The sequence below is a fragment of the Microtus oregoni genome, unplaced genomic scaffold, assembly GCF_018167655.1.
Source record: "Microtus oregoni isolate MIOR12 unplaced genomic scaffold, Mior012 000071F_ref0000514, whole genome shotgun sequence".
Taxonomy (NCBI): Eukaryota; Metazoa; Chordata; class Mammalia; order Rodentia; family Cricetidae; genus Microtus; species Microtus oregoni.
Genome location: NW_024543978.1, coordinates 7,043,073 through 7,331,430, shown reverse-complemented (window position 1 = coordinate 7,331,430; position 288,358 = coordinate 7,043,073). Strand labels below are relative to the sequence as shown.

Here is a 288,358-nt window from a genome sequence, read left to right as displayed (position 1 = left end):
GTATTTTTCCATCCATTAGAAATATACCACAGTGGACACAAAGGAGAGAGAAGGAGCTAGAGAAGGAGAGAGTGTGGGGACAAAGGGGGCATAAGAATAAGCGAAAACCAGGAGAGAGTAAATGAAAGAAGCTAAAGAGAGAAAGTGAGAGAAACCAAAATATAGACAGGCATAGAAGAGAGAGAAGAGAGAGAGAGAGAGAGAGAGAGAGAGAGAGAGAGAGAGAGAGAGATGCAGATGATGGTTGTAAGACATCCATCTTCTAAAACGTCGGATCTTGGCTGAAATGGCCTTTCCTGCATTCTCCCGTCTGCAGCTTCTCATCTGTTATGTTAAGCACTGTGAGAAGACACCCTACTTAGGCTTAGGTTTCTATCCAGCTGTGTCCAGCCACACTCAGAAATCCTTTCCCAATCAATTAGTCTTTGGCTGCCATATATGGAATGAGTTGTACATTACTGTGGTGTAGAAAGAAATCATGTCTATATTTGGGGCAATGGGCTTTCTATTGATCCTTGGAACGTAGGCTGTGTATTACACATGGAGACTGGAGTTAGTAAGTTATAAACCGCAAAAGAGAAGTGGTGGAGGCACGCTCCACTCTTCTCATCAACCCCTCGGCTAGAGTCTGGCTTGCTCTAGCCTCTAGTGAATGCATTTGTAAGGCTTCTGTTTTCCCACCACCCAAATATCATTATATTCATTCTAATAGACAGAATTCACCTAGAATCTTCTGAGTCGCAAAACTTCACGATTTCAACTCATCCTAACATTGAGTTAATTGGCACATGTCCCATGGATTACATCTTAAACAGTCCCACCACAGTCATAAGGGAAATAACAGGAAAGTCTGTTGCTACAAAACTACACATTCATAATCCCTATTTATAGTTTGGAAAGTCTCCAGCCTTCAGCCCATGAGAAAGCCAGTCTTACATTTTGGTGATAAACTTCACACTTTTAAAACATAGCATAAACCAAGGATTTAATTTCCCAACAAGTTTGGATATTAATTTATGTCACCCTAAAATAACAGCAGCAGCCTCTTCCAGCTTCCATCCCTGTATAGATAGATGTTGTGCTTAAGCTGGAAATCATGTTTATCCCACCCCTTCAAACAGGTTCTCTGTTGGGCGATGCCCACACCTGTGCTTGAACATGAAAGGAATACAGAAACCAATCCATCCATGTTACTTTAGAAAGTTTGTCAGTGTAATTGGAGGGAAGGAATCACATTTGATAGGTAGCTGAAGTAAGAGCTAACAGAACTAAACAGGCAATGTAGGAGGCCACTCCCTGCAGATTGAGTTCCTTCCTTCCTTCCTTCCTTCCTTTCTTCCTTTCTTTCTTTCTTTTTTTTTTGTCTTGGATGAAAACTAGTCTAATGGATAGATTTGTCATAAAAGTGAATCTCCTTCTCAGGACATTCTGATGCATGGCAGAGGGGAACTCAGATAAGAAGTATGCAGTGTGATAATGATATTGTCTCAATAAAATCATTTGTAATTTGGGGAGAAATAGTTACAAATTTTATATGGGTCTTCTAGGATTTTTTCTGTGATTGTTTTTGTGCATATTTGTTGGACTGTGTATATGTGGGAGGGGGCTGGAATGGGGTGTGTGTGGTGTATGTGTGTGGGGGGTATTCTATGTATGTATGTATTTGTGTGTGTGTGTGGTGGGTATGTGTGTATGCGGTGTGTTTGTCTGTGTGGTATTTGTGTATGATGTGTATATGATGTGAGTTATCATTAACGATGTGTATATTCATGAACCTGAAGTGCAGCCCTAAGGAGTGCCTCCTAGATAGTCCTTGTTTCCAGTGTCACAAAGGTCTCTGGAAGGCCCTGGGCACCGATTCAACCCATCTCAGCTCAGTTTCTTCTCTGTGATATGCAGAGAGCAGTAGTGCCTGGTGAGGGGTGAGGGAAGCGATCTGGCGGACAACTTGGTGCTTGCTACAGCTCCTGAAAGGGAAACCTTAGTCACTGTGGCTTTGCTCTTCCTAATCTGTCTCACTTCCTGTCCCTGTTGTATGACAAAACAGCGTGACAGAGTCGGTCTGAGGGAGAATTCTGGCTCACAGCTGAAGGGTGCAGAGCATCATGGTGGGAGATCAAGACAGTAGGAGTTTGAAACCACTGGCTACATCACATGCGCAAGCTGGAACCCAGGGATGGGTGCACAGCACTGGGCAGCTTTCCCTCCTTCTCCATTTACACAGTCCAGGTTCCTGGTAATGAATGCCACAGACCACAGTGAGCAGATATTCCCACTTTAATCAATGCAATTTAAATGATCCCCACGGCCATGGCCCAAGGCCATCTCTCAGCTGAGTCTAGATTCTGTTAAGTTGATGACGAACATTAGGCCTCACAGACTTTTGTCATGTTTTCCCTTACATGCTTAAGAACATAGAGGGTCACTGTAGTAAAGGGGCCGCTAGTGTGTTCCCAGCTGCCACGTCAGGTCACTATGGTATGAATTCTGAAGATTTGAGTTCTATTCCAGTTTTGAGTCTTAGTTTACCCATGGGACCCTTAGTCCTCTAGAGCTCAGTATCTTCACCTCTGAAATAAAATTCATGGGCTGGGTGGTGGTGGTGCACACCTTAATCCCAGCACTTGGGAGGTAGAGGCATGCAGGTCTCTGTGAGTTCGAGGCCATCCTGGTCTACAAATTGCATTCCAGAACAGCAAGCGGCTATTACACAGAGAAACCCTGTCTCGAAGAAAAAACCCGTGTGTGTGTGTGTGTGTGTGTGTGTGTGTGTGTGTGTGTGTGTGTGAGAGAGAGAGAGAGAGAGAGAGAGAGAGAGAGAGAGAGAGGGAGAGAGAATTGATGGGATCTTACATACAGCACTGGTAGCAGATGCTGTAGCTCTCAGATATGTACGGTATATTCAACAGTGTTTGCTCTTGCATCTGTATCTCACAAATAGCTCACAGCTTCTATGCTACAAATATAGAGACCACGAACAGCTAGAGAGATGGCTACCAATGCTAGTTTTTAGTGTGTTCTTCACAGGCAATGTGCTCCCTTTTGCTGACTTTACTCAATACCAGAGACACTGCCATCTGCAAACCAATTTAGTCAGTCGTGTGCCCTAATGAAGAGCCTGTGGTTGCTATGAACTAAAAGGGTTCCTTCTGTGTTCAGCAGCGATTAATCTATGTTCCAGGTAAAAGCCTCCACTTTCCTTCTGCCAGCTCTAATAAAACCTCATTAGGCAGGCTAAGAGGCTGGAAGGAAAGAGAGGGAAGGCAAGAGGGCCTGAAAAAGCCAGCTCCATGTTAAGTTAATTGTTGAAGTGAAAGCCATCTCCTTGTCCACTTTCTGTTAGATCTGTATGCACCCCCCTTCCAGTTCTTAAGCCTCAGATAGGATAAAGGGTTCAACCTTTTACTGATGAGGACGCATTTACAAGTATCTCCAGACATTTAGTGAGGAGAGAAACTTTTACTAGCAGCCTGCTGCAGGGGAAAGAGGTCCCACATGCTTTATATGACAAAGTAAATATGTCTCTTTAACTGGAAAGGGCTACGTCAAACCTTACCAACAGCAATTACCTTGACAGCGAGTGATTTAACTCTCTACAGAACAATATGGAGATCTGGTAGGGGAACTCAAGAAGAAGAAAGAGATACTTCTAGACCTCGGGTATCAGTCCCTCACTGAGGAATCTCAGAATTGAAGACTATAGCCTTCCATAAGATTGGGAATGCAGACATGTTTGTTTGTGAGAAGAATGTTGTCTTTCTTTCTTTGTCATAAGATGTAGACTTCCAGTATCTGCTGGACAAATACAGTTTCATGCAGACGCCAGTGGATCCCATGTAACAGCTAAACAAACAGAAACCCATATGCAGTGTCTATATTTCCCCAGCGCTGACTGGAGAAATGGTCGTTTGCTGGCTGAATAGAAGGAACCAAAACAATGCTATGTATTTCTGGAAATGTTTATGAGAATTGTTTTCAAAGACAATTGCAGGGCTCCTGTCTCTATGCTTGCTTCTCTTTTAACGAGGTCAATGACCTCACTGTCTGCTGCCAGTGACACAGTAATTGCTTCCCATAGACCAGGCATGTCTTTCTCCACCCTTCTGGAATGAGATGGGGAAATGGTCCCCTGGAAGTTAAGATGAGACACAAGTTCCAGAGTTTGCTCTGCAGATAGAATGACTCTTTAAAAGTTTAAACTGATTGTCAGCAAAGACAAACTCAGAAAGTCCTATAGATGTGTTTTGATTTCTTCTGTTTGCTCCAACAATCTGGTGCCATGACACCAGGAGATCCGGTGGGTTGCTGGCTGACTCCCGCATAGACTAGAGACTACAAGTGAGTGTGGAAGGAGGATGAGCGGCATTCTCTTCACAGCCCTCCCCCAGTTGCGTAGCTTCCCCCTCCCCCAGTGACAGTGCCGATTCCTGTTGCCCATCTGTGTTCTGTGGACAACATGTCTTATCCTGGGTTACATCAGTATTTAATGTTTTGACAAACATTGAAGATAATTTCAACAAACAAAGAAACCTGGGGTAGGAAGCTACTTAGGGACTTTTATAATCTTGATAAAATATCAACAGCTAAATCTAATTCCTAATTTTTCTCTTTTAATGCTTTTGTGAGTAAGTTTTTTTCCCAAAAAATATCAGCAAGTATAAAATATGGTATATCTCTGTAACTCTTAAAAGACTGGAAAGGCTACGTATATACACACACACACAAACATACACAAATACACACAGAGACACACAATATACTCCACACACACAAAAACACACACACACACACTCACATACAGACAGACACACACTAACACTCTCTCTCACACACCCCTACCTCTTCAAAAACAACATAATGTTAACTCAATTGGCAAAACAGCAAAGTACTGATGGACTCTAATGACAACGTTTTCTCCATTTTGTCTCCATGGTGATGTCTGCTCTTTGAAGAGGGTACTTCACAAATTAGTATACCTGAGATAAAAAGAAAAAGCTCCTACATTTAAGAAAAGATGTGGGTGGCTTTGTTAGGACTTGATATCCAACAGACCCTGCACCTTGGTCCTGATGCGCCGAACCATGCTCGCCCCTTTGGAGAGAGCAGATCCATCCAGGCCGTCAGCACAGAACTGTAGGGTGACTGGCTCCTCCTCCCACCGCATTTAGCACTTCACCTTTGCTCAAAACATCTGAACTCCCAACAGAGTCTTGCTGGGAACCTGCTACTGTTTTATTCATTGGTTTAGAAATTTACTTTTCTAATTTTTAGGAGGAAATTTGAACAAATGGATCCCACAGTAGCCTTGAGGACTACACCAGAATGGCAGAAGGGACGGCTCAGCAGTTAGCTGGTGTTTTTCCAGGGACCAGACTTTTGTTCCCAGCAATCACATGGGCAGCCTGACAATTGTCTTCGACTCCCGCTCTAGAAGGTCTGGTGCCCTCATCTAACCTTCGTGGGCACTGTACTCGTGTGTGTGTGTGCACGCAAACAGAAATAAAAAATAATATAAAACTAAAAGAGGAAGAAAAGCATCCCAACCATGACTTGGTGACTTATTTTTGAGTCCCTGGGGTGAAAACACAACTTCCAGACCTTCTTCCTCCTCTTCCTCTTCCTCCTTGGACTCTGCTGAAACGGTGGAGGTGCTCATAATCTTTTTCTGCATCTATGAACATGGGGCAGTTTTACAAACTGTCCTCTCCTTAGCTATCTGTAACTTGGGAGCTTTTGATAATTCCTTCCTCTAAACAATCAGCATTTAGTCTCTCTCATAATTCCCCTCATGTGCCATGATATTTCATTGTTTTGACAGAATCTCCCTGGGTAGCTCAGACTGGCCTCAAGTGTGATGATCTGTTGCCTCGACCTCCCAATTGCCAGGATTGCCAGTGCACACTGCTGCACCTGGCTGAAATCCCACGATACTTGTGGGTTGACATCTGTGGGCTGTTTAGATCTGTCTTCCTCAAAAAACTCAGTCTACTAGGATCAATATTCTCTCCAGACTTGAACAAGACATAAAATGTACGCACAAAGCTGTTTTGTGGATAATCTCCCCAAATTCAAATGTTTGTAGAAATATGCATCAAAAAGTTTAAACAAGCATACAGAAAAAAAAATGGAAAGAAGACGACAATCTAGGAGCAGCAATTATTCTTTTTGCGAGAGAACAAATCCATGTTCAAATGCTGGAGGCTTTCAGCGTACAATCCCAGTAGGAAGGCTGTCTCTTTGTCAGCATTGTGAAATTCCACAGATTATCTCCAGCTTCAAAGCCTGGGTGGATGGATGATGGAAAGGGGAGGGGAAACGTCCTTTGAATGGGCGACTTTCTCCTCCAGGTGCTGGAGTTCTTTAAGCTGTGCCAACCGCCTCTCACGCAATGATTTCTGCTTAAGCTATTAGACTGACTCAGCTCTCCCAAGCGCAGCTTGAGGCAGAAGCGCTGGTTTCCAATGCGATGGTGTGCCTTTATTCTCATACCAAGTGCTCATAAAAGACAATGCCATGCATTTCTAAACAACCTTAAAAAATAACTGATCTGGACCATCTTTCTAGTATTGTCATAAATAAATGCCAGTTATTGACCATATCTTCTACCTCTGCCTGGCAGAGACTCCTTACCTCTTATGCCGAGAATTGCTGAATATCCTGGAGACTTCATTGCCTAGGGGATTATTCTATCTTCCTCTGAGTTTTGTTGGCTGGACGGCTCTGCATGAAGATAAATAGAGGCTGATGAAATGGGTCACCTCAGAATGTAATCCCCATCCCACATCCATCATAACATAATCCCCCATCCCACATCCAAAACCAGAAAACAAATTAAGAGTGCTGTAAACCCTGATCCAGACATAAGTCAATAAGAGGATATTGGAGGAGGGAGGCTACCCTGTGGTCCATATGGCTGTATGGAAAGAGATTTTAAAATGCCTTTACAGCAAGAGCCATCACCCAGAGCCTTGAGAAGTTCTGCCTCCTCTCCAGACTCTGGGTCTGAAGAGTGTCCTTGTTTTTACTGCTGGGTTACACTGAAGTATATCATGAATTTATAAAGTGTATGGATTATTCATATTTTAAATAAACTATATTCCAACACAGTAGCCTTCTGTAAGACCCCCATCTGTGGTTATATGAAATTACTCATGAATGAGCAAGAATGTGATGATTTTAGTTGCCTCTACATTCTGGGGGTTGGGGGAATGCTATTGTCCAGGGAAGACATGATGGCCACTATCTGAGTATCTGTGGTCATCCACATGAGCCGTCTGTAGAATCAAGTCTCTCTGTCCTTTTTACAGAGAGAGGAGCAGGTCATTGGACTCCTTTGAGATTATAGTGACCCACTGTCCCTCCCCTTAGCTCCATGTAATAACCCCGTTCTCTCTTCATGTGGTCTTGGAGATTGCTAGCAGATCAAAGGCATGTGGTTGACTAGTTCGGGTTGTGAGTTGTTTTCACCCATGATGCAGTGGGCTTTTTGGTGACAGAGTTGCCCAAGGCACTCATGTTCTTCTGTCACTCTCCCCCGTGCTCCCGTAAGGAAACAATACAACCACTGATTCAGTATGCTGGACTCAGGTCAAGTCACTTCTTTGGTCTGTCACTGTTTTCTCTTTATGAGGGGCAGTAATATACACAACAGAAGAAACCATGGAGCTTGTGGGCATGCTTCTGTAAGCAGTGGGGCTTTTCCAAACAGGCCATCTGATGCCGGTGGGCTCACATTCTTCCCTACAGCAATAGCGTTGTTTGTTGCAAGTGTGGGCACACCAACTGACACTGTCCCATCATGAACTGAAGAGCTAAAAGTAGAGCATAGTTAAGTTGTATTTGCTGGAGCTTGGGATGTGATCTATCCTAATTGAAAGTCAGAAGCACTTAAGCATACAGAAAAAGTCTCTGCCAGACTCTGTTGTTTTGGTCTACCCTGTGTCCTGTTTGCGAGCCCTTTCCTCACTACACACTGTCCCCAAGGAGGCCACAGGAGTGATCACTAACCAGCAGTCAGGGATGCAGTAAGACTTTTTTTCTTTCTGGGAAAGATACACAGACAGCCTAACATTATAGGGAATATTCTAGACTGGAACTTGAGAGCTACATGTGTGCTTGACATTTCTTTGTCCATATTACCAAACAGATGGAAGAATTGTAATAAAGAAGTGGATGACCAATCCAAAGCTGCGGAGCTGGAAGAGAATGGAAGAGAAGTGTGTGGGTTTGAGATCCTGGAAGCAGTATCTCCCCAAGCACAGGCCCAGCTACATTCAGAGTGCGTGGAAGTAAGTTGAGTTCACTTTCTGTCATATGCGGCTAAACGGGGCTAAGGATCAAGACTACTTCTAGTGTCCGAGGTATAAGGGCCTCTCTTTTCCACAGGCCTCTTTTTGTTACACACGGTGTTAAAATTCGTGACAGCATCTGCCTCTTCTCCCCAATGGAAATGGTTCTGTAATCACATTGTGAGTTGAGCACAGTGATATTTGTATTCTCGGGTCTGTTTGGTCCATTGGAAATCCTATCCCTTAGCCTCCCACTACTGAGAGAACAATACCCCTCCACACACACTCACATAGATAAACACATAGGCAAACACACACCCACACAAACACACACCCACATATATATATACATACACAAAGAGACATACACAGACAGACACATACAGACAGACACCCATACATACACATATGCAGACCCATGTACACAGACATGCCCATACATACACACAGATACACATACATGCACATAAACACATGCACTCACCCACATATGACCTTTCATTAAGTATTAGCTTCTCCAGGTAGATAGATGGCCGCTAAAGGGCATCAATGGGTCACATTCACTCTCTACTCTGTTGCGGTCATACGAAGTGGAGTTTATTTCAGCCTTTATCTGCTAGAGAGGAAGATGCTGCTTGGTGACTGTCCTGCCCTTGTCCTTTTGAAAGCAACTTCTAAGGCAATTGAGCTGCTTTACCTAAAATGACTTTATGCTTTGTTTACGTTTTGTATAAAATGACTTATTTTCCAGAACTGAGTACTGTATTGGCCATCCTGCCAAGCTATTACTATAGGGCCACTTTCTTACTGAACAAAATGGTGTGTGTGTGTGAGAGAGAGAGGGGGGGGGGAGAGGGAGAGGGAGAGGCAGGGGGAGAGAGAGAGAGAGAGAGAGAGAGAGAGAGAGAGAGAGAGAACATACCAAGGCATGCCTGCTGTTTGGAGAGGTTAGTTCTCACCCTTCCCTAGACGAGTCCCTGAGGTGAACTCACGTTTTCGGGCTTGTCAGCAAGCTGGCCCATCACGACACTGGCCCTCATATTATCTTTTAAATTAATTTCTTTTTAATTGATATTTATTGATCTCTACATTTTTTTTCTCTGCTCGCCTCCCTGCCTCTCCCCTCCCCTTCAACAATCCTGAAGGTCCCCATGCTCCCAATTTACTCAGGAGATCTTGTCTTTTTCTACTTTCCATGTAGAGTAGATCCATGTATGTCTCTCTTAGGCTTCTCATTGTTGTCTAGGTTCTCTGGGGTTGTGATTTGTAGGCTGGTTTTCTTTGCTGTGTGTTTAAAAACCACTTATGAGTGAGTACCTGGGATACTTGTCTTTCTGTGTCGGGGTTACCCCACTCAAAATGATGTTTTCTAGCTCCATTCATTTCCCTGCAAAATTCAAGGTGTCATTTAATTTCATTGTATCATGTTGGGTCATATCAGGTCATTTTCAAGGTTGAAATGTGCCTTGAACAGAGTCTCCTCCGTTCCTTGCTACTTCTCTGCCCCTTTACATCAGCCACACTGTTTTCTATATGGTTCCACTTATACTTTGTGTCCTCTACACATCAACAATTTTCTGTAGAATCCAGGATGAGAAAACTTGTGACGTTTATTTTTCCAAGACTGGAGATCAATTTATCTTTTGAGAAGAACCTCCACAGAAAAGGGTTCTCGGCTTCAGGTTTCTGGGATTTGAGGAGCAATGACAGAGTTTGTGACTCAGTACTCCAAGTATGGTGATTCCAGGGCTAGCCCATGGGATAGCCTTTATATCATCCAAGAAACTGCTTAAAAGCTGTGGTTTCCCAGGAGCTACCCACCAGGACAAGGAGGTCTCCGTTAAGTTCCGGACCCTATAGTATTTATTTTGAGAAAAAGCTTCCTAAGAATTTTGGGTAACTCACCCCAAGATTTATGAGTGCTAGTGGGGGGGTTGGAAACTAGAGAATAACTAGGTCAGAGAACTGAGTCTGCAAAACGCATCATGAATCAGAATGGGATGGGAAGTGAGGAGGCTTAGGCTATTACTCCTGATGACCTCCTTCGATGCCTGAAGCCCATGTGCTGGATAATAGAACCAACCCTGAAAGTTGTCCCCTGACTGCTACACATGTGGCGTGGTGCCCCACATGCACAAGTAAATAAATAGGTGCATTAATAAGATAATGCAGTACAGGGAAGGGAACTCACTCCTGATTGGCTGATGAGGGAGCATAGGGAAGGGAACTCCTGATTGGATGATGACGGGGTAGGGACAAACCTCAATGCATATTTGCAGTGCTAGCTTTGCAAGATGCACCCACTGTTGGAGCTGATCTGAGTTAATCACACAACTGGATTATGAAATTTGGGATCACGAGTTAGGGATGGTTCTGGCAGTAGAGGAGACATGTGACACTCTGTAAGCCACTTGCCTTTTCTGAGCCTCAATTTCTCCTCTGTAAAGCCCTGCGATGGTGATGATCCTCTTGCAGTCATTTTTATAGAGGTTAGAGTGACAAGGAAAGAAATGAGCTTTGAGAACTGTAAACAAGCTGCATGAATTCCTTCCTAGCAAGAAGCAGCCTGTTGGGATAGCGGCTCAGCACCGAAGGAAGGGGGAGGATTTCTGGGAGCCAGCATCTCCTTCTCTTTGGAGTGCTGCTGCTCTTGAGCCCGCTGTCTCTGCTTAATTGCGGTCACAGGTCCTTTCGAGAATAGGATTATAGACATAAATGCAGATAAACAAACAGAAGAACCCCAAAGCAGCTCTGATTATTACACACGTTAGGAATCTGAACTCCTCTGGTCCTTTACATTTTTCATCCTCTAAAAATATCTTTGATCCCTCAATTTTTGTGTCTGATTCTTTTAATTAATTCTTTGAGAATCCCATACAATATATTTTTATCTTATTCATTTGCTTCTTCAATCTTCTCCCAGGAAGGGTGGCCCCTCCCCTGATCACCCTACTTAGTGTTCTTGGTTATGTAACCTTTCACTGGTGTGCAGGCAACTTTTTCTTGTAGTTTTTTTTTAAATCTTATCATTTTATTTATCTTTTTCTCCCACGTGAATTCTGGGGTAGACACTCGGGTCATCAGCCTGGGAAACAGGCTCCTTTACTGCTGAGCCATCTTGCTGGCCACTTCCATTTATCTCATCTTTCTCTCTCTTACTTGACAGTGAGGGTTCACAGAGACGAGGACTTCCAGTTGGTTACTGCTACTTCAGCAGCGTCACAAGACTGACTGTCTCATAGTAATAGCGTAGAAACACAATAAACTTGCGTTTCCAAAGGAAATTATATTATATCATGATGGAGCACAAAGAACCCATAGAGCAAAAACAGTGATGAAAATCCCTAGTGACGAGATAGAGTCCAGGCAGAGAACTTACAACTTTCATGGAGTCATTGGGACAATAGGTACTCAAAGTGAAGCGTTCTGTGCTTTAGTGGGAGATGGCTTTCACGAAAAGCCTAGAGTTTAGAATCCAAATGTAGAAGGAAACAGTGAACTCCAGAGTAACAAAATGGACTAGAAAAAGATGAAGAAAATTAATGATGGATTAGAAGTTGAGACTTAGCTACTAGGAGAAACTGAACTCACACTTTGTTTTTTTTTTTTTTTTTTTTTTTTTTTTAAATTTATTTATTTATTAAGGATTTCTGCCTCGTCCCCACAACCGCTTCCCATTTCCCTCCCCCTCCCCCGATCAATTCCCCCTCCCTCATCTGCTCGAAGAGCAATCGGGGTTCCCTGACCTGTGGGAAGCCCAAGGACTGCCCACCTCTATCCAGGTCTCGTAAGGTGAGCATCCAAACTGCCTAGGCTCCCACAAAGCCAGTACGTGCAGTAGGATCAAAAACCCACTGCAATTGTTCTTGAATTCTCAGTATTCCTCATTGTCCGCTATGTTCAGCTAGTCCGGATTTATCCCATGTTTTTTCAGACCTAGGCCAGCTGGCCTTGGTGAGATCCCAATAGAACATCCCCATTGTCTTAGTGTGTGGGTGCACCCCTCGTGGTCCTGAGTTCCTTGCTCGTGCTCCGTCTCCTTCTGCTCCTGATTTGGACCTTGAGATTTCTGTCCGGTGCTCCAATGTGGGTCTCTGTCTCTGTCTCCTTTCATCGCCTGATGAAGGTTAATATTCCTGAGGATGCCTATGTGTTTGTCTTTGGATTCACCTTCTTATTTAGCTTCTCTAGGAACATGAATTATAAGCTCAATGTCCTTTATTTATGGCTAGAAACCAAATATGAGTGAGTACATCCCATGTTCCTCTTTTTGGGTCTGGCTTACCTCACTCAGGATAGTGTTTTCTATTTCCATCCATTTGTATGCAAAATTCAAGAAGTCCTTGTTTTTTACAGCTGAGTAATACTCTAATATGTAAATATTCCATACTTTCTTCATCCATTCTTCCGTTGAAGGGCATCTAGGTTGTTTCCAGGTTCTGGCTATTACAAACAATGCTGCCATGAACATAGTTGAGCATATACTTTTGTTGTATGATAGGGCCTCTCTTGGGTATATTCCCAAGAGTGGTATTGCTGGATCCAGGGGTAGGCTGACCCCGAATTTCCTGAGAAACCGAAACACTGCTTTCCAGAGTGGTTGCACAAGTTTGCATTCCCACCAGCAATGGGTGAGTGTACCCCTTTCTCCACAACCTCTCCAGCAAAGGCTATCATTGGTGTTTTTTATTTTCGCCACTCTGACAGGTGTAAGGTGGTATCTTAAAGTTGTCTTGATTTGCATTTCCCTGATTGCTAAGGAAGTTGAGCATGACCTTAAGTGTCTTTTGGCCATTTGAAGTTCTTCTGTTGAGAATTCTCTGTTCAGATCAGTGCCCCACTTTATAAGTGGGTTGATTAGCCTTTTACGGTCTAGTTTCTTGAGTTCTTTATATATTTTGGAGATCAAACCTTTGTCAGTAGCAGGGTTGGTGAAGATCTTCTCCCAGTCAGTGGGTTGTCTTTTTGTCTTAGTGACAGTGTCCTTTGCTTTACAGAAGCTTCTCAGCCTCAGGGAGTCCCATTTATTCAATGATGCCCTTAGTGTCTGTGCTGCTGGGGTTATACATAGGAAGTGGTCTCCTGTGCCCATGTGCTGTAGAGTACTTCCCACTTTCTCTTCTATCAGGTTCAGTGTGTTCGGACTGATATTGAGGTCTTTAATCCATTTGGATTTGAGTTTTGTGCATGGTGATAGATATGGATCTATTTTCATTCTTCTACAGATTGACATCCAGTTTTGCCAGCACCATTTGTTGAAGATGCTCTCTTTTTTCCATTGTATACTTTTAGCTCCTTTATCGAAGATCAGGTGAACTCACACTTTGATGAGTCCTCCTGATACACTGAAAAGAGAGAGATTTGTAGTGGAGAGATGACTCCTTGGTAAAAGGCTTGCTCGTTGCCCTGCCAGGGATGTAAGTTCATTTGTTTATTCCTAGAACCCAGAAATGAGAGCATCAACTCACATCCACACATATACAAATAAATGAGTAAATGTATTAAAAGAGAGAAATTTCACACACACACACACACACACACACACACACACAACTTCAGCCTTCATTGAAATGTCAACAAAACCAGTCTGAATCCACAGACAGAATCAGCCCTGGCTTCCTCCTCCAAGTGTGATCTAGGCTCCCTGTCCAGCCTTCATCTCGTCATTCATTCATGGACAGGTTGGACCACATGATCATGTCCATTCATTTCCACTGTTCTGAAGGTCCTAGAGCACCATAGATGTCCCATTCATAAAAAATTGTTTACAGAATGATCATATTGAAAAAGAATTAGAATCACTGTGTGTTGCGAGCTTGCTACTGAAGACCTATGCTTCTGAGGCATATAGACAGGGAATAAACAGACTTTACAAATACATTATGTGTCATGAGCATGGACCATTAGAAACTGAATGGTAGAGACAGAAGCAGACATCATTGTGGGAGATGAATATTCATTAACAGGAATTGCTATAAAAATCATAGAAGGATGTGGATGATGAAGGTACTTATGGGTATATGGGGCATATTAATCCTTTAGTTGAATAACTGGATTCATCTCTTATAAACTGACAGTTTCTAATATGGCAGCCATCCTATTAATTGACATCACCACACAAATAACAATACTGGTGAGCTTCAGGGCCAGACCCCAAGCAAGAGAGAAAATATAGGAAAAAGATTAAAACCCTCTGCAGCCAGCACTAGAGGAAGAGAAAGTAATTTGCTTTGACCTGGGCCATAAATCTACAGGGCAGTAATGGCCAGCTCTTGACACCGGTAGTGACATTGATCAAGCATGCTGTCCAAGGCTGTCCCCCACACTCCTGGATGACAAAGCCTTCCTTGACTGTTCATGTCACTATTTATGAACGCATGCCACAGCACAGAGATAAAGGGAGGATAAAGGTACAATGACCTCTTTAAGTTAATGTGAGTCCTGATTGAGATCAGCACAGATACTGGTCTGCGGTACATGGGAGGGCTCTGTCTTCTTCTTTTACTTAAAGGATCCAGTGTGAAATATTCCTAGAGCTTAAGAATTAAAGGATTTCAAAGTTCTCACCACATCAACACAGTCAAAGTTCGGAGAAGACGAAGGCAGAGCCATCAACCATTCACAAGGAGGATTGGGTGACTGGCTGTGGTCTAGGGAAAGATGCTTCCTGGGCTCACTGGGAAATTTAGGGACAAACTCTCAGCTAGGGATTGAGCCTCATGCTTCTTCCCAACCCTTCTTGATTACAAAAATTCTTTTCTACATACAATATTGGTTGTGGGGAACTTTGATTATTAATCTGGATGTAATTTATCTTGAAAATAGCATGATCACCATAAAGTAAACCCAAACTTTTAAATTGTCATAAATTATTTAATGTTTATGAAAGGTAATTTGTAGCAAATATGAGTTATCAGAAAAATCTGTAAGTACTTTGTGTAGCTGAAAAATTAACATATCTCTGGTTCTGCCCTCCCAGACCCGCTTGGACTCCATTCATCTTCCTATGTATCAGTGAGCCAGACAATTATGGATTTGGGGATGTATCTTTAGACCACACAAATGCACAGCTCCATATAAAACAATGCTTAATTTTTCATGAGTTGAACTGTCTGTTACTGCAGTATATATGTAGTCTCTAATTCCTTCCCCTCAGAAAAGCTAACTTCTTCAGATGTAGCTATGCACATGTGAAAATCTTATGGCCAGGGTTCAGTACCCCACAGCCAAGTCCAGCCTGGTGTCAGTATCTTGTTATTTTCCCCATTGTATCAATTCCATCATTCCCATGTGATTTGATTTTAAACAGATCCATTTTAAATAGTTACACAAATGAAATAGTGGTGTGGGTTCTGCGTAATAGTCTCTCCTTTTGTCTCTTGACCTGAAAAACTCAAGGTGTTTAGTTCTTGCCATCTGTGAAGAGAGAGGGGGGAGAGGGAGGGAACTTATCAGGTGACCTAGAGCATTCAGGCCATTGCAGCATCCTATTTTTTTATGTTTATCACTATTGTAAAATGTCCACTGTTGGGATGAAGGTTACTTTGGTTATAACGAAGGATTTAATTTTTATTGCATCAGTACTAGTAGGGACAGTGCCTCTTCCTGTGGTGTCAGATTTCTTCCCAGTAAATCTCAGAACGTAACTTCTGCATTTTATATTTAGTTTACCAGAAAACAGTACCATTTCCCCAAATAGTTGTATTAATGTGTGGTCCCGCCAGCAACTTCATATTCTTCGTAGTAAGAGGCATTTGCTTCATTATGTAGCTGTATTGAGTGCTGTGCTTCTCTGTGGCATAGGGAAATCTAGACAAAAAAAAATCAATGATAGTTTCCTAACCTGACACACTGCACTAGTTCTTAAAAGTAAGTCTTCAGGAGCTGTCAAAGCTCCTGTCATGTTCTGTTTTATTAGGATATAATGGAGATTAGAAGCTGGAGACATGGCTCCCTGACTAGGAGTGCTTGCTGATCTTCCTGAGTACCAAAGTTTGGTTCCCATCACCTAAAGGGCAGCTCACAACTATCTGTAACTCCAACTCCAGGAGAGAATACATCCTCTTCTAACCTCCGTGGGCACCAGGCACACACATGGTGCATATACAATCAGACAGATAGACAAAAAATTCACACACATAGAACAAATAAATCTAAACTTTTAATGGTGTAATTAAATTCTATTATCTTATCTTAGATTAATCTTGTTCAGGACTAAAAAATCCAATGGCTTCTATGTTTGTATTACATATAAATATATATGTTATGTTTTTTTTTTTTTTTTTTTTTTTTTTGGTTTTTCGAGACAGGGTTTCTCTGTGGTTTTGGAGCCTGTCCTGGAACTAGCTCTTGTAGACCAGGCTGGTCTCGAACTCACAGAGATCCGCCTGCCTCTGCCTCCCGAGTGCTGGGATTAAAGGCGTGCGCCACCACCGCCCGGCTATATGTTATGTTTTTACATGCATTCATGGTATTCAACTATTCATTTTGTTGTCATTAAACGTACTTTATTAATGTCAGAGAAAACAGCTTTCAATTATTTGGCAACATCTTAGGTTACAACATGAAGTTTCAGTAAAAAAGAAATAATGAAAACAGTCTGGGTTGTGTGAAATATGATTGTTCTGTATGCTCCCATAGGTTCAAGGAGACAAGAAGATACCATAACCAGTTACAAATTTTCATGACCATTCTGCTCTCTGGGTAGATTTGGAGCGCACATGTTCTCTGAGCAAGGCAAGCCCACCCACCTTGGGGAGCAGTGTTTATATGCACATAAGTCTGTTTAGAAACACCGCTATCAACCTCATCCTGGAAGTGTAACTTCCTCCATAGCAGCATGTCTATGAAATTATTTCTTTCATAGATCAATGGAAGTGAGACTAGAATTGGCTTCTTTTTGTTGGCAGTCATACTCCAGGTACCCCCAAGTGCCTTGTGTAATGAAAAACAGCAATGCCTGTGCCTAAAACACATTGTTGACCATAATGCTGCCTTTTCCTCTGGCATTACTGCAGAAATGGAACTGATTTGGAGTCAAGCAGGATGGGGAAAAGATACATTTCTTTAGCTTAAGATATCTGAAAAGCATACAAAATGACAGCCTTGTCAAAGTTCTGAGTCTACAAACTCACATTACCCAAAGTGGTCAGCGACAAAAATATCTTTATTTTCAATGGGTTCATTGTTCATTTCATAATAGGACTGGCAGCAGAAGCTCTACTGCTTTTCCTTACTTACAGCCTGGGACAGATCTTCACAGTAACTTTTCATGGAAAGAATATGCATAATTGCAACAGACCGACCACAGGAGCGCTTCCTTATATTCTGTGTGATAATGATGGGATCAATAACAAGGCTGTTTTTATTGATTCACTTAAGTGTGATGGGCAGTACTAATCAGTATTTGAAGGATCAGTCTGCTAATACCAGAACAATAGCCAACATGGTGCCATAAGGCATTAATTAAAAATTATTAGACTTCAAATATCTACATTATTTTCCTTGTGAGTGTCTTCACTGAGTTCATAGGTTCATGGTGGAGATAAACAAGAATATAACAATGCGTCTACATGCCCACCACTTTACAGTTGTTGATAACAGAAAATAATTAAGGTGCAGACACTAAACATATGGGGTTTACAACGGTGTAGGAAGGAAAATAACTGTTAACTGTTTTTTATAAAAAACACCACCAACAACAAAAAAGGGACTGGAGAGATGGTTCAGCAGCACTGGCTGACCTTGCAGGAGACCTGGGTTCAATTCCCAACACACTCCTGGTATCTCACAGTGGCCTGTAACACTAGTTTCAGGGGATACAATGCCTTTTTCTGACATCCACAGACACACATGCAGTAAATATACATACATCGAAGCACACATACACATGCTGTGTGCCATGTTTGTGTGCACTGAAGAACTTATGTGTGCAAAGAGGTCAGGAGTGAGTCAAGAATGGGACTAGGTGGAAGGCCTCCAAATCATCCAGAGAAGACAAAGAAGCACAAACATCCAGGTTGGTTCATTCTCATCTATAGTAAAGTTCATGAAAAAAATAAAAGCAGTTGTTAAGGGGGCCCAGTCATTCATGCTTTCTGGGCAATAGACATTATATGTCTATAAATACAGTTTGCTGTGTTCATTTAGTGTTGTTCACATGCATGTAATTTTAGGACTGACTGCTTGGGATTGGGTAACATGTTGGGGAGCATCCCCCGAGAAGATGGAGTCTCCAACTCTTGGGAACCCTTAACTGCCTGCAGTTCTTCATCCACAGGTGGGGTCTTGTGAGATTTTCTCCATCCACTTTGTGATGTCACACACACACACACACACACACACACACACACACACACCAACTTGGCATAGTTGTTGGCCAAGCTCCATGGATAAGGCTGCTTTTAGGGCAAGAGGCATCACCTTTAGCAAAGTTAGTTTTAAATATCTGTTGCTAGGCTTGTGATCCTGAGGATAAGCAGAGTAACAAACGAACAACAGAAAAATGCACAGCAGTTAATTTTGTATTGAAAAGAAAATGAAAATGAACTTGCTTATAATGCCCTCTAAATATGAAAAATGTGTTTCAAAACACAGCTGCTTGTTTTTAGTAAGAGTCTCTCACAGGTATCATCACAGCCCAGAGTCTTCAAACATCTAAGCCATGAAAAGCCGGGAAAGGGCCTATTACTAATTTTCTCCCAACTCTTATCTTCAATGCTGAAAGATACTGGTACTCATTGGAACAAGAGTTTCTTGCTATCTATCAGAGTTTATGAAGGATCATTTTCTGCTGACTCAATCTGGGAAAAACTGCTTTTGCTAAGACGGTCCCGAGGGGCCACCTTCATCATCATCTTCTCGAGTGTCATCTTTCCCCAGGGAAATAGCCATTCCTGTGGCCTACACACAGAGATCTGGAACCACAGGAATGGCTCTTCTGGGATTCCTTTCCATAGCCAATCCTCTGCTTAGAAGTATGGATTTCAGATCTTAGTGTTCAAGATATTTTTCTGGGGTATTTCCCGAGGGCCAGGTTGGACAGATGTGTAGTTAGTCAGTAGTCTATCACTTCTCGGGGACCCCAGCTCAACCTTCTGTAACGTGGCTTGTGTTTATCATGGTTCTTTCCAACCCCCCCTCCCCCCATGGTATAACTCAGTTTCATTGTTGTGTATGCCTAGACATACCTGAATGGTGGTTCGAGTTTGTCTCAATGGGATCAGAGTCGGGTTTTCTTGAGCTTTGTCTGAGTGGGAGTCTGATTGATTGGGTACTCAAGGGAAGCATACAAGCACATAGAGGAGGAGGAAAAACACCAACTAAATAAAGACAATGTGTCTGAGGGCAGAGTCCAACTTTAGATGTATGCCACAGGGAACTGAGACACAAATGAGCGCTCCTCAGCTGCCCTACCTTGAGAAAAGAGATGGTTTCATGTTAGTCCCTGCATAGCCATGAGCTGCGGATCCTCTGTGCACAAAGGGTATTTAGTACCTTGTGGCTTCTGTTTGGCTCTCAGGCAGGTCTTCTGAGATGTGTACACTGTGAGCTATGAACAAACCCAGGCCATTGGAGGAGGGTCCTCCAGCCTGACTACCAGAGTTTCTGCAGGATCAGAACCCTCATCTGCCATGGTAGTTTTGCTTCCTGCCTTTGTTTTCATCTGAAGCAGTCCGACCATGTTCTCCAAGCAGTTTTTCCCCTCAGAGTAAACAGTTAACAGGCTAGATAAATTCTCTTTAATTTCTTCTTAAAATAGTTCAGCATGAGCTGAAAACCCCACAAAGCTCCAAACGGAGGCATAATTACTCAGGTTGAAATGTCGCTGGAGAGTCTTTGTCTGCAGGGTGGGTCGTGGTGCCCTGAAGGGAATGGCATGTTGTGTGGGTTTCTAAGTGGGGCTTTAAATAGCAGAGAGCTGCTTCCCACCAAGGAACAAAATACTGCTTTGGAGTCCCATGTGCTTCTTCTGAGTTCTACCCTGTGGCATCTAGGGGACATGTATGCACTCCTAAATAACACCCATCCAAGCCACGGCCAGAGTTCTGAATGAGTGAACAGCTGCCGAGGATGCTAAGACCCGAACTTTCAATTCAGCAGCTAAGGGCTAATTTTAGAGAGGCCTCACTCACCTGGTATCTAAATTAGAATCACCAACCTCCCAATCTCCCTGAGAGCAGCAGAATGGGTGCTGCCTATCGAATGTAATCCCCAAAGAAGCAGGATTCTGGTGATGGGAGCAGGGCATAGTCATTGGATGCATCCACATGAGTCTCTTCTAACACACTGATACACCTCTGGAGAGTGCTTAAAGAATCCAGCTAATAAGTAAATCGATTATATAGAGAGAGGTGGGAGCAGAAGGAATTCCCACTATGTGTGACTGGGTGTGTGCTGACAGAAAGGATGTGGCATAATTCCTCACACTGATAACAATGGCTCCAAGGAGCTATGAAAGTAGACCATGCAACAGATCTGTGTGACTGAGTCACAGAAGTCTCGGAAGACTCCCTGGAGTTGAGAAGACAGAAAAGAAAAGTATTCTTGGTAGGGGGACTGTGGGGTGCAAAGGCCTCAGAGTCAAAGAAATCATGATCCATGCAACTGGTTGATGACAGGGGTGGAGCAGTAGAAGCCAAAAGGCAAGAGAAGTCAGAGTGAAAACGTTTGTATCTTGACTGCTATACACAATAATGACACTCAGAGCAAGAGACACTTAATGTAAGAAGTGAAACCTTGGGCAGGAGAGGGATGGGGATGTTGAGTTGCGGGGTTCTTTGCTTGTTTGTTTGTTGTTTTGCATTAGACCAAACCAAATGTTCATGGTGACGTTGACTAGAGTGGCATTGGTCAAAGTAAAGGTTTTTTTTTTAAAATAAAATAATTCACAAATATTTTGTCAAAAGTTCATCAGGAGTTGGTGATGAATTAGAAGTCTAGAGACTGGGATGGTGGAGTACTGAAAGGGAGATGCTGGCGTTTATTTGTAGGCTCTCTAGTCATACAGCTAGAACAGTAAGCATATTATTCACAGAGATTCGGGGAAAGACAGACAAGAGCCTGTTGGAAAGACCGTGGGTTTTCTCAGGTTATTTCAAACTTGAGGATGATCTTGAAAGAAAACTAGGAGAACGGAATCAGAGAATACAAAGTATAAAGGAGATGTCTGCGCTGAATTTTGTGATTGAAGAGCAGGTGCAATATTTATCCGTGTGTACAGTAAGTAGCGGGACTGAGTGACCAGAAAGCTCCTGGAAGCAGTGACTTGGGAGCGAATGGTCACTAGCATATTTGTGAGTAGATTGTCACAGGATGCTGTCTAGAGCTTTCCTCTGATGGGAACTTTCACGAAGGAACGGGAAGGTTCCTGAGAGTCAAGACAGAAATAATTTCATGCCTCAGAAAGTGGAACTTAACAGAAGTCACAAAGGTCTCTCTCCCAGGTTGCACTAAAACAGAAAATGACTGTGGAGTGGAGGAGGAGACCCTGAGAATCTGAAGACCAGAGAAGAGCGTCTCAGAGCCCCAGAGCTGCCTGCAGGTTCTGAAAGAGCACCAGGGTAGCATCATCTGTGCAGGGTTGGGCTTTTTTGGTGATACAGCTGCATCTGAGCCATACTTGCTTCTACTAAGCAACCCCTCACGTTCTCTCCTAGAAGTAAATCCCCCACACACAAATCACTGATTCACCAAGTAGGACTTTGGTAAAATCCTTGCTTGTTCTGTGGTAGATGCCTTACCTTGAGTGAGTAGAGGAGATGGGTGTGTCCTTCCCATCCTGTCGCTTCAGAAGTCCCACACAACACAGAGACAGAGTAACATCTAGCGAAAACGTCGAGTTTCTTCCCTTTAGAACATTTCTTGCTTAGTGATGGAGCTCTCCCAAGTGAGAGAGTAAAGGAATATGTTTTTTTCTTCCAAAGGCAAGGAAAACATTTTAGCAAGAAATACAATGATGTGTTCTTTTAACTTTTTGTGCCCTCTGAAACTTTCTTCCACACTCTGTCTGATACATGGAATTTACTCCCCAGTGCTCCATCCAGCAGGTCAGCCACATCCTCCACACTCTCTGTCAAATTATGGCCAATCCGTGACCAATCACTCTTCCAAGACCCCACAGAGAACTCTGAAGAGAATAATTGAAAGCCCTAAATAAAGGATGGCTCCTAGGTTACCCATTAGAGGCAAAGAGTGGTCTCACTAAATTCTATTTGATGGAGGACAGGCAAGTGTCTGAACAGGCAAGTCATCTGAAAAACACAACAGCCGGAGGCTACGAAGGAGAAGAAATCCAAAGACAAAACCCACACGAGCATCTCAGGCTCAGCGTGGTGACTGGGATTAATCTGTCACCAGCACGCTTTCTCAGGTATAAGCTCCTGCTGTCCTTGAGCAACCTTCCTATGTTTCACCCCATCAACAGAGACAGGCCAGCCTGCTTTCTCAATTATTCGCTCAGCTCTCCGCAAATAGATACGGGGAAAGTGCAATTCACGGAAAATAATACCTAGCCAATGGAATCTATTGTACATTTGGACTTTTTTCCCCAGATAAGTTCTAGAATAGGGGATGTTTCTACAGTTTAATTTTTTATCACATTTGGTTTATTAGCTAAGGAGGAGGGAGCGTATATCACATGGAGGTCAGAGAAAATCTGGGGGCAGTCTGTTCCTACCTTTCACTGTGTGGGTCCCTCAGATCGAGCTCGGGGCATCAGGCTTAATAGCAAATGACTTTACTCACTGGCCTTAAATAGTTTATTCTATATAAATGCACCTATAAAAGTGGAATTTATGTCTCTGTAGAGAACATAAAGAAGGTAGCTTATTCAAGGGGAATAGAGGATCCTGCCTGGCTGCCAGTTCAACCATATCCCACTTTTATACACTCCTGGGTGTATGCTTGTATTTATTAACCTTCTAGGTCACTCCTTGGTCCCCAGGAAAGCTAACTTGTGTAGAAATGGGCAAAAGAGCCCCTTGCCTCCTGGCTTGTAATTGGAGTTGGCTATTGGAATGAACTTCACGCATCAGAAACGGAAAGGGAGTAAGTTTTGGGTAATTATTTCATATTTTTTGAGTTTCTAGGGTTTTATGGAGACATGAATTCCTTCATAAAAGATTAGAATTATCAGGCAGATTTTTCCAGGGCCTTTTCTTTCTCAAGGATTAAAACTCTTCATCTTCCCTGTTGCTCAACAGAGCTCACAGTGAGGGTAAGATGGCTATCTTATTTTTGTTACAGGAATCATTGAGCAGCAACTCTCACAATTCCTCTACGGATTTCTCAGGCCCTGACTACACATTTATGTAAACCCCCTTTCTAAAACTGCTCAATTCATTTTGCCATACATGGGGTCCCCTTTTCAGGACCACTTTATCACTTGTGTTGGCTAGCGTTCTCAGGGTGTCAGGATGCCCGACATAAACAACCCAAGTGGAAAAAAGATTTATTTAGAACATGGTGATGGACTTTGGAGTTTTTGGTTCATCATAACAGAAAGGGTGTGGTGATGAGTTCAAGCTACAGAAGGTATAGGGAAACACAGAACGGGGTGAGGGAAGAGGAGAGAGAAAGGATGCGGGAGAGGAAACATTGGATCTAATTAACCTTCATAGACTAATCCTGAGTGACTCATTCCTCCAGCTCTCCCCATCTCCTGCATTTTCCACCACTCCACACAGCAGCAGCAGCAGCTGAGGACCACACATTCTATCCACGAGCCTGAGGAGAACCTCTCCTCGAGGGTACCCTGAATCATGAACAAAAACATGACACGGTGAAGTGAAGTGGGAAAGAATCCCAATGTGCAGTACCTAAGCCATTGTCACAGTCATCTTCAGATCAACTGGCCAGCTTCTGAATATGTTGGGCAAGAAGTCCTCCCTACACAGAAGTCTCTCACAGTCTATCCTCACATACCCAAACTCAGCTAATTTAACCGAGAGAAGTCACATGACCCACCAAAGACTGTTTTCCTGGAGACTTGGAATGTCCGTTGCAAAGACCAGTTGGACAGGACACTAGGCAGGGAATGAGCCACTGTGGAAATAAGGCTACAGGAAATGGAAAGAGACAGAGAAACACAAGAGAAGGCCTCAGAATGCAGGCTCATCTCTACCCAGAACCGAGTTCCTATGAGTGGCCATTAAAATCTTCAATTTTTGTTTGTTTTGTTTTCTTTAGTTTATTTCCCTTTCCTGCAACCAAGATAATCCTAAATGACCCATTAGACAACAAATGTGTGTTTCTACTGAGCCAGAGAGCAGTACCTAGGACTCTGTGGCAGCTCTGGCCAAAAGTTTCCGGAACAACTGGAATATCCTGTTCATTTCACAGTGCAGTAACTCTAAGACATGTCCATTGAATGGGAAGATGTTAAACGTTACTTAAACATAAAATCTGCTTCCGTTTAAATGTCTGCTCAGAGCAAGAGACCATCCCTAGGCAGTTCCGCTCTGCAGCTCAGTCCTCTTGGCGTTGCCTTTCTTGGATTATTTTTCTAGGTGTTCATCTGTTGACAGAATATCACAACAACTAACCTTTGATTAGTGGATGTTTATTTCCATCTTTTTTGGTTTTTAATACTCTTGAAATCTGGTCCAGGAGGACCATATCACCACAGAACTATCCTGCTTGATCCGTGTTACATGTTCATCTCCACAATCTTATTCTATTATATTGAACATACTATAGTGTATATGGTAAACTTTGCTCACCATAGGATCATACTTTTGCAAAATTTATTCCTTTTTATAGTTATTCGTAGATTTTTACCCATCCATCCATCCATCCATTGAACTCAGCCACCCAATAAATATACAACAACGAGGACAGACCTAGTGCATATACAATATGTATAAATTGCATATTTGTAAGTAGAAAGGAATTTATAATTGGATATTACATCTTGAAAATATGCAACTTGAAAATCTTTTAATAAGATGGGATAGTATTTCCCCAAGCATGGTCTATAGGAAACTTCATGGAATTGCTGAAGATACCTGCTAAAGACCTGATACAGACAAGCGTTTGGGAGCAGAGCTAATATTTAATTTACCTTGGTGTTTCTGCCTTAATTGTTTCATTTAAACCACTGAAAACAGTGCCTATTAATAGAAATTGTTCAGTTGACGGTAGAGCTTATTAGTTAGAGTAAGATTTCCCCAAAACACAATAGTTCGAATTCTGCCATCTATAATCTCCTCTGTTTCAATAAATGAGAAGCTACCATGTTGCAGATCGGATACTGAAAAAAATAAGGTGGAGAGTGTTCATGCAAGACCCAGACAGACGCAATATCATCCTTACTCTCTTAACAAATTCATACACACACATACACACACATGTATACAAACACATACCTATATACTCGTGCATATATACATGTATACACACATGTATGTATACACACACACACACACACACATATATATATATATATATATATATATATATATATATATATCTCCACATAGATAAGACAACCTATAGAAGATCCAAGCAAGAAAGATTGGGTACACAACTTAAGCCTTGAAGATATAAAAAACCAATCGTTATTCCAAGTAATTAGGTATGGCAACTAGTCAACTGACAGTGACTTTTGTTGGACAACCTGCAAAGAGATAAGAATATCAGTTCTGTGGGGCTTTTGGATCCTCTATGACAACAGCCTACTTCAGCATGTGCTGGGTTCATGCCCAGAGTCTCCAGAAAGCTCACCTTGCTGAGCCTTTGATTGCAGCTGTGTGATTCCCACCTTGGAGAGTCTACTCAAGCCTGCTGGACTTCTGACCCACAGATAATAAGCAGGTAATGTTGGAAGCTTAAATTTTCCAGTCATCTGTTATAGTAGCAGAAAGTTAGCATGCATTTTAAAATTATGCTCTTCCTTTCCAGAGACGCACCACGTGGGTATACAATCTGCAGAGAGAGAAAATAGAATGAGTAACAAAAGCACAAAGAATGGTTTGGACAGCGCTCTTCAATGCAGAATTAGTATGAGAACAAAGGAATAGTAATGGTTCTGATAGCCAATGCTAGAGAATGTCAGAGAGCTTACAGTGCATCCTAAGTGTGGAGTATTTGAAAAATCACAGGGAAAGCTGGCACTAGGTTACTAGGGCAACCAAACAGTCAACAACAGGAAATTGTCTTTAGTGAACTGGCAATATGAATGAACAAAGACCAATGGAGTTAGAATAACATCATTTTATGTCTAATAAATGAATACATTTGGGAATCAACTGCACACTTTGTCCCTCCAATTCTGAATTAGTCTTGAAATCTTTGGGTGGGTGGCGATGTGGGGAATCAAGAGAACTCGTATGCTTTAATTAGAAGAGAAAATGCATTTCCAATTAGAAAATGTATTCCCAGTTAATGTTCTGAATCTCTACCTTAAATACCTGAATTGAAATCCCAGGAGATAATGAGTCAGCAGGTAGGAGTGTGTGTTGATCTTCCCCAGGACCCAGGCTCCATTACCATCACACACTGGGTGTCTCAGAAGCATCTACAATTCCAGTTCCAGGCAATCCAGCAACTTCTTCTGGCCTCTATAGACTCCACTATACACACCGGTTACATAAGCACAGATGGGCACACACATGCACATAAATCTTAAAAATTCTTGAACAAAACAAAAAATAAAAGACCATAATTAATACAAGTAGCTATAAGTATGATGAGCAGGTGTCAAAATTTAAAATAAAACTCAACTAATACAATAAAAAGTGGGATGGTTCTTCAGTAGAAAGTAAATAGGTGAAACTCCCATGAAATTCCAGCACAACTAAAGAGGGAGAAGGATAAACAAATCCAGGTGAGGGCACCTTTATGGAGGACAAACTGGTGCTACTGAGCCCTGAGAGCCACTAGAAAGACAGTGCATGGGGATGGGAAGTACCAGGGCCTTATAGTTTAGATCAACGGGGATGCTTCCTCAAGACCCACAGACGGTGACATCCCTCCCAGGATGGTACAGGTACTGTAAACAGTTCTGTGTTAGTGAGGAGATGTAATTCACGTGTGAAAAGAGGATTCTTTAGGCTACATATTTTCAGTGGAAAGTTTCACTTAATGTTTTTAAAGGAACTATCACAAATTAAAGATATTTCTTGATTGTATTTTATGATGGCCATAAGGCTATGTCACCACATGACCATTCTTGGGTGTGTGTGAGGGAGGGTGGGAGGAAAAAGAAGAGAGACAGAAAAATTGGGGAGGGTGGTAAATAAGGAGGGAGTCTTCTCTGTGATGTCTGATGTTTGTGCACCTGTGGGCCAAAGGTCACCCTCAGATGGCTTCCACCTTGTTGATTGAGACAGGGTTTCTCACTTGCTTGGAATTTGTTCACTAGAACAGGCTGGCTGAGCAGAAACCCTGTCTCCATCTTTCCAGCTCAGAGATTGTAAGTGGGAACCACCATGCCTTGTTGTTAATGAGTAATCAGGATCAAACTTAGGTCCTCATGGCTGCACAGCCATCATTCTGCCTCCCTGGTCCTGATGTCTCTTCTTGCGAGGACACCAATATTTGAACTGTGCCTCACCTAGACGTTTCCATGCCCCTGAATGAGTCCTTAGACACTTATCTCCAGCACATCCTTATAGGTTTAGGATCAACATGGATCCTTCAAAAACACACACACACACACACACACACACACACACACACACACACCAAAACAAGCAACAAAACCCCCAAAGAAACAACAGGATTCCAAAGTAATAAAATTCAATTAGAAACTGGGCAAAGGCGTGAACAGAGCAGATATTTCTTTGCAAAAGACACTGTGGAAAGATGTTCAACATAATTAGCCCTGGAGGAAATACAAGCTGAACCCACAACGAGATGTCATTACAAACTACAATTAGAATGTTTGAAATAAAAGTAAAACTTACAAATGAGCCCAAGCTTGCCCATGAGATGCACTAATTATTTTCTGTGTTTGAATCTTGGGCTTAGAGGTCCAGAGCGCGATGATAAGATACCTGATTCCCTGGACCACTAGGTCTGCATGGCTTGTGCTGAGAGACTCGTTTATAGATGCCTGTGACCATGGTCAGATGAAACACCGGTTTATAGAGAGAAGAGCTGCGATGTGTGTGTATCTTCTGATGCCTGAGAAATCATGCACAGTCTTGGAACATGACCTTTTGTTCCCGCCCCAGAGTTGACACTTGCCAAAGCTCAGTGTTACTTGCCACCAAGGGCACTTAATTCCTTTCAGTCACGGTGGTTGGGTTTGTTTCTTATCAAAAGACGCAAAGGGGCCATTACCATCCCATGCAGTCTTCTTTTTCCTTCCTTCCTTTCTTCCACTGCCTTGTTCTAGATCTCTCTTCTCAAGATACTGAGTAGGTGGAACACAGGACATTTGGTTTCTTTAGAATGACTGTGTACCTGATGTATTCTTCCAGTGACTGAGAACATGATGTCCAGGCTAGCTTGCAGCTTTGGATAAACAGTAAAATGACTTGAGTTAAGGAGTTTCCAATAAATGTCAACTCTGAATTCACAATAAAGGAAAATATGCTCCTAATATCAAAAACAAGATTAATAGATTTTTAATTAAAATCATAGCACCATACCCAGAACCTAAATTTATTGATTATTATGGAAAAATATTAACACAGTTTGAGCACATTAGATGATGAACAATTTTAGTTATCAATATTTGGTAGGAAGCAAAGTATCAAAAATATTTTTAAAATAATGATTTATAGCTAAAACCCAATATATTCCTGATACACAATCGATCTGACGACTAATTTAATATTGTCCTGTGTTTTGCTAATCTCCATGTAGACCTGGATAATTTATAAGGGACTGGGAGTATGAAATCAGCAAATTCATGTTACATGCCCCAGGTATCTAAGTTGCATGCCAATTTATTGCTTTTTGTTGAAGGGCTTGTTTGTAAATAATAATTTTTAAATTTGCTTTATAAAGAACTAGAATTTTCAAATATTCCTAAAACTAGAATTAGCTTAAAACTTTTTAAATCTATCACATCACAGTATAATCATGATAGGATTTGGGATATTTTGGTTTCTTGAAAAATGTATGTTTTGATAGATAGAATCAGGTAGCATAAAGATTAAGCTGCAACATCCTTTTTGAATAAATATGTATTTTAGTGGTAAGTGTGTGTGTGTGTGTGTGTGTGTGTGTGTGTGTGTGTGTGCACATGTGTACACAAATGCCCTTGGGAGCCAGAAGAGACAATCAGATCCCCTGCAGCTGGAGTTACAGTAGCTATGGGCCACCTGGCATGGGTGCTGGGAACTGAACTTAGGTTCTCTGGGAAAGACCCAAGAGCTCTTAACCACTGAACAGTCTCTGCACCTCTGAGTATCACACCCTTTTAAAGCCCAATTGTCAGTTTATCTTGTCATTCAACTTTTAATTTATTATCTTGGAGACAATCAAAGAAATTCCTGAAACTAATAACTGAAATTTTTAGTGAAGTTGGTATAAAAATATAGATGAAAGCGAATTTAATACAAATCTGTCTGCTCCCAAAAGACTTTACTTGATGAGAAATGAGTCTGTATATTAACTCTGGGGTATTAACACATTTATAGATTTTAGGACATTATGCTATAGCTTAACTTTATTTCAGAAGACTGTTAGGGTAACAGCATATCTGGTCATTATGAGAAATACCAAGAATATAACATAAATAAATGAAAAATGTCTAAGCTAAATGTCTAAGGCTTAAATGATGGGGGACAATATCGAAATAAAAGCTAGATAAATGTGAGTTTACTTTGAGTTTTTGTGTAGATCTGTCATGGCATCTGAATGGAAGAAAATGGACAAAGCAGTAACAAGTATTGAATTCAATATGTGTGTGGTATTTTTTACTATACGGGCATGAGGCAAGCTTGTAAGATCAAGCAAACATGCACATTAGCCTTTGAAAATGAAAGCCTGTCTTCGAATGTTGTGTACGATTTTGACCAGAGTGTATTTTAAAGAAAATCATAGTCACCAAAGTTGTTTCCCATAGATATCATGTGGTGAAATAATTGTAGGGGAGTTGAAGCTCCCGGAGATCCAGAATAGAGAGAAAGAGATGCAGCAAAGTTGGGTTGGATAGACAAATTCCAGAGTGCTTCTAGAAGATGGTGAACTCAAAAAAAAAAAAATCTGGTCATGAACATCGAGTTTACAGGAGGGTTGCTGGTATTACAGGCCCACCTTGTCTTCTATGCAACAAATCAAAGTAAAATTAAAAATCAAAGATTTCTCAAAAGAAGAAGTAGGGCAGAAACCAAGCCATCAAATATCATCAATAATAGAAGAAATGGGAGAGCATGGTCAAGACGGGCTGTGCTCTCTTCTGGGTCTGTTGGTGCTACCATAGAATACACCAGAAACTCGGCGGTCACACATGATAGTTATGTGATGGATAAATATTCATGATATTTGTAGTGGCTAGAGGGAGCAGATGGTTAAATAAGACAGAGAAATTAGACTTCTGAATGTCAGAACGTGGCCATGGAAGGAAGAAACAGACCAGGAAGTGGAAGCTGGAAATCAAGGAGAAGGGGTCACCCAGTGAGGACCTGAGGAGTATCCAGAGGGTGAAGATCAAACATGGTGCTGTGGCAGAGCATGCCTAGCACCAGCAGAAGGGGAGGAAGGAGGGCTGTCTGGCTCTCCATGGGTATAGACTTGTAGGAGAGGAAATCCGTTAGATTTCTGTCCTCTGTCACTGGGCTGGCCTTCTGAGATACAGGCAGCACAGCAGAGTATGAACGGAGGGCTGACTTGATGGAGTCTAAAGGAATCCTTGACTCCGGCCCTGCTGTGAGAACACACTGAGGGCAGTGGGGATAGACCGTGGTGGGAGCAGGGAAGTCAGTTCTGCTATTTTATTGCAAGTCATTTTTCCACCTTGTGCATCACTTTGCTCATCTATCAATTATAAAGGATATTCATGCACATGCGCCTGGGAGTTCAGAGAATCAGACAAACTATTTGTTATCCACATGGAACTGTGCCAGGCACGTGTTACAGTGCCTCCTGCTTTCAGCACTGTTCTTGGTACTGCAATAGTATAGCCTAGAGACACCAGCAGTTTGGACTTCCCTGGTGATTCTGTATCTGTCTTTGAATGTAAAGCCAGCAGGATATGCTAACCAACTGGATGTGAGCGTGGAGGATGAAGCCATCAAGGTGGCCTCCGCAATGATGAACGTGGGCCATTGGTTAGCTTGAGGGAAGCATGCTAGAGGGGAAAACAGAGGAGCAGAAAACAGCATCAGACACTTAGGACTGACCTGAGCTTCCTCCCAGGTGCAGTGTTCTCATCTAAAAAAAGACTGAGCGAGAAACCAGAAGTAGAAAACTGCCTGCACAGATGTGTGATCCACGCTTGTCAGAGGCACAGAAGGTGGACACACAAAACTCGCCTCCTTTAGGTTTTACCTCAATGTCTATTATGTCCTAGCAGCAAAAATATTCTATTTGATAAAAAGAAATCACATTTACAATGAAAATTAATACAGTATGAGAACCACTGTTTCTAAACCAGGACACAGGGAGAGGGCTGATGGCATCTGCAGCTGATCCCAGCACCCCAGCTGTTAAGGAAAAAAAAAAGCAGTTTGTGCTCTAACAGCTTTTGCAATTACCTATGACTATCAATTATAGGCGCAAACTGATCATTTTACCGGCTTGACACTTGAACTTGCTCTCCATCATAGGGGCTGTTTCTTCATTTTTAAAGCCTTCAGATTGGGAGTTAATGGTAGCTTGCATCCATTTCCTGCCACAGGTCAAAATGTTAGTAGTATTGGTATGTATTTGCTGGTCATTAAAGAAAGCCCCTTGGCCCAGACTGTCTGTCTGAGCTCTCCCTGTTGCTATAGACTTTGAGGGGATAATGCATAAGGGGATTTAGCAGAAAGGATGCATTCATAATCTCTGCTGTCCAGTGAGCTCTGGACATTTGGAATAATTATGTTTGTATTAAGATGGGGAAACTGAGGTTAAAGGGGTTTATGATTTTGCCTTTGTTCAGATTTCTACAAAACAGCAAGTCTGACATTTGAAACTAAGCCTTATGGTGCCAATTCACACTCCCTTCCTCCCACAGCATTCTGTTCTGTGCCCCACTCCCTTGAAAGCCCCTTTCCAGACCCTGAGATTTCATTCTTACGTCCTTCTCCATCTCTGTCGCTCTCTGCCTCTATTTCATCTCCATATCATCTCTGTCTATGCCTCTGTCTCCTTCACCCAGCTTCCAGTTTTTATTCTCAAGAGAGATTTGAAAGTACATGGGAAGGTGAAAGAAGTTAAACTAGGAAGGCTTCTAGTATTGCCTAGACTAGAGATGGCTCAACTGTTGGGTTCATGCGCTGAGAGCCAGCATGAGGTCTGAACATATGCTGTGGGTTGAGTTTCCTGGCCATTCCCTTCAACACAGCATTATTTCTAGTGAGCAGTAGCAAAGGATTATGCAAAGTCCCCCAATTCCTCCTTAAAAACACCCCATGTGTTTTATTTTGTGTTTGTTATTTTTTTCTCACATAGAATCCCAGTAGCTAAAGACAAGAATTGGAAACAAGGATTGGAAACACGAAAAGTGCTGACAGAGCCGAGTGTGTTTGAGAGGAGACTGACAATGCCTTCCCCTGTGGATTAAGTTTATGGTGTGTGCTCTTATCTGCAAATGACTTCTATTACCGGTGTTTGGAGGCAAGGTTTGGGGAAAATTTAAATACCCTCAGGAGAGGAGAAGGTTGTATTATTTTGGGGGTCACTTGGTATTATTTACTAAATGGTTCAGCTTTGCTCTCTTCAGAGGGAAACAAAGACTCCGTCGTCCTACTGGCTGCTCTCCCAGTGAAACTCAAGATGCCAGGCAGAAGCACAGATTTTGCTCATCTAGCACGGAAGCGCAATTCTCTCATTGTGAATGTCAGAGTGACCACTGAAGTTTGAATTGAATTAATATGAAAAACAAATTCTGATATTCTAGGCAGCTATTTCTTAGACATTTGTGTCTCAGTGGCAATGCTATTATAGTATACGCATTCCTGCATGGATGCTGGTAGCTACAAGATAGAGGGGTGCTTCTGTTTATCATGGGAGCAAAGGCAGCCTAATTATTTTTACAATGGAATTCTTTGTTACTGTTGCATGAAGTTTCTAAAATACAAAAAAGTACCATGATGAAAGTATTACTTTTAGAAAGATACATGCCTTGTGTGGGTGGGGGTATATGAGTGGATGGGCACATGCAGGTACATATATGTACATGGGTGTGCGTGTATGTGGAAGCCAGAAGGTGGTATCAGCTCTGCTCCTCAGTCCATTTCCACTTTATTTTTCTGCATCTTGGTTTTTCACTGAATCATCTGAACAGGACTGACAGAAAGCCCAGAGATTTTCCTGTCTCTGTTTCTGCAGTCCTGGGACTACAGATACACCACTGCCCATGACACGGATGCTGAAATCTGAACCGAGGCTCCCATGCTTGTGCAACAACCTCTCAACTAACAAAAGTCATCTCTCTGGGCACAGACGCATGCTTCTTCATGGTATTGATTACTCAGGAGATTTTATTGGTAATATCCCAAACATCTCCCATTTGCTAGAATTTCTTTGTTATGAGCCCTTTGGTAGGAAGAAGAGTCCACTCTCTATGTCAGAAACATCTTGCTGCAGGTGAGTCAATACTTAAGCCCAAAATGCCTTACATCTGGATGATCAAGGGTGAAGTCTGGAGTTTATATCTTGGAAAATTTTCCAGTAAAGCATCTGGAAGCATTTACTTTAACATTCCTTCAGGAGATTTAGAGAGATAACTCAATCCATGAAGTTGCAAACATACAGACTGAGTTTGGTCCTGGCATCTAGTGCACAATGGTAAACTCATTACTATGGAGACAGAGGTATCAGATCCCTGGGGCTCCTTATTCATCCAAATCGGAGAGTCCTAAGCCAGTAAGAGATCTTGTCTCAAAAAAACAAGGTGGTGTCTTTGATGGAAGACACACAATTAAAGAAAATTACTTTTTAAGCTCTTGAACTTATTCATACTAAATTCAGGAAAGAATAAAATGCATCTTCAAAGATAATTTATTATGGTCTGTATGTCTTAAAGACTCTCGTCATAAGATATGAATGTTTATGTTCTCTCTCCACAAGGTTGTCTTTAATTGGCCTCCAATAGCCAAATTTCTTTTTCTAATTATCTGAAGAAAGTATAATTAACAACCAAGAGAATATTTCAGTTGCTCCTGGGTCCGCTCTTTGACGACAGTAATAAGGTTATTTTTTGTTTTAATTTTTCAGGAAAATATAATTAGAGATAAAACATTTCGTAATCCTTTCTGTTCTTGTTTGCTCTCTGTTGCTCTGATAAGAGTTATGAGCACAAGAAATCTGGGGAGGAAAGAGTTTATCTGGCTTTCACATCCCAGTCACAGTCTGTCATAGGAAGTTAGGGCAGGAACTCAAGCAGACACAGACGCTGGAATCATGGAATCATGGAAGATTGCTGCTTACTGTGACTAGCTCAGCTTACACCTTATAGCACCCAGTTCCACCTGCACAGAGGTAGTACCACCCACAGTAGGTGGGCCCTCCACATCAGTAATTAACCAAGAAAATGCTCTCCCACCCCAGCACAGACTCACCCTAAAGGCAATCTGACGATAATAATTGCTCAACTGAGCTTTCCTCTTCCCGAGTAACACCAGCTCTGTTCCAGTCAAGTTGTCAAAACTAACCAGCACAGTATGCAACACCCCCACAGTGATTTTAAGGGGGAGGAATAGAACATGGTGGTTACTGTAAACCATCAGGTTGTGGATCGATCTGGTTTGATAACATGCCTACAACCTCAGAGCTTGAGGAAAGGAAGAACTGCTATGTAGACAGGTGTTTATTTAATCCCCGTGTCTTATGGATGATGATTTAGTCTATTCAATAGATAAATCTTCCCCCAACTCCACTCTGACCAGCGGAAGTGCCTACATTCGGGAACGCCCATCACTTACGTCTTATATCCACAGTGCTTAATTTCTTGATTTTTTTTTTACATATGATTCAAAGTATAATTTCTGGTACTCTTAAGTATTTAGAAAAGATGATGAGAATTATTGAATTAGTGACATTTCATATGTATTTTAATAAATGATCCATGCACACACAGGCAGAACTAACTGGACTCGGTGACTTATAAAAAAATTAAGACATGGAGTTTGTAGGGAGAAGTATTAGAGAGGACTAAAGGGGTATATAGGAAGGAGGGACTGATCAAAATACAGTGTATCCTTGCATACAATTTTCAAATAATAAATAAAAACTGCTATAGGAATTCCTACAGCCAGTAGCCTTTAATTTACCCGCCCACTTGGGCGTGGCCTCTTATACTATATATGCCAATGTAAAGCACACATCCGGCCTCTCTTCTCATGGCGTGATTTGGTTCCTGTTTCCCGTTTGTGCAGAGGACTGTAATCTGTGAGTCTACCCCTAGGAAAATAACCCTCTATTGTACTCAATTCTGAGCTAGTGTGGGATTTCTTTTAAGAGTCCTTCTTCAAAAACGATTAAAGGAAGAGCAGCAAGGTGGGTGTGAGAGCTCTGGTTACTATTGGGCAAGACCAACCTTATTTAGGATTTCACAGAAAGTTAAGCTCTTACATGCTTTTAATGTAGGCTGTATTTCCACACACTTTTAAAGAGGCAAACTGACAGCCAGATATTTTACAATAATATTGAAGGTTGTAAAATGCACATAAGAGAAAAAGGTTAATCAGAAGTAGTGAGCAACACTGAGATGTTAACAGCCAGGGCATTCTTTGGTGCATTCCAGGGAGGACAAAAGCATACACTGAGCATCTGTGTCTCTGCGTTCTAGAAGCCCACCATGCAACCTGAGCCCGTCAATATGAAAATGGTTCTACCGAGCCCTCTTGTCCTGATGTCGTGACCCTATGCTTATGTGGCTTATGGCATAGCTGGCTTATGGGAAAAGGAATAAGGTGGAGTTGTGTCCTGTCTCCGATTCATTGCTCCCTAAATGCAAAGCTCCCTTTCTGGCAAAGTGTGCCAGTCTCTTTGTGCATTGTGGGTATGGCCCAGTGTCCCTAAGTCAGATAAGCCTGAGGATGATGGTCTGAGAATGTAACAAAGCTGGGACAACTGGGAGGCTTGCATGTGGCTGACAGTACATGAGATTTGTAATGATGCTTTCCTCACATTAAGGCAAACTCACCCTCACCAATATTACTGTTTATTGTTCATTTCCTGGCTGTAGATTCGGGTGAACTAATTTGTTTGTGTAGCCAAGTTCTGTTCTCCAGCCAGAATTTCTATTTCTTGCTGAAATGTAACATTTTGACTATATTACTCAAATCAGAAGTCACATTAAACACTCTCCGAAAGTTGACTTTTGGGACATATTTATCAAGATGTTTAACTCAGTTATCTTTTCCACAAAAGCACATGTAATAAATGTGTTTGGAAGACATAGAAAAGCATGTCTCCTGTTCCCAGGATAACCCTCAAATTTACTTCTAAACACTGCCTAATATATTCCTAGAGGAGCCATGAATATTTCCCTGTGATTTTCCCTGCATTGTGATTTACTGAGGATTATTTCTTGGAATTTAGAACCATCATTCTGCAATTATCACACATAATACAACACTTACCATCTTTATTGACCATTCCTCATGCCACTATGAAGTTTGCATTCTAAATGGTGCTTTACATATAGAGTCTTACTGGGGGAAAAAAAAAACTCTATTTCTTCCTTTCTTCCTTTCACCTTTTCCCCTTGTATTAAGTGGCACAAAGCAGTTGGAATCCGCTCAGGGGAAATGAACACGTTACTTTCCTGGTGCGAGGCATAAGCTTAAACTTTAATGGATTCCTCAAGAAAGACCAGTTTGCAACAAAAGCTCTTTTATCCTACAATGGTGACAGGGACCGAGGAGCTGGGGATTTTCAACAATGAAGAAGCAGAAATCTGGGACTTTTAAAGGAATGGAATGATGTGTGGTTCTAAAAATATTCCATTTGCATTTAAAACATGCCTAAACGTCTACAAAGAAAATAACTTTTTGTAGATCTTTGCTAATTATGTTGACATATTGATGCTTTTTTAAAGTCACTGGCCAATCATCATTTGAAATAAAATAGTGAGGACTTGTGTGTAAAAACTTGATTGAATTCATTGTAGTGAGAGATGTCTGTTACTTTTTTTCTTTTAGGTTTTAACTTTCGCAACAGCAACAGATTAGATTATTTTGAAAGCCTGTAATTTCAAAACGTGTATTTTAATGTTGAAGTTGAGAGGAGCCATCCCTGATCTTGGCTAATGCTCACTATACAGCTCATTCTAGTAGTCCATGCTTTCCTTTGTCTGTCCACAAGTTAGTGCAACTTGAGCCAGTCGATAGAGCAGTCAGTCAAAAAAATAGAAAATCAATCCTCGGTCCTATGTTGTGTGAATTTTCAGGTTGATGAGAAGCTGTGATGCAAGAAACAAGTATCTGGAGGTGTTATCCAAGCTGCCAAGGGAAAAGATGTGAACAGTTCTACCTAGATTTGTAAAGCTTTTCAGTCACAGCAATGACCAGTATGAAAAGTTATGTCCAAGGCTGCAATACTGGCACTAATCACTTGGGGGTAACCAACAGCTGCCTTATTGGACTAGAGACCTAATCAATAAGAGGGAACGTATGCCTAGTTCTGTAAACAAGCCAGCTACCTATAGCTGGAGAAGAAAGACAAGGATCATAGAGGATAGCCTACCATTGCCACTTTCCTAAACCAGCATCATTTCTACCAATATTCTAAATATGCTTCCTTATACCCCAGGTAAGTATAGATCTCACTCCCCATCAAAGAAGTTTTTGTTCAGCAGATGGAGACCAATAAAAATCACACAACTCTTAGAATTCAGAGAAGAACAGACCTTGGGTTGTTTAACCCTAGTTGGTACATCTACAGTCCAACCTTTATACTTAAGGCTCAGGTAGTATCACAGAAGAGGTGTGGAAAGATTGTAAGAACCAGAAGACAATGATGTCTGTTGAAAGCCAATGTCTTCTGTATATAACAGAGCGATATATATATAATATCTCAACAATATAGTTTCCTGAATAAGACTAGCACAATGACAACAACTGGTGACAAACCAACAGGATGGAGAATCTCAAAAGGTTCCACTCCTAGATGAAGAGGAACAGACAGTGAATGGCTGATGAGAGAGGGGAGACTAATCTTGACAGCTGTCCATTTCTAAGCACTCAGCCCAAAATACCTGTGCACAGAAGCAACATTAAATGGACTCAGAAAGATATATATATATATATATATATACATATATATATGTATATATATATGAGTGTGTGTGTATGTGTGTGTTTGTATACATATATGTGTATATACATATGTGTATGTGTGTATATGTATGTATGTGTATGTGTGTGTACTTATATTACATAGAACAATAAAGAAAAGGTCATTTTAAGAAGGAAGTTGGCCCTGTCTCGAAAAATAAAAAAAAAAAAAGAAGGAAGTTGGGAGAAAGAGTTGGAATGGGGAAACAGTAGTGAAGAAATAATGCAAATACAGTACATGTGTATAAAATTCTCAAAAAAGTCAAAATAAAAAGTAGTGATAATATAGTACAAATGAAAACCAATGTAAAATATGTTCAATAGTGAATTGTGAGGCAAAGTGTGGGCTTTGGAGTCAATATGAGAGGAAAGAGGAGAAGAAGAGAATTTTCTTGGAAGTCACTTGGTCTTGAGAAACTTGAGGGAATATCTTGGTGCTCTACTTTTTTCTATACAAAATGGGAAGTCCAAGTAGTTCAGGGATTTAAAAAATCATATTCTATGAAAGCTTGGCACTATACATGTTTTATATAAGAACTAAAAATAGATTTTGTATGTTATTAATTTTCTCATTGTTCCATCTATTTACTGACTCAAATATATATATTCATATACATATTTATATCTCTCTATGTATATATATCTTGGGTACTGTGTCAGATATTGTAAACACAAGCACACTGAAGGGAAACAAAAATACTGTCAATAAGATAAAGCCCCAATCATTCAACTGAATGAAGATTTTCAGAGAATTTTAACTGTCTGGCCCATATGCCATATGCTTAAACAATTAGGCAGCCAGAATAAAAAGGATGATAATAAACCAGAAACTAAGAATTACTGATTGCTTATCGCATAATGCACCATTTTGCCTATTATCTTGAAGAATGAAAGACACAGATATGGCCATGAAGCTGATTTTAAAACCCTTGTTTAATGGGCTGGGAAATGAAAGTTCCTCAGTCTCAGGGATAAACTACTATATCTAAAGCATAGGATGTCACCAGCTATGATTCTTCAAAGCTTACACCTGAGTAGAGAAATCATTGAGTTTACACAGACTTACTAATACCAGACTGGGAATGGGGTGATGTGCAAAGAACATTTTTTAAATCTTTTATTAAAGTGCTCCTGAAAGCTCAGCAATAGGGTCACCTAAACCAGGACCTGTATAATGACAACTCCAGTGCAGATGGGAAAAATGGGAAAAGTCACAAGGCCCAGCCTTAGATGAAGAGCTACAGGCCTTCAAAGATTGTTGAAACAGGAGGACACAAGTTTCTTCAAGAACTACCTGAGGGGTTATCCAGCTGCAAGTGATCATGGCAAAATGCACTTGGTTTTTAGTTCAAAAGGAGATTCAACAATCCACCCCTTTATTCCATCATTTCTATACTATACCCCCCTTTTCCCTTCAGAAAGAGATTTCTCAATCTAATCTCCTTTGTTTTGCTTATTTTCTACAATTACAATAACTTGTGACCAACCTTCCTAAACAACGACAAGCATCCATAACCCACCAAATGATCAAAAACTGCCTATCCCACATTTTGGGAATGTGGGCAAAAGGTTCCCTAGGCTACTTCCTGTTTTGTGGAGGGATGGCATCTTTAGGGAACTCTGAAAGAACTGGGGCAATGGTCAAATCCTGTGAGAGCAATTTGTACTATTTTTGTTTGGTGTCTGTGTGATGGGAAAGTGTAGAGCTTATCTGAGGTCTTGGCTGGAGATTCTGGAAGGCTGGACCACCTCAGCCAGCAGCTTTGAAGTTTTCAGGATGTAGAACATTTAGAAAACTGAAACAGATTCTGAGAGGCTGGGTCATCTGGGACACTTTTCTTTATTGGTGTCTGGTCCTTTTATTCTGAAAACATAGACTTTTAATGGCAATATATTTATCCGTGTTATCATAGATATGTAATGTGCAGTGTGCACAAGTCAGTGGAAGATGATTTTTTTGTTTTATGTCTGAGTAAGTAAAAGGCATCTTTCAACTTTATAAGTTTATTTGGTCTGTATGAAATCTCTATCCATGTCATAGATGGTATGTAGTAATACGTCATGAGGAGTCTGCAACCAACAAGATTCAGCACATCTCATCCAGGCTCAGAGCTGTCCCCATGTCAAAAATCAGCAGATATATCACTTGTTCTGCAGTCTTTTTTGGCTTTTTCCATCATGTCTTTAGCAAAGATGCTCAGGATATCTCCCCCCGCCTCAGTCAACGCTAATCTTTTTAATTTTGAGAAGAACCTATGGAAATAAAGGAATAACCTCTCTCCCAATGCAATGCATTTTCCAATTTGTATTTTAAAACCATGACATCCCTAAAGTAAATAGACTGATTTCATTCAGCAGTCCCTTCCACAATGCAACGTCTCTCAGCAGCTGCTGTTTTCTGCTTATTGGCATTTAAAAAATTTAAAATTAACAAAACATCATATAGGCCAAACTCCCTCTGCTATATTTCCCATCAGTATGTGGCTTGTCCTTTTTATATTATTTTACTCTTTTTTTTAAAATCTTCATTATTCTAAAACTATGTATTATTATTATTTTATTATCATCATCATTATTATTACTCTCTATCCATCTTCTTCTGTATCTTTTTAAAAGTTATTTTGGTCTGGACCACATTACTGTGCACCTGTAGTCTTCTCTAACAATGTGAGCCGAGCCTTAAACCAATCATGTGGCTCTTCCTATAACACTACCTGAATCACGCCTGAAGGCACGGCCTGGGACAGCATCTCTGTACACAGCAGTCCACCTGAGATACTGTAGGACTAAGAAGCCATGTTTGACTCTATGATTTTGTGTTTGAAACTGTTTTATAATCTTTCTTAAATTCTGTGTGGAAATATGTGGCCCCGTGTTGGGTGCCAGATGTAGCAATTCTTTCTCTGTCCTACTAGCAAGCTCCCAAATATCATGAAGATGTATTTTGAAAGCTAAGGCTTAGCTTAGGCTTGTCCTACTAGCTCTTATAACTTCATTAACTGGGTTATATTAATCTTTGTTTTACCATGTAGCATTTTACCTTTCTTTTATTCTGTATGGCCGACTCCCCACATCTTCATGGTGTCTCCTGTGTGCCTCTCATAGACAATTTCAGCTTTTGTGTAGAAAAGTATAAGGGACTGCTAAAGATAACTAAAAGGAACAAATGATTTCCAAGAGACTCAGAAGGTGATCTGGAGTCCAAAGCCCACTGTCTCTGTATACTAGTAAAGACCAAATCCATCGATGATATTCAGACCTGGTTCTCACTCACTCCACTGGAGTGTCTTGTGAAGTGGCACAAAAGATGCCCCAGGAAGCTTTTAGGAGATTCTCAAAAGTAAACCTGTGGAAAAACAGGCAGGAGAGAAACCATCATTTGAATTAGGGACGCTGACATGGAATAATGTGAAGATCATATTCTTAGTATTGCTACCCATTTCACACCTCTCTTCAGAAATCCACAAGTGGCCTGGAAGAACCGTTTGATGCTTTGTGCTGGTCTAAACATCTAAAAGTCTTTAACTCCAAGTGGGATAATGACCTGGTGTTTACCAAAGGCAGGGACCCTGGAGATCTCCTCAGATGCGCTCAATTTCCTGTGAAACTATCCTCTCCCCATAGTCAGATCCTTTCAGCCCCAGAGCAGTTGCTGGCCTGATGTGATTTCAACAATTCTTGTACTAATTGTGAGAGAGAACAGACAGAGCCTTAAATCTCTTACATTGATCACAATGGTTCTTCTATATGGAGAGGGGTTGCTAATGAATACTGTAAGCTTCTTTAATTATCAGACACCGGGTAACAGGCTACAAAAGGCAGGCAATAAGAAATACCCATGGTCCCCAATGGTCTACTATCTTTGGAAGTTTTGTGCTTAACACCACTGACAATGTTGTCTAAAATCACCTTGGCGTATGGAAATAACTGAAGCTAAGCCAGAGCAGAAAGAGCTTAAAATGTTGGGCGGCAGTCACATCCTCAAACTGCAGAGTGGAAGAAAGAAAAGACACATCAAATTAAAAAAGAAATCATTGAAAATTCTGATGGTGGCACTGTATTTTTTCCACCCTAAGATCAGCTGGTCTAAAAAAGAACTTGTTGGTGAAAAGGAAGTACTTCCAGAATTTCCGAAACTTAAAATAGGAAATATTTGCCATCATCTGGGTGACCTTAAATACACACTTAATATAATATTGTCAGTCTGATATTTCAATTCCTTATAAATTGGAACTTTCTTGAAGCATTCTAAGGCACTACTAATAAAATATTAAACATATTTATATATAAATTATATCATCACCCTTGAGTTACGTTTGCTTTGTGAATACATATTAGAGATTTCCATTCTTTCATATATCCCATGTGTTTTAGCTCCTTAATTATCCTTAATAATTCCCTGTGTCTCTTCATTCCATATTTGCTAATTAAATATATATGTACTTATACACATATGAGAGAGAGAGATCTCATACTATAATGAACATTGGAAGGATAGTGTAAAATAGATGCAGAATCCATGTTCCTGTGAGTTCTTCACATAAGCTAGAGAGAGACTAATCAAGTGGTTAAACGCATGTTCGTACATATGCCTGATTTTAACAAAAGTTGGATATTATTGTGGAAATTTAATTTATCCCACCTAATCAAGATAGAGCAGTTGTTTGGGTGAGAAGCATTTGTATCAAGACCTGAGAAATAAAGAGGTTTAAGCAGGTAAGGTAGGAAAGGAAATAGAACATTCCAGAAGGAGGGAATGGCTTGAGAAAGGTTGCTGAGGCTATTGCATGGTTTCCCTCTGGCCTGGCTTGGACAGTGAAGCTGGGATTCTGACCTGGAATGCAGAAGAAGCAACAGTGAGGCTGAGAAAGGTCCAGAGAGATCAAGAATTAAGCAAAGAAAGGAAGGAATCAGAGGACTCTAATGGTGAAGAAAGGAAAGCTGACATGGAGAAAAGGAAGCAATTACAGGAGACAGGGCCACACTGTCAACCTCCACTCCACGCCCCTTGGGGACATCAGCTTAGGCTTAGGGATTTGGAAAGTGAGCTTTCTTGTCTGTGAGGGAGAAGAATGCTGAAGCTGTTTCTCCAGAAAGGTGTCAGTGAAGGCTGAGAGCCTGGTTCTGGGGAGTGTACATTAGCCGGCAGGGAGAGCAGTCCTGGGGCAGCCGTGGTCTTGCGGGTCAAGTGATAGTACCAGGATCTGTCTCTCCTCCTAGTTGGTGATGGGAGGATGAATCTTTTTGCCATATGTATGTGTATGTATGTGTTTATGTGTATGTGAACATATATATATATATATATATATATATATATATATATATATATATATATATATCACATACGGGGTCCTCAGGAATCCCAGAATGCCTTGAATTCACTACGAGCGAGCGATGATTTTGAACCTCTCCCCACCCTAGCTCTGCCCCAAGTGTACCACAGCACACCTACACACAGGGCTCTGGGGAAGCCAGGCCAGCACGATCTATCATCCTCCTTCCACCCCAGCCCTGGAAATGGGAGTCCTGAACACCCAAGTGATTTCTCCTCCTGGACCTTGCACACAGTTCTGACAGAGCCAGTCGATCTTAGGTTCAAGGAGAAAGTGGAATGGCCTGTATCGTTCCCTCTTCACCTCCACAGCTACTCACAATATCATTGTTCGTCCTTTTATTGGCGTCTGTTATTATGCCACGTATTTTCCTTTCAATTGCTGTATACACAGCAGGTATTTATTACCCTTGCTTATATCGTGGGCTAGTGGAATGGACCAGTGAATCAAGCCACTTGCTAGGAAGCCTGGAGAACCAAGTTCCTTAACAGGAATTAAAAAGTGGAGGGAGAGAATCAAATCCTACAAGCTGTCCTCTGATCTTCACACAGGGGTTGTTGTACATGTGGGGTCTCACACATATATACACACACACTCATACATGAGACAAAGAGACAATATAACTGTAAAAATTACATTTACATTCTGTAGGTATCTTCATAAATATGTTAATTACCTTTGAAAAACATATTGATGCATCTTGCATATTTTGACATTGATTCCATTTTATTCAATTAAAATTTTCTTATGTGTAATAAAATATAACACTCTATAGTTCTTGAGACTATTAGGCTCTTCTAACAATCCCCTGAGATAAATGATTGTATCTTACCTTCCTTATTCAGTCTGACAATTTGACCCTTTTTGGTACAAGTTTCATGACACTTATATTTAATATAATCCTGATATAGTTACATTAAATTTATTGCATATAGTAATATTTTAGAATATGTATTAACAATTTTTATCATAAAGACTTAAGAGAAATGTGTCTTATTGTGATCTTTGATGAAAATTCATTAGTTTACGGAAATGATTCAAAATCTTTCTGGAAAGGGCTAAATCATCCATATTTTAGGGTTTTGAACTGTTTAGACTTTGCTCCAAGTAGCCATTTCTGCTACTGAAGACTAAACCAACAACAGATGCACGCCAACGAATGGATGTGGCTGTGCTCTAATAGAGATCATTTACAAGACAGGGCATGAAGCAAACTTGCTTAGCAGAGCACAGCTTGCTTACTCCCACTCGGAAGTTTATAGCAAACCCGTTTGACTTGTCAGAGCCACTTCTGAATCACACTTTATAACTTTATATACAGTGTAAGATCTCTAAAAATAGACTTCGGTCTATGGCTAAGTAAGAACTATTGTTATTTCATTTTAATCCTGCATGTATAGACACAGGTCACACATCAGAGTTGCAACACAAGACAAACTACATAGGATATTTGAAATACCAATAACTTTAAAATAAATTTGATGAAAATATTCTTTTCTTTCTTTTTAAATATTTATTGTGTGCCTATGTCTATAAGTGCATGTGCCTCTGCCTGTGTCTGTGTGTGTGTCTCTATGTGTCACTCTGTGTGTGTGTTTGTATGTGTATGTGCCTGTGTGTGTGTTTGTGTGTGTATGAGGAGGTAGGTGTCTTAACGTGTCTTTGTGTATGTGTGTCAGTGTGTATGTGTTTATACGTCTCTGTGTGTGTATTTGTGTGTATGTCTGTCTATGTATATGTCTGTGTGTCTGCGCATCTCTGTGTATCTATGTGTCTGTGTGTCTGTGGGTCCAGTGTTCCATGCCTTTGTATAAGGAGGACAGGAGAGGACCTGGAGAGGAGGTTGGGCTTGGTAAGCCAGTTATCAGACTCAGGAAGTACTGCTGACACCACCCATCTCTCCAGTCCCACATCTTTTCTCAAATTTACCAAAATGGCAAAGCTCTTCGCTTGGTATGAGTTTCCTCTCATTAAAATAATTTTCTTTAACCACTCTTGTAGTGGATATTGATGGCATTTTGTTGTTTCTGCTTTGTTTGTATGAAATTATTTTTAATTTTCTTTTCTGAGTTACTAGGATTAGAATTCTGGGTTGGCATCGTCATAAGGAAACCATCACCTTCTGCACTGCAGAAATTATAGTAAGTAATTAGGTGTGGATTCTATCTGATTCTATCTGAAATAGAATGACATCACATTTGACTGATGGCTTGAGTATTAAAACATCTTGCATTTTGACTTTGACATAAGCAGTGGGTTTAGTTGTTTTGACTTTCTTTGATCACTTGAGTTTCTACTAGTAACAAATAAATTAAAGTTAACTTCTGAATAATGTAAGATTCTAGTTCTATCCAATATCATTCATTTGACATTGGCATGACATTCTTTCTCTCAATGACTTCAGAATCCTTAAACTTTTCAAATATTGTAAACTAAATGGTTATTCGAGAGAAAAAATATCCCCCATTAAAACCTGGAAGTGGAACGTTACTGAGTCTTTAGAAGTTAATGTGTGGGGCCAAACACGCGAAATTGATACCTGGGGAAGCATCAAAATCTACTGAGAAGACGTTAAGTTGTTTGCAAAATGCTTTATTAACAGCTCTCCAACGTGGTGTTTAATAACCTAGTCCCCTAAATATACATCACGAGAGCTAATGTCAATAAAATTTGTGCCTGAGATGCAATTCTTCCTTTTATGTTTTTATTTTATCCTGTAGCTCTAACTCTTTGAACAGGCTCAAAGTCTTTGGTTGTAGCAAGGACAGAGAGTGTGATTTAAACAGTAAAAGTTCTAACGGTATCTGTCAATACACAAGCACTTTGTCTGACTCCTTCTTGACTTTTGCCCTCAGGAAAACTCTTCAGGATACTTTTTCTTTGATGAGTGAAATCCCACAAAGCTTATATTGGTGGTTCCCATGTTGATGATATAAAGCACATCATGAACAGAGTTGCTTAAAACAGGATTAAAGTTTTCCTTAATTTTGGAAATCAGAAGTCAGAAATGCAGGTGTTGGCAGGGTTGTATTCACCCTGAGGTTATGCTCCCTCTGAGGTGGTACTCCCTCTGAGGTTGTGCTCCCTCTGAGGGCTTCAGAGGATGTACCTCACTACCTGCTCCTACTTCAGGAATCCCAGGAATCTATAGCATATTTGTTTAGCTCTCGAGGTACAGTGTCCTCTCTATATCTGTTGCTGTTCCTCTTTTGATTCCCCTATAATGATGTCAGCTCTGCTTTATTTAGGCTCTGTCATAGTCCATTGTAGTTTAATTTGAAGTAATAACAACCACTGTAACCTGTTTTCCAAGAAATATCTGAGACTCTGTATGTCTGGAGAGCAATTTATCCTTTGAGGGAACGTAATTCCAGCTACAAAATACAAAAGCTCTCTGCAACTCTGATGTGTGTATCCTTTCCTTTGAACAGGTCCAATCTTTCAAAATACCAGTGTCATTTATCAAATCATAGCACATACGCACATCGAAGCTGCCACTGTACTCCTTCAGCGCATTCACCTGCACCTACCTCTTCCTACTTTGACAAGGGTTTCTTCACTGACAAGCTCAAGGAATTTTGTTCTCGCAAATACTGAAGACTTCAGTCATAATTGGCCATACTTTCCCCTTCTCCTTCCTCCCTGTTGCCATCATCTCTCAGCAATGGCACGAGGATTCCAATTTATATTTTCTCTCCTTTCTGCTTTTTGTACAGTTATCCCTTCATTTCTCTCTAACATTTGACTGGGTGACTGCGCTTCACTGATGGGTGCCCTTGTAGTGTTTCAGAAGCAGATAAACGTAGAGCTCAATAGGACCGAGATTGAGAAGCAGGAAGTGGGGATGATCCAGCCCGTGTCATCCTTCACCTTTGCCACTGAACACATCTCTTGCATCATCATCATTTAGCGTCCTATTCCTGCTTCCTTATAGCCATAGGATATGTCTCCTGTGGCTGTCTGAGTGTGGTGACTGTCATGGAAATAGAAGGCGATTTGGGCACAGGGATAACTTTTCTTCTTTGTATGAAGGACTTTGTAATTTTAATTTAATTTTTACATTTATTTCTTTATTGTGTGTATATTCATGTGTTTATTTTGAGTGTATCTGTGTATGAGCACACATGCATGTGCACTATGGTGTGTGTGGAGGTCAGAGAATAAATTGGAATCTCTTTTTCCTTCTACCATGTGGGTCACTAGGATCAAACTCTGCTCATCAGGCTTAGAGGTCTGGGTCTTCTTAGTGACACTGCATCTCCTCTCTGTTCTCATCCATGCCCCTCATTGGCTCTCAGTTCACAATCTTGCCCCTCATTGGCTCTCAGATCACATCCATGCCCCTCATTGGCTCTGCAGATGACACTGCATCTGCCCTTCTCAATGAGCTTTGCACTCGTCAGATCTTAAGTTTTACTTTGATTCTGGGCTCAGATTTCTCCTTCTCAAGTTATTTGTGCCATGTATTGTATATCACCTTCACTTCAAACCATTGACTGTTGCTCAGCTGCATTCCTCTTCTTTTTGATCTCAACGGGTTCTTTATTTTCCTGTTAGATTGCAAGACAGATGAGAATAGGGATCTTCTGTTCCCAGTTGTTGCTGCAGTACATTCTCAGCGCTAGGTTGACTGGATAGGGTGTGGTGATATCTCCAAAATATTTGCTTAAAAGTTGAAATGCAGGCCGGGCAGTGGTGGCACACGCCTTTAATCCCAGCACTCGGAAGGCAGAGGCAGGTGGATCTCTGTGAGTTAGAGGCCAGCCTGGTCTACAAGAGCTAGTTCCAGGACAGGAACTAAAAGCTACGGAGAAACCCTGTCTCAAAAATCAAAAAAAAAAAAAGTTGAAATGCAGGTTAAATGCAGGGCTGCATAGACGCCCCAGTGGTTAATAGTACCGTCTACTCTTCCAGAGTACTGGGTTAGAATCCTAGCACCCATCGAATGGCTCACAAGTCTCTGTAAGTCAAGTGCTAGGGGATCTGATGCCCTCTTCAGGCCTCTGCAGGCATACATGTAGTGCACTGACATACATGCCAGAAAAACACTCACACACATGAAAAAGTTCAAATGCATTCCCTTTCTCACACCTAGAATAGCAAAGGATAAAGTCATTTGCACTCACATGGAACAGTAGAGTATAATTAAAGCTTTCTCTAGATCCTCTAAGATAAAGTTATTCTTCGTGCAATTTTACCTCGGTCTCTGGTTGTGAGAAAAAAAATGGAGATAGAATTATAAATTTGTATAAAGATCTAACTAAGGTGACTCACATGAGGAGCCTATGATGGGGATTTTCGGGAGTTATTTACATGTAAGCCATGACTGCAGTTGGATGACTTCGGATAAGCACAAAAGTAGTCGTTGACTTTGTATAACCCCAAAAGCAGGCATCTCCATAAATCCAGTACCCTCGGTAACTCATTACTTCCCTTGAGCACTGTCCTTGCCTGAATCATAAGAGTTTCTTCGAACCTTAAAATATCACCCTATAATAGTTTAGGGCTCTCTTTTCTTGCTTTCGAATATCCTGGGAAACCACTGAACAGTCAAGTGGATAATTACTACAGGGATTATAGCTAAGAAAAGTTTTTTTTCATATCTTGTGTGTGTGTGTGAGTGTGTATGAGTGTGCATGTATGTGTAAATGTGTGTGTGCATGTCTGTGTGTGCTTGTGCGTGTGTGTGTGTGCATGTATGTGCGTGTGTGGATGTGCGGGGAATGAGAGAGCTCATTCCTGTGCACAATGAAAAGAGAAAGGCATCAGAAGTCTTGTCCCACTGCTCTTGGCTCTACTCCCTTGAAACAGAATCTCTCTGCTCTACTCCCTTTAGACAGGAATCAGGGGTTAGCCATTTCCAATAGACCGGCAGGAGCAAGCCTCGGTGACTGTCCTGCCTTGGCTCCCCGACAGTACTGGGATTACAGGAGAGCATGGCAACACTTGGATTTCTGTTCTTATGTGGGCACTGGGATTAAACTCAGCTCCTCTTGCTTGTATATTAAACACTCTTATCCACCGAGCCATTTCCTTAATGCTAAAATGCGTTTAGTATAACTATTTCTCAAAGAACATGGTTACATTAAGGTGCATGTTAACTGAAATTAGTTTAACTTTTATTTTATTGCTAAATTCTATCAAATGATCTGGAGACTTTTTCTGGACATTAAAAATCTTCAAGATAATCACTTGTGACAGAGTTTTACTTCAATGATGGTCCCACCAAGGGGAAGATTCCTCTGTTCCATGAAGAAACATCTAAATAATGAAACACCGAGCAGGGTCCCTCAAGTCATTGCAGGCTGCTTTCATCCTTCCAGTTCTGTCGTCTCTCCCCGCAATAAGAGCACATCAGATCAAGTAAACATTACCACTCAAAGCCTTCATAAAATATTGAACATTTAATTTGAGCTCCTCTAAGCAGGCAAGCATGCTCTAACTGTTTGAGAATTGTGAGTATTTACTAATAACTAATTGCCCAGAGGTCTGTGCTGCCTAGGGTGGGAAATGACAGAGTAGGACTTTTTCTTCCATTTCATCCACAGCAAGATGCTTAAAGTATTCCATTTTGGGGTGGGAGCGGTGGTTCTGGGTTAAGCAGTAGCACCACTGTTGCAGGGGACTGGAGTTCAGTTCTTAGCACACAATCACTTAGGACTCCAGTTCCAGGAAATCTGATGCCCTGTTCGGACTCCTGCAGTCAGGGTATTCGCATGCATGTACCCAATACAAGCACATGCACATACACATAATAATAAAAATTAAAGCAAATGCAGTCCGGCTTGCTTAAAGAACTTCCTTAAACCCAGCTTTCCCTTCATTCCTTGGAAGGAAAGCAATAGCCCCTGAGCTAAGAAAAGGCCTTGGTCTCAGCATAGATGCCTGTGTTCCTTCTTTTAGTGTTTTCTACTGTGTCTTTCTCAGAGCAAGAAGTGAGTGTGTGTCAGATACAGGACCGCCAAGTAGGCAGATGTATACGGAGCAGTGGAGTGTCTGTGGGATTCTCGTGACCATGACACAGAAAGAGAAGGGATGTGTTAGCAAAACTGAAGTGACAGGGGCCATAATCGAGTACTCAATAAGCAAGCATTGCAGCATCTTGTAGGATGAGCTAACAGCAGACTCATGCTGTGGGAGGAGAGAAGTCTCTTAGATGCTTGAATGTCGCAGAGATTTTTCTAGTGTCAAATAGGCCTTCTCACTATTTGAATGCTTTCACACAATTTGCCTGAGCATCAGATCCGTTGTGGACTTTCTCTAGGGCTCTAGACTTTGAATTTGCATTTTAACTTTCCCTAAAGGATTCTAGACAAAAAGCTTTCAGAATATTGATTCAGCAATTGCTTATTGAAGCCATGATTCAACAGTTGAAGAAAGCTGTTGAGGTATTGACACACACTCTACTTTTGATTTGTTTTGTTTCTGAGGTTTAGGCCCTTGCGAGCCTTCATTCTGACAAGCTGAAAAAAAAAATCAAACAGATAGAAAGAAAACCAAATACATGATATGCTGCGAAATGTCACCACAGTGGGGACAAAGAAGCAGAGAAAGGAAGGGAAATTCCTGGCTGAGAATGCTGTGCCAAGAGGGGAGTAAAGGTCTCTGATGTGGGACCAGAGCAGGAGTGTGATCCAGGCATGTGACGTCAAGGTTCAGAGGCAGGAAGCAGTTTCAGGTTTTGGGAAGAGCCAATAAGCCAGTGAGCCTGGGAATGCAAAGAGGTGGGGAGAAGGGGATGGAGGATGAGGTCACATATCCACGCATCAGATTCCCAGGACCTCGAAGCCAGGATACTGAGGCTAACACTACTCTAGGGGCTTTAGAACCCACTGGAGGGTTCGCGCTTCCAGAGGCACACCATGGGTTTGAGGGGAGCAGTCTTAGCACACTAGGTGAATGTGAGCCTTGTAGGGTGGTGAGCAGCCCTGGAGCCACTCACTCCTGCCACACCACCGGAGTCCTTGTGATAGCAAACCTGTAGGTCTGTCCGCACACACCTGCTGATGTCTGTCACAGCACTGTTGACAGCACAGCTATTGACATCACTTAGTGGCTTCACAGATCCACTCTAGTTATAAGATTTTATTCTTGAGCTATGGCTTACAAACATGCGTGGATTTAAGAAGTCTGCACTGTAAAAGTTATGACATCCAAAAGAGTGTGCATTTGTGTGCTAACACTCTCTTAGGACACAGTAAACAGAATAGGCTTGCAAGGCAGAAAAACCACTTTTCCTGTTGTGTTACCTATCCCAGATTACTAGGGAAAAGGTCATCTATGCCACTTGGAAAGCATTCTGATTTTGTCATGTGTGATGGTACAGGATTTTATCTGGCTGCTCCTGAGGCTGAGGTAAGAGGGTGACACATTTGAAAACTCTCTAGGTAGCTCAGTGAGTCTGTTTCAAAATAATAACAAATCAAAATCAGGGCTAAAGACATAGGTCTAGATATTTTTAATATGCTCTTTAGTTTGACATTGGTCATGGATTAAACACATATTGTATTTTTGTGTAAAAATATACTTTTAGAGAGGGAGAGGAAGGGACTATTATTTCAAAGTCACTATTTTGAAGAACTCTGGCTTCAAAATGATATCTATTCATTTGGAGGGCAAAATGATGTCCTAAAAGTTAGTATTATTGGATAATTTGACCCCCCTACACACATACCACCAAGTAAAAGAGTATTGGGGCATTTCCACAGTGCTTTCTTGCTCCTTTATACTTTTATGCAAGGTAAATTTCACATATATTGATTCCTGCACTAGGTCCACTTTCCAGAAAGAGGTCTTTGGTTCCTCATGATGCTCCTGAGGTCTGTGAGTCATGATTTGAGATACACTGGCTCTGTTACTTGTTGACTAGGTCTCATTGTTGAATACCGTTGTCTTATGAATATGAACCATAATTGCTTTATGCACTATGCCATTTGCCATTGGTGGGCAGCTGAGTTATTTCCACCCTATTGTTGTTATGAATAAAACTGCCATAGGTATTTTGTAGCTAAACCTTTGTTTATACACGTTTCTGCATTTTGTTTATCTATTTTTAATTTTTAAAGTTTTTTTTATTTTACATATCAACCACAGTTCCACCTTTCTCCCCTCCTTTTCCTTGGCTCCCACCTTCCCCCTACCCAACCCAACCCCGTCCTCAGAAAGAGTAAGGCCTCCTTGGAGGAAGAGTCAACAATGTATGGCATAGCAAGTTGAGGCAGGACCAAGCCCTCCCCCTGCACCATGACTGCGAAAGGGATCCCTCCATAGCAAACCCCTGATAGAAGAAGGGGGGGTCCACAGGATAGATGCATATTAACTGTTCCAGAAATTTTCCCAAAGCCATGGCACTGTTTCATATTCCTATCACCAAACAATAAAAAAAGTTCAAATTTCTCTCCATCGTCGTGGAATGATAGTTCCAACTTTGGAATTTAGTGAGTGAAGTGTTTGAGTCCTAGATGGGATGAAGTGGAATCCTGTTGTGACTTTAACTTGCATTTTCCCGGTGCTATTTTATCCTGAGTACTTTTTAATGATTTATGTGAGTGAAAAGTCTACCCAGGATGGTTACCCATAGAAATGTTCTTTTTTATAGATGCTGGGTTGTTATAATAGACTCAACTATGATCCTGACTTGTCAATTAGCACTGAAGGAAAGTAGTCAGTGAGGTCCCTAGGAACCAAAGGGAAAGCTATTCATGGTGCATATTTTCAAATAATTATATATGGACCTTCTTTATTAACTTAGTAAATTAAGCTGATTTTCATTAAAAGCTAATTAATTTACTCTAGTTCTGGGAAGTAATATTGGCTACCAGCCAATGCATATCATTCTTACTGAATTTAATTATGCTTAATATCCTGTTTAAGTATATTAGATTTTAATTTATCTTACTTTTCTGATATTATGAATGGACAACTATTTGAACTTTAGGAACTAACATTCAGAAAATTTTGTTCTGCTATAATACTTTGATGTGGTCATATATATATTCTGAATGACTACTTTACAGTTTTTATTATCTTAAAAAAATCTGAGCTGGGAGTGATAATACATATATCGTTTTTCCCAGAACCCTAGAAGCAGACGCAAGTGAGTCTGAGGCCAGTCTGGTCTACATATGCATAGCAAGTCCCAGGCTGACCACAAAGTGGGGCCTGTGTCAAAAAAGGAAGGAAGGAAGGAAGGAAGGAAGGAAGGAAGGAAAGAAAGAAGGAAGGAAAATAATTAAAGACTAGAAAAAATGCCAAGAAATCCAAAATTGGTATAATATGTAAAATGCCAGGAAGCAGTTTACTATGAACCTAAAGTAACTAATGTAGATACTCAGTCATCTAAGATAACTAATGTAGAAACATTGTCATCTAAGATAACTAATGTAGATGCATGGTCATCTAAGATAACTAATATAGATGCATGGTCATCTAAAATAACTAATGTAGATACTCAGTCATCTAAGATAACTAATGTAGATACATTGTCATCTAAGATAACTAATATAGATGCATGGTCATCTAAAATAACTAATGTAGATACTCAGTTATCTAAGATAACTAATGTAGATGCATGGTTATCTAAGATAACTAATGTAGATACTCAGTCATCTAAGATAACTAATGTAGATGCATGGTTATCTAAGATAACTAATTTAGATGCATGGTCATCTAAGGTAACTAATGGGTAACTAATGTAGATGCATGGTATTATCAGATAACTAATGTAGATGCATGGTTATCTAAGATATCTAATGTAGATGCATGGTCATAAAACAGAAAGCAGAACCCAGTTTGTGTGTCTTCATGGGACAGGTAATGTAGTCTTTGAATCTGAATCTTAGGTGCTCTTTAGAGAATTTCATTTCCATCAGTATGTTTTAAACCTTCCAAACAAGGTAATAATCACATAATCCAAAGAAGTAAAGAGCAAACAAGGTTTCACCTAGGACTTCATCCAGCAACCACTTGCCCACAAGCCATCCCAGACAATGAGAGAGAAATGTGTGAACAGTGTGTTTTTACACTGAGTTCATACACACAGAACAAAAGCATTTTCATAATCCTCCTGGACTATGTGTCTTTCTAATGCTGGAACTGTTGTTGGCCAGCCTTCGGCATACTCTTTGAATGAATACCCCATGGTACAGCTCCCAGCAGTTTACTGTTCTACATAATACCATTCCAGCCATATGCTTCCATAAATCTGCACTTGTGTAGCTACCTCGTCAGTCCATGTTCTAGGAAGGTCGTGCCCAGAGGAGAGAAGAGGTTCCTCACGGGCTAGGGTATCAAGCACTTGGGGGGATGCTTTCATCTGCATCTGAACACTCATGAAAGTGGCTGAAGCTCGAGAAAACAGGCTAATGGCTTTGCTTGGTTTTGGTAGAGTGCTTCCTTTCCTTGTTATCCTTGTTCTGGTTGATGAGAGAGAGCTAGGCTTTCCTAAATTTTAAGAATGAACTTAGAATCAGCCTGGTCCATGGAGAGAACTGATGAGATTTACATCAGGACTCAGGTGAACTTCACTGCTGGCTTCTCCGAGGGTCTACAGGGGTAGCATTTGACCATTAGTTCAGATTCACAGCTAAAATTGGTTCTCTTTCCTGCTGTGACTGTTCTGCATATATCGTTCTTCTGACATTGCTTCTTGACCCTTTCCACCACGGGTCAAAGAAGACACAATCCATTGTAGATTACGGTAGGCTATCTTCAGCTCCAACTCCCTTGATACACAAGTTATGAATAAAATTTGAGTAAAATAAGTCTACATCCACCCACGCATTTATTGTATATGGCTCCTTTCCCACTAAAAAGAGAAGAATCCCTCCTTCACACAGACCCTGAAGAGTCTGCTGCAGAGACTCTATGAGTTACGTTTCAATTGCTGCGGCGAATACATGATTAAAGTCACCTAAGCTCACAATTTGGGAGCAGAGCCCATTTATTGAGGTGGAGAAGGCATGGTGGCAGGAGTGTGAGGCACTCAGTCTGCAAGCAGAGATGCATTCGGGAGCTTCGCTTGCTTTCTCCTTGTTGTTCCATCCTGGACCCCAGCACATGGAAGGTTGATAGTCACATCCAGGATGGATATCCCCACATCACTTAAACCTCCATGTAAACACTCTCATAGATACTCCCAGAGGCATGTCTCTTCTGATTCCCTTCAAGTTGTCAGTCAGCATCAATCATCACACAGTCCTTTGCCAATACTTTATCGACTTTTGATACAAAGTGCTGATGACAATTCTCCCTTAATGCCTTCAAACCAATGTGCTAAATACTGTTTTTATAAGAGGTATAACTATGGCAACTGAACATACATAGACACACATACACATATGTGTGTATGTGTATACATATATATGTATATGTGTGTGTGCAAAATACGCATTATATGAAATATACTCTTACTTCAAAAAACTTGTAATTCTTCAATATACACTCCCTCAATGTTTTGCAATAATGATTGCACAGCTTGAATACATAGTATTTTGAGTATGAATATACTCAGAATTAAAACTAAATTCCCCCAACATATCTTGCCTGGAAGTGTAGTGATATTTTGTTTGTGTTTTAACAAATAATGCTTGCCTGAGAGATCAGAGAAGCAGTGAAGTCGACCACTAGAGAGATCTTTTACCTCTCCTGAATCCTCAGACCAAAAGGGTGATCCTGTTCTCAGACTGCATCCTTAACTAACTGCTTCAGACTGCATCCTCAAATGCAATGAGCTCTTGTCTCCTCTCTGTATTCCTCTCTCTGCCCAGCCATATCACTCCTGTCTCCACCTCCCTAGTATTGGGATTAAAGACATGGGATTCCAAGTGCTGGGATCACCTTTGTGTGAGCTCTGTTTCTCTTACAGGCTGGATCAGTTTGATGGATCCCAGGGTGGCCTTGAACTTAGAGATCCATCTGCCTGTCTCCTGAGTTCTGGGATTAAATGTGTGTCACCACTACCTGGCCTCTAGTGCATGCCTTTGCATTCTGATCTTCAGGCAAGCTTTATTTGTTATAACACAAACAAAATATCACTATGTTTCCCGTTTCCTGTCTAAAATAAAAAAGGCAGGGAACGAGCCCTAGAGTTAGTTTATCTGTGTAGACAACTTTTTTGTTGGTGTCCTACTCTCAAATACTGGAATCACAGGGAGCTCTCATGCCCACCAAGAATTTACTGTGTGTTGTGGGTGTGAACTCTAGTCCTCAGGTCCTCGGCCCCATTGAAGTAAGTGTCCAATGCACTGACCAAACACCCCAATGCAAAGACATAAAATTCTAATTACAAAACTTCATTTTACTTTTGTTTTACTTTATCTCACGCCTTTTCACTTTAGGAATTATAGTATCTATGTTTCTCTATAAACCAGTCAGTATTTTATAAACTATACTTTGCTGTTAACTTTTGTCATTTCTTACTGGACACTTAAAAACAAATAAAAACAATCTCTTGATATATAGTCAAAGCTAGTCTCAAAATTAGTATCTCTCTGCCTCAGCCTCTCCAGTGCTAGAATTACATATATGTCTTAGTCCTTTCACAGGAACTTCTGAGTTTCAAGGGATGTACATGTTTGGCCTTCTTACGCCTTACTGTGTTTCTGGTCAGACAGAGCACTCTACAGAGAGTAAGGACAGATACAGGGAGGTCTAGAAAATCAACTGTGTCTTTAGTCAAGTTTACTTTGTTGCTCTGTTTTCTGCTTCTCACCTAGGGGACAGGTAATGTCATTTCTGTTTGTCCCCATGTGTCAGGAGGCTATAGAAATTATTATAGAATTATGAGCATGATTTTATAAACTTATCATCATGCTGTAGGCTGTCATATTCCCTGGTGCTGCGCTGTTGGGAATCTGCATTCCTCGCCATCATTATTGCTCTCTCTGTGGCAGCAGAGTGTTGGGATCCCAGTCATGGAAATACGAAACTCATGACTTACTTTCTGACTTCAGATACAATCACCGTTGATGTCTTCTTTAGATTGGCTCCAGCTTATGTAGACAGGCCAATAAATAGTTTATTCATTCTGAATCCTTCCTCTGTGACGCTGTTTTTGAACGGCAGCCTAACATCTCATTTCAAAGTGGGCGAGGAGAGCATCAGCTCCTGAAACACACTGCATTTTTTATGGACAGCTTAGAAACACTGCACCTGGTGCCAAGAAAACACATCTGTGTGTGCAACTGTCCAAACTTAGTCATGCTCTGATACCCAGAAAGGGCTCTGTGGAAATAGGATCCACCTGACACTACCTGGTATTCCTGGCATTTGAGAACCTCAACTACAAATACTCTGGCTATGCTACAGTCTTGATTCCTCCTGATGATTCATTAACACCCACATCCGCTGTCAATGTCCAACAAATGTAGATTATTTTTGTTTGTATTTCCAAATTAGTTGTTGTTGGTGCTCAGGGTACTCACTGAGGAGATGCCCATTCATTTAGCCGTGTGTGTGTGTGTGTGTGTGTGTGTGTGTGTGTAGGGAGGCATTTTAATGTGTGTGAAGTTTAATTTAGTGAGTATGTGCTCCTTATCTAAGCTGTAAAGGAAAGATGGGAACCAAGAAGTTTCCCAAAGCAAAACCTAATTGCCCTTACAGAAGCAGAACCCAGGCACAGAATCCACAGAGTCTTCCCTCCTTCCTTCCTTCCTCCCTCTGTCCCTCCCTTCCTTCCTTCATCTTTCTTTCAGACAGTTTGCATTAGTAATTTTTCTGTTTTTAATTATTCTTTGAGAATTTCATATACTATATTTTAATTATATTTTTTCCTCATTCAATTTCTCCAACATCATTCTACCATCTCACCCACGAAATTTTTTGTTCTTTCTCTCTCTCTTAAAACAATTAAAAATCAGTATTATAGCAGTTTCTCACAAAATTGGGAATCAATCTACCTCGAGACCCAGAAATACCACTCTGGGGCATATATCCAAAGGATGCACACTCATACTACAAGGACATTTGCTCAGCTGTGTTATAGCAGCATTATTTATAATAGCCAGAACCTGGAAACAACTTAGATGCCCCTCAACTGAAGAATGGAAAAAGAAAATGTGGTACACTTATATAATGGAGTACTACTCTTAAAATTTCTGGGCAAATGGATGGAACTAGAAAGAAACCATCCTGAGTGAGGTAACCCAGACCCAGAAAGACAAACACTTTACGTACTCACTCATAAGTGGACAGTACACATAAAACAAAGGATAACAAGCCCACAGTCCACAACCCCAGAACGACAGAATACAAGGAGAACCCTAAGAGATACCTACATGGATCCCTTTCCCCTCCCAGGGAAGGGAAAGTAGAAAAGATCTTAGTAAATTGGCAGGGTGGGGTGAAGGGAGGGGGTAGAGGAGTGGAGAGGGAAAAGGGGAAGAGAACATGATGGAGTAGAAAGGTCAAGTTGAATGAAGGACAGAAAGGAACAGCAAGAAAAGAGATACTTTGAAAGAGGAAGCCATTATGTGGTTAGCCAGAAACCAAGTACTAGGAAAATTTCCAGAAATCCATTAGAATGACCCCAGATAAGAATCTAAGCAATAGCAGAGAGTACATTAACTACCCTTCCCTTGTAATCAGATTGAAGACTACTTTAATTGTCATCATAGAACCTTCATCCAGTAACTGACAGAAGCAGATGCAGAGATCCACAGCTAAACACTGGCCCAAACTCTTGGAGTCCAGTCATAGAGAGGGAGAAGCAATATTATGAGCAAAGGAACATCAAGATCATGATAGGGAAACTCGCAGAAACAACTGACCCAATCAAGTTGGAGCTCACTGGTTTGGAATGACAGCTGGGGAACCTGAACAAGACGAACTAGACCCTCTGGATGTGAGTGACAGTTGTGTGGCTTGGACAGTTTGTGGAGCCACTAACTCCAGTATTTATCCCTAGTGAATTAACCTGCTGTTTGGAGCCCATTCTCTATAGAGGGATACCTTACTCAGCCTAGATGCAGGTGGGAGGACATTGGTCCTGCTTCAAGTGATGTCACAGATTTTGTTGACTCCCCATGGGAGGCTTCACCCTCTGAGGAGTGGATTGGGGTGGGGTGTGGAGAAGGTGGAAAGAGCAGGAGGACTGGACAGAGAGGGAACTGGGGTTGGTATATAAGTAAAGATTGTTTTAAAAATAAATAAAAATGAATAAATATCCTTTGTTAAGCTAAAAAAAAAAGACAATCAAAACCAAAAACTGAGACAAACCACAAGCAAACATGGAGTCCAATTTGTGATGGCCAATTGCTTCCAAGCACGGGGCCTGACCCAAGGTGTGGCTGATATACCCAGTGTCACTACATTTAAGAAAATTGATTTCCCCTCTCCCAGAAGTTTATCAATTGCAAATAGCTGATGATCTAGGAGCACATTTCATTCCAGTTAAAGATTTACAAGACTTACCTTCCCCCCTACACACACACGCACCACCATGGCCCAGAGTTTGATGGTTAGAATTTTTGACCTAAAAATCTGCTTTATTATTTTAGCAGGAGATATTTCATCTGTAGAATATTTGCTTGCACCAGCCCAACTCACACAGTCTAATAAATAAGCAGCAATATGGGTTTAATAATCTCAGTAACTTCCCAGATGAGCAGCAACTAGCTCCTTCCATGACACCACATGGGGAGATGAGGGCAAACCAGAGAGAGGCACATGACTAAGCATGGAAGCAGACCCATGGTAGTTAGACGGTGACACTCTGAAGGATTTACTTTTACTGCTCATCACATGTATCCTGTTGGGATGCAGCCTTTCCCAAAAGACTATCAACTAGGTGGATACCTGCACTCTCCAGGATGTGCTCAGTTAGTTGTGGGAGACATTTGCTTCTGATTAGTGGTCGTATCACTTTAATTTCCCAAGATTATGTCTTCCTATCAACACTTTCTTTATTGAATCATCTCCTCTTAATGAATTCAGTTACTGGGGCGGTCTATAACTATCATTGTCAATGGATTCTGTTGTTGGGGTGGTCTATAACTATCATTGTGAGTGGATTCCATTAGGCAATGTGTCAGAAAAGTCAGTCTGTAACAACAACAGGTGTGTCAGAAATGTCTTTCCAGGGTATTCCATGCCGTTTCCAAGCTGAGAAATACTTTCACAAACGGCCAGTCTCTTTAAAGTCAGCATGGGAAGCAGAAAATATTTTGAAGGTCTCTTCGAGCAGAATCTCCTGGAGTGCTGTATAATATGCATGTAAAATGAAGCAAATGAGAATTTTTTATGGTAGCGAGGACAAAAATTAATTTGTAAAATGAGATCATTTTACCTTATTTTGTATAGTTTCAAACACAAAATTACAATAATATCAAGAATAAGTTCCCTGCTTTACTCTTGACTCGAATTCACTAGTAATAAGGTCTTGTCCCACTGGCCCTGCCATTCCATCTGGTTAGGTACTGAGTCTGTATCCCTGGCTACTTCACAGTGGATTTCCTATGAAAAGAAGCATTTTGCCAGTGGTGCAAGCAGGAAGCTGAATCATGACTTGATGTTATGGCTATCGGCAAACCACTTCAGTTTTACTGATCTCAGTAGACTTTGTTAAGAAGGGAACTGTTCCCTTTCTGGTTCAGCACCCACACGGTATTATGCCCCGGGCATGGTTTTGGTTCTCTTTAGTCGTCACTCACTGCTGAAGGATGATGTGTCTGTATCATTTTTGACCTTGGCATTTTTGAAAAGTGGGTGGTTATTATTGTGTAGATCATCCTGTTTTGCCTTTATTTCTGATTTTGCTGCTTGCTCATCTCTGTGAGGTATTTTCTCACCTTCTTCATGTGCATCTTGCTGAGATGCCCCTATATGGAAGCTTAGGCAATCAGCTGCTCAGTATATAAGGGCAGAATCTTCTAGGCATCTCCACTGATAACTGTGTGCTTGTTTGCTTTTTCTGATGATAACTAGCGAGTCATTTAGAGAGAGAATTTATTAGATAATGCATACAACCTCTCTGTAACATCAATTGCCTTTTTTAGTACTCCCAATAACTTGTGTTAGAAGAAATACACGGATTGTTAGCCTGCTGTCAAGCGAATAAATGGAAACCACAGAACAGAGAGTCCCGGTCCTGTCTGACTGGGATTCTTATGAAAGGAGGGGCACTTGGACACAGAAACTCTTCAAGAGTAGAGCATCTGCAAGCCAGAGAACACCAGAGGTTGCCAGTCACCTCTAGAAACTGAAAAAGATAATTCTGAGGCCTGACCTACACATTGATTTCATACTTTCAAAGCCTGGAACTGTGGAGAATAGGTCTCCATTACTTCATGCCACCCAGTGAGGAGTCATTTGTGGTGGGAACACCAGGAGACTAATGTAATCACTTCTGATGTGACATGAAGATCGTTGAGGTTAATGGTGGAAGCAGAGACAATGGCCATGTAGACTCAAATTGCCGGGATGTCTATATGAGACATAGTCAGCATATTTTACACACACAGGCATTGGATTTGGTAGCCGAAGCCAGAGACCCTCTTCAGGGTGAAAGGGGTGAGGCTGATTGACACCAAAGCAGCAGGTATAATCTAAGGTGTATAAATCAATATGCGGAGAAACTGACGCTAAAATATGAACAATGGAAGATGCCACAGTTGTGTCCCAAATTATTGGGTTAGTAGCTTAGCCAATTACAATATGGAGACAATAGGAGTCGGAAGTTTACAGGGAAGAAAAAAAATCACAAAACCAGGATGGAGTTTATAAAACGTTTGAAGAATCTACCAACACACAGGAGAGATTTGAATGAGCAGTTAGATGAGAACGTTGGAGTTCAGAGGGAAATATTAGATGTAGACATACACACTTGGATGGTCACATCATGATATTCAAAGCCCCGAGTCCATGTGAGATCTAGGAACAAAGGAGAGGATAGTGATGCCTTCTGAATTTTCCTAACAATTTTTAGATTACTAAGGAGAGAGAGATGTGTACATGTACACGTACATATGTATGCATATATATGTATGTATGTGTGCGTATGCGTATGCATATAAGTATGTGTGCATATATATGTATGTATGTGTGTATGCGTATGCATATAAGTATGTGTGCATATATATGTATGTATGTATGTGTGTGTATGTGTATGCATAGAAGTGTGTATGCATATGTGTTTGTTCTAAAGGAAAGGGTTTTGTGCATCTGCCTGTTTTAAGTTGTTTCCCTACCCCTGCAAGTAGGGTGGAAACCGTCTCAGGTTGACAAAGGAGCATAGAAATGTTGTCTGTACGTCTGAAGGAGAGATTTGTCTTGCACACAAAGACTGCAGAATGGGTAGATGAGCAAAGGTGGGGCCCAAGAGGGCTGAAGATGAGACCTAACCACTCCCTGGCTGTGGTTAATGTCAACTGTTGCTCTCGTGGCTTCCGCTCGCTGTATGACACATGAGAACTGCTCAGTCTAGACATGTTAGAGTCAGGCCCTCGCTCCCATTTTCCTCGTACTGTCTGCCTCTACAGCTTGTTAATCATGTTTACTTCGTTTTACTTAGATCTCAAGTCATTTCTGATCGATTCCTAATCAGAAAGCCAGCATGATCCTCCAAGCTATGCCTGTCTTTAATTGGCTCTTTTTGATGAATTTAAATCTCACCGAAAATATATTAAAAATATAATACAGTAACAGCAAAGTAGCTATGACTTCAATGACTTAAAAATGTTCTTAACACTCCCAATTAGCTAATTGGATCTGTGTGTGATTGGAGGACATTAGAGGTTAGGGCTTTGAAACTGTGCAGCTGTACATCAGGAACAGGAGCAGGAGCTGATGGCGCTGCAGATGTGTAGCTGCCCTGAGACCAGCAGCACCGGATGTTTCTTACTTGAAGAGTGGTATTCTCGAAGAGAAGAGAATGGAAAACAAAGAGCTGCCCTTTTTTTCAGTAAAAGAACTTTCATTGAAACAATATTTAAAAAGGATTGAGGAGCCTAGAGAAATGGTCCCACTGTTAAGAGAGCTTGGGCAATCTTTCCGAGTACCGGACTCAGGTCTCAGCACCAACACTGTGGCTCACAGTCCCTGTAACCTCAGGTGCCAACGGTGTTACTCTTCTAACCTCCAAAGGCACCGGGTGTGCACATGGTACACAGACAAATATGCAAGCAACACACACAACACACACACACACACACACACTAAAATAAATAAATCTAAAAGCAAATGTAAATAAGATTGGGGGTATAGCCTGGTGACTGGGCTACTGTTTAGCACACACAGCAACAAACTCAACCCCCAGCAGCAGCAGATGAAGAAGGAAGAAAGGGTGGCAGAAAAGGCAGAAAACAGAGATTTCATTCAAACATCATCTAATGAAACACTTAAAAGTATTTTATTTTGGTAGGATTCAAATAGGTCATCTTCAGGAGTTGGAGAGGTTAAAAGCTCTTACTGCTATTGAGGAGGACCTGGATTCAGTTCCCAGCATCCACATGGTGGCTCACAAATGGCTGTAGCTCTAGTTCTAGAGGACCCGCTGCCCTCTTCTGGCCTCTGTAGCTATTGTATGATCGTGGTCCACATTTGTTCACTCAGGCTGCAGGCAAACACACAAAAAATATAGCTACACCTTTAAAAGCATTTTACCCTAGCGAATGAATCATGTATAGAAAGTTTGAAAGATACATACACTTAGTTTTTTTTATGTTTCATCTAGTAAAAATTTCATACAACAGAAGTTGTCTGAGGCCTGCTACTGTGAATACGTGCTTACTCTAAATATCCAGGAATTGCCTTGCCTGCTCTAATCCAAGTAGGTCTGGGCATTTATAGGCACAATAAATTTGTTTAAGGAAGAGGTGCACGAGCTGAATAAATTTTCACTATAAATACTTTGAAGCGTCAAGTGACTGATAACTCAGTAACGCTTTTCATAGTTACCCTTTAAGCCTTTGTTAAATACTATACATCAGAAGGGGTGAGAAGTCTATTAATGTAAATTACATTTCCTTGATGTTGGTAACAAAGGGTTTATTGTATTTGGTAAATTATTTTGCCATTTTTGGGAGTGTGTATTGTGAGCCCTGTCTCTCATTTTATTCTCTACTGCCACTCACCAGTGACTCAGGTCTGTTACCCATGTTCCCTAAGGACAGAAGTAACTCTGGTTTATTTACTAAGCTCTAACCCTGAGGTACTCACTGAGCTCTAACCCTGAGGTATTCACTGAGCTCTAACCCTGAGGTACTCACCAAGCTCTAACCCTGAGGTACTCACCCCTGAGGTATTCACCACTGAGGTAGTCACCTAGCACTAAGCCTAAGTTAGTCACTGAGCTCTAACCCTGAGGTACTCACTGAGCTCTAACCCTGAGGTATTCACTGAGCTCTAACCCTGAGGTACTCACCCCTGATGTATTCACCCCTGAGGTATTCACCCCTGAGGTACTCACCCCTGAGGTACTCACCCCTGAGGTACTCACCAAGCTCTAACCCTGAGGTACTCACTGAGCTCTAACCCTGAGGTAGTCACCAAGTCCTAACTCTGATGTATCACCCAGCTCTCCTATCACTTCCCCATTTTTGCGTTCTGAGTTTCTTCGAAGGAAATTTGGTTCATTGTTTCAAAGGTTCCTATTTTTCCAAATAGTGCAGTTTATAAAAAATTCCAATCACAAAGTAGTATATATGTTTAACCTGTGATACTATGTCATGTTTGTCTTTGTGGGCTTCATCTATGAAACTGACATAGCCTACCATCATTTCACAGACCCCTAATTGAGGAGTTGCCTCAATCAGATTGGCTTGGGGCCATGACCTAGATTGTTCACTGATGTAGGAGAGCCCAGTACACTCTGGGGGATCATGGTCTTGAGCTACATTGGAAAGGTAGCTGAGCATAAGACTGTGGGCGAGCCTGAGACAGACAATTCCACCATGGTTTCTGCTTCCAGTTCTGCCTCGAGCCCTTCTGACTTCCCTCAAAGACGGACTGTGGCCAAGAAGTGAAATGCACTTAAATCCTTTCCTCTCTAGCTTCCCTCAAAGACGGACTGTGGCCAAGAAGTGAAAATCCAGTTAAATCCTTTCCTCTCTAGCTTCCCTCAAAGATGGACTGTGGCCAAGAAGTGAAATGCAGTTAAATCCTTTCCTCTCTAGATTCTTTTAGTCAGTGTTTTATCAGAGCAGAATGTAACAGAATGGTGTGTAGCTTAGCTCCTGAATTGTTAAGAAATTGTGGCCACAGCCGGGCGGTCGTGGCGCATGCCTTTAATCCCAGCACTCGGGAGGCAGAGACAGGCGGATCTCTGTGAGTTCGAGACCAGCCTGGTCTACAAAGGGAGTTCCAGGACAGGCTCCAAAGCTACAGAGAAACCCTGTCTCGAAAAACCAAAAAAAAAAAAAAATTGTGGCCACGACTTTCCTAAAAACAATGTGTAGCCCACGCGGTGTGGGTACAGCTTTACTCCTGCCGCCTAACTGCACACGTTTTTACCAAAGTTTCTAGCTTTGGTATCACATCTGTGTCATGGGACACAAAGGTTCTGTGAGTAGAACATATTGGTGAAAGACAGTACAGAGAAGGGGGGAGGGGAGAGAGAGAGAGAAAGAGAGAGAGAGAGAGAGAGAGAGAGAGAGAGAGAGAGAGAGAGAAGGGGAACACACCTTTTTTACCTCTTTCTTAGAGGACATTCTTTATGTTTTATCACAATATACATTGCTTATACATAGTAATGAGTTTCACTGTGACATTTTCACAAGTGGGCATAATGTATTTTAATGGCATTCTCTCATATTACCTTGTTTTCTTTTAAAATATTTTGAGAATTTCATACATGAGTACTGTATTTACAATGTTTCCACCTCTCCAGCTTCTCCCATGTCCCCTTCCCTGTTTCCCATTCAATGTCATGATGTTCTTTAATTACTGTTGTGCACACACACACACACACACACACACACACACACACAAACACACACAGCCTACTGAGTCTATTTGGTGTTGTTAAAGTTCATATGTTTGTAGAACTGACCACTTCAGATAAAATAACCGTTTAGAAAGCTCATCACTGGGGAAGACTGTTTCTTCTCCTCTTGGGAGCCACCAATGGCCAGTAGCTCTTCATGCAGAGGTAGTGCCCTGTGAGATTTCAGGAATTTATGCTGGCATTTCACCTACTGTTGTCGGGGTATTGGTCTTCAGACAGAGAGACAGGTTGCATAGCTGTGGCTCCCTGGCTTGTGTAGGAGACATTGACTCACACACTTTCTGGTTCTCTGGCACCTTTGATCTTTCTGTCCCCTTCTCCAGGACGTCCCCTGAACTTTGGGGAGAGAGGGTTGCATTGTAGGTGTGCCAGCTGAAGTTGCCCACCCCCTGTTGGTTATTTTCTGCATTTGACCAGTTGTGGATCTCTGTAGTGGTCTCATTTGCTACACAGAGACACTTTTTTATTGATTTTTTTGAGCTCTACATTTTTCTCTGCTCCCCTCCCTACCTCTTTGTTGAAGGGTGGGAGCTACACTTCCTTGGCTGGGCTGGTAGGGCTGGTCACATGGTTCAGGCTATACCTGTTGGTATTATAAGGGGATAGCATGGACATGCAGGGATCTGTGGCAATCACCTGACCTGACTGAGGTCCAAACTGCACTTCCTGAGATGAGACTTTTGGGAGAGCCCACATCACCTGTCTTCTTCCCTCCCCGTTGCTGCTTATTTTTTTTCCAGTCAGTTCCTTGTATACTTTAGTGTATTTGTTTCTTTTTCTTTATTTCTATTTTTTCTTTTCTTTTTTAAAAATCTCATGAATTTCACTTGGCCTGCTTCGAGGAGCATGGGCACAGGCACATTCCCAGAAACATGGTTATATTTTCTAATGAGTTCCTACAGCACTGAATAAAGTATTTCTACCTATTTTATGATAAACCTGACTTAAAATAGCCTGACAGACCAACAAGAAAAAAAGCATACAAATGTATAATCATTTATTATTGTAAGTCTTATACTTTTTAAAGAATGAAGAGCCTAAGATCGTCCTGCAGTCCAACACACATTGAATTTCACTAGACTGTGAAGTGAGATTCAATGGGATGCTTCAGCTGAATGGAGACGTGACCAGTAGGATAAGGCCTTGTTTGCACAGATTATTCAAGTGGGTTTCTTGCAGCTTTACCCACCCATCCTTGATGATAAGATTGTTGCTTTCTTTGTGGTGGAGAGTTTCATCTTCCACGTGGGAACTTCATCTGCTTTCAAAACACTTTATAAGTGAACTTGAACCTTCTCTTTGTGGCGTGACTTAAAACTGACAATATCACAATGGCATATTTGGGTTGGAATAATCTTAAACCTTAAAAATATGGCTCCTGTATATATTATATATTGCATGTTACATACACATGCATATATATATATAAATGTAAGTATACTGCTATGTGATATTAGTAAATTTTATATTAATATATCAATATGTATTTATATGTTATAATATATGGAAGATACTGAATATATAATAAGGAACTTGTAATAAACTAATAACAGGTAATTTCAGTGGTACATTTACTTAACTATGTGGGAGAATTACAAAATGTCTTCACATATGTCTACCACAACAACAGTCTAGGAAATGACTTCATAAAGTACCTGCTGTGAAAGAGCAGGGACCAGAGGTTTGGGGTCCTAGGATCCACGTAAAGAAGACAGGAATGGTTGCACCCCTAGTGCTGGGGTAGCAGAGACAGGAGGATCCCTGAGGCCTACTGACTAGCTAGTACAGCTAAATCAGTGAGCTGTAGGTTCAGTGAGCTGTAGGTTCAGTGAGCTATAGGTTCTTATTCCAAAACAATGAGGTTGAGAGTGATGGAGGAGAATACTCGAGATCAGCCTCTGGCTTCCATACATGTGTGCACATACATACACATGAGATGTGGCTGAAGCAAATGTTTGTCAGTCTGTCATAGTATATGATGGATACACACTAACAAAGTTTTGAAATGTGTGCCTGAACAATCAGATAGAAAAGGTGGCAATTAAATGATTCATTTACTGTTTTCGTGTCTCTGTGTATGCACACACATGCAGCACACATTGAAGGTGCTTGAGGAAGCCCAAAGAGGGTGTCAGATAGCCTGTAACTGGAGTGCAGGCTGCTCTGAGCTGCTGGCATGGGTTCTGGGAACCAAACCCTGGTCGTCTGTAAGATCAACATGAGCACTTAACCGTTGAGCCATGTCTCCAGCCCCAAGATGGAAGTAAAGTTTGATATGTCTGTCTCATACTTAGTCTTTTAGCAAGCAGAGGGAATAACTAGATGTGATATCTTAATTTGCTTTTAAAATATTTTGGGTCTACCATTCTCTGGCTTACAAATATGAAATATATGGTTATATAAGAGACACATCTTATTTCCTGCAGCTAGATTTAGGAGTGCCTTGGCAATATCTATTCATTTATGAAAACTGAATAATTTAAAATCCTTTTATTAGTTTTGAAGTTTCTACATAAATATCTGGGTTTTTTTCCAGTTTTGGATACCCTCCAATTTAAAACACAGACACAAAAATATTAGGCTCTTTCCCTTAGAATTAAGAAAATAGATTAATTTAGGGAAATATTTAGGTTTTGTTTTTAATAAATCAAGTTTGGAAATGGTGGAAGTCAAATAAACTTTGGGCTACATTTTCTATCCACAATATCTGTTGATATATCACTTGCACACAAATGGGCTTGGTGTATTTATTTCCTATTCTGTTTTATTTATTTTTATTACTCATTTATTTATTCATTCATTCATTCAGTGATGAATTGTTCGGCCCTCATAATAGTCTTGCTCTGGGGGAATCAGTTTTTAGAGACGCCTTTAGGCTGCAGATGACAAGGAAATAGAAGCTCCAGAATGTGAGAAATTAGCGAGGTTGAAGATCTGGCAAGACTCTGTCCTTGTGTCCAGGAAGGGCTGAGCAACCTGCCTCCCATGTTCTGCACATTCCAGATTCCTTTCTCCCTACCTCTCCCCTTTGTTTCCCGCTGTGCATTTCCCGCCTTCTCCACTTCCTATGTCAACTCTTCCTCAGGTTTCTGTTTCCTCCTTACTTCATAGGCAGGTCTCTGCCACCCACAAATATTTGGTGACAATGTAGTGGCATTTGAGGACATTCTGTGGTGCCCTGAGACTGGGTTTACCAGTTTGACGATCCTTTTCTGAAGACCTTGGGCTACAACAGTCCATGACACCCGGATCAGAGACCTAGAAGTTTCAAAAATGTAGCTAAAGGCATTTAAAAATAAAGTATGACAACACTACCAACAAAATGAAGCAAAATACTTCACTCACAGAAGAAAAAATAATCTGGAAGTTAGCAGACGCTCTCTGTTGATCCATGGGTTTACTGGTTTTCTCCTGTGCTTTCCATTTACCTCTTTGAGAAAACGGATTTTATAAATGTGTACACATGCACACACACACATGATGTATATATGTATATACATACACACATAAATTTTATATGTAGAATCTATTTGACATATACATAATGTGTGCACATTACATATTTTTGTATACACACACATCTCAGGAAATGCAGCAATGGGTAGAAATGGAGAAACTTCTTGCAAAACTGAAGCGCTCATGGTTGCTAAAGAGAGGATCAAAACTGTGAGTGAACAAGAGGCATCATAGCAGGTAAGGATTCTCAGAAAAACAGTCCAATTCCAAATTAAAAGTAAATAATAGGGGTGTAGAAGTGGGCATAAAATATTGATTATCTCTCCATTCTCTTAAATAGCTGATGCTCGGTGAGGGTCTCCAGAGCTGTTATTTTCCACATCTGAACGCTGGGTTGATATGTTCTCATCTGGTGATTTCTGCATAGTAAGAGACAAGACACACTGAGTCAGAGGTATTTGCTCCCTTGTATCCATAATAATCTCCAATTTCAGGAGCTTAAAAAAGGGAAGTCAGAGTGGGTAGTGAGACATTTATTTTAGTTTTTATTAGGCATCTATGTATGTTACTTTTAATGGTAAATCAACAGTAGCCATATTTGTAAAGAAGAATGATTCTTATACCCATGCGCTACAACAGCTCCTTCACCAGATATTGGTCCCTGGCCTCTTTTTTATTGACATCAGAATTGGTCTTGTACAGGTCTTTTTTTCTCTGAAGAGAACATGGTAACTTGTGCAGGTCTTATGGAGGTAAATTGCTGGAGGATGCCCTCAGAATTGGCCTTGTACAGGTAAATTACTGGAGGATGGCCCCATACTGTGACATATATATATATATATACATATATATATATATCACTGATGAATTTTGTAGATTATAACAATAAATACAGGTCATGAAGTTGGCAGGGGGAAGGGTAGGAAGGGAGATAATGATAGATGGATATGATCAAAATATTGTATAAGAATGAAAAATTCAAACTCAATAATATATTATCTTTTAAAAAGATTAATCAGCAAATCAAATGCAAAGGGATAAAAGTTATTTATTAAAATGGAAAATTCAACATATTGTATCAAAACACAAGAACCAAAGATAAGAAGAGATGCATCGAGCCCTAGTTCACTGTTCTGTTGGGATAGACCATGCTGACAAAAGTCAATGTATGAAGAAAGACTTTAATTTGTTTCATAATTCAAGGCCACAGTCCAGCATTTAGGGAAGTTAAGCAAAACTTTCTGCATAAGCTGAAGCATGATTAAAGAAAAACCAGAGACAGAAATGTGATGGAGGAAGGTCATTGGTTAAATAAAAAGAAACTGCTTGGCCCTCATTGGTTAGAAGTTAGGTGGGAGGAGTAAACAGAACAGAACGCTGGGAGGAAGAGGAAGTGAGCTCAGACTCCACAGCTCTCCTCTTGGGAGCAGATGCCTCAGAGAGACGCCTTGCTCCCAGCTCCCAGGCAGACGCACGCGATGAAGCTCCGACCCAGGATGGACATAGGCTAGAATCTTCCCAGTAAGTGCACCTAGGGGCGCTACACAGATGATTAGAAATGGGCTAAATTAATATGAGAGAATTAGCCTAGAAGAGGCTAGATAGAAATGGGCCAAGCAGTGATTAAATGAATACAGTTTGTGTGTTGTTATTTCGGGCATAAGCTAGCCAGGCAGCCGGGGTGCTGGGGACGCAGCCCCGCCGCCCATATTACTATAGAAATGGGGTTCAACCTGAAGGTCAGTAAAGCAAAACAGCCAGCCACTGGCTCTTACCTCTACCTCAGTCTGAAATGGAGATTCTGCCTCCAGGAATCTCAGAATGAGACTGTAAGTTGATGTGAAATTCCCCTCTGTGTGGTGTGACTGTTTTATTGTCATTGGTTAATAAAGAAGCTGCCTTCAGCTAATGGCTTACCATAGTAAAGCTAGGTGAGAAAACTAAACTGAATGCTGGGAAAAAGGAAGGCAGAGTCAGGAGAAGCCATGTAGGTGCCCACAGGAGACTGATGCACCCAAACCTTGCCAGTAAGTCACAGCTATGTGGTGATACATAGATTAATAGAAATGGATTAATTTAAGATATAAGAGTTAGCCAGAAACATGCTTAAGCTATTGGCCAAGCAGTATTGCAATTAATATAGATTTCTGTGTGATTATTTCAGGAGTCTGGGTGGCCAGGAAACAAACAAGCATCCTCCCCAAACGGTGAGTGAGAGCTGTCTCCTTCTATCTTATATTCCTCTTTAGTGCTGGGATTAAAAGTGTGCACCACTACCTACCTCCCAGTTTCTATGGCAAACTAGTGTAGCTAATGGGATTAAAGGTGTGTGTCACCACTGCCTGGTCTGTAAGGCTGATCTGATTAGTGTGGCTGTTTACTCTCTGACCTTTAGATGAGCTTTATTTATCAAAATAAATATCACTACAATAAGCCACAGAGAAATATTGCTTGCTAGCTCTCTGCTTCCTTTTCCCTCCCTCTGTACCCCTCTCTCTTTCTGGCTTGCTCATCTTCCTTACTTATACATCCAAGAGAAAAATGTACAGGGAATATTGTTGCCCATTGTAAGTTGTCCCCATATTAATCATGAACCAAAAAAATAGAGGAAAGAAAGAAAAAGAAATACAGGCCAACCTAGTGGAGGAAATACTTCAACTCTCCCCAAGAGACTCTAGGTTGTGTCGAGTTAATAATTAAAAAGTAGCGAGCATAAACCTGGAGTCTGACTTGACTGGAAATGAATACAGAATGCATGGGCATGGTAAGAAGACTGGGCTTGACAGTGGTCAACTGAGAAGTGATAAATTCATAGTGACCATTTGCTTGGTAAAAAATTCGTAATGAAGACAACCAAGGTGAAAGGCTAAAATGAGATCCCTGTTGGGTCCTCCAGGACTGGAAAGAATGGGTGTTTACATTCATCACAGGATCAGAGGGAAGGCAGCCATCCTATTCCTACACAAGAGGACTATTAAATATAAAACAGATAATCCCCACTTACCTGGAAGTGGCAAGAAAATAGATACAATTGGACTAAGATAAGGGTATTTATTCCTACGCTTATATTTCATGCTAACAGTTCCTGAAGTGTGATGTGTAAAGAAATGAATAGAATCTGATTGGAACAGAAAATTGGCCATGGTTTGGGAATGTGGAGAGAATGGGTTTTATTGTAAATAATGCAATTTGAAAATTTTCAAAGGACACATTTATTTTTATGCATCCTCCATCATCTCCACTACCTACCCCAACATTAGGATATCTTTCTAACAAAGCATGCACCATACACACATGCATGCACACACACACACATACATACATATATAATACTTCGGAGGGTAATTGACTCCCTTTCAAAGGGAAGTGTTTTATGCCGTTAAGAAAGCCACTCAACAACACCAACCTATTATTACTTCTGATTGAAATAATAGCAAAGAACCTTACAAATACAAAGCCTGTGCTTTGACTGAAAGCAGGGGGAGGGGGGAAATCGGTGTGTTAATGTCTGCTATAGCACTATAGGGTGGGCAAGCAGATGCAGGTAGGGAGCAATTTCCTCTAATAGCACCAATTCATTCCTTGAGTCTATAGATACAGAAAAGCATCCCATCATAATTAGCTAAATAAGCCGTAGGAGGAACTGAAATGCTACTAAGGTAATAGTTGCAGCACAGAGCTGGGACCACACTGTCAGTGTTCGACATGACTGTGAAGATAATCAGCCTTCGCTAGCACACACCTAAGCCCCCCCCCCCATCAGTCGGCTCTTCCAGGGATTGGACCCTGAGAGCAGACAAAGCCCTTCTTATTCAAAGCATGAACAGTTTCTCCCTCCATGTTTATGATTCAATGTGTATTTTAGGGAAATTACTTCAGTAGAATTTTCCAGAGAGTCTGCAAATTTAGAGTTAGTGGAGAAAGGAGCGAGGAGGTGCGGAAGGTTTTGAGTCTGAGGATGACCCCCTCCATCTAACGCCTGAAGGATATAGCACGGCGTGCCCTCAGCCACTCAGCATCTGGAAAACAGACAGACTAAGAGATTTCCCAGAGCACAAATATGTTTTGAACGCTGATGCAAGGACGGTAAATTAATACCGCATTTATTTCTCTTATCTCATCGGGTTGTATCGTAAGCTGCAGATCTCCTCAATTCACCTTTTGGAGAATTATGTATCAAGTTGGGCGGAATTCGGATTGTCTTCTCATATCTGTTTACTGACGAATGCCCATTTTCGAGCTTTACTTCTTACCCAGCAGACCCATACCCTTTCTAAGTTCTAAGAATATTCTGTCACAAAGACAAAGATGAATTTTTAAAGAATAACAAGGAGGATTTAAAAACAATTCTGGAGCTCTTGTGAACTCATAACAAGCTGACTGCTCATAGCCACCTGGAATGAGGACAAGGACACAAGCGATTGGCACCTTAGCAACCTCTAGGATAATCTTCTGTTCTCCGAGAAGTCCCCCAGGAAAAGGGAAAGATACATGGATACGCATAAGCACCACATGGGGATAGCAATATGATATCAGAGGGCTAGAACTAAGCAGAGGCCATGCTGACTCCTGGGTTGGAATCTTGAAGAGAGACTTTTGGCTCCATGATTCTTTAAGAGTAGGTCATATCCACCAATTTGCCACGGGAAAAAATGTTGAGGATTTGACACAGTTTGGGAAATACATAGATGTTTCTCTTTGCCAGCTGCTTCCTTTCCCAAGAAGGAAGGCGGGACACAGGCTGATGGGACATGAAAGAACCACAGCCTCCTCTGATCTGCAGCTGGTGACTGACATTCTGGTGCCAAGCCTTGACAGTTGTCTCAAGGTCTCCACAGACAGCAGTAACAGACAAGGACTGGAATGACTATATCTTCCCAAAAACATTCGTTCTGGAGTCGCTTTACTGTGGAAACTCTCCAGGCAGTGGTTTTGACTTCAAAGTGCTCTATGATAAAATGTGACTTCTGTAAGCCCTGTCTTTATTAGGATTCCCCCCACACACACCAAGGGCTCTACCTTGTGCTATGTGTGGTACCGTAAGTGGAAGATTCAAGAACCCATCAATTGTTATAAATATAAATGTTTATACCCAACAGGAGAATCTGTTTTGTCTCACAGTAATATAACTTATTTTTTAATAAGCAAAAGTTGATTGGAGAAATTTAGACTCAACGTTAACCCTTCAAAGGCATGCTGATAATGATCTGCTTTATCCAGTCAGCTCTACCTCTTAGTATCTGTCACCTAACTAAAATGATATCGGTGTATGGATTGATCAATGAACTTGTCCACTGATGGATACATAATCCTCATGAACTGATCATTTTCTGAAAGTCCTGTTAATGTTTAAACCGCAACATTATCCTACCCACCACCAAAGCCTTATTCCTGATGATAAAAACTGCGTATAGTCCAGCTCCAGGACTACAGCATCTTAAGACTTCCAGCACTGGTTAAAATCTCCTCTGGGATTTAAGGTAATGTCGTCTGTCTGTGAGCGCCTGTGAAATCGAGGATAAAGTTGTAGGCTTTCATCACTTGCTGAAAGAAATACAGTACACACATATTTCCCTTCTAAAAAAGAGTAAGCATAGAAAGGAGGGATGAGGCCAAAGACTGAAATGCTGTAGCTGGCTGTGAGACAGTCAGGTTACACAGCCACTCAGTGATTCCACAGGACTCAGGCAGCCCAGTCTAGTGTTTGCAACAACGTAGCCTTTGGTTGTACTGACTGTGCTCATTGATGGTGACTTTCTTTGACATATTCCCGTGCTCCTGACATACCTAATGTCCTGAGGTCTCTGCCAGGACTTTTGTCCTTACACATAAAAAAACATGGACATTTCACGAAATTGCATGCTCTCTTTCTACAGGGGCATGCTAATCTTTGTATCATTTCAATTTTAGTACATGAGGTGATCATGAGACCATGGTGAAATGAATCTAGTAGTCCAATAAGAGCTAAGCTTCCTGGCAGACTCAAACAGGTTTTGAGGTTCTTCAGATGAATTTGAATCTTATCCACTTGAACCTGAGATAGGTAGGATGGGATCAATTCTTTTTTAAAAAGAGAATCTTTTATTTATTCTTTGGCAATCTTATGCATGTAAATACTATATCTTAATTGTATATATCTTCACCATCCCCATCTCTCAGACATTTCCAACATGTGTCTGCCCTCCTTTGTGACCTCTTCTGCAATGGCCATATCATGATTATAAGATAGCCTTCATGTCACTCCTTCCGCCCTCTGGCTCCCATATTCCTCTGTTCCCTTGTCAACAATGTTCTTGGGCCTTTACTGATAAGAGCAGTGATATAGATGCCCCATTTAGGACTGAACAGTCATTAGTCATTCATTCTCATTACTTACAACAGCTCTGAGACTCTGCAATAATTACTGACTGTTCCAGAAACAATCTTCTCTGTCCAAGGTTTAGGGTAGCACTAAAACCATGTGAATAAACATGTTGTTTAGATGTCAGTTTGACAATATCTCCATTGATCAAGGTAACAGTATTAGGTTACCTGTAGGTCTTGTGACCTTCCTAGCCATGGGATTTTGACCAGGTTTATAGTATTAGGTGTAGATTACTTCCCCCCACAAACATCCCACAGGCTAACCTAAAGTAGATAATCCTTTATAGATGCACCTACAGCCAAAGCAATGTAGACAATCCCCCATAGACATCCCACAGGACAAACTCTTGTAGACAATGCCTGGTAGACACCCACACAGCTAACACAATGTAGACAATCCCCCATTGGGTTGGCCTGTGGGGATGTCTATTGGGGAATCATCTCAGTTAAATTAATTGATGTGGGAAACCCCAGTCTACTATGGGTAGCATCATTCCCTAGGCGTGTGTCCAGAGCTCTGTTACTAGAGAAGCTGAACGAAGCCCAAGCAAGCTAGCATACACTCATTCGCTTCTCCTCTTCCCTTGACTGTGACCCTAATGTGACTAGATGTTTGCCATCTCTGCCTTGACTTCTCTGATATGATGGACAGGAACCTGGGATTATAAGAAGAAATAAACCTCTCTGTCTCCTTAGTTGCTTTTGGTCAGGAATTTTTGATCATAGCAACAGAAAAGAAACAGAGAAATGCCCTTGGAGATGAATATGAGACTTGAGCTCACTCCTCTCTATCTCCTTTGCTTCTTGATAAAGAGATGAGCAAAATTGTGTGTGGTCAGGATAAAGTGATCACGGAACCACACATTGGAGCCTCTCAAGATGTGAACCTACACAAGCATTTTCTTTTTGTGAATTGATAATCATGTCTGTGTTTTTCTTTTTTTTTCTTTTTTTTCTTCTTTTGGATTTTTGAGACAGGGTTTCTCTGTGGCTTGGGAGCCTGTCCTGGAACTAGCTCTGTAGACCAGGCTGGTCTCGAACTCACAGAGATCCGCCTGCCTCTGCCTCCCAAGTGCTGGGATTAAAGGTGTGCGCCACCACCACCCAGCTGATAATCGTGTTTGTGATGGTGACTTAAACCTGACTAAAATACCGCCCCCCCCGACACATCTCACTTGAATAAATGGTGACTTAAACATGACTAACACAACCCATGAACACACACCTTACGTCAATAAGACAGTAAGCAATGGATGTAATCCACTGGTCAGTCATTCTTAGGAAAACTATTCTTTTCTTTCCATGACCTAAGCTAACGGTTCTCGTCCTTTTTAATGTTGCAACCATTTAATACAATTCCTCACGTTGTGGTGACCCATCCCCACCATAAAATTATCTCTCTGCTACTTCATAAGTGTAATTTTGCTACTGTTATGAATTGTAATGTAAATATGTGATGTGCAGGACATCTGACATGTGACAGCAGAGCGGTCATGACCCACAGGTTGAGAACCACTGACCTACACTCTGTACTGCTGTGGACTATAGATATATATGAGAGAGAGACGGTGTGGATGAGGTGACATGAAAAAACCTTGTCTCTGGTAGAATACCATATTGCCATTTTATGGCTTTAACATGTACAAATTCACTTAGAGAAAATAGTCCCTTGCACAGGCCACTGTTACTTTGCATATCTAATATTCAGCTAAACAGGTTTCTAACCAACTTATATTCTTGCCCCTCTCACACTATTTTGTGGTCACTTTTCAATGTTCATGAAATAATGAGTCATTGGAATGAGTGATGACCTCAGAAGCATGAGGGCAGGATTTATTTTTTTTGGGGTGTTTCTAGACAGGGTTTCTTTGTGTAGCCTTGGCTATTCTGGTACTCACTCTGCTTACCAGGCTGGCTTTAAACTCACAGACATCCACCTGCCTCTGCCTCTCGAGTAGAGTGTGGTTCTTAATGAGTGGATAGAGAAGCGCTGTAACTCCTGCCATGATGCGAATCCACCCTTTCCCATCCCAACACCTGTTGCTATTACCCTGTGCTGACTTCACAGGCATTAGGTCTTCACCTGCCTAGGCAACCCTTCTCCTTCACAATAGCAACAACAGAGACAAACAAAAATACAACCAAACAACAATAAAAAGGAACCCTCAGGGGAAAGAACAGTGAAAGGCGTTTTTAGCCAGTTCTACTACAAATAAACATAAATTGACAAATGTGTGGATACAAAAGGTCAATAAGCAACGATTTTCTCCAGTTAACTTACTGTTGGTTGTGCTGTTGAGAGGGCTGAGGGAGCTTGCCACTAAGCCTGATGGTCTGAGGGCCTGAGGGCCTGAGTTCAATCTCTGGTTTAGAGAAAACTGACTCCTACAGGTAGTACTCCAGGTGCCCCCAACACATACACAGGCACACACAAATACACAGAGAGAGAGAGAGAGAGAGAGAGAGAGAGAGAGAGAGAGAGGAGAGAGAGAGGAGAGAGAGAAGGGAGAATGTAATAAATATAACTAGAAAACATCCTGTTTGCACTTCTGTTATAAAATTGAGGGCCGTCTTCAACCCCGTCAGCCATGGCTAGCTTTTCTCAGGTGACCCATTCTCCTGTCCAGAGGGACACTGTCCCCAGAATTCTATACCCTCAGGCTTCCCATAGAAATACTAGAGACAGGCACCAGGCAACAATAACAGTCATTTGTCCCTCGCCAGTAAAACAGATATTTTCTCTCATAGGACCCCACTCCCAGCAGTTTCTAGATGCCACTTTTTCTGTTTTCTCTGGAAATTTGAACGTAATATCAAGCACACTGTAGAAGCAGTCCCTATAAACTCTATTCCCGTCAGTCGCTCAAACAGCCTCATTATTTGGTGACCATAAACATGGTTTGGAGACGCTGGTCCTGCCACGCTGAAGTCTTCCTGGGCTGGGCTGAGTGATTGAAAGTCCAAGATTATAGTAGAAGGGGACAAGGAGCTATTTTAGTTCTTGATGGTCTGCTAATAGCCCCCAGCCAAAAACAGCTTTCTGTCTGAAAGACAGTAAATTTCTTCCACCGCTGAAAATAGATGTGTTCTGTGGGAAACCAGACAGGACTCGGGGCAGGAGAAGCGTGCCTGACACAGGAAGCAAAGACAAGTGGTGTGGATACTAGTGGCCATTCTTCAAAACAGGGCAGTCACTGTCCGACCACAAGCAGGCTGGGAACCCGGGGATTCTGCCATGGTGAGATGGGAATTGCTAAACCATTGCAGAAAATGCCTCTTCGTGTTGTTTCCCTTGGTTGCCAATTGTATCATCTGGCGTGTCAAGACCCTTATTTTCAATGTCACCTTTAGCAAGCCAGCCTCACAGGACTGGGGTTGGAAGTAGAATATTCTGGTTGGCTTTCCAAGGGCTTTCTGGCATTAGCTGTGTGACTTCAGCTTCTTTATTTTGGTTGGTCTTCATGTCAAGCTACGTTTGAAATAAAGCTTTGAGTAAGGAGTGTGAATGCACTTTCTCAACTGTCTTTCTTTCCTCCTTTCAAGTGTGTATGCCTATGCATGTTCATGTGTGTGGAGGCACATGTACATATGTGTGCACAGATGCATGTGTGTGGAGGCACATGTACATATGTGTGCACAGATGCATGTGGGGAGGGTACATGTCTGTATGGAGGCCAGAGGTCAGCCTCAGATGTAGTTCCTCAGGCTGCTGTCTGTCTCTGATCTCAGAGGTTGACGATTCAGCTCTGCTGGCTGGCCAATGAGCCCCAGACATCTGCCTGTCTCTGCCTCTCTAGCACTGGGCCTTATTTTACACAGGTTCTGGGGATTGAACTCAAGTCCTGACACTTGCAAGATAAGCATTCTTCCTACTGAACCCCCTCTCCAGTCTTTCTAGTTCTTTCTCTTTGTAAACATTCAACATAAACACAGACATCCCTCATTGGATTAGTAGGTATGGTGACTCTGGCTCTCTGTAACAACACAAGTGGGTAGCAAATTACCCGAGGAAATTAAGTGGTGTGGATCTGGGCTCTGCTATGTCACTCCCCACTGGGAAGAAGCAAAGAATCATGCCAGAAGCTGATGGACTTCTACGGATTAGACAGACGTGTTGAGCTATGAGCTTTCCAAATGTTGGCGTGAGGTAGCTTTGGAGAAGATATGACAAAAAGCAGAAACCACAGATATTTATTAGCAAGATAAGTTTTGAACTCTATCTAGGGGATGGATTAATTGAATCAGCAGACCCACTTATCTCAGATTGGTGGATAGATAATGTGATGATTAGGTTTAATTGTCAACTTGACCCAACCTGGAAACACCTAGGATGAAATTACACTGGGTCGGAATTTGGGCACATCTGTGTGGAACTGTCTTGACGAAGTTAATTAATGTGAGAAGACCCCACTCACTGTGGTTTGCACCATTGCCTAAGGTAGAGTACTGAGCTCTGTAAGAGTAGACAAAACCAGCTGAGGCCAAGCAAGCACGCCAACATTGGTGCGTCCATTGCTCTCTGCTCTTGACTCTGGAGGTAATATGACTGTTGGAAGCTCCTGCCTTGGCTTCTCTATATGATGGATTGTACCCTGTAATTGTGAGCTAAAATGAATTGCCCTTTTCCCCTAAGTTGCTTTTTGTTCGGATATTTCATCACAGAAAAATAAATGAAACCAGAACAACAGATAAAGGGAGATGTTTTGACAGGTAACTAGTTGTGCAAATGACAGATATGAGGCAATTGTTTGAAGAGTGAGTGGGGATCTGTGAACTTTCTCCCTGGAGAAAGCACTACTCACAGACACACACACAGATGTCTGCACATGATTCTGAGGTGGTCCCAGACAAGCCTCGATCAGCTGCAGGTTCCTAATCTGCAGGGAAATCTCAGTCTGAATCCCCATTGCTTCCTCTCCCTTTCCCAGCTGCATTTCTTCAAGTTAAAGATTCAAGCTTATATAAACACTACTCGAGAGGTTTAGCACACGACTCTCCGGGGTACCAGGTCAGTTGACTCAGACTGTGTTTTATTTTTGGTCCTGGTGCACTGAAGCCTTATGAGATCCAGCTGTCCATACCCTACATGCAGGAACATTTCATTGAACCTTTCCCTTCCCACTTCAGAGTTTGCACATCTGCATCTATAGAGAGACAATAAGACCTTGTAATCTTATAATTCCTTCCTGCGAGTTTCACACAGTGACCTTTAATCTTGAGTACACACTTCCTGTGCGGTTGTCTTACCTGCTGGAGATTATTAGAAACGTTTTGTCTTATAAGGTTCTATCTCACTATTCTATATCCCTCCGAGGGTAGTGTGCCCAGAATGTGTTTGCTAAGTATTTATTTGTTGGTTATACAGTCCCGTATCTTTTCTTTTCCTTTAACAGCCGGTCAAGCTTCCTGTCCTTCCACTGTCAGGATCTAAATGCGGTTTATTCATCTTCTCATTTGGTTTTTGGCATTTATTTCGTGTTTGTCACGTATGCTCCTGTGTCTACATCATCTGGCCTATTTTTTATTAGGAAATGTTTTGTTGGGTTTATCCTCAGCTTCACTGCTCTCTGCCTTGCTTCCCCATGGTTCTTTCACAGAAAGCCTTTTGTGTTGAGCAAACAGGCTCTAATCTGCGCGTCTCACTCCAAACTCCAACAGGGATGCCAGGTGAGCATCCTAACACCAGCCAGAAACAGCTGTTCAAGTGGTCCAGAGCAGCAAGCAGGGGCTGTATATGCAGTTCTTTTGCCTTATGGGCCTCTGGTCCAGCAAGCTCGGGGATGAAGCCATGAACACAAATGTTTGCCTTGCTGGCTGCAAGTCCTAAAAGCAGCTGCCTGCTGATTGATGATAACTTGCATAATGACACCACACATTCAGATGCTGCCAGGCATGAGGAAGTCCGGGAGCTCCCCATGCCATCCCTTGCTGGTTGGCCGAATTCTTATCTTCCAGCAAGCAGGCAACAAAGACAGCAAGAGCCAGAAAGTGTCTGATCCAAAGATGCCCATTATAACCCCAGCAATTTTAACACTCAGGAGGGAGAAGGAAGGGCTTGGTGTACTCACTAGCAAATTTGCCAAGGACCCTGTACACAGACGCTCAGCATGTTCACTACACCCATATATTAGAGTATCTGAGTTGGATGCAGTTAATAAAACCTTCGTTTATGGATAAAATGGACTCCGATATAAAGCCGGTGGAACTACCTTCTAGAAAGAATTTCTTAAAGCGGATTTGCTTTCTGATGAGGCCAGATTTCACTCAAGCCCAATACTTGGTGTACTGTCAGGCCGTAGGATTTGCCCCACTGATGCTAAAAAAGGATCTTTGAGTTAAAGCAGCCTGTCAAACTGACTAAAAACATCATTGTCACATGGAAAACTATATGTACGGTATTCATGTATACATATACCTTTGAAAATATTTTATTTCATGTTTCTACAAGTGTTTGGATCAAATCCATGACCACATTTTCTCCCTTCCTGTTTCTCTCACCACACATCTCTCTCCTAACGTCATGTGTCCTCCTCCCTCCTCCTCTCCTTAACTTCATGTCTCTCTGTTAATACTCATTGAACCCACTTAGTGCATGAGTATAGGACCATGTTGTACCAGGCTTGGGCAGCCATTTAGGGTCCACATCCCTGAAACAAAAACTGACCGTCACCCCTTCTGAAGCCATCAGTTGGAACTCATCTGATAACTGTGGAGCTCCTGGGCCCGTCTCACGTTTGCGCTGTGATTTGGCCGGCTCGATGTCGTACAGGTCTTGTGGATGCAGCCACAGCTCCTGGGAGTGAATTCATGTGTGCAACTGCACTTTCGGGTCCTGCAAACACTGTTTTCACAGATAGTTACTCTCTCTGACCCTCACAATCTTTCTGGGCCTCTTCAAATATGCTCTGTGAGCCTTGACAGGGATGGGTAGAGTCTGTGATAAGGAATATAGGAGCTCCATTTAGAGCTGAGAGCTCTTCAGTGTCTTAGTCTCTGTACATTGATCAGTTATTGGTGTCTGTATCATATATATAGAATATATGTAACTGTATATTCTTTATATATTCTAATATATTGGATATAAGAATATGTATTATATATAAGATTTGTATTTATGTCCCTCAGCTCAGGCACTTTCCTCCTGGGCATTGATCCATTCCACTGGGCAATTTCTAGTGCCCCTGTCTGCTCTTCTGCTGTTTGCTTTCATCCTTCTACCCACTCTTCACAAAATAACAGTTTTCCAGTCTCATAGTAGATCTGCTCACTCATCTCATTGATAATCTTTGATTGCCTCTAAAAGAAGTGTCCAAACTCTGCTATACATAGAGTCTATCACAAATTCTTATGTCCTTCCAAATACAAATAACCTACTTGACAGAAGAAGCTGCCAGGCTTCACCATATCTGCGTCTCTGTCCATACCACCATCTTGTAAGAGAAGCCCGATCTGCGTCTTCCACTGTGACTGCCTCTGAATTTATGGACAGCTGCATTTTTTACATTTTGCAGAATGCCAAACATGAAGGATATTATTGTGAACTCTTATCATAAAAGACACATAATTTGCATGCATTTACCCAGTCATTTCCCAAATGTAGCCAAACTCAGACTGTGTATGTGGATGCTCATCTTTGTTTATTTGTTTCGTGTGAGTCACCAGACTGGACAACAAACTTGAACGTCTGTGCAGGCAGATCCTTCGGGTTCCCCTCCTCTTCCAGTCACACTCTGAAGTGGGCCCCTCTCTTTTCTCATGACACACACTTATTACCTGTAGCATGATGTGATCTTCTTTGTGACTCTAGGCAAGTTATTTGCCTTTTTTTCTTTTAAATATTCTTGAGTTGCAGCTTAAAGAAACTCAATTTCAAATCAAGTTATGAAAGTCGGGTAGCTATATAACTCAGGTGATTGGCAAGCAGAGTAGTAAGTGGCGCAGTTGGTCATAACTCTGGTCTTTTCGTTGGAAATGACTGCCCCTTCACCGGACCCATCAAGAGATAGCTGGCAATGTCTGTAGAGCCCTGAGCTGTCAATGACATAGAAGAGGGGGTCAACTAGAATTGTTGGGCAGTGAAGAGATGTTGAACTGAAATTTCATTTGTTCTATAAATAAAATGTCTTCATTACAATGATACCACAGTCATTAGGACTTAGAGTATTTTTTCTTTTCTCACCTCTACTGTCAATGCTTGATTTTAACTTTATATGGCTAGGAAACCTGGTTACTGGCTACATTAAATTCGTGTATCTGCAGGTTTATAACCTAAGAATAGATGGCTTCCTTACCCAATTTAAAGTATGAATCAATACAAGAGAATTTATTTATATCAGCCAAATTTGATAGTATACCCAATATAAGACCACCCCTCACAGACGTTCCAATTGTTCCAGCAAGTGTCTTTATCTTTGGGTATATGGAGTAAGAGTTAGGAATGTACAACAAAGCTTAGACAACAATAAGGTTTATCACACTTTTAAAAAGTGATTTCTTTATATTAGATTTTGAAAAGACCATTTATCTCCAAGAAACACAGTGATACTCATGTCTGTGCATGTTAGGAAATAGACTGTGGGCTGGAAGATGGCTCTGTGGATTAATGTTCTTCCAAAGGACCCAGCCTGGGTCCCCAGCACCCACGAGGCAGCTCACAGCATCTGTAACTCGAGTTCCAGGGCATTTAGCTCCCCCTTCTGGTCTCTTCAGGCACTGCACACAGTGTGATACAAGCATACAGGCAGGCAAAACACCCAAACCCACAAAATAAAAATAATTCATTTTTAAGTTTAAAAGCATGAAAAAAAATAATTTAACCAAAAGTTTAAAGTATAGGTGGTGTTTAGTAAATGGTTGATGTTGATATCTGAGGGTCGGTGCTAATTGAAAGACAGAGAAGAAAGCCGTCGAGATCCTCAGTCTCTGACATAAAAAAATTATTGTCATGTGTGGTCTAGACAGAGTGGGAAGTACACTGACTTATGTTTAGTTTTAATTTTCATTTCCAAATATCAGCCGCTGAGCTCTAAAATTCATTTGCTTACAGAAGTATCGCACTGACTGATTAAATATATCTCCAGCTATGGTCTCAGGAGTTGATTTAAAGCAGAGAAATGTGCACAGTTTGAAATGTTTGGTGTCAGGGCAACATTTAAATCCTCAGACCAATTAAGTCTAATTACTGAGTGGATGGTAATACTTTTCCTCAACTATGTGAAGGTTAAATTAAAATTTGCTTTCAAATTAGAAGGAAACACCTACTAACTGTCAATCATGCCAATATTTATTTGAGGCTCTGCTTTAGAAAAATACAGAGATAAAATGTATTATCTCTAAGTCAATCTTTTCTAGTATTCTAAGCATTATATTTAGAGCCTACAAAAATTCTCCCTTTTTAAACCAGCATGGCAGCAAACTTAAAGCAGACTTTTTGAATGTTTGTGAACAAGTTCTAGCAAATGCTCCCAGGATACTTCAATTTGTGGTGTATTGCAGCCTTAAAAGTTCAGGAACTTCTGATCAATTGATCAATTGTTGAACACTTAATGCCAAGTTTCACTCTCCTCTACAGCTTTATTAAAAATAATGTCCCTGCTTGGCACAAGATATTGAGAAAGCTACAAAAGGCAACGAGATAGGTAAATACCCAGAACAGTGAAGGAGACAAAAAAAAATCTTTCAAAAACAGTTAACAAAATACCCATCTTGTAGGGTATACAAATAACCGAGTAGTCACATTCAGAGAATTAGATATGAAAGCCATTCTAAGTTTTTCCCACTGTGCTACAGGAACACATCTACTGAGCTAAAAGTTTGTTCACTGATGGAAGAAATAAAATAAGGGCGGCTACACAATACTGAAAAAAAAATGCAAAAAGAAGCCAATGTTGACTTTATCAGCTGATGCTCAATACTATGCCAGCTACATTTTAAGCAAACCCGTAATTTATATAATGAATCACAGGATACACATTATAGAACCCACTATCTCATTTTGTTACCTAAAGGGTTAAAACCTCCAAAACGGCCATGCCCAGTGTGGCAGTTAATGTGCTTTGCCATCTTGGCAGGATGTAGAGTCATCTAGAAGACAAGATTCTAGGCATGTCTAGGAGGTATTTTCCACATTGAGTTTCTTGAGGTACGCAAACCGTCTTGGATGTGGGTAATACCATTCCATAGGCATGAGCTTTCGGCTACAGAAAACAGAAGAGTGCTTGGCACCAGGTTTCGTCTCTGCTCCCTGACTACAGAAGCAATGGAAGCAGCTGTCTGCCTCACCTTTCTGCTCCTGGGATTTTTTTCTATATAGACTATACTCCCATGAGCTATAATCTAAAACATATCACAGACTTCATCATAGCAACCTGACAACACAAAATAAGTGGAGAATCAGGAACACCACTTATTGCTTCAAGCTATGAAATATCAAGACTGTTTATTTAGTCAGTCTTGCTTTCCTGACCTTCAGGTTGAACGCCAATATCCGTGTCTGTGTTTTATTAATCATGCTACATCTCATAGTCAAGTAGAACTCACAACTGAATTTCAGGCCTAACTACCCACCTGATTCCAATGTTATAATATCAACACAGATGCTTAAATTTATCCTGTTTTCAGTTAAAGAAACAAAACCTTGATTCACGGAGTGAAAGCATACTCTTTTGGAGATTTTGACAGACTTTTATTTTGGCTTGTATTAGTATTTTCTTCTTGTCCCTTTCACTGATGCCCATCCAGACTCAACTTGGTGCTGTCGTTGACAGTTGTATGCATTGGAAGATGGTTCATGTCTAGCCCTTTGTGAACCAGGGACATGCTTTTGCAGTTGGGTGAGTAACAACTGTGGGATGTTCTCTACACCAACTGTGCTCACATCCCACCCCCCACTTTCCAGCTAGCTGAAACCACATGCATTTCCAAGCATATGTGAAATTGACTTGCTTGTTTTCATAAAAAGAGAAATTTGAAACATTGATTTTTTACATCCAGGTCAATACTTGTATTTTCTTGGAAGTAAACTTCCAAACCAATCACATCATGGAAGAAAAATGTGAACTTAAGTCAGCGTTCTCCACTATGAGACTCCACATAGCCCACCATTGTTTCCAAGCAATATCCCCCAAACCTTAAACATAATCTAGGGAACTGGCTTTAACAAAATGATTAATACCCAGGTAAACGGTCCTGTGGTGTCATTCTGCCCATGTACATGGTCTTATCTGTTCTTTGGTACTAGGGCATCTTCTTGCAGTTCTTGTTTTTACCTAAATATCAGTTGTCTTTTTTATTTAAAAATTAATTTTATGTATGAGTATGTGTGGATGTGTGTGTGTGAATGTAATACATGTATATGGTTTATGTGCACAGGTGTGCAGATATGCAAGTCTGTGTAAGTGTGCAATTCTGTCAGAATACATAGAGGCCAGAGGAGGGCATCAGTTGATTGCTGCTCTCATTGTCTGCCATATTTTCTTTAGCCAAGGCCTCACACTGAACTAGGTTGGTAACTAGTAGCACTCCAGCAATCCTATCTCCACTTTCTATTCCACAGAGGGCAAAGGCACAGGAGCCGTGTGCGGCTTGCTACACGGGAGTTGGGAGTTTGAACTCGGGTCCTCATGCTTTCTTAGCAAGCAGTCTTGCCTGCTAAGACATGTGCAGTGCTCCACATTGGTTTCTAATTTGGCAACTTTTACTCTTCAGAAAGTGGTTAAAGCTACAGTTGAGAATTAACACTCTTAGCAAAGTACCCAAGCACATTGAAACTCCTCTCTGTGCAGGATAATTTATCAGTGTATTTACCGAATTACAGTCGCCTATCTACTGCCGCCAAGCAGAACCACAATTCAGCAGTTCAGCACTACTGACATCTTATGTAGGATATTGTTTTGTCTTGTACGAGTTTGCACTGTACCTTTAGAGTTTTATCAAGCTCTGTGCTCCCACCCATAAGATGCCACTTGCAGCCTTCCTTCCAATCTATCTCTCCAGCTACTAAGCTACAGACAGCACTGCACGTAGTGACTTCTCTCCACTAGGGACTCATTGCTCCTCCAAGGAAAAGTATATCAGTTGATAACTGTCAAAGTAAAATTGTCCTAGCAAACGTGGAACCGAACATTTCCTCAGTAGAGTAGCCCTTGCTGAGCAAGAGGTCTGTCTTGTTCATCACATGCACCAAGTACTCAGAACTGTGACTGCCATACAGCATGTAACCAGGGTTGAAATGTCCTAAACAATGACGCTCCACTCATGAAAACACCATACAGCTGTTAACATGCTTATGAAAATAAGTGCTCAGGAAATATTAACTTAAAAGGCCAAGTACAATTGCAAAATATGTGTATTATTTATTATTTGTCTGCTATGATAAGGTGTTTCCTGAAGTACATGTAAAAATCACAGCTGTATGAAGTTGCAGGCTTATCAGTTTTCACCATTGTCATATGCTATATATAAGCTATGACATAAATTCTTATTAAATGTAGTTTTGTTGTATAATCACAGAGGCATAATGAAGTATGGCAGGCCTACATCCCCAGGTAAAGCCTGCCAGCACTCTCTGCACTAAATGACACCAAGGTTTAGACCCAGCAGACCTCCGCCTTTAGGGTGCTCGTGGTTCTGTGAGAAAACTGCTTTGACCTTTGTGACGATGCGGAACTTGGTGCTTTGTGCCCATAGCATCCTGGGTTCCATGGAGGTCTACAGAAAAGAAGTACCAGTCCTCTACAAATACAGAGTTGTCTACCTAGGAAAACAAGACCTCCATATACAGCACCCTCAGAACAACAGTAGCAGTGTGTAAGGAGGTGCTCAGGTGTGACATCCACTTTCCTAAGAGGGAAGCGTCAAGGAGTCACTTGAGGTCAACTGTCAAGACTTAGGCATAGGGAAGAAGGGAAAGAGCATCTATGAAAAATGAAATGCAAATATCCCCAATTAAAAAATGAGGACACCAGGCAGTGGTGGTGCATGCCTTTAATCCTGTCACTCAAAGGGCAAAGGCAGGCGGATCTCTGTGGGTTCAAAGTTATCATTGTCTACAGAGTGAGTTCCAGAACAGACTCAAAGGCTACACAGAGAAACCCTATCTTGAAAAACCAAAATGTAACAATAATAATAATAACAATAATAAAGTACAGCAAGGACCCATGGAATCATCATAGATGACCTTGTCTCTGAAACAGAGAGATGAAGGGACCATCTCCCAGTAGAGATGAACAGCCTCTTGGGAAGACAATCCTTTATTAAGCAGTCATGTTCCAGGTATGAATAATGAAGCATGTAGTACCTTTGCTTTGCCGTTTGATAGTATTGAATGGCAGAACCACAAGTCTTTGCCAAAAAAATTATTTATGGGCTGGAGAGATGACTCAGTGCTTAAGAGAACCAAGTGATCTTCAGAAGGACATGGGTTTAAGACTCATAACCCATATAGCGTTACAACCATCTGTAACTCCAGTTCCAAGGCAGTGAAGCTCTCTTCTGACTTTGACAGGTACCAGGCATGCAGGTTATACATAGACATAAATATAGAGAAAGTACTGAAACACATACAAAATAAAATAATAATCATAGTTATACACAGACCCTCTTTAAAATGGAGAGCTTGGGTCACTTCTCCGGTTTATTCTTCTGCGACCCTCGTGGCTTATTTCCAAGAGACTCTGCAGGAAATTTCCCATGCAGAGGACATGAGCCAAGGTCTGCTGTCTGGTGCTGAGGCTGCTGTGTTCCTGCTACCTTTTACCCAATTTTGTCCAATTTCTACATAAATGGGGAGCCTCACTGTGGGAGAGCAGGCTCCACAGTCAAACAGATAGGATTCAAATTTAGACTTCCTCCTTTGCTGTGTGTAGAATTTTAGAAAAGTTATTCTCCCTCTGAGTCTTCTTTGTTTTTATTTGTGAGATGGGAATGTTGGTGGATGAGTGTCTGGTGGATTGTATTCGGCCCACCCCAATAAAACCTACTGAGATCCCATCTCTTGGGGGCCTGGGAACATGTCTTATTAAGAACTGGGAGTTTGGGACCTGGAGAGTGTCCAGAGTGGTTAGAGCACTTTAGAAACTTGTAGAGGACCAGAGTTTAGTTCTCAGCACTAACATAGCAATCTGCACACACAAGTAATTCCACTTCTAACAGATCTAATGTCCTCTCTGGCCTTCTCCAGCATTACATGCATACGGTGCATATCCTCAAATGTAGACAAGCATAAACATAAAATGTAAATCAGCCTTTAATGGAGAGAGAGAGAGAGAGAGAGAGAGAGAGAGAGAGAGAGAGAGAGGAGAGAGAGAGAGAGAGAGAGAGAGGAAAAGGAGGAGGAGGAGGAGGAGGAGGAGGAGGAGGAGGAGGAGGAGGATCTTTGCAGACAGGGGTGAGACTGAGACTTAACCCATCTAACTGCTATCATTTAAGAGCACTTTTATAAACAGACATACACGTGAAGGACACTTCCTGGTAACCAAAGCAAGTACCAGAGTTATGTTGTAGTAAGCAAGGCAAGTCAGAGCACACTGACAAATCTCAGAAGGAAGCAAGGACAAACTCCCGTGAAGGGTTCAGGGCCTAGTCCTCATGCCTTGACTTTGGCGTTCTCAACTTCAAACAGTTGGACAAAAAATTGTTTTTGATCTCACAGTTTGGGGTACATAGTCACAGTGGTCCTCAGAAACCAATGTATCCTAAATGAACTCTCTGTCGTAAACCCAGTGAGAGCAGTAGTTAATTGGTGACTTTGTTCCTATCCACACAATTCTGTATGTTTATATATCACTGTTGAAGGAAGCTGCTAATGAGTACCAGGCTCCTCTGTCGTGGTTTTGCAACTTTGTATGAATCTATAATTATCTCAAAATTAAAAAAAAATATCGGACTCTGAAGAAAATCAATGAGACGATTCATGTAAAATGCTTTGTTTATCAAAGTATTCAAGCAATATTTCTGGGATTATTTTTAAATCAATAGGTTTATAGCATCCTAGAGAATCCCGATTGACTTAAAAGGTTGAAGTTGTGTAATTGTATAGGGTATTGAGTATGGATCAACTATGAATTACCTTGTCCTTTTGACCTTCAGATCTGAACCAGTGCATACCATAGACACACTGAGGCTAGTTTTCCAGCAATTGCTGAAAGATTGATGTTCTTCTCTGTATCTTCTCCTGAGTCTCATGAAGTTGTTCTCCTATGAAGTGTTCAGTGGGTTTCTCAGGCTTTAGGGACTTCCTTAGATGCTGCCTGCTGTGTTACATATTCATGTGTGTGTGGGCGCGCGTGTGTGTGTGTGTGTGTGTGTGTGTGTGTGTGTGTGTGTGTTGGCTTTCCCAACTTGTGATTTGTTTCCTGATCTCCATAGTAACAAGCTGGCCATGATGAAACCAACATAGTCTCTGGGGGTGGCATCCTGGTGAGCTATCATTTTCACCCACATAAACACTCTTATGACTCACACTCCATAGAGTAAGAATTATAGAAATTAACTTATATGCACACACACAAAGTATTTGCCTTTTCTTTTCCTGTTAGGTCTTTGAGAATTTTACACACACACACACACACACACACACACACACACACACGATTATATCCATTCCTCTAATTCCCCCCACAACTAGTCCCTTCACATGTCTCTCCTGCTAACTTCGTGTCATATTTAAAAATAATAAACCTCAAATTCCAACCAGTGCTGTTCATGTGTGCATGGATACAGGCTGGTTGTTGGAGTATGGGCTGCCTACCAGTGTCTGCATCCCCAGAGAAGAATGAGTATCCCTCTGCCAGCAACTACCAATTTCCAGTAGCTCTTCTGATAGAGTTAGAGAATCGCGAACGTCTCCTCCATCTGCGCTGGACTTTTAGGCTGGCTTGATTATGTGCCACAGCTGCTACGGATTTAGGAATGCAATAGTCTTGCCATGTTCTGAAGGCCAGGTTTCACAACACTCCCCTCCATCCTCTGGCTCATACGTTATTTCTGCCTTCTTTTGTATTAGAGGATGTCTTGGATAGCCGCAATCAATGCAGAGACTCGTAACTGGTCCAGGTGCCAAGAATAAGAGACTGTGAAGACTTAGCTCTAGAAAGGACACCTTTAGCAAATGTACAAAGTTTTTGGGAGGTGTCATGAATTAATCCCAACATCTAAGATACAAATCCTATAGTATTAAGTTTCTGTTAATGGTTCCACGCTTCCTTTTGGTTCAAGTATTTCAGAGGTTGCAGACAGAAGTCTGCCCATCATGGGCACAATATCTACTTGCTTTGTTATAAGGCGTAAAGGCAATCTGGGATCAGGACATTGCAGCCAGGGATGTTACAGTGGTCACCCAAGGTTCTGTTTAGTCTTCAGATCATCTGATTAAAGACTATAAAGCAACAGTGACCGGCGAGGTAGCTCACTTGAGGAAGAACTTTCCCTGCAAACATGAGGACCTAAGTTTGCTTCCCCAATACATAAAATACCCACAGACAACAATACACTCTTGTAATCTCAGAGAGGCGAAGGCAGGTAGAAGCCCTGGGCCTGCTGACACAACAGTCTAGCTGAATTGTGAGTTCCAGATTTAATAAGAGAGCATGTCTCAAAAACGAAGAAGGCAACTGAAGAAGACAACAGATGCTGAACTTTGGTCTGCACACACACACACACACACACACACACACACACACACACCACTCACATGCGTGCACCACTTATGCACATGTAAATGTACACAGAAAGAAATAATATATACAAAGGGAATGTTTCCAATTGATGTTATCACTGTGAATAAAGTAGTCAAAGTCCCTGTTCTCATGAATATAGAGGAAGAAAACAGTTAAATAAGCAAACAGGTACCAAGTCATTCTAGAGGGCAAGTGACAAGGAAAACAAGAATCAATGACAGAGGACAAAAGACTGACAAGGGACACTCACCAAGGAGACAGCTGTAGAGCTAAGGAGGAACTACCCAGGCTGAAATGAAGAAGCCCCATAGCTCATGCTGGAAACATTAAGGACGAGAAGAAAGACATCTTCTAAAGTAGGAGGATAAATAAAGCCCCAGGAGTCATTCTAGGAGTTGAAGCCATGACATGTCATTGGTTCAGAGTCCAGAGCATAAACCTCTGGGAAGATTAGGTGGTGATTGTTATATAGCAAAAGACTTGGGGATGATTTTAAGATGGAGTATGCAAGAGAAGGTGAATGATCAAAATTCCAGGAAGAAAAAAAATCTCTCTAGGGTTATTTCATCTTATAACCATCATAAAAACATATAAAAAATATTCAGCCAGGTGGTGATGGCACACACCTTTAATCCCAGCACTCAGGAGGCAGAGACAAGCGGATCTCTGTGAGTTCGAGGCCAGCCTGGTGTACAAGAGCTAGTGCCAGAACAGGCTCCAAAGCTACAGAGAAACCCTGTCTCAAAAAAACTAAAAAAAAAAAAAAAAAAAAAAAAAATTCAGATGCCTACTGGGTTCCAATAGGTCACTTACACAAGTCCCAAGATGTAATGTAAGAGGTCAGAACCTCAAGCTGTCCGAGAGTAGCCATGAATGTCGGTTCCTCTGTCACGTGGTAGAGTGCTCGAAAGCTTCATATATTTAATCTCAGGTCTCCAAGTGATGCGTTATGTATTTATGTCATAGTACAGAGCCATAAACCAATTAAGTATACATTAAATATGATTTTGATATTATGAACACCATTATTATCAACAACCTGGTAGACTCCCACGGCGAGAAATTTGTTTATGATACTTGTAAGATCTAAGTTATTTTGAACATAATAGCCATGTTTAGCAATTGATAATAAGTTTTGCCAGTGCTGGCCAAGTCTTTTTGTAGGAAATATGTGATTAAAAATATTTGCTAAATGCGTAATGAAAAAAGAAGTGAGCAGATGCGTAGTCAGTGTTTGGCGAATTACTTAGCTGAGTTCACTACACGGGCTTTATTAATATTTCCTCTTATTGCTGTGGTCAATTGGATGGCAAGAAAGAACCTAAAGAAGGTAGGTTTGTTTTAGACATGGCTTGAGGAAATGTGGTCCGTGGTGCTATGGTGGTAGAAGATGCTCCTGGCTGATTTTGTCATGTCAGCAGTCAGGAGGCTTAAAGAGATGGAGCTGAAATAACAGTTGGGCCTTGAGCTTCAGATGTACTGTGCAGGGACCTGCTTCCTCCAGGAAGTTTCATGACTTCTGGGAATAGTGCCACCAGCTGGAGACCAGTAGTTAAAACACATGAGAATTGGTACCTTTCCCTTTGTGTGACACTGGCTACGTAGCCCATCATCCTCTGCCCTTTCATATTCATGCTCAATCACATTCAGTATGTTCAAGGCCATTGGAATTAAGCTACAATTGTTTGTATTAGGTGTAGAAAATTGTAAATAAGAAGCTGTGGGGTGAAAGGGATGCCCCCGTCACTTGTCACGCCCAGATTTGTACCTATCTGGGGGAGACAGACTCTTCTTGATAGAATACATCTACTTATACAGGACCATGACTGAGCTGTGGATAAAATCCCATACATATTTCATATTTTCTAGAAACCAAGGCCCCGAGATGAAAAATGGAGGTAGGACTGTCAAATTCAGAAGCCGAGCAGACATTTTGATACAGAGCCTGTCTGCACCAAGAATTAACGGTGCCAGAGGCAAAGGGACATGGCAATGGGTCGAGAGAATCTTCTGAAACGAAGGCCACATCCATAGGCACACACAGAGCTTTGTAGACAAAGATGGCCAGAATGCCATATTATCACGTGACATTAAAACAAGCTTGTTTGGGAGCAAAACACCCCAATTCTGGCTATTCTACTCTCAAGTTGTGTTTCTTCAGGTCCAATACTCCTTCTCCCAATAAGGCATGAGTAAACCTCTTTCAACGGACCTAGTGATATTTGCCTCCTGTGGCCTCTATCGTATCTGACAACACGGCTAGGTACAGATAGAGTAGGTCTTGAGTAGGCACTGGTTGTTTCTGCCCTTTTTATTATTTCATCACTATATATTCAATCACTCATTATCAGCATGATATTCCTTGTTGAAGAATAGATATGGGATGTCAGAATAACATATGATATTTCTGTTACCTTCTTATAGCACAAATGTGTGAATCAGTCAGTCTGATACACATAATGAAATGAGAAATGGAGAATAGTGGAACCATAATAATTGATGAGAAAGACCCTCAACAGGACTGGAAGCTTCTTCTGAAATGTAAAGAGTTGTGAGAGACCCAAGTTCCTTGTAAGGGTGAGATGAAGGTAGATGTATTTGTTCTAATGAATCCTTTCAACATGAAATTACGGGCATGAGACAAAGAAACATAAGAGACATAAAATATGACTTTTAAAAATGCAGCTATGGGAAGAGTAGTTGTGCACATCTTAGTTCCAGGACTCTGGAGTCAGAAGCAAGGGGGATGTCTGTGAGCTTGAAACTAGCTTGTCTACATAGTAAGTTCCAGGTCAGTTAGGGACACATAGCGAGGTGCTGTCAAAAGAAATAAACCAAAGAAACATAGCTATACAATTTTAGAGCAAAGAAGTATATTTTTGTGCAGCTTTTTTTTAAGACAGCAAAATCTAATGCAGAAATTCATAAAATTCTAAGAATAAATGTCAGTCTAAGAAAGAAATTGTGTTTATGATACTTGCAACTTTGTTTGTCTTCTACTTTAATTTAACTTAGATTCGCTATTGCTACAAGATCTCACTCTGTTCTTCAGGCTGGCCAGGGACTCACTAACTTGGCTGTCCTTAAACTCACTGATTATACTCTTGCCTCAGTTACCTGAGTGCAGGGATTACAGGCATGAGTTATCACATTCAGTTTTGCTTTCAGTTAAATATATATATATATATAACATATATTTTATAAATAAATATATTTCATAAATAAATTATATATATATATATAATATCAATTGTAGTAGCTTCATTATAAACTAATAATCAGGACAAATTTTATGAAAGTTATGCAAGGCCAGTCTATTAGTTATAGCAAAATGCCTAAGGCAATTGAGTTATGCAGAGCCACGTTTGTTGTTGGTTTACATACCCTTTTGGCCCATCACTCTAGACCTGCAGCAATGGAATGCATCAAGCTAGAGCCTTTGGTGTAGCAAAACTGTGTACCCAAGGCCAAGAAAAGAATAAAAGAGAGGACGCTGTTAGGTCCCACAATCTCCTTCCCATCACCCATGGCCGGAAGACCTCTACCGAGGACACTACCTCCCGATAGTGTCACTCTGACACCTTGCTTTTATAGCTGAACCTTTGAAGGACATTGAAAATCTGAACTAAAGAAAAGCTTTATACAAACAGTTACAAATTATTGGAGAAAAAGAAGAGCTGAATACATGGGGTGATACACTACATTTATGATTTATAAGATATGCAATTAAGGTATCCGTGTTTTTATAAAAAAATTCTTAATTGATCTATAGACTTAATGCAATCCTAATGCCAACCCTAGTAAGACTTTTGCCATTGTTTTGACCTGGGGATCCTTAACAATTTATATAGAAAAGCAGACTGTCATGATTTTAACTGAAGCCTCAGAGGGCTAATCTATTTTTAAATAGAGGAAGGACTCTCCCTTCTTTGATCTTAATGGTTTGCAATACTATAAGAATCCAGTCAGTACAGTTTTGACACAGAGCTATGTGAGCAAATCAGTGTTTTTGAATAGAGATTCAAAAGACATATGTATATGTATATGGGCAACTGGTTGTTTTGACAGAGATGCTGTCTTAACCAGTGTTCTATTGCTGTAAAGAGACATCATGATCAAAACATTTCTTATAAGAGAAAATATTTAATTGGGGCTTGCTTACAGTTTTGTAGGTTTAGCCCATTGTGGTGGGGAGCATGGCAGCATGCATTGTGCTGGCGCAGTCATTGAGAGCTACACCTGATCCATAAGCCAAGAGAGAGAAAGGAGGGACTAGGCCTGGAATGGACTTTTGACATTTCAAAGCCTGTCACCAGTCACACACTTCCTCCAACAAGATTACACCTCCTACTCTTTCTAAGTTTCATTACCCATTAATTCATTAGCACTCAAGTATATGGGCCTATAGGCCCATATTTCCCAAACTGGACTATATAGACTTATGACCATCCATAATAAAAATTGCATTCAGTCCAACTTTCAAAGTCCCATAGTCCTTCAGTCTTAAGACTATTTAAAAGCCCAAACTCTTTTCTGTGACTTAAATCAATCTCTTAACTGTAATCCCCTGTAAAATCAAAATAAAAAAACAGATAATATATTTTCAACATACAATGGCACAGACCATATACCACAAGTCCTAAAGGGAGGACAGGGGAATAGTGAAAAATATTGAACCAAAGCAACACTAAAAACCAAGAGAGCAGACTCCAAATTCTGTATCTCCATGCCTGATGTCAAAGAGTTCTTCAAATCTCCAGCTCCCTTCAACTTTGTTGACTGCAACACAGTTCTTGCTCTTGAGATGGTTCCATGTCCAGTCTGTAGCTCTCCTTGGCAGTTACCCAACAACTCTGGGATCTCCAACATCTTGGAGTCTCCAACACAATATAGGTTTCACATAAAGACCTTTTTAGGCATCCATACAGGGACACCTTTGCCACATGCCAGCCTTGGAGGCTTTCTTTAGTCATGAAGGGAGACTCCATAACCCATTTCTTTTATTCTTGACTCTCAATCCAGAATCAATTGGCTAAAGCTGCCAAGTTCTGTTTTCTAGTGCTTAAACATGGCCCTCTCTTTCAATGATATCTGTATACACTTTATGCTTTTTGTTTTTGCTGTTTTCTTTCATTGCTTAAGCTTTTCTTTAATTCCTTTTTACAAGTCGGAAGGTTTGCTGGGTGGGGTCTTACCCAGAAGTCACCACTCCCTTTATTTCATTTTACATCAGGTATTCCTTTAAACTCTTATCTCCCTGAGCACAGGACTTGGTTCCATTACACTTCTGGATACTCCTTTTCTCCTCAAACTGTATGTTCTGTATTTTTTCTTGTCTAGATAGCTCCTTTTAATTATATAGCTCCATAAGACTGCCCACTAACAACCACAAGACCCAGAATACTAGGCTGTATTAAAATCTCTGCCAAGGTCATTAATCCAAAACTCTTCAGTTTAGCATCAAGCAGATTTTTCAGACAATAGTAGGAAAGTAGCCATAGTCTTTGCAAAAATATCATAAGAATGGTATCTAGATCACTTTCTAATATTCTTCTCCTCTGAAACCCCTTGACTGAGACATCACAATCTTCATTGCTTTCAGCACTACTGTTTTTGATGCTCCTACTAATATGACCCATTAATCCCTGATTAAAGCATTCCCTGTTTTCCTAGTCCAGCATCCCCAAATGTATACATCACCAACAAGTAGTATGGTCAGTCACAGCAATATCCCATTCCTGGTACCAACTTCTGCTTTAGTCATTATTCTATTGTTATAAAGAGATGCCATGACTAGGGCAACTCCTTTTTTAAAATGCATCTATTTGGACATTTTCTTCCAGTTTCAGAAGTTTAGTTAGTCATCATCATGGAGGGGAGCATGGTGGCACTCAGGCAAACATGGTGCTGGAGAAGTAGCTGATAGCTATATTTTGATCTACAGGTCAAAAAAAGAGAAAAGAGAGGCTTGGTCTGACATGGGCTTTTGAAACCTCAAAGCCCATTCCCAGTGGCACATTTTCTCCGACAAAGCCACACCTCTAATCTTTTCAAAAAAAAAAAAAAAAAACTCCACTCCCTTTTGACTAAGCACTCAAATATATGAGCCCATGGGACCACTCTCATTCAGACAACCACAGATGTGAAAATATTCATATGAGGAAGAAAATGTCTGTTCAACAAATAACACCAGAGCAACTAGCTATCCACTTTTACAATGGTGACCCCCCCCCTCTCTCTCCCCTCCCCCTCTTCCCTCTCTCTCTGAACAATTTAAGTCAGGATAAATGCAATCCTACATAGCATCAGTGATGATAAAGCTTTACGAACGGTGGAAGATAAAACATGTTCAAATCTATCTTGAGAAAGATATTCTAAGATGAAGGAACAGTGAGCATACAATAAAGTTATGTATAAAGTTGACATGTGTTTATTAGATGTTATTAATAAAATTCATTGGCAGACCTAGAAAAATATATGCAGAATACACATATGACAGTGATGAAAATACAAACAATAATAAATGTAGTCAACAGATATTTCACAAAAAGAGACACACAAAAGAGCCAATCTGCACAGGATGAAAACAGCAACATTGATCATTGGAGAAATGCAAAATGAAGCTACAAGGCTATATCATAGCATAGTGTTGGGATGGCTAAAATGCCTGTGCAGGAGTTCACGCATGCATCTGCAGAAATACCACAAGCATTGGCAATGATAGCAACAACAGACTATCACATACATTAACAGACAGAATATAAGATCAGAGGACAAATGCTTAAAAAAAACAACCTGTCAGTTTCTTTTTATTTTATTTTATTTTTTGGATATTTCAGAAAACAAAAAAGAAAATCCAGCTGGAACTGACCTTTAAGCCTTATCCCCAAGGACTACCTCTAATAGTTGAAGGAACTATACAAGCTGTCAAGGGAGAAAAGCAATCAATATTCCTACCGAGCTGGAAAGCCTGTAGACCACAACAATGATGAGGCAGGCATGATATTTCCAAGAGCACAATAGTGGCACTTATATCTTGGGGTAGCCAACATCCATTTAATTGGACTAATGGTCTGCTCAGAATGAGGCAATTCATTCCTGATGTTCTAACCTAACCAATTACCCTTGGCTGCTGAGGTTGTAGACCCTAGAGGAAAACCCACTCCTACGACTTTCCCAAATCTGTATTTTATTTGTAAAGTAGAATATATATCTTGTGGCCCAGCATCTCCAAGGGATTTGCCTAACCAAAGATATTATTTGAGAAATTCCTTCTTCTTGGAAAGATTTCTAGAACGCTTGACCTGAGTTAGGCTCTTCCTCGGTCACACTGGCAGCCCACCCTTGCCCATTTTACCACATTAGCATTCAGCACTGTGCATGGCTCTTTGCATGTCTATCATCAGCACAAAATATCAAAGCATGGTGTGAGTGTAACCCTTGTCTAGTATTTATTTGCATATTTGTACTACATAATATTTAGTAGATGTTAGCTACATTTATTAAATCAGTAGACTTGGATATTTTACCAGCCATTCAAATATTCATCCCAAGTGCCTGCCCTACAATGCCCAAGGTCTACAGAAATAACCAAGGGAAAACGAGCAAATCTTCAAGTTTAAAGGTGTTAACTTGAGGCGGTAGGTGGCAGCCTCTTCTCTCTTCCCTATGAAGGCTTTGTTGCTTTGTTCCAGATTCCTGGATTTGGCAGTGAACAACTAGACACCCAGCCTCTTCATTCTGATTTGTTTTGTGATCACATTCTTACTTGTGATTCCTTGTGAGTGTTCACTTCCTTCGTGAGCTTGATGAAAGTTTTCCATCTCATAACCTTATTATATAGATTATCACTGCCTTTGCCTCAAGGCTTTCCATGGAATTATTGTATGAAGAGTTGTGATTTACTGTTTATAGTAGGTTTCCTTACATTGAACGGAAAAGGGATAAAATTTCTCTTAAATTCATTTACATTTCAAAAGAAATTTCCACATCTATATGCAAAATAGTCATAATCATTTAATCTTGTTTATAGTGTATCAAACTCATTTTAATGTACTCTTGAATTATTATTTCATCATGAATTGCCAATGGTGATACAAACACAGTCCCAAATTATATTTGAAAATGCAGAGAGAATTGTTCTCTGATGATCCCAAAGGCAGTGGAATTAGACTGTTAAATAAGTATATAGATTTCTATATTATGGCAACATTTTATGAGCTAATTTTCAAAATATTCAGTTGTCTCTAAAGGTTTCTTTTAAACAAAAGAGAATAGAAAGATCAGAATTACATACTAACATTACAGGCTTGAGTTTGATCGAGAATAGAAAATATTTTAAATGCAGAAAAGATTTTTGTGGCAGTCTCCACATATTTAAAAGGATATACAGTATCTTTTCTAGTCACAACCCTTTGGATTTTCTGTCTATTGAGTAGAAAAATGAGAAACAATAGCTCAAGACAACACCCGGGTTTTCATTGCTTTTCTATTGTCCTCGGACCCCTTTAAACCCTTTCCTGCTAAGTACAGCCCCCAAATAAGTGAAGACTTTCAAGTAGAAATCTCTTTGTTCAATTATCTTTATTCAGTATCTAGCCATGTCTGTGATGTCTGAATTTGAGACTCAAAGAATTCTTTTATGTCCTTGGTAAATCACACCAGTGATTCAATACTTATTTATTTACTGACCCATCCCACCACCAATCCATCCATCCATGCTCTATTCCTTCCTTCCTTCTTTCCTTCCTTCCTTTCTTCTTTATTCATTTCCTTTCTTGTTTTCTTCCTTCATTTTCTAGCACAACATGCCTTTTTGCTAACTGTCTTCTATGACCCTTAATTTCCCATAATGAGTCACAGTTCACACCTGGAGAGCACAGGTAGGGTGATGTTTCTCTCCATCTGTTGTTTTTCGTGTTAAATTTAGATGTATCTGGCAGTGCCCAGATTTGATAATGATAGGTGAGCATGTGTTAGGTATGTGCTAACAGAAAGGCATTTTGCAATTCCTGTGTGCAATGAGTAATTTTCAGCCCACTGCAATCATTCTTGGTTGCCATAGACCTTAAATACAAAACACTCTGCTGGAGTTGCTCACAAAATAACCTTTTCAGGTGATTTCTGTTTTCTCCTCTGGCATCATTTGATGCACAATGCCCAGTGAGGTAGAACCCTAACGTGGATTTGTTCATGATTTATTTGAATAAGGTCAGGTGTCCAGGAAACATGTTCACTTCTTTCCGGTTCTGGAGATAGCATCATCCTTACATCTCGGTCTTAATATTGTTTTGTTGTTGTTGTTTTGTTTTCTACACTCAGAATAGAGTATGGGGAGAATGCAAATTATTTCTTTACAGAAAATCATCAACACACATGCAATAGGGATCAGAGATCTGTCTAGTGTGAGTCAAACCCCATCCCAGAGGTACAAAGGGAAGCTTAGCCATTCCACTGACAGATGCAGATAAAGCAGCTGAGAGCCTGGGACATAAGGAACACCATGGTCACTTCAGGAATCTGGGGGCTCCTGATTTCTGGCGCAGGTGGATACCTGCTCTGACCATCAGATATGAGCATAAAGTCGAGGCAGTGTGGCTCAGCACTCTGACCCCTTCACAAGTGTACTTGAAAAATGAATCCATTTCCCCTCTAAAGTCTAAGAGCCAAATCCGCACACTAAGAATATCCTTGCTGTGAGTGTGAAGGGAGATGTTTCACCTTTTACAGAATGACGCCACTCAGACAGGCGTTGCTTGGTGCCTGATACCTGCAGGCTTCGGCACCTCTCCAAGTTCAAAACCAGCTGCCATGTCCCATTTTTAAACTCACACAAACACCTTCCGCTAATGAGGGTCATACTCATTCTTTTGATTCTTTACAAGATATAATATGTGTGGAAAGCAAGAGATTAAAGTAGATGAAGAAAGCCAGGGGCAGCCTGCCACGCGCAGACATAAGCTGGAAATAAAACACGCTGCCATTTCACTCCTGGAGTTAGAAATAGAAGAGAGGAAACCAGGACTCTGTCTCTATGGATCTGTCATTTAAAACGTTACTTCTACAATTCACAGTTCCCATCACTTGCTGACTGTATTACTCTAAACTCGAGGTCCTGCCTGGGCCCCAGTTTCCTAATCTTTAATAATTAGCATCTAATAACAGAGATCTCTCGGCCCTGCATTAACATTAAAGGAGAAAAATCTGGACTAAGAAGATGATTCCGTTGGTGGGGCACTTGTCTTGCAAGCATGGGGACCTGAAACTCACTTTAACAGTCAGGCACCACAGCATATACGGCAGCCATAATTCCGAGGAAGCGGGCATGAAAGGATTCCTGGTGCACATAGGTACACTAGCGTGTCTAAAGCAGTGAGCTCCTAGCTCGGGGAAAGGCACTGTCCCCAGAAATAATGTGAGGGCCTGGTGAAAGCTCAGGCATTAAAAGCACTTGTTACCCCTGAAGGAGGAACAGATTCAGTTCCCAGAACCCACAAGGTGTCTCCCAGCCATTCATAACTCCAGTTCCAGGAGATCTGATACTCTCCTGGGGCCTTTGCAGGCACCAAACATTTAATGTACATGGAGGCAGCACTTATACACATAAAATTAAACATAAATAAATCATTTTAGGAGGTTTTGTTTCCTTGGTGTGCTCCATCTCCTTCGGCTGTTACAATCTTTCTGTCTCCATTGCTGTGCAGTTTCCTGAGCCGTGAGTGGAGGGAACTGATGGAGATGTCCTTTTTAGGACTCTGCACATTGTCAAGCTGTGGGTCTCAGTGTTTATTTCCCATCTACTGCAGGAGGAAGTTCCTCTAATGATGGCCGAGCAAGACACTGATCTATGAGTATAGCAGAAAGCGGCTAGAAGTCATTTTATTGTATTTGACTTAACCCTAGGTCCCTGGCCTATGTAGTATCAGGTTCTCGGCCCCCTGAGCAGTGGCAGGGATAGATTCACTCTCATGGAGTGGTCTGAAATCCAATCTGATATTTGGTTACTCCACACACTTGGTGCCAGTGTTGCACTGGTGTATCATGGTCACATTATGGATCGAAGGGTTTACAGCTCAGTTGGTGTTTGTTTTCTCCTTTGCGGATATGCAGAGTACCTTCCAGTACCATGAGCATCATGACTGATGCTCACATGAGCTCACAGAGACTATGGCAACATGCACATGGCCTGGGCCTGATGGGGTACCAGCGCCCAGAGTGTGAGGGAGCATAAGCCCACATCCCTAACACAGAAACTGTCTCCACTTGGTAACCACCTGCAGATGAAAAACTGGTTTTCTCCAACAGAGACTCACTGGAATACCAGCCTCTTTTCAGGCCAGACCCCATGCCCAGCAGTAGAGAGCCAACACAAAATGAACTCAATGGGATGTTTGCACTTCTGGGGTTGTTGTGTTTGCTAATTTGTCTCTTAGTACTTTTTCCTGGCATTAATTTTTCTTTCCCTTCCCTACACCCTACAGATATTTTGCTTGTATATTATGGTTATCAGTGCTGTGTTTTGATGGGATTTCTGTGTTCACCAACATGTGTACCTCTATGATTTTCTTTTGGCTTTTCGTATTTCTGTTAATTTGTTTTGTCCTATTTGGGTTTGTTTATTTTTATTTTATCTTCTTTTTATCATTTTTAGATGCCCATTTGTTTTCTAGACAGAAAGAAGGAAGAGAATTTGGGTGTGTGGAGAGATAGGGATAATCTGGGAGAAGTTAAAATCATAGTTGGAATACATAGTATATGTTTTTAATTAAAAAATAAATCATTTTAAAACTATCTTTTAAAATTGGAATAGAATTACAAGAAGACCCTCAGTGTTAATCACTGTCTGGCCTCTGGCCTCTGGCCTCTACATGAATATACATATACATGCATGCACACACGCAAGAGCACGTACAAGCAAAGAAAGATGAAAAGAGATAACAAGTAAAAGCACCAAAAGGTTTTTTAAGTGGAGGAAGAAGGATCTTCGCGCCTGTTTTGAGTATTTGCTAAGTATGTTCCCGCATAGTACTCTGGAACCTCTGCCAGGAGGGTGTGTGGCAGCCACGAAAGGAAGCTGGGCATTCCAAGGAGTAGCCTGCAGTGACCAGACTGATGGAGGGCACAAGCTTTTCAGCATCGCAGTGGAAGGCTTTGTAGCTAATCGACTGAGGGTAAAATCCTGCCTCTCACATTGACTGGACACCTGATTCTGTGTAAGTTTTCAGCCTCTTCCTTGGCCTCTGAGAAAGAAACTGTGCACAAATATTTGCAAAGTGTTTGGACGGTGTTAGGCACACTTGAAGTATTGTCTGAGCATTACCTGTCACTCGTGTGGAATACAGGCTTGATTTTTGTTTATTGCCACTCTGTTTGTTTACCAAACTTGCACAGCCCTAGGTTGGTGGTTCCATGACAAGTCAAGATTCGGGGGCAGAGAGGTGACCCAGTCAATAGCTTGCCCAGCAAATATAAGAATCTGGGCTCAACTAGAACCCAACTAAAAGAGTCAAGCATGGTGATATGGGCCTGTGATCTCAGTGCTGGGATAGGCAGACAGGTTCCTGGAGAATGCTGGTCAGTAACACTAGCCTACTTGGGGAATTCTAGGCCAGCGAGAGACCCTGTCTCAAAACAACAAAAAAATGGATTCTTTTTGAAGAATGACATCTGAGGCCACTCTGGCTTCCACATGTACATGCACGCATATACATGCACACACAAGTGCACAAGTGTACACACACTAACACACACACAAGCTCCGACAACTGAGGGGTACAAGGGATGGATCAGAAATTGAGAGTATGTGGTGATGGCTCCCCCACATTCTTCCTCAAATCCAAAGTGACTGGAAAGCATCTTGATGTAGAATTCTATGGAGAATCAATATTTTGCATGTCTCCTGAGATAGTCTACAAAGAGCATGCATAATTTCATATTCTGGATAACTTATTATTTAGATATTTTATGTATTTCACAACATTGTTGTTCTTTCTTTGGTTCAGCTGAGCCTAGGGTATTTACTCTGTAGAAGTACAAAAAAATAAAAATAAAAAATACATTAGTAGTCTTTCCAGAAAAGACTTTAGACATCTTGGCCTCATTTTGAACTGAAACATTTTTAAGTTTTTAGAACTTCAAATTTATACTCTTTTGTTAAACTTTGGACAAAATAAAGAAAAAGTGAGTTCTTCATATACTTTTATCTCCAAATAAGTTGTGTATTACTAGATGTAATAATTAGAGAATAACAGGAGATGGTGCCTGCCCTAAAAATTGTATGAAATGTAAAAGAAATTGAATTATCAAATGATTTCTTCACCATAAGCCGGGGTCTTCTTAGGAAACCCACTCCACTCATTCTGCGGTTGTGGATTGAGTGTGGGTAGGGTTGGTGATGCAGAGCTGAGTCTAAACTATGACGGGTTGTGGGTGGCAGCCTGTCTCATCTCTGGAATGTTATCAGTGCAGATTTACTTCCATGGCTATTTTCCATGCAGCACCTAATGGTGAAGCCTTGATGCCAAGCTCTGGAGACAGGGATGCAAGTAAGCAAAACAGGTGGTCCAAATGAGAGGGAAGCAAGACAAAGAGCAGATGCTGGGTAAGAAAGTAAATAAACGCCATGGACCAACATAGTCCGTGAGGGCCGCGTGGGGAAACATAATAGGAAAGGAATAAGTGGCTGTGTTTGTGGCCACAGTTGGTGGTTGGTCATTTCGTCGATAGGAGACCGACCCCAAGGAAATGATGTCCTGCGTTGAGAACTGAAGCTATCAAGGAATCAGCGTGAGAGAAGCCTGTATATAGAGAACAAGTGAATGTTCTAGACGGAAGGAACACCATCTGCAGAGACCCTCGTGCATCAATGAAGAAATGGGAAAACAGGACAGAGCCAGTGAAGAGGAATAACACAGGATGGGCTGGGAAGAGAAGAGCTAGATGGATAGGCTTAAATCACAGGACGAATCTGATCCTTCCTTAAACTAGAATTAATCCACCAACAGCTGACAGTCACACAACCAGTAAGCATCTGCTGCACATGAGTTCACAGCAATGGGAGAAAGTAAATATATGAACTGGAATGATGAGGACTAGGGATCCGAGAGATTTCTCGGTGTCTGGAAACCCTGCTCTTAGCACCCACACTGGCAGCTTGCAACTGCCTGTAACTCTAACTCCAGGAGATAGGACACCCTCTCCTAGGTTCCATGTTCACTCACATACACACGTATCATACACATACATAGGCACACACAAATACATAAATAAAAAGAAATATTAAACAAAGATATAGAGTAACAACAACAAATTATGCATGTGTCACTGGTACCTAGAAACATATGCATTTTGAAATAATTTCAAAATTATATAGATAAGGTGAATGAATTTTCCATATAACTCTTGGTCTTCAGGCCTATCATTTTTCTAATGGCCTTGCAAGAAAATTAAGGTGCATTGGTGTCAAACATGACCATAGTCTCTCATCTATTGGTCCTCTAGTCTCCAATCTACATCAGAGAATGTATTTATAAAGGATTTTGTTTATATGTATGGTTGTTTTGCCTTCATGTATATCTATGCATCACCTGCATGCCTGATACCCCAGGCCCAAAGATGGTGTCAGATCCCCTGGAACTGGAGATATAGACAGTTGTAGACCTTGATGTGGGCACTAGGAATTGAACCCAGGCCCTCTGGCCTCTGGAAAAGAAGTCACTGTTTGTTTCTTTCTCCCCCCACCCTCTTTGTTTTTGTTTTATTGAGACGGGGTTTCTCTGTAGCTTTGGAGCCTGTCCTAGAACTAGCTCTTGCAGACCATGCTGGCCTCAAACTCACAGAGACCCACCTGCCTTTGCCTTCTGAGCACCAGGATTAAAGGTGAGCACCACCACCACACAGGTGAGAAGCCACTGTTCTTAAATCTCAAGCCATTTATCCAGCCCCAGAGTATGTAAGTTTAACCTACTGTCATAGACAAGACATTTATCTTCCGTTTGGCTTAAGCCCCATAGCTTCTGATATAGATCTTCCTATTGCTGACCATGTGGAGCCCATCTACCCAATCGCTCAATTCAGATGGCATCTCCCTGATACCTTTCCTGAGAGCCAACTACCCACCACCTCACTCTGTAAGAGGACTCTGAAACTCAGTAACTTCTCACCTTCTTGTGCCCCCCAACCCCTTCCCACTTTTACCATGGACATATTCTGCCCCAATTAATGATTGCTGCTATTAGAATTAGCTACTGTCATTTGATAATTTATTTTACATTTATTAGCTTGCTTCCTAATATATAGAAGCAATCCTTTCATTCATACATATTAGTATGGATTTGCCAGTTTCTGGATAATGAATTGTAATCTTTTTTATTACTTATTTTGAGGTTCAGAATGTCCCCAACTTTGGCCAAAAGGAGCTCTTTCAACTGTCTGTCATCTTTCTGATGTGTGTTCATCGTTCTGTGAGCCCGATTTTACTTTTGGTGCAATAAAGTGCTCTAAGTTGGCCTATTCTTTTCCTAGACAAGATATGGAAACCAACCATTTCCTTGATAAGACTGCATTTTATTCAACAGAGAATTGGTCCTTATCAACCAAGACCCAGATGCAGCTGTGCCCATCACTATTGAGTGTCAGTGAGATTAGGCTGGAAGTCGAGAGGAGGGTCACATCAACACCTCTGACTCTAGCTGAACATACCATGCTTATTTCTTGACCTTGGTTTCTCTTATTTTGAGTAGAGAATAATCACATATGATTGCAATTTGCCACAAACTAACTAGATTGAAAGGGAAAGAAAAAGGAAAGATTGGAGGACAAAATGAGTTTTCTTCTTCTATCAGCACTAAAGACTGAACCCAGGGCTTTGTGCTTAGAGAAAGAGAGAGAGAGAGAGAGAGAGAGAGAGAGAGAGAGAGAGAAGCTCTACCACTGAGAGGCAGCCCTAACTGCTCTTCTCAGTTTAATGAGAGTGCATTTAGCAAACTCTCATTGAGATTCTATTCAATTCATTTTCTTCTCAAGTTTACTATACTTTAAAGCCACATCTAATATCTTTGCAGGGAAAATTTCTCCTCAACAAATGAGGTTCCTTCTGGGGATCTTTTGGACATTAGTGGAATTTCATCCTAAAATAGTCAATGTCAACATTACAGTCTAGAAAATTCTATGAGAAGCATGCTGTTAATGGTATAAGGCACAAGTACGACAGGCCTGGTTGTCAAAATAAATAAATAATAAATCCTCAACCAAATCTAAAAGTCTGTGCATATTATGAAAGCCAAGTCAGTGACTGCATCTTGCTAGATATCTCAGTGTATGTCCTTGGAAAGGATGGACAGACACCATCAAAACTGGGAAGGAGGAACCAGTATCACTGAGCCCATAAGCATCATGGGATCCAACATGCCATCTACTTTAATTGTGGATAGCAAAGTTTACCTGGGGAAGATAAAACTGTTCAATTAATAGAATTTTCCTAAGGCCATAAACAAAATACATCGAACAAAATTTTCATAATGGAAATGCCAATATCCTTAGCAATCTGTTATTACATGTTTTGATTCCAGAAAGAAAATCAAAGTTCTACTACAGGAGATGAGAGGTACATGTCTAAGACTCTGACAATGGCACAATAACAGATTTTAAAAGGTTGTTTGCTGGGATTCCAAAAACAGAGATTTGCATGTCCTGTGTAAGTATGTGTGTCTGCCTTAATGAACCACTCTGTCAAAGGTCTGTGATTTGTAAGCCAAATTCTGATCCAGAAATCTATATTATTAGTGTGGCAAGCCTTATTATGAGTCCCTTTTTAATTTTATTTTGCTGAAATATGTCACCAGTGCATCTGTTCACACAGTCATCAGTTATCAAGTACTAATATGTTTGTGTTTTTGCATCCTATCAGAGTGGATTGGAAAGATTAAGAGAATCACCCATTTATTCAACAATCTTCATTGAACACTTTCTGCATTGTAGGAATTGCTTGGGCATTGAAGATTAAAAAATTGAGTTCATATTTATGTTCTGACAAAGACGCTGGGAGCTTGACCTATAAGTTAATTATTACTTTTCATAAAATACTAGATGTGGAATCATAAGAAAGCTATTTTCAGTTTGGTGATTATAAAAATAACTCTAAGAAAGTAATTCTGGATCCAAATAACTCCAAGATGTTCAGTCTGGAAAACAATTGAAGAAGATATAAAGACAATAACAGCCCATTCGCTTTATGAATCTGCTACCACATAAATGGAAAACCCCACTGTAAGACTGCGTAGGTGTAGCTATAGAGAAGGGAGCATTTTAAGGAAGACTGGTAGCAGTAATGCTTTACAGAGGATTTCACAAGCACAGGGGAAGCACCAAATCTTCAACAGGCAAGAAAGAGAAAGACATTTTAGAGTACTGTGTCATGATGACAAAGACTGAACCCACAGATATAATCAGAGAGCAAATGAAGGGATGTGTTTAAAACAATGAAAACAAGGGTACCAGTGTGGACAAGCCAAAAAAATGAAGAGAGAAAGGGAATTGCTGGGTTTTTTTCCTAAGTTCTGTAATGAGAATTTAATCCTTAATTGAGCAGTTTGATGGTTTAGATTGCTTTTTAAATAGATGAGCTATTATCAAAAATGACTTCTGGCTATGATATCGAGTGTGTTTCTTAATGTGTCAAAATTTTCAAGAAGAGTCCAGTTTGACTGTAGTCCATTATTAGAAGTGATTCCAGTTTGATTTGGCCTATTTTGTTGGGGTACAGGGTTAAATCTCTGTCCCAAAACATGGCCTCCCTCCCATTTTATTTAGCAGTTACCATCTTGGGGTATCACACATTTCAGTCCAGGAAATGGTGACCCCAATGCCCAGCATGAGAACTGCTCTATTGTCTTCATTTTGGTCTGTGCTCTCAACGTGAATTACAGGCTTTAGTGTCCCTCCTCTTCCTCTCGCCTTCCTTTGATTTTTCTTCTCCTCTTGTTGAAGGGGCACTGTGACAGGCAAACATGTAAAGGTATTGGGAAAGATAGCACACCAGAGAGCTCTATTGCGAATATCACGAAGACAGTATCAAGAGTCTGGAGCATGTTCCTTACCTAATGTCTTTCAGAGTTAAATAAATAGAAGTGAATAGAGGAGAAACTGAGGCAGAAAGGGAATCTGTCCATCTTAACCAAGCAACCTGCACATGGAACTGAGCCTTTATGATGTGCAATGAACACATCCAGATGCATCAAGCATATCAGCACCTGCATGGAATCCTTTCAGGATGACTAGTAGATGGCCTACCACATTCTTTTATATCACACAGTTGAGAAAGGAGATTAGAAGGTGTCTGTTGTGAAGCCATATGATGCTGTAAAACAATCCCACACCAGTTCAGAATTAGGATAATAAAAGAGTTATTTATTTAAGGGGAAAACTTACAGATCATGGTCCTAAACAATAGTCCTCTGAACGCAAACAGGAACAGAGTCTAGCATCTGGAACAAGAGCCAGAAGCAAGAGAGTGGGTGGACAGTTCCCACTGCTTTTTAAGCTATAAGAGACCATGTCCAAGTGGACTGGTATCTTAAAGGCTATTGGCTGAAGGAGCAGAATGTGTTCCCACAGCAGCTATAGCCTTTGCAGTAGGACCAGTTAGCTTACTGTAAGAGATAAACTTCTAATAACCACTTCATTTTATTTACTTTGGGCCATAGAAGGAAAAGCTCTGATAGGTGTTATCCATCCAAAAGTCCTGTTCTCTTTAACCTATGCTATAGATTATGAGAACAAAAGCCAATGCTCTGCTTCTGGTTCTGGGTCAACAAAGGTATCAGCAAATTTCCCAACTCATATTTTTCCTACATCACCCATCTCAGAGGTTACTTACATGGACCTATGCTCTATGTGTGTGCATGTAACACCCTGTGTTCAGATCTATTGTTCATAAATAAATTACATTAAATATTAAAGAGAATAGTTTATAGACGCAGCTGGAGGCAGAAATACTACATGTGAAAACAGCGCCCAAGGGCCCACATCACTTTACATCAGCCTTTTGGTGAAGACCTCTTATGTGATCAACTCATTGATTCTCGATGGAGAGTACTGTGACTGAGTGGCTTTGAAGCAAGAAATGAATACATGTGAGTCTGGGAATCTCTCCATTTACATCATTTGAGCAACAGCTGCAGGAGAGCTGTTGCTAAGGTGACCACCAGGTAAAAATAAAGGATATGGTAGGTAATGTAGAGCCAAGCTTGCCATGACAGTTCAGGTAGTCCATCAGTTCAGGCACAGATCTACCGATTGTGAAGTAGCAATAGCGATATTGTCCCTTTAAGTAAGAGTGATGACTACAACAAGGAAGATGAAGATGGAATTACTGACATTAGCAAAAGCTTGGTCATGATCTCTGGAAAGTTGTCTCATGTAGTAAGTATCCTTCCAGATCCCTAAAGAATGCCCAGTTCCAATACACTGCAAAGTCTCTTTTTAGTTATAAATTGTGAGCCCAGGGTTCAAGGTCCTGATTCGTAGGGCAGAGAGGGGCTTAAGGACTTACACAGTCTGTTCCAGTGGACAGATGCAGTCTCAGCTTCTGGGTTATAGGAGTTAAGTTGTCCTGGGTCTGTGGTCATGTGAAACTCCTATCATCTTCCGAAGTCACTCTGGAATAATGCACTAAAATCTTGTGGCATTGAGACAGAATGGAATTCAAAGATGAGGCACAGGCCTTCAAGGGTTATTTATAAAGGGTCCTCTTGTGTCTCCAGAGGGAGTGAATCTGATTGCTGCTAATCTATAGTACTGTTGGCCAAGGAATAGAGATCATTCAGTTAGCTTTTCCAGGTGTCATTAAATTGGAAAAAAATATTCAAAGGTTTCACAAGTTGTCCAAAAAGACAACAACTTCCTTTGCTGGAAAATTTTAAGAACACATTCATGGGGTAAACACACTTTCTCATAACCTTTCATCTATGTTAAAAGATGAGAAATGCAGAGTGTCTCAGGTTGTTGAAGCATGAGAACTTGCAGCGTGTCTCGGGTTGTTGAAGGATGAGACTATGCAGCGTGTCTCATGTTGCTGAAGCATGAGAACTTGCAGCATGTCTCAGGCTGTTAAAGAAGGATGATAATGTGCAGCTTGTCTCAGGTTCTTTTTTTGTTCCTGTGATAAAATACTCTGAAAAAGAAGAAAATCTAAGGAGTAAAGGTTTATATTAGCTCACAGTTCAAGGAACAGTGTACTCTGCGAAAGTCAAGACATCAGGGACTTGAAGCTGCCAGTCACATCACATCCTCAGCCAGAAAGAGAAAGCAATTAATGCATGTATGCCAGGGCCTATCATTCTTTCCACTCAGACAGCCCAGCATCACTGCTTAGGGAATGGTACCGCCCATGGCAGGTGTATCTTCCCACACCAACTACTGCCTCTTAAATACTAACAGGCCTATCTTCCATGGGATTCTAGATTTTTGTCAAGTTGACAGCTGACATTAACCATTCCACTTTACCACTGAGATGAGCTCCAACCTAAAAAGTTCTATCCGACTAAGAAATACATATTTAAAATGATATGATAAAGGGCAGTTGGGGGAGGAGTTGAACCAGAACAATATAATATATATATAAAACAGGTGACTTTGTATACTAACTTTAAAATTTGTCTTAAAAAGATGAAAGAAAGAAAACAGCAGAAATTCTTTTCTGGCAATAATTTTGAAACTGTCATCAAACCTGTATATTTTCTATAATTTTATCTACTCCACAATGAATTACGGCATGAAAATCTTTACTAGTGGAAACTTAGGGACTGAGGAAAGCACACTACCGCCACAACCCCATATTTAACACTGGAGGTACACCCTTTAAATACTGATTTTGTTCTTCTGAGTCAGATACATAGCAAAAGCAAGCACCATCACCCAGCTCTGAGAATTTTCCTTCTGATTCCAGCAGAATAGCTTCTGTCAGATCATGCTTATTGTTTCAGAACACAATTATCATGTACGAAAAAAATATCCTCGGAATTGACAAACGAGCAGCCACGACAGCTAGAACTTTAATAGTGACTGGTATTGTTAAATATTCACTGGGTGGGTTTTTCCTCCTTCCTCTGAGTTCCTATGTGAGAATCATGCAAGACATTCTGACCTTTCAGAAGTAGCGAGACAACTGTCTCTGGTTAGTAATCAACTCCACATTCATAGGAGTGATACCACTGTTCTAGGTTATATGGTACAGCTAAGGCTTCTTTTTTATTCCTTTGGGTTGCTATGTTTGGGTGCATCAAGCTTAAGTTCAGAACCTTGTAGCTTACCCATGGCTTCCAACTGAAATGAAATCTCTCCAAACAGAGGCCTATTAGTATAAACCTACTAGTATAAAAGAGCTGAGATTCTGATTTCCAACTGTCTTTACTCATTTTTTTTCTTTGCGTCAATGTAGAACTCAGAGTGGGAGGAAATGAGTCACGAGCCATTATCTCTCAAGTCTCAACGTACATGTCAAATCAGTAATAATTGGTGCTATAGTGCCGTTAGGAGAAATTCCAGCCTAAAATGGTCCTTCTTCCTCTGCCTCGCCTCTCCTACTCCTGTGACACACTCTAGAAATCTAGGTTATTCTACAGAGTTCATTTCAACCATTTTTATTGGTTTATTTCAGCTGACCATGTCCTGCCCTGAGTGATACATTCAAGCTGGGAACATTAAAGCTGGGTGTGTGCTATAATCCCTGCTATCTGCCCTCAAAATTCCTTCCAAGCTCTTTGCTACAAGTGCCTCAGCTCTGATCCCACTCCACATCTGCTCATTTGTTATCTGCAATATGATTACTTTAGTTATTTAGTGAAATTGACAGAGACCATTACATCATGTATTTAGCTGTTAATGGTGAGTTTGCTGATCTGAACATAAATCCTATGAGGCTCATGGCATTGTCTGCTGCTAACCCAGTCTATTCTCCCATTGATGACTGAAATGAGAAATGGTCCCTATATGCTCATGTATTTAAATACTTGGTCACTCGGGGGTGGTGCTATTTTGGGGGAGACTTAGGAGGCTCAGCCTTGTTGAAGGGACTGTGTCATTAGGAGTGCGGTTGAGAATTTACAGCCTCCTGTCAGCTCCAGTTCTCCTTCTGCTTCGTTCTTGCCTTTGAAGATGTGCACTCTCAGCTTCCTGCGGCTTGCTACTGTACTTTCCCACCATGATAGCTTCCTATCCTTCTGGAACCATAAGCCCAAACAAACACTTATTTCTACAAGCTGCCTTGGTCCTAGCGTCGTACCACATAGGCAGGAAGTAACTGATATGTGCCATAATGCCCATATGTTAGCCATACAATGAATGTGTTGAGGAAGAATTCCCAATGAATTAATGGAGAAAGTCCCTTTAGAAGCATGCCAGTGAGTGAGGATGGTGACATTTTTACTTTTCCTTTGGAAAACAAGGAGTGGCTCCAAAACAAAAGTATCACCGGCCTGGCTAGTTGGAGTAGGTTTTGGATTGGGGGATGTATTAGTGTTGTGACGACACCTGTGTTTAAACACAGTCCAGATGCCAGAAGACCCATTCTGACCCCAGGAGCACGAGACTATATCCCCTTCAGTCTGACTGACTTGCTAATTTTCTTAATAGCCTTCATCTTACTAGCTCTTCCTGGGCCTACAGAGACATTTCAAAACCCGGGCAAGTTCTCTCTGCGTTCATGCAGAGAACAGACACCAAGCCAAAGGTTTATTTTTCCTCTTCCTGTCTACAAAAGTTCTGTCTGACATTGAAGGCAGAGCTCACCCAAGCTGTGAGGCTGTGGGTCAAGATTTAGCAACAGTTCACTGAACAGTGATTTTCTTCAATTGAATCTCGTTCTCACTGTGGATGTCCCCTCTCGGCTGTCAGTCCTGAGAGCTCAGAGGAAAGCTTATCCACCTTGCATTTTCCAAATGGACTCTGCTGTCGCCAGAGAAAGTCATTCATTAAGTACTTAATCATCTATATTTGGCCCTAGCTCTGTCTCTGCACAAAACAAAACAAATGGCCACTCCTTCTCTTTGTAGCACCCACAAACACATTTGATCATGTTGTCCTTAGCCCTTTATCACCATTATTCATTTTTATGTCTGACTTCCCCTTGCGATCACGCATCTTGCGGGTGTGGGTTTATCTTAGGCCTGCTTGATACCCGCAGTGCATGGCATGCAGACTTGCCTCAAATATTTGCTGAACAAATGAGTTTTGTAAATAGTAGCATACATAAACATAAGACTATATAAATCACCATAAATATGGAGCATGCAAAGTATATTGTGTACATATTTGTATGGTTTCTCAAGATTAAATAAAAAATGCTTAATGTCCGTCATAAAGATACCTACTAAAACTCCTGTTTGGGTTGACATTGTAAAGCAGATCTTAAAGTAGAAGAACCATCATCCAGTACAACAGCTGGAGAACTCAGCAGTTGGAGGGGACGGCAGAGATGTGACCACAAATATAGACATTAGATTTTGGCAGCCATTGAAGTTTTGAATTTATTCTGTGGAAAATTCATACAAGTATGCAATGCCTCTCCATCATAGTCGACCTCCCTCCAGCTCCTCCAGGGCTATGCTCTATGTATCTTCCTCCTGACTTTATGTGCTTGGTTTTATTTTATTTTTTAGTAATCCACTGATTCCAAATATTGTTCCCTATACACACATAGGCATGGGATCGTCCACTGGGCCAATGGCAACCTACCAACAGCTACCACACGAAGAGAAGTGGCTCTCCCTCTCCCAGCACCCATCAGTTGCTGGGACTGAGGCCTTGAGAGCCCCCTCCCCTTATGTGCTAGAACTTTTAACTTGCTTGATCATATTTTTGTTACTTTGTATTAAATATGAATTCATTAAGGACTAGAGAGACATTTTAATTTAATTTCATATATTGTCTTAACAACGTAAAATTTTTACCCAAATGATATTGCCTTTAGTGTGTGTGTGTGTGTGTGTGTGTGTGTGTGTTAATAACGATGTAACGCCAACAGCTCTTGTTTAAAAGCTATTTCCTGTTACTGCATGGGGAGTGTTATTCTGGTTGTTGGTGCAATGAGCTGGATAAGTGTGCTTGTCAAGTCAGAGCTCAGTCACATCTGAAGACTCTTACTAAGCATCGATGTGGTGCTCAAATAATTAAAGCTGCAACTAGCGAACACTGGGCAGAAAGCATCAGCCTTGGATTTTCCTTCTGCATTGAGTCACTGGAAAAACAAAATTTACTGATGACTCCAGAAATGTGAACTGAACCTACAGAACTGTTATTCAGCGAATCTAGTCAGATATTCAGGGGTGTTGTCAGGAGGAGTTTGCTGTTGGGACCTGTCTGAGGCTGCATCTGAATGATGCACACGCCTCGAAGCCTTTCTCTTCCCACTTGGCTGAGCTGAGCCTGGCTATGCTGAGATCAACAGCAACCTTGGTTTCTTCTAGTGCTAGAGACAATGGATGCCACTAAGATTACAAAGGAAGTATCTAAGGCACCGAGAAAGCATCTGAGCCAGAAGAAACATCAGGGAAGTTCGTGCTACAAACAACAAGATCCTCTGAAGAAACCCAGGTTGGGAAAACATCTGGAACCACAGAGATGATGAAGCCAAGATGAAGTCAACAAAGAAAGTGTACTTTCTCCATCACTCATTAGCCCTCTTTCATTCTGTCTTCATCCTTCTGTTTCTATCACTGTTCATAGGCCAGTTGAATGTATGCTTGGCAACGATGGTTCTCCATATGCCCACCATGTCCCTGCTGGCTGTTCCTCGAATCTCATGGTTCTTCTGCTTTCCCACCCACCCCATGCCTATGATTTCCTCAGAGCACACGGCTGACTGAAGTGTTTACTTAAATCATCTCTGCTGATGTCACATGTGTCCTATCAAACACAGCAATAGAGACAAGGGTGATTTGTAAGATTTAGAGAAAATGACCTGATCAGAATCTCACCCCTTCTCAACCTCTGTCCTGCAGGCTTGACCACTCTGAGCAGAAAATAACAGCCCATGGTTGAAGATGGTAAGAAGAAAGAAGGGAGGGCAAGATAGACCTTGCACAAGACACGACCTTAGAACTTGGCGATTCTTGGGCCAATACCTGGCAGTTGGCAGAGGAGTTCAGCCCAATATTTTTAAAACTATTTTTCTCTATTAAAGAGTCAACCTAGAGGGTAGACACATACTGCCCCCCTTCAGTCTCTGGAATTGTTCCCACCCCTCGCTGTATCCAAATGCCTTGAGAGAGACTCGTGTCCTTCACCCCACTATCTCGTCACAAAGCTTCTGTGTGATGACAAAGGTTAGATTTGAGCATCTGTTCCTTCAGCCTCCACTTAGAGAACCAATTAAGGTTTTTCTTGAAGTGGGTCTCCCAAGGAGCTGGGAGGGGGCAGCTAGGGAGCCTGAACATTCAGGGGAGGGACTTACAGAGTGCCACCTGGCAAGGAGAACTCCTCCGGCCTGTAAAGGATGTTCTGTGGGGCTGAATGAGTCCACATTTCTCCCCAAGGACATTAACACTATGAGACTCAACACCCCATGAAGTCAAATATCCCCCAGTCCACAATAGGGTCAGTGTTGGGAGCAGTGAGACCCCAGATCCTGAATTTCTTGTAATCCCCTGAACTGAGTGCCTACAGCTGCTCTGAGCACGAGACCTTCAGAAGTTCCTGATGGTAGGAGAGTGGTTTCTGGTGAGTTTGCCTGGAGCGTGGCTATCTCTATATAATCTGCCCCTGAACACAATAAATGGGGCATTCTTGGGGAATTCAAGGATGACCCGTGTCGCTGTCTCTCTGTCTGTGTGTGTCTGTGTATTTTAACCTCCAGCTCCCTTGCACACAGGGGCGCCGTGTGCGGCAGGTCAGAAACTTTTAGGGCACAGCCACAAAGAATGGCTGCAAGGTCTTCCCGTGTTTCATCTTTCACTTTTGCCTGGCACCCAAAAGTCAGTCAAAAACTTAGTCAAAGGAGATGTCTAAATTCTTATTACTGTTTCTAAGTGAAAAGTCCTGGGAAGCGATTGTCTTGCTGTGAAGACCACTGAGTGATACTAGTCAGAAAGCCAAAGATTGTTGATAGAGAAATCCATTGTAGCCCTCCAATACCTAACAAGGCCAGAAGGGGGCGGAACCACATGGATGTTCATTGAGTTATTCAATCAGTCTCTACTCTCTCCCTCCGTCAGACACCTTTCCCTATATCTTCTTTATTGAAGATGGTTTCTTTGGTTCACTGATAATTGGAATTCTAGCCTTCTTTGCTGGTCTATAAATTTGGCAGTTACTGCGTTTATGGCCGTGTCAGTCTGACACAATATTTTAGCCGTAAGAACTGCAGGCAAAGCTGATATGTTGAGGGAAGGCAAACACTGTGGAATACCTGCACACCTGATTTGAGACTGGAACAAGTCTCCACCATAGCATGTCCCCCAGCATCTCCGTTAGAGGTGTAGGATGGTGTGGAGAGAAAACCATTTCTTCTCTAAGGAATATTCTTTTACACATCTCTAGAAAAGCAAATAACACGGATCACCGAAGACACCGACTGCAGATTAAATCCTGCATATGAATGTGCATGCGGTTTACTCAGTAGGTGACTGCGTGTGTGCATCTTATTTCTGTTCTCTAGGTGCCTGGAAAATGTTTTAAAAGTCTCTCTTCCTCCCCTCCTTTTAAATTGCTAACGTATTGGCCAATATTAGTAGAAACAAGTAAAGTCAATGAGTTTTGGAAATCGAAACAGATTAATGTCCAGTTCCAACTCCTGTAGATGAAAGTCGTGGACAAGAGGTGTCAGCTCCCAGAATGATGTCTTCTCTACACGATGGTGTTGAGCAGGACCAGCCTCAGAAGTCTGTCCAGGGGATTAACCAGGATCAGCAAGGACCCTTGGAAGTTGAACTACTTATGCCACTGTTAGAGACTATAGCTACAGCATGAATGGCCGGTCTGTGGTGCCTGGTAACCCTCCAGAAAGGCAAGCACTGCTAAGCTTCACTAGAACCAGACCACAGACTCCTGAGCGAGCATGAACCACTCAATGGCTTGTTGCCCCCAACCAGCATGGTGATAGAGACCTGGCTAACATGACTTCGAAGTTGTAATGGCCACATCACATTCATATTGGGTTGAAGACTTGGTAGTTTATCTCGTAGGGGAAGCAATCCCCATGTTTCAATAGGGCATTGAGTATTCCTAATGGAGCTGAAGAAGGTTCAGAATTGATAAGTATAAATGTGGGGTGTAATTATCGGTTATCATTAGTGGGCACATCCACTATCTTCATGTATGTTTTAATCTCTGTTAAATTCCCGCCCTCATAAGAAAACCATTATTAATGAAGAAATTCAAATTATTCACCTGTAACACAGGGCAGCTTCTTTACTTTTTACAAACTGAATACAATTTGCATTAAATGCACATTTATCAACCTCCTATGTACCAGATTCAATGGTGGGAGCTGGAAGTAGAAGTTAAATATCCTTATAAGACTATTAGCATAGATTAGCAATTTATGGTCACTATGATCAATGTAATATCATATTAAATATTTGAGTGCTTCAAAACAGAGCTGATGGTAATGTGTACAAATTTTTGTAGGAGGGCAAAGGTGAACATGGGTACCAAGGATGAAGCTAAAGAGGGGCAAATTGATTGGAGGAAAAGGAGTGAGGTCTCTGCCAGGGAAAGAACTTATGTGTACCGGAATCTCATGGAATCAGACCTTCTTTAGATCGTGCTGATGCCATACATTATAAAGGCTATAATGCAATCAATCATGAATTCGAAGTTGGCAATGTCTTGCTAATCCCAATCACGTGTTTACAGGCATAGTGCAATAATGAAGAAAATCAGTCGTGTGAAAGTCCTGGGAGAAGTGCAAACACACTTCCAGACACAAAAGCCCACAGTGAGCATCAACACAAGAGTGTGCTCCAAGTGTAAAACCATGAATTCGTGTCATTACTCAAGTTCCCAGCCAGGATTTCCCATTGCTGTGCCCGAGGTGGTGCGTCCCTCTCGCGCAATCTCTACAGCCTCCGCAGTTCCAGTATGAAAGAGAGTACTCTCCAGTGAGAGCACAAGCATCATGAAGGGACTGAAGTCTGCATGAGTGACCGTGATGGAGGCAGGAGAGCAGAATGCACCTGAGAGTTAAAGGGGACTTACAGCCAGGCCTGGTGACAAGGGCCCACAATCCTAGCCACTCAGGAATGGGAAGGAGAGGGGTTGCAGTGTCAAAGGCAGCCTGGGAAGTTCAGTGAGAGCCTGTCTCAAAATGAGGACTAGAAAAAGGGACACTTGGAATGGATGCACCCTTAAGCCCAGTTCCCAGTAGAGAGGTGATGAGATGCTGAGGGGAGAAGAATGAGGGAGAGGAAGAGGAAAGAGCTGGAGAGAATGCTCAGTTGTTATAGTGCTACTTTTTTGTTCAAAATGACAGCTTACATATATACACAAGTACTATGAAACATGGAACAAAGCAACCACACTCACATGAAACAATTTCCTCCATTGAAATCATAAAGAATATCTTTAATGACCAAAATGGAATTAAACTAGAAACTATATGTTATATATACATACATTTCTCTATAAAGAGAAAATTTATATGTACATAGAAATTATATAGTGAGAAATCTATATATATCAGAATAATATATATATACATACATACATACATGTATATCATAAAATCCATGGAGGACCCAGTGAAAAAATCTCAGTGCTATTAAAGGAAAATGATAGAGAAAGAATCCTACAATGGGTTCTACACACAATTTGTGAACTTAGATGAGAAGGATCAGTTCAAAAAAAAGTTAAAAACATTATAAAACCGCAAACTAAATGACCACAGAATACTAAGAAACTAAATTTTTTTAAAAATGATTTGTATATGTCTGAGTGTCTGCCTGCACGACTACATGTGTGCCACACAAGTGCGTGTACATACGTGTACCACATGAGTGAAGTAGCTGTAACAGCCAGAAGAGGGAGGTAGATCCTTGGGAACTGTAGATGTGGGTGCTTCTACACTGCAATGTGGTATGTGCGCGCGCGCGCCTGCGTGTGTGCGTGCGTGCGTGTGTGTGTGTGTGTGTGTGTGTGTGTGTGTCTGAACCTGGGTCCTTTGCAAGAGTAGTGAGTATACTTAACTACTGAGCCATCTGCCTTGTCCCCTAAATTAACTCTTCAAAGAACATCTTGAGACCTCGCTAAATTTACTTTATCAAACATTCAAAGGTGAATTAACAGCAAGTCTCCATAATCTTTTCCAGAACACAGAAGAAATAGAATTATCTCCAGTACATTTGATGAAGTTTCAATTACACTAATAATAAAAATAGTCAAAGTCAGAAGAATAAAAAAAAAGTGTGGATGCATAGCCTTCATGAATACAAATGCAAAAATCCCAAAAATTGTTTACAAGCAGAATTTAGCAATATATAAACCTAATTACATGCCATGGCCAAGTAAGTTTTATTTCAAGGCTGGGAAGCTATCTCAGTGTTCCAACATCAATCAATGTAATCCACTCATTTGGCAGACTCAAGAAGATGAAAACAGTGATCAAATCAATTGATGTGAAAAATGATTTTGGCAAAATTTAAAAACTGTTTATGTTAAAAAAAACCAAACTCACAAAATAGGAATAACAAATATTTCCTCTACTGGATAAAATTATCCTTTACAAATTCAGGTAACGTGATTATTAGCAGGGAAAGACTAAGGGCTTTGTTTTCTAAATCTGAAAACACGACAATGGTGTTTGCTGGAGTCACACGTACTCATTCCAAGAAAGACAAGAAGAGGTAATAAAGGAGTGTGCCTGTGGTGGGGCATAAATCGTCATAAGTTGGGAAAATTAAAATTGTAACATATTAGGAAGGAAAAGAAGGGATGGAGGGGAAAAGTAAGGCAAAGAGAAATAGGAGAAAAGGAAGAAAGAAAACAAGGAAATAGAGAAGAAAAGGAAAAGAGGGAAGGAGAAAAAAGTCCTAAAATATATAAATTTAGTAAAGTGACAGTATAAGAGAATGTCTGAACCATTTCATTCTGCTAGTAATAATCACGTGTCTGTTTAAGTTAGCTTGGATCAAAATCAATTATCTTTTACAAAATTATCTTAAAACACACTTTTTAATTTAATTTTGTTTTTGATTTTGAGCATGCCCACATGGGAGCCTCTCATCACAGCATACGCTGACCACTGAACTTAGGTCTTCTGCAGAAGCAGTATGTGCTCTTCACCCCCGAGCTGTCTGGTAGACCCAACTTAAAACCTTGAAGGGAAGCATAAATAGAAAATAACTTAAAGACAGTATAGAGATAATAATAAAGTTCATAGGGTTGACATTTGGAGTAAGTAAGTTGGACATCATTAAAATGGTTTGTTTTCTTTTCATCTGTGTTAAGAAGAAGAAAAGAAAATTTCTATTCTGGCAGAAAACACTTGCAACTCATTTGTCTGACAAAGGAAAAACAATGAGCAATAAAAACACAACTTAATGTTTTAATATGGCATTTATAGAAATTCTTCGAGAAGTCCATACATGCATGCAGTGTATTTTGAACATATGTGCCCCTCCCCGCTCTCAGATCCACCTACTGTCTCCGACTCACTCTCCCAACTTCATGCACAGTTTTGTTTTTATATTATTATAAATAGCCTCCCATATACAGTTGGTGCTACCCACATACTCCTGGGTGGGAAACCATCCACTGGTGCATGGCCAACCTACCAGGGGCCACATTCTCCATTAACACTGACTCTTTCTCCTGGAAGTTAGCAATTGTCAGTAGATCCTCAAGGAGAGGTATGAGGTCATGACAATGTAATATTTTCATAAAATCTTTTTAGAAATAATAATCTAATCTAATATCTAATCTAAATAAATGAAAAGATGTTTTGGAAAAGGGATACACAAATATTAAAGAAACAACAAAAATATTTGATACCACCTTTAACAAGAAAAAAATGAAAACAGAATGTATTATCACTGTATTTGTATGTATATACATATATAAATGATTAAAATAAAATGTGTGACAAACCTAAATGCTGGCAGCAACAGAGAGAAGCTTGGGAAATGCTGGCGGATGTCTTTGATAGCTATCACGAAGTTGCCTGTGCAATAGCAGATGTTTTTCTGAGCCTTTATAGAGATAAGTCCATCTCCGTTCTTACAAAACCCTGAGCAAAAATATTCCCAGCAGTTTTATTCACGACAGCACCCAAGTGGAAGCAGCCCAGATACCCTTAAGCGGGTATCCACAGTGCATCCAATAGCACACTAATCACAGATGATAAGGAGCGAGCCATTGGCTACGCACCACCTGGATCAGTCTCTAGAAAAGCAGGCTGAATGAAGATGTCCACTCCACACGACTGCATCCTGCAGGACTTCCCCTAGGTAACAATCTAGAAATGGCAAAATTATAGAGATGCAGAACTGACTAGCTATTGCTGGAAGTTCTGGGGCTACGGGTGACAAGGGGATGGGATACAAAGCACAAATGGGAGTGTCCTTGTGAAGAAGCTCTATGGTGACTATGTCCCTATCTATATTGCAGTGCGATGATGTCTTTCTGTGAGGTGCAGCCATAGTTGACACTTGTACCATAATACAGGAGGGTATTTTATACAGCTTTCTATACTTATACAGAAATCTTTAATTACCAAAAAAATTTAAATCAATTAATTAATATATTAGCTTGTATTTTAACATATGCTTCAGATAGTTGAGCTCACATCGCTGGATTTTGTGCCCTTATGAACTACACACAATTAAGTAATGCCAGGTCCTGTTGGAGTGTGTGTAAAGATCTGTCTGACATATAGTTTTATTGTCTGCACAGTTGAAGGCACTCAGTAATGACAAAGCTGGGGAAATGCTTATCTTTGGTATAAATTCAAAGCCCAGTTTCACAGGCAGCTGGACAACTGCAGGCCTGGATCTTGTGATGGATAAGCATGTCGAGGGCACTGTATTCTTCAGGAGGGGGTGGCTTTACCTTTGCAATAGCTTTCTATATTGTGTATGGTGATGGTTTTAGGGCAAGCATATCAACAGAAAGGGGAAATGATGGAGGAGGTCCTTCTGTCTGTGTGTTGTTTTTCTTGGTTCATGAATAAAGAAACTGCCTTGGCCTGTTGATATGGCAGAACCTAGGCAGGCAGGGAACATGGAACTGAATTCTGGGAGGAAGAAGGCGGAGTCAGGGAGATGTGATGGAGCCACCACCAGAGTCAGACATGCCAAATCTTTGCTCAAAAGCCACTGCCATGTGGCGATATACAGATGAATAGAAATGGGTTAAATTAGTATGTAAGAGTTAGCCAATAAGAAGTTAGAGCTAACAGGCCAAGCAGTGATTTAATTAATACAGTTCCTGTGTGATTATTTCAGTTCTGGGCAGTCAGAATGAACAAGCGGCCTTCCTGTTACATATCACCTATGTGCACATGTCTGAATATTTAGTCCACTGGAAGCAGGACCATCGAGAGAGATCACAAGGAGTGGACACTGAAGGCTGGTAGCCTAGCTTACTTTCAGTTCACGCTGTCTGCTCCACGTTTGTAGCTGAAGATGTGATCTCTCGGCTTTCTGCCCCAGCCGCCTGCTGCGATGGCTCACCTGTATTAATACAGACCAGACCCTCCCTTGGCCACTGTGAGTCCAAATGAACTCCTCTGTAAGTTGCCTTGGTCATGGTATGTTATCACAGCATCACAAAAGTAATGAAAACACGCAGACATAGATACAGACAGTGAGTAGGAGATAAGTGGCAGATGACACATAGCTGAAGTATAGATAATTGAAGCTAGATAGATGATAAACACAATGCCCATATGTACATAGAATCCACACATATTTATGTTACATATATACATGTAACTATAACTACATATGTCATGCTTTCAATTTCCAGTTGAGTTCTTTAGAATGTGTGGCTGTTTGGTGTTTTGTTGAAACCTAGTCTTACAGCAGTGTTGAAATTTGATTGATAGAGACTGCTACACTGTGATGAGAATGTTTTGCCTCCAGAAAATGAAACGCTTTCTGAAGAAGTCTTCTTACTCTTAGTTTGCTTTCTACTGCTGTGAGAAACCACCATGGTCCAAAGTAATGTGAAGAGGAAAGGGTTTATTTGGTTTCCACATTATAGTCTATCAAGAAGGGAAGTCGGGATAGGAGCTCAAGGCAGGAACCTGGAGGCAGGAACTGAAGCAGAGAACATGAAGAAGCATGGTTTACTGGACTCATGTTCCAGGCCCACAGTCAGCACCTTTGCTATTCCTCTCGGGCCTCCTGCCCAGGAATGGCTCTGCCCACAATAGCTGTGTCTTCTCACATCAACCTTCAACCATAAAATGTCTCCCATCCCTCAGGTTTATCCCCATCTGATAGGGGCATTTTCCCGGTCAAGATTTCTCTCCCAGAACGTTTTAGTTTGTGTCAAGTTGAGAGAAAAAAAAAACTTAGCACAGTATTATTTGTGAAGTTTCTGGAGCTTTTGTCCAGCTGAAGGAAGGAAGTCAATCAGGGCCAGAACTTAGGGGCTTCTCTTAGCCCTGAGCCCTTCCTGACTCATGTCTGCTTTCCCAGCCTGTCATGTTCTGAATGCTGCTGCGGCATTATACTTTCCTGGGGCTGTGGGGCGGGGTCCTCTGAAACTGTGAGCCACATAAAATCCTTTATAGCTTCAGTTTTTTTCTCAGACACTTAGGTCACAGTGACACCAAATACAAATAAACATCTGAGACCATGGCCACTCTTTCCTAATTGACTAAGTACTCTGTCCCCTTCTTTCCTCATACAAAAAATTAGAATAATTTTTACCTCAGGAGGTTGATGAGAAAAAAAAGAATGAGTTCATATTTGTAAAAACACACAGAACTCTCTGCTCTTGCTGATTCTTTGAATAAGTTAGCACTTCGGCCTTAGCCCGCTTGCCATTTCCTATCCTGATTTATGGGAGAAAAATCTGTTCTCTGTTTTAAATAACTGCATCCAAGAACAGGTGTCCATGCCCAGCTGCTAATGATCACAGAGGGTTCAAATTCTTGTATAAGGAAAAAATGAAGTTAAAAATCATACCTCCTTTGTGGCATAAGATAGGGATGCTTCAGCCTGCCAACATGCCCTTCACACAAATACTTAGCAATTGTGGGTTTTGCCTGTGCTCCTGGTCCAGGCAGAATTGTTATTATTTTTTAGGAGTCAAGAGTAACACTTGTCAGAGTTGGCCAATCTTCTGAGCATTGTCTCTTCACTAAGACCCCGATTCTGTATGACTTTTAGACCAATGAATTCCCTGGAGTATATCAATAATAATATACACAGTGACTTATTCAACCTGAGAATCCAAATGTAGTATTTAAAAATCACAATCATACATGACTATTACACAAAGCTACAGAAGCACTTTCAGGCTGACTCAACAGCACAGATGATCTGGATCCCCTGACTTTCAAGTAGAATACTTTCATCTCTGTGAGGAAGGCACCACCACAATGAGAAACAGCAAAGTCAGTAATCCTGCCCTCCTATCATTCCCAGAACTGTTGACATCAGAGTAAGTTACCCCAAGAGATACCCTCAGTTCTGTGTCTTGTACATGTGGAGACCACAGGAGGCTGTGGGAGGCCCTGGAACTAGAGTCACAGGTTTGGGGAACTGAACCTGAGTTCTCTGCAATAGCAGCAGGTGCTCTTAATTCCCGAACCATTGCTCCAGCCCCCAAACCAAAAAACCTTTTCTGAAATTCCATTTATTGGTGTTTATTTGTGGCATACTGTGTGCATCTATCTTTGTCTCTGTCTCTCTCTGTGTGTATGAGTGTGTGTATATACATATGTAGTAGTAATAGTTAAAGAAGAAGTTATGGATTTGGGAAGAAAGAGGGACATGGAAGGAGAGTTGGTGGAGGGAAAAAGAGGGATGGAAATTATGTAAATAAAGGGACCATGTATAAAATTATTACAAAAATTAAAAAAATACAAGCAAAAAAGGAAGTTACAGAACAGGCACAAGAAACTTTTGGTTCATTAGGAGGAATACAGACTCCTTGCCCAGCCTCATCCTTAGCACCCTCATTGTTTGGAATGTCTGGAATGGGATTAACCAAGCAATTTACTTACTTACTTACTTACTTACTTACTTACTTACCTAGTTATTTTGTTGCATTGTAACTGTGTTGTGAGATTCAGATCTTCCCTCCGCTAGCCTCAGGCACTTGCTCTGGTATGGTCCAGGCAGGAGCCTCTCGTTTCTTTTCGCTGGTGCCTCTGAGGCGGTGAGCTCTGCTCACATATCCCTTCCTACCTTGAAGAGTTTTTCCCTTCCCTCTCCCAGATGTCTTCTCTCTGTGCACTAATTTCCGCTCTTCCCATCCCCTCTTTGCCTCAGGGAGCTCTACTTTGTCCTCACTACAGAACAACAGCCTTTTGCTTTCTGGGATGGGTTAGATGCTTCCCTGGCTTAGTGTGGATAGCCACACTTTCAGATGACATCACGGTCAACGTGTCTGCCCTAGGCATCTTGTCCATTGCCTGGGCAGAAGCTGCTGTGGGATGAGACAGTGCATTTGATGGCTTTTCAGAGGATCAGCCTTGTCTTTGAAGTGATATTTTAAAAGCTCTGCCATGTCTGGGTCCACGTTTCTTTGCCCGAAAAGAGAAGAAAGGGAAAGAGGGCATGTTGGAATATCAGAGCCAGACTTCTCTCTTCCTGCTGTTTGCCCCTTTCACACATGAGGGCATTGTCCACAGGGGCCAGGTGCTTTGAACCTGGGTGTGTAGGAAGAGACGGAAGCACGGTCCTCTCTGCAACCTGAGTAGTCAGCTGGTGTGAACTGGGTAAGTCTGGGATACCAGAAAGTTCCAAAGCTAGGGTGTGCTACCAAGGTAGTCATTTTGCCCTTGCTGACTAATCTCTCCCTGAGATTCTTCCATTTCTAGCTGTGAAAAATCACATGCCCAAAAGAGTCAGTACAGTCTCTGCCTCGGTCAGGGTGAGTGGCTACAATAAACACCATGACCAAAGCAACCTGGCGAGGAAATGGTTTGTTTGGCTGACATTTCCTTGTCGCCAGCCATTCATCTCTGGCAAAGTCAGAGCAGAAGCTCAAACAAGGAAGGAACCCAGAGGCAGGAGCTGATGCGGAGGCCATGGTCAGGTGCTTCTTATTGACTGGTTCCCCAGACTTGCTTTCTTATACCGCCAGGACCACTCACAGCGGGCGGGGCCTTCTGCCCTTAGTAAGTAATGAAAACGCCTCACAGGCTTTCCTACAGCCTGATCTTAGGGAAATGTTTTCTCCATGGTGGCTTTCTTTCCTCAAACGACTCTAGCCTTTGTCCAGTTGACATAGAACTAGCCAGTACAATTGGCCATAGTATAGAATCACTCTAAGTTACTTCTGAATGGCTGCTATGTGCTCGGTGTGTCCCTCAAAGTGACTCCTGGCTAGCCAGCTAGCTTCACACCTGCAATCATTAGCATTTGTCTTCCTTATGTTTACACAAGCTTGAATGCTGCCCTCCCGTTAATGACGTCATGCTGAAGCCTGACTTGGTTCGTCTGAACATTTGACCCTCCATTAATTTGATTTTATTCTCTGACACAACCTTGGACTTCCATGGGTCCAAAATGAAAATGCTGTTAGGAGTGACAGTGAGAACTGAGAGTGGGTGAATTCTGGGAAGGGCAATGAGTGACGGAGCATAGAAATAAGAATACCAGGGAGGGACATGGGGCGGCACCTGGCTGCGGCTCACAGTGTACCTGCAGGTTCACACAAATGCTGTTAAGATGTCAAAGGCAGGCGTTGCTTTTTTCTTCAGTCTGGGCATCAAGCTAATAATATGGGCATTCAGTCAAATCCCTCCCAGGTGCTAAAACAGTGTGTGGTTTTAGGATTTCGGAGGCAATTACTGCTGAATGCATTGTATGGCTGGTGCGCCTGCCAGGTAGAGTATGCAGGGGCACCAAAAGAACTGAAGGATAATTTCCCCATCCCAAGATCTTTTCAGAAGTCTGTTAGGGCCATCAAAAGCCAGATGTGGAGTTGGGTAGATGCAAGCCTCAGCTAACAACTCCCAAGGTCAGACATTGGCTCTAGGCAGACACACATAGGTGCTTTGGTGACATCCCCAGGACCAGAGGTGGCTGCCTCAGGGAAGAGTGGAGATCTGAAGCTTGTATCCTGACTTGGTGAACAAAGAAAAATGTGTATTTTATAGAGAAGAGGTGATGAGAGAGACAGAGAAGAGGAGGGGAAGGAAAAAGGAAGGAGAGAGAGAGAATTATTTTTCAATCTGGTCACAAATGTATCAATATCATGTCTATGCAAAATTCCTAGGCATTTTGCTATGTAATGAAAAATGAAATTGGACAAAGTAGAAGACATCATAATGACAAATCCAGTTAACAAATTTATCACCAACTTGAATACAAAGCCACCAGTGTCATGATGCTAGGGAAAGTCAGGCAGGCAGAAAGCCCACCGCTGTCAATCCTCTCAGAAGAACATTCCATGATGATCAGTCATCTTAGGAACAGAACCAGAAAGGGCTCCCCAGCTCACTGCTCTTGTGTCCCTCTCGTGACCACTTATAGAGTCTGTGACCTTCAGAGAAGAGTGCTACATAGATGCTAACCAGACGAAGTCATGACTGCCACTATGGAGGAGCAACAACTGTCAGCCAGAGAATTGTAGCAGTCAGCCGAGAGGCCAGCATGGAGGAAGCAGCAGAATCCTGGTGAGGACCTTGATGAAGAGGAAGAGGCAGCTATGTTCTGGTCACTGGGCTCTGTCTGTGCTTGCCAGATGTCCCAGAGGAGGAGAAGGGTTGCAAGGGAAGTACTTAGATGTCCTGTGCATTTTTGCAGAAGCAGACCCCCACACCTCACATCTGCAGGGCAAGCTACAAACAGTCTGTCCCTGGCCTTACCAGTGATGTCACCAGTCTTGCAAGAACATTGCATATAATAAATCCAGTCTCCTGCCTGAGTGCTGATGTCTCCAGCGTGGGACTGGATGCCACTGAGAATTCTTGGAAAATCTTTGCCGAGCACCCATTGAAACACAAGGCTCTGAGAAGCAGCCTCCTTCAGGCCCCAGCACAAAAGCTGGGAACCTTGAGGCTTCACCCACATGAAAGAAATGAAATGGTTTAAGTGGTTCTGCAGTGACTTACAACGTATAATTTGGATAAAATTATGATCTATGGAAAGGGAGTTGGGGGGCTTTAATTTTTTTAAAAAAAAAACTTTTGTTCCCTTAGTTTTAATAGCATGAGCAATTTTGAAGAAGTGACTCGTTTTAATAAAGCCCATTTGTAAATGTATAGAGACAGACTCCCACATGAGTGCCCAGAAGCAACTGTCCATCAGCAGAGGAAGCATTCTCCACTACGCATGCTCCCTAATTCATACTGGGATTTTCCCTTTTTATGGCTAGAAGTATTCGAAGAGGGTTTTCCTGAAGACCTAAGTAGCAATTACAGGGTTGTTTTTAAACCTGATTTACCTTGACAAAAATGAATGCTTGGAGAGTGAGATACTGAGATATCAACACACAGCAATCACACACACACACACACACACACACACACACACACACACACACACGCTTGTAGTTTGCTGGTAAGGTTCCAGGGCATCTGTCTCCTTTGACAGCTACATGGCGTCTCTTTGACTCTATTTATTCCCCCCCCACCACCTCTCTCTCACACACACACATCATAAAAACAATGAACACAAAAAACACACATCACCACATACATGGACACACACACACCACATCATCCTCTATATGGCCTAGAAGGGTCAGGAGAAAGACAGGTGTCCAACCACTGAAATACTGAGCAGAGAAAGAGGCTTGCCAGCTCAAGGCTAGCCTGGGCATCTGAGTGAAAACCTATATCAAAATAAAACTTTGCCTTGGTTGGTGAAGCCATGGACACCAGAGCCAGAACTACTCCAGTTACTTTCCCTAGTCCATCAGCAGCACCGTCTCTCTGCAGGGAAAGGCTGCCTCTCAGTTCGGTGTGCCTCTGCCTTTTTAAGATATGCATGGTATTCCTTTGCCCCAATGTAGATGTCCCATAGTGAGTTATCCTAGTCACAGTTAGGGACATCTCTTTTTTCCTTATCATTTATGATGAGCAGCGTTTCAGACTTGTGATATTACATGAGATGTATTTGTGCTTATGTTGTGGGCTCCTCCTAGTGATATCGAGTGATTAGCTTGTGGTAGCAGAGTTGCAATTTGTATCACCTAAAACTTACAGTCGATTTGATGGAGAAGGATGTGGAAGGCTTGCTGGAACAGAATAAATAATACAAACTAAAGTAACTATGCTTTAAATATGATCACAATGTGTGTGCTATTTTTATTTCTAGGATCTCACTAAATGTATATGAATGAATCAATTAATATCCCCCATTTTGTGGACTAGGAATCTGAAACCTATGGTTTCTTCCTCAAAGTTTCAAAGTCAAGAACTGCTCCCTTAGCTCTCTGAGGTCCATACGCTGCTCCCTGAGGTCTTTCTCCAGCAAGGGATGGGCCTGTAGCTTTTCAGCCTGCTTTCAGTTGTAGGCAAATGCTCATTTTCAGGAGAAAAGACTGGGTACGATGGTCAATAAAAAGGAAATGAGATGGGTTGTGCTTCGAGCACATACCTTGTGACTGACACTGAGGGTAGCATGCACCAGTGTGCTGAGGGCAGTCATCTCAGATGCCCATTGACGGCGACTGCCCATCTACAGATCGGTAAAGAACGTTGATCGCTGACAAAGACAGCGACTTATCTGATATCCCAAGTGGAGGCAGACTCCTCCCCAGCTCTGACAGTCTTTAAATCCCAAAACTTGCTGCTCCATTTCTCCACTGGAAATGAAAAGAAATGGGACGGTGGGTGCTGTTTTATGACCTCGGGGGTGGTAGTACTGGTTGTGCCAATTCCTGTATTCGTTTATACTTCCTTTAAGAGTCTCCAATATACTTCTCAGGCATGGAATCAGTTTTGGCCTCTATTATGAATAGACCTATAATCTAGTAAACATTAAGTTGTTTAATAAATAACCGCATATTTTATATTTGAAAAATGACAAACTCACCAGCATTGGCCTTTGCTTAATAATCGCCATCACGGAGCTCATGAATATTTCATGCTCACTCATTGCTGCTGAGAGTGTGAGCAGCCAGCATTTCTATGGTTCTGGATTATACAGGGAACAATGGAAACATATGTTTTGTGTGTTTTCCTTAACAATTTGAGGAGGGACGAACACCTGGCAGCATCGGAGATAATGAGGAAGAGGTCGCCTTCTGTTATTGGAGTGCTTGAAATAAAAATCTCAAATGGTAAGTTGTAATCTGAACCACAGTAATTACGGGAGGCCGTGTAACAAAAGGTATGCATTTTATATTCATAAACTGGAATGAGCTGATCTGCAAGTAAGTAAAGCTTGACTCAGTTTTCTGCAGCTCCTAGCCTCCCATCGCCAGCACCACACTCCCTGACGACATTGATACAGGACAAGTCAGATACAGGAAACTTGCAGGTTTGGGTTTGTTTTCTTTGTTCCTCTACAGACAGTGGGCTTCTGAGCCGTACCAAGGATGAGAAAGTTAGTGGATGTTCCACACTGGGAACACAGTGGAGGCCTCAGGCCCAGGAAACCTCACCTGAGGGTAGGTAATGGCGTGTGTAAGTGTCCATAATCTGGCAGAAGCTCTGGGCAGATCCTGCAGGAAGAAGTAGGACACTGTCTAAGCACTGGAAGGGAGTCACCTGCACAGAATGTCAGGATCATCTGTGTTAGTAACCCCTACTTTGTCTTTTCAGTTATTTTTGTTCCTGGATATTTCTACATATTTATTTTTCTATATTAACTTTAGTGTCTATTTGAGTAACTCTGATTGCTCTTGCTTGAGAAACTTAGGAGAAAGTTTAGGAGACGAAGGAGAGTGGAGGAAAGGAAGGATAAGGTAAGGGTGGTATTGCTTCAAAGGTTCCCAGAATCCAGTGAGGGATACTTCTCCTCCTCTTGAGGATGAAGTGTGCAATTAGCCTTCACCATTGCTCACCTTAAACATGCGGGTAAATGTTTGAACATTGCTAAGTTCCTTCTGAAAGTGGTCCTCCATCCATCTTCTGAAAGTGGTCCTCCATCCATCTTCTGAAAGTGGTCCTCCATCCACACATTTGTATTTCCTTGTCATAAATTCTACAGAAAAGATAATAAGCATTTTAAAAATTAAGTTGTAAAGACGGAAATGGGCCTCAGTGCCAACAGTTGGACCAGTCTGACATCAATTAGTCAGACATCAATCAATCAGACTTGGCACTCTCCTTTAAATTTTTTCTGTGACAGTCTCAACTACTCCTTCCTCTGTCCACTCTTCTCTGCAGCTTTCCAGGCTGACACAACCTTTTCCTGGAGGACTTCATTCAGGCCCCAGTTCCCATGACCCCTCTCTTTGTCTCTCTATTTCTGCCCACACCCACAGCCAGCTTTGTAGACAAGACTCTGACCACGCTCTTCCCATGCTCATACCCTTCGGGGCTCGGCTAACCTTGAGTGAAGCTCTTAACTCTTCATTGTGTTTATTGGATTCCATCTGGTCCAGCCTGTGCTCATCTCAAGCTGCTTAGCCTACAGCTCAGCCACTTTATGCCCCTTGACCATTCCACACCCCTGTTGGCTCTGACCTGTATCTAGATTATCACAATGATTTGTTTCCTCTCATGTTTTGTTGTGTGAGGTCACAGAGGCAGCAAGTGAGCTCAGAGGGTTCACGTGAGGTCAAATTCCAGGAAGTGATTTTTGTCCTAGAAAAGATGGCTTTACCAGTGGAAATTGGAGTCCATAGTGACTGGGGGTGGAGGAGTGGCAATGGGCTGTCCACTGTGCATGGGGGGAGGTGATGTGGCCACGTGAAACATACTATGAGTGGATACCACAAATGCCCGGCAGAAAATGTGAAGGGGAAGGGTGCTTCTGACAGAGACAAATCCCACTTCTTTGTGTGGGGTGTAAATGCAGAATGCTCATTCATTTCCTGGGCTCCCAGACCTGAATAATCACACAGAAACTATATTACTTACAAAACTGCTTAGCCAAAAGCTTAGGCATGTTCCTACCTAGCTCTTATATCTTAAATCAACACATTTCTATTAATCTGTGCGTTGCCACAAGGCTGTGGCTTACTGGGTAAGGTTCTGGAATCTGTCTCCTCTGGCAGCTACAGGGCATCTTCCTGACTCCGCCTTCTTTTTCCCAGCATTCAGTTTAGTTTTCCTGCCTAACTCTGTTCTTCCCTGCTACAGGCTGAAACAGCTTCTTCATTATTCAATGATAATAAAAATATATTCACAGCATATTCACAGAGGGGAATCCCACATCAGTGAGACTTTTTGGAAAGAGCACACATCTTTGAAACATCATAACTGCCCACACAGAATGTTCATCCCAGGCAAGATTTAACTTCTGCTAGGTTCTGTGGTTGACCTGGATTCGCCAAAAGCCATCACAAGTAAACATCACACATACATACACACTGGTCACCAGAAAAAGCTACACAAACTGTTTCAAAAAAAAAAAAAGAATAGTAGCATGTTTACTTTTAAAATGCCCTGCCCCTGAAACTCTGGAACAATCAGGTTACCCAGAATGATGAGCAAGGCACAAAGTTTAAAGTTCATCAAGATAGCTCAGTGGGTAAAAGCCTGCATCATCAAACCCTGATAACATGAGCTTGATCCCTGGGACCCACATGGTGAAAAGAAAAAAGACTCCTGTAAGCTGTCCTGTAGCCTCCACATGGGCATTATGATAAAAACATGTGCCAACTCTCTCTCTTTGTATCTCTCCCTGTCTCTCTCTGTCTCTCTCTTTCTCATACACACACACACACACACACACACACACACACACACACACACCAAATAAGTACCAAAAAATAAAGTTTATTAGGACTGAGACTGGCTGCCAGCTGCTTTCTCAGTGTAAGACTTCCTACTTTAAATGCATCAAATTGGATTTTACATAGCAAGCATTCATATGCAAAGACAGCATAAAATCTTAGTAGAAAAGCAGCTAGGTGTACCAAGAAATGAAACAGTAAAGCAAGCTAAACCCAGAAAAAATAAAACTATAAAACTGTAATTGTAACAAACTTCGGAGAGAAAATAAGCCATCTTCCCAGAAACTAAAGTGAGAGAACCTGTAAATGAGATTTACAGGGAAAGTCGCTTCAGCAGAGACTAGCGTGAAACAAAAACATAGCCAAGCACCCTCCTACCTAACATGGAAGATATCAACTCCATGATGGATTACAGAGCATATCACAAGTATGTCTGTCTGGCAATGATTAAGTACTGAAAAAAATGAATTTATGTGAACTTTAGGATGCCCATTTACAAGAACAACAGGTGTTAAACTTCCCTGGGATAATGCTTTCTACAAGAGGTAGATTGGGAAGAAACTTCTCTAGCTCAGTGGATAGGTCAGGGTATTTTGAAATCATTAGGGAACTTTTTGTTTGTGCCTTTCTGTCATGTTTTCTTGTTAAATACTTTTGAATCTATCCCTTAATAATTCCACACAGGAGTGTTATCTATTTTGATCACAGTCACTCCCCATTTCCCTCACTTAGCCCCTGTTTCTCAACCCTCCCAGTTGGATGAGAGTTGCCTGCATGAGCACACGTGAGGAGTTATTTACTGCTGCATAGGCAGCTTACCACGGACTATGCTACTGAAGAAAAATGCCTCCCTTCCCTCTGCAACTACCAACAGCCAAAAGCTCCTGAGTTAGGGGTGGAACCCTAGACCCCATTCATGTTGGAATTTTGATTGGTTTCATCTTGGGCAGTCCTTGTGCTGGTAACCATGGCCCTGTGTGTTCATGATAGCTATGGCACTTTGGGTCCAGAAGAAAGCGCTCTCCAGCACTCTTTCCCATGGTCTGTTTTGACAGTCTTTCCACACACCTTCCTGAGCCTTCAGTGTGGGAACCTTGACTTTGATTGCCCAGTTTATTCTCAACACTCCAGCCAATTCTGAGTCTCTGCATTGCCCACTGCCCTCTGCACACTGAAGCTTTTCTGACCAACGTCAAGAACAGCACAGATCTGTGGATATAAACATTAATATTTAGAAGGATTTTGTCTTAAAATAAAAGTAAGAAAAATTTCCAAGTCAATTTTCCTATTTGATGTTCATCTCCTTGTTTTATGCATGTAGAATATTATATGCTTATGATAATAGCCATCATGAATAATTTTGTATCTTTGTTTTTATACCATATTAAAAGAAATCTCCAGTTACTGTATTGTCTTTGCTATTCTCATTTTGACAACTAACAGCCCACATAAACATTATATGATTATTGTTTGTTTTTGCATTTTTCTTCCTTATTTTTCTCTATTAAGATATTATTAAACTTTTAAACTTTGTTTTTAAAGGGGAAATTTTAAATTATTGTTATATTATAGAATCTAGTTTGAAATTGTGTCAATATGAGAAGAAAATTGCTCACGAGTGCCATTCTGGAAGCATCAATATTTTCAATTATTTATGTGCATCTTCAATTCCCTGTCAAAACAGAGTGAAGGGACTGTGGATTCTACACAGTAATGTTCTTATGCCCAAGATGTTGAGTTTTGCTTTAATGATTCATTGGGTTCTACTCGCCTTTGTCTATAGTTACAGGTACTGACATTCTCTGACTTGGAGAATGTCAATTAATTAATCAGTCTTGAAACCAATGTTCTGATGAACTTGTGACTTACCGAATTGTTTGTCTCACCAGAAAGTAAGGGTCCTGAAGGACAGGACCTGCCTGTCTTACCCAGTGTTGTCTGTCCAGGGTTTAGAAGAGAGCCATGCCTCGATTAAGTGCTAAGTTGTTAAAAAGGATGGATTAACAAAAACCAGAGGGGCCACTGAGTAAGAGGGATAGATCTCTGTCAGGTGGTCTCCATAGATGTTGACTCATGCAAAAGGATCAACTCAGGCACTGCTCTTATTCCTAACATCGTTCCATGTTGCTGGATGCTTCTTTAAGAGGCTTTTACTCCATAAGGTTGCAAGAGACTTGATCACTCTTTGTACTTCTTCCAGAAATACAGAAGCATTGTTTCTCATAGACGCAAAAAAGAGGGCATCTGATTGATATCCCTGGACTTGTAGTTACAAGACGATGTGAGGTGTTTGATGTGAGGACGGGGGCCTCTGGAACAGTAACAAATGTTCTTCCCCACTAAATCCTCTCTACAGCCCCTCCTCTAAGGAATTTTTGTCTTGTAAAATTTTGACATAAAATTAGAATACCAAGGAAATAGTGTCCCTTTCAGAAGTGGGACATACTTGCCATGCCCCTCTCTGGACACTGCAACAGGAGAGCTGCCCCCACCCACCCCTTGTGGGAGAGCTGAATCCACCCTGTACTTAAGAGAGATGGTCCCACCCCTTGTCGTGGGAGAGCTGGTCCAGATGCCATGGGCCTAGGAGAGCTAGCTCTGTCCCTTGCTTGCGGGAGGGGTCCCAGTGGTCAGACCAACAAGACCAGCTAACACATCCTGGGCATTGGGTTGGCCCACCCTATCATCTACCCCATCTATGATCTGCTAGAAGGTGTGAAGGGGTTGGTGCTTCAGAATGGTAGCTGAAGAATCTCCATGTCTTGGGGCAGCAGCGGGATATCTGAGAGGAGTGTTGGCAAGGGTTCAGTAGTAATGGTTTGCCAGAGGCCTTGAACCATACAAAAGACTCGCTGCAATGAACAATGGACCTTCTGTAGGTGTGGCTGAGTGGACAAAATGTCTTCTGTGTGATACACTGCAGCTTTCAATGCGACTAGGAAGAACGGACGAGGTGCTGGAGAGACAGAAGAGAGAGGTGGCATTTTTGTTTTTTCATTTGTTTTTTGTTTTGTTTTTAATTAATTTTGGAGGGACATACTATAGGGGTGAGGGTCAGATATGGAGGGGCTGGGAGATGAGTGGAACTGGGGTGTATAATCTTAAATTCACAAAGAATCAATAAAGAATTATGTTTTAAAAAAACAGGAAAGAAAGAAGAAAGAAGTAGTTCATGTTCAAGGCTACCAGTTGAGGGTTTTTTTTCTTGCTAATTTGCATCCCAGTTAGCTTTCTGGAGTGCAAGCAAGAGGGCACAATGGTCACAGCTTTGCTGGAAACAATGCACAACCCTGTCTTTGAACATGCAGGTGCCTTGGTCCTTCATCCTGCGTGCCCTGTGCACTTGGAAAGGGGTATTGGGGGCTGCCGGCACGGATTAAGCTTGGAAGGTCACACTGGCAATCACTGGACATAATACTTGTAGTCAGGAGTACATTTTGGTTGCTGAGGATGGCTTCTTTCTTCAGGAGAGCCATGCAGCAGTAAAGCCTTCCCTTGAAGGTAAGGAAATTAACATTTTTATTCAGTACCATAAATTAAGTAAAAATTTCCTTTGTTGAAGAAAGGGTTCTCTCAGTTTGTATCACATTTCTCTACCTTATGTGTCACTTCCTGGAAACCTTTCAGTAAGAAACCTAACTTGAGCTGATAACGGTTCAAGCACACTATGGTATTTGTTTTTTAAAAAGTACTTACAAGAACCAAGGAGATGGCTCAGTGGGTCAAATGTTTGCATCTTGACCATGAGGACTTGATTTAAATTCCCCAGAACCCACATTTTAAGAAAGCCAGGTGTGTCAGCACACACCTGCAATCCTGGCTCTGGGAAGCAGAGATCAAAGAATCAGCAGTTTGTCATATGTTCTCCAGGTTCAGTGAGAGACCGGCCCTCTAATAAGAGAGGACTCAGCTTACTGGATTGTTCCTCAAAGGCTGTTCAGCATGGTTTCTTATACCACCCACCCAGGGGTGGCACCACCCTCTGTGAGACGGGTCCTCCCACATCCATTCACAGGCCAATCTGGTGGGAGCATTTTCTCAGCTGAGGTTCCTTCCTCCTAAATGATGGCAGCCTGTGTCAAGTTAGCCTGAGAGATAGCTAGCATGGTAATCACGATCAGTAGTAGACACAGATGTAACCCAAGCCATAGCTAAAGAGCAAGAGCCATGATGGTTTTATTGTGGATCTAGCAAGCAAAGGGGACCATGCTATGCTACAGCAATACAACATTCCAGCGATGTTTGTTTACGAGCTCAATGTTTACTCTTGCATGGTCTGCGTTGCTCTGTTCTTTTCAAAGTGAAAGTCATGTGGTGGTTTGGAGATCTAGACTATTCGTGTTTAGACCCCAGCTTTTCACCATGCACCTTCCATGACTGTGTGGGAGAGAGTGTGCAGAATCTGTGCCTCTTCTGTTCTGTTTCTGCTTGCTTAAGACCGTGAATCAAAGCTGGTCACAGACTCCTGCCTATCCATGAGCAGGACGGGAAAAGTTCGGCGTAGTAGAGTCCGAGCCACACTTGCTGGGAGGCACACTACAGGAAAAGCAGGAGAGCATCATCCCTTTATGATGTGGGAGTGTCATATATCAATCTGTTGATTTCATTGGTTAAGCAATAAAGAAACTGCTTGGCCCTGTGGGTGGAGTAAACAGAACAAAATGCTGGGAGGAAGAGGAAGTGAGGTCAGACTCGACAGCTCTTCTCTTGGGAGCAGACGCCTGAGAGAGACGCCATGCCCCGCTCCTGGGCAGACACACGCCATGAAACTCCAACCCAGGATGGACATAGGCTAGAATCTTCCCGGTAAGCGCACCTAGGGGCGCTACACAGATGATTAGAAATGGGCTAAATTAATATGTGAGAATTAGCCTAGAAGAGAATGGGCCAAGCAGTGTTTAAATGAATACAGTTTGTGTGTTGTTATTTCGGGCATAAGCTAGCTGAGCAGGTGGCTGGGGTGCTGGGAACGCAGCCCCGCCGCCCTTACTACTACACCTTTAACCAAAACTTTAATGAAGCCATGCCTAAAATTCTCTACTCAGACATTTTTCATCTACTTAGCTCATTGTTACCTCGGCAAAACAATGTCATCCAAAGGACAGGAAGACATCTCAAGTTGGCAAAGGTGCTCGCCATGCAAGCCTGGTGACCTGAGCTCGATCCCTAGAACCCACACAAATGTGGAAAGACAGAATCAATTCCTCAAAATTGCCTTCTGACCACCACAATTCTACTAGGCTGTGTACGGGTCCCAAAACACACGAATAACAATGATCCTGATGGTAAGAATGATAACTAGTAATAACGAATGCCCTCATTTTTAATCTAGCCTTTCGCTTGTGTCTTTAACGGCTTTGTTTTTCTTCTCCTGCGGCCCTTACTTTCCATGGAATAACTCCTTTTCAACACACCTATGAACTTTGTCTTCCACTGAGACCGTGTGGATAAAAAATACCACAACAGGCTCTTTTAAAATTCTAAAATGAAAACTGCATAAATATTTATTGACAGAATATTAAGTAAGCGAGGACTCAACTTACAGGCTCTGAGATAGATGCCCAAGAAAACAAATTTTCAGTAAATCAAGAGTCTATCCAATACCTGAATTACAAGTTGGAAAACACAGACTCTAGAGCAAGCAACTGGGCTTTGTTTGCTACCTATAGATCCCTATTTCTCTGTGTCTCCCTGCTATCGCGAGTAGCCTTTTTGAGTTCAGCAGCCCCAATTCATCTGCCTGGGATTTCATTGCAGAACCACCAGCATGTTGGGCTCAGCATGCACAGGCCCTCCCTGGCTTTCTTCTACATGGGGAGCTAAAAATAAAAAAACAAATACCCATTGTTCCCGAGAAAATCAGAATCAGATTGTTTGGAATCTGTTCTCTAGATGGTGTTTCTCACTGAAAACCTCACTGAGGCATTGTAGGGAGGCTGGGAAACGGGCACAATGGTAGTCCCACATCCTAGCCAAGTCTGGAGCAGCAATCAGGCACCGGGACAATAGTGAAGGGTTTGCCTTGGGTGTACACAGCGGCTGGTTCTTGGCAAGCAAGCAGCAGATACAGGGAGGAGGCACAATATGGAAGCAGTATGATTTGCTACCTAATTGTCTGCCGTCCAGAAGGGTGGTCACACTGAATGACAACGCACAGAGGGAAGATTAGATGTAATAGCACAGTGCTGGTGCCCTGCTCTAGAAGCTATTACTTCTGGCCCCATGGAGGCTGAGGGCTGGCACTGGCCACTACCAAGCCGTGCTAAACGGGCAAGCAGTGCTGAGGAACACAGTCATGTACAGGGGAAATTACAGTCATGAGCTGCAGCGGCTGCGGAAACTCAGTGAATTTAGTTAAACACAAACTATAATTCCACTTGCTGCAAGGCCATTGGGCACGCTCACCACCTCATGAGGGTCCTCACAACCTGATGGGAAGAATTGTTGCTGTTTCTGCTGCTAACGTGTGGCTCTTTTCCATGATAGGCTTGCTTGCCTCCCAAATGGTTAAACCTGAAAAGATAATTCAGGCAGCCTATGGGGAGTATGGAAGGTATGCAGTGGCCACTGGGAGGCGTTAGGAGGAACAATTCATAGAACGAAAAGCTCAATCAAGAAAAGGCAAACATAACTTTAGTAACTTGACTTGAAGATGACCTGGCGGGGGGGGACAGAAAGTGGAACTGTGGAGGAAGAAACCTTAGAGTCAGAATCAGGCTCGGAGAATGTTCTATACGGAAGATTTTCCTGTAGATCAGGCAGAAAAACAAACTTACATCCTCACACATTGGAAGAATAAGAAACTGGAATGTTAAAAGGCCCAAATATAGAATTAAATATGCTTCTTTGGGGAAAGGTTCAGCCAAGAGTCTGAATAAGACTAAATGTTCCATACGATGTCCAGCTGTTGTGGAAATAAGTGTTTTTGAGCCAAGGGGAATAGATTGGGCTTTGAAATAGATGTTGATGGATTATGAGAGACCTGGGAATGCATCTCAGTTTGTAGATTGTTACACAGAATTTACAGAGCCCTAGGGTTGATTCCTAGAACCCCACAGAACTAACTGTGCAAGCTGACCCACACCTAAAATCCCAGAATGTAGAAGGTAGCAGTGGGGAGATCATAAGTTCAAGGTCATCTGCTGTGTAGCAAACTTGAGGCCAGCTTCAAACAAAATTAAAAAAAGCATATTTTTAATTATGTGTTGGTTATAGCCATTGTCTGAAGAGTTCTAATTTTGAGATAAATACAAATATTTGGAATATATTTGAAAAGAAATGAATAAAATAGTGGGCTGCTATCTGATTGTCCTGATCTTATGGTTCTCACTGTTTTGATTTTATATCTTTATGATAGCTGAATAATTAAGAGCTAAATATTAACCAACTCTCATTTCTCATGAAAACCCTGATGCATATTGTTGGTGCTCAATTTTTATGTCCTCATGTCCTCAAGTTGTCCTGTGGCAACTTGAGTTATAGTTCAAAATTTAGTAGACACTAAAAATAAGACCCAACATGATAGCCTTTACTTATTTCCCATATCCACAGCACACAGGGAAACTGACTGCTCCTGACCGGTATCCAGACAGTTAATTTATTCGGCAGATATTACATACTCTAGTAGACACTTTATGGATAATTTGATATCATTGAAAGTTTATTCCCTACATCCCCTGTATGAAAAGTGGCACCATTTTCACTTGCAGATGTAGAATCCAATTTGATGATCCTCTAGAGAACAGTGCATGGAAACCTTTTGTTATGTGGCCCACTTAAAAAAAAATCTGCACAAACAGCAAAGATAAAAAATAAAAAAGGACATGTAGTTGGCGAGATAGGAGTGGGGTGGATCTGAGAGGTCTTGAGGGAAGGCTGAATATGACCAGAATACAACTTACGAGATTACCAAAGAATTAATACCTTACTTGTTTAAATATACATGCATGAATCTAGGATTTCAGCGATGCGGTGAATCTCTCGTCTTTGCTCTTGTCAAAGGTATGGTTTCGGCCGTACTCATTGTAATTCTCGGGGGAGCAGAATACTGGCTGGTTCTAGTTTGTCTAATCACTGACTTATTTAACATGAATATGTCAATGACACCCTGCCTTGTTTCACTTGATTTTATATAGGTTTTTTTCCTACTAAAATGATAAAAGAAAGGAAGCCTTGGGTGTTGCTCTGTGCAAGAGTGGATGATTAGCAAGAGGCAAGTAAGTACTCAGATCTCACCAAGAGAAAGCAGCGGGAGGTCGAAGCAGCTTGCTTTACAGTCACAGGAGAGACCAGGGGACATTTGAACACTGACTTTGCCCATACAACATTAAGATGCAAAATTGAGGAGTACTCTTTCCTTCCTAGATCTTAAAAGATAGCCTTGCCTTGATTTGCACTTGCCCTAAGAAGCGTCTCCTGTATCATGGAATCCCAGAGTATTCATGACAATTGATTGCATGTTCACGACAGATTTTTGTTGTTGTTGTTCAATGGGTGGCTGGGTAAACAGTGTAAAGCACTTGGGTTGGAAACAGTAATTTACAGTCCACAGTGAACAGTTCACCAAGCGCTTTCAGTCCATTGTCTGGGTGTGGGTTCCCAGGCAGACAAGTCCTGCGATGAAAACTTACATGTAGGAAATCTGTACGGTGTATCCTAAGGAAGAAGGGAAGGGAAATTGGAATAGACCAAGGGTACAAATGGCCATCATGTGGACCAGGAGGGACCCCGCTGACCCCCAAGGAGCTGTGAGGCTGCTGGAGGCTCTTGAGGAGTGCTGTCCTTGGAGTTACGAGCCTAGGCGTTTAATACTTCCTTGTCAAGCAGTCATTGTATCTAGGCTTCCAAGAGAATGGTGAACGGCCTTTGAAAACAGAAATTTCTGTAGTGATATTTTATGTTTTAACAAATAAAGCTTGCCTCAAGATCAGAGTACAGAGCTAAGCTACTAGAGACCAGGTAGTGGTGGCATACACCTTTAATTCCAACACTTGGGAGCCCAGAATGGTGGTGCACGCCTTTGATCCCAGCACTAGGGTGGAGCCAGAAGTGATATGGATGAGCAGAAAGAGGAATATAAGGCGGTAGGAGACAGGAACTCATTGCAGTCTGAGGTTTGCTGGAGAGAGATGCCGTCTGAAGCACTCTGAGGTTTGGTGGAGAGAGATGCTGTCTGAAGCAGTCTGAGGTTTGCCGGAGAGAGATGCCGTCTGAAGCACTCTGAGGTTTGCTGGAGAGAGATGCCGTCTGAAGCAGTCTGAGGTTTGCTGGAGAGAGATGCCGTCTGAAGCAGTCTGAGGTTTGCTGGAGAGAGATGCCGTCTGAAGCAGTCTGAGGAGCAGTACAGTGTGAGGACAGGATAGGTCTGAGCACTGGTAGAGCTGAAAGAACTCCCTGGTGGCAGCTGCTCTGCTTCTCTGATCCTCAAGCTTTCAACCCCTAATATCTGACTCCGGGTTTTATTCATTAGGACCACTTGGAATTCATCCTACACATTTCAGCTGAGGTAAATCCAACAGCCTTTAAATATTTGGGTATTCCATGACTCTCCAGAGCAGGTTTGCTCAAGTAAGTAGCCATAGAGAACCTTGAGTAGCTAACAGCCATCATCATACAGTGATCGCTTCCTTCCAGGCCCTGGCCTCTCCTTAGAGAGTGGAATCCTGGTCTTCACACCAGATGCTCTGTACCAAAGGACTTGGGATTGGATAGCATCTGTCAGATCCCTGACCGCTCAACCTTTCACTCCAGATTTCTTCAGATTACTATCTTAAAATATACCCTTGGAGAATATGCCACCAGTGCCAGGGTAGGCCTAGGAATAAATTTTGTTCTCTCTCCCTCCTCCTTCACTCTATCTATCTCTATCTATCTATCTATCTATCTATCTATCTATCTATCTACCTATCTATCTATCTACCTATCTTTCTTTCTCTTTCTGTCATACTATACCTGGGTGAATCTGAACACTTGATCTTTGGTGTATGGCTATTGCTATCTCTTGTCTCATTCTCTCCATTCTCTCTCTTTCCCTAACTCTCTAAGGCTCACTATGGGTCTTGCCAGGTTAGTTTCATGCAATGAATGGACCCAGGTCTAAGTCAGGCTTCTGTTTTTCCTGCAAATGGGAGAAACATGCAGTCTATCTTCAGAAGATTTCTGCTTCTGTCTCCACTGGGTCCATTCACAGCTCATACGTGCAGCTTTGTACCTCAAGGCCCAACTAGGAGCATGTGACTGACTTGGGTTGTCTCTGGGCTTGAAAGAATGTATTCTGTCTTCACCTGGACCATCCTGCCCTAATCCTGCAACCTTAACGTGGATCCATTCACTGTTCCCAGTAGGACAATATCTTCCGACAGGGATGATGGTAATGACAAGCCTGGGTCCACACTCACTATCAAGTGAGTCCATTTAACCGGGGCAGAGACACCATCAGTCGAAAACCTCTCCATCCTAGCTCAGTCTAGCAAAGCCTTCATGACACCTCACTGGGTAACATGGGCAGGGCTGGTACACCATCTATCCCTATTCCTTTTTGCCCAGAATTCATCGAGTTTTCCTAAACTCATACCACTGAGTCCTGTGACCATGGTCTTACCTACAGCACTCGAACAGTTGTGAGCATTTATTTCTCCATCTCAAAAGTTCTTCTTTGAGCATCAGATTGACTGACATCTTTGCAGCCCATGACTTAGTTTTCATAGACTTCTTGTAAAATCCATGACCACACTGATTGTGATGGTACCAACCTACAATTCCAGCTATTCTGGAGGCTGAGGTAGGAGGATCACAAATTCAAACCAAGTCAATGTTTCAAAGTACGATCAGGATCAACTTGGGAAATTCAGTGAGAACCTTCCTCAGATTTTTAAAATAAATCAAAAGGGGGTTAAGGGCTAGTGGTAGATCATTTTTACAGCACACACAGGAGGCTCTGGATACAGCACAAACAAGAGGCTATGGATACAGCAGACATAGGAGGCTATGAAGCAGGAGGCTAAGGATGTATCATGCACATGAGACTATGGATGCAGGATGCTCGTGAGACTATAGATGCATCAGATCCTCAGTGCCAAAGAAGGAAACTTGATGGTAGTTTCCATGAACTGCCTTATATTCTTAAAAAATAAATTAAAATCTTCAGAGAGTTTGTTTGGAGATTCTTGTAGGGAGCACAGCTATTATACACCTTTGGCCAAGGACTGATCCGTCTTTATCAGGCAAGGACACCTTCTGCAACTGACCATGCTGCTTAAGGAGGAATGCACATAGAACCATGAGGGAGAAGGGTTCCCCACCTAGCTAGCCAGGTCAGTAAAACCGGACCTGGACCAGCAGGCCATTCTTCAGTGGGAGGATCCTGATGTGATGGAGGAAGGTCATTGGCCAATAAAGAAACTGCTTGGCCCTGTGGGTGGAGTAAACAGAACAAAATGCTGGGAGGAAGAGGAAGTGAGGTCAGAGTCTCGACAGCTCTGCTCTCCGGAGCAGACGCCTCAGCAGAGACGCCATGCTCCTGGCTCCTGGGCAGACGCATGCTAAGAAGCTCCGACCCAGGATGGACATAGGCTAGAATCTTCCCGGTAAGCGCACCTAGGGGTGCAACACAGATGATTAGAAATGGGCTAAATTAATATGTGAGAATTAGCCTAGAAGAGGTTAGATAGAAATGGGCCAAGCGGTGTTTAAAAGAATACAGTGTCCGTGTAATTATTTCGGGGCATAAGCTAGCCGGGCAGGCGGCTGGGGTGTTGCGGACACAGCCCCGCTGCCCCTATTACTTCACTGATGGGGCTGTTCCGGGGCATGAGAAAGACAGAAAAGAAAGAAGATAGAGATAGAAATCGGGGTTGACAGGTCTTGCACAAGCTTTACTTTATGCCAAGCAAGTTCATTAATAATTACAGCATCTTATGTACCATGTATTTACAGGGAGAGGGGAATGGCCAAAGTTAGCAGAGAGCTAAGTCAGGTAATGTTGGCACAGAAAGCAAGGGATGCCTCAGACACAGCTGTCTAAGGATTGATACCCAAAGCCCAGGGAGAAGAGTCGTGTTCCTAGAAACTGCAACCTTGTCTCCTTCGAGGAGGAACTGGCTCCAGCCCTAGATGGGCCTTGCCAAGTTCATTCCTGGGTAAGACACAGACCTTAAGTTCCCCTTGTACATCCTTTGATCAGGGCTTCTGAGTAGGTCTCGGGTTGGTTTGGGCTCCACACAAATCAACCCTGACAAAATCAGTAGAGTGGCAGATGCCATGGCCAAATCACCTTCCCACCAAGTTAAAAACCTGAAAACCAGCTGCTGCTGCCCAGATTAGGAATCTGTTTCCAGCAATGTGCTTGCTTTGATCATTTCAGATCCTCAAAGTGCTGTGATGATGGCTTCCTGCTCCCCTTTAAACACATCCTGTTTCCCCTGAAGGTCAGTCCCTAACTGAAGGAATCAGGAATACATAGAGAAAACTTCCCGGGAGATGAAGCTATAGCCTTTAGTCAGCAAGCTCAGCTGACTTGAGAGGTGAGTCTGTGAGAATGGTTAGTGTCAGAAACAAGGAAACAGCTGAAAGTTCTCAATTCATAAAATCAACCTGGAAAGAAGCCTTGCTGACTTCCTTCTGTCGGTGGGAATCAAGGCTCAGGCTGGTTTGACACTCTTAGAGACTCTCACTGTGTGGCCAGCTCCGGCTCTGCCACAGAAGGGGTGGCCGCTAGCACATCACAGCAAACTGTCCTCTTCTGCTGTGCTCTCGACAGTTGGGAGGCAGAGTGGCCTTGGAGTGGGTCTGAATACCCGGAGCCTTTCGTCAGAATTACATCTCATTTACCAAGGCATTTAGCAGGCAAATTGGAATAATCTAAAATAATTTTGTCCCAGTCTCTTGTTTTCTATTAACAAACTGAGCACTTACTTAAAAGATGGCTTTTGCTCTTGAGTTGTATTAGAGCTCTAATGCCCTAAAAGTCTACTAAAAGTTTCTTTTCCTGAAAGAAAAGGTCAAGATGTGTCCATGGTGCATTTTTGATTAATGACCATAATTGGAAAAGCGCAGAGTTCTGCTCAGAAGCCAAACAGGGTTTCTTGAAAGATTATTTGTCTTCACTTTAGTTGCATGCGTGTTTGACTTCAGGTATGACTGCGTGCCGCAATTCTGCAGGGCCACCGGAGGTCAGATGAGAGCATCAGATTCTCTGCCAACTGGAGTTACAGAGGTTATAAGCCACGGTGTCGGGGCCGGACCCAAACCCAGGTCCCCTGGAAAAGTAAGGAGTCCCTCAACTGCTGACCCATCTCCCCAGCCTCCTAAACACAGGAGTCTTTTCTGAATAATAATCCCCAGGAGGTCAGAGAACTGCCTCTCAGTGATGGCTTAGAGAGAGGAGCTCACAAAGCCCTCTCTCAGAAGCTGCAAAGGGTTTGGTTGTTTCTTTGTTTCTTTGTTTTGTTTCTTTTTTTTTTTCTTTGCTTCCTTGTCTCGCAATAAATAAGTCTAAGATGCCTGCACCCTGGAATGTCTCCAGTTTGGGAAGTAAAACTGGCTTATGGCACAGTCAGATTCTAGATCTTGGTAGATGGCTGGAGCTGGGGATGGCAAAGCTTAGTGACAATAAGTAAGGCTCCTTGTTACTTTTCCATTCATTATCTTTTCTGGCTGGTGTCTACTCAACTCCTTTCTGCATATTTATAGCATCTTAAGGCAGAGCTTTCCTCCAGCTTCCCAGTTGTGCTTACAATAAGCAATACACCTTTGGATATTATTTTAAAAGAAGGAAAATGGTTTTTCCTTGGAAATTGGTACTGAAAAGCACAATTGATGTTGAATCATGTGTGTGTATGCATATGTGTGTGTGTGTGTGTGTGTGTGTGTGTGTGTGTGTGTGTTTTGGGGGAAGGGGAGACCTAAGTTCTATTTACCCCATGACAAAGCAACAGATACAATCAAAATTCAATTGGCAATACCCTGAAGTAGGGGGCACCATGCAAAATAGCCAACTTGTATTTAGGGAAGGAATCAAACAACTTACTCTTAAACATTAGACTCCATGTCTCTAAGGCCCAGTGAGACAGGTCAGTAGGAAAAGGTGCTTGCCAACAAGCCTCATGACCTGAGCTTGAGCCCTTAGGCCCCACATGATGAAAGGAGAGATCGCCTTGTCTTCCAACTTAATCACTGTGTGTCATGTGCACACCTCATGCCACCCCTGACTCTCTCTCACACACACAGGTACACAAAATAAACAAAAGAATTTAGAAGAAACAAACTAGGTTTAGCTACATTTAAGACTTTAGGATCATTGTATGCACACCACAAGAGAGAAGCGAGATTGAGAGCAGTGTGGGAAGAGTCAAACAAGAGCCGTAATCCATCCCTTTCCTGCTACCTTGGGAAGACAAGATGGTGGCTTAGTTACAACCAGCTGCTACTCTTATAATGGAACACCATGGCCAAAGAAATTTGGGGAGGAATGAGTTTATTTGGCTTAAACTTCCACATCACAGTTTATCGTCAAAGGAGGCAGGACCTGCGTCAGAGACCATGGAGGGGTGCTACTTACCAGCTTGTCCTCATGGCTTTCTCTTTTTTATAGAACCAGGACCCCCATCCTAGGCGGGGCACCACCCACCATGGCCTGGCCCCTCTCATATCAATCACTTGTTAAGGATCCCCACAGGATCGACTACAGCCCCAGATGTTAGAGGCATTTTCTCAGTTGAGGTTTCCTCCTGTTCCCTCCTCTCCAGTGACTCTAACTCATGCCAAGTTGACATAAACTAGTCAGCACAGGTGAGAAAGTCAGTGCTATTCAAATTCGACCTTGTCTCACTCCGTTAGTTTTCAATTAGTGCGAATCACATACAAATGAGCTGCACTGGTCTAAAGAATGTGTGCCTGCATCCATGTGATGTAGGCACACACACTGAACACACTTTTAGAATAGTTGTGAGTTTCTTTGTATTCGCTACAGTTTTCCTCTGCTCTGTTAGAAGACTAGTCAGTAAGATAGGTTCTATGCCCATGAATAAAAGTCCATTAATCTCGTTGATAGTCCTAAAGCAGATAGGGACTGAGCTATTTGATGACTGGAATGGTTTATTTCCCACACGACTGATAATCACAGAGAAAGAGGCAGGAAAGAACACAAACACAGCCACTGGGAGAAAGTCAGGAATGCTTTAAATTACCAAACAGGAAGCTGAGCTGATATCTCTGGAGTAATCAGCTTTGTTTGGAGTACAATTGATCTTGTCAGGGCTAGAACCTTTCGGTTGTTTGTATCCTCCACAAAGAGAAAGTAATTGGAAATTTTCTTAATTAGTGTTCCATTTATTGTTCCTTTGTCAGGGTAAGCCCTTTGATTAAAGTAAGGGACACTCGTGAGTACAAACCCATCTTAATTTGCATAAACTTACTTAGTTTTCCAAGCTTTCACTATATCCATCAATATTATTACCCCTTTTGACATTTGAAATAACAGTGACAGATTTGAAGCGACATGAAAGAAGTGTGCTTTGCGAGCTCTGCCTCCTGAAGACACAGACACAGTCTTCCATTTCTTCTGGGGATGGAGACATAGTCTTAGTGTGTTTCCAGGGTCTGCCCATCACGCTGCCCAGCTTAACTCCTAAGAGAAGCTCAATACCCTGAGGAGAGTTAGGAAGAATCTATTCCTAGCCTCTCTTAGAGATGGGGGCTGTGATTTGGGCATCTGAGTTCCGTCTTGTTCTTTGTCAGTGTCCAAAAGGGTTTTCTGGAGCAGCAATGATGCCCCAGCTACTCGGTCTACATCCCCCCATCATATTCTCTTCCTATTATCCCCTGCTCTGTTGGCCCTGAACTGGACACTGAGGACTCAAAGTATTCCTCTCCTGAAGCCATTAACTGAGCAAAGTCCCAGTGTTGCCTTCAGCCTGCTTTCTGCCTTGGCTTCAGCCCACTGTTCAGTCCTTAACTCCCATATGCAACCTGTCTTTCTTGAGCACTTATTCTGTGGTATGAAGGGGTTGGGTGGTCATAGATGAAGAAGGAAAAAAACATACATGTTATTACCAGGTGTTTGTATTCCAATGAAAACCATGGATGAAGAACTTAGGATAGTGAACTTAGGATAGTGAACTTAGGATAGTGAACTTAGGATAGTGAACCGACAGAATCTACAACAGCAATGGTGGCACGGCCCATTGAGAAACTTATAGCAGAGGCCAGGAAAAGGAAAGGTGCCAGGGGTTTACAGTGGCTAACTGGGATTGAATTGTCTATTTCCTGATTACCCCCGCCCCCATGCTAAAAACATAGCATAGAAGAAAACACAGCTGCAAACACGAGGGGGCACTATCTTGACCCAGACGAACTCACTCCAGACCTTAAATCCAGTTGTGTATGCATCTTGCCAAGTCAAGAGGTCAACAAGACACTAGGAAAGACTGTTAAATGCAGCCCTCTATCTTTCGAACAAGATAATATATTTTAAATTATCTTTTTACAATGGAAAGAATACATTGTGCTTTCCCCTTGAAGCAAAATCTTCTAGTGCATACTTTGATCACATTCATTTAGAAACACAATGCAACCGAAAAATACTAACAATAATAGCTGTTGCTTAGAGACAGTCAGTTCTCTTGGCTCAGCGCTCAGTAGATTGATCATGCTCCCATAGATGGCTTCACATTCAAGAGTACAGTAGAGGAAGCACAAGCTAGAACCAATAGGTTAAAAATACATATGACACAAAGCTGAGTAAGTAGGAAAAGGGGTGGATTTGGGAGGAGTTGGGTGGAGATGAACAAAATGCACTTTATGAATTTCCCAAAGAACCCACAGAAAATAAAAATGGAATCTACTGTTTCTTGCTATTTAAAAATATTATGGGAATTTAGAAGGCACAAAAAAGGCAGAGGAAGTAAACAAACTGCAATGGCTTCACTGAGCATTCTGTAAGTGGATTGCATACTGAGCTATGCCATTGTTTTGTGTATTTAAATTATCACTGTTGGTTATAAACACCCCAGCCTGGACACGCATCCTGGAAACAAGTCCACTGCTGTCCTGTGATTTCTTAGTCTGCTGTCCCAGAAGTGGAATTGCAGGCTGAATGGGAACATATACATTACGGCCTTTCAAAGGACAGTGCCTATTACACAATCAGGACTGAACCGGTTTTGTTGTCAGTAGCATATGGAAGTATTCACTTCTTTCTTCCCCTAGTCACTAGTACTAGCAAATACAAGAGAAGGGATAATGTCCCTTTCTTTTGCTACGTCAAGGAGACATGCCTTTTATTCCTACTGGGATTGGATCTTTTTACCATTAGGGGCCCGTATTCCCTGAGAGTCAGCTAGGAAAATTTCTGTTTCTGCCTATGTTCTTTCTTCCTGTGTGCTAAATTTTCATTTTAATATTTTTCATGTGTGTGGGTATTTGTCTACATGTGTGTCTGAGCATCACATGCATGCATGACCCGAAAAAGCCACAAGAGGGCATCAGATCTCCTAGAACTGATGTTACAGAGAGTGAGCCAGTAAGAGAGAGCTAGAAACTGAGCCTTGGTCTTAAGCAAAGCAGAAAGTGCTTTGAGCCATGGAGCCTGGTTTGCAGCCTCCTCTTTTGTTACTAATAACAATGAGTGCATAAGATCTTTTAAGCAAAACAGCCCTGGATGCGAAAACAAATTGCTTTTTAATCAACTCTAGGATTTTAGATGAAGCTCAACAGGACTGGTTAGGAATACTCAGCTGCTAAATGAGCTAGCTCAAACAGGCTGCAAAGGTGGAGCCTGGCATGTACCAGTCAGTAACACTACAGTATTCTCATCTGCCACACTGGGCAGCTCATGGAGAGGAAGCCTTTATGCACAATCCAGTATCATACTTAAAGAAACTATATCCAACCCTCTCTACATCAGAAAGGCATTTTCTATAGAACAGTATGGAGATATTGTCATCATATAGAATTTTATTTTTAGGAGTCATACACAGAAGAAGAGGCTCTCATATGCAGGGGAGTATGATTAAAAGAGGCTCCGGGTCATGACGCAAAGGAAGGAAAGTCCTGGGAGCCAAAGCTCGGGAAAGACTGGGCTTTCTTTTGGATCTGTTAAATTGTTTCAGTTTAAAGCATGGTACTGAGATTTGAGTCACTCACAATGTGACCAGGGACAAATCTGCCTGAGTCATCAGCTCTTTATTCTCCAAGTAGTAATAATAGTAACCCATAACTCACATTGTTACACTGATAAATTGTAGCAGATGGCTGTAGCAAGGCACACATTCAGCTATGGACTCCTGAAGGAATGGTGTGGTGTGGGGAGCGTCCCACCCCACAGAGGTTTCCAGTTGTGCTCTGGATGGTCGTAAGCCATAAACAGTACTGGGGGCAGGGCTCACATGTTGAATAAAAGGTCAGATGTTTCTGTTCTCCCATGCACAATTGCACCATTCTGCATGAAATGACATGCATTTGCATATCTTCTGGTTTGTTCATTAAGATTAATTGACTGTGAATTCTGTCCAGAACCGTCCTTGGTGCTGGAGTACCAGGGGAAAAAGAAACAAAAAATAATGATAAAATTTTGATTTCGTCATTTTTGTTACATGGAGGAGGAAAAGATAAAAGATGAAAGTTAAGATAAAATGCAAACTGTAAAAAAAATGTAGTAGCAAACGCTCTGCTTCAAATTAAAGGGTAAGATGACTAATGGGGTTCTAATGGGGGAGATCCCTCTGAGGAGCTGGCCTTTACCAAGAGTGATAAGCCACCTCTGTAAAAAACATGGATGTGAGCATCCTTCTTCCCAGATTGAGGCATTGCCAGTGGAGTCGAGCATCCTTATTCCCCGATTGGAGCCTTCCCAGGCATGCTCTTTGTGCATGGGATACTCTCAATTCTTTGTACTAAAGAACAGCACTGAGTTCCCAAGACAGAGTTATGACTGTTGTAAGATAGAAAGACATTCACAGGGTGGGAGCATATAGCGGATGGGGCTCTCACCTGGACTCCCTTCTCCATTTTTCCTGGCACCTAGAAGGAACACATCTCCTGGTTCTCTGGTAGTAAGACCAGGGTACCTGACTCTTCTATGCAATGAAACTTGCATTCTCCATAGAGAAATGGAGTGCCGTGTGTGATTTGCGAATGTCTCCCTTTCCCTGTGAGACTGAACACGAACAGTCTAGGATTGGGGTAATTCATTGATCAGATAGGGAACTTTCCATCTGAGCTTGAAATGATGACCAAGAACTCAATTCCCTCAGGTAAAGCAACTGAGACGGTGGAGTTGTTTCATAGGACGATACAATCTAATGGATCCTCTGGAAAGTAGAGGATGACTATGAGCAAGATGAGGTAGAGGTTCAAGCACTGACCAGCAACACAGAGCACCCTGGGTAGGAGAAAGGGGAAATCTCTGTGCAGATATAATGAGGAGCCTCGAATAGCACATGAATCACACCTGTCAGAAGCTACTGTTTGTAACCTCTCCAGTTCTAACCTCTTATGATGCACATGTTCTGCCGAGTTCTTAGCCCATCAGCCTACACCAGCCATGTCCCATCGTTATTGCTGCATTGACATGAAATCAGCAACTCTCTTTTCAGACATCAAAGGAAAGAAAGAAGGGGAAGGGGCAGGGAGGGAGAGAGAGCAGAAAGGAAAGGGAAAGATGAAGGGAAGATAAGAAGGGAGAGATGAGAGATGGGGAGAGGGAAAGAAGGAAACAGGAAAGTAGGGAAGGAAAGGCAGAAGGGATGGAGGAAGGGACAGGGAAGGATGGAGAGAGGGTAAGAACAAAGAAGGAAAGAAAAGAAAAGAAGACAGAAATAAGGAAGAAGAAAAGTAGGAAATGAAGGAGAAGAGAGGCAGAGAGGGAGGAAGGGCGATAAAGAGAAGGAGGATGTTGTGGAATATTATTTTAAGATGTGTTACATTTGTTTATGCTGTGGAACATTTGTTTAATTATGCAAAGGTGTGCTGTATTCTTTTATGTTGCATCTTTTTAACTCTGTGAAGCTGTATTACTTTGTCTGTCTAAAACACCTGATTGGTCTAATGAAGAGCTGAATAACCAATAGCTAGGCAGGAAAGGATAGGCAGCACTGTCAGGTAGGGAGAATAAATAGGAGGAGAAATCTGGAAAGAGAAGATCAAAGAGACAGAAAAGGAGGAGAGAAGAAAAGCAGGGGCCAGCCACCCAGGTATACAGAAAGCTATGGAGTAAGAAGAAAGGGAAAGATAGATAGATAGATAGATAGATAGATAGATAGATAGATTCATTTCCAGAGGAGGTGAAAGGCATATGGAATAATTTAAGTTAATAAAATTATTTAGTTTTTATTAAGATAATAAAAATCATTAAGTTAATAAAAGCTAGCTAGAAATAAGACAAGCTAAGGTGGAAAATTAGTAAGTAGGAATAAGATTTCATGTATTTATTTGGGAGCTCTGTGTATTTATTTGTTATTTGGGATGATACTCCCCCAAAGAGAAAACAGAACAAAAAAACCTCCAAGAAGGAAGAGGAGAGAAGGAGGGAATAATTTCTAAAGATGTGTTTCTATATAAGCTTCACCTCTTTAATATTTTTTCTATAATCACTTTTTTCTTCAAAATTATTTTACTTTCTGGCTTTGGGGAAATGTTTTTTGCAAGAGTCAGTTGTCAAATGAAGACTAATTAATTTGTAATTTGTTGTGACTTCCCTTTCTCTTTATTTGAATTCTCTTTTAAAGAAGAAAATATCTCCCTGTTTCAAATTTCATTAAATATAACCTTGTCTAAACCACAAATCTGAGTCATAGTTAACTTCTCAAGGAAAATAAGTCAAATGGAATACTGTTTTTTTTGTTTTTTTTTGTTTTTTTAACAAGCACATCAAAGCTCAGGCTGCACATAGAAACCTGTGCATCGGTGGCTCCATGGGCAATGCTGGTTCTTATGTGCCTGCTAGGACCCGGCACTGCCTCTCCTTCGCCAAGGACATAGTGATCCTGTGTCTGGGCAGGCTGCTAAGCGGTTTGTATGTGCACTCGCATTTAATACAACATTACATGCAGACTGTATTGCTATTCCATCTCACACACAGGCTGACTCAAGTGGGACAGGTTGCCTACAATCCTACTACTGCTATTAAGTGGCCATGGCTGAGCTGAGACTGAATCAAGATGAGTTGATAGAAACTGTCTATTCATAATTATTATGAAATATGTATAATAGTGTAAGAAAACCAATAAAGATACAATGCACAAGAAATAAATAAAGCCAGGCTGCCTGTGACCTGGGAAAGATACAGGAAGGTGTCATGGTTGGTGCTGATGGTCAAATTGACAGGACGTTGCAATCACTTAGGAGACACTCAGGGCAAAGCTGCAAAGCATAATGCCAATTAGGTTAGCTGAGGTGGAGGGAGCTATACCGAAAACAGGCAGCGTCATTCCCTGAGCTTGGGTTCTGAACTCATACAAAGGAGGAAGTGAGCTGAGCACACATTTATCTCACTCTGCTTCAAGACTGCAGGTGCCTTCAGGCTGCTTGTTTGACCCCACCCCCAATGGCAGATTGTCGGTAGAAACAGGAGATGTGGAGCACAAAGAACTTCAAGGGTCTCTTTGGCTAGGCTAGAATTACCCGGTCATCTGCATACGCCTGCCCTCTCTCTGAAGAAAAGGAAACATGTTTGCTCTCAAAGAAAATCAGGTTGATATTAGGAAGGGAAATCACCACTTGCCATCCAAGAAACAAATGCTCGTGTTGCCTTTAGCCCAGATGCTCACTGATAACACATTCAGTAAGTCAAGACAGTGATTCCAATGTGGAAGTTCTTGAAGTTACACAACTTGTTCAAGTTCTCGGGGCTATTCGGTAAGAGAGGCAAGACAGGAGACAGGGAGAACACCTGCTCTCTTTTCCTGCCCTCCCCATCCGTCTGAGAAAACACACACCTATTGTTCAGCTTCTTTCAACTACAAACCACTTGATTTTTTTCCGCTCTCATCTCAATCATCTTCCTGGATAACAAGCTTCAGAGGAAGGCTGGGTGTCACTGCCAGATCACCTTCGGACTGTGTCACCCAGCTGTGAGTTTGTTGCATAGATCCGCGACACTGACGGCAGAAGAAATACACACACTTGTGTCCTCATTGATCATACAGTGCTGGTCTCAGTGTGGGGACCCCTGGGAGGTGGAGTAAAAGACGCAGCCTGGACACAATTGGAGAATGGTAGATGCCTCTCTGTGTTTCTAGGTTCTGCTGCCCCCACTTCAAAGGACTTTCTGGCTTTGTTTGTGCTATGTTGTTCATCCCATCCCCGTGGTACACTGTCACAGGGAAGCCTGGACCCAGTTGTACAGTGTCTTTGACACACTGACCTTGCTTAAGATATGAGAACCTAAGAATTTCCCTTCCATGCATGGGGGAACAAGCTTCAATGATGGGGTGGACCAATGTTCAATGAACGGATACTAGAAGCTGTTTTAAGTTCCCTGAAAATAAAGGAGAACTGTTTAAAATTAATTCTTTGAATTCAGTGTTAGAAGGCAGGCATTAGTAAAGTCTAATTCCTGATACCTGCGTACATGCCATTTTGGTAGGTAGGGAGGGAAGCCTGCTCTCTTCCTTAGGTCTCTGATGGAGTTTCTGTCTTTAACCAGTTCCTAGGAGTGTCGGGGTGGGAATGAGTACAGACGAGAACATGAGTACCTACTGTGATATCCATCCATTTACCTGTTTGGGTCAAAAGTGGCATCTGGGAGAAGGGTTAGCACCTTCCTGAGTGCTTATCTCAAAGGCACACAGTCTCAGGGTTCCGGGTATCCAAGAAACCCTCTCTGATAAAATGTCACCAAGATCCTAGCTCTGAGGCAAAGCTGGAGGGAAAATTTGTGTCTGGCAAATATACAAAGATCACTGGCACAAAAGAAGCCAGAGGCAGGGGGCTGCTAAAATGCCTTTTACCCCCCAACTGGCAGCTGCTGGCCTATGTGTCATCACCTTATCTACAGCTACCACATGTTATGTGCACACATGCACACACACATGCACACACACATGCACACACACACGCACACACACATGCACACACATGCACTTGCTCACACACACATACACACACACTCACTTGTTCACACACTTCCACACACACACACACACACACACACACACACACACACACCAATAGCTGAGGGACAACTGCCACAGGAAAGGCCTCTAAGAATTTTAAGGGGATTTGGTATTTTTGAATACCAAACACTTCATGAGCTGTAGCTATAGCTAGAAGTGTCAGCCATCTTTTGCCAGGGCTCCTTACGGGAAAGCCCAGCCTCAAAGGTGAAGGTAGGACATGGTCACAATAGTGGAAAGCTAGAGAAAAGATTTCTGATCTGAAGGGCCACAAGTTAAATCGATAATTACAGGAAGAAGGGATTTGGGGTGACTTGCAAAATATCTGTGCTTCTAGGAACACCCACCTATGTGTTGTCTTTTCCCCAAGAGACTTAGAGCATCACAGGCCAACCTCACAAGATGAAGTCTAGAAATCTAGTTAACAAAGTTCTTAGACCTGAAAGCCGGTGACTAGAGACATGTAAGGTCCTGATGACGTCATACAGAGCGTCCCTGGCACTTTATTGTCAGGTTTCTTTCCATATTTCTCTATTTTATTGCATGCAGATGTGTATATATGTGCACCCACATCTATAGTGCCAGTGAAGGCCAGAAGAGGGCAATGGGGTCCCTGGAACTGAGGCGCAGGTGGTTGTGAGACAGCCTGTGGGAACTGGGAACTGAAGCCCTGTCCTACACAAAACCAGGAAGTGATCTTTCCAGCGTCTGTTGGTTGACTTTGCAGCTGGACGTAAAGAGAGAGGGTTGTGAGGTGTAGTGTCTACATTTTGACCACAGGGCCACCATTAGTCTCAACCCAGTAAACTCCCTTCGGGGGATGGCGGTTCATCAGTTGTTGAAGCTTCCAGCTTGTTCTCTGTTGCTGTGACAAACAGTAGGACCGAAAGCAACTTGAGGAGGGAAGTTTATTTGGCTTACAGTTGCATGACATAGACTATAGGGGGGGGGGGTCAGGGGGGGTCCGCAAGCAGGAACTGGAGCAGAAGCCATGGATGGAGAAGAATGATTATTGATTTACACTCTTCTAGCTTTCTTACACATCTCAGGTTCCCTTGCCCAGGAAAGATGCTGCATTGTTGTGTTACGGAGCGGCGGGCTGTGTCCCGCCACCCAGCTAGCTTTACCCGAAATAATTACACGGAAACTGTATTCTTTTAAACACTGCCTGACCCATTAGTTTCAGTTTTTTATTGGCTAGCTTTTACATATTGATCTAACCCATTTCTATTAATCTGTGTAGCCCACGAGCTGGCTTACCAGGAATGATCTTAACCTGCGTCTGTCTGGAGTGGGAGAATCATGGCGACTCCCTCACTCAGCTTCTTTCTCCCAGCATTCCGTTCTGTTTACTCCGCCTACCTAAGGGTTGGCCTATCAAATGGGTCTAGGCAGTTTCTTTATTAATAAGAAATCACTCCCACATCACTGCATACAGAGGGCTTGGCCCTCTCATATCAATCACTGGTCAACAATCAGTCACTCCCTACACATGGCTGCAGGCCGACCTGATCCAGATACTTCCTCAGTTAAGGCTCCTTCCTCCTGGGTGACTCTACACTATACCGATAATATATGCTGTGGCAGGTCAACGAGAAAAATCTGAGGACAGCACTCGTCCTGAAAGCATAAAAACCAGAGTTCAGATCCACATAAACTCATAATGCCGTGTGATTGTGGTGCCCTGTCTGTAGCTCCAGCCTAGGAAAACAGAGAAAGGATCCTCAAGGCAAGCTGGCCCATAAAACTATCCATGTGGGGAAACTCTGGGTTTGACTGATACTGTCTCAATGAATAAGGTGGAAGCAAGATTGAGATGATGATTCTTGATAATAGCCTTGGGTCTCCACCTGCATGCGCGTGTGTGCGCACACACACACACATAACCATACATACACAGAGAGAGAGAAGAGAGAGAGAGAGAGAGAGAGAGAGAGAAGAGAGAGAGAGAGAGAAGAAAAGAGAGAGAGAGAGAGAGAGAGAAGAAAAAAGAGAGAGAGAGAGAGAGAGAGAAGAAAAGAAAGAGAGAGAGAGAGAGAGAGAGAGAGAGAGAGAGAGACCAGAAAAACAAGCAATTCGCCATCACCTCATGCTTCCTGGCTCACATTTGTTCCTTCGCAGTCACCAAGGCCTCAGTCAGCAGTCACGCCCCCTTGCCTGCTTTCCACTCCTGTAGTTCTTCCCTGTGTAGAACTCTACTTAAGTTAGAATCATTCAGCGCAACCTTTGTGCCTGGCTTCCTTCTCCGTACTCAGCAGACAATGCGTTTTCTGCATGCCCAAGCTGCTGCTTGTGTCAGCAAGAACTCTCCTGGTTACTGAGCCGCTGCGTTGCTTGGAGGACCTCAGTCTCGCACACACTCCGAGGGTCAATGGTGAGCCCTCTAAAGCATACAAATAAAGCTTCCACGGGTATCAATAGTTCTGAACAGGTGGCTGCAATTGTTTTTATTTCACTACAGGAAAGCCCTAGGAAAGGAATGACTGGGGCAAAGGGAAGCACACATTCAGCATCTGAAAACCTGGCGAAATACCATCCAGAGCAGATGCTGCTTTGCTGCCTAATATCCCCATGAGCAATGAATTGAGTATCTAGCGGCTCCACACCTTGGAAGCTAGGCAAGGTTTGGGATTGTTGTTTTCTGTTTTTCTTTTCTCCTGCACCATTAAGTGTGGAGTGACATCTCACTGCGGATTTAATTTGCTTCGTGCTGATTGCTGACAATGCCAAGGAGCTCACCAAGCTCAGTATCCTCACATCTTCTTCCATGAAATGTCTATTCGAGCACTTGGTCTGTTCTCCAGTTGAGAAGTTCACTCTTTTGTTATTGGACTTTTGAGAGTCCTTCATATATTCTGCATAAAGTCCTTCTCAGTTGTGGGTCCTCCAGATACATCTTGTGATGTGCGTCTTGACTCTTCATTGATTGACTTGTCTTCTGAAAAGAAGAAAATGTTTTAATTCTGGTGAACTCTACCCAGTTTCTAAATTATATTATGGGTTGTGCTTCTGAGTTATAGCCCAGAAATCTGTACTTAACTCAAGGTCTAGAAAATGTAGCCATGGTTTCTTGTTCTTTTTTCCCCTAGAAGTGGTTTGATTTGGGTTTTTATATTCAAGCCGATAATGTACTTGGAGCTAATGTTTGTGTAGAATATCGGATGCAGTAGAGAATCAGTTCATTTTATATATTCCACACTTTTTTAACAGACAATACTGCCTTCATCTAATTGCCATGGAGTCTTTTGAAAAATCAATCCACCTTAACACGTTGATCTATTTCTGGGCTTTCCAATCTTTCTTATCGATCTGTCTGTTTTCCAATGCTAGACCCAGTTCCTTTATTATATGACACTTTTGTGCATATATATATATATATATATGGATGTAATGTCACTATTCTTGAATCCCTATTTTCCATAATTTTTACTGAATACATACATATAATATATATGTATACATTATACACACACACACACATATATATATATATATATATATATATATATATAGAGAGAGAGAGAGAGAGAGAGAGAGGGAGAGGGAGAGAGATCCATTTCTGATTCCTTAAGTTTTGCTTTCAGAATTCATAAACCAGGAAACTTGGAAAAGCTATGAACTGTATTATCCATTTGTATGATACCCTGGAATAGGCAAAACTATTCAGGGGGGTAGAAAAATGGTTGCCTTGTATTAAAGGGAGCATGGATGAAATAGGTAAAACACAGTTGGATTTCCTTTTTAGAAAGCAAAATTTTTCTGTATGACGTTATAGTGGTAGATTCAAGGCCTTTACAGCACACAGAACAAACCTAAGGTGATGAAATTTGAAAATAAAGCATGTAAGATCTCATGGGATCTCAGGGTTGAGTGTTGACTGTAATGAAAGAATCTGAGTATATTAAAAATATATGAAACAAACTGGTGAGAGGGGTTGGGATTAAAAGTGCTGACTTAAACACCTTTGGGAATGAGTAGAGTCTGTAAGATAAAAGGCAAAGACGCTGCACATAAGCACCACATCACCCACTTCCCACAGGGAGCGGACAAAACACTCTTAGAACCACTGTGCACATCTGAATGAGCACATGGATGGGTGACAGGTGAGCACCCAGGTTTCTCATGGGTGGAGTAGGAAGTGACGGGCAAACAGCAATAGAGACTAGACTGTTCTATACAGCCTTAGTTTAGATTATCAACCAAATGCCTTCTTAGTGACTATGAACATGGGTGAACGTCTGTAGACAAATGTTAAGTGACTTTGCAAACAGAACCAGGCAAATGTTGCAGCTTGGAAATCCCGGGAATAAATCATGCAGAATTAGAGAAAGGTAAGAGCCTGGAGGCATAAGGTAGATGGGATAATTTAAGTTAAGAAATTCTGGCTAGAAAAAGTCAAGCCAAAGCCAGGCATTTATAAGTGATAATAAATCTTTGGTATTTATTTGGGAGCTGGTTGGAGTGCTTCAAAAGAGCAAAGAGTAAAAAATCAACCAACAACATGCCTACATGTTTTGGGGCCAGATTTGCCCCTCACTTCACTCCTCAGACTCAATATTCTAAAAATATTTCATGTACAACAAGCCAACAGCAAACACTTACATGTGCCCCATACTACCTGGGTTTGCCATTGAATCTGTGACTTTAAGTCTTGGGAGAATCACCTACACTACAAAACATCTCTCAAGAAACCATGGGAAAGAGCTTCTAATGACCCATCAGCAAGAACATTGATACCTTGCATCTTTCAGCGGGTAATCCTCCACTTTTTCTTAATTATATTGACACTGTGGCTGGCTAACCTATAAAAGCATCCTTAGAAAAGATGAATATAAGAAATATATCTGAACTCAGGTATACTGAAAGACCTCCAAAATTATCTTTAGCACATATGAATAAATTCACAGAGTAGATTACTGATAGCAAGCCTCTAAAGAGAGAAGGTATTTACAACACTTATTTTGCAAGAAGGATGTCTTCAACCCTCTAAGACTCTGCAGTGTTTGAAAATCTCCAGCAAAGGGTAAAGTCACAGCCAGTCATGTCTGGTCTCTGTGCGTCTGTATCTCTGAGAACACTCTGAAATTCAGTGCTAAGAGCACTGTTTAATGAGGATGGATCCACAGATAATGTTCCTTCCAATTAAATGGTTTGCCTTAGAGCTTCACTGGGAAGCCAGTGTGGTTAAACTCTAAAGAGCTTAGTGGAGTCTGCCCTGAAAAACATCAGCTCCTGATTCTAATGGGCACGAGGTGACTTGACCTGTCTCCCACAGACTGCACCCAGACTTCTCCACTTTCTTCACAAGAGACGCTGTGCTCACAGGTACAAGTCCAGCTCATTAAAGTGAGAGTAGTTCCTCTGGTCACCCGAAATCAAGTCCGCGGTCCTGGTCATAACAATGTGGAATCTTCGGTGATGAGAAGCATATTAAATAGGTTCACTTGTGTAAAGAGTGTATTCAGGTTCTTGGCCATGACATGCACCCACGTTGTCTCTATCTTGTTTAACAGTTTTTTATCAGTGTAAAGAATTCTCATTGGGCAGATGGCACATCCTCCATTGCCCTCTGAATTTTAGTCAATATTCATTTCCCTAGCAGTTTGTTCAGGAGTCACCGGGTGACTGTGGGCACTGTGCACATCTGAGGGCTGTTACTTCCCTTGGAAAAAAAATATTTTAAAAGTCACATTGAATATTGGGTGAAATAGCATTTGCCATTAAAAGATGTTGAGCCACAAAGGGTGATGCTACGACCTTCCTTGAGGCATGATGGGGAGGTTCCTCTAAAGGGGCTAGGATGGCAGGGAAGATGACCTTATTCTAAGAACCATGTTTGTTTCTAAGCTCCTCTTCCACCCATCCCAATTCTACCCTGAGTAAGTCTGTCTTACTCATCAATAGGTTGGGTCTGTGAAAACTTCTGTGTATTAAGTGACTGTTTATTTGAGATAGTAAGATGACTTAATGAGTAAAAATGGCGGCTATGAAAACATGAGGGCCTGAGTTTGGATCCCCAGCACCCACATAAAAGCCAGGCATGGAGGTGTACATCTGCAGTCTCCACCCACAACTGTGACCTCCAGCTTCATCAATAGACCTGGTCTCAGAAACACTATGTTCACCTTGTTTTTTGAGGCAAGGTGTCTCACTGAACCTGGAGTTCACTGTTTTTCTTTAATTAATTAATCAATTTTTTAAATTTTTCAAGGCAGATTTTTTCTGTAGCTTTGGAGCCAGTCCTGAAAATAGTTCTTGTAGGCTGTACTGTCCTTGAACTCACAGAGATTTGCCTGACTCTGCCTCCTGAGTGCTGGCATTAAAGGTGTATGCCACCACCGCCTGACTTAGTTCGCTGTTTTAACTAGATCAGTTGGTTCAAAGCACCTGTTTGCAGCACCCAGTAGGGCATTTGCACATAAGAACTCACAGTGGTTGTGACAGCACACACAAGACCTGTGCAAGATCAAGCCAGACAAAGTCCCAGCTTGGAGAGTGCAGGGAGCTATGGAGTCTCATCTCCAGCTGAGGAGCTGTTGAAAACTGAAAGCTGCGGAGAGAGGAGGGATCAGTCTTTCCAATGATTCAGCTCCTAGAGGCGAGCCACGCTCCTGGTCCTATGCAGATGCACCCACTTCAGTACTAAGGGGACCTGGTGGGTTAAGGAACAAACCGAGAACACGTGAAGTTAGGGAAGGAAGCTATTACGGGTAACAAGGAGGAATTGGAGCAGACGGAATGGGGGTGGAATGGCCAAAACACATGGGAAGTGCATTTTGAAACTACCAGACAAGTCATGAGAGTGATCAGGTAGAGAAGCAAGGGATGGGAGGAATATGTTGAGTGGTAACCAGCCATTGCTTCATTTAACTCCAGGTTCTCATCCGCTATGTGCAGTGCCCTGTGCCAAGCAGACAATCTTTCTGTCTTGGTGGCTCTTAGGTACCAGAAATTTTTAAGCCAAACCTACCATATGGCATATGGAATTAGTCCACACAGCACCACGCTGCCCACAAACAGAGAGGCTGACCAGAGAACATCTTAGCAGAAGGTTACATAGCCAATCCATTTACTGAAGGTCATCAAAGATTGTCTGGGAAAATACTTTCTGGGTGAGGAAGTTCTGATAAGAAAGAATTTGACACGGGAGAAAGGCCTGGACAGAGATGAGCTTCTTAGAATGAAGAGATGAGAGTTCTGGGGTAAACAGGGCACACGCAAGAGTGTTGGGATCCAAGGACAGACAGACAACATTCTGTGAGCAATGGGAGCCTGTGGGAATTCGACAGGGAGGTGACGTGGTCCCCTTATCAAGAGTGACTATTCTGCAATCGATACATGCATTTCTCCTCTGCTATCTCCTGTAACTGTCACTACAGACCTGAAGTCAAAGCTTGAACACTGCCTCTTACAGAAGTGTGACTGGTGTTCTGGGGATGTCTGCCTGCTCTGAGAGACTGTGTGAGGAAGGATACGTTGAGGATTTTACAGAACGGAGAGCAAGCATAAGCTGCCTCTCAGTTGGAGCCCTTTTTGTTTAATAATTGATGGAAGGGGGGATGGTATCTTTCAATAATTGCTACTGAGGGGCACAATGTGCGGGGGAGACTTTTGAATGCTGCAAAGCAAGCTATCCCTCACTCTTCAAAGAACCAGGGGTAACAGATTTCCGGATTGTTTTCCCATCTGCCTTTGGTTGGTGTCTTTGCTGAGCGCACATTTACCAGGCATGACACTGTCTCCCATGTCAGCTCACGGTCTGCAATATGGGGAAAAGGTCACGAGGGAGATTAAAGCCAGAGGAATGTAGGGCAGAGTGTAAAGCCGAGTCAACTCAGCTGGTTTTAGACAGCCCGACTCAACAACAACCTGGCTGTGCATACGCTTTCTCGGGAGTTTTGCTCTGTGTAATCAAGTTATAAAGCACGATGAACAACTGCTGGTTTTCAGAGACAGCTCAGTCAATATTTTTAAAGTCTGACTGACTTCTTCCTGGTTTGGGTAAACTGCGCTTCTGTGTTATTAGAGAGCCTATGCTTTCAATATTTCATTAACGTTTGTGCTGTGTTGTGGAATTCTTAATTTAATGCTCTGAATTGTACACTAACTCTGAAAAGAGCCCTTTATCTAATTTATTTTACAAAGTCTATTTGATCTTCTCTGGAGGTGACGGATGATGAATTACTCCAAAATTTATATTGAAAGAAAGCACAACAAACACACTCCTTAAATACTGGTCTGGTAGCATTAAAATTACTACAGAGATTTTGATCTTAAAATAATCAGCTCTTAAAAGTAACACTATACAGACTGAACAGATTTTATTTAGGAACATAGATGTAGAAGTTTAGATATATGCATGTCACAATAATTAATGAAAAAAGAAGCCATAAATTTGAAAGAGAGCAAGGAGGGATATATGGCAGATTTTGGAAGAAGAAAAAGGAGGGGAGAAGTTACGTGATTTTATCATAATCTCAAATATTTTTTTAAAAAATTTATTAGCTAAATGGAGCAGAACAGATCTACATATCAAGAAAATACTGTGTCTTCTATTATTTTGTTAGGACCTCTGCTATAGGACCTGACAACCACATAGGAAGTCTTGTGATAGGAGCGTACCACTTAGTGCAAATTAGGGTTTGTCCCCAGGTTCCCCAATCCTATATATTCTTCCACTCTGGAATAAAGTTGAGCTGATACATGGTCTGTCTCCAGGAGGCCTCTGTCCACCCGGGCTCATGGACTGGGCTGCCCCTTCTGTCCCTTTCCCCTCTTGACCTGGTAGCCGACAGGCTGAGAGGAAAAGAGGACCTCCACACTGACCAATCAGGGAGAATAAGATAAAAATGTGGTTTCCAAACTAGAGCTTCCAGTTCTGTGCATATTAACTGTACCTTCAGGAACTCATGCACAAGTGCGATTCTTCACGAAGGGCAGAGGCTGTAAAAACAAATTCAGGAAAAGAAGGGGGAAACTGGTATAGATGTAAGAATATAGTACTAGCAGACCTCTGAAGTGATTTGGTCATGTCTAGATAGCAAAGTAAATGTTTTAAAAATGAACTGAAATCAACACACATACGTGTAACCCTTGGAATTTTTAAAGATTTATTTTATTTTTAATTGTGTGTGTGTGTGTGTGTGTGTGATTGAAGGTTTCTCTTTCCCACCCTACCCCACATTGCTTCCAAATAATCACTTAGAGGCTTAAATTAATTATTAGTGCTAGACCAATAGCTCAGACTTATTACTAGCTAACTCTTTTTTATTTTTGTGTTTTTGTTGTTGTTTTGTGTTGTTTTGTTTGGTTTTTCAAGACAGGGTTTATCTGTAGCTGTGGAGCCTGTCCTGGAACTTGCTCTGTAGTCCAGGCTGGCCTAAAACTCACAGAGATCCACCTTCCTCTGCCTTCTATATGCTGAGATTATAAAGGTATGAACCACCACTATGTGGCTACTAGTTAACTATTAAATTAAATCATATTACTGTCTACATTTTGCCATGTAGCTCAAGGATTTTTGCCTCATTTTTAACATGTGCTGCTTGTTTGGCAGCTGGCTGGTATCTCTCTTGACTTGCCCCTCCTCATCTGAGTTCTCAGTTTGATTGTTCCACCTAACCTTATCCTGACTGGCTATTGGTCAAACAGCTTTTATTATTAACCAATGAGAGGAATACAAATTCACAGTGCACAGAAAGATCATCCCACAGCGTGTGTGTGTGTGTGTGTGTGTGTGTGTGTGTATGTATGTATGTATGTATGTGCATTTGTACAGAAATGTAGTTGCCAGTTGGGACAGGAAAGGTCCTTGGAATTTCTTTTACAGTAGGTCTAAAGCCACCCCACATGGGTGCTGGGGAATAAACTCAGGTCATATGCCAGAGTAGTATTAACTGTTAAAGGCTGAGCTGTTTCTCCAGTTCCAACACTTTTAGATTTTTAATTAAAATTGAACAAAATTAAGGATACACACTGTATTCATAACAATCTTAGTAATCTACTTGCTTTAATGTGTGCGGAGCTGTACATGTAATGAGCAGGATAGAAATTTTCATTCCTTAAACTAAGATTGCACTTTTTCCTTGAAATGAAACTGTGGCTCCAGTAGTGGGTTTACATCAAGAAAGTATCCAGGGTGTGTTTTGAAACAGTACCCAGCTCCAAACCTCACCCTTGATCAAGTAAACCCCAGAAATCACATCTTATTGCCTGGGTAGTGCCAGGGTTCTGTGCCCTTAAGAGCTCTCCCCAAATGATTATTGCACAGACAACACGAAGGACCCCTGATGCAATGGACTGAGCATGGCAGCCAGCCATATTTCTGAACTACCAACAGTGCAGTCCAGTAGAACAATGCAGCGCCTAAGACTCCCTTACGTCATCAGAAAGTAGGTCTCCAGTCTTACATGAGCCAGCGCATGAACTGGCAAGCTTTAGGAAACTATGGAAACTTTCTAAGCTCTGTTTCTTCATTGGGAATTAAATGAAATCGTAGATTGGCAGGTACTAAAATACATTCATGAACTGCAGAAACAGGGCTTAATCCCTAGTCACTACAGGCAGTTAGCACAGCCTCCAATTATTAAGAATATGCAGTATAATTAAGATTTTTATGAGTTTGCTTCAGCATCTGTACCAAACACAATTGTGCAAAATGACTGAATTAATTATATTCTTTAGAAGATAAGTCCTGGGTCTATATCTGCTTAAATTGTGTGTAATGAGATAACCAAACGACTTTTTTCTTTTAGTCAAGGGGATAATTTAAGAGAGTAACAACCTGGACACGTAAAAGAGAAGTGTGAGAAACCTTGGTTCCTGCATGAGGGAGGTGAGAGTTACCTCTATGAGGGTGAAACTAAAACATAAAAACCAAGTTTAAATAGTGATTTCAAATGTGAACCTCCAATGGGAAAAGGTCCTCTGAGGGGTTCCACCTCACTACCGGATTTAAGTCGCAAGCCAGATATCCTTTGCAGAGTGAATTTCTGTGGCTGCTTCACGGAGTCACAGTAGAGTGTCAGCCACATGACAAGGGTTCTAGTCAGACCCAGAAAAAACAAGAACAGAAGCTTCTTCCCTGCAACCATAGAATTATGGAGCAAAAATAAAGCCCACCATCTGTCCCTGAAGGGCGCCTTTAGAAATCTGAAATTCATTGCTTGGAGTTTAAGCACTTTGGTTAACATATTGTGGGGTCTTGATGAAGAACAGGGAGCAATTATAAAACCCTATGTCTGCTAAGGTCAATTTCCTGACCAACCTTTCCTACTGGAATCCTGCTAGGAAACTTGATAGCCCAAAGCTCACACTGTTTTCACTCTCGAAGTGTAGCTAGGTTGTGTTGGAATATGCTCTATGTCATACACATTCAAAGACAACAGAGAAAGTGTTGTCCCATTGGGTCTTATACAAACCATACATTGAAATGATAATATTCAGGGTGCATCGGGTGACATAAAACATTGAATTGAATACGTGATTTTCTTTCTTTTATCTATTAAAATGTAACTTGCATAAAGTGTAAAATTGTACCCCTAGCTAAAACTTTGTTTCCATTGGACAGTGCTGACCCAGATTCTCTGTGCTAAGGAGAGGTAAAGGAACCAGAAACTAATTTACAAGATTCACAATTATTTCAAAGGTCAGAAATCAAGGGAGCAAATGGTGATGGGCTAGGAGTTCAAACTGGTGCAATTAGGTATGGATCGTAGCCAGACTTTCTTCTTATAAATCAAATTTTACTCCATGAGGGCAAGAGGAAGGTCTGGGATGTAGATTTAAGGCACAAACATGTCAGAAATGCAAGGTGACAGCTGTTGTTCTGTTATCACAGCATCTGTAGGAGAGAAGGTGCATCAGTTACAGCCTTTGAATTACAAGCCTCTTACAACCATTGATGATTAGGTTGTAAAGTAACTTGTGTAAAAAAAAAGCTGAGAATAGTCAAATTTGAGAATGTTTCCTTGAAGAAGGAAGGGGAATAGAACCTGGCAGGATTTCAGACCCAATCAACACTAATCCTATACACATGGCTGAGATCATGGATCACCCAGAGCACTAATACAAATTCTCCACTCTGCTGGCTTGCCTGTGCTACCCATCCCATTCATCTCTATCCACTGGCAAAAATCAATGAAGAAACAATGCAACTTATATTTCACACAAATATGTAAAAGCCAGTATACAATATGTCTTGCAGAGTTCTGAGGCAATGTTACTATATATTCATACATATTTTATACAAATGCAAAGACTGATTCAACACAGACCACCAACTTACCACATGGTGAAGTTAGAGCTATTGACAGAAAAGGGAAGTGATATATTGAAACAATCTGATTGCTACAGTCAGTGTCTGGCTTATGTGGTCATGTTTCAGCAGGTCCTCACATCTGATTGGCTGGAGTTTCATCTACTAAGAATGGCTAAGATTGGGTTGCTTGGTTAGATTGGCTATGATCTGGCTGTTTGGTTTCAAGGATATACCCTTAGTGTGGGTTTTAATTTAGTTACATGTCAAGCGAGAGTTCACTTCACTATGCACAGAGGCTTTATTTGAGCCAACCTTGTTCAAGCACGGAGGCTAGTTTCACACATTTATTTCAGTACAACAATGGCAATTATACAGACAAAAGTTTGAGAACGTTATTTTGCTATAAAATTCTAGTTGGAACTGTACTTTTATTTTTAAGTTTTCTTAAATTATTGAAGAGCAGGATGGACTTTTTGTATGTTTGCAGCATCCACTTTTGTCACAAGTGCTCCAAGACTTGGTGCACGGTATGCTGTTGATCTGGTCTCTCTTACTGTTGAGTTGTCTAAGACTTGGTGCACGGTATGCTGTTGATCTGGTCTCTCTTACTGTTGGGTTGTCTAAGTGGTTTCCAGACCAATCACCACGGAGATTGATTCCCATCAGAGTTAAGATGAAAGTGGCAGCTTCCACTATTACTCACTCAGCCCTACTATAAATAAGCTTCATATCCAGTAAAGTTTTAATTTCTTGGAGGAAATACATTCCTTGGTGATTAATTCCATCTTTCCTTCATTTTTTTAAACTGTGAAAGATTTGCTTCAGAGCCCGAGCATCAGGTATATTTCATTCTTTATTGAGCAAGGAACCAAAGAAAATGCATTCTTATTATTCAGGAAGCCATCATGGAGATAGTTTATGGCTCATTTATATCAATATCAAACTAATTCACTGACAAGTGAAGCACAGTGCCCTTTAATCATGGCATGCTGTAAGGTATCTCAGCTGAATAAATTAAGGGCAATTAGCTAAAAAATGAGCTCCATACATGAAGCTCATTACTTTTAGGTCCTGAGATCTTTTCTATTTACTGGAAGTGTTTCCTTTGATGTGCCAGATGCCTTTTTCCAGCCAGAAACATGAACACATCCAAAACACGAGAGCATGCTCCCCATGTGTCAGGCAGGCTACACTTGGTAACTAATACTCGACAGTCTCCGCATCTGTTTTTCTTAGTGGAAAAATTATTATCCAAAATAACTAAACAAATGGAAATGGGCTTGAACAATGAAATACATGTTAGAAAATCCACTTAGGCAGGAAGAGGCTGGTTATTGTCCATAGGCTCCATATTAAAAGGCCATGGCAAACCATGAGCCACCTGTACAAGACAAAGGGAAGTGAGTTTTGGACTTGTTTCCTTTGAGAAGAAATATTTGGGAACATGCATTTTGTCTGAAACTTCTTATACAATACAATACATAAATATCTCACAACTCTATCTTGGACTCCTGCTGATTCTCAGTGGCACCATTAGTGATGATTCTAATGTACCCCATAAAAGGTAATTTAGGTAGTCAGTGGTTGTTTTTGTCAGTGGGGAGCAAATGGCTGGAATCTATTGCATAGATAATGCAACATAGTGGATGAATTTATGATAGTGGCATTCTGTGCTGTAGTCCACTTATAGGCCGTAACCAAGAAGTCAAGCTTGATTACTCATCTTCAAAAAGCCAATTAAAAGAGCCAAATTAGTAGCAACAAGCAGAAGCTGGAGATTTGTTTAATGTGGCTACAGTGGGAGGACGGACATGAGTGGTCACTGTACCTCGTGGAGTCAAGTTCAGCAGCAGTGTTGTGTGGTCTTGGTCATGTGCACAGGATGAGGGTGACCAATTTGTTGTCATTAAATAACTTGTCTACATTGGCGTTTTTTAATTTCCTAAGAATTCAGAAACTATTCTGAGGACAAAAACTTAAACATGTTGTTCCAGATATGGTGTCAAATTCCTCTAACCTTAACTACTTGGGAGTTAGAGAAAGGAGAATCCAAAAGTTGAGTCCTGCCTGGGAAATCTAACAAGATCTAGGGGAAATGGATGAGAGAGAATTGTGTTGTGGGATTTTTTTTTTTCTGCGCACGGTGAAGATACGTCTCTGCCAAGGCATCTTCTGATTGGTTTAATAATAAGCTCAATGGCCAATAGGTCAGCAGGAGAGGATAGGCGGTACTTCTGGGGAGAGAAGAACTCGGAGAAGAAGAGAGGGTGAATTTGCCAGCCAGATAAGAGGAAGACAGATGTACAGTATGGAGGAGAGTAAACAAGTCACATAGCAGAATATAGATTTATATAAACAGGTTAATTTAAGTTGTAAGAGCTAGTTGGGAACAAGCCTAAGCTAAGTTCAAGTTTTTGTAATTAATAGGAAGTCTCTATGTCATTATTTGGGAGCTGGTGGTTCAAAGAAAGACCTAATACAAGAGAGGGGGGGAAGACATGAGGGGGAGACAGAGGGAGTGAAAGGGAAGGAGAGAGGGAGGGAGGGAGAGAAAAAGGGAAAGATGGAGGGAGGGAAGAAAAGGAAGGAAGGAAGGGAGGGAGGGAGGGAGGGAGGGAGGGAGGAATGGGGGGAGGGAGGGAGGAACGGGGGAGGGAGGGAGGAACGGGGAGGAGGGAGGGAGGGAGAGAGAGAGAGAGAGAGAGAGAGAGAGAGAACAGAACCTGTTGGGTGATATGAATGATTTTCCACAGACTAAGTTTTTCGGTTTTCAGGGACTGGACAGATGAAGATGCCATTAAAAACTCTTCCTGCTCTTGTAGAAGATCAGAGTTTAGTCACAGCAGCCATACTAGGTATCTCATAACTAGCTATAACTTCAGCTCCAGAGATTCTGATTCCCTCTTCTAGATTCTGCAGGCACCCATAAACACATGTGCACAGTCACACAGAGACACGTGAATTAAAGCAAAGATAGATTTTTTTTTAGAAAAGCTCTTAGTGTTCACTCTGCATATACATCATTCTAAGCTAACAGAATGCATTGAGAATCATATTAAAGACCCTGTTTACTGATTAATTTTCTCACTAATATGAAAAGAAATACTTGACACAAACAACTGAAGGAAGACATTTATTTTGGCTCAGATCCAGAGGATGCCCTTCATCAAGGCAAGGATGTATAGAGACTGGATCCACTTCATCCATCCAGAGGGTACCATTCATCAAGGCAGGAATGGCATAGTGACCAGATCCACTTCATCCATCCAGAGGGTGCAAGGACAGCACAGTGGCTGGATCCATTTCATCCATAGTCTTAAGAGGTTATGATACAGGATCAAGGAACAAGAAATCCAGTGTAAAAATGGAACTGGATTATCCTCTTCAAAGACCTTAGCTGTCTCTATCTACCAGGTATATCCCATGTCTGAAAGGTTCTACACACTGCCAAAATACCAGCAAGGGACCCAATGTTCAAACACGTGTGCTGCGGGGGCCCCTCCACACTTGCTTCCCAGACACTGCACTGGCCTTATACTCAGAAGCATCAACTGAAAAGCTTCTGAGTGAGAACACTGGAGACATGGTAAGGTTCCTTGCAGGAAGTAAGGTTCTGTAGGACAGAGCAGGCGAGGTGGCCAATGCACTCCACAGTGAGACATCCTCGGAAAAACTTTAAACCTGACTTACATAGTAGAAGGATTTATTTCCCTGTTATAGTTTTACACACATTTAGCTTTGGCTAACTCTGTGCTCAACCCTATAACCCTACCCTGATTACTTCTCGAAGCCTTCCACCCGACACCTGTATTTCCATGGTCACAACACATGTGTTGGAGCCTCCTCACCCCAAAAGCCTGTTTCCTTCTCTCATGGTTCCCTTTCTTTCTTTTTGAATGCATCAAGTCTATAGAAATTTGTGAATATAGTTCAGTGAACACGGCATGCCCTTCACTTTGCTTAATCAATGCTAACTGCTAACATTGCCTTGGATTAAATGCTTCTATCTTTTCTGTTGTTAAGGCTCAGAGCAGAGTTATAAATATTGGGTTGGTGACATGGCTAAATGAATAAAGGTGCTTGTCAGAAACATCTGCAAATGGGGTGAACCTGGTGGAATAAGAGTATCAACACACACGCGCGCACGGTATATGCATGTGTGTGGCAAGGAGGGGTTAAAAGCATCATAAATCTTTAATTTCAAGCAAACACTTTAGTGAATACATCCCAAACTCAATTCCATTATGAACATCATTTTAGCATGATATATTGAATACATTTAACACAGACTCAAAACTATAATCTTAAAATAGAATCACATTTACCAATTGACTAAAAAACTATCTTCATAACTTGAGGAAGGTTTGTCTAACAGTTAAAATTTGAGCCAAACCCAAACACATAAAATGAACATTTGAGATACTGAAGGGGGAATGAAACTTGTTATCTCAAAGCATCTATCTACATACCATGTGTGCTTAAGCTATCTCTAAATATCTATATACCACGTGTGCTTAAGTTATCTTTACAATGATGACTGTAGCCTGCCCAGTGGATAATCTATATTAATAAAATTGATGTGGTTTAGAGAAGCTTAATTAAAATTTCTAATTTTGTGTAATGAGCACTATCATACAATGCAGTCTTGTTATTGCTTCTGTTAGGCTTTTGCCATCTTTTCAACGTATTCTTTACCTGATGCCCCATAGAGTCTACTGAAGTCATCTGCTACGGAGTACCATGAGTGAGATTTAGAAAAATTGTCTCCTGCAGAATTTCAAGAATGAATATGAGGCATTTGGAAGTAATTTCTGATAAGAGAGTAGCATAAATTGCTACCCTAAGGTACATCTTACACATTACCCAAGCAAATGTTTTTCTTTAAACAAGAGTCACAAGGAGGATGGAATATATTAGACACAAAGCATAACGGGCTACAGTGCCATTACTTATTAAATGAGGCTATTTGCATGAAAAATCAACCCTTGATGCACACACACAATGTAATTCCTTTTATCTCATCTACATACACAGACGATTCTTATTAGCATCAAGCTGTTGAGCCCTTTTGGCTCGTTCCATTTGCCTCAGCACTGCATCTGGATTAATAAAGCTTGGCTTCCAAAATGAGCATACAACTCTCTCTCCCAAGGACAAAATGAATCCCAGTAGGACTTTCAGGAGGCCCAAAGGTCAGATGGCCCACATTGAACCATGAAAAGTTTACAACATCCTTCATGTCCAGCAAAGGAACAGCCTGTTTGTCTGCTTCTTTCTAACCTTTGAAAATCTAGACTAAATCCGAAACATCATAGACCATCTGGTACTAACAACACAATGTCTACAGATAAGTCTGAGCAAAGGGCAGACCTATCATCCCCAGTGGGAAAGGGTTGCCGCTAAACTCATTCTATTTCGCTCATCTGAACCCAACCAAAGAAAACAGAAATTTTTTCCACTTCCACATAGCTCCCTTTTTCTGTTGACTTCATCACTTCATTAATATCTATTTTATTTTTAATTAAAAACGTACTTTATGTGTAGCAATTCAGTTTATATGCTAAGGAAGACCATACCAAATAATTTTATATAGTTTTACACAGAAGGAAAGAAAGAAAAAAATATCAACTTACAAAGTTCCTCCCCCAAGGAACAGATTTATTTTTTTAATTATTTTCTCTAATCAGGTCAATATAGAAAATGTGTTCGTTGAACAATCACACTTCCCAGCACCAATGGTCAACAGAATTAAACAGGAAGCCCAGATTTCATAATCACTGACTCAACAGAGTAACATATGCTACTTCTTTAGGAATGCAAAAGTAATGCCAGCTATGTCATAGATTTTCATGTTTTTAAAGCAATGAACTGAAAGGACAATGGGACCCTAACCGAGAAATGGTACATGCGTGTCTTTCCATTTTAATGCTCACGTGTATTGCAAAATTAGGGTAAGCATAAAAATATGACCCAAACTAGCAAAAACAGAATAGTTAAATAAATGAACCTGATGAATATAGTTTATACTGGCCATATTTAAAAAAAAGTATGGACTGCATATATCTACTCAAAAGAGGGCTATGATGTGCGTGTGTATGTCTATGTGTATGTGGTGTGTGTGTATGTGTGGTGCTTGGGATTTAACATAGAGCCAAGCCCACGCGAGACAAAGGTTACACACATTAGCTGCCACCCCAACCCAGGACAAACAGCAATGATTTACTGAAGCTTATAGAATTAAAACAATCTACATTAAAACCCAGAAAACTAACTGCAGTGATCTTTTTAAACATGGAATTGTCAGTTAGTATGTATGCCTCTTTTTGTTTCCATACCTTGACTACTGAATGTTATGAGCATATATCCATGCATATGCCCACAAAGTCCTTGTCTCCATCCCCACCCCGCTGCTTCCTACCCCCCTGTTGAATGAGGTTTTCTGTCCTGCCCAGTTCCCACAGTCATTAAGTCCCAAAGAAATCACACAGAGGTCTACATTAGCTGTAAACTGATTGGCCCATTATCTCAGGCTTCTTATTAACTCTAATAATTTAGATTAGCCCATTATTCTAGTATATGTTAGCCACATGGCTCAGTACCTTTTTCAGCAAGGCACTCACATCTTGCTTCTTGTGTGGTTGGGCCAGGACTGCAAAGGTATGGGCTTCCTTCTTCCCAGAATTGTTCTGTTTTCATTGACCTGCCTCTACTTCCTGTCTAGTTGTTCTGCATATACTTCCTGCCTGGCTACTAGCCAAAATCAGAGTTTATTTAAAATATAATTGACAGCATACAGACCATTGTCCCACACCACCTCCCCTGCTGATTGGTCAGTAAAAATTGAACTCACAGTCCCCAAAGTTACAAACATAAGCAAAATATGGCCAGTTATTGTACAGATAAAATAAAAACAAAAACAGCACAATGCCAACAGTCTGCTTTCACCTTTAAACCTTTCGGTGTTTAAGCAAAGATAATTCTGGAAGGCTTAAGTGCTTAACTTACATTTTGAAGACAATTTTAATCAAGATTGTATGTATTGAAATACTATGTTTGAGCTGACACAGGCCATGATTTCATATGTTTATGCATGCATTGATGGCAACATGATAAAGCATCCGTGTATTACCCCCAACTAGATTTTCACAGGAGGAGAGTGAGATAATTTGTGAGCCAAACATTAGTGGTCTTGGCCTGAGAACAGAGGCTTGGGTTGTCAGGAATGGCATGCCCTACTATAGAAGAGCTTGCATATCCACAAAACAAAGGAAAGTTATAAGGTGATGTATTCACCAAATATATACTGGTGAGGACATTGGAGAGGTGAGTTATCCTCTGCTACAAATTTCAGATGCAATCTAATGTCTTTCTTAGCTTTTGGACTGGTGGAATCTAGTGGCCTGTGACAATAATCAATTCTACAGTTTAGCTTCAGGGTTGAGATGTTAGGTCAGGTGCAGAGGTAGGGAATAAGTTGGGGAAATTCAGGGATATCACGGACAGGATATCTAGGCTCTCAACCCACAGCACTGTTTCTCCAGTTAATTCATGAGACTTCATCAGTATGGCCTCTTCTGGAGCTTCAGTTCACAAGTAGGAAGTGATGTGCGGAGCACAGAGATACTGTGCCCTGCAGGCTCCATCGATACTCAGTGAGTCAGCTGCTTGAAAGGCTAGTAGATGGGGGCTCTCTAGGGTCAGCAGTGGCTTTGTTCTGTTTCATGACCACACCCAACAATAAGATGATTCCTGGGAGACAACAACTCAAGAAGTGTCCTGCCCTATGCTAAGACCAACGCCAAATTATAACTGGTTCAATCTAGAAACACTTCTGTCCTTGGGGTTCCTCTTCCCCACTGTACACAATCCCAGAGCAATCTTCTGCAACATCTGCTGGGGATAACAGGATACAGAGAGACATAAACAGTGGAGACAAATCCAGAGGTTTCAGTGTTGAAGGAGTGTGGGTTTACAAAGCACAAAAGGAACTTTGAGTTTCCAAAATGACTTTTCTCCTGATTAAAAGGGCACAGAAATGCATATCAAAGACTTCGTCCAGTATAGAAAAGAAAGTTTTAAGGATCAGAGAGGGAGAAAACACAATTAGGTTTTGTTCACTTTCTACAGAGCCCCGTCTGTCCAATCCATAGGCCCTGCATTAACACTTCCACTAAACTTACTAATGCTATTTTAAATCTCATAAAAACTGGTGAGCAAACCATAATTTCTTTACAGCGTCTTGAATACATACAGGAGGAATCCTGTGAGCTCATCTGGTGAACAATGGCACCCTGTCTCCTGCTTCTGTCTAGGAGAGGAAGTAGTGTCAGGGAAAGGGCTGCACCTGCAGAGGGCAGAGGCTATTAAAGCCACGGTTCCTGGCGTTCTCAATAGGAATTGTGTGTGAACATCAAAAGGAAAGCTCGCTCTACTTTGCATGCTATCATCTGCTATTAAGAGAGAGCTCCAGGACTTTAATCATGGGGCTTAAAAAGAGGCCTTCAAGTCCCCCAGAAAGAGGAGCCAGGGCTTATGCCATGAAAATGTTAGAGATGGTCCTTTTATATTAGCCAGCTTTCTTCTTGTATTTTCATTTATGTACTCAAGATCTGTGAGTGTTTCCTATAAGACAAGTCCCACATAGAAATGTAAAGGTCAGGGGTTGAAGGCACAAGTCGGGAGTTACTCTGTTTCCGAGCAGGGGGACATCTGTTGCCTTTCTGCTTGTTTTTGACCCTTCTGATGTTCTCTTGTTCCTACCGTTTTATTGAAGTATAATTAATCCTTAGACTGGGAAGATTGCTCAGTCAGTAAGAGCACTAGCTATGCAAGCATGAGGACATGAGTTCAGATCCCTGGTACCCATGCTAAAGCCATGCATGGCAGGGCATGTGCTCCTGTGGTCCCAGTGCGGGGCGGGAAAGTAAATAATCGCTGAGTTTGGGGAGTCCAGCCAGTGTAGCCAGAGAATGGGGAGTTTCGGGTTCTAGGAAAGACCCTGTCTAAGGGAATGAGGAAGAGAGAGCGGTAGAGTAGGACACCGGCACTCTATTTGTCCTCTGCAGGCAGCCACCAGCACACAAGTGTGTGTGCACTGCACATACATATACCCCACACATACACCACCAAACACAGTATACATATATTCAGTGCTAGACATGTTTTAAAGGGACATCTGCCACCACCGAGACAGTGGACAAATCTGTCTCTCCCTGTGTACCCCATTTCCACGGTTTACCCTCTCCCCCATGCACCCACCTCCACAGAATACCCTCTCTCTTCCTACACATATCCCTTTCCACCGTGTAAACTCCCCGCCTCCATACATCTCCTTTCCCACAGTGTTCTTTCTCTCTGAACCTTCTCTGCTCTGCTTTTTACATAAAACTCCACCCTGCTTCTTGTCACTCAAGATTCTTCGGCATTTTCTGGAATTTTATAGAAAGTTAATTATAGCAAACACCTTCCGTTTGTTCAGAGAACGTAGTGATCTGAACACTTTCTTGCTGTAACAGGTTGTCCCAGTTTGATTTTTGTTATGATAATAAATAAAGCATAATGATCAAAAGCAACTTGGAGAGAAAAGGATTTAATTGGCTTATGCTTGATCACAATCCATCACTGTGGAAAGTCCTGGCAGGAGCCTGGAGGCAAGAGCCACAGAGGAATGCTTCTTGCTGGCTTGCTCTCTGTCTTCCACTCTGACTCATGATTGGCTAGCTCTCTTAGACATGTGAGACCTTCCTGCCTAGGAATGGCACAGCTCACAGTGACTGCACCCCAATACCAATCATTGCCAAGACACTCACTCACAGACATGACTGCAAACAAACCAGACTTAATCAATTCTTCATCTCTTCCCAGGTCATGCTAGGTTGTATCCAATTAACAGTAAAACTTGACACAGACATCAATACTTTCCCTAAGTAGTATCCTATCATGTGGGTGGGTTTTCCATACCAGTTGATAGGTATTTGTGTTATATATACTTCCTAGAGGCTACGAAGGGGTGAATACTTGTGCCCAAGCCTCTATATGAACACAACACAGTTTCCTCTCTCTTGAGTAACTGTAAAAGGACGGAGCAGGTGAAACATATGGCAAGTATGCATCTGTGTTGTCTCTGAGGTGGTTTTGACCCTTGACCTTCCAATCATCAGCTTATTAGTGATGTGATTTCTTCAAATACCATCTTTGGTTTTTCCAGCCCTGTAAGTGTAAGTCATTTTAATGGCCATGGCAGGATTTCACTGGGAGCTTTTCTTTCCATTTCACCAGTAGTTAATAAATCTGAGCGTCTTTTGTGGTGCTAATTTGCCATCTGTGGTTCTCTTTGGTGTGTCTCTTTAAGTCAATTATTTGTTTCTATTGTGTTACCATTTTCTTATTATTGGGTTTTGAGCTTCCTTTATATATTCTGGGTGCTGAACTTTAATAGACATGCACATTGTAAAGCTTTTCTCCTAGTCTTTTTGCTCTTTTTATGGTGTCTTTTGAGAGAAGTTTTAATTTCAATGATGGCATGTTTATCCCTTTTTTCTGATATTTTCTGCTATTCTCATTTCTCCTGGGCCACTGTCTGTCATCACCAGTGTTTTCCACTGCCCAATTTGTAAAACATTATTTTAAGGATTGCATCTGTCTCCTTGTTTGGCTTGTTTCGTGGGGGATGGACAGCCTCTGCTATTACATTGGCCAGATGCAGGAAGCCGCTGTGTTATTTCAAATGTGTTTTGCATCTAGTATTTGCTGTTCTCAAGATCTGGCATGATAACCTTCATATTTAATTCCATTAAAATTATCTGGCCATTTATCAATTCATGTCCTTACAGTTAACAATGGACAAAAAGAGTGTGTCTCAGTGTGGTTACATGACTCTTTACCCTAAAGAACTTTCTGATTCTGCTGGTAGGTAATGTGAATGACAGAACGATGAGCCAGCTTCCCCATGTGTCCAAATATTAGCGTGTGTCTAGATCACAAATCAAGTGAGGGAAAGATTGATTTTACACAGATATGTTTTACTATTAAATGGAAAAAATGTTCATCTGGATGACGTGGTGCCATCTCACCAGATTTATCCACAAGGAAAAGGATAAGGAATATTTTATTACCTACTTACTTAGGCATTTAACATATTTAGTTACAATAGTACAAGTCCTAGATGGCCTTAAGTTTCACATGCAAACTCCTCATATGCACCAAGCAATGTTCTCTCCCTTATTCTGCAAAATGATTTCATTATCAAACTGGCCAATGACTGCAAAAGCATCATGTCACGTTAAGCTGAAATTAAATACATCATGGTGTGCCATGCTACAACGCAGTGTTACCAATACTGAAAAGGCAGATGACCTTATTGAATGTTTGGGAACTTCCCTTGTATATATGCTCTTGTGCTGGCTAGTTTTATGTCAACTTGACACAGGCCAGAGTCATCTGAGAGGATGAACCTCAACTGAGAAAATGTTTCCAAAGACCAAGCAGTAGGCAAGCCTGTAAGGCATTTTCTTAATTAGTGATTAATGTGGGAGGGGTCAGTAAATTGTGGGTGTCAGTACCTCAGGGCTAATGGCCCTGGGTGCTATAGCAAAACAGGCTAAGTAAGCCATGGGGAGCAAGTCAGTAAAAGCACCCTTTCATGGCCTCTGCATCAGGTCCTGCCTTCAGGTTCTCACCTAGTTTGAGTTCTTTCTTTGGCTTCTCTCAATGAACTGTGATCCAGGGTATATAAGCCAAATGAACCCTTTCCCCCTCAAGTTGCTTTGGCCATGGTGTTTCATCACAGTAAGAGTGACCCAAACAAAAACAGTTTCATTGCTCACTCACCGTACCTTTGGCTCAGCCTACTATTATGACCTCATTTTACTCATGAAGAAACCAAGGCACAAAACTGTTGAATAATCTTCCAAAGCCTTTCAGGTAGAAGAAGGTAAAAATACAGCTGAGGCTAAGCAACAGTCCCTGAATCCATCTTTGTAATTAGGCACTTTGGACAGCCTAAAATGAAAGCTACACCGTCCAAAAAGAGTACTACAAATAATCACACCTATGTCACCCCTCAACTCACCTCCAGGTCTCAGGAGCCATTGTGGAGAAAGGGTCAGAAAAAAAGTAAGAGCCAAGGGTCAGGAGGACTAGAGCAATTAACTTGTACTATTGTAACTAAATATGTTAAATGCCCTCTGTCTATGAACTCAGAGCTATGGTTACCTACGTAAGACCTGTACAAGATCAAGTCAGCCGACATTCCAACATGGAGCGGCAAGGGGCTGAGTGGCCCTCATGTCTAACTGAGGAGCTATTGATAGTTGCCAGCTTGTAGGAAGAGAGAATTGGTTTGTTTTAAGGGTATGACCCTTCATAAAGGAGACCACACTCTAGTGGATGACTCTATACCCCCGACTATATGGGCAGAACAAATGGAACCGGGATTACAACAGCAACAAGAGAAGAAAAGAGGCTGAGAGTGATGGAGAAGTGAGGGTAGCTGTGGAAGGAGACAAGAGAAAGAGTGGGCAGTGTATACAATTGAAATACATTGTATGGAATTCTCAATGAATTAACAAAATCCTAAAAACAATTGTTTTAATGAGAAAAACCATTAAGGCTAATGTATTTTAAGTTCTGGCATATCAATTTTGTTTTTCTCTTATGATGATTTTTAACAATAAAATAGTTTACTCATTTAAAATCCCAAACATGTCATCTTACTGGATTTTAATTGTCCACTTAACTTTTTTCTCACTAAACCATGATAACTTTAAAAGAATTTTCGCATTATTTCTTAAATATGTAATAAATAAAATGGTAGCCAATGAGCACATTTAAGGACACATCAAAAGAAATTATTTTTGAGAAAATTTTATGTTTGTATTTTGATCAAAGCTACCTCCCCAATCTTCCCTCTATCCCCTATCTCTTTTCCTTCCCATTTTGATGTAATTTATTTTTAAACCCACTGAGTGCATTTAGTGCTGCCTCCTATGGTCATAGATGTAGCATTATTCACCAGAGCATGCATAGACTCTTAGAACCACAGTTCTAAAGGCACCTAACTCTTCCTCCCCTGCAGCCATTAGTTGTCAGTCAATAGCTCCTCAGAGACGACTGGGACTTCATGAGCCCTTCCCTCATTCTTGTTTCACTTCCACTGGTTTGATTTTGTGCAGGTATGGTGCATGCAGTCACCACAGGACAGCTGCCTTGAGTTCATGTGAGCAACACATTTAAAAATACTGTCAGATGTATCAACACAGCAAGTCATGTCCCAGACAGCAATGAGGTAAGCAGGTCACACTTCAGAAGAGCTGCTGGGTCCCGAACCTCGTTGTTATGTTTTATGTCAGCTTCTCTAATACTAATGGTGTGAGACAGACATGAAACATTACCATCAAATACTCTAATAGAGTATAAAGAGAAAAAGCGTTGGAGAGAAAATGGATCTGGTAGGAGAAATTGTTTATGCATCTTCAGACACGAGATAGCCCTGGGTTATACTAGTTTCAGTCATGTTGGGCTTTCATAAGTGGCCAAGTTAAGCCTGTCTTTATCTTTGTTGGGCCAAAAAGAATCATCCCCATTCTGCTGAACAGTCAATCATCTGAGTCAATAAAAATGAACTGGCACTAGGCAGATGTGCAGGAGGAAAGAAAGGCAAGATGATTGCATCATACATAAGAATATAGCCCACTTATCTGGTTCAACATAGAACTTATAGGCCTGCTGCCTAGTAGAACAGGAATAGGGGTGCAGTTGACACAGGGTATGTGAGTGATTTCTGTAAAGATGAAAACGACTCTCAGATAGATGGCAACATTTTTATATGCTGAGTCAATTGATGACCTTGGAGTGAAATCTTTAATTAATGAAATAACAGGAAAGAAGTGGAAGGAAATTGTGTCCCTCTTTGTAGATCTGGTCTTTAGGCTGATAAACAGATTGAAGAAAGAAATAATTTGATTAGTTAATTGTTATTGAGACAAAGTATGTGGCAAAAGCAACTTAAGGAAGGAAGGTTTATTTTGGTTCACAGTTAGAAGATCCACAGTCTCTCACAACAGACTAGTCAAAACAGCAGGAGCTTAGCTCATAGTTTTAGGGTTCATAGTCCATCACAGCAGGCTAGTCAAGACAATAGGATCTTGAAGCAGCTTGTATCCACATTCAAGAAACAGAAAGATGTAAATACTGGTACTCATCTTGGTGTGGGAGGTCCTTCTGTCTATGTGTTGCTTTTATTGGTTAATAAATAAACCATCTTGGCCTGTAATAGGGCAAAAGAACAGAGCTAGGCAGGGAAAACTAAAGTGAATGCTGGAAGAAAGAAGGGCAGAGTTGGAGAAAGGCCGTGGAGCTGCCACCGTAGATAGACATGCTGAAATTTTGCCAGTAAACCACTGCCATGTGGCGATACACCGATTAATAGAAATGGGTTAAATTAATATGTAAGAGTTAGCCAATAAGAAGCTAGAACTAATGGGCCAAACAGTTATTTAATTAATACAGTTTCTGTGTGATTATTTTGGGTCTAAGCTAGCCATGTGGTCAGGAACCAATAAACAGCCTCCCACTATTTAAGATCTCTTCCCCTATTTATTCAGTCTGGTATACTATCTCATGGCATGGTGCCATTGTCATTTAGGATGGGTATTCCTACTAAAATTATCCTAATCTAGACAATTCCTTACATACGTGTCCAGAAGTGTGAATCTAAATCCCATCAAGACTCGGCATCATGAGTCTCTTCTAGCCTCAGTTGGTTCCCAAGGATCCTCTATAACAGTCAACATATCAAGGTGCCACATTTTCTACCACCATTCTCTGGATGTTTTCATCAACAAGGTGACATTTGGCACTTCTGGTCTGAAAGTACACCTTCTATTTTGACTTTTGCCCTATGAAGACCCAACACTGATACCAAATAACTGCTTTATGAGCATGGAGAAAGCAGGGAATAAATAAGTCTACAATGTTTCATGGTGACAAACAAACAAGGAAAAAAAACTTCTTCTAGATATTCTTGGAAGGACAGGAAATCCCAACTTCTGGCTTTTCTATTTTTAGTATCCATACTACTCAGAGGGAAATCTGGCCAAAGCTGGGAGCCACATCTGGCAGCTGTTCAGGAACCTGTGTTGCTAAACCAAAGATAAAATGAGGAAATCTAAGCAAAGGACACAAATAGGAAAAAGTGCATTAAGCAGCAGTAAACTCCAATTAAGCTCTGTGGGCTTCTGAAGCTGAATCAGCTCTTTACAGACACAGCATTATGTGGGTCAAGGAGCCAATTTAACATCACAAAACCAGTCTTTGCAGCTGGTCCTAGTTCATGTGCTTGGCCAGCCATCCTTCCCTCCCTCCCTCTTTCTGTGAGGCTCTTAACAGGGAGTGAGTCATTCCAGGTGAATGGTGGGGGTGAGAGCTGAGTGAGCTTGATCCTCAGCATGGAAAAGCTGTGCTAGCTGAAGTGTGATTCAATCCAAGTGTGTCTGTGCCTTCTCAAATGGCCAGGCTCAAGTCTTGCTTGTGGAAGAGGAGAGGAACAATTCCAGAAAGCCAGGGGCATTAGCTCATGTGACTTTAGCTCATGTGAAGGGCTTACAGCACTGTCTACTTGTAACCTTCATCCAGAACATACTACAGTTTTAAATGCAGGAGGGCTACCATTTTAATTGCTTCTCCATGTGGAATGTTGTTCTTTGAAGCTGGGAGCAGGATGGGCTCAGCTGATTTAGAAATCCAAGAGTGGGGCGCAGGGAGGGGCCTGGGTAAATGCTGTCACTGTGAGTGCTTGTATAGATGAACACTCAGGAAGGTACCAGATCACTGGAACGCTGCCCTCATCACAGGTGATGGCTTTGCAAGCAAGTGAATAGCAGTTACTATCTAGACCCTGACCTTGAAGGTGAATCTTACATAAGGGCAGATAAGGTCTCCCCTGCTGATTCTCAGCATCTAGTGATGTCTGATGATGCAGTGGTGATCAGTGCTGTCAACTTCACAGAATCCTATCTTGCCTAGGAGATGGGTCTCTGTGTGTTGGACGCACCTATAGGGAATTGTCTTGACTGTGTTCATTGATGTGGGATATCAGTTAATACTGGGTGTGGGAACCATTCCCTGACTGGGATCTTGGACTGTGTAAAACAGAGAGGAAAGTGAGCCTAGCAGGAGTATGCGTTCATCACTTTCTGCTTTCTCATGGTGGATTGGATGTGACCAGCTGCCTCAACCTCCTGCTCCCTTGAGTACCCTGTACCCCTGAGCTGAGAGCCAGAATAAACCCCCTTTCCCTTAAATTGTCTTTCTCTCTTGCTTTTTATTAGTTGTTTGGGAATGTTATAAAGTATGTTCAGATCATACTCATCTACCTCTCCCAGTCCACCATACTTCCCTACCCGGCTCACCAAGTCCAAACAATGTGGCCCCTGGGAAGCCTACCGCATTTCGACAGAAAGCAGCATATCCACACGTCGTGTACAGCACCAACTGTATGTAAGTTGCCTTTGTCAGAGAATGGTATCCCAGCAACAGGAAAAGAAACAAAAGCAGCAGCCCTGCTGCTCACACTGCTTACAAGCATTTCCACTGTGAGCCCAGGTGTCTTTTCAGCTGGTATGGAGTGGTTCCTCCATTTAAGCCCTCTCCTGCCTCATGAGCAAACTTCTGGTGGGTGGGACTCCCTTGTCTTTCCTGCGAACCCTGAGCCCTGCTGAGCTCCAATCACACCAGAGATAGCCAAATACACACTTGGATAACACAGTCCCCAAACTCTGTGTAGGTCACGTGCTCCCTTGGTTGCACTTCCCGGGAAGAATTTGGAACTGCATTGAACTCAGTTTTGGAGAAGACAGTTGAAGAGTCTAAAGGTTTAAAATATTATTCTTTTTAAACCCATGTCTGAGAAATTCTGAAAGGTCCTCTCTCCCCTGGTATGGAGCGGGCCAGTGAGACGGCCAGGCTGGAGCCAACTGGCATGAATTATTCAGAGTGGCAGGAAAAGCAGATGTTCCTCCTCTGGGCCCTGAGTTTGGAAAGGTAGAAAGTTGGAGGGCAGTAGTGACTACATGGGAGGGGGGAGATAAATGATAGCCCTAAATCTAGTAAGCTTCGACAGCTGCAGCACCCCATCGAATTTGGTGGCAGTCTCCAGCACTTGCCTTGGGTTACAAGGGTAAATAGCAAGAGGAGGGTTATGAATCCTATTTGGACTTTAAAAGAAAAAGAGATTAACCAAGGAAAGGGTGGCAAGGGAAGAAGGAAAGGAGAGGAATGGCAAGAAAGGGTCAGGGGGAGATCTAGCCTAGAGAACCTGAAAAATAAAAGTATTTGAGGCACCCAAGGGCAGCAAAAAACTGGAAGCAGATGTGAAGAACTTTATTATCCAAGCAGAGCTGACGTTTAACTAAGATTTCATTATCAATCACTGCTTATTCCTGCTTGATACGATGTCAATCTGGAGGTACCTGGGGTATCCTGGGGCCCAAAAGGAAGGTGCTAAGGGAGATGGGAATGGACAGAAATGTTTTTATAATGAATATGAATACTGAAATCATAAAATCTCAGAGTTTTGGAATCGGGAAACACTGTAGCAGTCCACCATATGGTCTTGGGTTATAGAATTTGAGATGTGTCCAGATTTCTTTGTGATTCGAGTGACTTTTGGATGATGGATGGATTGATGGGCAGGGAGCAATCTGGATCCTAGAAACTCGTATTTAAATCACCCTGAAGACTTTTTACCCCATCATCTGATTAATAATGTTGGAAATCAAGAGCAGATGAATGGAGCTAGCAATGGGAAGAGAGCCTGCTGAAACATGACACCTTCTGATGAAGAGGAGGCATGCCAGCAGTGTCTCTGGAGCGATGGCACTGTCTGAGGTTAAGAACCCCACAATGTCCGTACACCTTTCATCGAAATGTGAAATAAGGCTGGAACAATGGCTCAGTGGATAAAACATGAGGCCCTGAGTTAAAATCTGCAGAAATCAAGATAGTTTAATAGCACAGGTCTGTGCTCCTAGCCTTCCTTCAGTGAGACAGGACACAGATACTGGAGAACCCCAAAGCTGGAACTCCTGCTGGATGTAGGCAGTGGCACACAAGAGACCCTACCTCAAACAAGGAGAAAGGTGAGAGCCTACAGCAGGCTTTGTCTGCTGACTTGCATGTAAGTTCTGTGGCTGCATCTGCAGTCACATATATACAACAATGCGTTCAAGTGCAATTGAAGGAGAGACTACAAGCTCGGATGTTAATGCATTGTTGAAAGGAATGTGAGAAACAAATCATGTACTCATTGTCTGCTTTGACTTCTATCTATGGGCACAAGTGAACATGCACAGATGTGCAACAGAAAGGGTTGGAGCAGTGAGAGTCTCAATCAGAATGTGTTTCCTCCTAGTGGAAACTTGACAATGTCTGTAGACAGTTTGGATTGTCGCATATGCTACTGTGGAGAGGTTCAATTGGCATGTAGCTGGCCGAGGGTCAAGACATCATCAAACACCTTGCCCTGAACAAGACGGTCTCTACCCCCACCCAAACAAAGAATCATCCAGGCCCAATAACGACAGTAAAGAAGCTGAGAGATGATCAAGGAGGAATAGGAGAAATAGGAATAGAAGAAAGTATATGCAACCCTCAACATTGTGGTAGAGATCTGTAAACTCGGTTGCTTGCAGAGATGATGGGAACAAGGGATGAGAGTCATAAGTTCAAGACTTCCCTGGGCTACAAGGCAAGTTCAAGGCCTTGTCTCAAAATATAAATTGAAAAGAAAAGGATAGTGATGATTCTGTGTAACTCAATGGCAAAATACTTGCCTATTGTGCATGAGGTCTGAGGCACAAACTCTAATGTGTTTAATAAATAAGTAAATATGTTTCCTCAAACTGTCAGAAGCTGCATGATCATACAAGGCATTGGCTGGGTTATTTGAAACTGTCATGGCAACTTCTCAGAACATTTCCAAATGGTCATTATTAGTAATAACTTAAAGAGAAAGCGAAGTTTGCAGAGATTAAAGAAATGTTCGAGTCCCTGAAGGAGAAAAGAGGAAGCATCAAGCCCTGCAGGGAAACTTCAGTGCTAAATTTCCAAAAAAGATACTATCTTTGGGAAGAAACGTTGGGTTAAAGAGGTGAATTTAGTGAGAGGCTTTGGGTAAATTATGAAAATATATCAAAAATATATTGAGTTGAATGTGAATTTGCATGTCTGTAATCTCCACATGGGGTGGTTGAGGTAAGATGACCAAGAGTTAAAGGCTAGCCTGGGATATTTACAGAGACTTTCTCAAAGGAAAAATAGGGGTAAGAAAGAAAAAATATAAAAGACAAGAACAACACATCAAAATTGGTTTCTTGCTACCTCTAGCTGGGTGGAAGAAAAAAGACCATTGAGAACCTCATTTGAAATTCCAAAGTGAAATTTAGAAGGGAGTCCACTTTTGTGACTAAGTCAGAAAGAAATGCTGAGTGTCTAAGGCAGAAGGTTAAGAGACACAAAGGAGTTTTAGGTGTCCTCTACCTAAAACAAGAAAGCTCCGTGGGGAGGGGGGGTCTATAATTGTCACCCTAATGCTAGTGAAACAGGAATCTGTGTGTTTTCCTAGGTCTATAGAGAAAGGAGTTGTACTTCATCAGAGAAAGGAAAACTGACAGTGTCTGTGGGGAGCTGACCACATGGTCTAAGGGAGGAGTCTGTTGTTAGAGAAGGGTCACTGATCCCCAGCCTTGTGACAGCATATGATCCAAGAATTTCTCATGGTCAACACAGCACCATCCCAGAGGAAAGAGGGACCATGCTTTGGCTGCCTTATTTCCTCCCAGTAGCAGGTGATTGTGATGGAGAGAAAGGGCAGGGGTCTAGAGGCTGATGAAGACATCCTGAGTTAACCATAGATACAAGCGTGATGTGTTCAGAACCACACAAGAGATTTCCCCAACTCTGCAAATCCCAAAGAGAATGAATAGTATTATAATCAAGTAGTATAATCAAGCCCTTTTTGTTTGTATTTTATTAGCATATATTAATAGTAATTATACATAAATTGGTTTCATTATGACACTTCATATGTTTGCATGATATATTTGGTTCATATCTACCCCCTATTACTCTCTCTTGATCTCTACACCTCCCTTTAGTCAACTTTCTCATCTGACCTCATCAACTTCTGCTTTCTTCTCTTCTTTTCACAGAACCATGGGTACCTCAACAATAACTGTATGACTAAAGAAAAAGTCTCTCTTCCTTGTCCATCAAACTTTCCCTATGCACAAGTCATCCATAAGTGCTGGGGCCCCTTGAGTCCTTCTTACTTCAAAAGCCCAGTCTTGTGGAGATCTTATGCAGGTTATCTTAGCTGCTGTTGGTGTGAGTGTCAGCCAAGTCATTCCTAGAAGATAGTATTCACTGCTCCCCCTCATTCCTATTCTTTCATTCTTCCCACTCTCTTCTGAGACCTTCCCTGAGCCTTGGAGTGAGTGTTATACATGTCCCATTTATGGCTGAGCATTGATTGGTCATTTCTTCCCTGTACCTTGACCAGTTATGAATCTTCTCGCCATTACTGATAACTGCAAAAAGAAGCAGATTCTCCAATCAAAGTCGCAACACTTTGTTCTATTGTGTAAATGTGGTTATGCAGAAGGCAACTGAGATCTTTCAAGGGACCTATGGAAGACACTCTCTTCTTTATCCCATACCATTGTAAGATGTTTGGAAGGCTAGAGGAGAAGAAGTCCAAGGCAAGAACACAAAGGAGAAACATCTCAGCCTACCGGATGCGGCCATGGTTCTGAGCATTCTGGCCAGAGCAAAGTTAAACAGACAGCAGAAGAAATACTTTAACTCTGGAAAACATCTGTGGGGTTATTATTATCATCTCTTTGTATTGAGTATATTACCCGCCAAACTAAAACAATAGCTTTGAATGAGGCGACAGAGGAAAATTCTAGAATTTGAAATGATCAGAACAGGGGCCAAAATATCACAAGGCTTGTGGGAGATTCCAACCCACTGAGATGCAGAGCCCTGCAGAGCTGCATCGAACATCTGGGCGGTCTGATAACACGCTCCCTTGCTAGTCTGACATGCTCCATCCTGCTAGTTTTAATGTACCAGCACATCTTTTTCAAAAGGAAAGGAGGGGAAGTGGAAAGCAAGGGTAGAAAACAGAGCTGCCCATCAGGATTTCCAGAAATTGACCAAGGGGGTCTCTAAGAACACACACTGAATAGTTAGTCACAGATGGTTGGTTTGGTGGAAGTTCCTCACTTTCAGACACACATCCATACCACATCCATCCTGCAACATGCTCCATTTGTGTATTTAGAATATACACAGGGACATGAGGGACTGAAGAGGGTGAGAAGTGGGGGGAATGAAGGTATAAAGGTGCAGATGGAAATATGGCCAGAATACACTCTACACTGATGTGAAAATATCCTTATGTAACCCTGTCTTGTGTACAATGAGTATACACCAATAGATCAACAAGAATGAATAAAGCCTCACTTCGGGGGATTTGAGCAGAAAAAAAAAAACAACGTACATAGACAAAACGAGAATAAAATACTCAGGAATAAACTTAATCAAAAATGTAAAAGCCTCGGGCACTAAAAACTACAAAGATACAAAAAGAAAGATATCTCATGTCTGCAAGTTGAAAGTATTAATATCTTCACCAGGCCCACACTGCCTAGAGAGATCTGCAAAGTCAATGCTATTTTCATTAATATCATACTGGCATCTTTATTAAAAATAGAAAACAATACCAAAATTTATATGGAGTAACAAAATATCCAGGAAAGCCAGAACAATTTGAAAAAGAGGAATGGGATTGAATACATTGTGTCTCCTTCTCTGTAAATATATTTACAATGTAGAGTGCCTAATGTACAGGACCTGTAAGACAATTTACCAATGTGAAGGCAGGCGGACAGACCGGTGATGCAGAAGAAAGACACAAACACACAATTAATGGAGCACACACAGCTTGGGAAAAGACAATTCTTCAACAAGTGATGCTGGAAAAACTGGAAGTCCGCATGCAGAATTCCTCAACCACCAATCTATCAATTAATTGGTTTTTAACTAACTAGTTAATTTGTTAGTTAATTCTGGCTCTTTATCATGCATCTAGCACAAAAAAAAATCAGCACGAAATATGTTAGACGTAAATGTCTCAACCTAAACCGTAAGAGCAAAACCCTTGATTTAAATATGGGATAGCATTAAGCTATCATGCTCTTGGCCATGATAGTGACTTCCTGGATCTGACACGAAAGGGAGGGAGAACAAAGGTCTAAATCAATGAGTTGGACAGTTAATAGAGTCTGAAAGAAACCTAAAGAATGGGAGACAATACTTCTAGTAAAAGGTTAATTTCCAAAACTTACTAGCAATGAGTATAAATCAACAGGAGAAAAAAAAGCAAACAATTTAGAAATAAAAGAACTTGCATAGGCATTTCTTCAGAGAGATAATGTGGCCAAGAGAAACATGAGACGTGCTTCAGCACATGTGGTCAGGGAAATGCAAACCAGAGCCGCCCTTTCAGACAGCTGACGCCATCGTATGTTGTGACAGCTGAGAGTGACTGAAGCAATCAGCTTGCTATTATCCTGTGCTACACAATGCCAAATCACTGGCTTTGGTTGGTTGTGCTTTCTATTCCCTCTGTGTGCTTTGCTCCATCTTGTCCTTATCTAAGTCAAATCAAGCAGATGTCTTAACCCCCGTGTAGACATACACTGGCTGTAAAGGGAGACTTGGCAATTCTGAGGCTGGAAGAAACTGGGCAAGAGCAGAGCCAGTCCATGCAGGCCTCCTTCTAACCTGTCCGCCATCGCCTTCCTTCTAACCTGTCTGCCATTCACCAATTACCCAGCAAAGGCTTTTCTACTGTCTGCGAAATGAACACCACAGCTGAGAAACCCATACACAATTACATCCTTCCAGGCTTTTATTGATCAGATTGTTGCTTAGCTCAAATGTTCATTCACAATTAACTTTAGGGCTTAATAATTTTGCAATTATGGCATCATGTAATCAAAGTGAATAGAACAGAAATTGGATCATGAAACACAAGCAGATTCTAGTCAACCTTTCCTGTGCACGGTTTTGGTTTGTTGCTGTGTATACTCCTGTTTTTATTGAACTTGGTAGATTTTATTAAACTTCTTTTCTAATTACTATTACCATTTGGAAAACTCCGGAACAAACAGGAATATGTAGCATATGTTAGTGTGGGATTTTTCCTCATAATTGATGTATGGATGTATAGCAATTAATCATTTCAAGCAGATAATTGCAAATAGTTATTGGAGCTAATTTTCCTAGTGAAAGAGTCTAGGATCAAGAGAGTTCAGTTAGTATAGGCCTTGACCTGCCAACCTGAGGGTCTGACATTAATACCCGGAATCCATATTAAAAGGCAAATATACGGTGCCCCATGTTTGTAATTTGAGCTCTGAGGAGGAAGAAAGTAGGGTGATCTTGTGACTTTTGCTGCTGAACCAACCTCACCTACTCATCAAGTAACACATCCCAGTGAGAGACCCTGTCTCATAAAACAAGATGGGGACACCCCCCCCACACACACACAGAGAGAGAGAGAGAGAGAGAGAGAGAGAGAGAGAGAGAGAGAGAGAGAAACTCATTCTCAAATTGCATATGTATCAGAAGTACTGTAAATCTTATTAAGGCATTTTTGGAGTTGGCTGGGGTGGTGCACACACCTTTAATCCCAGTGCTCAGGAGGCAGAGGTAGGTGGATCTCTGTGACTTCCAGGACAGCCAAGACTGCTGAGTGAGACTGTCTCAAAACTAAACAAAGATATTTTTGACTCTCTCTCTCCCTATTAGCTTTTGAAACCTGGAGTGCGGAGAGTTTGTAACTTCTGCTGACACTCCCCAGTTGCTGCTCCTGTAGCTAATCCAAGTACTATTGTATAATGATGTCATGGTGATTTCTCCCAGCCTCTGTCTGAGGCTGTGTGGTGATCATTCATGCACTGCTTCATGAAACGTGTGTTACACCTTCCCTTGATATTGTTTCAAAAAAAAAAAACAGAAACTATCAAGTTTGGCTTTAAAAATAAATCTATATTCTTGTTTCTGTATGGAGATCTGTTGCTTAGAATACATAGGTGAAGACATCACTTTTTTTTTCTTCGCACAAAAGCCCAAATTCAGTAGAAGTCCTGATAAAAATAAGTTTTGGGTGTGCATATATTTAGATGTACACCTACTAAAATCAGTGCTTTCAATATTAAAGTGAAATGGCAAAATTTTAGTTTCTCTTGAATGATTGAAATGGTGGGAGTTTTGTGGTCTGTTTGTTTAATTTAAATGTTCAGATAGTCCTTACCAGTCCTTCTATTAACTGGCCTTAGAGCATTGGGAAACTTTCCTTTCAGCGTCAGTGAATCCTCGAGGTCATCAGGCTACGATACTATAGCACTAATCAATAGACACTATCATGTAAGTGAATAAACAATAAAACTTTATTTATAAAGCAAAAATCGAGTCTGTTGACTGCAGTTTGAACCTCCTGAGCTCTTTAGAGGGAAACCTCCCAGTGAAGCATGGGAAGAAATGTCTAATCCTGGTACTCATACCCAGGTGGCTGTAAGCCACCCAAGATGCCATCTTGAGTGTCTGTGACATATTCGCACTGCCCAAGGCATATCCCCAGGTGTTGAGATGTCATTTACCAGAGGGGATGTTTGAGTGCACTTTCCTAACTAGGAAATGTGAACACAAAGTCTATTTCATAGTGATGGCATCATGGAAAAATCCTATATACAAACATTAGATTCCTTCTTGTTGTGCCACATATGACTCAGAGCTGAGAAGACAGCAAAAATGGATGGATTATCAAATTGACAAGATGAATATATCCCAACTTTAAATCAAAGGACAGGACACACAGAGAGCATTTATAAGAGCATTAAGACCCATTTTTCCCATATTTCCATTTATATAAGAGCATTAGGAACCATTTTTTTTCCTGTATTTTCAGATGGAATAATTTCCACAGCACTTGGAGAGAAGCAGCAGCTGAGAAATGAGTGTCACGTTCCTTCCTCTGCCATGACTGAGATTCTCATTTCAGTGTTCTCTTCTGATGACAGCATGTTCTGGAAAATACCAGAACAGTTACCTAAAGACACTGGGGAGTGAAGAAGTAGACAGTCTGGAGTTGGAGTCACAGGAGCCTGGATGAGAATGCCGTCATTCAAGCAAGGGCTGTCAGTGTTCGAGCTACTTGCCTACCCTAGGCAGGGCAGTTGGAAACCCTTACAACCGGACATTGTAGGACATGGCTTCCATCCCAGCACTGGGGAGCAATAGACAGCTAGATCTCTGGGAGTTGGAGGTCACTCTGGTCTACAGAGCGAATTCCAGGACAGCCATATTGTAGAGAAAGATGTAGCCTCAAAAACAAGGAAACACAACAAAAATGGTGATAAATCTGCAGTCATTCTGCTGTAGACACCAGAGGATAGGGAATGCGGTCATAGAGGAAAGGCTGGAAAGGAAAAGACAGAGAAGGGAATACTGAGTCCTAGCCAACCCACCCAAATCACCAGCTGAGCCATAAATGTGTGTGAGTGGCGTCCTGGCAGCTGGAGCCTGGAATACTGACCTGAAATGCAAGCTGCCTCTCACATCAGGAAAACAGAGCTTCTAGGAAAGAAACCCAATTCGTTTCGTAGGGATGTAAGAGAATTTATAGTTCATACAGCACAGTTTACAATGACAAAAGGATTTATTTACTTTTTATTTAAACATTTTTTTATTTTACATGTCAACTGTAGTCCTCCCTCCCTCCCCTTCTCCCACCTCCCCTCTTTCTACCCTCATCGTTGTTCAGTATTTCAATAATTGTTCACTATTTCACACTCAAAAGAAGACAAAATATATGAGGCTAGTTGGGAGTTGCTTAAAATATTGGTATAAGCAAAGGAAGATTATAAATAAATGTAATAACAAAGCTAATAACAAGAATAAGTGAAAACAATGGAAATCTCATCAGATAAACATTATCAAAAAGCTATAAAACTTTAAAATTTACCATCAGAAATAAGTATATAGCATAGGTCTAAGGAAATCACAGGCCTAAGTGACTTGGGAAAGAAAAAAATGTGGAACTTGAATGCAAATCAATAAAATTTCCAAATATGAATGACAAGAGAAAGAAAAAAAGCCTTTAAAATATCTTCAAAACCTTGTGAGAAAATATCAAGATGTCTCATTTCTATGCAACTGGAGTTTGTAAAATAGGAAAACAATAGACCCAAAATCAAAAGCAAGAAACACAGAAGAAAGAGAGATAATCAAATATTTTCAAGTGTGGAAAGAAAAATGATCCACATTGAGAGAGGTTAACAGATATAAATAGTATGTAGGCGTCAGAGCCAAACTGATGAAAACCAAGAAGAAAAAGTGATCTTTGAAAGTAGTCAGAGAGAATGATGCATGGCAGGCACGGGGCAATGACTCATCAATCCACATACACCAGAAAAAAAGGAGGCAGAAGACAGTAGAGGGGCAGTGTTCACATCCCAGGAGCATGTTCTGTAGTGATTTAAGATCTTAGGTCTCCCACTAGAGTGTGTGTAGCCATGAACAGGCTATGGGATAATTCCACATCTCAATACATCATTGCTTTGATGTTAAACATTGTCTATCTCCTTGCATGTCAGAGAGTAAATTAGTTACTAATGTATGTAAATTGTCTAGCACTTAATGCATGGATCAAATAAGCCCAAGGTTTGTTATTATAATGATCATATTTTAATCATATTTTAATGTTAATGGTCAATTGGAAGGCTTCCACTTGGCTTTATTTAACTTTCTCATACTTGTAAAGACGAGGAAAAGCTTTCAAAAATATTGAAAAATGGGAATAGTAAAATCAAATTACCAATAACAGCAGGAGTTTATCCAAGAAGCACAATTCCCCAAGAATGATTCTTTCATCACTCTTCCTATCTTCCCTGTCCTGAAATTCAACCTGCTTCACAGCCAGGAAAGCCCACTTCTCAACAGCTGAAGTAGTTGGGCCTCCAGAATCCTCACCTCAGGCACATGGCCTCCTGACCTCCCACAGTACAGGTTACCAGCAGTGAAATTCTTAATCACTCCATTAGTGCAGGCTGTAGGTCATTGGGAATGACCCAGCGAATATCATGGCACAGCAGAACTCATTCTCCATGTGAGGTATGCATAGCTTCACCCAATGGTCAGCCCTGAGCCACCCAGGGCTGTGGTCATGGTCCTGTCCCTGTGGAACCACCTGAAGTAAGATGGACACAGAAGCTGTACTGCTTCCTCCGGAGGTAGTCAGGAGTTCAGGATCAGGATGATGGTGGCTATCAATGATCAACATTCAGAGGGCTGGTGCCGGATAACCTCTCGCTAGTTCCAGCCCAGTTCTTACTACATCATAAACCTTGTCTAAAAAAAAAAGGAATCCGGGAAATGCATTTTTAATACATTAAAAAGTTATTTTTAATGTATTAAACATAAATGCATTTGAAGTATTAGATGCAAATATTAAATTTCCCAGAACAAAACGATTGAGCAAGAAGAGTAGCATTATTTTAATGTCTGCAGTTCTCTTTAATGTCTGGATTATTACATTCACCTGCTGTGATATGTTGTTTGATTAAAGACTGTAAAGGAAATCTACACCCATGTATGTGCGGTTAGGAAAAGTATTTTATTGTCCCTTCATAAAATTATGGATGTTATTTGAAACAATGGGTATGTAAGAAGTAGTTAGCTTAAAAATTAATTGCAGTTGAAATCTGACTTCAGAGTTCAATAAAGATACCCGTCTCTGTTATACTAAAAAAAAAAAAAAGGAATCCACAAAAGTGCAGTAAAGTGCAAAATGGCATGGAGTCACCATATGTAGCTTAGTTATGGAAACTGACTTCATGCTACATGCAAGGTTCTTGGCTAGCCTTTCCATGGGGCGAGCAGCTACACTTCCCCCTTCCCAACTCTTACTACGCAGGCACTCTTACCATGTGAGTCTTGAGTCTCAGTTTCCACAAAGTGAACCAGGGCTTCTTACATTTGCTGTTCACACACACCCACCCTGCATCTTCCATAAAAGTGGTTTCTTCTCAGGAGGCTGGGTACTGGCCTGGGATTCTGCATTTTCATTGACCCTAGTTGAGGCTGCAGCTGTGGATCTGGGAGCTGCAGCACGGTGGGGCACAGAACAAAGGTAACTTAGTACTGTGCACAGTCCATGAGGCTGCTGCAAACAGTGTAAGGCCACAGATTCAACAAGCTCTAATCAGAATACAGCTGGGGATACATCCCAGCATTCCAGTGGTCCAGTGGTCAAGCATCTGCACAGTACCATTCACATAAAGGACATCTTTTATTGGCAAATTGTCTACAAGGGTCAGCCTCTTCAGGAAAAGAAAAAGACATATGTATGTGTTTTTGGATGGATGGATGGATGGATGGATGGATGGATGGATGAGTTAAACCTGCAGCTGTCAATAGATGTGAGTTTGGGAATCTGCTGTACAGTTACCAAGCACTGATGATTCCATCACTTCAACCCCTAGGACTGTTGTCCTTTACCCATTAAACTGTTGTCACGGCACCCGATGAATGTTCGCCATTTTCACGTGCTAAATAAACTTGCATTTTAAGAACTGAGTGTGTACATGTTGATCTGTATATGCCCATGTGCATGCTTTTGTAGTAAGGCCAGATGATGGAGGAAGGTCATTGGCTAATAAAGGAACTGCCTTGGCCCATTTTATTGGTTAGAGGATAGGTGGGAGGAGTAAACAGAACAGAATGCTGGGAGGAAGAGGAAGTGAGGTCAGTCTCAACAGCTCTCCTCTCGGGAGCAGACGCCTGAGAGAGACGCCATGCCCTGCTCCCAGGATGAAGCTCCGACCCAGGATGGACTAGGCTAGAATCTCCCCGGTAAGCGCACCTTGGGGTGCTACACACAGATGATTAGAAATGGGCTAAATTAATATGTGAGAATTAGCCTAGAAGAGAATGGGCCAAGCAGTGTTTAAATGAATACAGTTTGTGTGTTGTTATTTCGGGGCATAAGCTAGTCGACCAGGCAGCTGGGGTGCTGGGGATGCAGCCCCGCCGCCCATATTACTACAGCCAGATGTCGATGCTGGGTGTCTTCCTCTATCATGTTCCTCTTTAGTTATTGAGGAGGTGTGCCTCTTCCTGATCATAGAGCTCACTGGTAGGCTAGAGTGGGAGACCAGTGAGCCCCAGCAATCGTCTGGAATCTGCTCCTAGTATTGAGACATCAAGAGCAGGCCCAGATTTTCCTGTGAGTGCTGGGAGTCAAAGCACATATCCTCAGATTTGCATGGCAAGCTCTTTACCCACTGAGCCATCTCCCTAATCCACTATCATGTATTTTTAATTGACTTTAGGTTAAGTCAATTTTGCAATAAAGCCTCATTCTAAAAAAGAGTTATCAGAAATCCCAGTAAACACTGAGTCTTTTTTTCTAGCAGATTAAAAAATAATACGTAGCTGCTGTAATGAAAATGACTCCTCCTTTCTTCCCTGAAATATCATTGTGTACTCCACTAGTTGCACGCATTCATTGGGGGAGAAATGAGGGATTCATCTCCACAATCCATTGAAGAACTAAGAGTGAAATGGATTCTCTGCTCAGATAACCTAAACCCAAGGGAGAACTACTTGCTTCTATGCATATATCTGCATTCACAGGGAGTTCAGGGTCATCAAAACCTCAAAGGATTCTCTATTCTACCAAGAAAAATGAATTAACATGAATAAAACACACTTGCAAACACACACACACACACACACACACACACACACACACACACACACACAGTTAAGGGCGAGAAAAAGAGAGGGTAAGCACACGACTCACTTAGGTCCTGAGGACCCACTTGGCCCCACTGCTCACCAGTTGATGTGTTCACTAGCGCATTTCCACCACTAATTGATTCGTATATTCTCTTATGGGGTCTTAGTTCCTATCAAGTTGAGTGCTGCTTGACGCAGTTCCCTTCAGTGTGAATGGGAATCAGGAAGTGTGATGCTTCTATAACAATTAGAGTTACATTTTCCTTGTTACCAAATTCCAAAAAGAAACTCACAAAAGAGGTGTATCGTACATAAGATTGAGAGACATAAAAGCTTAAGTTGTTTAATCTAAGAAAATGTTTTAAGATCTAAAAAGATATGTAGTCTTTCCTCTTCCTCTTTGATGGTCATATCAGCTTTCCATTTCCCACCTCGAAACACCCAAGAGTGCAGGCATCTAATTAAACCTGGATATCTTTTAATTTAGTCTGATTTGGTCTGATTGCGATTATTTGGGTCGATGGAGAGACTTGTTTTTAGGAATATTCCTAACACCTACTATTGTCACTTTAACATGTTAACCCAGAAGGGGGTAATCCCGTAAGGTCCCAACCACTAGACAAAACTACAACTAATGACTACTTAAGAGGGAAAATTATTATTTCCCAAAAATGGGGCTTCTATTTGTTTACCCAATAAAAGTAGTTAACCCTCAATACCATTTACACAGAGACAACAAAAACCACACTCACCAGGTGATATTTATATACTCATACATATATATGAAACAATAATAATTAAAGAAAGAGAAGCCAACAATTTGAGAGAAAGTGGGGAGGATGGAAAAGAGAGGGAGAGTACATGGGAGCAGAAAAAGGGAAGAAGGGAAGGGGAATTGTTGCAATTATATTTTAATAAACAAATAAGCAATAAAGAATATGAAAAGGCAAATCTTTAATGGAGTCAGAAATTAGGGTTCTCACAATACAAATGAGGATCCAAACGGTCCCGGCCACTTTCTAATATGCTCAGCTGTGTTTATTTCTAAAACATGGAAATTCGCCAGGAAATGGGAATTAAGAAAAGTCTTTGGGACACCCACAGACCTCACAGTTTTATCACATAGGTTATTTATGCGAAGGGTCTTTAAAGGCTCCTGTTCATGTTTCTTTCCTGTCATTGTGATAAATGCTCTGATGACGTACAACCTGAGAAGGGCAGGATGTAAGCTTTCCCTCTTTCCTGGGGAGTTTGTGGGGACCATTCTCACCTCAGATGGATGTCGGGCAGACTCAAAACAGATGCACTGTGCTTTCCAGCAGGCCTTTAAACCTTAGGATTGGAGTATGAGTGGCCATTCTGTGTGCTCTGGAGAAAGAGACCCAACACAGGCTCTTGTATGAAGTCTCCCTGGGTTGCTTTTCACCTTGGAGTTTGAGATGGGGTCTCTGGTGTTTAGCAAAAAAAAACTTGCCAAACTGTCTAAACTGACCAGTCATCTAGCCTAGGAGAATCTGCCTATGCCTATATTCCCAGTGCGAGGATTCCAAGCACAGACCACCACATGTAGCTTTCTTGTGTGAGTGGGTTCTAGAGACAGAACTGAAGTCCCCATGCTTGCATGAGAAGCATTTTACCTGCTGAGCCATCTCCCCAGCTCTCTTGTATAATGACATACTTTTAAATAGATTTTGTGTTTTATTTTAGAGATTTGCTTTTCCTGCTTCCTCAGTTCCATGGATAAGCTCCCTTCTGGTTTCTCACAAATCCTAGAAAGCTCCAATCAAATCAAATCTCAACGTTAAAATTAGGTGGGTGTGGATGCATTCCAGCTCAGAGCACCTAGCCAGCTTGTCCCTCCCTCCCTCTCTCAATTACTAAACCAGCCAGGGCAGATGTCAGGGGAGATGGTTTCTTCCATAATGCATGGTGTCTTTCTTATCAATACCGTTCAATATCACTTTGTCCAGGAAATTCTCCAACGTGCTTTCCTCGGAGAAGTTAGCAGCTCCATTTAACTTGATCCTGAGAACAGAGGCCAAGAAAGGAGACAATTTATAAGAAAGAAAGAATGTCGAGTTACCTGCAGATTTCCTGATGTAAATATATATCCCAACCAGATGTGACTTCTTTATTGAAGCATGTCATCAATATACAGGATTGGAGATGTCCTGACTTATAGCCAAGTTCTTTTTCGTAGGTGTGTTGTCCAACATTTCCCTCCTTTTTCAGCGGAAAACTAAAGCCAGAGTTCAGTGCATGATTGATGGGGATTTGAACCTGATAGTTCCTTTAGTGTCCCAGTTGGCTTTCTAAAGCATTTCCTCCTCATGAGGCACTAGTTTATCACCCGTGTCTCTGACCCAGTTCTACATGTTGGTAACTTTTCCTGCCTTGGACATTTTTGATAGCAATATGACCAAAGGGGCCATTACCCTTTATTAAATGCTTTAACTAAGCTGGCGTCTTTGAATTTTCAATGCATTGAGGAAGAAGGCTATTGAACAGATGGGTTGCTACCTAAGGCTTTCCAAGTCATATTTACATGTGTGTGTGTATGTAGGGCATGCATTCACATTTATACTCACAGAATAGACAATGTCTTAGCCCCACAACTTTCCAAGTCTGGACTGTGAGCAGGCCCTGTGAATTTCTCCTGTGAGCTTGGCAAAAATATGGAATTGAGCCTCCTCAAAATGCATATTATACACCTGACTGTCTTCTTCAGAATATTCAGAAGTGCTAACTTAGACATGTTACAGTTATTGCACACATGGGTACATGTGAGTATGGTTATATGTCCCCATATATATGCATGTATGTGTGCACATGTCCACATGGAGTTCAGAAATAAACATTGAGTATCTTAATTGCTTGATTTCCACTTTATTTTTTAAAATATAATATTTCACTGATCCTGAAGCTTATACTAATTTGGCTACACTGCCTTGCCAGCAAGTCCCATGAATCTGTTTATCTATGTTTCCTCAATGCCAAAATTACAGGCGTGGGGCACTGTACCAGATTTTTACATGGATGCTGGGGGTTCAAACTCAAGTTCTCATACTTTATAGACTGAAGCATCTCCCCAGCTCCTATTTTTATTTTAATGCTGAAACACGACCTTCAACAAACAATGACCTATATATCCCTGGATCACATTCTCAGACCTCTTTGGTTCTCCTTCTGATGGCATATCTTAAATAGCATGCTATTGCTCTCTCCAATTAGCTGATGAAATATGACATTAGTGCCAGTGCGACCTGGTCTGCAGATGGCAGCTGTGTGCCCTGGCCTTGTCCCTCATTGTCCCTGCATGAATGAAGACATGGCCATGAGTCTGTCCATGTGTGGGCAGGCTTTCAAATTGCAATCAATGTTTCCCAACCCCCCTCCCCATCTAATTAGCTATGAGGAGTGTCAGAAAACTGATGGATTCCAATGCCTTTGGTTTCTGGAAACTGGAGATGAGGGAACACATACAATCTAAAATCAAGGTCTGCCTCCAAACACACACACACACACACACACACACAAACCATTATACATGTTCAGAGGAGTATGGTCTGTTTAAATGAGCCCCTCAAAGAACTGTAAACACTACAGTACCCCAAAAGTGGAAAGTAACTCCTTTGTGCCATTTTGAAAGTGGTCATTCATCATCTCTCAAGTTTTCCTCAAAAATCACCTGTTAGGAGGGGGGAGGACCTTGGACTTTCCACAGGGCAGGGAACCCTGACTGCTCTTTGGACTGGAGAGGGAGGGGGAGAGGAGTAGGGGGAGGGGAGAAGGGTGGGAGGAGGGGGAGGGAAATGGGAGGCTGGGAGGAGGCAGAAACTTGTTTTTTCCTTTTCTCAATAAAAAGAAATCACCTGTTAGCCTCATCTCTATCAAGATACTGATGAAGAGCAGACAAAATGGCTCATCAGGTACAGGTGATTGTAGCCAGACCTTATAACCTAAGTTTGACCACAGGGAATCACGTGATGGAAGGACAAACCCAACCTCGACAAGTCATTCTCTGACCAGGTGCACATTATGACATTCTCTCTACATTGTCACCAAATGAATAAGATAAGTAAAAGCTAAAGATATATATATATATATATATATATATATATATATATATATATATATACGTATATATATATATATGATAGATAAACAAAAATAAGTATATTTCTATTTATATATATACAATATACATATATAATAAAAGTAAAAACTATTTACACACATATCAAAGGATACAAGATACAGTTAGGATACCCACAAATATAGGAGATATATGTCCAAAATAGTAATTATTAAGGTATATATCCAAAATAGTAATCACCAAGATACACAAAACAGTCGGCCATAGATAGTAATATGCAGGGCTTGGGGAGGAAAGGGGACCTATGAAGTCTTTTCCTTGTATCATGCATTTAAATTCTGGGACCTGGCTTAAGTCTGTGCATGCAGAAAGAAGGAATTTTATAGCTTTTCTCCCTCCCTTCTCCATGCCTTTTGAGAGGCAAAACTCACAGGAAACACTAGAAAGGAAGCGTGTGTATGTGTGTGTGCTTGCACAGTCTGTGTGTTTGGTTGGTGTCAGACTCTCCGGCTTGCTGGTGCTGGAAAGGAGAATGCTCTCCCAATGGGCATGCCTTAACAACAGAAAACAGTCAGGCAAAGCTAGCAGCAAAGCGATCTGGCTTGGGCGGTGGCATTGTTTTTGTCTTTGTTTTTCCTTGAGAGATTCATTCACAGGATAATCAGAAATTTTAACCTGTGAGGAGAGGAAGATTCTGGACTCAAGGGGGGCCACTTTCCCTGTTTTTCTATTTGTAAGATGCCTTTGGAAGAGGCAAATAGCCGAGTGGATGGCCACCAGGGCCTCCTTTCCTTCATGGTTCAGAGCTTGCAGAGAGAGGGCAGATATTTCTGTATTTCAGAGGGTACAGGATGCACTTAGGCGAAGAAGACTGAAAAGAGATATTGCTGGATGGAGAGCCGCATACATTAACCTGTGATGTGTACCTGACAGAGCCTGGCCAAGAAAAGACCACAGAAAGACGTGAAGAAGACATTTACATAAAATTCAGCCGAAGTCACACATTTTTCTAACTAAGTCTTCACATGGAGTTATTTGTGTGTATATCAAAGAATAATGACTTATTAAATTTAAACATTTACACATGCAGCATATATAATACCATAGAAACGCTCCACTCTTAAGTCCCGCAGACCTCTAGCATGGAAGTGGTCATGACCTCTCAAAGACTGGGTTGGAACTGTTCTGAAGTTCTCAAAGAGATAACAAGAGGATCTGTTATTTCTGAGAGACCTTAATTCACTGAAATTGAGTAAAGAGGAAACATGTTTTCTAGGCCACATGTTTTGTAGGAAGAGTAACCTGCATAAACTCTACAAAGAAGGAATGACCCTGAAGTGCCAGAGAAAGACTGGGCTCTGGAAATTATGTGTGCAGGAAGCCACATAAATTTACATGAATGCATTCCTTCTCCTCCATAAAATTCAAAACCACATTCTCTAAAAGCAGAGATAGAAAGTCATTCAAGAACTCTGGGGAGGAAAGAAAAGGTTATCCAGTGAAGCAAAATGGAGCAAGCAAGGCAGGTGCTTGAAGACCATGCAAGATCAGGGGTGGCTTGAGACAGCGCAGCTGGAAAGCCAGAATGAAATTCCATACTGGATTTTAAATCCAGTAAATTTAAATTCCTCTCTGCAGCAAAGTCTCATCCTTGGTGCAAAGGACAAATCTGAGAAATGTTCTCAAAGATCGCAGGAAAGAAAGCATTAATGTGGCAGTAGACGGGGCTCTGAGATGGCAGAAGAGCTGGAACCAGAATCCTTAGCTCGGAGACCAGAATTCACCTAAGTATAGACTCCCGCATCTGACTCATGAGATGGTGGTGGTGTCTCGCTGGCTTTAGGGGAATATGCAGTCAGGAGGCAGTGAGGGTACTGTGTGTTCAGAGAAAGTAGAGAGCAGAGAATTATGACCAAGGATATAGGGTGTTATGTTTCAATTATACAGAAGAGGTAGCATATCTCGGAACTTCTAATGAAGGAAAAGAAACAGTTAATAAAATAGACAAGGTAGGCAGTTTTAGAATTATTACAACACTCAGAATTTTGTGTCAAAGTACGCTGCTGAATTTGAAAGGCTGTGTGGTTAACCTAAGTATTAGCACATGCCCTATCAGTACTCACCAGTGAAGGTGATTTCCAGCAATCAGGGATTTAGGGAACCTAATAATCTTAGCGAATGGTAACAGGTGAACACAGTTCACTCTGTGAATGATGATGTGATGTTAGGTGCTTGGAAGCAGGGGCATGCTAACGTAAAAGGATTAGAGGCAAACACAGAAGCCAGTCAGGGGTGACATTGTGACCACATGATTTCATCAATCAAGACACAGGACAAAGGGCATAGATCAAAAATGACCTTGAAGGGCGAGGTATGATGGGGAGGTATAAAAAAGAGAAAACAGAAGCTAACAGTCCATGCTAAGAATAGCATCTACCAGAAGGAGATAATTATGTAATAAACCCTTCGACTAAAAGGGCCAACCTAAATGTAGGGTATTAAAGACTTGCTCTTACCAATGACGCACTAAACACTAAAAATGCAAGCAGTGTGATGGTTAATACTGTCAGCTTGCTGAGATCTAGAATCCAGAAGTCAAATGGCTGGGCATGTCAGAGAGAAGTTTATATGATGGGTTAATTCTCCTGAGAAGACCCATCCTAAATATAGGAAGTGCCACATCATAAACTGAATATAAAGAAAAATGGAGCCAAGCACCAACGTTCATCCTTCACTCCGTACTAACTGCAGATGCAACCTGACCAGCGGCCTAAAGCTCCTGTGGCCAGGCCTTCCCTTCAGGATGGACCGCATTCCTTCTCCCCTGTAAACTCAAACAAGCTGCTTCCCATCAGCTGATTCTTGTCAGCTATTTGATCACAGAAATAGAATAACTAGTACATCCTCGTAATAGATCTAGTCATTATAAATAACCAGCCGCCATGATTCACATGTAGAAATTAGAGGAAAGGAAGAAGGAAGGAAATATATAGCTGGGGCTGGAGAGATGGCTCGTGTGCAAGGAAGTGTGCCCTGTGGCTGCAGAGCCTCCAGGTTTGGTTTCTGTGACTACACACAACTGCCAGTTCCAGGGGATCCATGCTTTCTTCTTAACCTCTGTGTGTTCCTACACGTGGTACACACACGTACACTCAGTCACACATCAATACACATACAATAAACCCACAAATGCAAAAAGAAGAAAAATGTAAAACTCAACTACAAACCCCAGCACAAGTGAGCTCTCTGACAAAGATGAAGTATATTTAATAAAAGTGCATCAGTTATGAGATCTTTACAAAAGACAATTGAGTGACACCAAAGTGATCCAAATAACGTAACAAAGAAGTGGAAATTTGATGAACAATCCAATGGAGAGGAAGTTCTTACCTTTATGTGTGTGTATTCGTGGGTGTCTACATGTGTATGTGTGTATTTACATGCAGGCCTTGAAGGCCAGAAGACAGGGTCAGATCCCTAGAGCTGGAGTTATATGTACGTCTTGAGCTGCCCAACACGGGCATTGGAAGCACACTTCAGCTGTCTACAAGAGGAGCAGACACTCTTAACCCCTGAGCCATCTTTCCAGCCCCAAGCAGAATGTAATGTTAGCAGAGGGTAAAGGATTCAAGTGACAACACAGTGCACGGCCCACAGGATCATTTATTGAGCAGTACTAGTATTCCCTGATACAGGGCAGATATCAGACTTTAACAGCAATATTGACTTTAGTCACTGTAAAAAAAAAATAGAGTAAAATTGAAATGTATCTCCCAGTTTCAAAACCTATAGTCAAGAGCACAAGAAAATATTGAAACAGAGACACTTAATCCTACATGCTCTGGCACACATTCATTCATGAGTCAAACAAGGGTTTTGGAAATACTTTCATATGACGATGGACACAGGACAGTGGACTTTGATCCCTAGCCTCGGTGGGTTGATGAAATATTTTGTGCCAAATGCAGGTACAATACAAAAGATGACAGCATGCGAGGACACTATAAGGGAGGGAAGAAGGCTGGGATGACAAAAGCCTGGAGGGGAATCACTCATCTCATCAGGCTACTGGAAGTTTCTTCCATAAGGAACACTCTTGTTAAGTGAGGTGAAGAAGAAAATGCCTCCCCGAATGCATATGCAACTGGTCATTATTTCTAATTTTTTTGAGGATTGTAGCTTCAGAATTTCTTGTTGCAGATCTTAGACAGAGAAGGCAGCACCAGCTTTCCAGATCTTCCATGGCAACACTGACATTCTGTCTCTCTCTAGCACACAGCCCAGTTTCTCAGAAGGAGCAAAGTCATTCCATACACAGAAGTGAAGGCACCACTCTCTGAGTCTGCCTGACTCTCTTAATCCTGACAGACACACAGATAAGACCTGCGTGTGTTCTGCAATCGCCAACTTTAAAGCTGTAGCAGGGTTACTCGGCCCTTCCTTAGCCCTGGCAACCGTGCCACTTAACTGAAAATATGGAACACAACAGAACCTTCTTTTATTGTAATGAGCTAAACTAAAACTACTTCAGAGTAACAAATTGTGGACTTACATGTTGACTAACAGAATGTTCTAAGAAAGTAAGATGTGTAACAAGGCCTTGTATCCTATAGTATGTTCATCTAGTTGACAGACAGCCTCTCTCATGAAAGAAAGGTGTGATGGCCATTCTTGACTGTCACTTTGACTACATGAAGGATTAACTAAAAACTAAGTGGTTGGGTACCCCTGTCTGAGTATTTTCTTGATTGAATCATTTGAGGCGGGAAGGCACACCCTAAATCCAGATCTTTCGAATAGGAAGACCCACCTTAATCCGGGCCACAACTTCTGCTGGCAGCTTGTATAAATGACACAGAAGAAGGAAGCATTTGCTGTCTGCGTACTTGCTCTCACTGACAAGTCCATTCCTTCACTGGCATTGAAGCCTACTTCTTTGGGACTCCAGGACATACTGAAGAACAGTTGAAACATCCAGTCTCATGGACTGAACAAGTACTGGGCCCTTAGACTTTTCATCAATGATAGCCATTGTTGAAATAATTAGACCATAACCTACACAACCTGCAGACCATGCTGACAGATCTCTATCTTAGATACATTTATTCTATCAGTTCTCTTTCTCTACAGAACAAAAGCCCAGTTATCCACGGCACATGTGCCTTTCTTGCTTTGGATGCTTGCCCCAACAGCCATCGAAGATAAAGTTGGCTTCTTTACTGATTTCCCTTGGGTCTTCCTTAGAGATTCATCATCTTCAAGCAATGAAGCAATCTTCAAGCGACTTACAGGCTTTCACTTGGTTTTAGAAGTTCTTGAAGTGGGAAATCCCTCACAATGGGGGGAAGCTTCCTGGCCACCCCACACTTAGGACCCATATGTGGCATGTGTGACCATCTTGTTTATAACAACACATTTGTCAAGAGACAATAAATTTCATACGGCTGTGTTCCCCCAAGCTGAGAAATGCCCTAGTTTCTAAGCCTGGAGTTTCACTTTATTTAAAACAAGGACCTTGAAGAACCATTCTGTGCTCCACTGTGATCATTTCTGGTACTCTCTTCATCTCTTATTAAGACTTCCTGTGCCTTCTCTCAGAGAACACTGTGACTGAAGCATTAATTAGCCTTACAGCTCCTCAGACATGCCACTTTCCACAAAGTTCTGACATTTAGGGACTGTCAGACACTTGGAGTTCTACTGAATAAAAAATTCATATTAAACATCCCACCAAGGAGTTTGTGTCCACGGATTAAGAGTGGTGGTGGAGCTCAAGACTAGAGGTAGAAGAGAGATAATTTAGCTTATTATTGCATATTAGACAACACAGGATAAATGCCACTCTGAATTAATGAAGCATATAATCATGATGATTCCGAGACTGGTTCATTATCCTACTTCCAGATTGCATCCCAAATAAGCAGATGACACCACACTGTATACAGTTCTTAGGTCAGTGCTTGGCCTGGGTGTTCTTTAATTTAGCCCGGGTCGTCTGGACAGAGAACACTCCAAGCCCTGAGCTCTGGGTTGGAACAGTGGGATTGTGAGCAGTAGCCGTGACCCCTCTATTTTGCCTTCTTTTCTCTCTCCCCAGACTCCACACACTTGGATGGATGAGAAGATAGGGAGGACAGATGAGGTCTCGGAGATCTCAAGTTTCTGCCATGGTCAACACACTGGCTCAAAGTCGCCTGGGCAAAATGCAAATGAGGCATAAAAGAAACTGCTGTTTATTAAGCAGCTGGCATGTGCCAGGAGGGTGCCTGTCTTGTTTGTACCAGTAAATGGAGCGGGATACTTCATACAGAATTGATGCTCAATAAATATTTAAACAAATGAATAAATGTATGACTTTTTAGGAAAAAAAAGGATGTATATGTGTACTTATTTAAATGTGCCCGGAAATATAAAGGCCAAGTGCATGGAAGCATACTCAGTGGACGTGGGCTCATCCTTGGCAGCTCATTCTTCAGTTTCAAAACATCATCACATTTCTCTCTCATTTCTCTATTGCTAAGACCCCTTCCACCATCCCATAATTTCTACTTGACTCTAATCATTTGCAGTAATGGAGATCTTATAGGCTGCCTATAAAAGCCATGTCAGAACACACGTTCCCCATGTTGAGAACCTTAGGGAACAACTGTGCCTTTTGGTATTTGGTCCAGGTCCCTTTCAGATGTTAATAATCTCATTTCTTCTGCCTACAGAGGCCGAGCTTTGCAAGAATACTGCTTAACATCAGCCCAGGTGACCTGTGGGTTACCATCCCAGGGCTCTGCTTCTGGGATGGGGGGCCCAGCCACATGGCTGGCATTTGACTCCTGTGTGGAAGATAGGCAGTCGCTTGCTGCTCGTGCCCATGTATGCTCTGCTTTATTAGGACACAGACTCTGAACGTCTCAGGAGCCCATAGGCAAGCTCTCCGTCAGCTTATATACAGTCCAATATAGCGGAGAAAGTATGAATTCATTTTCTTCCTGGCTGTAGATCCTACAAGAATTCATATTGGCCCTTTCTCTTTCCTATAACAAATTCATGCAATGAAGCCTGAAGGAAACACCAGCACAACAATAAACTCAAAGAACCAACAGACAATTGGAAGCCCTTGGTGAGTAACAGTGACCTGGGACTAGACAGAGATGATGGGAAGGAGGCCAGGTCTCTGGAGGTTGGGAAGAGCTACCTGATGGGAGAGAGTTGGCTAGATGAACATAGCAGTTGTAAAAGAAGTCAAACTTGCCTGTCCCAACTTGCATGGAGCAAAGACAGGATGTCAGCATTCTGCCTGTTTCTCCTCTTTTTATCCTTTTTAATTCTCACTAACATGTATTAATCACACATGATAATAGGTTTCACTATGACATTTCAGACATGTATATGCTGTATTTTGGTCACAACCATCCCCATCATCCTCTCTTGCCCCCCTTTCTCTTCCATTTTCACTTCTTTTCTTTCTATCCCTTCATTCCCTCCTTCCTTTCTTCCCTCCCTCCCTCCTTCCTTCCTTTCTTTCTTTTCTTTCCTCTTTTATTCTTTAAATTAACCAGCGAAGTTTAATCAAGGTTCTTGAATTTAATTGAGGTTGTTTAGCGTGGCATGCAAAAGGAATTATTTACAGAAGCAGAGCCTGAAACAGACATCTACACCAGCTCTTCCATTGCTCAGGACCATTCCAGAATGTGGAGTAGAAAGAGCACAGAGTGGAAGGAAGGTGTGGAGTGCCGTAAATCTTCGTCTTCCTGGCACATCGAGGCCATTGCGCTCCTGAATTCACACCAGCTGGGATTGATTACCTGCATAGGAATGGGCTTGAGGGCATCCTATCATCCAGCGGGGAAGAGCTCAGGAAGCCCTGCCTTTCCCCGAGGATCCATAACAGTGAATGAATGCTTGCCAAGAGAGAGAGGGAGAGATGTTTCCCACAGCGGCTATACCACTCCTAACCTCCTTGTTCTCCCATAATAACTCATGTTTACCCATGCTCCAGAAAACAGCTCCCTGGGTGGGACTTTTGAGTTCTTGCTGAAGCTGTGTATGGTTGGATGGTAAGGGTTAGTAAAGAACAGAGCGGCTGCAGAAGACCATATCTAACGCCATCCTGGTTAAGGAGGTGTCTGGTTTCTGACATCAAGCAAAACAATCAGCTGGATTTGGCATTTCCTCCTCCAGGTCCTCCATCTGTTCCCTTGCTTTCACAAGCTTCTAGAGAGCTTGTAGCCTCCCTCGGCTTGTTTCCTATGGCACATCTACACTGCGGCATCTTCTATCTCCCTCACCCTTGCTCTGGAGCTCCCTCTTACCTAGTCACAGTTGTGACCCTGTTGCTGCTTCTCCGCTGCTCTGGAATCTTCAGATCTGTGTGGGGTAGTATGGCATGTGAATGCTGGTGACCGAGCAGGACAACAGATCCTTCAGAACTGGAGGTGCAGGTGGTTGTGAGTTGCCTGACCTGAGTTCTGGGAACCTAACTGGAGCACTCCACAAGAGTAATAGGTGGCCTTATAGACTGAGCTCTTTCCAGTCCCAATGTGAATTCCCTTTCCATCAAGTGCCAAGAATATTTAAAGGGGCCACTAGTTAGTTCTGGAACATTTTCTCCTACATTCCTGGCATTTCCTCTTTCTGGAGCTACTTCTTGGCTTTGTCTGCAATCTTCTTCCTCCATTCACCTCCTTCCTTCTTACTTATCCCTCCTCCTCTGTGATGACACTGTCCAACAACAGTCCTGGCCACCTACTGACTTGCAGTCCTAGGGCTTTCTCTGAAAAGGTTGATTTACATCCCCAGCTCATCTCTGATACGCGATTTCCCCCGGAGTTGTGTCTTTGTATGTTCGTTTGTCTCATGCAATTCTATTCCTTTTTCATGTTTCAATTTGCCTGGAGCCTTACTCCAAATCTCTCTATGAAAAAAAAATTAAATAAAATAAATCACAAAATTTTCCTTGGAAATGATTTCAAGATGCTGGAATGAATATAAAATGGAATCACGTCTGTCTTTCTATAACCATCGTAAGGGACTCAAGGCAGGCCCTAAAGGCCACCAGTTGGTCTTGTTACTACAGAAAATAAGGTATTTTTCCTATTAATTAGCAACTTTTAATCTTCAAAGCAGTAAATAAAATCACTCCTTTTGTCTGACTTGTATCAAAAATCTTTTTTATTTTGTTTTGTTTTGTTTTTGTTGTCATTTTAACTCAGTAGCATCTTCAAAAGGGATCTGACATACTAGTGTCTAGGGACAAAAAATACAAAGCTACTTTTTATAGTCTCAGTGAGAGACTTAAATTTAAAACCCCATAGAAATTCAAGAAGTGGTATAGAATTAGGTATTTGTTGTGAAATGAGTTTGATGCAGGACGTACCTTCACAGATGAATATGCTTGACTCCTTTTTCAGAACAGAAAGTGGGTTCAGTGAGACTTTAGCTATGGAGTAGGAGTTCATGCCTTAGATAAACAGAAAGGGCAATGTGGAGAAACAGCAGAAAGTACAAAGGAAAACCAGGGTCTTGACCCCAAGGAAGGCACAAAAGCCCCAGGTCATAACGGAGCCAGGATGGGAAATGAAGGCCAGAATCACAAAGCAAGAAGTGAGGTCTTTGAAGAAAAGAGAGTCAGAGAGGTAAGCAGAATTCAGACCTTCTGGAGACACCGTCAAATGCCAGCGTGGTCAATGCCTTGGTCATTTCCATCTTTTGAATATTGCAGTGTTTTTAACAGCACAGCACAGCCTGTCAGAAGTCCAAAAACAGCAATACTGTCTACCGTTCTCTTTAAACAAACCAGGGCCTTGACAGCAACTAGACAGTGTAATGTTAAGTGTGTTATCCATGAGATTGTGGGTCCGAAAAAAGAGGCAAACTCAATGTTCCGCCCATGTCTTCAGTCAGGCTTGAAGCTGAGTTCTGTCTCTTTCCAATCCCGTCAGTATTGCTCTGTAATTAAATGTATAAATATGCTAATACTTACCCAAAATCAGAAACCTAAACTTGGACCTTTAACAAATATGCAGTGTGGTCTTTCTTTTCCAGGTCCGCCTGACTGACCCAGGGCAGATGTTAGGATTCCTGCAGCAAGGCTGTCTTCATCAGCGGGATGGGTGCTGCTGACTCAAAGGATGGCAATCACATTCTGAATTTATAAAACCCTCAAAAAGTGGACTTAACATCTTGGATCTCTCTCATAGGTAAATTACCTTGAAGCATGTTTTATTTATGTTTTTGTGTGTTGGTGTCTTTTATCCCCTTGCATGCAAATCCTTCATTATGTTTTCTTTTTCTTGGAATGCAATTTTCATGACCACAGCGAGACTCAAAGAACAACCTGGGAATTACCTTTTTTAATCCAGTGGGTTCAGATGGATATTTTGAATAAATTGCACTCAGATGTATTAATCTCCCAGCGTGGCAGGATACATGAATCAGCCTCTGCAGGAAGCTGGCAGTGGGTTTCGTTGTTTTCTGTTTGAAGCCACTGTTAAAATCATTTCCAGGATCTGTCTAGCAGACTCCACGAGGGAGACATCAGCGTTAGCAGAATGAGCGATGCGCCATTTGCAGCAGAACTTCCCCGTGTAAACAAATACGCTCACATTTTAAGTCCTTCTCGGTAAGAATCAGCTAGGCAAGTGGAAGATGAAATAGAGGGAAAATAATTATCTATTACAGAACCTACCACCTGACACCTTTAATATATATAATTGAAGTGTTTACAACAGGTTTTTAAATTTTTACTTATGTGTAAATGCACATAAGTGTAGTGCCTACAGAAGCCAGAAGGGGGCATCGGATCCTCTGGAGTTGGAGTTACAGCCATGGTTCTCTGGCAAAGCAGCAAGTGCTTTTAATCACAGAGCCACCTCCCTACCCCACTATTAAATATTTCTAAAAAGTGTTTGTATTTAAGTTTTTTAAATATGTCTTTTAAAATAAATTTTGAAGTCAACCTTCAAATCCCTGGCATAACTGTATGCTATTCAAGTCTGATGGTTTGTGATGAAGAACCTCATCATCACAACTGAGACATTATCATCATATACCTGACTCACTTTTCCCATCGGAGGGAGGATTCATCCCCTTTTATGCTAATCGAATTTATTCTATACTGTACACTACAATTCACTTTCCACAGGACCATGATGTACAACTTCAGGTGAAAATGTTGAAGTCTAATGACTCAAAATCTAAACTTGCTGAATTACATGGTATGACCGGGGTAAGATCTTACTTCTGGTAATGCTAAATTTGGGTGTTCCATTGAAAAGAGATTTTTTGTATTGTTTTGTTTTTTAAACTCTTCACCTTAAATTGTTTTCATCCATGTTGGATCTACTCCATCTCCGCACATGACCGAATGGTCTCACTGATGAATACCAACTTGCATGCTATCCTCTGAGCAACCAACCACATGGCATATCATTCCCAATCCATTCAGCAAGCAGGGTGGTCACCGTCTCAGTTTGGGCTGCAGTCTCCTCCATAAACTGCTCGTTGTAACACAGAACGCAACACTGAGTGACTCCACCAGACCCACACAGAGTGAGGAGGTAAGTGTCTCCCAGGGTGGGGCGAGAGTTCGTTCCCTAGAAGGAAGAGGAATATGCTTTGGGTGTGGGAAGATAACTTCAGTTGTCCATTACCTGAAAGGACTCTGTTGGCTTTCCAGTAATGGCCCCGACTGCCCTCCTCACTCCTTCCTGGAAGCAAGAGGTGGTTATAACATACACAGCGATGAGAACACTCTCTGGAGAGAGCAGCAGAGACAGCTTGGTGATCACTGTACTTGTCTGAGTGCAATCCCCAGGACTCAGAGAAGGAGGGGAACAGTTCCCTTGGGATATCCTCTGGTCTCCACACAAGCGTCACGACCTACGCATGCCACAACCTGATGGAGGAAGGTCATTGGCTAATAAAGGCACTGCCCTGGCCCATTTTATTGGTTAGAGGATAGGTGGGAGGAGTAAACAGAACAGAACGCTGGGAGGAAGAGGAAGTGAGGTCAGAGACTCCACAGCTCTCTCGGGAGCAGACGCCTCAGAGAGAAACGCCATGCCCCGCTCCAGGGAAGAAGCTCTGACCCAGGATGGACATAGGCTAGAATCTTCCCGGTAAGCGCACCTCGGGGTGCTACACACAGATGATTAGAATGGGCTAAATTAATATGTGAGAATTAGCCTAGAAGAGAATGGGCCAAGCAGTGATTAAAAGAATACAGTGTCCGTGTAATTATTTCGGGGCATAAGCTAGCAGAGCAGGCGGCCGGGGTGCTGGGAACGCAGCCCCGCCGCCCCTATTACTACAACAACCCTCAATTCACGTCCATGCAAACAAAATAAACAAATAAAATTAAACGATACATGTTGGATAGGTAGTGCATTGGGGGGATGTTGGCCAGCATACTCGGAGATGGCTGAGACGGTTCTTCTATCCAACAGAACTGTTTTCCAGTTTGGGAATCACAACAGACCAGCTGATTGACCCTGGGAGCAATTGCTTCACAGACCCCTATTTCTTCTCTCGAAAACTGGGGATAACAACATAAGGATTTGGGGAAGAAAGGATGGAGGGCACATACATAATTTACATAAGTCTAGGTATTGGGTTTGAAAAAGTTAAAGATATGCTCCGCTAAAATACTATTCTAATAGTAGCAGAATTATTGTTTAAATCTAATTTAGTTGTGCATGAATATTTTAGTATTAAAATATATTTATCTTTATGTGATTAATAACATCATTTAATACCTGCTGATTATAACTTAAGCATATCCAATAAATTGCAATACAATATCAGGGTGGCTATGTTTATGAAATAAAATGAAAGTCATTATTGAAGGAAATTCCCTATTCGAGACATTTTTTTTTTTTTACTGAAACATGTACCATTTCAATGTTAGGAATAGACTGGTAATTTTCTCACTAGGAAGAAGTACAAAGGGCATGCACAAAAGAAATTTCTTTTATGCCCATAGACAAATAATATTTTATTCTTTCTATCTTTCTGTTTACCTCAGGCTCAGGAGGACTTAGAGATAACATTGTGGTAGAGTTGCCATTTGTGTGTATAATATAAAAACTGAATACACATTAAATCTGTTGCTTTCTGGCTTCTGTATGTCTCCGAAGCCTCTCCGGTGGTGTGAGCTCAACTGTGCTCTGCAATCACAAACAACCTCTGTGAGATAAAAGCGATGAGCATGTGCATCCTGATAAGCCACCTACTGGCAATACTTCTAGCGTTGTTTGAGGAGAAAGACGGGGCCAGTAAACACAGATAATCCTTCAACCATCAGGTTGACATTGAATTTCTTCATGCGTGGCATTTCTTTGGTTCACAGGCAAAAGATGAGGTCCTAATACTCAGCGCATCTTAATTGAATGCTGAATGACATCAACTCTCTATCAGTGAGGGTCTGCCTAAAAACATAGATCAGGCTGGTGTTAAACAGGCAGAAACTAGAACATATTCAGATCAGTACAACACCAAATCCTAACCCTGCAGCGCGCAGGTATAAAATATCAGAGATTGGAAGAGGAGGGGTTGTGTATCATATAGTCTAGGACTCCAGCCCACTGAATGGTGCCACTGCATTTACAACCTTGATTAACCCAATCCCTAAACTCTCCCTCATACAGACACCTAGGTTTGTTTCCATGGTGATTCTAAATCCCCCTAGTTAGAGTTACTATTGCTATGAGGAGAATCCATGACCAAAGCAGCTTGAGGAGGCAAGAGTTCATTGGATCATGATTCCAAATTAATCTTTGTTGTAGAAGCAAATCGGGGCAGGAACTTAAACAGCAACTCAGAAGTAGGAGCTGATGCAGAGGCCACGGAGGAGTGCAGGCTTGTTCATCATGGCTTGTTCAAACTCTTACAAAGCCCATGGACAGCAAAATACACAGTGGCCTTGGCTCCCCACCCCATCAATCACTTATTAAGAAAATGCCCTGCAGCATTAGGGAGTCTTTTTCTCAGCTGAGCTTCCCTCCTTTCAGATGGCTCTAGCTTGTGTCAAGTTGACATGGAGCTAGCCAGCACATCCGTCAAGTTAACCATCCAGATTTACCATCACTGGAGTCTCCAAGGTCTTTGAGGAGAGACTGTCACATATGAGTTCCAGAAGCAGCAGCTGCCAACTGAAAGACTGGAAGAAGTAGTGGTTGGGAAGTCATTGCCAAGACTGTCATCAACATGGTAGCACACCGGGACAGTCTCCCTCCCAGGGGAAGGCTCACCGGGTTATTAATCCAGCCAATCTTAACTGCACCTTTCCCCAAATATCCTCCACCTCTGTCTCTTTCTAAACCAAAACACTTTCATTAAAATGCCTAGAACATTGAAAAGAAAAATCCCACCTTCAGATGGACACCTTATTCCTCACCCTGCTTTCCTAAAGAACCAATTTCCATTTGGGCTTTGGTTACAATACAGTACGAGTAGTCACTTTAATGTAACATATAATGTAAAAGTATCAATTTGGGTTCATTCCCATTGAAATGTTTTACACTTGTGTGTGTTCATGTATGGGCGCATGAGTGTACCTGTGTGTGTACGGAAGCCAGAGATTGCCATCAGGTCTTCTCCTGAAATGCTCTTCACCTTCATTTTCTGAGACAGAATCTGTCAGGGAAACTGGCGTTCACCGGTCAGCTAGACCGGCTGTCCAGTAAGACCCAGGGGATCAGCACATGAAGGGATCAGCGCACGGTCACCTTCCCGGTGCTGTAGGAACAGATGCCCGCCATCACATGCAGTTTTTGTTACATGGATGCTGGAGATCGGAACTCGGGGGTTTGTGCTTGCAAAGCAAAGCAAAGCAAAGCAAAGCAAAGCGAGTGTGCTACTCAGCAGCTGCGAACATTTGAGTAAATATCCGTGCTGTGGCTGGCCTTGTGCAACTAATGCTTCCGAAAACTGTTCGGCAAGCCACTCAGGAACTGGCGCCGTGACTCATGTCTTTATTGAGAGTCCCCGGGGCCTCATCAGTACCTGCCACAGGGTAAATACTTGATAAATGTTTGTTGAATGAATGAAAGAATTAAGTAATTAATATGCCGTGTTTATCCTTTGGCTTCTCATTTTCTCTTCACACAACCCCTGGAGGAAGTGTGCTTGCATTTGAAAACCACTGCTCAATAGGATGCAAATTGAAGCCAAGGCCCAGAGCTCACGGAGACAAATTAGAAAAACCATTTCTCTTTGCTCTGTGATTTTATTAGCTGAATTATGGGTGCGGCTTGTGTCATGGATCAGACAGCTCAGGCTCATGGGTCTATGGACCCAGAACTCAGCAATTACTCAATTAATATGATTAATGAAGGCATTAAAAGGAGCACGTTGTGGTCACAGAGGGCCTTGTGCCTCAGTGTCGAGGGAATCACACCAGATCTGTGGAAGATGAGTTCATTTTGAGTGAATCACACTCCAGAGGATGCCTGGTTCCCCTCCAGTGCCTCCATATGTCTTCTGCCCCCTTGTTTCCCGTCTGTCTCCTGGAGTTGCTCATGATTTTCACAAATTGTCATTTCTGCGCATGTTGCATGGATGCTGTTACTCCAAATTATCTCTAAAGTCTCAAATATTGGGAAGAGGGAGCTAATTCTGCTCTTAGGACTCTATGAGGAAGCATGAGTTAAGCAGTGGGTCCCATGGCCCACGGTGGGATAACACATTCAGAGTGGAGAAGGAGAGTTGCAGACTCTAAATATGTGGGGTCTTGGAGATGGCTCAGTGGTTAGATCAATTGCTGCTCAAGTGCAGAGACCAGAGTTCAGATCCCCGGAACACTTTCAGATGCACATGGGAATTTCCAGTCTTGGAAAAAAACATAGGGCATGAATTCACCAGGCAGACTAGCCATGTCTGCCAACTCTGGGCCTAAGAAACACTACCTTAAAGGGGAAAAATGTAAAGAAATCAGAGGGAGATTCTAGACATCAACCTTTGGCCTCCACAGGCACCTGTACATACATGTGTACACACACATATGCACGCACGTGCACACACATGCACACACACATATGCGCACAACCATAAAAAAACTAAATTATTTTCCCTCGGGGGGATAATAAACACTTTTTACGGAAACAATCACCTTCGAGAACTATAATCACCATCAAGGGATGGGCACACGCCTTTAATCCCAGCACTCAGGAGGCAGAGGCAGGTGGATCTCTGAGTTTGAAGCCAGCCTGGTCCACAGCGCTAGTTTCAGGACAGCTAGGGCTGTTACACAGAGAAATCCTGTATCGAAGAAGAAAATATACAAACAAAAGAAATGTAATTATCATTGCCAATTCATTTAATGAGGCCACAATCCCCTTAATACCCAAACCACACAAAGACTCAACAAAAAAGAGAGAGAGAGAATTACAGACCAGTCTCCCTCATGAATATAAATGCAAAAATACTCAATAAAATACTCACAAACCAAATCCAAGAACACATCAAAAAGATCATTTGCCACAATCAAGTGGGCTTAATCCCAGAGATGCATGGTGATTCAACATACGAAAATGTCAAAGTAATCCACCATTTTAGCAAACTGAAAGAACTAAAAAAACACCAAACACCCATATGAGCATCTCATTAGATGCTGAAAAAGCCTTTGAAAATTCCAACACCCCTTTATGATAAAAGTCTTAGAGAGAAATCAGGAATAGAAGGAACATTCCTAAATATAATAAAAAGCAATGTATAGCAAGCTGACAGCCAACATCAAATTAAAAGGAGAGAAACTCAAAGCAATTCCACTAAAATCCATACCTATTCAATATAGTACTCAAAGTTCTAGGTAGAACAATAAAACAACAAAAGAATATCAAGAGGATACAAATCAGAAAGGAAGGAGTCAAAGTACCATTATTCACAGATGATAGGATAGTCTAGTCAAGGACATCACAAGGAAACCACAGAATCAAGGGATCTGGGCTCATAGGGGCTCACAGAGACTGAACCGACAACCAGGAAGCCTGCATGGGACTGACCTAGGCCCTCTGCATATATGAGACAGTTGTGTGACTTGCCCTTCTTGTGGGACTCCTAACAGTGGGACCAGGGGCTGTCTCTGACCCTTTTACTGGCTTTTGGGGCCCTACTTCTCCTACTAGGTTGCCTCATCCAGTCTTAATACAAGGTGAGAATGCTTGTCTTGCATGGCTACTGGCCCAGGTCAGCATTTTAAGGAACTAAGAAGGCCCTGTTCCCTGCAGCCTGCATCTGGGGAGGGAAAAGCAGAAGTTTCTACTTAGCTGGATGTATGTCACAGTAAACATAAAATCTCTAGATAGCTGGTTTATTTCCACACTCAGTATCAATTCCTACACTTTTCTTCCATATTCAACTCTCAGGGGGTCAAGTTGTAGCAAAAACCAAAGGCATCAAACAGAAGCAGCAAGAATAGCATGGGCAGTTGCTTTTAATTTTATTCTTTATGCCCATCCCCCACATTTATTCCACATCTAAAATCCATCACTGGAGTCAGTGATTTACAATTCCCTTCCTCTGATGTGGATCTCAGATCCTATTTGAATGTCTATATGCGCCATGCAGGCAGTCAGATCTAGACAGGAAAGAGGTGCAAAGTCTTAGATAATTTTGTATGATCAAGGGAGTTCAAAGGCAAGTTGAAAGCCCCAGGAAAGGCTTGGGAGGAAAGAGGCAGGCCAAGCCTGTTTTAACTCAACCAGAGAGAGGACACAGACTTTGGCAATGAGGGACAAGGACAAAGTATTAGGAAGCCAAAGCTATCATGATTGAGCTGGAAAGGGGTTGTCTGGAAAGAGGGATTCGGTGCAAACATGTCGGGGGTTCTGAGAAACAGATGGGGTTGAAAACAGGTCTGGACTTCCTGCCTGCTTCTCCTCTAAAAGGTCTAAAGATGAAGGAACAGTCCTAAGGGGAAGGAGTGGGGGAGGTGGAGGAAGGCTGGTTGCACTGGGTGTAATCAGCGCACACTGTACTGAAGTAGCTCCCAGAGCCCATGTGCTGTGAATTATGCTCATGAGGAGCAGTGAAGAAAGGAAGCATCTGTCTTAGATTTGCTGACCCAGGCTACTTTTTCCTCTTCCTAGTATTAGAATTTCCTTTTCTACTGGATTTCATAGACACTCACCAAAACACCTTCAATCCTCTCCATCCCTACCTACAGAGGCCTGGTTTGCAGTTTTTCTGCAAACCTCCACCCCTGACCAGGAGGCACCATATGTGATATGACATCATGGATTCCCCACCCCCAACCCTCTTCCTCACCAATCCCGACCAAGCCCGACCAACAGGTTCAGGAACTAAATACATTACTTTGTTGTGTTTCTGAGACTTCATAGTTGTTACACAGCAATAGCTGACTTATCCAATTAATAAGTGTTCCTAACATATAGATAGCCAAACCAGAGTCAACAGTGACTTAAGACTTGTTATGAAATCATGAGTGAAGATCTGGGAGCAGGGAATTTCAGAGAGATCATATACCCACACCATAGAGACTAGACTCAGGATGGACAAAGGCGCTGAGTGGATTTTCCTTTGTCCTGTATGCAGGCACGATTGACTCAATACTGAAAATCAATGTCAGAAGTATTTACACAACATTTTCTAAGATTATTTTTGACATAAATCAATAATATACCTACTATGCATAGAAAGAGCTGACTGTCTTGGAGAACAAGACAAGCACGGAGCAGAGAGAGCGCTGGTCTTCCAAAGCAATAATGCTCATCAACTCAGAGCACCCAGACCGTGTGAGACTGTCTGTGCATTTGTACCCTGTTGGTTATTTAAGCCGAGGACATTGGAGCCAGTCGCATCCTGTGGGTGATTTAAGTAGGAACAGCAAGTTTGATGTTTTTGTAAAATTGGAAATTCTCGGTTAAGCAAAACTTGGGTCCTAGCATGTATGCTGCTTTCTTTAAACACATACACACACACACACACACCAACAAAACAAAAACAGCAAGAAACCTTAAATATGTTCTTCAGTCCGCTAAGAATCACGCGTTCATAAGAAGCTTGGTTGGCATTAAAACGGTAAAAATTAATGAAGTTTTACTTCACTCCTAATATATCAAAAACTGTTGATATGGGGGCTAAAATATGGCTCGGTAGTTAAGAGCAGTTGTTGTAATTCCAAGGGGACCTGAGTTCTGCACCCAGAACCCACATTTAAGGGCCCACAGCCACCTGTAATTCTATTTCCAGGATGCAAGGCCTTTTTCTGGACTCCTCAGGCAACTGTACACACACACATATTTATTATATATTTATATATAAATATATATAAATACAAACACACACACACATATATATATATAAAATCAAACACAAGCACATGCATACACATAATTAAAAATAATAAAATACATCTTTAAAACAATAAAAATAAGTCTTGTAAAAGAATACTCGGGGGGCTGGAGAGATGGCTCAGAGGTTAAGAGCACTGGCTGCTCTTCCAGAGGTTCTGAGTTCAATTCCCAGCAACCACATGGTGGCTCACAACCATCTATACTGAGATCTGGCGCCCTCTTCTGGCGTGCGGGCATACATCGAGGCAGAATGTTGTATACATAATAAATAAATAAATCTTTTTTTTTTTTTTAAAAAAAAAGACTTGGGGAAACCACATGCAGAGCAGAGCTGTGACCAAAGGACACCATCTTCTGCTGAGATGATGTGAAGGACACCATCTTCTGGCTGAGATGGTGTAAAGGGCTGCTTCCTGAGATTTTCTTTAAGAACCAGCATAGGACCAAACTAGGCCCTCTGAATGTGGATGACAGTTGTATAGCTGGGACGGTCTGTGGGGCCACTGGCATGGAGACCAGAATTGATCCCTACTGCCTGAACTGGCTTTTTGGAACCCACTCTCTTTGGAGGGATACCTTGTTCAGCCTAGATATAGTGGGGAGGTCCTTGGTCCTACCTGAAAGCAATTTTGACTCTCCATGGGAAGCCTTACCCTCTCTGAGGAGTGAATAGGAGGTGGGGGTGAGGGAAAGGTGGAGGGAGCAGGGGGAAGGGACAGAGTGGGAACTGTAAAATTTCAATTTAATAATAATTAAGAATGAAAAAAAGAACCTAACAGAAGAGCTAGCGTGAAAGAAAAGGCCATCATTTCCTGGGACAGCCTGGACTACTGTCTTTCCCATCACCACCCTGTCTGGGACAGCCTGGACTACTGTCTTTCCCATCAGGTTTCTAAATGTAACCCATTTAATCTGTATAATATTACTTGTATACGTTTTAAGCGCTGGACATTTGATAGTAAAGGGAGGAAATGGAAAGGAGAAATTATGTTATTGTATTATAATTTTAAAAAGTAATTAATTATAAATATTTTAAATTTTTAATTATATGGGTATGTTTGTAGTTTTGTGTTTGGTGGATGAGGGTAGTGCATATGAATAAAGTGTGCATGTGTGTGTGTGTGTCACAAAATTTAATGAAAAAAGAGCATCCAGATTTGAAAGAGAGTAGAAAGGAGTCTATGGAAGGATTTGGAGGTAGGAAAGAGAAGGGGAAAATTACATAATTATATTGTAAACTCAAAAATTAAAAAAGGACAGTATGATATACACAAGAAGTGTCACACCAAGACAATAACTGAAAAAGATGAGAGTTTATTTTGGCTTACGGTTCTGGAGGCCACAGTCAGTAGGCCCAGTGTTGGGGGGCCCTGTGTGAGGCAGTGCATCAAGCTGGAGGCCATGGCTGAGGGAGCATCTCTCCTCATGGTGAAGGAGTAAAGATAGAGGTGGGAGGAGGCCCAGGTCCTGCAAGCTGCTTCAGGACATGATCCTGAAACATAAACCGTTCCCCAGGTAGCACCTTTAAGAGTTTCCACCACCACCAGTGACAGTGGCCTGAGAACTCAGCCTTCAGCACAAAGGGGACAGGGAGACAGGGCAGGACCAGCCTCTAGCGCAGAGGGACTGTCCTTGCTTCAGACCTAGCGCTCAGCATGTGTGGTCTCCTCTCCTTGCAGCAGAGTCTTAGATTTCTGACCATGCTACATCTACCTCCTCTAATCTCCATCTCCAAGTCCCACAGACTGACTGGCTGTCTGGCCAGGCCACTTGACCAAACAGCTAAAGGCGTTACAGAGCCCTGCTTATCCCCAAGATTTGCTGGATTTGCAGGAGCAAAAGTCATAGCCAACTGCTATTTGTACTCTCTAGAATGCAATCTTACTAGTTTCAGTAAAATTTAACAAAAATAAATGGAAAATAAGTTATAGTTAAGTGGATGCTAACTTCTCTCTCTTTCCCTCCTCTTTGTCCCTTCCTCCCTCACTCCTTCCCTCCCTTTTCCCCACCCGCACCTTTCCCCTTTATCATCCTCCCTCCATCTCTAGATAGCATTACCTATGCACAGATAGGTTCCCTTTTATGTAACTTCACCTTTTCCTCCTCTCATCACAGTGGCTCTCATTTCCACTCCACCTCATGCCTTGTTATGTCTATTACATATGAGCGTATCCACACAGAATATCCTGTTTCGCTTTGTGTGTTTGCTGAACCATCTCCACCACAATATTCTTGTAAAATACCCTTTCCTAGGCCGCCTTCAGTGAACATTCTGCCTACCACAGCTAACTAGGCTGGTACACCTGGGTCTAGTTCACCATTTTGTCTAAAGAAACCTATTCTACAGACAGAGTACCTTTTTACCCCCACACCCAATCAGGGGACAGTTGGTTTCCTTCTGCAAATACTAGACCTTTTTCTCATGCAAGAAATCTGGTCAGCATGGGCATTAAGTAATAGCTCGAATTTTTCTACTTTGCTCTTTATACGAAGAACGATACAGTCATTTGGACTGACTACTGTGGCTAAACATGTCTTTTGAGAATTTCCCAAAACAAACTAAATTTACCTGCTAGTTATTATCTCCCTTGGAAGCTACTAGAAGGTCAGTCACACTATTACAGGGTAATTGATGGAAATTGGGAGGATTCAAACTATTTTTTTTCCTTTTTAAAGTATTCCATTTGTGCATGCTAAGTTGATTTGTTTCCTCTGTAAGATTTAAAACTCTGACAGAAGCCAGTTCTTTCTTTCTACCCTGGAATCTTGTTCATAGCAGAAAAGAAAGACAATATCGTCCGGCCCCTAACGCAAGCCTCGTCAGGAGCGTTAGTGAATGGTGACATATTCTTGATGTTTCTGTTTCCTGTGACTAATGTCAGCTGATTTTAAAAAGTTCTTCTCAACAAGAGGATTCCCCACACAAGGGAGCAAATGGCAATGTCGGGGACATTTCTGATGACGGTAACCTGGATGGAGGATGCTCCTGCATCTAGTGTGCAGAGTCGAAAGATGCTACCAACCACCACAGAGTTCACAGGATGGCCCACTCCTGTACCCACCTCAGGCTCCTAACAAAGAACCATTGACTCAAAATGTCAGTAGGGCTGAGGCTGATAGATTCTCACGTGAGGGAGCAGAAGCCACCTTCTCATCTCTTTAGAAGAACACTGGACGGAAGTCTTACCTGATGCTGAATTTGGCTGAGACAATGTACCAGGTTCAAGGCAGAGTGCTCCTGTGGCCAACAAACATAAGGAACAGCTTATTAAACTGGGGCTACACTTGTCTTGGGCTGGGCATACAACCCCTTTCCCAGCAATGTACCCAGCAACCTGTTAGCTTTGCATAAAATTCCTTGATATTCTCTGTAGCACAAATTATAAAAACCCAGAGGCAGAAATTGGGGTTCAACCTGAAGGTCAGAAAAGCAAAACAGCAGCCACTGTCTCTTACCTCTACATCAGTCTGAAATGGTGATCTTGCCTCTCTGAATCTCAGAATGAGACTGTGTGAGAGCTGTCTCCTCCTGTCTTATATTCCTCTCTAGGGCTGGCATTAAAGGTGTGCACCACTGGGATTAAAGGCATGCACTGCCCAGTTTCTATGGCAACTAGTGTGGCTACTGGGATTAAAGGTGTGTGTCACCACTGCCTGGTCTGTAAGGCTGACCAGTGGGGCTGTTTTTACTCTCTGATTTCACGCAAGCTTTATTTATTAAAACACAAATGAAATATTACTGCAATCCTCAACTATGTGAAGGGTTTTATTCCATCCTTGAATTGGAAGTCAAGAACCTGGCAACACAAGCCCCAAACCCTAGCCGCTGGTAATTCTTCCAGTCTCCCCGGCATTCATGCTCAGCTCTCCCGGGCAGGCCACCTACCACCACCATTCTCTGGAGTATAATTCCAGCTTCCCTTTCATGTCCTCCTTTCCTCCTCCCCCTCCTCCCAACCCCTCCCCTTCCTCTCACCTTGTACCGAGGACTGAACTTACAGTTCAGTGGCCTTATATAGGCCACACAAGTACTCTACCACAAACCACTAACTAAAAGCACAACACTTTTTAATTTCTTATTCTGAGACACCTATGTCTTTAGTCTCCTGGTCTAGCCTTGAACATCCTATCAAATCCAGGCTATCTCCTGCATTGAGCCTCCTGCTCAGAAGCTGGGAATAGAGGCTGTCCCACAAGGCCTGGCTCCACACTTCGACAGTTTTCTAACTAACAACAGCAAGCAGTAGATGTAACAAGCAACAACTGGAGAAGATACGCTACTGCTTTATCAGGGAAGGGAGGAAGATGCTCCAGGAGCACCTTGGAGATGGAGCACACTCCTGCAAGAGGCTTACTAATGCCTTCACCTTGGAGGTTATTTCAGGCAGAGAAGAAGAACTCAAGCTCTGAGATGGCACCAAATCCTCAAACACTAAGAAGAGTAGAAAGAATCTGAGACAAGGGAGGCCTGGGCAAGAGGAGGCTGTTAGGAGACGAATGTAGGGGAGTAAGCGGGTGCTGAGTCTGGAAGCCAGACCACAGCAGCAGTTGGGTTTTTATTCTAGGAAAAACTGAATTCTTCTGAAGACAGAGAATGTGGCCATCTGACTCTGGTCTGCTCTGCCCCATTTGTGCCCTGGCTAGTTCCCCTATGCTGTAGAGATAAAAGACTATCTAAGGCAGGGATTGGAGCAGACAAGGCAGGCATTATCATGTGGGACATGAGGCTGGCCTCAGTGAGGGAGGTGACCAGAGCAATGAGGAGGCACAGGAGGACCATTGGCTCGTTCCTGGAGCAAGGATGTCTGGAGATGGTACAGTTTAGAGCAGTAATATCAAGAAACAGAACGGAATCAACAGCTTGTCTGATACTGCTTTTTTTTTTTTCTTTTGTAGTCTTGGATGTTGAACCTAGCGTCTTTGACACCCTAGGCAACCACTCCACCACTGAGTTACACCTCCAGGCCTTTCTTCTTATTTTACCTGCAGAAAAGCTCTCACTAAATTTCTATGGCTCCCCTCAAGCTCACTCTGCAGCTCATACAAGCCTTGAACTGGCAATCCCCCTGCCTCAGTCACTGGATTATCTGAAATGGCAGGCCTGTGTCATGTGACTCATCCCGTGTATTGACTGAACAATAGAAATACCAAAAAGAAACCAACTTCTGTCCAGTGTTGGACTCACTCATCCTGAGAAAAATCCCTAAAGGTGCCCTAGTAGATTGGCTGTGGAGATGATTAACTGTCAAATTCTAGATATCCTCGGAGTGTTCCCGACCTCAGACAGCACTGTGGGAGTTGTCAGGAGGGTCGGGAAATCGCAGAAGCCCTGAATAGAATTTCTAAGGCGAACAAAAATTAGGAAGAGCTGTAAAGCATTCAGACTCACTTGGCGTCCTTCAACAGGAACCAGGCCTGACAACGGAGCTGTCAGGCTGTCAACAGAGGGAATTCCTGCTACTCCTCACCTTGGTTCCGTCAAGAAGGCACAGACCCACGTCTCTTCCACCAAGCCCAGAATTCTAGCGAACTCCCGAGTTTGCAGAAGAGCTACATGTGTTTAACATTAGTTGTGAATTGAGCCCTAAAACTTTACTGCCTTCCATAAATGTTTATTGTTTTCTGGGTTTCTGACTCTGAGCAGAAAGTGCCGGAGCCCTCTGCCACACTCCTTGAAGGATGGCCATGCCAAAGCACAGAACACATTAAGCACGCGACTCTGCCTGCAGGTCCCATGGGGAAAGAGGATTAAATAGAAAGAAGCGTGAGCCACTGAGGAGTACAACTATTTTTACCGCTGGCCAGCTAGAATTTTACCGTCTTTTCATCTGCCCACGCAGCCTCAACAGCTCTGCAGAGCAAATGGTTAATCCAAATTCCAGCAGCGTATTTCACTCCCCGTTATCACACAGCTCAAACCTTATTACTTGTTCATTGTGTTGCGGCTGGGATTCAGGTTTTTATGGCCATTTTCTCAAATGCCGGGTGCTTTATAAATGTATGACTTTTATTGCAAATCAATAAATTTTATCCACCTATTTCTCAGCAAAGGACATACCTGCCTGAATAAACCATGCTATTGCTTTTAACTTTTTCATCCACAGGAAGTTTTAAATTAAAAAAAAATGGTCATACAAGTTAAGGGTGAGGACCTTATCTTGAGAAAGAGAAAAAAGTAAAATTTAGGAATAAATTGGAACGAATCCTGAGTACCAAGTTTTATTTTTTTCCAGAAACTCATAAGATAATAAGAGGCTACAAACTTCTTTTTAAAAAAAAAAAGGTAAAAGAAAAATGTTTTTGGTTGAAAAGTTTCTTTTTGCATGCAGTCTGTCTTCTCAGGCTCACTCCCCTCCCTCTCTCCATCTTTTCCTAGAATCCCTAAACATGTCTCTCTCTCTCAGCTTCATCTCCTTTTTGTTTATTGATCTGTTTCTTTATTTTAGAACCCACTGAATCCCACTGTACTGGCAATGTGCTCATGGTTGAGGGGCCATTCAGTAGGGGAATGGGCGACCTACAAATAGCCAAAGCCCCACCGAGAAAACTCAGTCTCTTCTCAGTGTCTCTCAGTTCCCATTAGCACCTCAGTCACATACGGGCATTGCAAGCCCCTCTCCACTCTGAGATGGATTTTCAGCTGACTTGATCTGGTGATGTTTTTGTGCAGATAACCAGAGCTACCAGTGTTCATGTGTACCACAGCTGCATCATGAATACCCCAAGGTCAGCGTTTCCCAACACCCCTCCCCTTCTGCGGCTCTGATCCCTCTTCCTAGCAGTCTCTGGAGCCTTAGCAGTGAAGGTCATGATCAATTCCCCTTCTAAAGTTGAGCACTCACGCTCCCTTATTTGCTCATTGTGCACAGCTGCAAATCTCTGCATTGCCTGCTACCCTCTGTGATAAGAAACTAACTTCTCCAACAAAGGATAAGGGTAGCATAAACCCACGAATGTAAGCATAAATATTTAGAAGGCATCTTGATGTTATGACCAATTAACAAAGCAATATAAAAGATTTTTCTCCTAGAGCCTATAGCTTTCCCAAATTTGGGCCATGTTTTACAGCACCAGCCCTGGATTCTCTCTTCAGACCAGGTCTCAAATACAATCGAGAAAACAATTGGTTACCCCACAAATGGTCTTGCCACTATTGCACCAGTGGGCATACCTTGCCTTGCAGGCCAGGATTTCACAGTGGCTTCAGTGTAGATAAGACCAATGATGCATTTTCTCCACACCACCCTGCAAAGCACCTTGCAGTATTCCAGAAGCTAGCCAGCAAGGAAAGAACTTCCTAGTTAGTTCAAGATTTATTTTTTTAGTATTCGTATATCCCAGACCAAAGTGTGTGGTAGGTATCTCAGGCAACAGAGTCTTACTACCTAGTGCTGAAGAGCAGCCAGGAGCTGTGACAATCTCCCATTTTAATTTTGATTTTTCTAGGTCCTCCTTGACCAATAATTCCTAGGTAGGTAATGTGTGCCTGGTACTGAAATTTTCCTTTTATAATAGACTTTGGGGAAGAGCATCATGCAGACACGAGAAATATCTCTGACTAAAATCTTCTTTAAAAAATTAACTTCCATACTAGTGGTGTTTTGTGAGGCTTCTCTATATACCTTTAGTTTAGTTAACCACCCCCTACCAAGTTAGACTTCCTTTTCATTAGTTCATTCAAAAGCATTTATTGACACCACTGACTTAGTGGTAATGAGGCATGAAGATTTTTACCTTCCTTGGTCTCCATAGAAAGAGATCACTTACCAACTCCCCTAAGCAGAGCATTCTCTGCAACAGTTTCTCCAGCTATTGTGAGATATTTGATTACACTGTGAACACTAATACAGCATTATTTACTGGAAAACCTGTTCTTAGTTGTGGTGTGGCTCAGTCCTAACACACCTGTAATCCAAGAAACTTCTTAAATATTATAAAAAGGATTAAATAAAGTTACTCATACATTAAGAGATGGAGCAAACAACCAGTTGACAGGAAAAATCTATAGACAGCAAGAAGGAGTCAGGAGGACATATAGAGAGATGAACAAGAAGTAGAAGAGAGGGACACTCAGTTTGAGGAGTTTTGTTTGAGATGGTGTAGGAGAAAGCTCTCTTTCTGGGAGAAAGGTCAGTCAGGTGCTTTCTCTGAGCTAGCAGGCTTTCACCCCGTTGGAGGAGGCGGCTTGTTGGTTCCCAGCTGCTCAGCTCCAGAAACTGTATTAATTAAACCACTGCTTGGCCCATTAGTTCTAGTTTCTTATTTGCTAACTCTTACATCTTAATTTAACCCATCTCCTTTAATCTGTGTATTTCCATGTAGTAGTGGCTTACTGGGCATCTGTCTCAGGTGGAGCTACATGGCTTCTCCCTAACTCCTCCTTCTTTCTCCCAGCATTCAGTTTAGATTTCCCAGCTTACCTCTATTCCCTGTGTAGGCCCAAGTCAATTTCTTTATTAACCCATAGTGTTCACAGCATACAGAGGGGAATCCCACATCACACCCCAACATCATTTAGAACAGTTCCATAGCTTCTCTGTTAAAGAAGAATGTATTTAATTTTACTTTCTGGATAAGAAAATGAACAACTTATGTACCAAAAACAACTTTGTGAATTTAAGCAGTAGAGTTGAAAGCAGTTCATTTATTTTTCTTTTTTGTTTGAACTTTGGAGGTCCCACTTTTCTTTAGTTTGGCCAAGGAGCTGTATGTCATATTAAGAGAATGAGCTACTATTTATGCTCTGAAATCACACAGGACTACCTTCTGTCATATTTATATTATTAATGTATGACTGGCTGTCCTGCTGATCTTAGTGGGTGCTTTGCTTAGAGCAGAGATTAGAAGATCAAGAGCTTCAAATTTGTTTAAATAAAGGATGGAGGGAAGTTGTGTAACTGGAGACATACCCTTCCAGTTGGCTTTGGTCAATGTGTAGTGAAATTACTGGATCCACAGAGGGTTTGAAAGCTGACTTCAACGTATATGTGCCATAAACAACTACCTAGTAGTCATTAGAGACTGATACTGCCAACCTTACTGAGGAGCAGATATATCTACAAAGGTGTGCAGGGGTGTGTAGTGTGTGCGTGTGGTGTCGGTGGGTGAGTGGGTGTGTGCACGCATGCATTTGTGCAAGGGAGTATAGGTGTTCATGTGCGCACACAGGGGCCAGAGGAGAACCTGGTCTATCAGGCTCCACCTAGTTCCTTTGAATCAGTCTCTTTCACTGCACCTGGAGCTACTTCTGGTCATCAGGACTAATTGTCTCCACCCATACGGTGCTGAGATTATAGGCAAATGTTCTCACACTTGGCTTCCCAGGTGGGTGTTAGGGATTTAGACTCAGGTCTTCATGTTCCTGCAGCAAAGCTTCTTACCCTCTGTGCTATCTTCCCAGTCAATAAGAGCTTAAATGACCGGCATTGCATAAGCTTTTGGGGAGTCTTAAAAGGCTGACATCTCTCCTTCTCAAAGACATGGAACACAGTCTTGGTCAGAAAAGTCACTTTCTCTGGCAATACAACTGCTCTGTAGGGGTCTGCCAAACTCAAGCCTGAAAACCCCAGCTGCTGCCTGAAAATTACTAAACACACTCTCTCCAAGAGCACTGCTGAATGTAGCGTGTTCTGTCCGTCACCATGACCTCTCCGAACTACTGAAAATAAGGCTTTGTACGGTTTCAACTTTATCCAGACTGAGAACCGAGATCATAAATCTTCCCCCTTGCATTTATGTGTGTTTATCAATTATGCATGCAGCGTTAGAGGTGGATGAGGAGATCTTCAACCCATATAAGCATGTTCAGTAACCTCATCATCCATCATGAGACAGCACACCGAGAGCACTACCTTTGCCCATCTTTGTCTCCATCCCTCAATTAATACGGTTTGCAGACATAATTTTGAACCTATTACCAAATAAGTAATTGTTCTTCTGTCGCACTGTATAATTTAATTGAACTAGGATATGCGTCTCCCTCGCAGACTAATTAGGTCTTCAGCTGTGGGAATATTAGCATTCCATAGCAAGTATCCATCAGCCGCAAGAGCTGTAGAGCTGCGAATGTTGACGGTCCCCGTAAGAGATAGAGCAATGGCCCATTTGTCAAGATGCCACAAGTCAGCATAGGTCAAGTCAGAGATAAACTGAAATCCCTGGGCCTTTGCCAATGCCTCCTAGTTTTAACTTCCCACAAGAAACAGAAGTTTAGGGCACAAAATTACAGGCAGCTAAGCTTGCCTTTGAGGTCACGCTCCTGGTAGAAATGAGCACAGGATCTCTGTGGGGAAAACACATACACCACAGAGGGAAGAATAAGACCCAGGTGGTGTGAGAGGCGGGGACCTTATTCAGTCAATGAAGAAAGGGGAGGGGCCAGCACTAGGCTCATAAAATCTGCTCTCTGAGCTCAGTGTGCCCACCATTCTGTGCCACTGTGATGCCTGGCTTGACAAAGTGGTGATCCCATGCTCTTATTATGAAGTAGGGCTCCATGTCTTTCCTAGTTCCTGGATGCGGAGGCTGGGAGGTGGAAAGAAAGTCACAGGTGGATCCTTCCTTAGGCTCATTGCCCCAAGCTCACCTGTGGGTTTGCAGCGAATACTAAATGGGACTCACTTCACTTCCTCCTTGGGTGTTTATCCCATTTTCACACAACTTCTGGTTTTGTTCATCTTACGCTGAGAGAAATCTGACCGTTGAGATTATTCCCTTCTTACTTCAAGCCTGATAAAGGCCACCTGATTCGCCTGGGGTTGACCAGTTTATTAATAGTTGGGACAGGCTGGGTCTTCTCAAGACAACCCCATAAGCCTTCCCTGTCTGCATGTTCCTGGTACAATTTGCTGCAAGTCTGTATTTCCTTCCAGTGCATTTGTGTGGCCTGGGAGGCATTTGATGTTTGAGGGCAAGTGCCACCTGATCCTCTCAGGAGTCAGGACCATAAGAAAGTCCACAGACACCTTTAACCTATAACCACAAGTGCTACCATCAACAGTCCCCCAGGGAAACCTCAGCCACGGCAGAACTACAGGTCACTTGTAGTAGAAGGCCGCTTGTTTGTTCCTGGCTGTCCCAGACTTGAAATAACCACTCAGAAATTATTTAAATCACTGCTTGGCCTATCACTTAAGCATATCCCTAGCTAGCTCTTATATCTTTGGTTAACCCATTTCTATTCATCTGTGTATCGCCACATGGCTGTGGCTTACCAGGTAAAATTTGTCTGTCCGGCATCTGTCTCCAGTAGGACTACATGGCTTCTCCTTGACTCTGCTTACTCTCTCTCTCTCTCTCTCTCTCTCTCTCTATATATATATATATATATATATATATATATATATATGTATATATCTTCCAGCCTGGCTATTTTCTGTTAAGCCATCGGCCAAAAGCAGCTTTTTTCTTCACTAACCAATAAAAACAACACATATACAGAAGGACTTCCTATCTCAGTCACTACTTTATTCCTCAGTAAATTTTGGGCTACCATGTTCTGTACTTGGCCTCTAAGACTTCTAGTTAGTTCTAGACATGACTTTGCATTAAAATGAGTTGATGAAATGAAGAGGGCATTGATGCACTAATTCGATATGACTACCTTAACAGACCATGAAGGTCATTAAAAAATGAAAGAAATTCGAGGCCACTGCCATCCACAAAAGTTCAGTTCATCCGAAGAGACACCTACAGCATAAATTCTGGGCCAGACAGTTGGGGAAGGGCTGTGACTCTCGGCTTCTGTCCGGCTCCTGAGGAGTGCTCAGTGGCTGCTCTAAAGAGCAAAGTTACGGAAAGAGGACACAAGCCTGTGAGACCCTCACCCGAAGACATCCAAAAGGAGAAGCAAATCAGGGAGAGTGGAGCAGATCCTGGATACTTACACTCTGGGAAAACCTGCATCCTTCCTATAGAGTGCTCATTCATTTCATAATTGTTAAGATGCGAAATAGTGCTCCATAATGTGTCTGCAGACATCCCTGGATGCCTCGGCTTTTCCATCATGCTGGATCAGGAAAACAAAAACAAACAAACAAACAACAAAAAAAAACTTTGATAAAAAGTAACCCTAGACACAATTCCTATGACCATAATTCATGTATGCTCCAAACCATGGTTTCCCTTCTACTGACTGAGAGGGGAGTTAGTCCAGAGGGAACCTGAAGCTTGTCATACAAACTAAGGCAGTGCCGTCGGGCACAAGCTTGGTAAGGAATTACATGCTTTCTACTGCCTTTTCTTAATCAGCTTTTAATGCTTTCCCCAAATCCTTAACCTGCCTCAGCGCTGCACCCGCCTCCTGCCTTTACACTCCCCTTCCCTTCCAGATGGTCGAACCCATTCCCCCCAACAGTTTTGGATGTGTCCGCTGAAGCAAAGTGACAGGGGCTGACATTACAGAGCTCCATGCAGGAAAAATCAAGCAGCGATTGGTGTTCCACAGTTGCGGCGCCCCCCTCATAAAACATGCAACCCGGTATCTCACTCTTCATTCAGCTGCCAAAAGCAAAAAAGCCGAGAACCCTTCAAGCCATCGGAGTTCCACTGTGGCACCTTAAGCACGTGTCAGAGGTCCCAAAATTAATTTGGAAAATGAACAGGACAATGGCCTGTGAATTTCTGGCAGTAGTTTTAAAACAAATAATGAGCCAAAAAAAAAAAAAAAAGTCTGGCTACATCACCGGGCAGTACCAGTTTTTGCTCATCCGGTCATGAGAACAAGACCAAACTCACTATAAAGAACTGTGTGTTGTGGTAAAACACACATGAGCTTTACCATCTGTATCAGCCAAGGTTTTCTGGAGGCATAGAACAGGTAGAACGAATACATAGTATGAAATGGATTTATTTATTGACTTATGTGATAGGGACTAGTGATCCAATGGTAGCCGTCTGCACCCTGAAGGAGCTGAGAACTCAGAGTGGCTTGGTCCATGAGGCTGGATGGCTCGGCAGTTTTAATCTGGTCCTGGGGTATTCTTGGAGAGTTGATGTTCTTCTCTCCAAGATGGAGGCCTGATGAAGCTGGTTGCTGTTATTGAGGCCCACGTCTGTCATAGCTGCCTTGCAAAGTTTGGAAAGGCGCTTGCTTCATCATCCAAAAGGAGACTACTCCCTCAGTCTCCACAGAGCAGGGATATTTCTCTCCGGAGCCCAAGTGGAAATATAAATGAAAATAATTATGAGCTACAAGAGTGTGTGTCAGTTATTGGCGGAATGACACCAGCCATACCCATCCATCCAACCACACACACACACCCAAATTCACCGGCTTAGCAGAAAAATACACATCGTCATGCATGAGCCTTGAAGCCGCTGGGCCATAGCTACTGCTGTCTGCACTTGACCTCTTTGCTTCAATCTGCCAGACCAAGGTATATTCACATCTTGGTCCCTTTTATCCACGTCTCTACACTTCTAGGGAGTGGGCTAGCCAGGGTATGAGCCTATTGAGGCAGAGGTACAAGGACCAAAGAGAAGCATGTGCTGCTCAGCAGGGCCATGCTGCCACTTCCTCGGGGTTGCTGGCCAAACCAAGTCCAGCTCCTAACACAGGCGAGAAACAAACACTAGCTACGGAGTGGCTGCATGGAAGGGTATCAGGTGGAGGCTGTTCAGTCGGCTGCCATAGCCACCACTTCCTATTCTTTCCGTCTATTCTGCTATAGAAACCAAAAGTAGTGTTCCATGCTCCCTGAATTGTAGACCAAAAGATGCTGGGGTGATTCAGCCTCCTCAGATATCCATGGAAGGCCACCTTCTGTGGCTAGACTCCTCTATCATTGCAAAATCCATTTCTCTCCTCTCTCTCAAAATAGCTCCTGACTCCAAAACATCACGAGAGTGGCTGATAAATCTTCTCTTGCTCGGTTTTCCAGGGATTCCACCTGCATGCTCTAGGCGTATGTTTAAGCAACTCCAGGCACCAGGGCAGCAGCTTCCTGTCATCTGCAACAGCAGAAGAAACATCTACGTAGCCCACTAGGCTACTAAGGCACGTGAAAGGGGGCATGTGACTCATTTCAGACTGCACACCCTTAGAAACAGCACAAATCAATTCTCCCAATTGCCCGTGTGGATGGAATATGCCGCTTTCTGCAGAAGAATTCAAATTGATGGGTGTGACCTTCCAATGACTTGCCCCGTTTTCTCATAAATCCACTCTGTGTTAGCAGTACTCCATTGAGAGACACGCTATACATTTCTGACATGAAAAACCCACCAATTTGGTGTGGGTTTAGAATTCTAGGGGTCTATTAAAAATAAAATAGTGCCAGGAAAACTTACCGGGGTGCCTTTGTGTTTTGATGGTGTCTGAAAATAATTCATAAAACATGTTTTTGAGTGCAGGACTGCCTTGCTTCTCAAACGAGAGTCTTCTTCGGCGGTGACATTAAACACCAAATGATGTACTGACAACTTGCTGATGAACATGTCCTGCAGACCCCGTTGGGTGAGCAGCACAAGGAGGGGTTCTCACGTCTTTTGAAATTCAGGCTATAAAACAAATGTTTCTGGGTTCATTTCTCTCAGTTCTCCTGGTTGTGTGTGATATGGAGCCACAGCAGTAGAATCTGACAAGAAGGAAGAATGTAAAAGCCAGACAAGAAGGCCCTGTCCTCCCTGGCATGTCAGCTCGTTTGTGCAGACCTGGCAGCCTCCGGCATCAGCCCTTGTCTTTGGGTTTACAGCTTTGTTCTCACTTCCTAAAATAAAGCTAATATACTTGGTACACAGCATATTAAATTCTGTAAATAGCGTCTGTGAGCAGCGATACCCAGCAAAGCTCCCCTAACACGAGCTGCCAGCTGAGACTGCCTACTCTCTTTATTCTTACACCCGTGTTTTAAACATTATGACAACCCCCCCTAAAAAATTCCTTTGCATAAATAATGACAGCTAGCCACATGTCACCACCTTGTCTCTAAAGTCACCGCAGCCAGCTCAGAAAGCCCCTTGGCCATGTGATTAATCACCAATTGTAGAGAAAGATGTCATTACTCTCTAGCAGGCATTCCTATTCACATTCCAGCTGAACCTATCCAACAACTACAATGTGCTATAAGCTGATGTATGGGAGGGCCAGATTCTGCCACATTGTTTTGGTTCTGATCATGGCTCCAATCACACTGACTGTGCTAAGGTGGGAAAAGTCACTATCACTAACCCATGGTTTCTCCATCTTGGAAGTAGAGTCAAAACTTTTGTCTGATGCTTATGAGGAACAAACTCGCTCACACATATAACAATGTGTTGAACAGGAGGAGACAAAGTGATATTCTAAACCTGACCTCGTTTTTACATCTTGTTCCTTGAAAATTAACTCATCAGACTTATCCTCCCCTTCTCATTAGTAAGACAGAAGTCATCCCCCACTTCTGAGATGATCAGATAAATTTGGATGGAGAGAGAGAAAGGAAAGCAGGTAGAAACATTACACAACACTGCCCTGTCTCCTAGCTGTGGGGAAGCCATTCCCATGGTACATGGCTCATTTTAACGGGACTGTGTATAGGAGACATGGGCATTGCCACCATTTCTTTCTTTTTTTTTTTTTTTTTTTTGGTTTTTTTCAAGACAGGGTTTCTCTGTGGCTTTGGAGCCTGTCCTGGAACTAGCTCTTGTAGACCAGACTGGTCTCAAACTCACAGAGATCCGCCTGCCTCTGCCTCCCGAGTGCTGGGATTAAAGGCGTGTGCCACCATCGCCCGGCATCGCCACCATTTCTAAACTATCACCTTGCCCCCCTTTATAACGGTCTAAGTGAAGAAACAAGCCAGAGAGGTGGGCAACATTCCTGACACCTCTCCCGTGAGAACTGCCGTGTGTAGCTTGTACATCTGATAGCATGTGGGATCTTCTCTGATGCTGATCCTTAAAAAAATAAAGAAACAAGAAGTGGAGAGTCCCTGCATGACATATGTGAGGGTTAGTTTTAATTGCAGACTTGACACAGTATAGAATCCCTCAAGGAAAAATTCTCAGTGAGGAACCATGTAGATCAACTAGGCCTGGGGGTGTCCCTGTGATTAACTCAAGTGGAAAGACCCACACTGAATGTAGATAGCACCATTTCCCAGGTTCAGCTCATGCTGGGAAAGGGTAAGTAAGCTGAACTAACTTGCATGATCTACATTATTGATCTCTGTTCTTGATTGTGGATGTGTGTGACTCCCGGATTCGGAACCCTGCCACTTGGACTTCTCCATCGTGACAGATTGTGACCAGGAGCCGTGAGTCTGATAACCCATTTCTCCCTTAGCTTGCTTTTGTCGGGTGTTTCATCACAGAGGCAGGAAAACAGTCTGGCCTTCGAATGGTTGAGCAGAGCTTGCATGTTTTCAGAGTCCGTACAGCCTATGTCATCGTGGTTAACTTCGGTAGTTCCACAGGCAGCTTCTGGGGCCGATTTCTCCACCCTTTAGCCTCCAACTCTTTCCTTCTTTCCTTAGCTCAAGGAGCTAGACTCATTTCCCCTATTATTTTTTAAGACAAGGTCTCACTAGGTAGTCCTGGTCTCAAACTTCTGATCTTCCTGCCTCAGTCTCTCAAATGTTGAGATTATGAACCTAGAGAACCACCATATTTGACTCATTATACATTCATTTCCTGGAACTTTCAGTTCCTCTCAGCCTAACTTAATTTGGCTTAATTTTGAAATACCATATTTAGAATTGAAAAAATCATTCTGTATGCACACTGATCTACTATCATTCAGTGTGAATTATGTCCTTTCCAGAGGTCTTCTGGGAAATATTTATGGAATCTTGTTCTAGCTCCATTTCTGTGGCTGTGATAAATTACTTCAACCAAAAACAAGTTAGGGAAGGAAAGGGTTCATTTCAATTTCCAGATCGCAGTCCATGGCTGAGGCAAGAAACTCAAGCAGGAACCTGAAGGCAGGCCAGCATGCTATTCCACAAAGCATCCCCTCTACTGAGGATATCACTTCATAAGCAGAGAAGTTCAGCAGGAACCATGGAGGATAGGGCTTTCTCATTCTCAGACAGACACTCAGCTCTTTCTTGAATACAGCCTAGGACCACTTGCCCAGGAAATGGTGCTGCCCACCATGGGCTAAGTCCTCCTATATCAATTAATAACTAAGACAATACTCCACAGACATGCCCATGGCCAACCTGATCCAATCAAGGCCTCTGTTGGGGCTCTCCTCTTAAACAATTCTAGGCTCCAATAAGTTGACAGCTAAAACTAACTTGGATCCTTATTCATCTCAAAAACTTTCAAAAGCAATTAATAGGAAAGGAAAAAGAAATCTATTTCGCAAATAAGACTAGTTAAAATAGGAAAATCCAGGGTGGGATCTAAGTGGAATGCTTGGAACTCTCTTGGGAGGAAATTTGTTTCAAATTCATTCTGTTGGCTTTCTATGACAAAGATCAGTTGTCCAGTTGAAACAGAGAGAGACTTTAGCTAAGGGAGAGCACCCAGGTCATTTATCTTATATTAACGCATCATATTTTATACTGGTATTGATTTGCTCTCCTTTTCTAAGGTTGACCTCATATAAACAGTACTTTATTTTCTTGATTTCATCACTACAACCAAACAGGTACTTTCAAAAGGGGATAATACAATCTATACTTTGCCGAGGATGATGTCATTGGTTCAATAGGAAGGATTCCCTGGGTCTCCAAACAAAATCTTTCAGTAGATTCCAGCTCACTTTTCCCTTTTAGCCGAGGAGTCATTCAAGAACTCCCATGACTCCAAGTGTTACTTCAGTGCAATGTAAATAACTTGATACATGCTACCAAACATCTTCCATTCGTTTGCATAGGCGGCATGAAGCTACCTTATCAAATAAGTGCATGCTGCTGAAATGAATTGGATTAAAAGTACTGAGGGCCAACAAGATGACTCAATGGATAGAAGTACTTGCTGCCAAAACCTGACCTGAGCTCAATCTGTAGAAGCCATGTAAAAATGGAGGGCAGAAACAACTCCACAAAGTTGTTCTCTGACCCTCACAAATATACATTCCCCCACCCCACCACACATTATGCACATAAGCATGGTAATTGATAAAGTCCTAAGTGAAGAATATTTGGATATTGATATGACAAAAGAAAGCCTGGACAAAGGTCCACAGAAAATTACATGAGAAGGATACAACTTTCGACATTGCCAGTAGATTATGTTATGGTTTCAGGGGTGACCTTGTAGGTGGACATAGATTGGCCCCTTTGAGGGAAAAGTACATTTGTCAGGATGCAATGAGGGACACATGAGATGCACAAAGCATTTCAATAGAGAGAAACAAATGTAAAGAATTAACGTGAAGGGTGTTGGCAGACTGGATGTCTCCAAAGAGAAGAAACGACATAGGAGCAGTGAGGACATTCCTAGAAAGCTAGACATGCTGCCAGTATATCTGAGCTCAGGGACCAAGAGGGAAACATGGAGGATACAAGAATCTAGAACATTGAAGGAATGTCTTTCCTGGCTGCTTGTTTCTAGAGCTTCAAACAGTAGATGCTGTATCATATTAGACATTCTCCTCCCAGTGGGGAAGCATTTCACTGCCATAAATGCTGTGCTCTTCATTTTCTCTTACACATTTTAAGCATGTATAATGACACTGTCAACAACGCTAAGCATTAAGTAATAACAACCACATGAGGGCTACAGTCCCTGTGCTGTTAAAGCTACCATTTTTTTAAAAAAAAAAATACTTTTTCTCTCATAATAAAAAAGAATCTATGGCATGAAAGTAATCAAATTCCAGCTTTTTTATATATGATAGAGGCAAGGATATATTTAAGGGGAGGAGAACCTCTAGTAGCTATCAAAATGAAAATAGTGGGTCCGGGAATGGAAGAGTACATTCTCTAATTTCAAAACTCTAATTTTAATTGTTATGTTTCAAGATCCTAAGTTTTCAATAACATGTATTTCTTGAAAAGTAAATTATAGTTAATCTACACAGGGGAGCATTTTAGACCCATAAGAGGGGATGCTACAGAGGTATGATTATACGTGAGGAGAACTATAATCTTTGGGAGAAAATCAGGCTACAAGAAAAGATATAAACTGTGATAAGAATTTCCTTAAAATGATGTGCATCTGTGTCCTCTGAAGGTAAATGCTGTTTAGAAGCAAATGAAGACCAACTCCCCATGACAGGTAAGGGGTGTTCTTCACCTCTAGGAAAACTGTTTACTTTTGGAAAGCCAGCAGACGTGACATACAAAAATTCCTGCCTGCTTTTCTGTTTTTTGGTTTTTGCACTGTTTCCCCTTTAAGCCTCTTAACATCTGTATACCACTTGCACAGAAATGCATACGGTCACTTAGAAACCTGCTTTGATTCATAAATTGGAAAAGCTTTTCTCATCAAATATTCACACTTTTAACACACTCTTTATTATGACATCTGCTCTGTTTTTTTAATAAGTAAAATATTGGACTGGAGAAGTAGCTCAGCAGTTAAGAGTACTTGCTGTTCTTCAAGACAAGCTGAATTTGGTTCTCAGCACCCATTTCAGGTAGCTTACAATTACGTGTAACTCCAGATTCAGGAGATTGGATGCCATCTTCTGATCTCTAAGATCACTGAGCACACATGCATAGACCTTTGCACAGACATACATATAAACACAAATAAAAATATAAATGAATCTTTTTAAATTAAAATACTATTTTAAATAGTAGTAAATGCAAATTATGTATGGAAAAGCACTGCATATGGATTCCAGCTAGATTTTCATTTCTTCCTTATATCTTTTATAGTTGTATGATTCTACAGAATCAGTAATAGGAAAACCAGCAATACTGTGTGTGCTTGCGTTTGTGTGTGCATGCATTATTTTCCAGGGCCCTGCCCCAAATGCTGTCATAACTCATCCCTTTTAAGGCTGCCATGAGTTCAACTCCACAGCCACACTTTATACTGTGTTAACTAAGGCTGAGATTGTTTGGTAGTTTTGCTCAAAACCACTCAGCTTCTAGATTACAGAGTAGGCAGAATGTTGACCCAGATCTATTTAAAAACAAACGTCCTTACTCATTATGCTATAATACATTCCTGCTGATGTTTGTATTTAAATTACCCTTCTTAATTAACTGGCTTTTGACCAAGGAGAACTCAAATGACATCGTTTATAACATTTATTATCTTCATTTATTCAACAAATGTTTATTGAGAACCCACTACACAGTTCTACAACAAATGCATGAGTGGATGGAACTACCTTCTGCAAAAAAATCTTGGAAAACCAAAAAAGAAGAAAAAGCAAGAAAGGAGACGAGGGAAAGGGCAGGGAAAGGGACCAGAGGGGAACAGAAGGAAGGGGGAAAGGAGAGAGGAGGAAGGGAAAGCAGGGGAAGGGAGGGAAGTAGCTAACTACATATATCTAAGTGCTCTAAACCCTCATTTCATGAGCAATTATGCCGAAAGGCAGAGAGTGTGTGTGGAATGCTAGCAGCGCATGGATGAGCATGCTCACAGTATCTCTCTCATTAGCAAACTGTGTGAAAGCCCCTCTCAGAAACATGCCCCTGCTTTCTCTTCAGAGGACACCAGCTTCATGAGAGGTCGTGGATTGGTTTGGGCTTGAAAACTATTTAAGTCAAATTGGCATCCTTCAACAGGATGGAGACCATGTGTTATTTTTGTGTTGTCTGGGAGCCACACAGGTGTTGCTTCTCAAAACAGTGGGACACTGTTGGTTGTTCATGCATGACTAAGACAGCGCCACCGAGCCTTTCTTCCTTTCTCTGTACAAAGGCTCATGTTCATCTTGGGTAGAACCCAGCTTGGAAACTTTTAAACTTCCTGATTTCATTTGCGAATAAATGTTAGGCTTCCTGAAACTTTTTAAAAACACGAGGCAGGAAATGCTGCTGTATGGCAGGCTGGGAAAATTCTCATTGGTATTCTTTGATTTCCCTGTAAGGTATAGACCTGGATCCCCACCTGTAGTCCCAGGAGTACTTTAATTTCTACTTGTCTCCCCTCTCCTCCCTTGGGTTGGGAAATCACATGGGCATCACCACACTTCTCCCTGACGATGAAACTGGGTCCTTGTCACCACATTGCTCTTTGGTATTCTTGACTGCCTCGCCTGGAATAACTTGGTTTCCAACAAATTCGGCATGGTAGAAGAAAAGCTTCTAAAACTATGTTTCACTGTATAAACACAAACAACAGAAATGCACTCAGCAGGTTGATGTATTTGTGCACATATATGTATGTATATAACAGTAATAAATAAAAAGAAACTACCAGCATGAGGAGAATGGAAGGGGATGGGGGAGGGCAGAGAGGGGGAAGTGTTATAATTCTATCTCAATGGAAAAAATACTCTTTAAATGTAGAACATGTGCTCTACAAAAACAAACAAAAACCCTGTTTCCTACAATGGAACTGAGCACATGACTGACAAAGGAAGCAGCCCCAGGTCTCATGGCTAATAAATGACAGGCCAGTACAGACCTAAGGATGCAGATAAAATCGAGTAGCTCATTTGTGCCCTTACTGCTCCTCCTACTTTGATTGAAATGGATATGGCAATTAACAAGAATCTTCCAGTTACAAGTAGCAGAAAACTCCATCCCAATCTGGCATAAGCCACAACTATCAGACCAGGACTATGTCACTTAGGAGTCCACGGCTGAGATCATTAAAGGGAGGGAGAAGACCGATGAATGGAGACGCTGTCGTCTCTAATCTCTCTCTCAGGTCTGTCCTCTACTTTGCTGACTTTAATTTCAGGCTCCACATAGAAGCATCCAGCCATTCCAGGGCAGAAAATTTAAAAAATTAAGAAGGGAGGATTGTAGTAGAAACAACAGAAATCCCAGAATTTACTGGGACCAAATTCCTTAGACCACATGGCCTCCCTGGACCAATCAGATTATTCAGGTGACTTTATTCTGACTAACCAAGTACAGGTCTCCATCACACAATGCGGCTGGAGAACAGTGACAATTTTACACACAGGAGTTTCTATCTGTCTCTGCCTGGCGTTTGTCACTTAATGCCATGCCCTCCAGCGCCACCTGTGTTATCCCACAGCTGCAAACGATAGACTAATTTATTATTTTAGTGTGCATGTGTGTGTGTGTGTGTGAGAGAGAGTGTGTGTGTGTGTGTGTGTGTGTGTGAACGTATCTGTGTGAGAGAGTGTGTATGGGTGTGGGTGTGAATGTGTCTCTGTGTGTAAGAGTGTATTGTATATGTGTGAGAGAGAGTGTGTGTAAATGTGTGTGTCTGTGTATGTGTGAAAGAGTATTTGTGTGTCTGTGAGAGAGAGTGTGTGAGTATGGGTGTGGGTGTGAATGTGTCTGTGTGTGAGAGAGTATTGTGTGTGTGTGAGAGAGAGTGTGTGTGTAAATGTGCGTGTGTGTATGTGTGAGAGGGTATGTGCTGTGTGTGAATGTGTCTGTGTGAGAGAGTGTGTGAGTGTGTGTATCTGTGTTTATGTATCTGTGTATGTGTTAGAGAGTGTGTGTATGTGTCTGTTTGTGTGAGAGTGTGTGAGTGTGTGTATCTGTATGTGTGTCTGTGTATGTGTGAGAGTGTGTATGTATATATCTGTGTGTGTGTGTGTGTTATGTCTGTGTGTATTCAGATATGCAGAGGCCAGAAGAGAGCCTCCCATACCTGGCAGCTGAGATTGCAGGCAGACGGAAGTGGGTGCTAGGAACTGAAGTCCAGTCCTCAGAACGCATGGCAAACATTCTTAACCACAGAACGTCTCTCCGGTCCCAGATTTGATCTTTTTGATGGCTGGCTGAAGCATCACATTGAACTCCACAAATATGAACAACTCTTACATGTTAATGTTAAGGAACAAAAGTGAAGGAGTGGCTTCAGTGGCTTCAGACATTTCTGGGTGACGCTAGAAAGAGGACGATGGCCAGCACACGCTCAGACCCATGTCTGTTACAGAGGTGACGGGGAGAGAACTTGACCTGACAGTCTCTGACATCTCTAGAAGATCAGTCTTTTATGTTCTTTTACCTTTTGTAAACTAAGTTATAGAACTAAACAATATCTCAAAATTGCAGTAAAAAATCCATAGTAGATTGATCCAAGTTGGCTGTTGTTTGTCGCATGTCTTTTGAACTACACTGCTTTACTGTGTCCTTCTGCACCCTGGGTTTACAGGATAAGTGTTGAACAGCCTCGGGAACAGGCAGGTATGGGTTTAAGTCAAAGCTCGGGCGCTGAGATTGCAGCTCTCTAAAGTCATCCCCCTTTAGCCACGTATACAGAACAGATAAATAACAAGAGAAATAACACCAATGCCTAGGATGCCTTGGCATAGGTAGCCAGCTGCTCAACAAAGAGTTAAAGTAGTTGTTGATTTTGTGTGATTTTTATCAATAGTTAAATATGTCTGCCTTATTGGGATGACTACCCGTCGTTAGCAAGTTATCAATATCTATCAATATGTTTGTCTTTGCGTCTTTCCCTCCACTCAGGTATTTGGACATCCTCCAAGGTCAGAAAAAGAGGGACTCATGCTCTCTTCTGCATTTCATTCTTATCAATAAGTCGCAGATGAAGCCACACCGGTTCTAATTACTGGCTATACTACTGCTGAAAAACAATCACTTTCTTGCCAAGAAACTTTTCACTTGGCAGAAAGAGAAATCAATCCTGGATTCTGACTAACTGAGCTCTCCCTAACATATAGAATAATGCTGGACGGGAAATAGCACGCAAACAGCAGCTACAGACGAGGCAAGAACCTGCGTAGAGCTGTCGATTCATCACCTCTGGGAAATCAGGAGCAGAGACTCTTTTTAATTTAATCTCTCTTCGACTCTAAAGATCGGCTCTGTGTTCTTTGTTCTCCTGACAGAGGTGAGCTCTACTCAGAGAGAAGTTTCCAGACCACTCTCCGCGTATGGCCCTTGACCCTGCTCATATCTGCAACTGGGGATTTGGTTGTGAATACAGGCAAACAGACATTAAATAAACACCCCAGGGGAGAAGAAGACGAGACAAGGGACGTTGGCTCCAGCTGTCTAAGTAAGTCATATTGGTGACCAGCTCGGGATGAACTCATTGACCTTTGAAAAATTCCCGTTGCCTGTGCCATCAGACACCTCCAATTAAGCCAGGTTTGCGCTGAATGTCAAGAGAATAAACAGACTCAGAGCAGGAATGGATGTTAGACGGACCTGTATTAACACAGCAGCTCTGTTACTCTTGCTCCTAATGCTTCATATACACACACAACTTAACTTCATAAAGAACCTGGAACCAGGAGCATTCACTCTTTAGCCTGTGAAACTGGTTTGTTTAGTGTCTTACAAGATGGAAATCTTTGTAGGTCTGTGAGTCTCAATTGTGTGAATTCACAGGCTCCCGAGCAAGAAAAAAAGCCAATAAGAGGTAAACACCAAATTCGCTGCCCATCAGAACTAACAAGGGGGTGCTGGGAAAGTCAGTTCCACTCATGTTATAAAGAATGTTATTTAGCGTCCCAAGATTCAGTTTCCCTGTCCACAAACGATGACAACGTGCCAGAAACTGAATACAATTGTACACACAGCCTGGTGATAACAGGCTCACTCACCATGAAGGTGGCCACTGGTAGTTAGCAAGTTATCAATAAATGTGTGATAATAAACGTTACTGTAGCCAAGATGTATCCCGTGTCCTCTACCGCTGTCAACATCAGGGCTCAGGCATCTATCTGCCCTGTCGCCAGGAACATCCCTATACTGCCGCCAGGAACATCCATGTACTGTTCCACATATGGACGTTAACAGCTGCTCACATCTGTATCAAGTGATTCATCCCCATATACTTGGGTACATTTCTCCAAATGTTCTGTGAGAAAGCCAACTATGTGTGATGTCTCTATACATTTTGACATTCTCAGTGATCATTGTTGCTAGTAACTAGTTTGTCTTTTGACGGTTTTGCCCGTGTATACAATGCCTGCTAAGTAGTCTCATGCTCTGCCCATCTCCCTAAGAGCCCCTCCCCCATCTGCTTTACACCTCCCATAAAGTCTCCTTCTCTCACTCATGCCTAGTTAATTTGTTTGACACTGTGCGCCTAACCAGGGTCATCTGTGTGACCACGGGTGTGCAGCTATCCACTGACCCCTGTGTGTAGTGGCAAATATACAATGGAAGGCAATGTCTTCTCTCCCAGAATGTATCAATTGCCAATGAATATTTCAAGAGCAAGTGGTAGGGCCCCAAGAGGCCTCCCCATCCATAACGGACTGATGACAGGGCCAGTCTTCTGTGAGCCCACTGTAGTTTAATATAATTTATGTTAATTATTACGATGCTGTGCCAACTAATGTGCCAATTTTTGTTTATATTTTGGGATTTACCTTTATTAGTTTTAATTATATATGTTGGTTTGTTCCCGTGGGTACAGGTGCCTGTTGTAGTTAGAAGAAAGCATCAGGTTCTCAGGGGCTGGAGTTAAAGGCAGTGGTGCGTCATCTGGTTGGGTGCTGGGAACAGAATTTGGGTCCTCTGCAAGAGTAGGAAGCTCTCTTAACCCTGAACCAGCTCTCCAGAAACCTGAGCATTTTAAAATCACGTGTTCTGATTTACTTTTCCAGCCAACTCCAGTCTCTCAAGCTAGACCATGATGGACACCGTCTCCAGCACTCGTCCTCTGAGTTGGAATCCAGGCATTCGGAGATGCTGTAAGCAGGCATTGGCTTCATCTCTGCTGGAAGTTCTTTCTTTTCAGGACAGGCATGTTTAAAATAGCCAGGGGACGACACACCAGACTCCCAGATTACGAATGTCTAAAAACCCTTTTTAAATGTCAAATATCTCCCTAAAAGCTTTCTGACAAAATGACAAGCTCATCTCTTTTCCCACAAAATAGTTCAGCTTCTGAGACAATCAGCTGCAAATGCCAAAAGGAACCAAGAAGCGTGAGTCATGGTTCCTCCACCTGTTCTGAGGGAGAAGGCAGTGGGTGGAAACACACCCAGCAGCCATGTGGACTCCCTCCTTCTTGGCCAATTAATGCTAAAAAGGAGCACCTTTGAGTTTGGGGAAACATGGCTCGGGCCTAACTCCTGAAGCTGAAGGCCCACAGGCTGATGTACACGGTGGACTTACAGCAGCTTCTTTAAGAGTGTGTGTGTATGTGTTTGTTCATATGTGTGAGTGTGGGCATGTGTGTGTCCTGGCATTCATGGACACTCAGAGGAAAACCTTGGGTGTCTCTGCTCCTCGAGGACCTAGGAACACTGACTTTACAGATGAACATGGCTGTGCATTATGTGAGTTACTGGAGTCCAGACTGAGGTCCTTATCCTTGAGTAGTGAGTGCTTTACCCACTAAGCCCTCTCACCAGCCAGAACTAGCCTTTTTATTTCAAAACTTTGTTTTCTATTATCCACTGTGTGTGTGTGAGAGAGAAAAGGGGGAGGGAAAGAGAGAGAGAGATTGATTATTAGTCCATGCACCTGAATGCAGGTACCTGCAGCGGCCAAAGAGGTGTTGGACCACCTACAGATGGAGTCACAGGTGGTGCTCAGCTAAGCATCATGGGAGTTGACAACTTAGGTTCTCTGCCATGGCAGCAATGGCAGCAAGCACTCTCAACCACTGAGCCATCTCTCCAACTCCCCAGAGCTGACATTTTCAAGTATTAATTAACTCCTTCCAGGATTCTCCATAGCATGACACACAGGCCTTTTTGGGACCTAGCATTTAGCATAGGTTTATATTCCTAGGTACCAAATTGAAGCCACAGCAATCTTCATTCTCTGGAAGCATCCCAGGTCACACTTGTCCACAGGGAAATCTGTCACTGTGTTTGAGTGCAGCATGGAGGGTAGATGTTCAGCAGGACTGGGTTGAAGGTGGCTTCATGTATCACAAACCATCTCTGATCAGCCAATCACAAGTTAAGTCAGATGCCTGCCAGACAGCTTAGTGGGTCCAAACACTGGTGCCATGATTTCAATCCCAGGGGCCCAATGGGAGAAGAGGATGATTCTCACAAGCTAGCTTCTGATATTCACGTGGACACAGAAAGTTAGACAGACAGACAGACAAGCACGCATGCACCCACATTTAAAATATTAGGTCATTGCTAGGCAGGAAAACCCTAAGTAACTCAATTCTGTTCAGCAGTGCTCATCTTACACACGAAGCCTTAGGGTTCATTCTGCCGAGAACATTAAAAGGAAAACAAGCTCTGGATCCCACTGGGCATTCAATATGGAGACCAAGACAGTCAGGTATCTCTGGCTGCTGACACCTTGATTGACAGTATCATCTTCTCTTCAGTGGAACTCTCTCTTCTCACTCTTTATGTATGCATACATTGTCTTCAGAACATTCCACCATCTAGGGAATGGGATTGGAAATAGAATTCCAGGCAAAGCATGAGAGCACACAAAAGTAAGGCGGAAGGAGCATGAACTCAAGGCTGCTGCAGGCTGCATAGTGAGATCCTTGCCAAAATATACTGAAAATAAAACTCCGGAGTCAGCTTCAGTTATCCAATTAAGTTATTAACAAGTACGATTAAAAGTCCTTTGCAGAAACGGAGACACTTGGACATGCAGAGCACACACAGAGACACAGACACGGACACACATAGAAACATAGACACGGGCACACATAGCCACACACACACACAGACAGCGTCTTTTGCTGTGAAGACTCACCATGACCAAAAGCAATTTGAGGATGGGATGGCTTATTTTAGCTTTTCACTTCCACATCATAGTCGATCACTAAGGGAAGTCAGGACAGGAGCTCAAACAGGGCAGGCACTTGGAGGCAGGAGTTGATACAGAGGCCATGGAGGGGTGCTTCTTATTGGCTTGCTCCTCATGGCTTGCTCCGTCTGCTTACTTATAGAACCTGGGACAAGCAGCCCAGAAGTGGAACCACCCATGGTGAGCTGGACACTTCCACATCAATCACTAACCAAGAAAACCCACTGCACTGCAGACCTGGCCATAGGACATAGGACAGTCTGGTAAGGGCATTTTCTCAATCGCGGTTTCCTCTTCCCAAATGATTCTACCCTGGTTAAACTGACATAAAAACTAGCCAGCAAAGACACACATATAAACACACAGATACAGACAAACACAATACAGAAACACACACGGGAATAGACAAGACACAACATACAAACACACAAACACAGAATACAGACACATACACACATAACACAGAAATACACACCTGAGATATCCAATCATAAATCTATATACAGGCACTGTGTGTCTCTGTGTCTTTGTGTGTAAAAAAAGTTCCTCTGCCTGGTTTTTAAATTCCTTCCGATTTTATTCAGCTGTTCTGTGTAGGGTCCATGGGCAGGAACAGAGAGTCTGTAATGACATTAACAGGTAGGAGGCCGTTCTGCATTCCTGCCCATGACAAACAGTAGCAGTTGCTCCTCCTGACAGAATATGAAGTGCCCTTTACTCTCGATTAATTAAAAACCCCAAATCCACCAATTCTTTCAAGATGCTGAGTTAACATATAGAGATAATAATTAAACCTGTACTGTGATTTAAGAAAAGAATTAATAAAGGGTAAATATGCAAGCAGGGCCCCCTCGCATCCAAAGAGAGGCCAGAAGGCCCTGTGTGTGTAACACAGACACACTCCAAAGGTGAGTGGCAGGAACACTCTGGCACACCTTACAGACTCTGCCAGCTCAGCCCACACTTCAGCTGGCATCGCAGGTAGTGGGGAAGAGCTGAGATTATTTTAAGGGATTGACAGTGTCTGCCGGGGCACAGTCATGCACCTGGGAGCCATTCAGCTCATCAAACGATCCTGTCGGGTGGACAGTAGGAAAACTGAGCTTGTGACAGATTGGCCTGTCCTGGAATCCACCCTGTCACTTCACCGTGGAGCTAACAACTGCAAGACCATGCCCTTCCCTGCGTCCTCAAGCTGAACCTCACTGGCATTTATTCCTTTTGTTTGTCTATGCATTGGCTGACTCTGGCCTAAACCAGCCCACAGCCTGTTCTTGTAAACAAAATTGTGTGTGTGTGTGTGTGTGTGTGTGTACAAACTCATCTGTCAATCTAGTGCAATCCACATTGTTTTGTGATCAGGGTCTCTCACTGATGGGGAAACTCTAATGATAGTAAGCTACCTGGCCAGACAGCCCTGAAGTTCTGCCTCTCTCTGCTTTCCCAACACCAGTATTACTAGCTTGTGTATGTCACCACTCCCAATTTTTTTTCCTTGTAGGTTCTGGGGATCAAACTCGCATCCCCATATGTACATGGCAATCACTCTACCAGACCCACCACGCTACAGTCATTTAACTGTTGTCTGAGGTTCTTATGTTCTGCAACATCAGAACTGGGTAGTTTGTACCGAGGGCTCACGGCACACAGCAGCAGCCTGTCTTTCAGGGATAACGTGAAACTTGCTGACCATTGCTCTGGCCACACCAGCCTCCTCCTCCCCTCGTTTCAGATTCTCCACATGCACACGCTGCCCCCATCCTGTGTCTTCCGTGAGAATTCCTAGCTGGCCTTAGTTCAGGGTCATTTTTCTGAGGCTCTGCTGATGACTCAGCTCCTCATTGGCTCTTCCACACTGACTGGTCCACATGGCTTTGCATTTTTCTGTGTTGAGAATAGAGACCCATGCGTGTAGATAGCCATCCAGCCCAGGTACATAGTAGGCATTCAGTAATAGACAAGCTTGCTAAAAACCCAGCTGAAATTTACTGCGGCAGAGGCAAAGGCAGTCTCCCCAACTTCTTCCCCAAACCACATAATTGATATATATCCTTTTCAGCTTTTCAGAACCACTAGGACATACACACCAAAAAGATATAGAGTTAAAAATAGATTTATAGGGGCAGGAACAGAGAGAAGCAATGAGCTGCTGATGAAAAGGCTTAGGATCCCTGCCCAATTCTTTAAGAACAAGCAGAAGCCAGCCTTGGATGAAGCTCTATTTCTGATGTTGGTTTATTGGAATTCCAGAGAACTTGCCCACAGATTCAGCCCCATCGGGTGTTAAATTCCAAGCCATCCCTCGAACTCGGCCTAATTAAGAAGACTAAGAACTTCAGTAGCTGTGGGGAGGGCCGACTTTCTGGGCAGAAGGGAACTTGCTAATGTCTTTTCTGGGTGAAAGAGGCAGACAGTGCATACATTGTTAGAAGTAGGTCAAAAGCAAATCTTAACTTTGACCAGCTTCACCTCCTCTGACCAGCTCATTAGTTCCTCCAGGGCCCCCATTACTTCGTTGGTCATATAGGATCTCAAGGAATCGTATGTTCAATAGAGTACTTAAGGTAACCACATATCGGAGACAAGCCACTGCCCCAAGAAAGGTGATTGGATAAAAAGGATGGGTAACAATATACGCCATGGTAGAATGGTTTAAATGGTAGAAATAGAGTCAGACCGATAGGGGTAAATGTAATAATTAGGGCAGCGGTGGCTGCGTTCTCAGCACCCCCGGCCGCCTGCCCGGCTAGCTTATGCCCAAAATAATTACACAGACACTGTATTCTTTTAATCACTGCTTGGCCCTTTAGCCCTAGCCCTTACTGGCTAATTCTCACATCCCGATCAACCCATCTCTAATAATCTGTGAGAACCGGTCTTACCGGGAAGATTCTAGCCTAGTCCATCCTGGGTCTTCATGCCGGGAGCGGGGCATGGCGTCTCTCTCAGGCGTCTGCTCCTGAGAGGAAAGCTGTGGAGACTCCAACCTCACTTCCTCTTCCTCCCAGTGTTCTGTCCTGTTTTCTCCTCCCACCTATCCTCTAACCAATAAAATGGGCCAGGGCAGTGCCTTTATTAGCCAATGACCTTCCTCCATCAGGTAAACATCACACATGTGTGCCCACATGTGTCTGAGTATGCAGGTTTGTGCATGTGTGCTAGAAACACATATTTGGCTAATGTCTCAGTATAAACTTTACCTAGCACCTATGTAAATTTCCCCAATGTTTCTACCGAGTTGCAGGGGAACTGTAGGAACCAAGCTCAGCTGCAGAGTCTGTAAGATCAAGCATCCCCTGACTGTTCTTGGGAATTCACTGATTATATAATGTATGCATCAGCCTGCCAGCACAGGGAGCGCTGAGTTTGACCCTAGAAACGCATAGAACTTCAGTTAGTGTGGTTTGACACCTCGTAGAGGGCACACTTTGCCACAAAATTGATTTAGTAAATATGCACACAGGTCTCATTTAGACACGGACATGTTTGTATGCTGGCTTATTTTCGTTTAATTTAACTAAAGTGTAGGCAGAGACTGCTGATTCATATCACAGTCACGCAGATGTGAATAACCAGGCAGAGTCTTTATTAATTATAACACTGTTTGGCCAATAGCTTGTGCACATTTCTAGATAACTCTTATATCTTAAATTAACCCATTTTTATTAATCTGTGAATCACCATGAGGCTGTGGCCTACTGGTAAGGTTCTGGCTGGTGGCTGGCATCTTTCTCCTTTGGCAGCTACATAGCATCTCCCTGACTCTGCCTACTTTCTCTCTGTATCTCTGTTCTGATTTCCAGTCTGATTATACTCTACTAAGTCATTGGCCAAAACAGCTTCTTTAACAACCAATGGTAATAAAATATATTCGTAGCATACAGAGGGGAATCCCACATGACCAAATTGTTTTTATTTCAAAGTAGTTTTACCTTAAGATAAATAAAAGAGCATGCCACCTGTTTGCACTCTGATTTGATCTAAGTTTCAAATAAAGCCATTGCCTTGTCTTCCGGAAATGTGAATTTTAACAAACTGAGACTGACTGAGATTTGTAAGTGTTGTTGTTATCCCAATGGCTATGTTATATGCATGGAATTTCCTGTCTGACAGAAGGAAAAATAGTAAAGAAAGAAGCTTGAGATGATGCATGCCAGGGTCTGAAACGACCCGTGCCCTCATGACTGTGAGTAGGACATAGTTAGCTCGGACTAACATGTCAACAGGATGTCACTCAAATGTCCTCTGGGCTGCAACTGGCAGGCCATTTACTGGGATTACATCTGAATGGCTCCTATGAAATGTCAGAGATGAAGCGTGGTGTTTTAACACATTTTAGGCAAGTAGAATTTTCCCGAAAGTATGATGAAAGAACATGGAATGGAGAGGTCCTTGTGCATGGGGGAGGCATAATCAAAGGTTCATGGCTCTATTTTAATTTGAGTGTGTGTGTGTGGGGGGTGAAGAATGCATGCCATGAAGGCAGGGGCACACACAGAAGCTAGAGGAGGACATTCGGTTCTTTATCTTACCTGTCATTCTGCCTCCTTTCCTATAGGGACTTTCCCCAAAACTAGAACTAACTTGCTTGTCAGCTTTTCACAGTCATCCTTCTGTCTCAACTCCCAACAGTGATGGGGTGCTAGGACCCAAACCCGGGTCCTTAAGCTTGTCAACTTTTCACTGTGATCTTCCTGTCTCAACTCCCAAAAGTGCTTGGGTGATTAACACATGGAATCATGTTGAGCATTTAAGTGGGTGCTAGGACCCAAGGTCAGGTCTTTATATTGCCCCTCAGGTGCTCTTATCACTGATCTATGACTCTAGCCCCATAATTAGAGATTTAAATGGATTTTAAATAGCACATCTACCATTATAAAAACACAGACCCAACCTTGATGGCAAAAATAGAAGGTAAGTATCAGACCTAAGATAATTAGTAAATTTCTGTTCCCAGAGGCTAAGAACAAATATAGCCAAGTCCTCCTGAAAGGCTTGAGCCAATGGGCTCAACTAGAAAGAAATGGACAGAAACTGGTGCAGAACCCTGGAGAGATGAACAGTGGGGACCAATGAGCTGGGAGTGAAACAAGACCTAAAATGTACAGGTGTTCGAGGACGGCCAAGAATAGGACTTCAACCTGAAAATATCCAAAGGGACATGAAGACCCTACTTCCTGATTCTCAGGCCTCCTGTCTTACCTTTACTGGTGGCATCCAACAGCAACTATGAATAGCCCTGATTATTTAGAACAACATCATCAGTGTTCTCGGGACACAGAGCAGAGAGAAGGGGGGGGTAGACGATTCTTCAACAATTCTACAATTATCTGTAGAGTCTTACAGAGTCTCTCATATGGTTGTTTTCCTGTTGCTATGACAAAAGCAAATTAAGGAAGAACAGGTTTGGCGTTGCTAGCAATGATAGGTTCCAGCTTATCAGGGAAAACCCAACTGCTGGGTCCTGAGGGAGTTAGTCATTACCCTCAGTCAATGAGCAGAGAAGCGAGCACACGTGGCACTCAGCTTCGTCCCTCCACTAACACGGTCCATGATCCCAGCCAGGGAATGGCACCACGCACAGTGAGTGGGTCTTCCCACTTTAATTAGCGTGGCCAGGATGGTGCTCTCATGGGTATGTCCAAAGGTGCATCTCCAAGGAGGTTCCAGAATCTGTCAAGCTGACACTTCCAACCAACTATCTCCATCAACTGTGAAGTTCTTCAGTCATAAAGAAGTTGGAATGGACAGTGTAGGGGCGATAGCTTCCTTCCAGGGCTCTCAGTGAGTCTCATTCTTTCCCTGTGTACCCCTGAAGCCATCATGCCATCTTTACAGGAGAGTCTGTAATAGGGGTCATGTCACAAAACTATCTAGATGCAACAAGGCCACAAAAATCTTACTAATACACTATTCATTCCAAACATCATAATAGCCTTCATCTTACATAAACCACAAAGATATAAAAGTTAAATATGGATGAATTTTAATAATTTAGTCCATTCATGTAGGATGTAAATGTTTTTTATAGATGGATACAGAATTCAACTTTTTCTTTCATGTCCATGGGTTATTTGCAAATACTGATCATAAGTCATGCCCAGAAGAAATTCAAAATGCTGCAGACTAGAACTAAATCACACACCATTGCCACATAGTTCCTGACAGCAAGGCAGTATATTCCAAAGCACGTAACAAATAGAGAAATCTAATCTTCCAACTGTTGGGATTTAGAAAAAAATATTTTCTAGTGTATAACGTGAACCACAGAGAAAATGAGACAGGCTTTTGCTGAGTCATTACTGCTCAGTGAGACTGGGAGCTTTTGTGTCTGACAGGTCATGTAATGCCTCAGGCTTGGTTCAAGGAAAAGTCAAAATCATAAATATTTCCTTACCCCAAAAAGAAAGATAAAAAGGGGATAAATAGGCCATCCCACATAAAAATAAATAAATAAAAAAGAGAGAAGTCCAACATGAGCCAAGGGAAGCAGAAGGAGAGAATTAATAAACATAGAGGTATAAATTAATTTACCAAAAGGTAAAATTGATAAATACACATGATAATTAAGAAAATAAAAACAATTAATGCATATGGAAGCATAATTAATATGCTAAGAAACATAATTGATAAATGCATACAATAATTGGCACTTTGAATAAAACTATGTTATTAATGAAAAAGAAGAATTAATTAGTATACTAACTTATGAATGTAAAAAAATATCTGGTTAAATTCTCAAAAGAATATTTGCTCAAATGCATGCTAATCAGTCTTAGACTAGAATAGAGCATTTTGTGTAAGCACAAAGCAATGGACTGCAAACTGACTCCACAAAAGATAGAATTCTTAAATAGACCCCAAACCAAGAAAGAAATTGAGAAAGTTGTCAAAGATATATTTCTCAATAGAGTCCCAGATAATTTCATGCATGAATTCATTCAGAACTTCTAGAAACAGATAATTCATGAGCTTTTTAAATTGCCCTAAAGCATGAAGTTAGAATGAATGCTTCCTAATTCTTTAAAAAAAAAAACCCAGTAGCCAAATACATAGGGTAGATGTGGGGAACATTGAAGCCAGGGGCTATAAGTTAATCTATGACTCGTGATTTAGAAATCACAAATTATCAGCAAATAGAATCCACACTGCGTTGAAAAAAATAATTCACAAGACTAAGTGGGTGTTAGTTCAGATTCCAGAACAATTCAATATAGGAAAATATCACTTTAATTCAGCATATAAGTTATCAGAAAATGAAGTAATAAAATGCTGGTATTCTGTGGATAAATGATATGATTCATTATAAAGTAGTTCTTGGTATCAACAATGTAAAAGGGTACACACAAGCACAATTATCAACCACTAAACAACTAAATCGTGATGCTTTGTTTCTGTGTCATGAGCTTTTAATTTGATCAAAAAAGAGGAAGAAAAGGAAGAGGAAGGAGAAGGAGAAGAACAAGAAGAAAGTACTTTCTCGAAGACAGAAAACAAAAGTCTGAACAAATAGCGTGAGATTCTGAGCTATGCAGACATGAAAGAGCAGCGCTTAGTTAGACATCAACCATGTGACCCTGACCAATAACAGAATCTCTATCATTCTCATAGCTTTGCTAGAGAAATGTGAGGGAGATAAAGTGCAGCTTTAGACGTTATCTTAATGGTTATAAACAATCACTGCAGAATCTCAGTTTCAGCGGGCACTCAAAAGATACTGCCTTCCGTGTCCTTGCTGCTAGTTTTGGTGGAATAATTTGTGCCATTGTGTTTGAGTCTGAGTTAACAGACGTGCGTCTGCAAAAGACCTCGACCTACTTTGCCTATTTATGTCTAATATTTCTATTTTTGAAGAAAACATTGTAAGTTGAAAATAGTTTTCCATTGTAAAATTACTCTTATTTAGAAAAACAAAAACAAAACCACATAATACAGGACATACGGTGCTATTGGTCTCTCTGACAAATGTCCTTCTGTGCATAGGATCAAGCTTTTTAGCTGTAACCTTGAGACAAATTATGCAAACAGATGTCTGGGATCTTCAGTGAAAAAGGTGTGTGGATGTTCATACTGACTGTGTCTACATCTTCTCAGAATTTATAGAGATGAGCTGTTGGCCCAGCGTGGAAGTGGTTCAGGAGACTATAAGAGTCAATCAACCCTTCCTCCTGTGCCCATGGCTAAGTCAATAAGCCGAATGCTTCTGGCTGTCCTAGATATTGTCCAATAAGAATGACCACATGTTGACAGATGTAGCTGATACCTGCGGGGGGCATGTCTACTAATTTGGCTATATCACAAGGAGTGGAGTGGAATGTTGAAAAATGGTCCTGTTACTCTCACCAAGGTAAGCGAGCTAACAGTACTTTGAGGTTCTTCAGTGATGGGTAACAACAATGAAAGCTGTTGTCTCACTCGAACCTGGCACTGTCTGGTTGGATCAAGACTTAAACTCACCAGTGTGGCAATCACACAACTTTCAGAATGCCAGTTTCCACCAAGCTCATGAAAACGGTGGTTCCCCCACGACCCCAGTGAAGCTTATGCCAATTTAAGTTCTCAGAGCTGCTCATGGGTGACGCTGGCTGCAATTAAACACAGGTTATTGTCTAAAAACCCATTACCATCCTTGTTTGGCTACCCAATTTCCTTCTGTTAATATGTTCTGAGGGTACTTGCAAATTCTTTCTTCCAAGCTAATTTAGGAAACACATTTAACCCAGAACAGGTCATTTTAGAAGCGTCATTCTCCTCTTGGTCTTTCATTATTTCTCTAATAACCAGTGTAATTGGTAGCGTCTGAGGCCACTTCAGATCAATCTTTACACAAACCTTATGCATTCAAGGTGTGAGACTTCTCCTGGAGCCCAGTGTCTTTACCTCGGAAAGAACTGCCGGGAAAGTTTTAAGTGGTAAGCTTTGTTTTCTTCCTTCTGTCCAACCTCTTATCCTCATTCGAAAAATAAGCATGTACTAGGTCATGTCCTGAACAATCAAACATAATTGCAGGAGCCTTAACAAATAAATTAAGGAGTCTGTCACATCCTGTTTCCCTAACTTTGCTGTGTGGCTACTTTTATCAAATAACTTAATATGCATGTGCTCCGTACGAGACGAATAAGACACGTGTATGCCGCCCGCTGTACTCAGGGTGTCATTTGGAGAATCGACCTCAATTAAATCTAATTGCACTCCCTTTCAGCTACAGAAGCATGAAAAGGTCCCATAAACTTTGTTTTAATTGTAAGTCAATTACACTGTCAAAGCACAGGAAAAATATTAAATGTGATTGACAAAGACATCACCCATGCATTGTGGACCCTAACTCAGACTTACCAGGCACGGGTTATCTTTTTTTTTCACACACATTTTAAACCTGACTGAGTTGCTTTTCTCACTGCTGTGACAAAGTGTCTGAGAGAAAACAAGGAAGGAAATGCTTATTTTGGCTCAGTATTGAAGGGTAAAAAGTCCTCTCAGGGTAGACAAGTCGTGGTGGTAGGGGCATGAGAGAGTGGGTCAAATTATGTCTATTGTCAGAAAGCAGAGCAAGATAATGGATGGATGGATGGATGGATGGATGGATGGATGGATGGATGGATCGATGGATGGATCGATGGATCAATGGATGATGGATGGATGGGGATGGATGGATGGATGATGGATGGATATGGAGGATGGATGGATGGATGGATGGATGGATGGATGGATGGATGATGGATGGATGGATGGGTGATGGAGGATGGATGGATGATCGATAGATGATGGATGGATGGATGGATGAATGGATAGATGATGGATGGATGGATGGATGGATGGATGGACGGATGGATGGATGTGTGAGTGATGTCACAAGAAGACAGGAACCTACTAAGAACCATAGAGGAATACTGTTTTCTGACTCACTCGCTGGCTTGCTCACTGGTTTGTGCTCAGCTTACTTGCTTATACAGCCCAGGCCCACTTGCCTAGGAATGGTGCTGCCCACCATGGGATGAACCCTCTCACATTTAACAGCAACCCAAACAGTCTCTCAAGGACATTGCCATACACCAGTCTGATCCAGGACATACCTCAACTGAGGTTCCCACCTACAATGTGCCTTGAAGTTGTATAAAGTTGACAATAAACCTAAGTAGGACAAGAGGAAATTATGACCAGGCCAGTCAGTGAGTCTAACTAACCGTTTTCTAGGGACCCTGACTGATAAGCTCCTACCTTTCTGATTCCAGGAAGGAATTAGGATTATCAAGACAGAAAAAGAGGCAAAAGATGCTTCTGTGAAGTTAGAGCCATTCACTTCATAAAAGGGTGCAATGGGGTGCTCCTGAACACTGACGTGGAAACAACAGAAAGAATCTATCTCCATGAGCTCAGAAAAGGCTACACAGAGCTGCCTCCCAAGACCTGCGATGCTTCTGCACCATCTCAAGCAAGTGCCCTGAGTTTTCCATCCCTCGAGAGTCCTCTTGAGGTCCTCTCTACAGATGTGTCCATGGCACCAGGATGCAGGCTCTCCATTTAACATCACTCATCAAGTTGACCTGTTTGGAAGAATCTATCTCTTCTAAAACAGAACAAGGGTCTGTCAAAGTTTTCAAGAGAAGGAGGCTATAAAGGAAGTAAAGCAGCTGGTCTTGGAGTGTGGTCTGTGGATGATAGGAAACGAGGTTCTTTCAGGGAGCTCAAGCGTGGCCTGTGGATGGTCCAAAATGAGACTCTTTCAGATAACCAATGAGCTTGAAAGCATGTTTTTACATTCCTAAAAGGCAAATGTGTTGTTCATACCACCCATGCTTTCATCGATGGTACAAAAGCAAAAGGGTCAATACAGTAGCCACAGTCAGGTGGAATCAAACTGGACCAGTATCTGCTAAGTCCTTCCCCTCTCTGCTCTCACAGCCAGCAGCTGGTGAAATCAACACACAGGTGTGATGTTATCAGGTACATAGCCAGTCCTCATATCTGCTTCCTGACACGGATGTTGGAATCCTTAAGGAGGATGTGTCTGGTTGTCAGTGACATCACTGGAGGCTAGCAGCTCCGCGTTGGCTCCAGCATGGGGTCTAATCACAGATGGTTGGGAATTTTAGTGGGGAAGAGAACTGAATATTGAGATGGTTACCACTGGATATTTGCATCTTTTATGTGCATTTCAGATGCAAGTTGTATTTCCCTAATGAGAATCGAAAAGCCAAGAACCTTTACTTTAAAATAAGTACACACAATGGAGATCAACATACATTTATGAAGATCAACATATGTTTGTCTATCAATGCAAAGCGGTGGTTGGTATTCCATACAAACCTCTGGTTCTTCAGATGCATCTGCTTCATCGTAATTTTAGGTTCCTCTCTATTATCACCAAGTGAAAAAACGTGCTTAATAGAAAAATTCCCTCTTGCAATCTTTGCTGAATATGCCTGACCTTTGGAGAAGATTTGGTGACTATGACTACCTCCACACCTTCTGTGACTGCTCTTGTCCCTGTCTCTCATGGCTGTTTGTTTTCCATTGGATCCTAGATGAATTTTGCCAGCTGGAACAAATGCCCTGTTCACGTTTCTCTTCTTCAACTCATTTCTACATCAAAACCCCTGAGCCTGCTGCTTCCACTGTCTGGAAAGCCATTGTCAATGATGTCTAGTTTCTTTTCTTCTTTTAAATGATGTCTTCACAGACCATCCAGTCTCAAGAATTACTCCCAGTCAGAATGTCATGGTCTTTTTCAGAGTACTAATCAGTAGTTTAAGTTAATTGATAAGATTAATATTACTCACTTATCTTTTCCCTTCCAACACTATTAACTTTCAGTGATCCATTATGAAGGAAGTGTTGACAGAATAAAGGCCCAAGTATTCCTCATTTCACATTCATGGACCTGGCAATGTGGTTTTGTATTTCAGCCCAGATGTAGTTCTGGCCTCCATACCTTCTGTTTGTCTTAGCAAAGAATGCAGAAGCCACGGTGGGTCAATACTGAAGGGAAAGTTAAAGACATGTCACCATCCCCTGCCTTGGAACTCTGTCTTTACAAAGATAAAAAACCTCAGGTAGAGGAAAAGTAAGGAACACAGAGAAGAAGGGTCAGAGAGCCCAGATCAGCAGACTGACAGGCAACCAATCCTGTGCAAGCCTCGCTGAGTGCCTACCCCCTTTGCAGCTGATTGTGAGTTCTGGAAGAGCCCAGATGGAAGCAGCAGGCAGCCCAGGTGGCCCACAAATGCACAGCCACAATCAATGCCCGCTTTCCCACATAGCTTTAGTATTTTGATGATAATTCACAGAAGTATTTCATCAATGGGCAACAGATTCACTATTATACTTAAAGACCTTAAACTTGGGGCCTAAAGTGATGCTTGAGATGAAACAAAAAAAAACATTTTTTTTTGATGAACAAAAATAGCTGTTGGGTGTGAGGCATTAACAAAACCAAACAAAACAGTGAGATGAAAAGTAACTTCTTTATGTACTCGTCCAATTACATTTTCACTACTTGGGCTAGAACTACACTAAACGATACAATAAGTTTGCTCATGCAATTAATTTAGTTCTTCTGGGCATCCGCACCAATTACTGGAAAAGACAAAACCAACATTAGAGCAGACATCACTACTAAATAAAAGGTACTCAAATATTTATATCCCCTCTCTCTCTCTGCACAGTCTATAAATACACAAGCCCAGACAATCTTTATTGGTGTGGGCCGACATTGGCTGCAGAAATAAGACAAGTGTTCTTCCCAGTTTCCCTTGGAGCTGCAGCTCGGGCAGAATGGAGATTGCCCTGTTTAGTTTTTGTCTAATCACTTATTGTAAAGCTGAAGGGGAGGAAATACATCTTGGAAACTTTGACCAAATCCGTTTCGTTTTCCCATTATCACAGCAGGAGACACGAGCTTGGGGTTTTCATTCTTACAGATAATCTTTCTGAAAGTGTGCACCATAACTAGCTAAGTCTAAATAATTCCAAGAATGTTCAAAATGCTTTTCATGAAAAGGGTCCAGGGCAGCACAGATTTCTGCCTGGACATCACAAAGCCTGTTTACCGTGAGGCTTTGTCTTCTCCCAGCACTTGCAGGGAGACGACAGAACACACTGCAAATTATAGATGAACGAATGGACTAATTCAGAGAAAGATGTGCCCGGCTTTGAGGTTGAGAGATTGAAGGGACTGTTAAATACTCTACGTGATGCTTGTGAAAAATAAAATAAATAACAACAAAATTAAAGGAACAGAATTATCCTTTGCTATGACTGCAATTATTTCAAGTAATTTCAGTTTATGAGACATCATGGATTTGGTTTAGAAAATGGGCTTTTAAATGTGATTGAAGGTAGATTACCAAGGGGAGTTTGGGTGTGCATAGCAATCTTCACAGCTCTGTCTCCAGACCAAGAGTCAACTTCTTCATCCTTTCCTCCTCTCCTTACACCCTCTCCCATGTATTCCGATCCCCTTGCTGCCACCTCCATCCCTCTGTGTTCTCTCTCCCTCCTTTCCTCCGTGCTTCTCTCTCCCACATTCTTCTTCATGATTTCGCTGTTTTATTTCCTTTCTCCTTCCATCTATTTTCTCCTCCCCTCTTTCTCCTCATCTTTCTCCTCTTCCTCTGCCTCCTCCTCCTTCGCCACCTCCTCACCTCCTTTTCTTTGTCCTTCTCCTTTCTCTCTTCATTCTTTCTCACCATTCCATTTTCTCTGTTGTTCTCATTCTCTCTTCTGTTTTCTCGTTGTTCTACACCAGCAGACCCTCATTTGGCAACAGAAGAATATTTCAAAACCTTTTCTCTGAGTGTTTACTCAAATGATTCTCTGCATATGTTCAGAGTGACTATCTATCATTTTCCTTTTACAAACTTACATTGGATAGAGGGTAGTTATACTTTAAACATACCTTATTTTTAAAAAATAGAAATGATAGGAGTAAAGTTTTCCCAAGTGCTTATGAAAGTCAAAACCTCTAGCATATAGTAAAGGGATGGACAAACAAGATTCATATAATGAATTCTTTACATATGCCCCTTCAAACCTAAATGATAAAAGATGAATGCATATAACCTATGGATATTAACACCATTATTAAAAAATAAACTTGCATAAATATTTTATTAATGCAGTGATAATTTCATTTATTAAGCATCTATGAAAGATTTTTCAGCTATAGAAAAATACACATTAGAGCAGAAAAAAAGTATAAAGAGTAAGCATTATCCCCTGGGCAATAATAAAGATTACATGAGCATATAAATATGCCTATAAGGAAATATACATGTCAGATAATTCTCTTGAAAAAACCACTTTCCTGTTACAGGATTTGAGTTTGAGTAATGTAACATCCTGCCTGGGTTAACTTCTTAGCGACTGATGGCAGATAGAACTCCATTCGGCTGCATTTTAAGTGGAGTGATGTCACTAGGTTGATACTGTCCTGGCAAGAGCCAGAGTCTATCTAACTAACAACCTCCAACACGAGGTACAGGAGCATGCTCCATCAGAAACAGCCAAGTGACGCGGACAGTGTGCTGGTTAGCGTTCTGCTGCTGTGAGAAACCTGACTAAAAGCAACCTGGGGGAGGAAAGGGTTGATTTCATGTTACTCATTACTCATTCTCATCAGGGGATGCCAAGGCTGAAGGCACGGCCTCAGGGGTAGGACTGATGGAGAGGCCATGGAGTAGTGCTGCTCACTGACCCGCTCTCAGGCTCAGAGTGAGCTTCCTTTCTCACACAGCTCAAGCACAGCTGCCCAGGGAAGACACCACCAACAGTGGCGGGGCCCTCCAACATCAATTCACACTTATGAAAAAGCTCCACAGACGGGTTCATGAGCCAATTCGACCAAGGCAGTTCTGTTGAGGTTCCCCTGCCCAGGTGACCTGGGATTATGTCAAGTTGACAACCAAGATCAACCATCACAAATAATTTATCTGGGATAAACTTGGAAAGCATGTTCATATTAGCCAATATCTGATTAGAAAAGCAGATCAGAGAGAGAGAGAGAGAGAGAGAGAGAGGGAAAGGGAGGGAGAGGGAGAGAGAGAGAGAGCTCTGGAGGCTCATTTCAAGGAATTGGTTTAGGTGATTACGCATCTGGTTGGGTGAGCTCAAAACACAGTGGAGCAGCTGGCAAGATGAGCTAGAACTCCAAGCTGTGGGTGAACGCTCTGACTACATGATAAAGCTCTGACTAAGTCCCTTTCTGGACTAAATACCTGGCCCACCCAGGTATTAGGATCCTGTCTCTTTCTTTAAGCCAGTGGACTATAGACTTCTTTGTCACATTTATAGTTTATAGTGCATGGTCACAACCATCCTAAACCATTTTTTTTTAAACGGTGGCCGGTGTTTCATTGCACTGACATCGCAGTGAACTTCCACAATCTTTAAGCACATAGTCTAGCAAAGGGACCTTAAACTAACAGGTATTGTGCTTCCACTAAATGAAGCAAAGCGTCATGACCATTAGGCTAATAAGATGGCTTGGCAGAAGACATAGCGTGGGATCAGCAGCTGGACTCCCTCTTGTTCCTGATATCCTGCCACAACCTCTGATGGGAACCTGAGTACTTTAGATAGAAATACCATGTGCTAGAAAACACATTGTTATCCACCCCTACACAGAATTGTAGGCAAGCATCAGGTACACATAGAATTAAATGATAATATTTCACTCTGTTTGAAAATGTTCTCAATATATCAGGTGATGGGGCTAGTTAATAACACACCCATTCAGTTTGGCACAATAATAAATAAAACTCATGGAAGCATATATGTCAAACTATAAATGTAATTATTAATAGATAATAACACAGTAGTAAGCTTTTATTTGTAAATTTTCAGTCATTTCCAGTAGCTACAACAACCATGCCTTGATTTTAAGATCAGGAAACTAAAATTAGGGTCTATTGGACTATTCAGGAATAAAGATAAAGGAAAACAAAGACTTTGTGAAGGGGCAACCCATTGACGTCTCTAATCATTTATTTACAATCAAAACTTGAGTTCTATCCTGCTACTTGTCACTGTCTTCTTAGGCAATCAAAATAAGATCCTAGTGAAAACAGACCCTGGCTCCGGCTGAGAGAGAAAATTATTTAACAAATAAATAACTGTATAGTATAGGCGATTACAATCTATGATAAGATCTTGGAGGGAAGCACAGAACAATGAACTTATCAATATTTAGATGACTTCTCATGGTGTAACTAAAACCCTCAATAGTTGTCTGTGTGGTGTGTGTGTGGCATATGCACTGTGTGCTGCATACAGCCATGAGGCTTGAATCTCAAGGTATCTTCTACACGAAAGCGGATGAAATTCCAGGAGAAAAATACCTAAAAAAGTCCCAAGAGTGCCCAAGCATTCTGAAAGAAATATCGAACAAATTTAAAGCACTGCAAATGAATCCTGGGTAATTGTCTGGAGCTCTCAATGGCACAGTCAGACATTTGGAGTTTTCTAGAGTTTTCCAATGTGTTCATATCATTCATGCCTTTTACCCCCGGAAGCTGGGAGATAAATCTGAGACGCTCAGGATAAACACGGGCTAGGACTCGGCCGATCCCGGGTGTGGAGGGGTGGACGTGACTTATGCTCGGCTATCGTGGCGATCCTATTAGGCAGCCTCTGCAAAGAGTCCGGATAGATCAACATGTCAGGCTTGAAGCGTGGTGATAACTCAGACGGGTTGAGATGAAGCTGCTGCGCGGGCACACAGCTTTCTTTCCAATGGTAGGAACCATGAGAGGAGAAGAGGAGCTTTGAACTCTGCTGGGAGGCATCAGACAACACAACTGGCTGTCGTTTCTTTCTCTCTAAAGTCAATGACGCTCCTTTTGGATTTGTGGAGATGGGAGTGGGGGGAATCAGTGGGATCAAAACACATTATATGCATGTTTGAAAATGTCACCAATAGCTTTATTTATTTATTCGCTGAGTTATTTAATGCATTTGATTGTTTTGCCTGTGTGTGTATGATCACGCACGTGTCCATGTGTGCATCATGTGCGCACAGTACCCTGGGAAGCCAGAAGAGGACAGCAGATCCCCTGAAACAGGAGTTAGAGAACAGTTTGGAGACATCATTCGGGTGCTGGGAATCAAACATGGGTCGTCTAGCTCACCAGCAAGTGCTTTTAACCACTGAGCCATCTCGGCAGCCCCTGTCATTTACATACAACAGACAGACGCAAGTAAAAACATCTGAAGGCCAATAGATAATGTGAAAAGCAGGTATTGAGAGAGGCATTCCAGAATTTCTTTGCTTCACCCCCATGGCGATTGTGACCACACATATCCACACATACATTTGAGATACTATCCCCTATTCTATAAGGAGAAAAGACTAATAAATTGATAGACAAACTATGACATTTTACCAGAAAATACCCAGCTACCCATGGTCAAATTAATAACTAAGAAACTCCTTAGGTGAAATTATCCATTTTCCTCTAAGGTCCTCAGGATGTATGACCTTCTCCTAGAGTGTGGACAGCCACCTCAAAGGAGGCTCTAGGGTCAGGAGTGAGGAAATCAGGGTGACATGTCATGAGGAACATGGCATCTTGATGGTAATGAAAAAAAAATGCTTTATCTGGAGTAGACGGCATAGACGAGAACATTGAACATCAAGAGCAGAGAACATCAGTCCTATAAAAACAATTATTGGATTCTACCAGCAGCCAATGAGCTGGGAGGAAGCTTCTGTGTCTCATGGGAAGTCAGAGGCTGAGCTGACAGTGGCAGCAGTCCTAGGAAACCCTGGCCAGGGCATAATTAAACCATTCCACATTCTCCACCAGGGAAAAGTCGCCATAAGTGAGAGTTGTGAGGATTTGTTACATAATAGGGAAAACTTAAGGCCTCTCCCTATTCTCCTCTGTTTTCTCAGTTCAGTTAGGGGACTAATTCTTTAGCCATGGTCACTATTCTAACTATGCTGTCTTCAAAGATGGCAGACGTGAGGTCAGCATCCGTGCAGGAACTGGGCGTGCAGTCGTGGCTCAGTGGTAAAGAACGGACACTGCTCTTCCAGAGGACCCACGTTCAGCTTACAGCACTCATGCTGGGCAGCTCACAGGTGTCTATAATTCTAGCTCCAGGGTATCTAACGGCCTCTTCTGGCCTCCACATACATTTCATTCATGTGCACACACACACACATACACACACACACCATTTATATATAATATAACATCTATACATAATTCTAAATAGTAAAACTATTTATATAAAACAATCATTCCCCATTAGCAATCTCTACATATTAAAGATCCTGAAGATGCTATTTAGTGACATAGTGCTGCCTCACACACTTAGAGCCTGGGTTCTAGTTCTGGCACTTAAAAGAAGAAAGAAAAGGAAGGAAGGAAGGAAGGAAGGAAGGAAAGGGGGAAGGAAAATAAAGTAGATAATTTCTTTAGGACACAATCTCACAACCAAGGCTATTAAGATTTGCTGAAGCTAGATCACACAACTAAGCTATCTAAATAACAAACTCTACACTGATAACTCAGGTTATGTGTTTTCCTAACTCTTTGCAAACAATTAACATTATGCTTTGATCTCCACTTTGTTTGAAACTAACCTTTTCACCAATTGTACAAATCGGGAGAGACTGCAGGTTCATAATCATGGATGGGGAAACAGAAATTTAGAGAAATGTCCTGTGACAAGGGATGCTGTTGTTAAAGATGTGTGGTGGTGGGACACGCCTTTAAAACACAGGAGGCAGAGGCAGGTGGATCTCTGTGAGTTCGAGGCCTGCCTGGTCTACAAAAGCTAATTCCAGGAGAGACTCTAAACAACAGAAAAACCCTGTCTCAAAAAGGCAAAAAAGAAAAAGAAAAGAAAGAAAGAAAGAAAGAAAGAAAGAAAAAAGATGTGGTACAGATCTAAAGCCTGTTTTGTCTTTTGTCTTGGGTGGTGGTGTGAATAAGAATGCCCCTACAGGATGGTATATGTGAGTGCTTTAGCACCAGGGAGTGGGACTACTTGAAATCCGTTAGTAGCTGTGGCCATGGAGGAAGAGCATCACTCGGGGTGGGCTTTGGGGTTTCAAAACCAGGTTTTCTAAGCCTGTTCCAGTGTCTCTCTGGACACTGCTGATCCAAATGCAGAACTTTCAGCCACTTCTCCAGCACCATGTCTGCCTGTGTGACACCATGCTTCTGCCAACTAAATGCTTTCCTTTATAGGAGCTGCTGTGGTCTTGGTGTCCTTTCATGACAACAGAATACTGAATAACACATCCTGCCACCTCTTATCTCAGCTGTTTATAAAGCATAGGCCTGGGGAGCTACAGAGATGGCTCACCAGCTAAAAGTATTGGTTGCTTAATCAGAGACCTAGATTTAATTCCCAGCACCCACACAACAGCTCACAACTGTCATTCCATTTCCGGGTAATCTGATGCCTCTGTCTGTTCCCTAGGGGCACCAGACACACACATGGTACACAGATATACATGCAGACGAAACACCCATATACAAAATAAAAAAAAATAATAAAAACAACAACAAAGACTTGGACATAGGCCTTCCTAAAAGCAGCCTCCTAGACTGTGAAGTAAATACCCTATCCCACAAAATGCCTTTTGCCTGTCTGCACAACAGATGTCAGCAATCCTTGGGTGTTTTCTCCGGGAGTAGACCTCCTAGTCTCTGGCTATAAATGGTTCTGCTTATGTGATCACTTTATAACGTGTTTACACAGTTAACAGGAAGAGAAAAGGGATGGGGACAGGAGACAAGACCCACAGCTGGCGTGGGGATTTGCAACTGGAGAATGCACGTGCCTGCCTGGATGCCAGTGGTTCAGCTGCTTACTTCAACCTCCTCCTCTCAATTCCCCAGCTCCCTGCTAGGGCAGAGCCAGGCACTGTGTCACTTTCCAACATCAATAAAGCAGGTCTAATTTTCCTACGCTGATGAGGGCCTGATAGATCCGATGACCTTTTGTTGGAATGTCATTTACAAGTATGATTAAATTATTCTCCACAGATGAGCTGATACCTCAGGCTGACAGGTCTCTCTTCAGAGATGGCGGAGTAGCCCTGGTTGTACCCTCTCTCACCCTTTCTGTGAGAGAGGCGATCCTTTAAAAGCAGATTACAGATTTTTTTAGCATTGGCTCCAGAAAGGTGACCCTGTGGATGTTGATCACTTTGTTCAGATCTCTTAATAAATACAATTTTCTCTAAACAGATCAACTGTATCTATATGACTATACCTAAAAGACAATTGTTTATCTATTTTTGTTTGTTTATCTGTTAGGGGGAAATGGGAAATTGAAAAAGAATGCTAGGCAAATTCCTTAGACTGCATGGCCTTTTTGGCTTTTTTTTTTTTCAGCATCTATTTGCTATGGCAAATTCCGAATAGGTTATTTTGCCAAAATTGTTTTTGTTTGTTTGTTTTTCAAGACAGGATTTTTCCGTGTACCTTTGGAACCTGTCCTGAAACTTGCTCTGTAGACCAGACTGGCCTGAAACTCACAAAGATCTGCCTGCCTCTGCCTCCCAAGTGGTGGGATTAAAGGTGTGCACCACAACCACCTGGAATTTTACCAAATCTTGACAATAGCATGTGAAATATAATACTTGCATTTGATTTGTATTTGGGACCCCTATGTGTCAAACATTGTGAGACTGTCTAGGGGTATTTGAATCCTATCCTCATTGAATTCAACTGTTGTGATGGTTGTCTTCATCATCCACGTGACTGGATTTGGAATCACCTAGGAGACACACCTCTGGGCATGTATGTGAGAGTATTCACAAGAATTATCTGAGCAGAAAAGACCCACTCTGTATGTGGGTGTCCATATTCTAGTGTCTGGGGCTCTGGAATTTATAAAAGGGGGAAATAAGGAAAATGAGTGGAACCCCAGTGTACCATGCTGTCTGACCCTTGTCTGCCAAAATGCTGGGAGTCCCAGGCTCATGCCCCTGCTGTCACAGACTCTGACATGTCTTCCCCTCAGTGATGGACAGAGTATATTTAGACAGCAAGTCAAATAAATTATTAAGATGCTTTGTGAGGTGTTTTGTCAAAGTAACAAAATTAAAACCATTTTCATGCAAGGAAACTGAGACATGGGCTTAGAAAGTAGGTTTACTGCATACCCACATTTGCAGTCAGAGGCATAGTATGTGTCAAGAAATGTTGAATCAATCAAACAAAAAAAACATAGTTGAAGTATGTCTTATCATTTACCAACCCAAACTTTTTTTCAATATTCAGAGAGAGAGAGAGAGGAAGAAGGAGGAGAAGCAGGAGAAGGAAGAGGAGGAGGAGAAGAGGAAGGGGAATGAGGGGAATGGAAAGAAGGAGGAGGAGGAGGAGGAGGAGGAGGAGGAGGAGGAGGAGGGAAAGGAGAGTAAGGAGGAGAAGGAGGAGGAGGAGGAGGAGGAGGAGGAGGAGAAGAAGAAGAAGAAGAAGAAGAAGAAGAAGAAGAAGAAGAAGAAGAAAGAGGATGAGGAGGATTTGGAGTTATCTCTGTGAATATCTAACTTCTGATGGCACCTCTCACCCCTGACAACAAGCACTGAGCTAAATTCATTGCTGGTTGAGATGTCCTAAATGAAGGGTCAACAAACTAATCCTTGTGAGAAACTTCAGCTCACTTCTTGTATTTGTAGACAATGTTTTCTCAAGACAAGCGTGCCCAGTATTTCCTATGTTATGTAATGTGTCATCTGTGATACTGCAATTGCAATAGAGATGGTAAAGCCCATAAAATGCATAGACCTTTGTGAACATGGGTGCAGCCTTACCTGAAATAAACCTGAAAATCTTAAAATACAGATACTATTATGGTGCCTGACTTAGGAAGAGGCAAATCCTTGCCTTTAATAGATGAAAGGGTATGGCTTACTAGACACCACAAAGCATTTCTCTAATTATTCTGCTGACTTCTGCACACACATTCTTCAAATATGAGAGCAGCTGAAGAAAACTAGACAGGATCGTATGCATTTGAGGTATGCTTAGAGTTTTAGAGGGTTAGTTCATGATCAACATGGTGGGAGCATACAGGCATGGTGCTGGAGCAGTAGTTGAGAACTTTACATCTTAATCCAAAGGCAACAGGAAGAGCGAGCACACATTGGGCCTGGTTTAGGCTTTTGAAACCTCTGAGTCTATCCCTAGTGACACACCTACCCCAATAAGATCCCACCTCCTAATCCTTCCCAAGCAGTTCTACTAATGACATTCAACTATATGAACCTATGGAGCCTATGGAGCCACTCTCATTCAAACTACCACAGTGAGCCTGCATCTTGTGTCGATTATCTTCTTCAAAATCTGGGGCATGGCCCTTATTATAACTATATTACTATAATTCAGTTCAGGCCAATAGTTGCTGCTTAGATCTGTAGGTCAAAGGGCCAGATTTTACATAAATATTTGTAAGATTTTGACTCAGTCAATTTCTAATATTCATTTATGGTGTGGGAGGTCCTTCTGTCTATGTGTTACTTTTATTGGTTAATGAATAAAGAAAATGAATTGGCCTATAGCATGGGAGGAGGAAGGTGGAGTTAGAGAAAAGTGATGGAGTCACCGGAGAAAAACGCTAAGAACTTTAGCCAGTAAGTCACTATCACGTGGCAATACACAGATTAGTAGAAATGGGTTAAATTAATATGTAAGAGATTAGCCAATAAGAAGCTAGAGCTAATGGGCCAAGCGGTGATTTAATTAATACAGTTTTTGTGTGATTATTTTGGGTCTAAGCTAGATGGGCGGCCGGGAACCTCCTTCTTCCAACACATTTATTTGCTTAGTCATTATTTATTGGCAAGCACTTTAACCCAGGATAGCCCAGAACTCTCTATGTAGCTGACCTTGAACTTCTGATCTTCTTGCCTGCTGGGATCACAGATGGGCACCACCACATCTTTTGAGGTGCTGAGGATTGAACCCTCAGTTTACCACATGCTAAGCAAGTGCCCATCCAACTAAACCACACTCACAGGCAAATATTTTGACCCAAATTTGAACACATGCCTCTAGTCACAGTTTGAAGGTCGTCAGGTGTTGTTTATCATGACTGAATGCTATACTGCACACCTGCACTGTCTCTGACAGCATTGATGAACTTCTGGCCTCCAGATTGGGTTGTGGGGATGAATTATACATTGCGGGTCTTGGTGTATATAAATGTTTACTTAGGATAAAGATTTCCAAGAAGTAAGTTAGTACCATTCAATAATGGGAGAGACATCGCATCCTCACTGGGTCCACAAATCCTATGAAGCTGTTTCTATTACAATTTCCTAGATATCCAAAAAAAGATGGCAGGTCCCAGACCAGCAGGGAGGTGCCGGGGTGGCTAGACTCATAATGTAATTGACTGAAAATCATGAATGCCTGGTTGAGTGAGTTTATGGGATATATTTTATAGTTTTAATTAAACTCATTATTATTCAAATGGAAAAGAGGTTTTAAAAGATTTCTATAAAGAGACTGTAAATTGAAAGTAATGCTTAGGGTACACACACACACAAAGCAAAGAAAGGTGTGGCTTGTAACCATGGCAGCAGCTTGATCTGTTACCTGACAAGGTGAAAGGGTTAATAATATAAGAGCTAACCAGCAGCAAGCCAAAATTTTCCAAAATGAGATGATTGAAATGTCCCTTTCCTTTTAAGCAATAAAGCATGCCTCACATGCATATGATACCATGAAATATTAGCCTATAAGCATAATAGATGTACATATGCACATAAAATCAGAATATATCTTGTACTTAGGAAATGTAAACAAAATATATTAAGAAATAATGTAAAACATTCCCCATGCTCTCTGAATTATTTGGGGGAAAACAAAAGACAAGCATTTATAACATACAAGCTGTGTGTCTGGATCACTGGGATCTATCATCTCTCAATAGAAACTGACGCCCAGCCTTAGGAAGAGGGTTTTTTCCTTTCCTCTAAACTTGGCCATCCCAGGATAAAACCTCAACTTGTGAACTCCTCAACTGCCCCCAATTCTCTCTTCTGGTTACCATATAAAGGGACTGAACCACTCCAAGAACAGAGACAAGAAAGGAAACTGTAAAACTAATCCCCCAAGAAACACCTGGTTGATTCCAAATTGTCTCTAGAAAGGTCCAACACACCCCTGCTTTGTCCTAGGAGACTAAGAGCAGGATAACACAGAGGTGGTCTTCAGTCATCTGTAGTCTAGTTAGCAAGGTTAGCACATCACATCTTTGTATGGAAAGAGAAGAGTGAACCTAGACAAGACAGAGCTCATACAAGCTGAGCACCATCTCAGCCTCCCTGTGAACGCCACCTTCCTTGTGGTTACTCATCCCTCCTGCAACCACATTACCCAGTAGTTTTTCTTACCTCTCATTTCAGGGCTATGGCTATTCAGACTCACATTTTATCAACTTCTTCCTTTCCTATGCATTTCAGTAGCAGTCTCATTGGAATCTTCCTTCCCTCTCTCCTCCCTTCCTTTACTTCTTCCTTTCCTCCCTTTCCCTCCCTTTATCCCTCCTTCCTTCCCTTCTTCCTTCCCCTTCTTGTTGTTGCTGTTGAAACACGATTCACATTTAATTGTGAAAATATATCCACATAGGTTTTATCTTACCATTTTTATTGAAAAAAAACTGATCTTACAATATATTCTAAATTACTCTTTCCCCTCCCCCAACTCCTCCCATATCCTCCCTATCTCCCCACGCAACCCCATGCCCTTCCTTGCCTTCTTTAAAACACAAACAAAACCAAGACAAGCAACAACAAATCAACAAGAAACACAAGCAAAAAATACTCCACAAAAATGGAAAGCAAAATATACAAGCAAAAGACTAATAAGACAAAAATCACAAACAAAGGCAAAAACATTTACAAAAATGCTATTGAATTTGTTTTGTGTTGGCCATCTACTCCTGGACACGGGTGCTGCCCAGGAGTGTGCATAATCCACCCAGCGGGATTCCACTGGAGAAAACTGCCTTTTCTCTCTTTTGTCAGCAGGCATCAATTGCAGACAACTTCTGGTTAGGGGTGGAACCCATGTCTACTTTGTCCTTCTAGTGCTGGGACCCCATCTGGCTTGAACCAGTACAGGCTCTGGGTGTGCTCACCAGTCTCTGTGAGTTCACATGCGCATCAGTCCTGCTGTGTCCAAGACACAAGTCTTGGAGTCACCTATCACCTCTGACCCTTACAATCTTTTCGCCTCCTCTTCCACACAGATCCCAGAGTCCTAAGGGGAGGAGTTAGACGAAGACACCTCACTTAGTACTGAGTGCCCCAAAGCCTCTGACCTTTGCACATTATCCAGTTACATCCCCACAATTTAATTCAAGAAAATTCTCATCAGTATGAAAATGAACCAAGAAGCCATTAGTACCTTGAAATAATGCTAGGCAAGTGAGTGAAAGGCTGGTAAAATCAAAACTTAAGACACTGAAGAAGACATCGGAAGATGGAAAGATCTTCCGTGCTCATGGATTGGTAGGATTAATATGGTGAAAATGGCTGTCCTTCCAAAATCAATCTACAGATTCAATGCAGTCCCTATCAAAATTCCAACACAATTCTCCACAGTAATTGTAAAAAAAAAAATGTTAAGCTTCATATAGAAACCCCAAAATCCCAGGATAGCTAAAATAATCCTGAATAACAGAAGAACTGCAGAAGGCGTCACCATTCCAGATTTCAAGTCCCTCCCCCAAAAAAATCCCTTTTGCCGATGTAATACACAGAGGGTCTGAGACCCTCAAGCAATGGTGTATACTCTACGAGGACACACTAATAGTGAGAGTTAGCTATTAGGCCTCCCTCTGGAGAGGCGTGCTCAATCCATCTTCCTTGTCTTGGTTTCTTGGCCGCTACTCTCTTTTCCCAATAATTCTCTCTTTATCCTTCTTCATATTTCCCAGATAGAATTTATTATTATCCTTTCTCTAGCACATTCTAGCCCTCTACCTTTGCTAAGGAGGAAGCCTCCTCTGAAATCCTCGTCTTATTCTTCGATGATACTTCTCATGCTGTTTATCAAAGCTATCATGAAACTCCCTTTCCAGATGAACTGTCACTTCTCTCTAGTTATTTTTGTCTCTACTCAGAGTACCAGTGTCTCATGAAAGGCTTCGACGATTTGTATGTGGCACTAGCCATGGTGTGGGCTCTGCACTGCCCTTGTTCAGGGGAGCCCATCTGGTGATTCGTGAATCTGTTCCTCAGCAACACATTGTGTATTTGGTGGTCCTTGGAGATGTCCCAGCTACCCCTGCAGAGGCTCTAAAGTGACACGTTGTGTATTTGGTGGTCCTTGGAGATGCTCCAGCTATGCCTGCAGAGGTTCGATAGTGACACGTTGTGTATTTGGTGGTCCTTGGGGATGCTCCAGCTATGCCTGCAGAGGTTCGATAGTGACACGTTGTGTATTTGGTGGTCCTTGGGGATGGGCCAGCTAACCCTGCAGAGGTTCTACAGTGACATGTTACGCATTTGGTGGTCCTTGGGGATGTTTCAGTTATCCCTGCAGAAGTTCTATAGGGACATGTCGTTCATAGTATGTCCTGTGCTTTGGGGTCAAACAATAGGCTTCTGATACACACTGAGGCATATTTCTTTAAGTGAGAAACAAATGATGTCCAGAAAGGAACTGGGCTTGATACCCCCATCAACTTCCTTCACTGTAGTCATTCTCGGGCTACCTTCCCAAGACCTGCATGTCAATAACCGCCACATCATAAACCTCTGAAATCAATCTCTTCTTTTCTCCCACTTTTCTCAAACTTCCTGCCCCATACTCATTTAAACCACAAACTTAATTGCTTCTTTTATCATTACCCACTCCCCAAGAGCCTATTAATATCTCATTAAGATGCATCTTTAAAACTTGGAGGAATATTTTCTCCTCTTTCACATAAACAGTATTTTGTGCTCTGGACACAGCAAGGCACACATGAAGCCATGGTAGTTGTGACAAGGTACAGAAAATGCAAGCACCATCCAAACAAAATAACAGCAGGGAGAGGAGAGGAAACACAATGCCCCACCCCTTGCTAAGCAGCTACTGCCATATGACAGCTGCTGGAAGCTAGTCGCTTTTCTTTAATTAAGTGACCCTAGTAGGTTGACTGCACTCCAGAGCAACCCTACTCCCAAGACTAATTGGGTAACACAGATGGGACTCGACAGGAGAAAAGGAAAAGCCTCACATTCAGGTGGGCAGGATTGGGGGCATGGAGAAGATAGCAATGAAGGGGTGGAGAAAGGCAGGAACATACAAAATACATTGTATAAAATTCTCAAAGATTTGTCAATCCAGTTCACCAGAACATCCCTAACAATAATGAGCATGTCATAGACACCTTGCAAAATTGAGACTGTCTTGCACATGATTTGGCTCAGATTTAAAAGCTCATGGCATTATACGCCAGCAGGAAGACATGGGAAAGTTTTATATGGAATTGAGTTTCTGAAATTAAGAATTCGGTGTCTCAATTCGGGAGAGGTTGAAGAGCCTCAGTTTCCCTTGTGACTAAGGTGAGGATGGTGTAAGAGGCTGACAGTGAGGTTTGGCATGGTTCTAAAGTCCTGATAAAGTCAACAGCACAGCCAAGTTTCCTAGTGAGCAGTGAAAATGAGGTATAGGGACAATCAGAGGCTGGGGCTTAAAATCGGGCAAAAGGTAGACATCTAAAGCAGGAGCCTGACCTCATCCAAACCATTCTTGACATGTCTTTATGGTAACCATTTTGTGTGGACTCCCCATCATGCTGTGTTCCTTGTAGGTCAACTGGAAAGGCTTCCCTGGAAGCTGGATAGAAATCTCACTTCTTTCTGCTTCAGGAGGAAACTGTAAAGAGTAAGTTCTTCGTGAGAGCTTTAAACTCAACCTCTCTATCAAAGGCTTGGGGCTCTGGGAAAACCTCCATGACACTGGGCTCCACCCAGATCATTCTGCCAATGTTCCAGGGCACACTCAGTCTTTTAGAATGTCACCCCTCCTATAGCTATCCCTATGTCTCTGCTCCGAATGGAGGGGCATCTCCACCCAAGCATCACCCCACACTCCCTTCCTCTGGTCACAAATAAGATGAGGTCAGTAGTGAGTTCAGTCTTGTCTCGTGTGATGTCATCAGTCTTTATGGGATATGTCATCTCAGCAACCGTCGTCCCTTTCCATCCACTCCCTCCTGGCACCCCCGAGGGATTGGCATGGATGCTTTCTATCCCTTTAGATTGTGGAGAACAACGCAAAACTTCCATGGGGTTAGTTTCCTGCAAATAACAAAATAGAAAATACGTAATTTCAGCTTCTCCCATGTTGCTTTGATGTACATTTTTCTACATGCTGAATCAGCTATGCAACATCTAGGTCTTTAGGAAGTTGTCTAATTGCAAAAACAAAAATTAATATTGATTTTTCCGACCACATACAGAGAAAAAGTTTTTAGACTACTACATAAATAGTATTACTTGTGTAGTATACACCTCATTAAAAATAAAACATGTATTTATATGCATATATTATACATATTTGCTATGAAATGGTGGTTTATAGTATATCTGATATGGCCTGAATGTGAAACATCCTTCATGGAATCACATGCTTGAACACTTTGGTCCTTCACTTTTGCTATTTAGTGAGTGTGCTTGATCATCCTGACTGTCACTGTCATAGAATCTCTAGAATCACCCAAGAAAAGAAACCTCTGGGCATATCTATGAAATGTTTTCTAGATTAGATTAATTGATGTGGTTCAATTGGCTGGAGTCCCAGACCTGGAAAGTGGAGGGAAATGAACTGAGCTCTGAGCACCAGCATCTCTTTCTCTGCTTCCTGGCCAGGGATGTGGATGTGAAGTAACTAGCTGAGCTCCAACCGTCATGTCTTCCCTGGACCAATGCAAGGTGCCCTCAAACCCTGAGCCAAAATGAACTCTTCCTTCTTCAACTGCAATGTTAGGGATCTGTGACAAGGATGTGAAGGAAACTAGAGCAGATGGGTCACAGCATGTGGAGACTGTGGCCTGCCCGGCAGAAATGGGGTGCTTGGGCAGAAGGAATAACCCCACCTGTGGCTCACACTCTTTATCTCTCAATCTACCAAAATGCTATCAGGCAACATGACAAGCTCCTGCATCTCTGGCCAGAACCACTCAGCTGCAATGTTTTCCCTACCATGAGAATAACATCTCCTGAACTGTGAGCCAACTTAAACCCTTTAGCCCCCAGTCACTGTTGTCCAATATGTCACAATGAGCAGAAAAATCACCAAGTCAGCAGCCATATCAAGTAAGTTGGAGTGGACCTCTCACCCGACCTCTGAAATGTAGCTGTCACTCAAGTGAATATATCCCTGGGACCAGGGGTGAAACTCAGTGTGCTTGCTTAGCATTTGCAAGGCCCTGGGCTTAATCTTCAGCACCAGTGAAATAGGTAAATAGATACATAATAGATAGAAAGATGGAAGGAAGGAAGGAAGGAAGGAAGGAAGGAAGGAAGGAAGAAAGAAGACTATCATCTCTTTTCTTTTAAATCTCAATATTTCAAAAAGCTTAAGTCATCTGCACTTGGTCATGGGCAAAACAATCCCAAGGTTCTGGGCTAATAAACACTGGATAGTTCCATTATCACCTCTGCTGTTTTCTGGAGCTTCCCTGGGGCTCCAGCAACTGGGAAAGGGTTGGGAAACTTTTAACTGCATTCTGTGTATCTCCCAGGGAACACCTGACTTTAGATTATTTCAGGTGATAGATTTTTCAGACAAAAAAAAAAGCAATAACAGTGAAATGATTTTTCTTGCTCTTCACATAAAGGGTATTCAAGAAAAAATATTGGGAGTTTTTAACTCTCACTCTGGCTTAGTGCCCACTAGCTACAAAGACCTAAGAATTAGTGCTTAATAAATAATTTTCAGTCCTATTATCATGTACTCAGTGTCTTTGATTTCTCAGGAACCAATAGAAGCCCAGTTGCTTCATGAAGAAACTGAGTCACATGAGAATAATGCTCTATCTTTGGCACCTTGCCTGTAGGAAGCAATTTGACTTTGAGTTTATCACTCATTCTTTTATGGAAAAAGAAAATACATGTTATACCTAACTGACATTGTCAGCTGTCAACCTGTTAGTGATTGACAGGCTTCATTTTCCAATGTTCCAGAGAACTAGTACCCAGTGTCTACGATTCTACACAACAGTGTACAGGGCATCAGTCCCATTTGCGCTGAGGTGGCTCTGTATGGTAATGTCCTGCACATGACCCTGTACAGCTCTCGTAGCCCCTCCATCACCATCTCTGTCTGCTGGCAGGCTTAGGAATATTGCTAGTGGTTATCTCTGGGGGTAGCATTGGCAGAAAGTCGTTTATCACTTTTTATTACTGTGCTGTTTGAGGAACACGTGACCCTGCTGAACATCTACAAATCTCAGTACAGACCTGAGGAAGTGCCTGAGCATCCTTCGCTCAGGGTGTTTTCTTGGTTGTAGGAAGTGACAAGCAGTGTGATGCTGAGGTAAGGATACTGTTGCAGCCTAATGTGTGGGGGGATGCATGTGTATTTGTGTGCATATGTGGTGCACTATGTGCTGTGTTTGGGTGTGAGGTGGGGGGTTATATGCCTGTGGTGTGTTTGTGGAGCAGTTATATGTGTGGGGGGGGATATGTGTACCTATGTGCTATGACTATATATGGTGTGTGTTTGTGTGTATATTTGTGTGGGGAGTTATGCATGTGTGATGTGTGTGTTTGTGTGTGTATGCATGTTTGTGTGTAATGCTTGGGTGTGTGTATTCATGCCAATGTGTCTATGTGTATTATAGGGGTATTGGTTTGTATCTCTGTATGTGTGTGTGTTTGGGTATGTATCTGTGGGTGTTTGTGTGTTTGCATGTTTGCATGTGTGTGGTGTGATTATGCATATTATATGTATGTTTATATGTTTGTATATACATGTTATGACTATATCCATGTGTATGAATGGGTATATTTATATGTTCATATATAGTTGCATCTGTATGCATTTGTGTGTATGTGTTTGTGTGTGCATGGATGTGTGTCTCTGTGTGATTGAATCTGTATATGTTGGGGGTGTCCTGATTGTCTATAGATACCCTTGATGCTATTCACAGGAACTCAGTTGCCAGTTCTCTGCCTGGCTGTAGGGCTCTTCATTCACACTTTCTGGCTATCTTTAAGGCAAAGTATTTGTGCTCTTCCTGTGCGTACTAGGAATAGTCCTCCTCTTCTGCATGACTGTCATGAAACTCCACATGAAAACCTGCTCAGACATACTAAGAAACTTTAAAGCAAACAGATCCTTCCATGCTGTAAAGACTTTTGAAGAAGATATCACCAGTGGGATAGAGTGGACTGATGGGAATGAGCAAGCTCCACCAGAGGGGACAGCTGAGGTTGGCTCCTGTGTGGGCTGAAGTGTGCATGGGCACCTCTATCAGGAACTGTGGATTAATAGAAAGATTATGACTGGAGGATATGACTAAAGTCACTGAAGAGGTTTGGATGCTGGCTGGAAATGGGAACAGGCTAGAGCATCGGGTAGTCTAGGCAGCAGATTCTAATGGGTCATGACAGTTTGACAGGACCCCTGGGAGGAATTTTCCCAGCATCAGTTTCTACCACCCTTAATAGGGTCCATTCGAGACTCAATAGTGAGCGGAAAGGAGTCTGAGAGCCTAAACATAGGCCTTGGGTCTCTACTTATCCAAGAAAAATAACAATATCTGAATTGCAAATTCCACTGATTATTTTACCAAAAGGAAACCCACTCTTAAGTTGGCCCATGAACAAATGGGGAATGAGGAATGGAACTTGAGGCTGAGTTCTTTAGAACCATGGATATCTGAGTATTCTTAGGGATGGCTCATGAAGTTCTGCTATTTTATTATCCAGGAACCCATCACAGCTTCCAACTCTCCAAATATTTACAGTTAAGACTTTCTTACCACTCCACTTAGTAAACGCCATGTTGAGGAGGAGGCCTACAGCTGACGTCAAGGGCTTCGGCCAGTAATACACTAATAACAAACTGTTTTCACACTCTCCACAATCTGTTTAAACTTGCTGGTCACTGGCATTAGAGAGAATTGAAACTGAGATGGTTCCGTTTATCCCGAGGAACTGCCTTGGCAGAACTACCCACAGCTCTTCCAAGGTCATAGCAGGTGCGTCTCACCATTCAGACAAGAAGTGGAGAGTCAGAAAGGTCTAGGTTGGACTTTTGCTCTTTACCCATTATTCTTATGTAACTTAATGAACAACATCCAACCCTCCCTTCCTTCGCTTTTAGGCAGGAGAACAGCGTTGCATCATTGGTTTGTGTGAGAGCAGATAACACAAGGCTTTAATTAGCAGTACACTCTCCAATTGCTAACTGTGAATACCATTCTGGTCAAACCAGGCTTTCAAACTAGTTGCGCACCCAAGCAAAGGAAAATTGACATTAGGAGGGTTAGGACTGTGGAGACACTCCATTCTGACTCTCCCTCCATCTCCCTTGGCCTTCCTGTTTTCCATAATTTTCTTTTAAGCAGTCTGTATGTTCAACTTGATTTTATCAACATGAAACTTCCTTCTGCAACTTACGTACCTCTTGAATTTTCATTTTACCTTTGCTGGCTCCAGGGCAGGGGCAGAGTCTCCTGCAGATTGGACTGGGTTTAACTCATTGCAAATGACTCTTCGTGCCTTTGTGCCATGGGCCTGCCAACACACATGTATATCACTTTCAGTCTCAGGATCACATTCATCCCCTTGAGTGACCAAGTTGAACTAAACTCTCATCCTTTATGTCCACTATTTCTATCTAGAAAAAAAAAATCCCAGCTCCAACCATTGCCAGTTAGTGTATTTCTTAAACTAAACAGGCTCAGGAGTTCTAAAGACCTTTGGGGTCATGTGTCACTGGAAATACTTTAGATGCAGTAACAGCTGGTTTGGGACACGGGCGCCTCAGCTTCTGTCACTGCTGAGCTCTCTATAAGATGGCTGAGCATCCATGAGAACAGAGAGAGGATTTATCCAAAGCAGCAGCTTCGGCTCTGTGATTTACATTAATATTACATATCAGCTTGCATGCTGCACACCCCAAGGCGCTTTCCTCTACTTAAGGTGGAAATCAACATTATTATTCAGTCCTACTCTACACGTGGTGGAGAATGTTTTCCCCTCAGAACAGCCTAAAGTCAACCCTCATTGCAACACGTTGTTTAAAGAGAGGCTGCCTATGCATCTTGAAAGCACACAAGGAAAACAGGAGGGATCAAGAAGGCTGGAGGAAGAGAGAGGATGAATGCCAACATGGGCACACTACTATGCGTTCCTTCTTCAGATCCTAGGTCAATGACAATTTCTCTGCCTTGCCTCATAAAAGTCAGTTGTCAGAACAGAATTTCAACGAGTTTTCTAGCAGTGGGATTCGTTGCATAACAAGTGCAGTGAGTGAGTGAGGTCCACGCAGGAGCAGCTGTGTGGGGCTGGAAGGTGATGTCCTATGAGGGGACACCAGTCAGCACCTGTGTGGTTTTGGAGTACCTCCTTGAAGCCACACAGTTGTGGGGTCCTCCGTCCATTCCGTTTACTTGAGAAATGCACATTGCCGTGTTTTTTGCTCACGACTCTGGTTTTCAAAGAATTTAGGAAATCCAGAATCAAGCAGACACTTGGCTCGGGCCAGGCTCTGTTTTCATTTTTGTTGTTAAGAAAGAGAAGAGGTCAGAGAAATTGAATTCTCTCTCCATAGGAGACAACCACTCACAGGAGCAGTTGCCAGGAGAGTGGAAGCCACTTCTAGATGGAGGAGAGAAAAAAAAAAAAAACCTACCACCACTATTGAGTTAAATTGCTGGATATGGTAATTCCTTCCCCTACGAGGAAAATTATCAAAATTAGCTTCTGCTTTCTCAACAGTGTATGTGGCTGCTGATGTTCTTTGGAGAATTTCTTTTGAATGATGATCCTATAACCAGGTTACATGCTTGGCTCCTCTCATAACCTAACAATAAGAAGGACACGGCATTCAGACACTTCTCCATCCTTAGAAATGAAAATCCCCTCCAGGAGAGATCCTAAAGAAGATAAATGGATGACTGGGGTGGGTGAATAGAAAGCACTGAGGGCATCAGAGCTGCAGCGGATGTAGTCTTTCCAGCTAAAAGCGCTGTTTGGAAACTACACTACAGTGGTTCTCAACCTTCCTAATGCTGCGACCTTTTCACACAGTTCCTCGTGTTGTGCTGACTCCAAACCATAAAACTATTTCAACGCTACTTCATAACTATAATTTTGCTACTGTTATGAACTGTAACATAAATATCTGATATGCAGGCTATCTGATATGTGACCCCTGAGCAAGGGTCATTCAATCTCCAAAGAGGTCATGACCAACAGGTTAAAAACCATTGTTCTGTACTTTGTTGATATAAGTAAGAAATAATAATACATAGATGAGTCACTTCCACTATGATTGTTAATGATAAACTTAAGAAATCTTAAAAGGGCTACAGTCTCATCAGTAAACCAAACCACAGAAGTTAAATGTTGCTCATGTGTTTCCAAGTGATCTTACTGAATGAAAGAGAAGAGGGACATTCATCTCCCCAAAGCTGGAGGCTGGAAATCCATCCGGGTTACAGGAATAACCAAAGTGCTTGCAGGGCATGCGTTGCCCCATCAGTTCATAGAGAAAGAGAGCCAGGGTGGTGGAGCAGAGGAGTGAGAAATCTCTCTGTCATCTTGGGATGTTGTAGGAGCTACTTGCTTATTCCCTACTGCTCAGCCCCAAAATAACCAGACGGAAACTGTATTAATTAAATCACTGCTTGGCCTATTAGTTCTAGCTACTTATTGGCTAGTTCTTACACCTTAATTTAACCCATTTCTATTAATCCATGTATTGCCACGTGGCTGTGGCTTACTGGCAACATTTTGTCCTGTGTCTGTCTCTGGTGGGGCTACATGGCTTCTCCCTGACTCCTCCTCCTTTCTCCCAGCATTCAGTCTAGTTTTCCCCACCGAGCTCTGCTCTACCTTATCACAGACCCAAAATGGCATCTTTTATTAACCAATAATAGTCACAGCATACAGAGGGGAATCCCACATCATTGGGACAGCCCAGACTCCTTCAATCAAGACCACCTCTGTCCCGACTGCAAGCCATGTGGAATCCATTGAGTTTCTCGCTGTCCCTCAGAGGTTTCCTGAGGTGGCAATCAGAGAGTAGGCAGCACTCTGAGGCAGTTAAACGGAAACAAAGCTGATATTTATTGTTTCAATGGGGCAGCAATGTCACTTTGATAGGGCTGTTTGTTTCTACGGCCAAGGTCATTTAGCTTGGGATTGGCCACCAAGCCACCTTTATCACAGACTTATGTACTGTTTTCTGGCTGATAAAAATGTTTTTGGTTGGATACAAGTTCCATGCAACCCCAAGATACCCTACAGCATGATTCTGTGTGCTTTTGGATTCATTCATTTTTCTGGGTTGTCAGGATGTGAAACACTCTGCACATAGAGTTGAAAACTGTTTGTGCCTAAGGACCCAGGCTATTTTTCTATGACATGCAGCTATTTAAGACATTTAACGATTTTAGTGCTCTATCTCATAAGA

General features: G+C 41.9%; 1 non-coding gene across 1 annotated transcript; it reads right to left on the bottom strand.

Moving 5' to 3' along the window:
- Positions 1-76,230: 76,230 nt before the first annotated feature.
- On the bottom strand, positions 76,231-76,333 carry LOC121440911. The gene has a single exon (XR_005973396.1). It is a non-coding gene; the product is annotated as a U6 spliceosomal RNA (small nuclear RNA).
- Positions 76,334-288,358: the final 212,025 nt, after the last annotated feature.